This window comes from Mytilus trossulus, chromosome 1 (genome assembly GCF_036588685.1).
Source record: "Mytilus trossulus isolate FHL-02 chromosome 1, PNRI_Mtr1.1.1.hap1, whole genome shotgun sequence".
NCBI classification, from domain to species: Eukaryota; Metazoa; Mollusca; class Bivalvia; order Mytilida; family Mytilidae; genus Mytilus; species Mytilus trossulus.
This window is the reverse complement of record NC_086373.1, coordinates 94,880,825-95,154,305: the sequence shown is the minus strand read 5'-3', so window position 1 is coordinate 95,154,305 and position 273,481 is coordinate 94,880,825. Positions and strand designations below refer to the sequence as shown.

Genomic DNA, 273,481 nt, shown 5'->3' with positions numbered 1-273,481 from the left:
ACGAAAAGATATAATAAATGTATTCACTATTTACAGAAGAGTTTCTGTTCAACACATAAGCACTATAAATAACCTGAATAGAAATGTTGTCCATAGAAGCATAATCCATTCGCGTGTACATTTGTTCAACGCATTGTTTTCCAGCCACTGCATTTATATCATATTACGTGTCTGTGAAACTGACTGAAAACTAAGTACTATCACGTGTAAATAAATATGCATTTATTGTAGTTGAAAACAAACAAACACCATAACAGCAAATATCGAGAATTGAGTTGTCCGTAATTTGTATAGGGCTATCGCCCAAAACCGGCGGAACGGCTTTCGACGTTGTTTTAGAATTGGCGCAATGTATTCCCGCCATTTCAAATTGTTAACCCTTTTGTAGAAATATCTCTTTTCCAATTAGGTGACCCCATCTTTTTATTTCATAATTTTATTTAGATATAAACAAAGCATATTCTGTTGAATACTCATCGAGAAATTATTGGTCAATTTTCTAAAACATCATTCTTTTAAAGATATTTTACAATAAAAAAAGGCGGGAAAATTATAATAGCAACTTATCGCTATTACTTTCCACTCAGAAATTGGTAATATTATTAAAATAGTTTGTATCAACAACTTGGTTAACAGAACAAACAAGTTTTATGGGAAACCAACTTTTAAAACAAATATCACACAGATATTGACTAGAAGTCCCGATTTCCAAATTCCATGAAAAAGACGGCGCTTTATATCGAAAACGAGGTCGGTGACCCCATTTTTTTATTTGCTTATTTTGAAGCTTTTACCTAATCTAAAGTAAATATAAAATATAAAGAAGATATTATTGGTAGATCTGAATAGAAGGATTTGTCTTTAACGAGTAGAGAGCATTGTACTCTCTGTACACAATGAATCTTTAACGTCTCAAATCTGACCAGAAATGGCTACGTACTTATACATCCCGCACATCAAAAAGAACGCCCCACTTTGAGTTTAACTAGCTGTCGGAATAAGACATTTATATTGCTAGTCACGCTTGGCGGTAAAGAAAAGAAAAGAAAAAAACCACGAGGAGTCAGTCTTAAGAGTTCAAAAGAAGACTACTTATGCATGGAGTGATTTAATTGAATTATCAAAATTATAGTTAATGTGAGAAAAAGTCTTAATTTAATAAAAATTCCAAAACATCATATTTATTAAACATATTTGTCTCATTCTGTTGGCACCGATCATTCATCTTTCATGTATGTTGCTGGATCGAGCGAAATAAAATTTATTTTTTAGAGCCAACCATATTATTTGTCAACTAGTACAATACATTATCAATATCTTTAACGATTTCAACTTTTGGTATCTCTGTATGAGAGTTGTCTCATTGGCAATCATACCATATAAGTGGCCAACCTTTTCAACAACAAAATTCCAAATAATCTACTCAGTACAAGTACATAAAGTTATCAAATCGAGCTTTTGTCTTCCTTGGTTTAAAGTATGAAATTTATAACGAAGAATGTTCAAGATTCTGAATTGTAGCTATAATCCAAATAAGTTGTTATATGATTACACATATAAGTGTTTCATATAAACTGTGCATTTCATCTATCATGGATGAGCTCAATTCAATAATTTGTTCATAATTTTTCAAACTGTCAACATCATTGTAACTGATAGAATTGCCTCATTTGCAATCAAAACACATTTTCTTTTATTTTGCAAATTGCTATTTGACACAAGCTTTCAAACACTTGAACACGTATTTTAACTACGGGATTAGGATTAATCAACCCAATTGCAGTGTATTACTGACCAAACATGACTCTTTTGTTCACTTTTACAACAAAACAAACTTATTTCTTTCTCTATTTTATTGTATATTTAAAAATATGGTAACTTATATTGTAAAAATAAATATTTTTTTTGTACATACCTTTCGACATTGAAAGACTTCCACTACAAAAATAGATACCCCAAAATACAAATGAAATCATTTCTGAACGAGCACTAGAAATCCTTTGTCTTATTTTTTTTCTATTAGAGTGTTCGATTTTTAATATAAATGTAAGATAAGTTTCTATCTTAATGCATATCAGACCTATTGACATTGTTTACTTTCGTGAAGTCCAATATTTATACATGACTTTTGTCGTTTAATATTTACAACCTCTTATATGTTTACACATATTTTGTATTAGATACTCAGGTATTTCAAACGGACAAGGAAGTATAAATGCATTTAGTGATTTTGAAGACTGCATTGAAAATGCCAAAGAACTGTGATACTGTCTCCTATCAAAAATATTTAAAATTATGCATTTATAGAGATCTTTTACTTGCTGTTTTATCAATTTAAAGTGATATATCCATTGGAAGGTCGACTAACCATAAACAAGTGCCTGTGAGAAAATTTTCCAAAAAAGTCGATTGTTGTAGGTGCATATATAGCTATACATGTATTATTATCTTAAAATGTGTAGTGACATGCATACTTTTCAGCAGAACAGGCGGATACTCAGTATGAATAAACAAAAGAAACAAAATTATTTATCAGAGAAAGTAAAAAGCTAAATTGGTATACTTAGAATGTTTATTTCTATTGTAAGGGCTTTCAAAGTTTAATAAAGGTGTATACTTTAGGATTATACGCTTCTCGTATACTTACGTGTTTTACTTAATGTATAGCACAGAGGTTCGAGGTGTTTGTATACTTTTAAATTATAGACAAATGTTAGACACTTGTTTCTATCCATTTAAAGATCTACTATGCATATATACATGTGTCAAATGTCCATAAAACAGTCGATTGTTGTAGGTCATACACAAGTGGATATTTATGGTGCATAACAATAAATTCCGAAGAAAAAAATCAGTAGAAAGATATTAGATTGATCTTTTAAAAGCTACAGTTTGCATATCTGCCCCCGGCGACTGTTTATTTGGAATAAATGCTGAAAATGGTAAATTTCAATTGTTCGGGCATGTTTAAGTTAACACTTCTTTCTTGAAAACGTTGAATGAAAATATTTGATACATCCCCGTGCTTCATATTTCATTATCTGTATAGATTAAGGTTATAGGTTTATTGAATATCATAAAAAATCCACATTACTAAAAATAAAATATAAGGGTCAGGTGAAATATCTTTCGAATGAGTCATGACAACAGAGTTGGTGTGCTCGAATAACAATGTTTTACGTAAAGTGCCTGACGACTGGGTTAACAAGGGGATCTTAAAATTGCATTGTTTGTGCACTGTATATTTCCTAGGGTTGGTTGTTTACAACCTCGGTATTATTTGTTTGTGTCCATTCACGAAATATTTAGTTAGAATATCTTTAGACGTGTTTCATCTTACATATATTAAACCTGACAACCAATAAGACAACAGTTTGTAGTTGACTAAATGCAGAAAAGTAAATTTAGGCGTATCACCCCTTCTGTAGTCATGTGAAATACGAAATTGCAACTATTATAGTATCAAAACAACAAAGATAATGAATAATAGATATGGTCTTTTTTGTACATATACCATTTACAATTGTAAAAAATAGTTTGCGTAATGGGCGGATAATTTTGAACATGTACTGTAAATGTTAAAAAAAAAAGTGATGGGGTATGATTGTCAATGAATTACCTCTCCACAAGAGACCTAAAACATGGCCTTAACAATCAGAAAAGCCCATACGGCATAGTCAGCTATAAAAGGCCCCAAAATGACAAATGTAAAACAACTCAAACGAGAAAACTAACAGTTCTATTTATGTACAATAAAAATTCTGATTCCATGCGTTTATGAAGTTTAATTGGAATCAAGTAACTGACGGCATAGTTTATTGTCTCGTTAAGGTCTTTGAATCCATCCGAATTAAAGAATACTTCAGTCATACACGGATTTGAATTGAGAAAAAAAACTTAAAATAGATCGAAACAAAAATAACATTTATTATTGTATTACTTTAGCGTATTTGTTCCCGATGACTCAGAGGGTATTTATTGTGGTGTTAAAATAAATAATGATATATTTACAACTAATTTGATAAGAGCTTAAGAGAATATAGTTATTAAAGGTACCAGGATTATAATTTAGAACGATAGACGTGTGTTTCGTCTTCAAGAGACTTATTCATTGAAGCTCAGATCAAAATGTTTATAAAGCCTAACAAGTACAAAGTTGATAAGCATTGATGACCCAAATTTCCAAAAAGTTATGCCAAATACCGCTAAAATAAGCTACCCCTGGGATAAGAAAATCCTTAGTGTTTCGAAAAATTCAAAGTTTTGTACAGGATTTTTTTTCTAAATGACCATTTAATTGATATTCATGTCAACACCTAAGTGCTGACTTCTAGGGTGGTGATACCCTCGTGGACGAAACGTCCACCAGCAATAGCATCAAAGTAAAATATTAAATTAGCAAAAATGAAGTTTTTTCTTTGTATTACGATAGCTGAACATTGTTTACGTTTAGCTAAGTTCCATACCTTCACCAAGAGTCTGACATCCCTCATACAAACACAATATCACAATGATCAAATATACTAAACACATATCAAAACTGGTATCATTTACACTGTTGTTGTCATCCGATGTGTTATATTACACACTACTGTAACATTAGGCAAAATAATGAATTCAACCGGACATTATACAAGTACATCATCTGATATCCTGTTCAACCTTGATTAAGTGAAAAATTTAACATTATATGTCTTTTCTTTACACCCACAAACATTATATATATTTGTTTATCAATATGAAATCTTATACCATATTCATTGTTTTTCATAAATTGAGATTGAACAAAGTTGAGACAGTATAAAAAGGTTATTTGGTATGATTTACAATAAGGCAAATATCTACAACTAAACGGTCTTCCTCAATGATTTGAAAAAAAAACATTATGTAAAGTTAGCTATAAAATGTCACGACAAAGAGTGTGAAACTATTAAAACGGGAAAATCAATGGACTGGTTAATGCTAAAATATAATGAACGAGGAAGAAACATGGCAGACAGCAACCAACGACCACTAAATTATATGCCTTGGCACAGGCACATAAATAACGTGAAGACCTGTCCTAACCTGGACGATTTGCTATGTTCAGTTTTCTAAATAAAGTTTTCATTTATTGTTTCCTGCATATAAAAAGATAACTTATACGGAAGAAGTTCAATTTCAATGATAGCAAGCTCTTTTAGTATCAGTACAATTGATAGTGGTAATTTTATTATCAGCAAGTGACTGAATTTAAAACTGGGTCTAATTTAACTAAAACTTTGGTGATGTTTTAAAACACTCTTATTTATATTTTATACAACAGAAATCTCCAATCTATCTATAACGACTTCTACATTGCTCTTCTTTCATAAAAGTTTTTTTTTCTTTTATTAATTAGTACTACACAGTTTTCTTTACGTTTTCTTTTGACTCTATCTTCCCACATTTATTTACTTGCTATTTCTTAGAGAGAGTAGGGATTGTATCACACGGTCTTTGCGGAAGTTGCTGTTCACCTCTTTATCTTTGTTCAATTTTACACAATACGTATTGAAAATAGTTGTATCATTCCGTCATCTTGATTTTAAATTTGATAACAACTAAATATTCATTAAACTTCTCACGGATCATATCATTTTCAAGTTTATTCCGGAATTTCAAGAAGTACATTTTCATGTTACATGCATTTGGGAAAGACTTAGACGTAACTGAATTTTGTATTTGCGCTAGACGCGCGTTTCGTCTACAAAAACTCATCAGTGATGCCCGAATAAAGAGAAAGTTAAAAAAGCCAAATAAAGTACGAAGTTGAAGAGCATTAAGGACCCAAAATTCCTTTTAAAAATGCCAAGCACAGCTAAGGTAGTTTATTCTTGAGGTAGAAAAGCCTTAGTATTTCAAAAAATCAAAGTTTTATAAACAGTTAATTTATAATTATGACATTATCATTGAAAATTTGTCCTATGGCAATTGATTGTTTAAATTGAGTTACTTTATTCGTCGATGATTCCATGACTTCTAACATAGTTTTTTTTCCTGCATTATGATAGTAAGCCTTAAGTATTTCCTTTTTGATCGTAAATTCCCAATTTTCTTTTAAAAAAAATTAAAAAAAATGAATAGGGAAGCTCCACCAACTTTGTAGATTGTGGTATACTTCGCTTTTTATTAACCTGACTTTGCGTCTATTCTTTTATTCAATTATGTTATTTCTTTTATGATAAATGCAACAGTGATAATAATCACTGTTTTTTTCGATGAGCGTACACCATTTCCTTATATTTTGAAGTGTGTTAACAACTTCAATGGAAGGATGCGTGTAACAATTGGATGTCTAAGGTCTTTTGTCTTGTAAATTATATTGAGTGCAAAACTCCCAAAGTGGGTTGATTTCTCTAACAAGTGTGAAATAGGGTTTATGAATCAATTCGGGTTAACTATACCAGTTTCGGCCCATGGTAGATTTTTTAGGGTTTTACAGTTTCATTTTTCCAAGAAAAACACATACTATTGCAATATCAACGAAAAGGTCATAATTCTTTTTGGCAATTTTCCGAACAAACATCCATCAAAAAACAAAAGACAATTACGTGTAACCGTTACATTGGAATATCATCTTAATAATACATGGATTCTAAGAGGTTCAACAAAGTCCCCTTACATGTGTGGAAAATAATTTGTTTTTTTCTGAAAAGCTGACTTGTTTGGTCCATTATGTATAAAAATTAAAACGGTTAAGTTTAAACAATATTTTACCTAAGCCGTATTTGCACAACTTTTAGGAGTTTTGGGTCCTCAATGCTCTTCAACTTTGTACTTGTTTGGCTTTATAACTATTTTGATATGAGCGTCACTGATGAGTCTAATGTAGACGAAACGCGCGTCTGGCGTACTGAATTATAATCCTGGTACTTTTGATAACTATTTACACAACTGGGTCGATGCCACTGCTGGTGGACGTTTCGTCCCCGAGGGTCTCACCAGCCCAGTGGTTAGCACTTCGGTGTTGACATGAATATCAATTATGTGGTAATTTTTATAAATTTCCTGTTAACAAAACTTTAAAATTTTTGAAAAACTAAGGATTTTCTTGTCCTAGGAAAAGGTTACCTTAGCCGTATTTGGCACAACTTTTAGGAGTTTTTGATCCTCAATGCTCTTCAACTTTGTACTTGTTTGACTTTCTAACTATTTTGATAAGAGCGTCACTGATGAGTCTTATGTAGACGAAACGCGCGTCTGGCGTACTAAATTATAATCCTGATACTTTTGATAACTATTTACACCACTGGGTCGATGACACTGCTGGTGGAAGTTTCATTCCCGCGGATTTCACCAGCCCAGTCGACAGCACTTCAGTTTTGACATGAATATCAATTAGGTGGTCATTTTTATAAAGTTTCTGTTAACAAAACTTTGAATATTTCGAAAAACTAAGGATGTTCTTGTCCTAGGAATAGATTACCTTAGCCGTATTTGGCACAACTTTTAGGCGTTTAGGATCCCCAATGCTCTTGAACTTTGAACTTGTTTGGCTTTATAACTATTTTGATATGAGCGTCACTGATGAATCTTATGTAGACGAAACATGAGTCTGGCGTACTAAATTATAATCCTGGTTCTTTTGATAACTATTATCATGAATTAAACGAATTACAATATATATTCACAATCACAAATAGGATTCAGAAACAAGCAACAAGACCTGTTATTAACATAAACTCATCATAGATACCAGGATTAAATTTTGTATTTACGCCAGACGTCTACAAAAGACTCATTAGTGACGCTGGAATCCAAAACAAAAATAAAAAGGCCAAATAAAGTACGACATTGAAGATCATTGAGGACCAAAAGTCCTACAACATTTGCCAAATACAGCTAAGGTAATCTATTTCTGAAGTATTTTAAAAATTCAAAAGTGTTGTAAACAGTTAATCTATTAATATGACCATATCAATGATAATTCATGTCAGCACGTCTGGGCTGATGATACCCTGAGGTAATTAAAACTAAATTTTCTCTTTGTTGAATTGGATACAATATATAGAGATTAATACATGGCCTTTTCCATATCAGCCTGGGTATCATCCCGAGACCCCCATATCAGCCCGAGACGGAGTCGAGGCGCTGATATGGGTCGAGGGATGATACCCAGGCTGATATGGAAAAGGCCATGTATTAATCGCTTTATCATATACTTCCGATAATAGTTTTATGTAAGGCAAAAAAAAACCAAACAAATGCAACAGCTAAAACAGTCAAAAACTTTATAAAGAAGTTAAGTTATAAATCCAATATACTATAATTGTCAACCAACAGCATCACTACCTCCATATATATGTACATTGCATGGTAACATTTCCTATAAAGGCATTTTGACACATTGAATATTTGGAAGAGTTTCATGATCATTATTACTCCATGTTTGTTGTACTATAATATGATTAATTATTGCCAATGGCATTTGTTAGCAAGTACTAAACTATCCCCACAAAAGTTCCCGTAAATTTTGACGTCGTCATCAATATCTGACGTCACAATGGAAAAATAAACAACCGATACCGGAAACACCGGAAGTAACTTGCACGAGAAGCACTGTTATGGGTTTTTGCACGAGACGCCCCTGATATGGGTTATCAGACCGGGCTGATATGGGTTATCAGCCTGGGTGGGAAATTATGGCTTGTGTACTTCCGTTCGTTACACATATGCAAAAGCTATCATATTAATGCTAAGTATATGATAAACAAATATAAATCAAAAATGCATGCTCTATTTTGTTATTTTTACTTTTTACATAATAAAACAAGAGGCTCTCAAGAGCCTGAATCGCTCACCTTAATTTTTTTGGTTAAATCTCTCATCAATGATTATTTTGGCTTTTCAATTTATTTAAATGTTCTTTGAATCGTCCTATTTTCTTCAAAAGCAAAAAAAATAAATAATGTTCTCCTATGTTCTATTTTAGCCATAGGAGCTATGTTTCTTGACATACAAGGATATAAAATATAAAATTTATACTAGATACTCTAAAACTCATTTAGCTTAAGTTTGGCTGAAATTGATACAGCAGTTTCAAAGGAGAAGATTTTTAACACACGATGAACAAATTGTGAAAAAAGTCTTTAAAGGGCAATAACTCCTAAAGGGGTCAATTGACAATTTTGGTCAAATTGACTTATTTGTAGATCTTACTTTGCTTAACATGTTTGCTATTAACAATTTATCTGTATCTATAATAATATTCAAGATAAAAACCAAAAAAAAATTCTTTAAAATCATCAATTCAGGGGCATTATACCTGAAAAACTAGTTACCCAATTCGGCTGAAAATTTCAGGACAGGTAGACCTTGACCTAATAAATACGTTAACTTCTTGTCTCATTTGCTCTAAATGCTTGAGTTTTTGAGATATAAGCCAAAAACTGCAAAAAAAATGGTCTAATTTTAGCAATGGCGACCATGTTTGTTGATAGATCAAAACTTCGGATACAATTGATAAACAAGATACCCTAAGGAACATTCAGTTAAAGTTTGGAAGTATTTAGCCTAGTAGTTTCAGAGGAGAAGATTTTTGTAAAAGTTAATTAAGATTAACGAAAAATGGTTAAAAATTGACTATAAAGGGCAATAACTCCTAAAGGGGTCAATTGACAATTTTAGTCATATTAACTTATTTGAAGATCTTACTTTGCTGATCATTTTTGCTGTTTACAGCTTATCTTTATCTATAATAATATTCAAGATAATGACCAAAAACTGAAAAATTTCCTTAAAATTACCAACTAAGTGGCAGCAACCCAACAATAGGTTGTTTGATTCATCTGAAAATTTCAAGGCTGATAGAACTTGACCTAATGAACATTTTTACCAATGTCAGATTTGCTCCAAATGCTTTCGTTTTTGAGATATAAGCCAAAAACTGCATTTGACCCCTATGTTCTATTTTTAGCAATGGCGACCATGTTTGTTGATAGATCAAAACTTCGGATACAGTTTATAAACTAGATACCCTAAGGAACATTCAGTTAAAGTTTGGAAGTATTTGGCCTAGTAGTTTCAGAGGAGAAGATTCTTGAAATAGTTTACGACGACAGACGACGACGACGACAGACGACGACGACGACAGACGATGACGACGACGACGACAGACGACAGACGACGGACGACGGACGACGACGGACGCCAAGTAATGGCATAAGCTCACTTGGCCCTTCGGGCCAGGTGAGCTAAAAATTGGATTTTTTTTACTATATATACTAGGCAAAAAAAAAGAAACGTACATTGTTTTTTTAATTTGAAAATATCACATATATTAATTTCAAATATTTTCATGATTAAAACTAGTAACCTGAATGATTTATCTATCAAATTTGGTCATTTATAAAAATATCTGAAATGACATGACGTCATTTTCTGATTTTAAACAAATAACCTTTTTTTCAAAAATTTACCTGTATAGAGTTTGAATCGAGTTGTCCTTTTTGTCATTTATTGTGTCGAACACGATTGTTAACAAAATGTCGCATTAAAAAATTGAAAATGTAACACGTAAAACAATGCCCCGTCTACGTCAAAATAAGAGAGAACGAGTTAAAGGGATGTTGGCAGCAGGAATGACTCGAGATACTGGCACAACAAATGATCGCCTCCGTAGTGACAGGCCACGTGAAACAACGTTACGGCATGACAGTTACATCCGCATCATTCATCTCCGGAATCGATTTGTAAACGCGTCACAAACTGCACGACAAACTCACGGAAGACGTAACAACATAATATGTGCTCAAACAGTTCGAAACCGATTAAGTCAAGTTGGTCTAAGAGCTCGTCGTCCATTGAAGGAACCTATCCTTACGCAGCGTCACAGGATGGCGCGACTTAAACGGACACGGGTACAGATTCGATGGAATAGACAATCATGGAGACAGGTTCATTTTACCGATGAATCTAAATTCAACTTGCAATTTTGCGACGGCAGAGCCAGGGTCTATCGGAGACGCAATGAACGATTTTCTGATGCGTGCGTGCAGGAAACAGATCGTTTTTGGTGGTGGCGGAATTGCTATCAGGAACGCACCAAGCTCAAAATCATCGTTGGTAACCTAAATGCAACAAGGTATAGGGACGACATTTTGGCTCCAGTTGTTTTCCCGAAAAAATCGTCTTTACCACGTTTTTCAGCAGAACAACGCCCGTTGTCACGTGGCACACATTTCGATGACCTTTTTGGAGAATAACCATATTCGTGTGTTGCCTTGGTCAGCAATATCTCCAGTTTTATCACCAATTGAACACTTTTGGAACGAACTTGGACGACGTATCAGAAATAGTCTAAATCCACCGTAAACGTTAGCCCAGCTCCGATTAGCACTTTTCAGGGAATGGAACAACATCCCTCAAGATTTTATTCGACGTCTTATTGATTCCATGCGACGGAAGTGTCAGGCGGTCATAAATGCAAGAGGTGGTCATACAAGGTATTGACATGTTTACCCGAATTCTCTACTCGTCCTGTTAAAATTGTCCGAAAATATGCAATATTGTTTTCAACAAAGAAAACTTTTTATTGTTCTTTTCAAAATCATTTTAGCTAACTATTCCATTCAAGTTTTGTTTTAAATTTTTTGTTATAAAAAAATAAAGGATCTTATAAGCATGAAACGTTTCTTTTTTTGCATAGTATATCTATACAACACAATATTCAACTGGTTTACAGAAGAGTTATAAAAACAAACTTGCGGAAACAGTATTGAAACAATTATTGAAAGGAGACCCTTAATATTGAGGAAACGTATTTAAAAAAAAAACATTTTGTAAAGGTGATACGCCCTTTTATTTTTTGTAAATCTTCATAACAGAGTTCATGACTAACGGAATTAGTTTTTACTTTTCAATTTCCAGTTGTTTTTTTTATCGTTATGTTCCATGATCACCTTCTTATTTACTTGTATTTTTAGTTGGTTTCATATGCCAGTGCTTGCAGAAACGTACTCCTCGACGGGGTATCATAACAGTGCAATACTTCTAGGGGCGTTTAATGACCCCACGGTCTCTTGAGGGTCTCGCACATTCGGTAGTGCAGCCTATGCCGAAATGATCGATCACAAACAGTTTCAACACACGATGTCACCAACTTAGGTGAACACATATATCTATAAGCTTCCGACATGCCCTATCCACAGATACCGGGAAAGTCTTCTTATGTAGGATAGGTCCGGCTTGTAAAAAAAAACATGTTATCTGGGTGTGGATGTGTAGATATAATAAAAATATCAGTCCGCGAGCCAGAATATGAAGTTGAATGTCAATTGGGCGTAGCGAACGAGCCATATTCTGTCGAGCGGGCTAATATTTTTAATATCAAAACAACCCACATTCAGATAAACATTTAAATTATTTTTCATCATATTCTTTTTATCAAAATTTCCTTTTTAAATCATTTCGCTGGAAGTGTTATTACCAGAGTATCTATATATGTCAGTTCTTGTAATGTTCATTTCCAGGAAAGACAAACAAGTTCTTGCAATGAACAAACATTGTTGGTCTTTTTCCATTTTTTTTTCTTTTTGTCTGTCATTCGGTATCAACGGTTTTAAAGACTCACTGATGACGTAACGTTCAACTTAGTAGTTGGCGAATAATTTAAGATTTTCTGTCTCGATATTTAGAAAATTAATTAAATTTCACAGCAGGCGTGGGAACTTTTTAATGTGTAAATTTCAAGCAACGTAGAGTCTATTATCTCTGTTTCAACAAATTGATGATGAAAATTGCAAAATGAAGCTGAGATTTAACGAAAGCTTATCTTTTGCTTTCTTTTAAAACCATTTAGTAATTTATTTGTTGTGAATTAATAAAATCAATCATTTGTATCCTGTTTTAAAACATTATTCACTAATCAAATTACATGTTGATTGGAAAACTAATTTTTAGATTGTAATTAAAGGAAGACTGAAGTTGTAACTTCCTCAAAGTTGTTTTTACCTTAAACGGATTTGGACTTTTCTGTAATCATAAATTTACAAGTATTTTAATTTTCTGCCAAACTTTTTGTCTTAAGCTTAACTTATTCTGATCAGCTTTTGAATGTGACTTTTAAGTCCGCTCCGATGTACACAAATTTTGAATTTTCCTAATTGAAAAAAGTTATCATGCCATGGTCTATTTTTATAACTCATTGGCAGGCATTGTATTTGCCGATATTTTACTCCTTGCTAATGCTCGGAATGTACAGTGTATCATATCATCAACTTCGGGCCAGTGGTCGAATTAAAGCTTTTTTTTGTGTTTACGCCAGCCGGACCAGTGGACTGAAAAATCTACTGGTCCGGCTCTAAAACTACTGGTCCTGCAACATTGACATTAATTTGACAAACACTTATATAAAAAATAGATGTTACTTTTAGTTTCATGCTTTCTTTAATTCCTGTAGATTGTTTGTGCTGTCGTGATTGTTCATGAGCAAGTTCATAATCTAACTTGAAAATTTGATCCTGTTACAAAAATGCATTTCAGATCTAGGCCTGTCGATCACTGCAGATGTTTCACCACTCGCGATGTATTTCACAGGATTGTAGATATTTGCGTTTCTTTTTATCAATTCTATAAACTTTATTAAGATCTTCCTTTTGGCTGTCAAATATTCTAAATTTTTGGTACGTCAGTTTAATTCCTTTAAACAAATTCAACATTTTGTGTTATTTTGAAGGCGTCAGAAGGACGCTTACCTGAGATATAAATTAACTTGATCAATTGTAATACTTTGTGAACAAATCGAGATTACGATGCCATCCGTGATTTTTATCGACAAATTTCTACTGGTCGGACCACTAGCTGACAAAATCTACTGGTCCGACTCAAATTCTATTGGTCTCGGACCACCGGACCAGCGCTAATTTCGACCTGCACTGTGCATGATATGAACATTTCATAGGAAATCAAACTTTTTACATGGAATCGTGCAAAAAAAAAAATAACCATAACATTTAGAACGAAAATGGGGAATGTGTCAACAAGCCAACAACCCGACCATAGAGCATAACACAGCAGGAGGCCACAAATGGGTCTTCAATACAGCGATAAAACATTTAAGCATGAGAAATTGAATTAAATGTTTCTAACAAGCTCTTTCAATCTAATCTACTCCTGAAAAAATCATCTTCTAAATATTATTAAATGTAGTCATCACCTACTTTTAAAGAAAATTAGTTGTAAATATGAATATAAAAATGATGATACTTTATTCAATAATGATATATTTTGGTTGTAATACATTTCAATTAAAAATGTAAAACAGATAGCCGGTAAAGACAAATTAAAATATGATACAGTATACATGCTGGAAATTTGTAAATTACAGGCCACTGTACCTTCTGCAAAAGTTACTGGTCCTAGACAAATACAAATCACTAAACTTATCAAAAACACAACAGCCATTTTCCATCAGTGGATGTTAAATGATTTATACGGCTTCATCATGTCGGACGTTTACCGGACGTTTTCCATGATTTCCTGTCATACTTAAAAAAAATATTTTATAAAATCAATGTGTATCTTAACCTGTACTTCCTGTAAAATTTAAAGTACATGCATCTTTATTTTCTAAATTTAATCTTGATATAATCAGACTTATAGTAAAGATCAAACTTGGAAAATGAAGAATTAAATGAATAATCAGCAGTGTTAGTTGTTTTGGCCAATGGTTATTTTAAAGTTAAGTATTAATTATGAAACTCTTCTCGTTTATTTCCGCTTATCTGAGATCATCATCAGAAAAAAAGATATATGTTAATATACGAACTAGTATAAACTTAATATCAGAAAAGAAAAATCATTCCCCTGTTTATTTCTTAAACTTAAAAGGTCATATTGCTTAAGCAAACACACCATAGCAAACGATTGTTCAGCAATGTAAATTAATAAAATGAAAAGTTATTCCGAGCAGAGACATAATACTAGTATACAATTATTGACTTTTGATATCAATTGATACAATGATTTATCAACCACTTAGGTATGACATTAACCCTGGACCAAGCCTTGGTACAATGATTTATCAACCACTTAGGTATGACATTAACCCTGGACCAAGCCTTGGTACAATGATTTATCAACCACTTAGGTATGCCATTAACCCTGGACCAAGCCTTGGATTTTAGTATTTATTTTTTACTTTTTGAAGAGCTGTGTATTGCTATTGAATCAATACCGAAACAATGAAAAATAATAAGGTTTTTAATTTCAAAAAAGACACCCTCAGCAAAATGTAAAACATGTTAGCGTACGGCCTTGGTCATGAACATTACCAATACCGCATATTTTTCTCTATGCTTTAAAATTTCTAGTCGTGAACATGTTCTCTCACGTGTTTTCATTCTAAAAAGGTGAAAATTTCTAAATGTATGTCATTCAAATTCAATCCTTTTTATTCTCTAATTATATATATTAAGGAAATGCTTTTGTTGTTATCGTGTAATATTTGACGTTCATTTTTTCTAACTTTCTGTTTTTTGTTTCCAAATTGCAATTTGAGACAACAAAAATAACACCTGAAAGCCGTAAATGTTCTTGTTTTAAATTGGTATTTTCCCTCTTATGTTGAAATAACCCATATAAATATGTAAAACCTCATCAATAATACAAGGCTTATAATAAGTTACACATTGCGTTTGTTTCGTCTTCATGGATTATTGTTATATAAATTCTATTCGAATGCAGAATTAGGAAGAGTAACAAGCTTGGTGTCGATTTTCTTATCAAAATCTGAAATGAAAAAAAACGGATTCAGCGAAAAAAAGGTATACAAACCAAACTACAAATGTACTTATATATTTTTGATTGGTTATTTAAAGAACTTACGAAAGTATATTGACAACGAGTATTCAGATAAAAATCATTTGTTTTAAGTCCAAATTGCTTTAACTTTGTTTATTAATTAGATAAAAGGCATTTGTTTTGAGTCTGGTATGGTAGAAATATATTGACACTATGCAGATAGGTACTTAAATTATCATGTGCGTACATAGTTACAAATGTTTATCATTTTTATGTAAAAAAAAAAGGAGAAACTAACATAAGTTTGTAACCCGTATTTGTTTTTTCTCAATCGATTTTTGAATTCCGAACAGCGGTATACTACTGTTGCCTTTGTATATAAAAACATTTGAACACAATTTATAGGATACTTATATATTTCAAGTACATAAGTAGCTTGACATGGACTTCCTCAAACTACTGATAAAGGTTTAACAAATCATAATAAGGAAACTTATGTTTCTAATCAATATGTTTTACTCGTAGACATTCCTTGAACTAAATTCTCCGAAAAGTACTTTTTTCAAAGTAATAACGGAGTAACATTAGATTTCTAATTGTATTTTTGTTTTGTGTTATGACATTATTTGTTTTTGAAGAAAATAACAGATTTGAAAAAAGCAATGTTTCAGATCAGCATACTATATTGTATCTATTTATATCAAAAGTAAACATATCAAAATAGATAAATGAAATTATCCCAAGCATTAGCCTACTATATTTCCCTAAACAATCATAAATAAGCATTTAATAGAACCCTCGTGAAACCCTAAGATGAATGATGATCTTTGCAATATATCAAAATATCTTTTAAATGATCAATTTATTAGATACAATTGAGAAATGAAAATGCTAAGCAACATAATTTCGATCTTCACAGGTGAAATTTAATTTACAAATTCTACATAATAATCAACAAATACTGCTATTTTGCTAATGGGCCAGCTGCAGCCTGCCTCTAGGTGCGGGATTTTATCGCCACGTTGAAAACTCATTAGTGCCCTTGTGTTGTTGTCTCTTTGATGCATTCCTCATTTCCATTTTCAATTTTATAGACCATCTTTTTTTAATCGTTCCTAAAAATATTACTGTAAGTAGACTTTATTTATGTATGTGCCTGTCCCAAGTCAGGAGCCTGTAATTCAGTTGTTGTCGTTTGTTTATGTGTTACATATTTGTTTTTCGTTCATTTTTTTACATAAATAAGGCCGTTAGCTTTCTCGTTTGACTTGTTTTACATTGTCTTATCGGAGCCTTTTATAGCTGACTATGCGGTATTGGCTTTGCTCATTGTTGGAGGCCTACGGTGTCCTATAGTTGTTAATGTTTGTGCCATTTTTGGTCTTTTGTGGTTAGTTGTCGTATTAGCAAGCATACCACATCTTCTTTTTTATATTAATTGCTTGAAACATATCTTACTGTACTAAAAATATTTTTGTCATAGCATTCAACAGTAATCTTACGCAGTAAACAATCAATACCTGACATGACATATGACAACCACCTGTCTGAACATCACATTCTCCAGTATAGAACTCCACAGCCACCAACAACACAATGGTAGCGATCCCCATAGTTTTAACCACGAAAACCATGAATTATATTGTTAAAGGAATCAGATAAAATCGACACGAAGCACTTTATAACTGTTTAAATCTTTGATAGGCATGAATCTGGTGTCTTATATTTTATTCAAATACAAAATGTAACTGTATTTTTCTACTTTTGCTTGTCAAAAACATGTAGGACATTTGTCAAGTATATTCTCATAAGACCTAATTTTAATTTGTTATATAAAATCTCATTCGACTTATTCTTGAAAAGTATATATATTGATTTATTGCATTACCATCCGATCTCCTTAATTATATCCTAATTCTCCCATAATTATATATACTTTATTTGATGTAAATGACAATTCAACGGAAATGTTAATTCATCTGGATGCTTATTATAATTACAATGTATACACTCAGGCAAAACTTAATTTTTTGAATTTAAGAGAAAACAAATCATATTTTGTCTCAAACAATGTGAAATTTCATCAAAAAATTTGACCTCACTTAAACAAGAGTACACACTTATTGGGGCGGAACAACAGAAAAAAATGCTTTGTAATGCTTATATAATATAAATCCTTTCAACTTCCTAAAGAATTTCCAAAAAATTAATCACACTATAACCTATTACAAATGTTAAAACTAGGTCTTCAATGAATCCTAAAATTATGTTAAAACATTGTTCTTATCCCATATAGGCATATTGCAGTGAAACCTGTGGCGTCGTTAGCATTATAGATATAAAAAAAAGGGTATGTCTTCAACTTCTCATTGTATTTATCGACAATATTTATATGGGGCATAGGAAAATATTAAATGTTTATTGATATCATTGTTCCAAAACATTGTAATCAACCTCAAACAACACTTTGCTTCACTGTATTTTTTTATAATAATCATATAATATACAATCGTTTGCTTCAATTAAGAACTCGGGTAAATATTCACTCAAAAAGCGCATTGTTAACAAGGATAATATGTTATTAATAAAGGACAATGTACGATAAGACCTGCTGCCCCCTTATTTTCCCATTTTTCAAATTATGTTTTAGAAAGCTACTTATTATGTTAATAGTTATCAAAGGTACCAGGATTATAATTTAGTACGCCAGACGCGTGTTTCGTCTACATAAGACTCATCAGTGACGCTCATATCAAAATATTTATAAAGCAAAACAAGTACGAAGTTGAAGAGCATTCAGGATCCAAAATTCCAAACAGTTGACCCAAATACGGCTAAGGTAATCTATTCCTGGGATAAGAAAATCCTTAGTTTTTCGAAAATTCAAAGTTTTATATTCAGGAAATTTATAAAAATGACCACATAATTGATATTCATGTCAACACCGAAGTGCTGACTACTGAGCTGGTGATACCCTCGAGGACTAAACGTCAACCAGCAGTGGCATCGACCCAGTGGTGTAAATAGTTATCAAAGGTACCAGGATTATAATTTAGTACGACACACACGCGTTTCGTCTACATAAGACTCATCAGTGACGCTCATATCAAAATATTTATAAAGCCAAACAAGTACGAAATTGAAGAGCATTCAGGATCCAAAATTCCAAACAGTTGACCCAAATACGGCTAAGGTAATCTATTCCTGGGATAAGAAAATCCTTAGTTTTTCGAAAATTCAAAGTTTTATATTCAGGAAATTTATAAAAATGACCACATAATTGATATTCATGTCACCACAGAAATGCTGACTACTGGGCTGGTGATACCCTCGTGGACGAAACGTCCACCAGCAGTGGGATCGACCCAGTGGTGTAAATGGTTATCAAAGGTACCAGGATTATAATTTAGTACGCCAGACGCGCGTTTCGTCTACATAAGACTCATCAGTGACGCTCATATCAAAATATTTATAAAGCCAAACAAGTACGAAGTTGAAGAGCATTCAGGATCCAAAATTCCAAACAGTTGTGACAAATACGACAAAGGTTACTTATTAAACTATTCCCTGAGGTTTGAAGTTTGTTTGGATGAATTTCATTTAGCAACTGGTTCAGGTAAGAGGGTAAACTTTCTGTTATTATTCGAATATTGTAACTATTTTTCACTTTGCAGGTGTTCCGTACAACAACTTTTTAGTTTTTGAAGTGCCTGCGCTTCTTAATCGTAACCGAAATGTATGGTTTTGAAGTTCATCCAAACAAACTTTAAACATTAGGAAATATTTTAACGTGATAATAAAATTGAGAATGGAAATGGGGAATGTATCAACCCGACAATAGAAAAAAAAACAGCAGAAGGTCACCAACAGGTCTTCAATGTAACGAGAAAATCCCGCACCTGGAGGCGTCCTTCAGCTGGCCCCTAAACAAATATATTGTAGTTCAGTGATAATGAACGCCATACTAATATCCAAATTGAACACAAGAAACTAAAGTTAAAATAATACAAGACTAACAAAGAGCAGAGGCTCCTGACTTGGGACAGGCGCAAAATGCGGCGGGGTTAAACATTTTTATGAGATCTCAACCCTCCCCTCATACTTCTAGCCAATGTAGATAGTAGCTTTCCAAAACAAAATTTGAAAGATAAGAAAATAGGGGGCCAAAAACGGGCTTTGTCGTACCTTGTCCTTAAGTATTTACTTTTCTTTAAGAACTCGACTGTTTCATCATAAATGTAACATTTCATTGTGTAATGAATATTAATTTCAGAAAAACACGTGATTGCTGTTAGCCAATCACAATATCGCATTTTAATGAAACATTCATGAAATGTAATTACTCAAATAACATACAGTTTGTTCATGGTTGTTATTTTTTGGACATCCGAAAGTGACATAAGGATAAAATAACCAACTTGGTGTCGATTACATGTTACTCTGAAACAACAGTAATTGAATAGTTTAAACTATATAAAGAATCGTAATTAAAGTGTACTAGATAATTGGCTAGTTACTGACCAGGTAAGGTATAAGTATTACTTTGCATAAGAAAAGCCTGTACCAAGTCATGAATATGACAGTTGTTTTCCGTTCATTTGCTGTGTTTGAGCTTTTGATTTGTCATTTGATTACAAAGTTTCCGTTTTGAATTTTCCTCGGAGTTCGGTATTTTTGTTATTTTACTTTTTAAACTATCATCACAATGGAAAGAGCAGATAAGAGAGCATTTGTTATCAATAAAATGGTTGGTGTTTTGTAAAATTTTGTATAATTTGTTATAAATGATAAAGGAACTTAAAACATTCGTATTATGAGCTGAAATGTATTTTAAACAATACTTACTACCATTGGAATGTTGTATAATATCAGATGCATGCAAGTGTGGCGTCCACTTTCTAAACATTAGCTTTTTGATGAGAATAATTGTCATGAGAAACAGTTATATTTGCAAATTTTATTTTCTGATTGTAAACATTTCTTGAACTAAATTCCATAAAACAACAAGTGCTAATACATGTACTATTTCATAGAATTTCATTAATTAATTGAATCATCATTTAATATTTATTAGAACAAATATAAACTTTGAATGGCAAATTTAAGATATCAAAACGTATTCAATCCAAATATTTCAAAAGTAATAATATTTCTAACTAGCCTACTAAAACTATGTCAGGCAGTAACTTTAGAATCAGCATCAATAAGCATTGTATGAAACCCTCATGAAAGAAATTGTACTCTGAACGGTGACCTTTACAATATGCCAAAAATTCTTATTTATGACAAATTCTTCGTATACAATTGTGAAATGAATAGGTTATGCAACATAATATTCTAAGTGGTCACTGATAAATAGTTTAAGAAATACAGCGACACAATCAACTAATTGTGATGCAGAGAGTTATTTGATCTTATTCATTCAATAAAGTATACATGTAATGCGAGATCGCTTTACTTTAAAAAAAAATCTGCTTTACCATCAATAGTTTGTATTTTATAAATGTCTTTTATCAGAATGCAGCTTTGCATAACTTAAGTTACGAGCCCTGCAAGACAGACGCAAGAATATTTCAAAATGTAATTGTCTCAATATAAATATTAGAAAGAGTGTAACCAATGTATCATAGATTTGTGACAATAGTTTAAAAAGCCATGCACAGGCCGTTACATTTATTTCATCAATTGTCTTGCATACGGTTCTAAATTTTCATGAATTCGTTAAAACATTTCTTCGTGATAATTTAAACTGGATATCGGAGGAAATTGTAATGATCCAAGAGTTAAAAGTCCTGAAATAGAGATTTTTCAGTCTTAAACTGATTTGGTTAAACCATTTTTCTCTACTTGTGATTTGCAGTTAGGTGTACATGTAGTGTCTGAAGCGTCAGACAAACTCGTTGGTAATTGGGGTACAGCTACTGTAATTCTAGACAAATCTTTTCAGATTTTGTATCTTCAAATCATAATTCTCTATTTTTTTAGACGCTGTTGATAGTACATGGATTTTTCTCTTTGGCCTGTGTGGCTCTTTTACGACATGGACAGTGTTAACGATCTGCGATTGAGCAAAAACATCCGTGTTGATCGAAAACAAGTCTAGATCAATTTTCAAGATTTTCAACGGGCGATTTCAATTACTACTTTCGAAGTTGGTGTATTTTGATTTAGTGACAACTGGTTTAACAGCTTAGATAATTGTTTACAAGTCGAAATTAGGAAGTTATATCTTACGCATTGAACAATTCTTTCCAGTCCATGACATATGACAACCAGCTGTCTGATTATTACATTTTCCAGTGTGAACATCACATCCCTCAACAGCACAGTGGCAACTATTCTCACAATTTTGTCCATAAAACCCAGGCTGGCATGCTGTTAAATTTATTTAAAAATAGACAAAATGAAATCAAATCCAGGTGTTTTTTTTAATTCATTTTTGCTTCGCACTGAAAGTAGGGAATGTTGCGACATTAATGTTTACATTTTCATTTTGCATGCCAAGAAGGAGAAGCTGAACCTATCAATTCAACCTATGCCGCTACTTTTTGGGGATCATTCGATTTCCTCGGTTTTTATGTCAATTTTTGGTTTGACTTCTAAAACGTTCATAAGATATGATCATCGGTTTGCATGTATTATTTACATATATGTGTTGTAGCTTTATACGTTCATTTAACGACGAGATCTTATTTAAATAGTATGACCATGAACCCTGCTTTGTATAAGAACGGCTGCTGAACCAAACTCCTAATATGCTAGTTCGCAAGGAAGCAGGTCATAAACAAACATGGATCCCTACAGGGTAGATTTGTTTTATTCTTAGCAAGCAAGGCTTTGCTATTTCTTAGAAAGTTTAGCGCATCACACACTAATGTTCCTCTAGTTGGTAAGTCCCGGGTTATATTCTAGTAGATCAAACCAGCAACATAAATGTCGTGTATTGAACTAACATCATACCACCATGGCGATTATAATGAAAACGTGCATATAACAGTATCTTCAATGAGCTGACAACGGGCAAAAAATGATAAAACATTTAAATCTTCTCAACTCTTTCGTATGAACAATATAAAAAAGAAGATGTGGTATGATTGCCAATGAGACAACTATCCACAAAAGACCAAAATGACACAAAGTTCATATTGTTTATGTGATTAATTAATGTATGATTGTTCAGGGAGTATTACTGTAAGCTATGTCAATTAAAGAGGTACAACATTACATGTTCTTACCGCATATAGGAATGTTACAGTGATCCCAGGGATGTCCATTTATATTCTCAGTATCATTTATATAACACCATGGTATCTCTACTGAGTCTTCTTTTGGAGCCCGGCAATAATTATGATGTGTAGAAAATGTATTATGTAATCCATAGACCCAAAACAAACATTGGAATCCACCTTTAGTGACACTTATGTTTCCATGGTAATTTCTGTCTTTTTCATTTAATTTACAATCGTTGGCTAAAATCAAGAACGCGGATAAATTAGTCGCATTACACAGCCCAACGTAATATAACAACAGAAACGTTTAAAAACTTAATGCATCAAATGTTTAGCAAAGTTATGGCAATGATTTTCGTAAGCACGTCATAACTTTAATAAATTTCTTTGTGTTAAATTAGAATTTTGTATTGAAAAAAAAATAGATTTATTCAGCATTTTCGTTTATTCCTGCTTTTACGAATATTTGGAAATTTTCAAATACATAAATGAAACAGCAACCTCATAAACCCAAATAAACATTTAGAACATTGGAATCCACCTTTAGTGACACTTATGTTTCCATGGTAATTTCTGTCTTTTTCATTTAATTTACAATCGTTGGCTAAAATCAAGAACGCGGATAAATTAGTCGCATTACACAGCCCAACGTAATATAACAACAGAAACGTTTAAAAACTTAATGCATCACATGTTTAGCAAAGTTATGGCAATGATTTTCGTAAGCACGTCATAACTTTAATAAATTTCTTTGTGTTAAATTAGAATTTTGTATTGAAAAAAAAATAGATTTATTCAGCATTTTCGTTTATTCCTGCTTTTACGAATATTTGGAAATTTTCAAATACATAAATGAAACAGCAACCTCATAAACCCAAATAAACATTTAGAACTTGTACTCACTATATTCACATTGATCTCCATACCAACCAATTTCACACTTACATTGTCCAAGCTCATCACAGAATGTGTTGTTGCCTGTACAAAACTTTGAACATGGCACATCATATTCAGATGATGAGAGAATGTTACATCCTAAAAAAACAAGACTACGATATTAATTCTAATCTAACGATAATTAGATATGTTGAAGTTATAAATCACTTTGTTTACTATCAGAGCCGTGATCGTGTGTTCAAAAATATTTCCGAATTATAACTCACTATGTGGTATGGGCTTTGTTCATTTTTGAAGGCTGTGCAGTCACCTATACTTGTTGATGTACGTGGTCTCTTGTGGAGAAATTCTCATTGACAATCATACCACACGTCATCCTTTTTATGAATGGAATATAGTATGAAATAAGTGAGAAGCGTTTCTTCAAAGGAACTATTGTCTATAAATATTTGGTGTCAGTAATGCTTTTGCCTTCTATAAACAATACTGAAAAAACATAGATAAATAAATGCAACAGTAGTATACCACTGTTCAAACTCATAAATTCATGAACAAAAACAAAATCGGGGTAACAAACTAAAACCCATTTTCTGATATGTTTTTTATTCAGCTTAAAGTCACCGGTATTATACTGGAAATACTCCATTTTTGTGTTTTTCATAGGCACGAAAGAGTGAAAAGGGTCATAAATGTTTTATGTTGAAATAAACTTCTTTCGTTTTTTCTCACTATTTACGGTTTCAGATACAGAAATGAAAATCATTATAACCATCCTGTCCAACTAACTTGACATCTGACTTGTTCATATCGTTTAATGTCTTGTTTTCAAGTTGTATGTCTTTTGGACACCGGTATACTACTGTTGTCTATAAGGCTTTTTTTAGGCATTAATGCATTTGTCTGTTAGTATTCAGATTGTGTTTCGCTAAATGGTTTAATATTGTTATTCATTAAGTTACGATTTTTTGTAATAACCGGAAGCTATGTTCGATTCCTGTCTTGATTATTGAACGGTATATTTTATGAAATCAAAATATTCAATAAAATCAATGTCTATATTCTTATTTACTTTGATTCGATTCATTTATTGTTGTTGACTCTGAAGTCAGTTGCTTATATTACAAGCTTAATATTAATATGAACATACACACCATTGATATAATTGGTTGGTTCTGCAAATTTTGTCGACCAATTCGAGATGTACAGATAATATGAAACATCTCTATAAAATAAGTAAGGACCAAATTTGTTTTAAGAAATATGTCAACAACATTCCCTCAAAAGAAAGCTTCCATTCAGGATTGTAGCTACTCTAAGAATGGCGAACGGATTCTAAATTGAACATCCGCAGAAACTAATGTACACAATACATTAATACTAGTGTACATAGTACGACGAACGTTTTCGCAATTGTAGGAGTATCTAAAAAATCAATACTGAAATGAAAATCTTCCACAGTTACTATATGTTGTACTAGAAATATGTTTTCAGACTTTTATAAAACCTAAAAAAAAAATCAGTTGTTCTTTGCTTCAAAATTTACCGTAATGGAAAAAAAAGTTGCACACAAAGGAAATTGATAGTAAGAAAACTTTTTTGTCTTTTATTAATATTTTTATTTTGCATGTATCTGTATATTTATTGCCAAAAACAATTTATACTTACTTAGTAATTTACAAATAAATCCATGTAACAAGATAAAAAAACATTGATGAGTGCATATCTCCTGGTAAAATGATATCTGGTCGGAATTTCAGTTATAACAGTAAAGATACGACACTTACGAGACGAACATCGAATATTGTAAAAAAAAAAATAGAAATGTCTTAAACCAAATAAATGATTTGAACTTGTATTTGATAACATTATTCAAAAAATGCATATCTCATTACTTATGTGTGAGATAAAAGTTTGTTTGCCAAACCTTATCACTAAACTTAGATCGCATAATTAATATTTTTACAAGTGACGTCCTTCTCGATTTAAAAAAAAATATTATCAATACTTCAAACTCTTATACAAAGGAGAATGTATGATAAGCCCGCTATTTTGGCTCTCGAATGCAAAAATTAAATAAACATTATCAATCTTATTAACAATCCTTTACATGCTCATACGTCATTTATTATTATAGGCTTACACGCCTAGTTAGCAATAATCTCACACAAAAATAAAAGTTTGTGACGACGGCAACAAGTGGACACACAAAAACTGCATTTGAATGTCAACTTCTGTATACAGTAACCTAGACAAAAGCGGAGACACATGGACTTGCCCATCTTGTGATAAGCTGAACAACTCTTCAACAAAAATATAGCTTATACCAAATGAAAATGACAGCAAGCGCTCAACATTAAATATTTCAACCAATCAATAAATTGCAGGCAGTATATCAAACCCATCAACATAAAATCAAGATTTTACTCACATATCTTTTAACACATATATACCTATTATGGCATCATCATTCAAACCAATTTAAAAACAGTTTAAAATATTGGAGATCATTTTTGCAAGTATTAGAAAAAGGGGTATAATGCATGATGCAATTTATAGTTCAACCGAACCAGACGTGATGATAGGCACAGAAACATTGCTAGATTCCAACATCAAATCAAGCGGGATCATGCCAGGCGGCTTCTACTATGACATAGAACACAGATATCGTCCAAACGACACCAAAGGAGGGGAAATAGTAGCAGCATAACAAATATTACAGTTGGAGAACATCATAAAAAGCACAGATATATAACTAAAACTGGCACTAACTAAGAAGAAAATTTTTTTATATATGCAGTATATCGACAACGAGATAAAACAGACAGTACATACCTGAATTAAATCAAAGACGAAATAAATAATATCAGAGCAAAACATCAAAAAGATATATGCCTTATAGGTGGTGATTTAATCTCACCAGATATAAACTGGACAGAATTAATCATAAACAGTAAACTACCTGAACCATCCAGGCTTTCTTAGACGTTGTATCCGATAACGGGCTGGAACAAATTGTGGACTTCCAAAAGCTTAAAGAGAACATTTTAGATTTAATGTTTACTTCTCAACCGTCATGTAAATTGAGTTTGAAGAGTGACAATGTGATGGCGTGGTGTATGTGAAAATGTTCTTAATTTTTTTTAAATAAAGGCAACAGTAGTATACCGCTGTTCAAAACTCATACATCCATGGACAAAAAACAAAATCGGAGTAAGAAACTAAAACTGAGGAAAACGCATTAAATATAAGAGGAGTACAACGACACAACATTAAAATGTAACACACATAGAAATGGACTAACCGTTAGACAAAATCCTATGAGAATAACAAATATAACATCAAAACCAAATACATGAATTTGGGATAGATAAGTACCGTGACACGTCTTTAATATAGCACTGTGAATACACACTAAAAATAAGAGAAAACAAACGACACAACGAAAACACAAAGTTGAAATGTAACACATACAGAAACTAACAATTATATAACAATGGCCATATTCCTAACTTGGTACAGGACATTTTTAAAGGGAAAAATTGTGGGTTGAACCTGGTTTTGTGGCATGCCAAACCTCCCTCTTTTCTGGCCATGGGAAATATAACATTAAAATGACAGCACAACATTACAGGACTACAATATAATTAAATAGGAGAACATAATTGACAAAGAAACACACGAATAATAGCTAACAAAAGGCAACATGTTTAAAATTTGAAGACGCCCAGATACAAAAGTTTGAAAGCCGAAACAAGTACAAAGTTGAACAGCATCGAGGACCAAAAGTTCAAAAAAGTTGTGCCAAAAACGGCCAGGATTTTCTGTTAGATACCAGAACATCATTATAAAATGACTATACAAAAGATATATGATAAAACTTAAGTATTAACTAATTACAGGAAACAACCGACATACATTACATAACCCGAAGAAATGCAACACATCCGAATAAGTTCAAACCTCAACGCCAAGTGTCGTCATATTTGAAATTGTAAAAAAATAACAAAATAATGACGTCAAATTTGAATTTGTAAAACAGATCATCAAAAAATGAAAAATTACGTCACATTAGAATGAATATGATTGGATATAACAGATATATTATCATTTGAAGATGAATTTTAAAATGTGATTACGTTTTCTTGAAAATACTTGCACAAATGAGGGAATTTAATATGAATATGCATGCATTGTAACAGTTGTGGTTTGCAATATATAAATTGATCATATAATAGGGGACATGGAATATTTGACTGTGCATCCTTAAATTATGCAGGCTTAATCATAAACACTCTGCACTTCATGTTCATTGGTATCTGATACAGAACTATCTAGCACTGGACGTTGTCCTCGGACTGTCTGTCCATGCATACATGATATAAACTTATCCCGTCATTCCAAATCTTTTACGTTGCGCTTTAACTGCCTGACTACATGTATCGGATAAAGGATTATCAAGAAATAACCGTAACTTTTGGTATGATCGAATTGTCTGTCCACCCGTCTCTGGTGTAGGCTAGTCCAGAAATACCAATCACTTTATAGCGTCCTCGGATTTTCTGTCCGCCCGTACTTCATAAATGTTAATTAAGAAATACCAATCTTTTAACGGTGTCCTCGGATTGTCTGTTTCGCCCGTATCTGATGCAGGGTAATCCAGAAATACCAATAACTTCATGGTGTCCTCGGATTGTCTGTCCGCCCGTATCTGATGCAGGGTAATCCAGAAATACCAATAACTTCATGGTGTCCTCGGATTGTCTGTCCGCCCGTATCTGATGCAGGGTAATCCAGAAATACCAATAACTTCATGGTGTCCTCGGATTGTCTGTCCGCCCGTATCTGATGCAAGGTAATCCAGAAATACCAATAACTTCATGGTGTCCTCGGATTGTCTGTCCGCCCGTATCTGATGCAGGGTAATCCAGAAAAACCAATAACTTCATGGTGTCCTCGGATTGTCTGTCCGCCCGTATCTGATGCAGGGTAATCCAGAAATACCAATAACTTTATGGTGTCCTCGGATTGTCTGTCCACCCGTAACTGATGCAGGGTAATCCAGAAATACCAAAAACTTCATGGTGTCCTCGGATTGTCTGTCCACCCGTAACTGATGCAGGGTACTCCAGAAATACCAATAACTTCAAGGTGTTCTCGGATTGTCTGTCCATCCGTACCTAATGCAGGCTAATCTAGTAATATTAATCACTTTGCATTGTCAATTGATTGTCTGTTCACCGGTACCTGATGAATGCTAACTAAGAAATACTCAATACTTCCCGGACTGTCTGTCCACCCTAACATGGTGACCATCAATCCAGTAATATACAGCACTTTTCGTTGTCCTGGGACTGTCTGTCCATCCGTACCTGAAATACCCAAAACTACATTACCATGTTGTAATGTCATAAATTGTCGCAGTGATGAGACAATCTGGCATTTATAAATTCCGGAGTTACCGAAAAAGATATTTTTCATTGATCATAAATACACCGAAATACGGAAGTCGTCGGGAGTGCCTTGCAAAAAAAAATACAACTTGCACGCACAAGTTACTAACTGATTTCAAAAATGTAGAATATTTACCAGAACATGATTGTTGCATTCTTTTGATAAACTGTATATTTTTAAATGTATATTTTATTTTTCTATTTGAATAGTACATACTTCATGCACTGTTGCAAAGTATCGTCACTATTTTAGACGTTTAAAGATTTTATCATTAAACATTTTTTGTATGGACCGGTATCTGATCTAAATTTAAATTTGAACTTATGTTGTCTTATTCAGATAATTAAAGGATAACGACAATTGTTTTTCTCATAATGGGTAGGAGCTGGCGTTGCCATACTATGTCTTAATATAAACAAATAATGACCGATTTATACATAGTGAATGCGCATCGATGATAATTTGAAGAGGTAAAAGAACAAAATCGTCATACGTTACTGGTAAGACTTTTTATTAATCTGATAACGGACAATTTCTGTAAAAAGTACCACTTTAATGTTTCAGTTTTTATTATTGTACTGAATGTTACTTGAAGAACAATAATCTAGTATCTCTGTTTAAAAATTCGTCATTGTGTTCAACGAAATTCCTCACAACAAATGTTGATCTTGGAGTCCTGACCTAAGGATTTTTTAGGTAGAGCTGGTCTAGTTGATAGTATTTATTAACTGTGTTTTATGGACGTGTAACGCTTATTTAGATTGTAATCAAATGGACACTTTTATTATAAGTTTCGATAAATGTACATGACAGATTTATATAATATACTTAGAGATAAATATATGAAAATGTGGTGTCTGTGCCAATGAGACAACTCTTCATCCTAATAATGCCTGTATCGTTGCCCAGCTATACGGATGGCTAGCTAGTTGATTTATTTCAATTCTGTTTGATAAGTTAAGGCCCTAAACCGTTCTGTTTTTTAATGAATTCGTGTTGCTCAATCTGCAATTAAAAAAAATCTGTGTACTTGTGTTGTATTATAAATTTGTTTGTCTTTTCATCATTCTTTGTTTTTTGTCATGGGTATCAAGTTTCTCTTGAAATGTGACTTTTTGTCATCTCCTTGGTATCATTTATTCTAAGACTTCTCATGTTTCATTTTTTTTTCAATTCAAGTTCTCCGTGATTCTTTTACAGAAAATCTTATCGTGCACTAAAAAAATATTTTGTTGCTTTATTATTTTTATTTTACTGCAAATTTCTTTTGAATGCAATCACTAAAAAACATGTTCTAACTTCATTTGAAACATTGTTATTTATAAACTTGTCTGGGAGATCATCAAACATCATGAAACCTTCAACAATTGAAGAATGCAGTGAAAAAAGTAAAATAAAAACTATATTCATTGTTCCATCAGGGTATCACCAGCTCAGTAGTCAACATTTCGGTGTTGACATGAACATCAATAATGTGGTCATTTTTCTAAATTTCCTGTTTACAAAACTTTGAATTTTACGAAAAACTAAGGATTTTCTTATTCCGGGCATAGATTACCTTAGCCGTATTTGGCACAACTTTTTGGACTTTTGGATCATCAATGCTCTTCAACTTTGTACTATTTTGGCCTTATTAATATTTTGAAATGAGCGTCACTGATGAGTCTTATGCAGACGAAACGCGCGTCTGGCGTACTAAATTATAATTCTGGTACCTTTGATAACTATTTCATGCCTATTGCCTGTTTAACTGTGATGTCATATATTTTAAAATGTCATTTTCCTATTCTTTCAATACATCACTATGTTGTATAATTTTTATATAAGTTTGTTAGAATTCCAAATTAAAAAGTATAATTTGGTGAGTTATTCATGAACTGCCATAAAAATTATGACCCGACACTTGCACATATTAAATTTCTTTTTACATGACATGCTAATATCACTTAAGACTTGAGAAAGTCAAAATCTTTCACTTCAATATATAAGTAAATCAAAGGCACTTATTGGTATATCTTCCACCATTGTAGATAAAAAAAATGTAAGGTGAATTAAAGTCAATATTAAAGATAACTTCTCTCCTTGTAGATACACGATGATAGGTAAATTAAAGGCAATGGTGAAGAAAGCTTCTATCAGCGAAACAGAAGGCGGTTCAACAATGGGGCCTAACCTCAGACGAATGTCTCATTTTTCCTTTGGACGCAGGCCATCAATGGCATCACGTGGCAGTATATCTGGTACGTCATACACAAAACCACCGGGGCCAAAGGTCAGATACGAAAATACATACAGATACACACCTAAAGATGGAGAAAAATTCAAATCATCGAAAGCAAAAGAAATCTTAAAGGACGTCGTGACAACATATATAAACAAAAATGAAACATATGACCCAAATATGTGTAAAAAATCAGCACCGACCATGTGTGACATTATACAGGAGAAGCTAAAGGATTTGCAATTCCCTCGGTATAAGTATGTTGTACAAGTTTTAATGGGACAAAGTTCTGACCAGTGTTTACGGAGTACTAGTCGTTGTTTATGGAATACTAACACAGATGACTTTGCTGAATTCCATTATTCTGTGAATGACATGTTTGTAAGTGCAACAGTGTATGCCGTGTTTTTAGAATGAATAGGAAAATATTCACATTCGAATATTTGTTATAAATTTTTTAATGAATTTAACAAGCATTAGAGTTGATTTCATAAAAATATGAAAACAGTTTAAATTACATTGTTATACATTCATTCTTGCTTGTAATATTTCTGTATGTGAATAAACATCATCAACATGATATTCTTTATAATAGTTTCCATATATATTTGCGAGGATGAATTTATATTCTCTACCATTTAGTCTGTAAGGAACAAATTATGTATGTCTATTTGATAACAATATCATTTCATGTTTCTATAGATACTATTACGTTGCTGCAATGGGAAACCAACCTAATGTAATTGATGATAACTGACAACCACACGGTGACGGGGTTTCTTGTTTGACAAGACATTTCAGTGACTGGAATACTTTTAAGTTGCCATGCATTGGAATTTTTATTTCTTTAAAACTATCAAATAGAACTTTAAATTTCAGCTTAATCAATAGTTTAGCCCATGATTTTTTCATTCTGTAAAAAGGTTCACATGGTCTTTTAATTGATAAAATATAAATGCCACTGTTCTGTACTGATATGGGTAAACACGACGGGTGCCATATGTCGAACAAAACGTGCTTACCATTATGTATCACCTGATATCAAGTACTAAGTGTGGTTCATGTTGCTCAGTTTTTATTTTTGTTAACGTTTATTGTACTGCTGTCTTTATGTCGTTTCTCGCTTTTTTGCCGTGAAAAAAAGTAAAATAAAATATACCGAAATGTCATATAAAATTAGAAGATGTGATATAATTGCAAATGAGACAACTCCTCAGAACAGACCAAAAGACACAGAAATAATACTATCAAAGGTTATCGTACGACTTTCGAGTAAGAATATCTGTTTGTCCTCACTTTTACTCACATTTGTACATTTCATTTGTACCATGCAAGTTATATATCAAGCAGATAAATAGTCATACTAGGAGACTACATTGCAAAATTGTCTGTTATTTACCCAAACATCAATTATATGCTCTCATCTGATATAAACATATGGTAAGTAAGTTTTAATAACCTACATATCTAGTTGGACAAAATATAAAGTAATTTCCAGAACTTTTAGCAGTGGATCAATTTCCCTTTTGTTACTAGTGAAATTTTATTGGACTCTTCATCAAGACCAAAGTAACTAAAATTAGTGAGCATATTTTCAAGGAGAGAGAAACTGTTCTCATAGTATGCAATTTGGAGCCTACAATCGGCACTAAAACAACAACACTAATTCTGAACCCCCGAAATGTGTTTTTATTGTCCGGAAGGATAAATCAAGGTGACCATATTGTACATATCAGTAAACCAATATGTTGATTATAGTTTACATTTATATTTGTCATGTTTTGTCAAATACAGCTAAAGGTTTAGTTTGCCTTGATAAAAATTAAAGCAAAGAAAATAACACTATACACTTAGAATGTGAACACTATACACTTAGAATGTAGACGCATACCTAGGTAATAGTTCAAAGTTCGTTTCAGGTTCTACTTTTATTAAAAAATCAAGTTGTATTGGAATAGAGGTTTTGTTTTAATTGAAAATAACATTAAGTGAAATCAAACATGCATAACATGGATAGTCAATTGTTTTGTTTCGTCGTAAGAAATATAGGCCATGTTTGTTATTGTTTGGCTATGTTCTATAAACGATTCCAAGTAACATTTTAGAGATATTTCCATTCCACTTAATTCCACTTAATGATTGATAGTTGATATTTATCGGAATAAGGACGGAATTGAACTAATTATTCTCAATTGCCCAGTACGTTAACACTTTAAAAGATTGACGTGAGATATCACGGCATGTTTTCCTGTTGATAAAAATATGTGTGACGGGTGTGTTTCATTTCTCCTAGCCACATGTTTCCTTGTTTATTTTTAAAATGCCCTGTACCAAGTCAGAGAAATGGCCATTGTTATATTATAGTTCGTTTCTCTGTGTGTTACATTTTACTCTTTCTGTTGTGTCGTAGTTCTCTTATATTTGATGCGTTTCCCTCAGTTTCAGTTTGTAACCCGGATTTGTTTTTTCTCCATCGATTTATGAATTTCGAACAGCGGTATACTACTGTTGCCTTTATTTGTGACTAAAAAATATCACAAGTTCATATTTAAAGAAGATTTTGTGTTATTGCCAATGAAACAACTCTCTACAAGTGCTCCCAAACTTTTAGTTATAGTGTTGAGATGATGTTATATTCCTATCAAATATAGTCTATAAGTCAATAAGAGTTATAGCTCTTTCAATTCAAACTGAAAATTAATATATCTTTAGTAATGGTTTTTAGGGAAAAGATGAAGTCGTTTTTGTTGTTTAAAGTCGGATATATAATAATGACTTTTTTTCTTGAGTTGAATTAAGTAATCGACAGCTTAAAGATACGTCGAGAATTTCTAATACAGATACTAACCCTGTCCTCTGTGAAAATGCGCATTTTATTCCACTAAAAATGACTATATAACACTTCTTGTAATCAAACTACTACATATGTAGGTGTCAAAGAAAGCACTGGTGTTATCTGAAGTGTGTAGTTCGTAACAAAATTATTGGCAATTCAGTATACATCTACATTTACATGTTACTGAAAATAACCTTAATCAAGGATGTGTATAGTAAGATACTATACAAATCCTTTCTTGAATGACTAAAACAAATCTAAGGGAGATTGTAAATGTTTTCAAAGCAAATAAGGCATTTAAGTTCTACTGGTCAGATAAAAAATAAAATGTAAATTATTTTGTTAAATGAGAATATTTATATAGGAACATATTGTGCCCAATAATGGTCGATATATATTAATGATTAAAGGGGATACAAGGTAAATGTAGATGAGACAAACGATTCATTGACATAATAACGAGAAACTTTAAAAAAAATGATGATCATACTCCCAACTCGAGTTACCCCTTAAAGAAAAAAGAATTGGATAATATATTAATATTCTGATGCCATGTTTTCCTAACACCAGCTTTACAATCATCTTTTTTACAGTTTTGCGTCGATTTATGACACAATTTTAACTAATTGTTGGAAATAATGAGACTCAATTTTAATGTATGTTTGATTATGTTCTGTTGAGTCGTATAAATTTTGTACATATAATGTATTTAAATTACGTTTTCGTAATATATTACTGGGTTTGGTATTATTATTTTCGTTGCTGATTCTTATAGTTTAACATTTTTAGTTGCATTGATTTTGTTTGCTTCAAATTAAAGTGTTTGTCTGTGTGCGGACTCTCTCTGGTTTGCGTTACAATTTATGAATTTCCAATCAATTAAATCAATGCTGTACCCATATTTAGACTGTTTTTATGTCCAAATTATGGGCATTTTGTTTTCTGCTCTGTGCGTCCGTCCATTCGTCTGTTCGTCCACCTTGAGGTTAAAGTTTCAGGTTAATTATTTTGGTCGAGGTAGTTTTTGATGAAGTTAAAGTCCAATCAACTTGAAATTTTCACGGTCCACTGAACATAGAAATGATAGTGCGGATAGGGCATCGGTGTACTGGGGACATATCCTTGTTTATTATGCGTGTTTTGTTCACGCATTGTTGAAAATATAGTGGAATTCGATGCGACTGCTATATAAGCGCTTTAAAATCAGGTTCAACCCACAATTTTTTACATTTGAAAATGACTGTACCAAGTCAGGAATATGAAAGTTGTTATACATTCGTTTGCTAGGTTTTGTCATTTGATTTTTCCTTTTAATTAAGGACTTTACGATTGAATTTTCCTCAGAGTTCAGTATTTTTGTGAAAACAAGAATTAGTAAAAACAAACTACACATAAAACGAAAATATGAAAATATGAAAAACAGGCAGGATTAACCGAGTTCGATTTCAAACAATAAGACGTTTAAAATACGTTGATGAGTCATATCAAGTGATAATGTATCATAAAATGTCGGAGTGTATAGAATATTTATCCAACTATAAGACATTACCAATCATAAACCATCAGTAGACGTGATTTGTCCAATCATAAACTTCACCAAATGAAAGAGTAGTTTTTAAGAACAATTTGTTTGCACTGAAAACTAGATTCAAACATCACAGACCTTTTCAAAACAAACGGAGAAGTTAACTCCGTTGCTCTGGAATGGTAAATAAACTCATCATAAACGCAGTTTTTGTTTACAAGTGGCATCGTACTGTTGCATGTAAATAAACTCGTCATCGATGCCAGGCTTTAAACTGTTGAACGACAGACGTGTCTACCAGAGACTCGTCAGTGACGCTGGAATAAAAAAAGGTTAAAGAGGCAAAAAAATAACTTGATGTATGATAGATGTTAATATGATATATTGAAGTTCTGTTTGGAGCAATAACAATTTCGGTGATAAGTCGATGTCACAATAGAGAGAAAGGGGATCATGGTATTGTGGCAAAGATAAGGAAAGCATATACACTGTAAACACAAGTGTTTCAAAATAAAACGCTTTTAAAACACAAATCAAACACAGTTTCTAAACACTTTTAATGGTATAGTTCTAAACACCTGTGTTTTATTTCAAATGTTTTTAACAGCAATCACTAATGTTTTTCTTCAAAACACACATGTTTTGTAGAAAAACACCATGATGTTTTAACTTAAATACATGAGCATTTAAACGCTTTCAAGTGTTTATGAAGCAGACAAATTTTTAAACAATTTTAAGTGTTTATAAAGGTGGATATGTTTTTGTTTAAACACATGTCTGTTTTTATGTATACACTGCAGGTGTTTTTCGCAAGGCATGTTTTGAAATGTGTGTTCTTAAAATGTGTTTTAGCTAAGCACTAGACTTGCGCCTTTGATTCGTCAAATGATGAGATCAGTATCATTGGCTGTATATACAAATATGCACACAAAAGTATCAGAACTAGGATGTACTGTCAATCTGGAAATTCCTTACGACTAGAGTTTGTTCCTGACAGTCTCTTATACCCAATATATATTCAAATAGTTGTCAAGTGTCTTGACATGAGCACTTTGACATTACATGTATTAACTCATTATGTTCTTTAATACTACTGCTGGAGCAACCTGTTTTTGGGGGGTTTTTTTTGGTTGGGTTTTTTTTTTGGGGGGGGGCTTTTTTTGCTTACCATGAACATGTTATTCAAAGAGCTATATACTACTGTGAACTCGTTATTATTTGTGGTATATCAATTTGCAGGTTAATACCTATCCTGTTATAGGAATTTGTCCTATTTAGTTTCTGCATATTAAAAAAACCCACAGTCATCTAGCTAAGATATCTTATTTGTGCAACAAGAAAAAAAATATGCACAGACACATCCAGTCTGACTGTTGGAGTAAATTGCAAAACACCTTTGAAGCTATTTAACTTCACTTTTATATCAGTTGGTATGCATGCAGCGTTTTACACTATATACAACTAAAACGAACAACGACTTCTGCTAAAAGAGGGTACCTGTTCCCTGTGATTTATATTAAAGAAATGCTGATAAATTCAATTTATATTTAGCCCTTGCTTAAGATCGAACTTCTGGACAATGCAAATGTCACTACAACTATAAACCCGAGCAAAAATTTGGACAGAAAAGATATATAGCATGGTGTTAGCTTTTTGTGTATATAATTCATCAGGAAAACATTCATTATATGTCCTTCAGATACATCCTTTTAGTTTTTATACGAAGTATATTTACTGGCACATTACTTTTTTATAATATTGAATACAGTTAAGTACCAAGTAACTGTGTATGTGCTCTGTGGGCTCTTGGAAATGACTATTATACGAGTGGATTGTATGGAGCGCCGTAAAACCTGCTTTAAAGTCAAAAGTATCATACTAGTATTTTATAATATATCTATGATGATCATTAACGTTTCAAAAAGAACATCTCGTATATAGGTTTCTGTTATAGATAATGCATATTTTAAGGTTTTTCTTGTCGTAGAACACACCGAGGGGTGTCAGGATTGACCAAAATGAAAGACCGACCGTAGGGAGGTCTTTCTTTGAGCAATCCTGACAACCCAAGGTGTGTTCTACGACAAGAAAAACCTTAACATATGCATTATCTGATTTAAATACCGTCAAAAAATATTATTTTTTTATAAAGATTTGCAAAATCTAGTATCCTATTTTACAGACAACACTAAAGTGGGATATTCCTTTCTTATACGTTCAGGTTTTAGTACGCCCTACGGCTCATTTAGAATGTGAAATAAAACTCACTAATTAATCTAGATATAAACCTTTTAAAAAATATTATCCATACACAATTAAAATATTACTGTAACTGCATGAAATAAGACACAAATGTATTGTTACCATCCGATAACGGTGTATACAAGACACATTGTAAGTAATTTAGTGTACCACTTAGTTTATGGAAAAGGGGGAGGGGTATGTTTTGTTTTCTATTTGTAATGTCATTTCTATCTCGGAAAAATGGTTATTTTTTTAACAATTTTAATTGAATCGAATGAAAAATTAAGAAAGATTTTGTCTTTTGATAGCAATACATTTTATTAACAGATAATCAGGATATAATTATATACCCTCCGCACCCGACCCTTTTCTGAGTTACGTTAATGTTATTAAATAGAATTTAAGATTATCTTATTAGTTGATCATTTGATAGAGTAAAAGTTTACATAAATTTAAAACAGTTAAGAACTGAAACAAAGACGAATATAAATACATGTAGGTCACAGTATGATTTCCTATTCAGCGTTTATCGTCCTGAACATGCATGAAATATTTGCTACTGGACGTTAAGCAAGCAACCAACAATCAACCAACCTATTCAGTGTGACTCAATAACATTTTCAAAATCTAACACACGAATATGTTTAATCTGGCTATTTTATTTATGAAAGTCTATATTAAAAATCATCTCACATATATGTAAGACTCAGATCGACGTCCGGTATCTAATCGACGTCCGTTCCTCAAATCGACGTCCAAATCTGACGTCACAATAAAATAACATTCCAAATCGACGGCCAATGTTGTGTCCCTCTAATTGACGTCTAATTTTTGGTCTCTCTAATCGACGTCCAATTTTTAGCTTCTCGAATCGACGTCCGCTTTTTGGGCATATGCAAAGATTCAAGCGCCGATACATTTAGGCCGACATGCCGTATTATAAGAAATATCAACAACAAAAAAAGGAATAAAACTGCAAATGAGGACCGAAAGGGTTATAACAGAATATGTGTTCAATAAAAGATGCAAAGACAGTTCTAGGTCTATCTTTTTATAACCAAAACATACATTTATTAATATGTGTAAAAACAAATTATATTAAACAATAATTTTCTAAATTTATTATTTATACCGATGTTTACAGGTTGGTATATCAATTTTTAAGTAATTTCATAGATTATATATAGGAAAAAAAACAGCGAGATGTGAAGTGATTGCCAATGAAAAATTACTATGTATTAGAGTTCAAACGAAGTGATGTAAGCAATTATAATCAATCGTACGTCCTTCAACAACGATAACATCGGCAATTAAAGGCCTTAACATGAAAAATGCAAAACAATTGGAACTAAACATTAACAGTCTTACTTATATCAACACAATTCCGAAAAACAGATATGACAGACATAAACCAGCGACAATCACTGGCCTATACAGGCACATGAAATTTTTGGCTAGGTTAAACATGTTTTTAAGCGCATAACCCTTAACCGGAACAGTTTTGTAACAGCTCAATTTAAAAAACATAATGCTAATATATTTTTTAGTTGTTTCACTGCAGGTTTAAAACTATAAATTTTGTTGAAAAATATCTTACAGTTGGCCTTACTTCTTCATTTTGCTCATGGTTGAAAACTGAATGTTGCCGTCTATATTTCCTTTTGTTTCTTTGTCGTTGATTTCTCATTGATGTATACTCCTATGTCATTTATCAATATGAATATGAACGAAATTCGTCAACGTAAATCGACTAGATTAGTTTCTATCAAGATTAAATTAAGAAGATGTGGTATGATTTTCTTTTAGACAAATATCCATCAGAGTTAAAATAAAGTGAATGTGAGCAATTATAGGCAACCGCATGGCATTCAACAGAGATAACAAAAAAATAAAACCAGCAACATATGGTTATGCTAGTGATAAAAAGCCGCTTCATGATAAAAAGCCACATGAAAAATGTAAAAATATTTTAACAAAAAAATTAAGGCCTTATTTAGTGTTAGTTTGGTAATTCATTATTCATTGATATTGGACACCGATTACAGAAGACCATACTACATATGTCGTTGTTTTGTCAATGCATGGACGTCAATTAGAGGATCAAATTATTGGACGTCGATTTGAGAATGTGACGTCAGATTTGGACGTCGATTTGAGAATGTGATGTAAGAATTGGTCGTCGATTTGAGGAACGGAACGGACGTCGATTAGGGACAGTACGTCGATCTGAGTCTAACATATATAATAATGTTTCTTTATTGTAGCGATAAATTAACAAAACTTCACGTTATTTGTTTCAAAAATTAAAATGCGGGCAATGAAGGTTTCTTTTACATCTATCATCGATTGAACTTTAAAATATAAATTTCCAAATTGGCAACAAAAAACTATCAGAAGAAAACATTTTTGAAGTAAATTGAATATTGCATTTTTATCAAGGAAAATAATGACCTCACACAGGTCATTATTTTATGCCTTTGAGCATAATTCATTGATACATGGTATCGTCCGGGTTGATTCTAAAAAAGAATGACCTGTCGTTCTGAAAGAAAATAACTCCGTATAAGTATATAAGATTGTGTTCAACGCCAATGAATGTTTAGCGCTGAATATCACTTCGATTGTATTCACGTAATTATGTTTGAAGTCTTTTTAAAAGTGTATCAATATGACAATTTCATCTTCAAATTTTTTATTATTTTTTTTCTGACATTAAGTTATTCTCGGCACACACATTTTTGTGATTTTCAGTGAACATCAAAACAAAAGCTTGTCCTCTCTCCCTCTCCACCTCAAGCCACGCACCCACTCTCTATGATGTCTGTTTTTATCGATGCCTTTAAAAGATAATTGGTCCGTATACTTGTTTATATATAGTTAGTCATAAAAATAACAGTTTTTTAATATTTATGTCAGTTGTATTGTCTCTGATGATATAAAAACTGATAGCACCTGAATATAGATTTTTAAATTGATTCCAACAAAGAAACATACAATTCCAAAATGTTATTTATATTGAATCTGTCTTTTCAAATCATATTTCAAATAAACAATTTGTCGCCTTACAGTTTTGAATTGGTTAATTTTAGATAAAATTGATTGCTTTAATTGGATTATGCAGCAGAATAACAAAAAGTTATCAATAATTTAGTGGTTCTAGTAATTTGAATTACTATGCAAAGGGAAAATAGGACATAATGAATGTCTCACAGAATTGTATATTACAGACCACTATTCATACGTGCTAATTCAATTATATGAAAACTTTGCAAACACTTGATTTAGTAATCGTCATTAAATGAATGCGTGCCTAAAAACATGTATATAACAAAACAGCGATGGGAAACCAATCAGATCTATATAGGCGACAGCCTTCAGCTTCACGTGACATCATCAGCGTGGAGATGGCTCCTCCTTCTGTTTGCATCCTTTAAATTTGACGCCGAATCTAAAATCAAGAAAAAGAAATTGATTTGACATTCGGAGGTTTCATACTGATTAGTTTGTTTACAGATTTAATTATTCATCTAACCAAGACTATGAAATAATTATAAACAGTCAGGGTTAAAAGTTTTTACATGTTGGATATTAATTCATATTTTTTTTTCATTACTGTCTAATGGAGCGTACGAGAATAAACTTACATTAAAATTATATAAAAGATCACAGACTATATGTTCCATGTAGGTGCTTTCTCTGTTAGCTATCTAAATAAAAACTAGCATTAATGGACTTAGAATTGATGAATCGCATATATGTTGGATGGATATTGGGAAATTTCAGCAACTAACGAGTGAATGAATTTCCATTGTCTGAAACTGTAGTATATTTCTTTATGAATCAGGTAAAATTAAATATGAAAACACTGTTGGAATTTGTGTTCTTGAACATAGCAACAGGTGCGCGAACAAATGTTGACATGACATTACAATACCTAAAGGATAACATGTGTAGATGATAACTGTAAACACATTCGTCAATTCCGTTTGAATCAGTAAATAAAGGAGCGATGAGCAATTCAGATTCTCTAGTATTTTCTGTTCCGGTTACTGCTATTATTGGAAGTTTGATTGCAATATGTATAATACTTACAATTTTTGGTAATTTTATTGTTTTGTTGGCGTTTATTAAAGTGAAGAATCTGCGAACTTTCAGTGATTATTTGATCCTAAACTTAGCAATATCGGACTTGATTATAGGAGCTATATGTATTCCTTTTTACGCACCGTACGTGTTGACTGGTAGGTGGTCTTTGGGACACGGAATGTGCCTCTTTTGGCTTGTGATTGATTATATTACACCGGCGGCTTCGGCTATAAATATATTCATCATAAGTTTGGACCGTTATATACAAGTTGCATATCCGCTATGGGCAAGGAACAATCAAACAACGACTTTACTAGTTATATTTATTCTTATTCCATGGGTTATACCAACGTTGTACTTTGTTCCAGCCATTTGTCTTTGGGAGGTGACAAAAGGGCGCGTAATACCGGATGGAGAATGTTTTTTGCCTTACAACAGTAATGTGACCGTCCTTTCGATTGGTGCATGCATCGAATTTTTATTTCCATTTGTAACAGTTTCTTCCTTCAATTTGCTTGTATATTTAAGCATCCGAAGAAGAAGTAAGAAATTTTGGCCATCCATTCCAAATTCTCGACAAATTTCGACGCCCCGTCCTCCACCATCGTCCTCAGAGACAGGACCATCTAGAATTGTAATGGATGAACAGGAAATGATTGTTACTACCGGTAAGTCTGACAATAACCACCAGAAAATTGCCTTACAACGGGACAGAAAGGCGGCTAGATCTCTCTTTATTTTCGTGTTTATGTTTGCAATCTGTTGGATGCCATACGAGGTTTTAGCTACAACAAGTACCATTTGTGGAGGGGATTGTATTAACTCTGTATTGTTTGAGTTTACTTTTTGGATTCTATGGTTGAATTCGACTATTAATCCAATTTTATATCCACTTCTTCACTCAAGATATCGCATCGCATTTTATAAAATACTCTCAGTGAAGCAAAACACTGTTGGTCCGATGATACAATCTATTCATTCTTAAATGTGCCATTCTTTATGAGTGTCCTAAAACATATTGTTTAGAAGCCGTACAAGGTTTATACATAGATTCAACTTTACTATTTGTCTGATATGTAACTTTTAACACGTTAACTTATGTAAATAATGTGCACTGACAGGTTGGATTGCAACTACGGCTGAGTTTACCATCCATTGATAACATGAAGTAATAGTCTCTACAATCATCCTCCCTTTTCCAATCACTGGAATGGACGCTACATTACCAATTATAAAAAAAAGACTTTTTACATGCTTTATACATACCAAAATTATAAGTTTATGTTTTGTCTGAAAAATTCAGACAGAAATAGGTTTTAAAATTGACAGACATTTCCATAATATAGCTGCAGTAAATATAGTGTAGTTGTTATACACATAACGGCTTACATTGGAGGGAAAAACTCATATTAGTCAACTATTTCCGCGATTATTACTTTCTCCGGTGATATAATTATCTTTTATATCTGCTTTCGCCACGACTGTGCCGCTTTCATTTCTGTTGTATTTTTTTTTTAAACGATATACATATAGACTTCATACGACTTTTCAAGGCACATTAATTAGAAGAAAATCAATCTTATAATTTTTTTATGATGTTTTTATGTATTGAAAAGCATCTTGTATTATATTTTTGTACTTAGAGTATGAAGAAAATCAATGCCTTTTAAGGATAGTATTTCCTTGATTTTTTTAGATAAAATTATCATATACTGAGTTATGTATAATAGTAATAAACTATTTTTGTGGATATTTGTGTTGGTTTTTTTATTTATTATTATTTCATAATATCATCCGGGGGATTGAACACACTAACCTCATTTAGAAGTGAACTTGCTATCAACTAGTCTCTAATAAAACTAAATTTAACCCACCATTTTCTTCATAACAAAATGCCTGTACCATGACAGGTATATGACAGCTGTTTTCCATTCGTTTGATGTGTTGTGCTTTCAATTTTGCCATTTGAGAAGGGACTTATCTTTGGAGTTCGGTATTTTTGTTATTTTACTTTTTAGGTCAAATGACCTTTTATCATGCGCTGTCCCTCTAACAGATTTTAATGAACAAGTAAAACTCATTTTTAATCAGAATCCGCTTAAACACTGATTAAGAAATGCAAGTATACTATTATGACAAACAACAAACAAAAAAGGAAACATTCTGCGATTCTTTATACTATGTTCAGTACATTTAAGTCATTTTATACTTACCCGCCTAAAACAGTTTTATGACACAAATGATGATCGCAGAGACAATAGCATTATGTACAAAGGCAATGCATATTGAGAATAGATGTATGATTTCTATGTGAAATAATCAGACGATGAAAATCAGTGTTTATACGAATTTTTGTTTAATATACGTGTCAGTCTGTGAAACCAATGTAAGGTTGTTTATAAAAGTAGGTAATGAACAAAAAACGTGATATAAATAACAGTTATAACACATTGATATTTGGCTTCTTTTCTTGAATTTATTATTTACTACAAACGATGTTATAAATGGTCAATATGAGGCTGCCATTGTTTTATTGGTTAATTTGGTTTGTTGACTGAATGAGGCTGCTAACCCATATCTCCTTTTTAAAACAAATAAAGGCTACAGTAGTATACCGCTGTTCGAAATTAATTAAGAAAAAAACAAGTCTGGGTTTTGAGTGAAACACATCAAATATAGGAGGAGAACTACAACACAACAGAAACACAACATTAAAAGATAACACACAGAAAAACGAACTATAATTTAACAATGACCCTTTAATGGCAGTGCTAAATATAAATAAAATGACAACACTACATGACAGGACAAGAATACAAATAAATGATGGAAATATAGGACAGCGAAACAAATAAATAACAGTTTACAAAAGATACCAGGCTTATAATTTAATATACAAGACGCGCGTTTAACTCATAATTTCGTTCTTTTAATATATGCGGTCTCTTCGTCAGATTACAGTTTGCATGTACAAGAAAAATAAAATACGGAAAACAAACTCTAAATTCCGCTTAAAAACGACAAAAACTTCAATTAATATGGTGTCACAATTTACTCTTACAAAGAAAATCTATTTAATGTAACAAAATAGTAATCATGATAGGAAAAACATCCGCCCATCTTTGGCAGCTATATTCCATAATTACGTGCGATCAATAAAAAGAATAGGTCTGAACAATTGAATCATTAGCTAAATCTCACTGATTTTCCCTTTGAGGTTTCATCAAGTTTTCTAAGAAAGCAATAAATAAAATCGAGAAAATTGCCAGAATAGAATATTCTTTCTATATACGATTGTAATTTTGACCGGTGTATTTTCTAGAACCTGAGTCTAGAACATATCATGATTTTGCGTATTATTGAATTTCATGTTAACGACATAACCAAATCTACCTATAAAATATATTGGCATTTTGACTGGAAAACTAAAATGATAAGACATGCAAGGATGAATATTATCAAATTCTGATATTTCTTCATAAAGAAAAATAAAAAAAAACAATGGATACACAGGTGACCAGTGTATGTAAAGCTAGTGTTTCATTAATATTACGCCCCCAACCTTATTCCCCCCAAGAAAAATGGATAGAAATATGGTCATCTATGGACTTCTCCCATCCGGTAGTGAAACAAATGCTAATAGTGGACCTCAGTTTCGCATGTGCGGGATGAATGTACAAATACGAAACCATGTCCAGGTCGTATTTCGGTCGTTAAATATGATGCCCTGTTGGAGTATCATACTCTCACCGACACGTATTTTTACTATCCTTGCAACAGCGCCTTGCGGGTGATGACCTATTTGTCACTCACCATCATAATATCATCGTCGACAATGGAAGTCAAAACTGCTCGGTTTACTCTATTATAACTTACTCATCATATTCATTGTTACTTTGTTTTCGTCCTGAATATGCATGAATTATTTAATTTGTCACTTGTTATGAAACAACAATCAAAATCAATTCAATATTAAATCGTTCATAATTTCAATCATGCTTAAGACTTTATAAAATAGAGAAATATATAAGGCAATCAGACAACAAAGTCGAAACTCGTTCAAACATAAATCTACATGATGATCTGTATGCTATACTGTCTGCTTATAGTACACAGTGTATGTAAAGTGCGGATCCTGAAATATCATTTTCACTGTATATGCCATAAATTTCTGATGTAGAATGATACATAAACAGACGATTTTTTTTTTGATTTTTTAAGAAAATGAAGAAAATTAGTTAAAATGTATATGTTTAGAAATAAATAATACTAGTAAGACGATATAAGAGATGCAAACGGGGTTTTATCGCGCCTAAAGCCATCTAGCTGAGATATACCGAAATAGGTAATATTTAGGACATTCCACGAACAGATCGTGCAGGTGATTTAAAACTAGCAGGAAAGATGTTGTTGCTGAAAAATATTCACGGTGTTTAACACAGAGCCTTGGCTCACACCGAACAACAAGATATAAAAGGCACAAAAATGACTAGTGTAAAACCATTCAAACGGTAAAACCAACGGTTTAATCTATATAAAAAAACGAGAAACGCTTATGAAATACATCAACAAACGATGCATTTTTTTTCATTATTACATATTAACTGTATAATTGGTTTTCTTGTTTGGGCTTGCATTGTTGATAGTGACGCTATTCATCGTATTGTAATGTTATTTTGAACAAGTTACTGTTTTAACTCGGACCAGAAATCTGAATTCATTTTTTTTATGAATCCTTACATGTCTGCTGAATGTTAACGCCTTTTATGAAATGAAAATATGAAAGAAATGTTCAAATTGGTTAGAGATATAGGGGGAGAATTGATATCTTACTACAAACAAATGTCTTCATTGGCTAATGGTATAGGGGATAGTTGATATCTTACCACAAACAAAGGTCTTCAATGGCTGGAGGTATAGGCGGAGAGTTGATAGCTTACTACAAACAAATGTCTACATTGACTAGATGTATAGGGGAGGGTTGAAATATTACAAGACAAATGTCTACATTGGCAAGAGGTATAGGTGGCGGATGAGATCTTACAAAACAAATGTTCACATTGGCTACAGGTATTGTGGGAGGGTTGAGATTTTACAAGACATTTTTTAATTTCTGACCCCTCCCTCTTTTAGCGCCTGTCTTAAGTCAGAAACCTATAACATTTGTTAGTCTTGTATGTTTTTTCAATTTTGATTCATTTTCTGTTTCGGAGTTTTGTTAGGGTGAACTAGCAAACATTATGGCCTAGGAATCCGCTGAAACCCACCTCCGAATGCGGAATTTTCTTCTTTAATGAGTGGAAGATGGCCTTGTGCTGTTTTCTGCTCTTTGTCAAGTTGTTTTCTTTATACGTTCCAAGTTTCCATTATCTATTCTATTTTATGAAGCTAGAAATAATAAAATCATTTTTCTGATATTATTAATAATTTATTTTGCTGTATGAATGTTATAGAAATTTTAATTGACATTTTTCCTTTTTTTCAGCAATTTATTATCATGGGATATCCTCTTCATTCTGCATCATTTCTGTCCTTTATTCCCTCGTTTAAATAATATTTAATTAAAAACAATAATGAAGGCTATTCTAACGTGTCAAAGGCGTATTGTATTTAATTATACTGGGTAATAGAAACCATTCCTTCAATAAAATGAATATTCCAAATGATATTTACATAAAGTCGATGCACGTTACATGTATGAAAAGAATATTGTTCATCAAAAATATATAAAAGCATAACCATGAATATTAAGGTAAACAACAAAGCTATAGCAAACACGACAATATTATACATACGTCTCAATCAGATCTTTCTAATGAAATAAGCGAACCTGCATGTAGTAAACAAGTTGTCAGTAATGCAACATTTTCAATTTCTAAGCTTTATTGTTTCTGGTGAATATTTTAAAACTGTTACAATGCATTAGTTAAATAACAAGATTTATAAAGTTCCCAAAATTTAAAGGGGTTTATATAAAACTTATTAGTGATTATGACAACGGGGATTTTGCAAAATCACTGAAATATTTGAGAATTAATTTAATAGATTTATTGGTTTGACTCTAATATCTATAACACTGATTTAAAAAAAAATATGACATTAGTTTATTTTTGAGGGGAAAAATTACGCTTGGTGTTGGTTGTCTGGACTTGCTTTTGGCTTTACCAACAAAATTATGATCCAATTTATATAAAACATGGGAAACACGTCTGTGACATCACCATTTTTAGTGTGCGACGTATCTAACGTTCGGTGTATATAGATAATAGGGGATGTGGTATGTGTACCAATGAGACAACTCTCCATTCAAGTCACAACTTGTATAACTAAACAATTATTGGCCAAATTATGACCTCCAAGAAGGAGTCTTAGCTTACACCATACAGCAAGTTAATGGACACAAAACATGAGTAGCGTTAAACAATTCAAACATGAAAACCAATGGTTTAATTTATATTTAAAAAACAAACAAAAACGAACCACAGCAACAAACAACCACTGAACAACAGGATCGTAACTCAGTGTTTTGAAAAACATATTGCCTATCCGTGTTCACACGAGGATAAAACATGATAGAAGTATTTCAGTCATTTTATTTCACAATAATTCTATGGAAATAAGACAAACTTTATCAAAGAGGTTATCAAAACCTACTTTTTATCAGCTAGATGTAGTCTAGTTAGTCTTGACCTGCTTAGGCTAAGTTATTTCCACCAAAAAAAAATAACATGACAATTCAGACAAAAAGGTGAACACGAGAGAAAGTACCTGGAACAAAATAAAACGTGCATATATTAGATATCATTATGCCACATTAAACAAACGCAGATCAACGTGACCATCAATCATGCGGTCACTTTCTTTTGTTACAGCAATGAACTATTAGATACTGTAATAGCTGAAGCTTTAACAATTGCATGGAAGCATACAAGATCATCAGACAATGTTGAAATTTCAAACGATTTTATTATATCTTAACTTAAAGTAAGTTAAACCCGGATTTGTTTTCTCTAATAATCGATTTTTGACTTTGAACAACAGTATACTACTATAGCCTTTATAAAAGCATAAATTGATCTGATTGTAAAGTAAGAACGAAGATATACAATTTGGGATGTAAATTCTGAGAATATGTTGATTTATACGATTCGTATCTTCATGTACTTTAGCAATTAAATTATCTGCCATTTGTGTAAACAAAAACAAGTACTTAAACAAAATAGGTATGGTCCTGACGTAGACAGGATTATATTTATTGTGTTATAGTATAATTAATATTAAAAAATATAATATTATATATTCCTTAGTTATAACCGGTAATAGGGTGTTTAGACGCCTGTTAATGGGTTATTCTTTGACAGAATTGCAGCTGATTCAAACAACATTAAGTACCTTTATTGTTTTAAAATGATTGAATTACGTGTTAAAATCGCCATGGAACAAACTACTTACGATTTTGCAGGATTTCGAAAAAGGGATTGTTTTCCAGTTTTTATAAAAATGTACTTTTAAATTTTCAAATGTTTTACTCAGATATCAGAAAATTTTATATCAAATTACAATCGCAGCAAAAGTAATATAATATTATACGTCTATGACATAAACATACAATTAAGTATTATTAAAATTAAATTCGCGTGTTTTTTTAATTAGAAGCAAGAATTATGTCGTTTTAACTTCCGTGTTAAATCATTTTTCCATTGTCATTCAAATTAATGGTTCAAATATCTAACTCAGAACACGTTAACTTAGTTATTATAATAAAGTTCAACGACCAGCTAAGCATAAAGTTCGTTTCCAAATGAAATAACCACGACAATGACTAATTAAATTTCAATACATCATATTTGATCCTACATTCAAAGCATGCAAGTTGACTCTTAGGGAACTGATTACAAGTCTTTGGTGAGGATTGTCAGCAAATATTCCCATTGGGAGCTGATTTTCTGGGAACTTTGAACTTTTTGACCTTGATCTTAACGACCAATATTGACATTGAGAAACTTGCCTTTAAGCAAGGTCAGAGACAGAGAAATATTCATAAGACTATTTTGCCTGAAATATTACATTTATAATAAATGCATTGTATTGTTACCCCAGTCCTCATTACCTACTAGCACATGTAAGTTTTATAACAATGCTTCCCTCCAATCAATCTAATTATTGCAAATAAATGGTAACACGTTACCCCTTTGTACATTTAAAGCAGTTTTAAAGATTTATTTCTACCTGGTACAGATAAAATAAGAAATCATAAAAATACGTCATTGTTGGTAGATTTACCTTTGCGTCATATACACTGCTTATCATATTATAATACTTTTGTAAAAAGTGTAATTTTAATAAAAACAAAGCTATTGATAAAACCATAGATAAACATGCAAGTCACAGAGGATAAACAGACAACTCAAGCTAGTTTCAAAACCATTTTGTTCAATTCAATATTAATAGGTTTGCTGCATAGAATTAAAAAAGCGTTGTGACAAAAAAAAAACAAAAAAAAACTGAAAGTTTCGTGAAGTTCGACTAAAGATATTAACAAATTGGCCACCATATGCAAAAATATAAGCAGCAACCTGCTGTTCAATTGGTTCTGACATAATTTCTGAAATTTAGGCAGCACATATAGTGTATATCAGAAAGAAATGATTGTAAGTCGTTCATTAGAAGCCAAGTCCTATTTTGTCGATTGTCGACGGATGCCGCATACGGTGCAGGAGATACTCAACCTTCCGGAGCACCTGATTTCACTCCCGGTTTTTAATGGAGTTCGAGTTGTTTCTTATTTATTATTTGTAACTGTTGATGTAAATGTCTTTTGGTTTTATGAGTCTTTGTTTACTCCTTGGTTTTGATTGTTATCGTCTTCAAGATACGTTCTCATTGTGGTCGTCATAGTTTGTCCATAAACGTAGTCAAACAGTGTGTATTTATCAAAAGTACCAGGATTATAATTTAGTACGCCAGACGCGCGTTTCTTCTACATAAGACTCATCAGTGACACTCAAATCAAAATAGTTATCTAGCCAAACAAGTGCAAATTTGATGAGCATTGAGGACCCCGAACTCCAAAATAATTGTGCCCAATACGGCTCAGGTAAATTGTTCCTTGGATAAGAAAATCCTTTGTTTATTTTCAAAAATTCAAAGTTTTTTTAACAGGAAATTTATAGAAATTACTATATAATTGATATTCATGTCAACACCGACGAGCTGACTACTGGGCTATTGATACCCTCGTTGACAAACCGTCCACCAGTAGTGGCATATAAGTGTCTATATACATTATACTCAAGCGTGCATGTCTGACGTAATGAGTGTTTCAAAAAAGTGAGTCAGGTCCCAAGACTTTATCCAAACAGTGGTTCTTTATGGAAATACATGCAATTGGTTTACTCGAATTTTATAATATTATTTTTAGGAATTAAAACCAATCTTTAACTACACTCAATTTATATAAATCGTGAAAATTGACATTTCAAAATGATTTACATACTTTCCAAAGTGCATGATCCCTATATGAACTAAAACGTTGAAATACAAAATTCTGTTTCGTTAATATGACCGTTCTGATCAATTAAAACTAGATTTTCCATAAAGATTTGTAAAGGTAAGCGAACTGGTTCTTTGATAAAAATCAAATCAGGACTATTTTTAATGCAGTTTCTTGGTAATATTTTGATACCATGTTGCTTTTTTAATAAATGTAGGAATTACATATTGCATTAACTACCGCATTTAAATTTTTTTCTTCTTTCAATTTATTCATACACATTTCTAACACATAATATATTAAATAGTTTGGTGTTCGGCTGGCAATAGGCATATTGAAATTCCTTTTAAATGAAATAATCAAAATAAGAACTAACTTAGAAATCAAGATCTTACATCAACAAGAGTACCAGATAGACAAATAATATCTGGCATGGGGGTCATAACTAAGACGCAATGCATAATTTTTGGTTACCTGTTGGATTATAACATATAACGTAATCCTTGTAAGGGCAAAATGTGTTTCGTTTCTAATCAATGACCTCCTGCTGTTAAGCTCCGAAAATTGAAATTGAAATTTAATACTAAAGTTTACCCATGCCATTATTTGGAGAGAAAATGAAAGAAATTATTTTTAATCAAAATAATCTGTTCATCGGTAGAAGTTACCCATTGGATGCTATAGTATGATATCCTCGAATGATAAAAATAGATACAGTGAATGTGTCCCTGTTGTCCGCAACCTTTTCTGTATTTAGTGGTAAGATCAAAGCAGGCAAGTCGGCATGGAGTCTGCATAATGTGACATGTCTTTACAGGTGAAGCACTGAAATCTAACTCAGTGTGTTAGTGTAGTATACAGCACATATTTAACATGGTAATCAGGATGCCATCGTCAATCCCCTTCCCTATCATGAATGTGACCTACCGAATTAGACTATTTACCGGATTTGTAATATTATAAGCGACACGACGGGTGCCACATGTGGAACATGATCTGCTTACCCTTGCGGAGCACCTGAGATCACCCCAAGTTTTTAATAGGGTTCGTGTTGCTTATTCTTTAGTTTCTATATTGTGTCATGTGTACTATTGTTTGTCTGTTTGTCTTTTCATCTTTAGCCATGACGTTGTCAGTTAATTTTCGATTTTAGAGTTTGACTGTCCCTCTGGTATCTTTCGTCTCTCTTTTGAAAAGACATACTATATTTGCCGATTGATGAAAAGCATACACCAGTCATAAAAATAACGTTAATATAGCTTACTGCAGTAAAGTGAATAGAGAAGAAAATAATGTTTCCTTCATAGATTTTTTTTTTAAATTAACCCAGAAGCCAAATCGGTAATGATAAAAGTCACAACAAATTCATTCCCCCTAAACTCTAAAACCCTGGACATGGAAGACAATCGACAAACCCTTTCCGTGACTAATTCTATTTTTTCCGTATAGGATTTAATTAAGCGTAGTACAGTATAACTTTTTCTTAAATAAATAGACTTGTCGCTGTGATAATAGCTACATGATTAATAAGGCCTGAGTAAATTCTGTTTGTTCTTTTAATTAAATGGAGTAATTTCCCCTCGAGTACAGGAATCAAGAATTAAACTAATGACTTGTAGATTTATCTATACAGGTTTATTCAAACAATTTTTTTAAATACTTAAAAATTCTAATATGTCAACGAAGAGTTGTATTTCATAAAACTAACTATGCAAATAAATATAAAAACAGTTGTTTATTGTCTGTGGATATGATATGCTTAAAGATTTGAGTCTAAAACAAATAAAGTGCAGTTTCTTCTATCATTTTTTTAATAAATGACAGACTCTTGACTCTGAAAAATATAATTTTCTATTGGGTCACCTTCTGTGTGGTAGTTCATTCTGGTACTCAGTCTTGTAGGAGCAACTACAAGAAGATAATCAACAATATTAACATTTTGGTAAACAAACGATTATTTTGTCGTGTATAGAGAAACATAAAAGAGTTGTTTCCCCCCCCAAAAAAAACAAAACAATTGTTAAATCAATTAAGCGATTTCTGTCCGAGGCATGTTTGTGAGTTTTTCCAACTCAAAATATGTATATCTCATTTTAAAAGAACACTTATTTTACTCTGGATAATATTGGTTTAGGCAAAGTACACTAATGATTCCCTCTGAAGAGCTGCAATTGAATCTCAGTTTGTAAACAGGAGTAAATGATAAGAACTTGATATAATAGCTTTTGTGTCAGAGATATATGTAAATGAACAAAAGAGAAATTAATCACAGTTTTTATTATTAGTTTACTAGCGTTTTAAGTAATAACTAGTGATTAATACCAAAGTTATTGTAAAACTGTAATTATGTAGTATTCAATCGTTAGAACCATTGTTATTTCCATTTCTCTGCATTGATATAAAATTGCATTTACAAGTAATGTTAGACTTACGGAAATGTCAACGCAATAGGAAATATTACTCGTAAAGGATCTATTAATGATATAGGCATTGATTCCAAAAGTAATTATATCCAAATGTAAAAGATATTGCATTTCAAATTCAATGTGGAGTTATTAGGCTATTTTTTTGTCAACACAGTCATTACATGTTTTTGATATTTAATCACCTGCTGTATCAATGAGTTGAGGGAGGTATCCATACGCTTTGAATTTAAACAGTGTGATTAGCTTTTATTGGAATTTGGTATTTCATATGATACAGACGCTTAAATTTTTAAAAATATACTTTTAAATCAACAATGATTCGTTTTATTGTCCCTGATTTTTCCTTGGTCCAATAGTGGAAAAAAATTGAGACAAAAAGCAATATACATGTATATCAAAATTGTAATCACTTTTAAATGAAAGGCCTTGTATTGAATTAAATTTTGCTGGTATGACGGTGACCTCATCGTGCTTCTTGTGGGTTTGTTCTGATAATTTATGATTTTTCTTCCTCTGCTATGTTTTTTTTGTATTAAACTCACTCATTCGCATGTCACTCTGTATAACACATCTCCTGTAACATACGGAAACAATGTTATATTCGTCGCTCCATCAAAACCACAACAGATATAATTGTTGTGTATAAGAATCATTACATAACCTCTTTTCATGGCACACACGAATCGTGACATATCAACAACTATTTTTGAATTTGTTTAATTGATGAATTACATGCCTTTTTATTCACAGCACGGTGCTCTCTAATACAACTTAACATCCATATATAAAAAATGAAAAACGTAAATCTTTATGTATTACTTCATTCCATGGTTAAAGCATATTATATATCAAAAGTATTTAAAAAATGCTTCTTTTTGTAATTTTATAGGATTGTTTAATCGTTGATTATGGGCAAATTTTAGTGCTTCCAAGCTTCCTTAGAAATGAACAAAAAGATTCATCCAAATCTTAAATAGAAGGAATTACATTATATACATCGATGAGATAGTAACAAACGTCAATGGCAACCAAAAGACAGCCAGAGGTCAACATGCAGTCTTCACAAAATATCATGCCACTGTAAGGAGCACTAGCTGAGAGATATATAAAAATGTAAAGTATGATATTTTTTGTTCAGCCATTCATGAAAGTGAAATAGTAAAATAATAATTTGCTTTTAGCAGCCGAAATGGTTATATTTGGTAAAATTAAGCTAAGAAGCATTTATAATGAATTATTCACTTGCAAGTGAATAATTCGACCTCATTAAATCCGTATTCATGTGAATTTCAATTTAACCCCTTAGCACTGGTGGTAAGCGGATGGTCGTAATTAAAAGTTAAGACCATCCCGATATGGGAGACAACTTTAGGGATAAGTTTTTCTTATCCGATTTTCACGCAGTAAAAGGTTTATTTGAGCCTGTATCATATATACTATTGGACAGTTCGGTGATATTGAAACCAAATTTGATGCATTAAAACATTCCAATTTTCGTAAAATAGTCATTCAAAAATTCGAGCATGATGGTCGTAACTAAAAAAACAAAAATGTTAAGGATGGTCGTAACGTTAAATTGTGATGATCGTAACTCTTTTTTAAATAAAACCGAATAAGGAAAGTCAAGAATTTTAAACGTGTCTTTTTTTATATGCACTATATTATACGATGCATTTCTGAAGATTGTTTTCATTTTTACATACAACGTACAAAATGTATAATAAAGCAATTTCAATCCGGGTCGCAATTTTATTAAGTTTTCAAATATAAGTGTTTGGGGGGAATTTTAATTTAAAATTATATTTTTTTTATTATTTTTTTGGACCAAATAAGGCAAGTTAAGAGTTTTAAACATTTCTTTTGTTATTCTTTTGTTATATGAATATATTCTATTATATATTTGAGAAGTTGTTTTCATCAAGCAATAAAAGCTAAAAGGGGCGAAGAGAGGGGTATCTGTAAAGTGCGAAACGGAAGAAAATTGGAACGAATGGAACGAAACAATACGAAATGAAATGAAATGAACAGGCATATATACTGAAAATATAAAGTATATTATTAAATTTAACCAAGAGGCAAATAGTTGGATTACTGTAAGCGGAGGATTAACATGTAAATTTGTCAAAAGTGGAGAATTCATTTTAAAACAAGAAACACATCTCTCTCTGGTTGTGATAATTCTTAGTTAGAAATAAAAAGCACGAAATGTATCAAATCATTTTTTAGTTACAAAATAAATGATTTAAAGAAAAGGCTTTTTTTTTAAATTAAAATTGGAAATCATTTGAAATAACAGTATCCTGTTGGTTTTTTTTCTTCTGTAGATTTTGCATTTATTGAAAAGATAAATGTTTATATTTAAAACTTTTTGAGGATGTACCTACAAGGTGGATTTTAACAAAAATCGAAAATTCAAAATTGATACATTGAGTCGAAAATTTATTAGTAAGGAGTCAAAATTAGCCAAAAATATTGATAGGTTATGACGGTCGTTATCGAGACTAGACCATACTCGCAAATTTGGAGGTCCGTACCTGATTTAAAGAACATACGCTTTATCTTTAGCCTGGATTTTTAGAAGACTTATTGTTGTTTGGTGAAATCAAGCTGATAATAAGGTGCACATTTATTTCCAATGGCGAAGTCCATGAGTAGCTTGTAGCCCTTTATGCAATATCAACATATAATATACACATAATTTTCAACCTGCATACCGGGGTATGTATGTGATAGTTGCAGCATGCAGTACATTTAGTTATACCTAAGTCCTTGTAATATTATCCTTGCTACAAGCTTAAGCCAGGCTACAAAGATTCTACAAACTAGTATTTTGTTTTACTCTAAAATTCTAAGCGTGTCACATTGTAAAAAATATATAAACAATATTCCTCCTTTCGAGGTTAATATAATGTTCATTGCGACACGATGGATTCAGTTTCCATTCCGAACCAATATCAATGATATATACCGCTATATATAATCGTCTTGTAATCAATGAAAAATAAAGACAACACTTTAAAAAATCCAGGACTCCGAAATTCATTTGAGGATTTTATTTCCTCATGAATGACCGAAAGCCGAATATTTGAATGCCAATAGAATATATAAGAACTGCAATAGCTGATTAAAAGATGATTGTTCAGATTTGTACCTTTTATTATTTCATTTGCCGACATGATTGCAGATAATGAAAAAAATAGAATAAAAATAAAAACAAATATGAAGGTATACATGTTCATTTAATAATTTTACGCATTCACGTGCAGTAAAAAATATATTGAAACTCAACTCTAACATACTTTTTGGCTTAACGCGAGTTGATAAGTTTTCACTGTTGCTCCTAAATGATGAGCGTTTGGAATACATCAGAACTGTCTATGTTTAATAATGCTTAAGCTTTATTTCTGCATATCATTATCAGAGTAAAAAATAATATTGTTTGTAGCAAATCATATATGACATATGAGTATATTACTTTTACTTTTGAAAAACATTAATAAAAAATTGTTCCAATACTAGAGTTACGGACATCTTTCAAAGTTACGACCATCTTGTGTCGGTTACGACCATCACACATTTTAAGTTACGACCATCATGCTCGAATTTTTGTACGACTGTTTCACGAAAATCAGAATGATTTTATCTAACAAATTTGATTTCAATATCAACGCACTCATGATAAGTTTATATGAGACAAGCGGTTTTGCTCAAATGAACCTTTTACTGCACGAAAATCGGAAAAGAAAAACTTATCCCTAGAGTTGTCTCCCATCTCCGGATGGTCGTAACTTTTTAGTTACGACCATCCGCTTACCACCAGTGCTTAGCTAGAGATGGATAACGCATGCATTGTCCGTGTACTGATTATTTAAAGGAAAAGAATGTCAACATTGAAAGTAAACAAAGATTAATCATTTGATTGACTGATTCAATCCACAAAAAAATCATTTTTATATAGGTAAAAACGATGAGAAACATATCTTTAAATTCTATAATATCAAATTAAACAGATCTATAAAAATCATATTGCACGAGTTGATTAATCTATTTATATCTACATTTATGTTTACATCTCTTATATAGTCATTCGATGTCAACTCGATAGTTAATTAAATGGCAACTAGACTAAAATACACACGAAACGAAGTTGCATACTATCGAGCTTATGTCCTGTAAATAATTTATTTTAGACTTTTGGAAAAATGTTTTACGTTGCTATAAATAAAATATAAGAGTTTGAGTCAAATCAGTGACTACGAATTTGAGTCAAATCAGTGACTACGAATTTGACAGTTAGTGCCCCTTTAACATCTTTAGTAATTTTTGATAAAATAGAAGCGTTCCGATAAGTTTCATCACTGTTAGTATTTTATTTCTATAGTTTTATATAATAGTTAAAGGTCTTAGTTTAACTCATTAAATGTATATATCTAAGGGTCTTAGTCCAATAACAGGAAGTTAATACGGAAGCCAAATTTCACCTGATTTGACTTATTGTTCTGCGTGTGTAGAAAGCCAGAATGTCGGTCTCGTTTAAAAAATTTGAACCCTGAACTATTAAAATATGTTTGACTACTTGTATTTAAAAAGCCAAGTGAATCTGCGCCCATTATTTCAAATCGTCAACAGAAAAATGCAAAAAAGATAACATAAAAAACGTGTAATATGCTAATTCCTTTACCAGAATTAAGTAGTAAGTCAACCGGTTAAACCTATTCGCAGATTATTTCAGTCTCTCGACTGTTCGACAGATAATTTACCTTATGTTGGTGAAATGTGACAAAAATCGCGTAAAGGAGGAACCAACACCGGTTTGAATCAGATGATTTAAAAAAAAACACTTTTCAGGATTCTTTAATACCATTTTAATCAACCGGACCATGCTTTTTTTATCAATTAAAAGTGTGCATCATTGAGAAAATCAACAACCATATTAAAAGCCCAATACTAAGTACGCCTTTTCGAACATATATATAGAATTTCTGGATTAGGGATTTAGATACTGTTACGCTTTACGCTTGCAATGATAACATCAAAGATGAGGGGAAATTGCAACGTTAGCCTGCAGTGATGTTAATGTTAGGAGTTAATACAACACCAGCTTATAATCTAGCGTATTCATGATTAAAATTATGACTATCTTCCAAAGGTAAAAAAATAGTAGACCATCCACTGGTAGCTTTGGTGGCTCTCTTTTACATCTCTTTCATCCGCCAGTGTTACATTACATGCATGCTGTTGCCTTTATTAATTTCATCAGCTACGTTCTTCATCATAAATAAGTCACATCTATTATTTCGCTTTATTTTCAAAATCAGTCTTTTCCTTTTGTCTCATATTTTAGAAGAAAACTTGAAAAACACTCTGACATGTAACTGTTCCCACTCTCCTTATATTTATCGGAAGGTGTTATATCATGGTCCAAAATTTAAAGAGCCATCATTTAGAACCTATATTTTGAAGTAATGGATCACGTTCTGTGAGGAATACGCCAAAGTGTTGGGGAAAAGGATCACGTTCGTTGAGGCAAAGAAGTTGATCGAGACAGTCAGTCAGAATTGGTGAAAACTATGGTATAGCGTAGAATCAACAAGTTAAGTCCGTATTCAAAGACAAAGAAACTGTAAAATGTCTGAATTTTCTTCGCGACTGATATGTTTTTACTCCTGCGAACAGAGCTTCAAATACTAATGACTGTGTTAGTCTGTAAATTTGTAATTCTACAAGTGCATTATCAATGAATTAGGAAGAAATAACAATCGGATAATCCCAAGTACAGAAACGTAATGTTTGATAAGAAAGTGATCTTGACAAGCCCATAAGTCCTTCGTGAACTCATTAAATATTTCAATAAGGCACAAATGTAAAGACTTCTCTTGTTTGTTTTTGATATCTTAACTTCGCAACACTCCATACATTGCAAGATCATCTGTCAGTATATCATACAAATGAATTGTCCGTTAGAGTATTCAAAAAGGTTACAGAAATAAAGTGCCACTGTTTATTCACGTAGTGGCATTTAAGATATGTGGATTCTTTAAAACTAATTTGAAAATGTTTAACATTTGAATGATTTCATCCTTTACACCATTATACCACATGAAAATAACACGTCTTAATGAAATTATCCAAAACGCTTTCCGCCATACAATTGATACCATAAGCGACAAGTTCATTGTTTTGTGATATCATCCGGCTTATTTAAATAAAACAAATATCCCGAAAATAAAACATGCTACATCGAAGAACAAGTGATCAGTAGGCAGACGTTTCACATTGACTTGTATTTGTTGAAATTGTAGGTAGAATTTTCAGCAGATTGTTGACTTCATAAGGGTTCCAGCTGTGTACCTCTTCTTACCTACCTTTTCATGTTAGAGACGAGTTCATTCTAACACTAGTAAAAATCAAGAATTCAAGATCAAAAGTAAAATAACATAAATACCTAACTCGAAGGAAGACTGTAAACGGAAGGTCTCTGAGAAAATAGCAAAATTAGAAGCTCCAACACATCCAACGAATGGATAAAAACTGTCATACTTATATTCTTGACTTGGCACAAACAATTTCGTATGTAGAAAATGGTGGATTGAACATGGTTTTATAGCAAGATAAATATCTCACTGATATGATAGTTGAATACAATTCTATTATATTGACAACGATATATTAACAAACCAAACAGACATAATATGTCAAAATGTCAAAAACAGGGGTACAGAAGTTAACTTTGTGTTTTAATCTTAATCACTATAAAACAAGTACACAAAAATAAACAAAAAAACATATAAACCAAGCACGTAAGGCAAAACGAAAGACAAGAATTCAACAAATTATCATAGCACAATAACGAGAATTGCAGGATGAGTTATTTATTCCGTGTTGGTTGTCTTTAAAATACAGAACACAGAACAACAATAGAAACGCTGTTTCTTTGTTTTTCGTGTGTTTTTTGTTTTTACTGAATTTGTGTCATGAATGGATACCCGATATTGTTAGTTTTTCTATGAAACAGTAACAGTAATAATATTAAAAGACAAATAAAAGAATACTATCATACATATTTAGATGATAAACAATGTAAGTACTTAGAGTCTATACTTTAAGACCGTCGTGTATTATTTATGAAGTTGACACAAGTACTAGTATTTGAATGTCTGTTTGAATATGTTTGTCAGTTGAGTTGTATATCTAGGATGTATCTTTACTCAGTTTGTGCGGCTGGACTCCAATTAATATTACATTAACTCTTTATATCTATTTCGGTTGCTCACCCCTTCCACGTCAATATTTCAGAATTAAAACAACTGTCATTCAATAGCAATAATACTATGTTTTCAAATCAAACATTGTCTTCGGAAAATGTATGTAGCAAGTCTGTATAATGACGTGTGTTTCCATTCATTCTTTTGTCTTTGATAAAATCTCATGTTTGATTTTTCCGTTTTTTACGAACTTTTTCTTGTTTAAATTCGATGTTTTTGTTATCATTAGTTTTAGGTAAAACAAAAGTGTTCATTTTTGTTTCCTTTCTACTTTTTTTTTAAACAATACAACAACACATAACAAAATTGTTACCTGACGCATCTTTAATTCATGTGGGTGATTTCTTATAGATCATCTAGTTAGTATTGTTAACATTAACAATATATAGTAGATCCCTACTGTTTTGAAATTCATGACCTTGAAATTGAGGTGTTAGTCAAAGGTAAATTTTCCTTTCAAGATATTTTTACACTCTGGACTTCATAATATATTTCATAGGAATAGCATAAACAGTATAGGGAGGTACACTGATATTTTGTAACAAGAAAAACTTTCAAATAATTTTGATACAGAAAAACAAGGTATTTCATTGAAAGCAACATAAGTACGGAGATGTCATGTTCAAATTCTTTTAGTTTTGACATATAACTTCCGTGGCTAGTTGGTTTGAAAGATATTGCAAAACAGTTCACTGACATTTTATTTTCTATAATTTGTATATCCATTTTGTACTTTTAATGCCGATAACTAGACTTTAAAAAACTTGATTGTAACTATTTACCTCTCTTTTCAAAGTGGCTGATAAATTTTTTTACATGTTTAAACATCACAGCTTCAACAAAAAGTCGGTTAAATTCAAATCTTACATATTTTTAACGAAGAACGTTACTAAAGTTCTACAGTTTCATTGATAAGATATTTTGTTAAATGTCGGTCATGTTGACAATAAAAGATATGTATGCGCTTTATATAAAATTGTTAGCTTAACGCAATAGTATTTGGCAACCCCCATTGAAAATAAAATATTTATTTCATGTTTTATCTTTATTGTTTACGTAAGAAAACCTCTTATCGATTGATATATTGAATATATTTGATAAATTGCATCAGATCAATTCAATAGAACGATTGAGATTTAAAATTTTGGGCTGCGGTCCAAACAACTGTCACGTGGTTTTGTACATATTGTAAACATTAAATACTAAACGTCCCAACAACGTAATCAAATGTTAAATCGCTTGAGACAAATACAGATCCCCGAGCTACAAGTTTTTTTTAAAAGGTACTGCAAAATAAATCGTGTTTTATGAACAGTGCCAAAATGGATATACCCGGTGAAAGGAACACAGAATCCATGTTTTCATGTGGACTACTGACAAACTTTTCTTGTGAACACAATAAACATTCCCCATTTGCTGCAGGACCATGCGATAGCTGTAAAGTCATGAGTCTGTATGGCTCATCACCTAAAAGTGATCATTCGTTTACCCCGTCCAGCAGTTACGGATCTCCGCCAGGAAAGGGATTTACATTGGAACATTCCAAGCATAACAAAAAGGTAAAACAAGCAAGACAAGTTCGATGGACATCTAAACAGCCCGAAATGATACCGAACATTGACGAGGATGTCGAAATTAAAACAACAGAACAATTAGTGAAACCAAAATCAATATTAAAACAGCGAGAAACATGTATGGTAGTTGTCCATGGTGATTAGGACCTATCCTTCTGCAATCTAATTTTTTTAGAAAACTACCATCATTGTCATCAATGTCTGAAGCCGATGCTTCGATCAAAACTCTTCATCGTAAGGAAACCTTATCCCTAATATGGAGAAAAGTGGTGTGTACTTAATAAGTTTTTGTTAAACCATCATCAGCAATATAAAAGGACTTAAAGGGATAATTGGGAGCCATGACAAACATTGTTATATAATGTGACTATAGGTCGACGTCTAATATTATTATAACGTGCATGTGAAGTATGTATAAAACAACAGTTATAACAGTAAACAATACATGTAAACTAATGCAAATCGACAGTACTTGCGAACTTATATACTCAAACTATTTATTTATATAATATCAATATGTGCAATAATTAAGTAAAATAAAACACAAACTTGAATTTTTGTCCAGATTTATGTTTTTCTTGTCGTTGAAGTTATTAAGTTTATATTGTTTTCAAACTTTTGTTGCCGGAATATATCTTCTGTGTTTGCTAACGGTTATTATTTACTGTTCTACAGTAGTATCCCTTCATCAGGAATCTGTGTTATCTATGAAGATAACATTTTTGAAACTTTAATTTTTGAGTTAGTTTATGAGGTTTATTTAAGGAAGTTGTTGGTAGGGTGTAGCACAGAATTATTCTTAAGTAAATGATTATCCATATCATAGTAGATACATAAAGATATTGAACATAATTATGATTATAAGCAAATAGCCGTACAATGTTATATTATTCAAATGATCAAAGCACTGTATTTGGTCGAAAGCTGGTTTTTGATTTGAGCGTCACTGATGAGACAAATCGCGGGTATGGCGTATAGCATTATTATTTATTGATAGCTTTACCTCCCACTCGATGAAAGTTGTATATAGTTAAATTGTAGGTTAGCAACACAAACCAACATAATATGTTAATGTGACAATATTTGGGATCTAACAGCCAAAACTGTTTATTTAAAACACAAACCACAGACATAAAGCAGAAATGACTAAAGGATTCAAACAACCAATCAAATAAATCTTAACAAAGAAGCCAACAGAAAAAGTTTTTATAGTTGATGATTAATTTGACAAAGACGTTGGCAAAACTAGTTTTATAGTAAAATAGTACATACAATAATTTGTAAACAAATAAACTCATCATAGACACTAGGATAATATTTCTCGATGAAATATAGATTAAGTAAAATATAAAGGGTAAACAAAAGGAAAACAAACCACTAAAAGCCTCTTGCGTCCGAATCCGACACCTCTATTTCTACCTGCACCAGGACCGCACAAAGCCAAAAAACATACATAAATAATAAAAACACAGAGTCCCTTCAAGACTCTTGCGATCTAATGGATTAGGATAGCACAAAGACAATATGGAAAAAAAACCTTTTAAGTAAATAAAGAGATACACAACTTTAGCAACTAAAATCTAGAATTCGAGATCATCGTCTGTTACTTGTATTTGTAAGCAATCGACGGATGGCAGACTGAAGTGGTATTTTCTATAATCATATCAATAAATATTATACAACATATATGTTTAACGACTTTATCAATAATCAGTCGTCTAACCAATCATAGAGACTTCGATAAAAAAAAATTGAAGAAATGGGGTATAGTTGAGACAACTATCCAACAGAGCGTGGATGAAATTTATTATTGGTTATCATGTGACCTTCAACAAAATGCAAAACACAGACGGTATATTCAGCCCAGACATGACAAAATGTGAAACCAATGAAAACCACAAAAAGCCTGATTTGTTTTAATTAATCAACTCAAAATTAACATCCGTGCCAATCACAGAGACTCATTAGAGCTGGAAGTCTAACGGTATAACAATTACTGAAACTATCAGATAATCGACCGACTTTTCATTTACAGAAACTACAAGAACAACAGGAAATTGACCGACATACCAATAATAGAGACTTCAAAAACAACTGGGAATCAATTGTCAAATCAGTTTCAAAAACTAAGTTCTTTGGGTACCTCTCCTTGTAGAACAGCATAATAAAGTGGCTAGATTAACTGATTGTTTAGGACCCTCTCTTCAAATCTCATTCAGTGGAGTAACAAAGGCAACATAAAACCAAAAAAAACAATGCAAATCAGGGAATGAATAGCATATTACCCTAAAAACATCAAAGTGTCCTATATAATAAAGCAAAACAAAATGTTAGATCGGTGCATACACGCATATCGAAGCAACCTTGAAATAAACGATCAAATCCTTATCAAATGATCAAATGCTTAAGAAGCAATGGGAATAAAAGCAATAACAATAGGGAAGAAAATATCCCAAAGCTTACAATTACTAATATATGGTCAATTTTATAAATTTCCTGCTCAAAAACTTTGAATTTTTCGAAACACTAAGGATTTTCTAATCCCAGGAATAGATTTTGTCATTTGATTTTGCTATGTGGTTATGGACTTTCCGATTAGATTTTACTCCGAGTTCAGTATTTTTGTGATTTACTTTTTACCTTAGCCGTATTTGGCACAACTTTTTTTTAATTTTTGGTCCTCAATGCTCTTCAAATTTGTACTTGTTTAGCTTTATAACTATTTAAATCTGACCGTCACTGATGAGTCTCATGTAGACAAAACGCGCGTCTGACGTATTAAATTATAATCCTGGTACCTTTGATAACTATTTACAAAAGATGTTGGTACGATACTTCCCTGACAATAAACTCATTATAGATAAACATTTAATGTAAAGTTATGATTTTGTATTTGCGCCAGACGCGCGTTTCGACTACCAAATGACTCAACAGTGTCGCTCGAATCAAAACAAGTTGATGGACACATTTGATGTTTATTCCAATATATTTTGTCATTTATCAAAATATCTTATTCGGTAAACATGATCTCGAAATCCTATTTGACGTATTTCCAATCATTTTTAACTGTGTATAAAAAGGACTTTATACACTTACCAAACATCACAACAAATATTTTTCGAAGTGTTTTAGCATAGCGTTTTGTAATAAAACATTTTGTCTTATATAATATCAGTTGCACTTCGTTTTGGATCAATTATTTCGTCTGGAACTGCAGACCAAAATTTTAAACCAAAAAACACAATGTTTCTTTTATAATAAGATTACCGTTGATGTAAGGAATTCCTAAACAAAGATCAGTGATATTAACCAAATTATAATTTATCTCTAATGATCATGTTTTCGTCTCTCTTGATCATAGAAAATTAACATATTCATTTTCATGGGTTTTTTTCAAGGGCTTAAAATTAAAGGCATATATATAATGTCATTGAATATCTTTAATAATAACTTACATAAATACGCTTTTAATTTCATACATTATTGACCTCATTAAAGGATTAAAATCATAATAAACATGTTTTTCTATCATACTCAAATCTCAGCTTTAAAAATGTGGGTGGAAGCTTCAGCTGTTATTGATAAACACCGTAATAAAATTAACAAAATTAAATGAAAACAAAAGCGGTTTTTTTTTAATTATTATTCCGTGCTTAGAGCTAACTGGAACAAACCTCCTAGAAGTTAGCACGATCTAACACCGGTTTTAATAACGCTACATAAAGCACTTAGATGTCGTATAATATCAATAAATCGAGTACTATAGCAGGCACCAAAAACTTCAAGTTATCGAAGATACCTCTGCTCCTTGTTATCGGTAAAGTACAGCCCTAATATTTGACCAAGTATGCAACAGAATACTTTTGATAGTGACAAAATAATACCTTGATAATGTTCCCTAGTTAGAAGTCTTGACGGTCAGCATTGAAAATGACAACACTGCATTTGAGTATTTTTTTAATGAAGAAATATGTCTTTTATGAATAGTTTATGGTATGCCTAATGATTTATTTTCAAAAAAGTACAATTCAATTTAGACCTGTCGTAATGAAAAAGGTTACAGGCTTATCTTTTGAGTCGTTATATTTCAGTTTAGCGCTTTTCCTGGACTAATTGTTCTTGTACTTTCATTTAGTTCACCTATTGAAATTACAAAATGGGATAGAGTTGATATATCCAAAATAGTTACCCCTTCGTCATATATGTATATGCCTGTCCAAAGTCTGGACCCTTTAAGTGGGTTTTTTGTAAAATGTTTTTTGTTTACCTTAATTTCAAAAAATGAGTTTAATTGCTTTTCTATAATTAAAAAAAATAACGAACTCCGAGAAAATTTCTAAACGGTAAAGCTCATAATTATTTGTTATGGCAAAATCAAAAGCTTAAACACATCAATCGAATGGATAACAAGTGTCATTTTCCTGACAGGTATTTTCGTATGTATAAAAATGGTGGTTTAAACCTGCTTTTATAGCTAGCTACACCTCTCGCTTGTATAACAGTCGCATGATATTCAATTATAACAATGTGTTATAAAACAAACTGAAATAATTTGAGATATAAAATAGAGTTTTAATTATGTTTTATTATGAGTATTCTTAATTCTTAATCACTACAAAACAAACAAAAATATAAACAAAGAAAAAACAAAAAAGCATACAGACAAAGCACATTAGAAAAACGGCGGTGTTGTGCCTGTTTTTAACGACATAATGTTGACCAGCAGATGTCATTTTGGTTATTTAGGTCGTTTGTCTATTGTCTCATTGACGTATATTCCACTTCTCTTTTGAATAAAGAACAGTAAAAATCAAAGAAGTCTTGTTTTAAACAATATCGGTCGTTGCTATTTATTAAATTAGATAGAAATAAGAAGATGTGGTATGAGTGCCAATGAGACAACTTCTCCATTCAAGTCACAGTTTATTTGTAAAAGTATGTTTGGTTATAGGCACATACATAAATGTCACGGAAATCCACAAATTTTCGTTAAAAATAGTACCATCGAAACCATTTATTAATTTGAAAGATGACCTACTACAATAAAATTTAATACAAAGTTTTTTAAACCTGGGAATGTTGAATTTATTTATGATACGTAACCACAAACGTAAAACAAAGACTGATGCAATTATTTATTTAAAATGTTTAAACCATAAACATAATTACAATTCCAACATTCCCAGGTTTTTAAATCTTTGTATTATATTTCTTTGTAGTAGGTCATCCTACAATCCCATTTGTACGTCGTCTAACTTGCGTCAGATTAATCACGAGAAAATGATTAAAATTTAAACTAATATTTGGTAGTCGGCCAAATTATCACGTGACTTTTACTATATATTCGTAATGTAAATAACAGAATGTAAATACAATTACTTAGGGATTGAAGCCAAGCAAATATATATTATAGTTAAAGGATAATTTTTAGACAAGACATGGATATACCGCCAAGAAGAAACACAGAATCTATGTTCTCCTGTGGAATGATGGACAGTTTGACTTGTGAACATAATAAAGACAATCCATTTTCTATTGGGCCTTGTGATACTTGTAAAGTAAAGAGTGTGTACGGAACACCACCGAAAGTTGGTTCATTGCCTACTTCGTCTAGCTTCGGTACACCACCCGGATGCGGATTCGCCATGGGGAACTACAACGATGTAAAGAAAGAAATTCACAACAGACATGTTAAGTGGTCTGAAATCGAAGCAGAAGTAATGCCAGATGTTTTAGAAGATGAATTTTCGGATATGAAAAAAACATTGAAGACATCACCGAAACCCATACTTAAACACAGAGAGACATGTTTAGTTGTTGTGTATGGGGGTGATTAAGTCTCCAGTTCCATCTTTTTTAAGACAGGAATCTTCTCCGCAGTTGTTGGATAGTTCGTTCTATTCAAAATAGGAGACATCAACGATAGTTTGTTCTTTTCAAAATAGGAGACTTTGACGATAGGGCTCTTTCAAGATAGGAGACATTAACAATAGTTCATTTTATTTCAAGATAGGAGTCTTGAACGCTGATGTTGCATACAGAATAATTGATGTTTGTTAAAAACAACTTTATTGTATTGAACAGACATTTACATTGTTATTAGAGATTATAATTATTGGACAGTAGAGTCAGAAGAAACAATGAAAACAGAACTTAATACTAATGTATTTGTTATAATAAATGATAAAAATGGTAAGCTTTCCTTATTTTTTGCAATCCCATTTACATAATTAGAAAATAGTCGTTCGTCAGGAATAGGGAATGTCATGCTTTGTGTACTCGTATGATGGATTGCTCCTACAAACAGTAATGCTTTCTGTTTCTATGCTTGTCGATACACCAAGTTATTTGTGTTTGTAGTTCATTTATAAACTTCTTTTCGAACCGTATTTGTTTTTTACTTAGTATATTTCAATACTTACATTATAGTCTCCCGATGAAAGTTTAAGTCAGCTTACGTAATTAACATATTGATGATAAAAAAATCTCATGAAATTCCGTTTCAGCAGGCGTTATAATCTTGAATCATTCTTATGTAAAACTGCGTTCAAATAACGTGCAAATATTCAAAGTTAAATTTTAAAGTCAACTGAATATCAAATATCATAGATATTATTGAAAAATGGAAAATCATAAATCTTAATCCGTTTGATGTTATTATAAAAGAAAACATATGTAAATCCTGTAAAAGTTTAGATCTATTTATTCAGTAAAACATTTAAATAATTTCCAAAAGATCAAGAAAAGCGGAATACTATTCGTAACTATATATTAAAATAAGGAAATGTAGTATGAATGCCAATGAGACAACTGTCAACCAAATTTCAACTGAAGTGGACGAAAGCAAATATATAAAACCGTATGGCCTACAACAAGAAAAAAACACCATATGGTCGCCTTTAAAATGTCCCGACATGAGAAATATGAAACAAATCAATTACAAAAAACTTATGGCCGAATTTATAACAAAACAGTTTACCAAAAACAAAAATGGCAGTCATGAACCAACGAAAACCAACAGGCGCCCTACTTGAACAGCCACATAAAGAATATAGCGGGGTTTAACATGATTGTAAGAGCCTAACCCTCCCCGCACATAGGACAGTGGTATAACAGTACAGCATTAGAACAAACAATTAAAATCCATTGAAAAAGGCTTAACTCATAAGATGGATACATAGACAACAATATGCATTGACATGACATATCAACGATATAAAAATTCGGCTAAGAAACGGGGAAATGCGAGGCTGTGCCGAGCTATTTTTCCGTTTTGGGCCGAATCTTTACATCGTTGATATGTCAAGGCAATTAAAACGGATAATTCCAGGTAGGTGCTCTTTTATTTTCGATTATATAGTAGTAATCAAACATTTGTTGATTCAATCATTTCAAAATGGTGGTTCCTCCTTAGTTACGCCTGGTCAACTGTGGATTTGACGACAACGTTCAGCCAATGAAAAACAATGTTACATACAAATTGCATTAGAATGCACTATTATTGTCTTAATACTGCAATCTGAAACAATTGTTGTTTAATGCGTTAAGGTTATTTATTCGATTTAAATATTGGGGAAAATCTCCTTTAAAAAAGGCCTCATATCATGCTCGCGGATAAATATAAAACACATTGAAATGTACATATACCCGTTGAAACTCACACTCGATGGTGAACGAAATCGTTTGAGTATGTACTAAAATATAAGCCATAAGCATACAACATAATGATTTATAGGTTGCAAACAAAAAATATTAACAAATAAAATATGTTTTTCCAATAATTGCAAGAGAAACAATATTGAGTCGTTCCACGCATCGTTGTATGCATTGGAAACAAGAACAGGTTGAAGAGGTCGTATGAACAAATAAATATTATTTCGGCAACTTCTATTTAATTATTCATGAGGAAAAGTGATATCGGGTCAGTGACTGTATACGACATAGAAATATACAGTTAACGCATTTTGACTGCTCAAATAGAACGAGTGCAGTATAAAAATAGTAGTACATCTTACAAAAAAACAAAGTTGACGTGAACGGGTACTTGTACATTCCAAAAACTAAAAGACACTGAACAACAGATTTGAGAGAATTCGCAGTTACTGACAGCTACGTGTAGTTCAAAGCCAATAACAGGTAATGAAGAAAAATATATCTTAGACTTTAAAATCATGTGTCCACAGCGTTTTTGTTAGAAAGAGCTTGAACTAAACGAAAATATATATTTATAATATCTATTGGGGTTAGATCTGGTACATTGGTTATAGCCTCTGTCTTTATATGCTAGGCAAGTGGTCGTCAAAAATAGATTAATTTTGATTAGTTATCAAAGGTACCAGGATTATAATTTAGTACGCCAGACGCGCGTTTCGTCTACAAAAGACGCATCAGTGACGCTCAGTTCCAAATAGTTATAAAGCCAACTAAGTACAAAGTTGAAGAGCATCGAAAACCCAAAAGTTTCTCTCTCGATAGATGACTTAAATATATAATCTGTGAGTTCATTCGATGTATTTAAATAATATTAGATTAGAACCGAGCGTTACTGAACCACTCACACGCTCATTGCAGTAGCTAACCATATAGAGGATCGGTCAATATTTTAGTTCCGTACCACATAAATGAAGTGTTGGTTTTTTTATCATCTATACCGTAGCACACTTCTTATTTTAATGATATATTTCTGTTGTGGATTGACATGAGAATTGATAATTACACATTAGACTAGTTTTTATAGCGAAAACTTAAAATGGTATAAAATATTTGTTCCAAAGTATGTTTTCTTGACTTTGATCTACGAATGTCGGCAATATACAACCACCTCGTTATATTGGGAGCTTGATAAGAGTTTGTGTACTTTAGTTGTCGAACTTTAACAATAAAACCGACAACTAGTTTATTATCAAAAATTGGTACATTATGTACCAGAATTATTTATACGTACATTCCTTTCCTTATCCACACCACCACCTATGTTATAATTTAATACTGTTATATGCTGGTTTTATATATATGCTTGATGTTTTGTCTATGTTTATAACTACATGTAGGTTCCTCTAAGTTATTGCCTGTATACAAATATTTGAATAAATATATCCTGCAAGTAAAATATATTTATTATTTTTTATTTTTTTTATTTTTTTCCAAAATTCAAAACCTATGTGTTTTTGTTTTTTTTTGCTTTTTTTTATTTATTTATTCTTTATAATTTATTAATTTTTTTTATCTATTCAGATTTATTGATCATTCTATATTGATAATGTTTTTAGTTGGATATATTATAATTTACAATGATTTATGAATGTATATATTACAGTTAAGAAACTAACAAATACTAATCAAATTAATTATATGCTACTAACGGTTAACGAGGCCGGGATAAGGTACCGGTATTTGATGTATCCACTAACAAATGTAAAAATATCAATAAAGTATGATTACTTCAAAAAAAAAAAATAAAATAAAAAAAAAAAAAAAAACCGACAACAGTGTACATGTAACAATTTACAGTTCACGTGAATAAATGAAGTAATAATCTAAATGCTTGTTAAAATTCGTACCTTGACAAAAAAATGGAAGATACCAGGGGATTTTCAAAACTGACAAGTCGAAGAAACACCATGCCTTAATAAACAAAACGAAACACACTTAATAGAAAACTTAAAAGCGAGCAGCATCACGAACGCAATCATAAACTGAAATGACCTCAAGTTCTCAGGAGTGAGCAGATCCTATGAATTGTCAATTGACAGAGAAAACGCGATTAATGAATATCGATTAACCCGAAATCGTCATATAAACTATACCAACCAACATAATGATGTAAAAAAATCTCATATTTTCGATTAGGTACAGCTTGCAATTACTACGAGAACTCTCATATTGATGCCCTGTTTGTTTTCATTTTTTGTAAAAAATGTGTATGCTTAGTACCAATGGGAACAAATAAGCACTTTCCAGATGATTTTTTTATTTTTTCTTATGTTTTGCTGATACACCACTGTCGCACGTTAGAGAAGCATTGAGCAATCACAATAAAAAAAACTTAGATGTTGTATGATTGCAAATTTTTTAGCGCTCAAACATCCCTCTAGCTGGAACATTGGTGTAAAACCACAACATGATAACAAATTTTAGACGTCAGTTGAAAATTATATGAATCATGAGATTGAACCAAAGCACAAAATGAAGCTAACATAAATAAAACAGATAAAGCAGTAACAAAAGGCTATTAAAAAGTCATAAACGCTTTACCCAGACACCTTAGGTCATGACATGAGTACTTTAAAGATATAATAAGTCATTGACTTCTTTTTTGTATTATTATTTCATATATTGTCATTACGGTGTCATTTTTATAGCTTATGGTATGGGATTTGCTCATTGATGACGACCGAACAGTGTCCTATAGTTGTGTTGGGTCATTATTCTTTGGCTTCTTATGGATACTTAACAATCATACCAAATATGTTTCTCTTTTTGTGTACCGTCTTCTTTGTGGTTTTTCTTTCTTCAATTTATATCTACAGAGTTTTGCAGGGTGACGATGAGCTCAATATATCAGAATGGCCCAGGTGAGACAAAATTTAATGAATGTAGGGGAGAATTTGTCATTTTCTACCTTTGATATGATTGCGTGCTTTCCTATGATAACTTTATTAGTGCATCCTGTTTGATATATAATTTTCAGTGTTGTGCTTTTGACATTACTAACCTACAAATTGTCATAATCTCAATTTATAGAATAGAGCTGTCACATGATTAGTAACTAGTAAGTTCAAATAAAAACTTTAAATTAATAAAAATCCGTTTGATTAAAAGTTATGAAAGGAATAACATCAGCGTTAATAAAAGAATTTGTCGTGGAGGACAAAACGCGACGGTATATACATGCATCTTTTTGTGTACCGTCTTCTTTGTAGTTTTTTTTTTCAATTTAGCTCTACAGAGTTTTGCAGGGTGACGATGAGCTCAATATATCAGAATGGCCCAGGTGAGACAAAATTTAACGAATGAAGGGGAGAATTTGTCATTTTCTACCTTTGATATGATTGCGTGCTTTCCTATGATAACTTTATTAGTGCATCCTGTTTGATATATAATTTTCAGTTTTGTGCTTTTGACATTACTAACCTACAAATTGTCATAATCTCAATTTATAGAATAGAGCTGTCGCATGATTGGTTACTAGTAAATTTAAATAAAAACTTTAAATTAATATAAATCCGTTTGATTAAAAGTCATGAAAGGAATTACATCAGCGTTAATAAAAGAATTTGTCGTAGAGGACAAAACGCGACGGTATATACATGCATCAGTCAATATCAAAGGATTAAATAAGCAAATCAAACTTTATTTGGTCTCTAGTGGGAAGTTATACAACAACTCTTAATTGTGTTATTCACTCAAATCAGCAACTATAATAGAGAGATTTGAAATTAATAAGTTCATGTTGTGATACTCTTTTAGGAAAAGTCACGGTATTGTTTTGCAGGAAATACTTTGATTTATTCTATGCTTTTAATAAAAGTTACACACTCATGTTTGTATCAACAGTGAAATGCTTATCTCGTTTGCATGTTTTTTTTTCTCTTTTTGTTAATGTCAATGCATGTTGAAGAGCTTAGATATTTCCCTTGTATTTATTTCGCTCTATTTGAACAATTTAAAAAGGTTTTACTATCTTATAATAGTAACATTTGCAACCATAACATTTTCTTTAAGATATTCATGTATTTGTATTGTGTCATGAATGAAATTTATTCGTTCAGTGTACATTGTATGTTCTCTTGTTTTTCTAAATACGTCTTCTTCGTTGCTGTTGGACTGTTAGTCCCGAAGGTATCACCAGCCCAGTAGCCAGTACTTCGGTATATACCTTTTTTGTTGTTATTAAAATTTGCTGTAACAAAATGTTAGAAATTATTATAAATTAAGGAATGTATCTCCCTCATGCATAGCTCTGATTCCTTTCACGGATTTAGCTATTCTTTTTGGATCTTTTGGATTATAGCTCTTCATCTTTAATTGAAGCTTTGGATTTCAAATATTTTGGCCACGAGCATCACTGAAGAGACATGTATTGTCGAAATGCGCATCTAGTGCAGGAAAATTGGTACCGTTAATGTTATTGATTGAGTTAAGCAATAAAAATTGATATTTTATAGTGTGTTTTTCTATATTGTGATGTAACACGTCCTAATTCAGGAATCTGATGTTCAGTAGTTGTCGTTTGTTGATGTGGTACAAAGGTGTTTCTCTTTTCTTGTTTCTCGTCTCTTAAATAGATAAGACCGTTGGTTTGAACTGCTTTACATTAGTCAATTTTTATACCCTAATTATATAGCTTGTTGTTTGGTGTGACGTGTACAGAGTGTCGTACAGTTATTTGCATAGGTTTTGTGTGAGAAAAAACATAGTCTTTTACCTTTTTATACCCCGGAAATCATTAAAATGCATTTGTGTTGTTGTGTGTGTTTGTATGTATTCGGTTAAAAACTCCTTAGTGTTTATGTTTTGAATAACTATCCGGAATCTGAATAAAATGTCCGTATTAGAATATAAACATGTTATTTTGATCTCATTATTGAACTTTAACTTGTGAAAACATTGTTGCTCAATTCGCTAAAATATGATTAAGCTTAGGAATAAATATCGTGAGGGTCAAAATTAATGTTTAGATTACAAGAGTATAATAACATCCTCATATAAAAAAAAATATTTATAAAAGCTTTAATGTTTTAATATGTCATTATGTATTCAAGTCTCAACGATAGGGGAAAAAGGAGCACTATCGTTTAATATGTTATTATGTATTAAAGTCTCGACGATAGGGGAAAAAATAGCACTATCGTTCCTATGACCAACCGTAATAATTTTTTTACGGATGTATAGATTTAAAAAGATTAGTGTTTTTTGGTAGTTAGAAACGACAGAACATGACGAAGAAAAGACAACTTTTCATAAAAACTCTCAAAAATATTTCACTCTTAATTTTTGACAATCTAATTGAAATATAGATCTCTAATTTAGTTATACACATGTAGTATAACGGAATAAGAGATCAAAATTTTGATTAGATTGAATTTCTGATGTTCAAATGAAAATCTGTCTCAATACATATTATTATCTCATTCCTTTAATATCAGATATTCGAATGGTATGTGTTTGCATTCTTGTATACTATTATAGTAGAAAGTATTTTAATTCGTTTTCAAAGAAAATAGTTTTCTTGGCGATACAAAGAGTAGAAACTGTAATTCTACATTAGCCTTCTCAGAGTGTTTTTTTTTAAACTGTATTATGGTATCTTCATATAAAAGAAAGAGCTATAAACAAACTAGGAATCTATTGGGAATTCTAAAATAACTAGCTTAACTCGTGTATATATCTTTAGAGGGAAATGTATAACTGAATATAAATACTAAAAACATCCTACCGAATGATAATAAAATTATGTTTCTTCTTTAGATTATCTCCCGCGATTGCGTTTTTTTTGCATTCTTATTTATTTTTATCTTTGCAAAGTTAAGGGTTCCAATTGAAGTTTAGAATATAGAGGAATTAGATTAATGTTGTTTTTTCATATCTATACATTGTTTTTAGTCGCTCGCAAACATACTTAAACTTTTCGGGGTGTTTTTTTATTAATCAGACTGTTCGTTTTCTCGTTTGAAATGTTTTAAATGATTAGTCATTTCGAGGATTTTATAGCTGAATATGTTGTTTGTGTATGAGATTTGCTAATTTTTTAAAACCTCTATGCATTTTGTGCTTTTTGTACAATTATTTGTCTGTTGCTATTTTTCTTTTTCAGTCATGGCGTTGTCAGTTTATTTTCGATTTTTATCTTGTATCTTTCGTATCTTCTTTTGATGCTTTATGTACGGAATGTTTGTGTATTGTTATTTGTATAGGTATTCTGTGTGGAAATACATAGTATTTTAACGTTTATACCATGAGAATAATGTAAACGCATTTGGTTTTTTATGTTGTTGTTTGTGTTTCTATGTATTCGGTTACAACATCTTTTAATCTTTTTTTTATATTTTATAGGTTGCAATTTGTAAATACAGCTGGTTTTTTTACTCTTTTTGGGAGAAATATAATAATCATATATATGTTGTTTTATTTCCCAGCTATGATCTTTATATTTAATTTCATAGATATGTCCTTTGGGAATGTTACCAGTATATAAACACGTGGTTGCTGCGAATTTTGAATTCTTGGGGTCACTCTGAGTAAAGGGATGGATAGTACAGACTTAAGTATAAGTTTAAACTCTAAGAACTTCGGGGAAAATACATGTTAAAAATATGCCGTACAGCCTTATATTTGGTATTTGAATAAAATAGTAGTGTAAATCAAATTAAAATTCTAGAATATAACTTTAAACGGAACTTCATATTAGATTCGGTATAGTTATAAGTTGCATTTCTTTAAATATAGACAATGCAAAGAAAATCCCTCTACAACTAAAACTATACCGAATCTTGATAAAACTGTCATATTAATTATACTTGTTATTTGGATCATATTATTGAGCTATAAAAAGAAATGTTTTTTTCCATTCGCTGAATAGGATTAAAGGATAAAAATTATGAGTGTCAAAATAAATATTGGTACATCAGTATAATCGCTTCATTGTATAAGAAATGTAACTTATAACAATATGTTTGAATATAGGTAATTATGTAATTAGGCACAGCTATAGGGCGAAATGTAGCACTATCATTCATATGACCAACCAGAATTCTTTTTTATTTTTTTGCGAATGTATGGATTAAAATAGCAATTTTGAGCAGTTAAAGATGAAAGTATATGACAAAGAAAAGACGGCATTTGCAACTAAGCCATACCAATTTCTTGTTTTGCAATATCCGTTGGAAAATGACACTAACAGATTAGTGGAGAATGTAGTATGTGGGTTACAGTGGAAGGGTCGATTTTTATATATTTAGATTATATTATTGTCCCTTTTTCCACCTGACAAGAATTAATTGAAAGACTAAAGTGCATGTTTTCCAAAGATTGTTAGACTTTTTAAAATAATTTCCCAGACGCTAATTAAAACTGCTCTTAAATTTACATTCTTAATTTCTGATTTGTATAAATGTTAATTCTGTCTCAACACATGCAATTTTACATCCTTTCAAACCCCTCAAACATCAGAAATTAGAAATAGCTTTTATAGGCATCCTTGAATTTCGTCTTCAAAGAAACTTGGTTTTACAAGGATACAAAGGACAGAAACTGTAAGTCTACATTAGCCTTCTCCGTGTGTTTTATTATGTCAAAGGAATGGTATTATGTAATCATTATGCAAAAGAAAGTGCAATATACAAATGAAAAATCTACTGGAAATTATAAAATGAAACAGCTTGGCTCATGCGTATATCTTTACAGGGAAATTTACATTTGAATACAAATACAAACAACATTTTACTGAACAATAATACAATGATGTGGACGAAACGCTCGTCTGGCGTATTAAATTATAAGCCTGATACCTTACCTATTGATAGCTATTATTTGTGTGTTTCTCTGTCCTGTATGTTCCCATTTATTTGTATTGTAGTCCTGTAAATTAATGTTGTCATTTAATGTTATATCTAACATTGCCATAAAAGCGAGAGGTTTGACTAACCACAAATCCAGGTTCAACCCATCATTTTGTTCTAAAAATGTCCTGTACCATGTCATGAAAATGTTAAGTGTTACCTTATAGTTCGAATCTGTGAGTGGTGCATTGTCGGTTGTTTTTTTTGTTTTTACACTTCGGTGTTTCTATCATGTCGTAATGTTGGGTTTTTTGTATTGTTGATTTGTGTATTTCTCTATTCTTAATGTTTTTCTCTTTATTTTTAGCTCACCTGGTCCGAAGGGCCAAGTGAGCTTTTCTCACCACTTGGCGTCCGTCGTCCGTCGTCGTCGTCGTCCGTCGTCGTCTGTCGTCGTCCGTCGTCGTCCGTCATCGTCGTTAACAATTTACATTTTGAACTTCTTCTAGAGAACCACTGCATGGAATGAAACCAAACATGGCATGAATGTTACTTATGAGGTGCTGACCAAGTTTTGTTACTTTGTAGCCGATCCATCATTCAAGATGGCCGCCAGCAGGGGACTTAGTTTAACATAGGATCCTATGGGAAATGCATACAAATGACTTCTTTTAGAGAACCACTGAATGGAATAAAACCAAACATGGCATGAATGTTCCTTATGAGGTGCTGACCAAGTGTTGTTATTTTGTAGCCGATCCGTCATCCAAAATGGTCGCCAGTGGGGGACTTTTGAGTGAAATTAATTATAGCCTGATTGTTCCTTCCCTTATGAGGTTGTGTTGTCACTTTTAGTCAAATTTTATATTTCTTTATATGATTTCAAAAACCCAAGTAGAAGCAGGTGGGCGATATAGGCTCTTGAGAGCCTCTAGTTATTGTAGTCATGTCATGAAATATTGTCATTTAAGCGTTATTTTTAACATTGCCATAAATGCGGGAGGTTTGTCTATCAACAAAACCAGATTGAACCCACCGTTTTTTTCTTTACATCTCCTGTAGCAAGTTAGGAAAATGGCCATTGTTATACTATAGTTCGTGTCTGTGTGTGTTGCATTTAAGTGTGTGTTTCTGTTGTGTCGATGTTCTCCTCTTATTATCATGTGTTTTCCTCAGTTTTTGTTTGTAACCCGGATTTGTTATTTTCGGACAGCGGTATACTGTTGTTGCCTTTATTTTCTTCTTTAGAATATCTCCCATGATTGTGTTTTTGCATTCGTTTTAATTTGTCTTTGTAAAGTTTAAAGTCCGAGTTTAGGTTTGAATATACACTTTGAATCACTGATGGAAGTTTTTTTCGTTCTGTTTGGCGACAAAACTCTTTCTTTCTGGATTAAGGATAGAGTAGAGTGGCTTTTTAAGGTAGCACAATATAAAGATTTTTTTACTTCCAATCACTAACCTTTGAAATGCTGTAACTTTCTTATGAATGCATAGAAAATAATAAAAGAGGTATATATAGATAGATAAAAGATTAATCTTTTAAATGAATGCAACATTTTTATTATGCAATCATTATGTAATTAATTATTACGTAATTAGTGGCAAAATCTAGGTAAGTTCACTTGAATGTATTTAGCTCTATCATCTCTTTTACTATACAGAAAGTTTTAACGAAATCTTAATCAACACATCATGGGCTTCAAAAGGGTGTCTCAGATTGTCTCTATGGTATTCCATGCTCACATAAATCTCTAATTAGTGTAAACATCCTAACCACATAAAAGAAGATAATGTTTAATTGGCTGTAAAATTTGTTCTATACATTCTATTCGAAATCTGAGACACTCTTTTGTAGAAAATGGCCATAGGACCAACATATAATAAAATCAACCCTCTAGGGATACCTATGCAGAAGCTAATTTCATTTGAAAGTGGAAATTTGGTGAAAAATATTTTAGACACAGTTAACATTATAATTGGTTACATAATTGTTGCATAATACTAACATTGCATTAATTTGAAAGAGTAATCTGTTAGCTACATGTATCCAAAAGTACCATTTTTATAAATTTTCAAGCATTATTAAGAAAGTTACAGCATTTTAAAACTTTGGAGTTGGAGTTATAAAATCTTTGTATTGTGCTAACTTAATAATAGATATAGGAAGATGTGGTGTGAGTGCCAATGAGACAACTCTCCATCCAAATAACAATTTAAAAAGTAAACCATTATAGGTTAAAGTACGGCCTTCAACACGGAAGCTTGGAGCCTTGGCTCACACCGAACAACAAGCTATAAAGGGCCCCAAAATTACTAGTGTAAAACCATTCAAACGGGAAAACCAACGGTCTTATCTATATAAACAAAACGAGAAACGAGAAACACGTATATATTACATAAACAAACGACAACTACTGTACATCAGATTCCTGACTTCCGGACAGGTGCAAACATTTACATAACTTTTATATCCGAATTAAGTTTTGACATTCTCGAGATAGTTCTAAATACTCATTTATAGATTATCGAGGCATTGAATAAAAAATATTTTTTCATAGATACAAATTGTTTTTGGGGCGCCCGCAATTATCACTTAAATTACAACATTCTTTAGTTGTCTGTTCCAAGTCAGGAGCCTGTAATGCAGTGCTTGTCCTTTCTTGCTGTATGTCAAATTTGTTTTTAGTTAAACGTTTTTATAAACCAGACCGTTATTTTTTTTATTTTAATTTTGTTACATTTGTCAATGCGGGTATTTTATAGCTGAATACGCTGAATGGTCTTTTCTCATTTTTGAATCTCAATGAATTTTGTGTTTTGTGTTCTTTGGTTTGTCTGTTGGTGTATTTCTTTTTAGTAATGGCGATGTCAGTTTATTTTTTAGTTTGAATGTCCCTCTGGTATCTTTCGATTCTTTTTTTTAAAGATCTTATTTCCATTAATTTATTCTGCACTTTTTTGACTACTTTAAATAATCTTCCTGTATAATCATAGTAACATTTGCAACATAATCATTTTTATGGTCTACATGTATACTCGTTTAATCCCGCTGTAAATGTTTGCACCTGTCCTAAGTCAGGAATCTGATGTACAGTAGTTGTCGTTTGTTTATGTAATTTATACGTGTTTTCGTTTTTCATTTTTTTATATAGATTATATTGTTGGTTTTCCCGTTTGAACGGTTTAACACTAGTAATTTTGGGGCCCTTTATAGCTTGTTGTTCGGTGTGAGCCAATGCTCCGTGTTGAAAGCCGTACATTGACCTATAATGGTTTACTTTTTTAAATTGTTATTTGGATGGAAAGTTGTCTCATTGGCACCAAAATGACATGTATATACAAACAAATAACGAAAAACAAATATGCAACACATAAACAAACGAAAATCACTGAATTGCAGGCTCCTGGCCTGGGACAGGCACATACATACATACTGTGGCGGGGTTAAACATCTTAGTACAGTTATGTGAATACACTCTGTGTGTGAAAAAAAAACATCAATCGTCTTTTACCGTTTAACACCACGAAAATTATGTTAATACATTTGGGATATTGTGAGTGTTTGTATGTATCCGGTTAAAACTCATCAGATCTTCTGTTTTGTAGTTTTTGACTACTCGTATACTGATTCTAAATAAAGCTTCCAAATAGATATGTACATGTCATTTGGATCTTATAATTGAACTTGAAAAAAATATTTTTCAACTCGCTAATAAAGGATTAAGGAATTAACATTGCGAGTGTCAACATAAGTATTAAGATTACATCAGTACAATTGCTTTATTATATAAGAACTGTAACGTAAAAGGATATATTTTAATATGTCATTATGGATCAAAGGCACGTCTATAGGTCGAAAAGTAACACTTTGATTCCTTTGACCAACTGGATTCGGGAATCAGTTCTTGGTAGTTAGAGAATCTGATAAAGATAATACGCTCTTTGCAACTAGTCAAGGATTATACCAATTTTTATTATGCAATTTTGTTAGCCTTGTGCCCTTAACAGCTTTCAGGGACTAATGAAATATGGAGAATTAAAACTGCTATATAGTTATTAAAGGTACGAGGATTATAATTTAGTACGCGTTTCGTCTACATAAGACTCATCAGTGACGCTCATATCAAAATATTTATAAAGCCAAACAAGTACAAAGTTAAAGAGCATTGAGGATCTTAAATTCCTTATACGTCTTATGTAATCTATGCCTGGGATAAGAAATTCCATAGTTTTTCGAAAAATTTTGTTTAACAGGAAATTTATAAAAATGACCACATTATTGATTTTCATGTCAACACCAAAGTGTTGACTACTGGGCTGGTGAAACCTTCGGGGACGAAACGTCAACCAGCAGTGGCATCGACCTATAATTTTATCACTCTTAATTACTAATGTTTTTCAAATGTAAATTATGTCTCGATACACGTAATCTTATATTCTTTTCAAACTTATCTTATTAAAAATTAATTAAAGAATAAAGCATTAATTCGTTTAAAAACTTTTCCTGACGATAAAAAAGACAGAAACTGTAAGTCTACATAAGCTTCTCCGTGTGTTTTATTATATCAAAGAAATGGTATTATGTAATCATCATTTTAAAGAAACTGCAATCAACAAATGAAAAATGTACTGGTATTTCTTAAGTGAAATAGATTGACTCATGTATATATTGATAACATCTAACTGAACAAGAACTAAAATGTTGCTTCTTTAGAATATATCTAATAGTTTTGTTTTTGAATTTGAATTTATGTATTCCCTGTAAACATTATGGTTCGAGTTTAGGTTTTGAACATACATTAGTACTTTTAGTCTGCATAGGCCAAAGAACATATATCATTCTTTCTCGAATTAGGATAGAGTATGTTGGCTTTTTTTAATAATACCTCTCTAGCCTAATCAAGAAACCATAATGGACATCATCGGGAAAATCTGAAAACTCATTTTTAGAATAAATCGAATAAATCTGATTGACTGTTATTAAAGTGAGAGGGTTAGCGCTATAGAACCAGGTTTAATCTACCATTTTCTACATTTGAAAATGCCTGTACCAAGTCAGTTCTTGTCCATTCGTTTTTGATGCGTTTTGTTATTTGATTTTTCCATGTGATTATGGACTTTCCTAATTGATTTTCCTCTGAGTTCAGTATTTTTGTGATTTTACTTTTATATTTTTCATAGATAAAAATATTTCTTGGCCGCTCGAAAATATACTAAAACTTACTACAGTCTGTATGTGACTGTTACAAGTCAGGAGTCTTGTTATTTAGTGCTTGGTTCATGCTGTATATCATTTTTGTTTTACGTAAATCGTTTTTATATTAAAACAAAGACCGTCAGTTTTCTCGTTTGGAATGTTAATACATATGTTATTTCTATAAACTCTATTTTGTGAATCTTGCTATGCTGTACGGGTTTTGCTCAATGTTGAAGGCAGAGCTGTGACTTATAGTTGCTAACTTCTACTTCATTTGTCCATGGTGAAGAGTTGTCTCATTTGCAATCATCCCATATCTACCTATTTTATATAAATCATTAATTAAAATGATTAAAGTTGAAAAGACTGCATTGAGGTGGTTTTTATTGCTTCCTTGAAGTTATCACTTAAAACAAGTATTTTTCAGAAACTAATAATGATTGAACTTGATAACATCCATACTTTGGTTAGGTCAGTTGTTTTCTGATTCTATATACTAATATCTTTTAAAGAAAATCGTGACTAATACGGAATAACAGTGATGATAAATAAAGAAAAGCTTTAATTAATACCTATACAATGAAAGAAAATTGACTTCTTCGTTAATTATCATCGGATATTGTATTTTTAAATCGATAAATGAGTCTAAGATTTAAGAAGTAATGACTTTACTTTAGATGGTACCGCATGTTACATATAACTAGTCATGCGTAAGGCCCCATGAAGAATTGAAAAAAAACATAATACAATCAATTTCAAACACTGAGTTGTCCATAAGTTAAATAAAATAACAGGAGTACAATTTTAATCTTCACATGTTCGAGATTATTAGAAATAAATTGACAGGTATTAAAAAAGAGGCAGTCATACATATACAAATTATGACAAGATTAAATTCACCTCTTTATTTATCTTTTATTTTGTAAAAACGTTGACCAAAACACTGTTTGCACACGATCAACGTTTAAACAACCCTATAAAATTACACAGAAGCATATAATTCCCTACAATCATATGTCATGCTATAACGATGACATTACGACTAAATGTAAAAAAGGGTTGCAGTACAGTCGTTTTCCTCTAGTTTTCTTCTCGGCATATTTGTGTGGCCTTATTCCATGGACATTCTTTAATTTTGGTTCATGTCTACTCAAAGTGGAACCTTTCTGTTTTTAACCATATGTGGCGGACAACTTTTGGAAAAAAAACATATCGTTTCCGTTACTATAACACATAGCTACTTATAGTTACTATGCTTGTATTGGCCAACCCTGAAGAGTGTCGATAACGTTGATAAGGAAAGATAATTATTTACAATATAAAACTAAGTTACCAAATACTGTATCATGTTCTACCACAGGATAGCTACAAAATATATGTTTATGTTCAAAACATTTTTTTTTAAATCGAACGAGGTGGGAAAATTAGTTCATTGAAGAAACAATGCAAAATTTGTTTTGCGTGAAGAAAATGATATCTAATACTTTCCATTGGTCTCACTATGTATGTTTGCTCTTTATAATAGTAAATATTTTGTTAAACCTGATATAAATAGCCAAGGCTTTCAAAGAAAATTGGTAACTGCGGTTTGATATATTTTAAGGAACTGTAACTGAAATAGGTATATACATCTGTATCACTAACATTTGGCATGTGTAAGGATAATAGTAGATCTAAACATCTGCATTCTATGTTTGAATTAGGACTGTGTAACCTGTGTTCAACTGATAAAAACATATGTTCAACGGATAAACATAAACATGAGGAGAAACATACATCTAAACGTCTGTCCGAAGATCACCATGTTCAGTGGACAACAGATCCAGTTGTCCACGAAACAAGTATTCACGAACCTAATGGGTCTTTTGGAAAACCGAAATCTATCCTGAAACATCGGCATAATTATATCGTGTTCATTTGCGATGTTTGAAGATTGAATTTTAAATGCAGTGAAACAAGAAAATTAGAACTCAAATATTTGATGAAGATAATAGAATGGAAAATGAAACGAAAAACGACAAACATGAACTTGAGGAAACTAAATAATGTTAACTTCAGGATTTATATTACACATGTGTACTGTTTGTTATTAATTCACAATATGCAAGTACCAACACTATTTTGTGGTAGACTGTAGATTTTAAAAGACTTTTAGTGGTACAAATGTAATTCATGCATTATAATATAGTAAATACAATAAAATGTGCAACTGATATATTGTTTCGTTTCTTAAAACATTGATTTGATTGAGAAATTTCCATTTTGAAATGTGTTACGAGTGGAGCAGGAAATACTGACCATTCCGGAGCACTGTCCCCGAGCACACGACGAGTGTTGAGAGTAGTGTTTTGAGGACTGTTGTTTGTCATTTCGTCGTGGAATTTTGGGATTTTTCTTCGATTTTCGAATTTTTGAAGCCTCCTTGGTATCTTTTCCTATTTTTTATTTTTATCGAATGATTAGTTATCTTTAAGATGCTTTTATGATTGACAGTTAGATACACAGTGTTCGTAAGGTACGAGCATTTGAATGCTATAATAGTAAATCAGCATTATGGCAAAAGATCTTTAAGTGTCAGTTCGTCTAAAAAAAACAATGCATGATGATGCATTACCTTATTTTGATTCCGATTTTATTAGCTTCTTCGTATTTTAAATATATGTGATTCCATTCATGCTTAAGTCTTCCCATATTTTAATTTTTACAAACAAAAATACCAAAATCTTGACAACAATAAAAAAAAAAAAAAAAAGACAATGGAAATGGGGAATGTGTCAAAAAGAAAACAAAAACAGCAAAAACAACAAAAGGCCACCAATGGATTATCAACACAGCGAGAAAATATAACAAATCAACAAAATGAAAAAAGTGCATCACTATCATTTCAAAACTGTTCGTGTTTCTTTGGTTCTTATAACGTGCCTCTATACTTTAAAAGATCCCGTCAGTATGATATTGTTCTATTATATGTACTAATGATATATTTCTATTATAAATTAGAAAATAGGTTGAACCACATACGTCAAAATTATTCAATCGCGTAGTTGAATGAACTATTTATGAATTCTTGTAAATTCTAAAAACTTTTGGACTATTTTAAACCTCGGTCTATTTCTGAAATTAATTTTTACATACTTTTGATTTTTTAACCCTGTATGCTAACATTGTCCATGTGAAATTTTAATATTGTATGTATATACATTGAACGACAACTACATGTGATCTATAAAATTTTCTGACGTCTGACATTCGAATCAATTAATGTGTTTGTATTTAGATGTCTTTGTTTTCTGTTAAATTGTTCCTTTTAAAAATTTTAAACGATGAAGACTGCTGTACCCATATTTTGACTATTTTATTTATTAGGTCTGTTTAGTTCACGCATCACTGTAAATATGACGGAATTTGATGAGACTGTCATCAAAGTGAAAGGGTTTGCGCTTCAAAACCAGGTTTAATCCACCATTTTCTAAATTTTAAAATGCCTATAACAAGTCAGGAATATGACAGTTCTTGTCCATTCGTTTTTTATGTGCTTTGTCATTTGATTTTGCCATGTGATTAAGGACTTTCCGATTGGATTTTCCTCTCAGTTCAGTATTTTTGTGATTTTACTTTTTTTCATAAATATGCAGAATAGATGAGATGATATACGTTTTCTTAATTCCCCTCACATGCTGTGTTTTGTTTTGTATACAGTCCATGGTACATATGTGCAGCTCTATAAAGTGTATTACCAATTGCGTAGTAAGGTTAAATAGCATGGTATTTACGTATTGTTTTGTAAGAACTTTGTTTATTATTTTGAAAAATAATCCCGTTGTTTGTCAGTTTAAGATTTTGCTATGTTTAAATTTCAAACAATAGAAAGAAATTGACACTTGATTTAACTAAGACTATAATCGGACGTCAGGTTCCTTAAATAGCTAACCCAACAAGGTCGTATATCCAAATAGATTATCCACTGTATTACTAGTAATTATTTTTTTCTTAAATATCTTCTTATATATTTTCAAATCAGAATTAAAACTGACTGAATTGAGGACAGATATCTTTAAATAATTATGCATAAAGATAATTGATTCCTGAAGCACTATGAAATACCATCATTATTCGGTAAAAGATTGGTTGGTTTGGTTTGGGACTTTTAACAATATGAATCAAATGAAATGAAGTTAGATATGATATTTTCACATTCAAACATACATGCACGTTTCATAAAAGGTATCGGTTGTATTTGATTGTTGTTTTTTAAAGTCACGGCCAGTGGCAAATATATCATGAATATTCTAGACGAAAACAAATCTACTCTTAAACTGATACGGCCGAGTGGGAAATTTTATTATCACTGGAAAAAAATCAAGGTAGAATCTTGCAAGGGTTTTTTATGTGTAAGTTGCTTGTCAATTGCCAATCTCTCTAAACGAGAAAGGTTACAATTATTGTCGGACGTGGCTGTGTACTTATATATCCATCACATCCAAACATGATGTTTAGAATATGTTCTACTGCTTGTTGGGAAAAGTCCAAGTGACCATATCTATATGTCACAGTTGACTCTCTCGGTATATGATTGAAACAAAACAAAAACAATGGGTCGCAGAGCTCTGTGTATCAGTTTAAGTGTGACCCTTTAAAAGCAGCTAATAAATGTGTGTAAAGCTGTATTTTAGGATATTTCACCTTTTGTATATGAAGTATATTTAGGTTTAGGGCGCAAACTGTAAACAAATACTAGTAGTATTATATAATAGGACCTAGATCTCATCAAGAATTTACAGCATCACGTCAATAATTCTCTATTAAAGCTTTTTAGTTAGTGGTAATTCCAGAAAAGCATTCGGACTTGTAATGCTTAATTTTAAGCTCTATTTTCACTTTTGTAGCACTTGGCCAATACCGCTGCTGCTGGACTATAATAAGTCCCAAAGAGTATTAGCTCAGAAGTCAATTTTCCTGTACACTATATCTTTTTTTTTTCGTTGATAAATTTATAATTTATTAATAAACTTACATTCCAACTCCCTCAGGTATTACGTTGGCCTTATATGGATTTATTTAATACTTTTAGGTCACTTATGGTTATATAGCTCTTTTAACGTTTCAGCACTTCCTTAGCTTTCATGAGTGGAGATGCTATGAGTGCCTCTGATGAAGTATATCAAGAAAAGCGCTTTGGACACATTAGACTGAAAAAGTGTTACGATCATTATTTAGAACAATTTTGTTATTTGTAGGGTGAAAATATGACAACCGGAAATACCGATGATTTACAATAATTTAATGAATAATGAAAAGCAACGTCAAATATGTTTGACAATAATTAGGGTCAAATAAAAACAATCTCCGTTCGTTCCATTTCACATTTTAATTTAGTTTCTGCAATTTAGGATACACAAAAAGTATAAATTAAATTACAACTTATCTTTAATTCTCAAAGATAAAAGATGAACTTGTCATCAAAGAGAACATAATGTGTTTCGTGCAGATGATTGTGCACAGGGTCTCTACATTTATTAAACTTAAAAGAAAAATTTTATTTCCATTAATAATACTTAAAATAATGTCAGAAAGGTTAATCGGTTAAAATTAAGATATCAAGGTTTATGGAACTAGAAAATGGTTTAACATCACGAAACTTAAACTTATAATTAATTTAGCAGTTTTATTTCAAAAAGATAAAATCGATGACTATGGTTTAGAGTGCTTTTCATAATATAAGTACGTTGCATGAATCGTGTGTCTCCATTTGATCCAAGACATTTTTTTTTCGCTTAGACTAGAGAGAAAAAATACGGCCATCATACCATAGTTGATAAATGATTAAAAACGTTTTACCAATTTCATCTGACAATAATTTCAAGCAGAGCTGTTTTCAAAGGTATCAATTGTATTTGAAATTTGCAGACAAAGGCTCCATTTCTGGATAAGTAACCTGAATATAATTGCTGTCGTGACTGATTTCAGATTCTAAGTTTTGATTATACTTTTTAAGAACATTCCTTATCAAAACCAAAACATCAACATTAAATGACATAACTGTGATGCGCTTGTGTATAAATTTTTAAAATATTGAAGACAAATCTAATAAGGATATCTAAATACTTAATAGTATGCAACTGCCATCATTATTTAAAAAAAATATCGACAGAGCGAAATACTTAAATGGAGGGGAATAAACATTCTTTATGAGTTTAAGTCAGACAAAATGAATGCCAATTGTTAATTCTATACAACTTTCACACTATATGCGTTTAAAAGTTTTCTCCCGTTATATTTTCAGAATACGGCAAAATGTACAAATATCGATTTATATTGAGAGAAAATACCTGTTTCTCTCACGCAAGTACCATCTGGATCTTGTGATTCGCAAAACCTTTTAAAACTCTATTCACAGCTATACAGTATATACAGTTGTAATACCGCAAGGGAACGGTACACTTTTGCAGGTCGTTGTTGTCGTTGATTCAAATATCCAATAGAAATATATATTTAGAGCTGTTAAACGTAAGAGTGTCGATGAAATATGTGACTAAACGACGAATATAACTTTAAACCTTTTACGATAAGTTGTTAATCAGACAATTGAACAAACATTACAACCCTATATATTAAGACGACGAGAATGGCATAGGAAACTATATTTCATATTGCAGAGATGAGGCTTTTGTAGACGAAAAGCGTGTCTGGCGCAAATACGAAGTTTTAATCCTGGTATCTAAACTGAGTTATTTGCATGGTTGGCGAAGTTGTCTACGTTGTATACAATACTTTTAGCGTGTTGGTTGGTGTCACTGCAATTTGAGTTTAAATACCAGAGAGAAAAATATAAATTAACGTTGATTGGCTGAATCTAAGACGTAAAAACTGTATATACAGAGAAAGCATGTAGAGCCGCTGTCTGAAATTCCCAATGCAGAAAACATATCGTAGAGTCGTTACTATACTATATATAAAAATATTAATTTTCGCGAACCATTTAGGTCACGGAAATTCCAAAATATGGCATCAGTAAGGAGAGTTGTGCAAATAATGTGAAACCACAGAACCCCCATCCAAATTATCTTTAGCTAAAAGTATTCATCATTTTCTATTTTATATGTACCAGCAACATTCCATTTTTCTATAATTTCGATTGAAATATTCCAAAATCTGAGTTAAAATCGATCGAATGCCCCAAATAAACATTGTCTGATTGGTTGAAGTACTGTGGCGTCAATGATTAGCATAATAAGCCTCGATGTAAAGCACACGCTTTACATGAATAAGGAGAGTTTTACAAATAATGTGAATACACAGATCCTCCATCCTATTTATATTTTGCTGGAAATGTTGCAGTGTTCATCATTTCTGTTTTGATTCTGCTCACAACATTCCATTTTTTCTATAATTCCGATTTAAATATGTGGAACCCGCAATAAAAATAGATGGCCTCAATGATCTAATAGCAACGCAAAAAATTCCGTTACCCTGAGTTCTACGATTAGCCTGGGGTCCGGCCCAATCTAGCTGCGCGTCGTAAGGTCAAGATTAGCCAGGATCCCAGTCTAAATTATGTTACATAAACCAACCAAATCACACATACACAGAACTTTGCGCTCAAATGTAATTCTTGGTGAAGTATACGGGTAACTTCGTTTACGAAAATTTATACACACTTTATCATTAACATATTACCTGGCTTTTGCATATTCACGTTTTTTTATTCTGAACTGTAGTCGAATTCAATTCTATACATTTTTTTACATGAAGCAATAGGAGTAAGAATATTTATTTAGCGCCAATTTAACCAGCATCACAACAAAATTATTTACCGGTATTTTTGTGAAATTTCAGTTCTATAGGTTATCAATTAGAGAAATGTTGGTAAGTATTACTTATTTATGTTAATGTTCTACTGATGTGCTTCTCTAGACCTTTTTGACGGTCCGTTTTATCCCATTTATCTCAAGACTATCTCCGATGACAGGAATGTCAACTCGACCTATTCGTGTCGAAAGTGAAAATCCAATCTATTTGATGAAATAATTTCTTCTTCAACGGTTCATGCATTATTTTTGTATTATTTGATAACCAATCGCATTCACGTTGCATGTTTGCATGAAAATGGTTATGTACATGTATTAGTGAATTGTAAGGGCGATGCAGCATGCGAGGTCAGTGCGCGATCACGTGACATTATTATTTGTAAACAAACATGCTCCCCGTGTAACACGTGTCTGAATTATCCTTTCAAAGTGTTATGAATCTTTCAATCACTATTTTATGATATTTTTCTTTTTGTTTTTAGGTATGCATATCAGTAGTCCAAGTGAATTAGAAATAGTTCCGAGTTGTGTGTGTTTTTTTTTTAATAGTCTATAGAATTAGAAGGTTAGTCTACATAAGTTATATTTACATGTAACTAAAGTCTAAAAAGGTGACTCCACTTTCCCTCTATATTTAAAACCCGCTTACCAATTTAAACAGCATTTGCTCCCCTTGAAAGCTTATTTGCCCCTTCCCCGTCATTTCCCTTTAAATTTGCTCAAAAGTCATACTTATAGTCTATTTACATTAACGGCTGATTTGTGATTTTACCATCTTAACTGAAATTTTCATATTGAACACATTTGACCATTCAGTATGAGTTCCCATGTTTTTTGTCTTATATGAAGGAGGTTTTAGGTCATGTTTTCCTAAACACCTTATTGCTATTTGTCTGTCTGGATTGTTAAAACCACAAAATCAGATAGTGATGAATATGCAAGTTTTCAACAATCCTGGAAATTACACTTTATTTAATTATCGCTATTTAGTCCAATCTGGGAAAAACAGTCATACACTGTATGTACAACTTTCTGTTTGGGTCATGCGACTGAAAATAAAGGTTTTTTACTAGAGAGCTGAGGGAGGAAAAACTTTAGAAAGCGATCATCAAGAAACTTTAATAGAGTATGATCCACTATTTTTCGAAATTGAAAATTGAAGTAAAAAATTATTTTGTTTAAAGTATTTACAATAAGTTAAAACGGGTCTCATTAAAAAGTATTGTGCATGGTGAATTGTTTCAACCGCCCCCAGATAGCTTCAACTGGATGAAAAAGTTGTGTAATTTTAGAATTTATCCGGTATGGAATAAATAGCAATTAGGTGTATTGACATCCACGAAAAAATATAGGAAGTAAGATACATGTAACTCCCCTTTAGGTTTTGATAAATATTGGATATGACATTAAGAAGTTATAAAACTCAATTCTTTGAATATGTTTCTAGCGTAACATGCACGCTTAGTACTGCTTTTTATATGTCCGTCAAAGACGGGACGTATTATGGTACATTTTGTATACAAATGTCAGGTGTCCGTCTGTCTGTCCAGCGTAAACATGTGGCACCGTAACTTGAGAACGACTTATCCAAATTTCATGAAACTTTTTATAGTTGTTTCTTATGATGGTCACATGATCTATATACTTTTTGGTGAAAATAAGATTAAAACTTTTTGAGTTACGGCACATTGTAACTTAAACAGGGGGTGTTTTTTTTTCACATGTCACACCGTATCTCAAAAACAATTCTTGATTAAGTCCGGATCCATAATTAGTTTAAAAAACTGGAAGTGTGCCATTTGGCCACAGACCACAATTAATTTCTCTATCATTTCTTTAGAACATTTTGTATCATTAAAAAAATTGCACCATGCACTTTTGTCAAATTTTTTGTGTGTCTTATGTATAGCACTAGTCCAAGAATATATCCAAAATTCAGAAAGATTGAAGCAATCACTTTTACAAATTTAGCCAATATACATCCATACCCTTATGGACAAATCAAGAGATGTTCCGAAAACTCATGACCTTTTTGCACTTGGCCTAATCACTCATTCCATATCAAAATGAGTTTAAATACAACATCCAAAAAATTATTTTACCTCTCATCTTTCATTTCCACCCAATAAAATCTAAGAAATAAATGGGGAAGGGAAAGAAAAAAATTAAGGAAAAATACACTCGAATTAAAAGGAACAACAACGGGGGTCATTAATTGTGGTCTTGGGCCATTTGCAATGTTTTTGAAGCACCTGCTGTGCAAATTTCTTGGATTTTAACCTATTTGGAATACCTTTTGACATTAATAAAATGTTTTACTGGCTTTCTATGCAAGAGGAAGCAAGAGAGCGGAAACCCTGTGTGACGACACCCTATCAAGCTTGTGCTTGTGTTGTGTTAAAACATTTTTAGTATGCTGAAAAATACCAACATTAGAAAAATAAACAAATAATCGATATTGTAAAATATCATTGGTTGAAGAGCCAATGATTTACATACATGTATATACATAAATATATCAACCATAAAATACAACTGATTTAATTTACACCACAACTGTTGGAAAAAACCTTTATGTCTATCATGTAAATAACTTGTCTCATTCTAGTCCATTCAACTGACAGAATCAGTGTAAATTTCATGAATTCTTTAATATCATGTACATGTATAATCATGGACTATACTTTTATATAGCAATATCTGTTAGCCATTTAGAGGTCTTTTGCATTAAAAGTTCAGTTTAAGTGGGCTTATTTTGGGAAAACGAAGTCAATTTCCAGATCATAGTTTACATTTTCTTTATATTTTGCTGTGTCAAAATAACCTCAATATCAAGGACAAAATATAGACCCAAAAACTGTTTATCACATTCTACACATGAGATTTTTGCAGGAAAGACTGTGATTGGAGTGTTTAACCATTGCAACTTTTTAATTTGATCTCCTCCACTAATTGAAGTAGAATATTTAATGAAGGTGTGTCCACAATTTAGAATATGTTTATATATGTATAGAAATGATGTTGAACCTGTTTTATAAATTGAAAAGGTTACATTTTCCCCCTTATTTCAAAATCTAAGCTTGAACCTCTGCGGTCTTACAAAGTTGCCCCCTGATGGGAATCTGGTTGTAACATGTACAACAATCAAAGATCAACCCACACTAAACTGAATGTAATTGAAAGACATCTAGAGATTGATATCAGAGGCGGATTTAGGAGGGGGGGCTGCTTTTTGAGAAAAAATTTGGTTGCTTATATAGGGAATCACTGAATCATGACTTGAGCAAGCCCCCTCTTAGGTCAGTCAGTGGGCCCCCACTAAGGAAAATTTCTGGATCCGCCACTGGATATACAGTATCTAACAGAAGATGAAAAAGGGAACAATATGGTGAATTTTAGAGATTTATATTATTTCATGTACATGCATTTGAAATATATCAGATATATTGTTTGATTTTTTTTAGTTTTTAGTTCCAAGGTGACCTAGCTTCCATTTTAGAAATCGGATTTAAATGCTAGTCTATCAGAGGGATTTTTCCTTTTAATTGGTTGTAGATATGGAATCTTATTTTACCATGATGTCAGATTTGAAAATGACTGGGAATGAAGATGTTGTAAAGACTGAATGTCAGTTTTAGTCTTATATACAAGCATGTATGTACTTTATAATTTTAGTCTTGCATGTATATAATTATGTGTACAATACATATATCACTGATTCAGTGGCAATGGTAAATAGACACTGACAAGTCTTAGATCTATAATATTTTATAGTTTTGAATGTCCATTGACTAAAACTAGGTGGAGGTTTGTGTGTTCTTATTTCCAACAGAGGTACACTCAACATATATCAATATGTGCATTAAGCAAATTGATAGTTGCTAGATACGGAATGATTATACAACAAGAAAGTTTTAACCTGTGTATATATATACTTAAAATATGTTAAAAAAAATCATGTCTTTTTCAGGACTTCCGAATACAACCATGTAGTATGGAATGTCGTTGAGATATGGTTTTGGTCAATGGATGTTAATGAAGGACCTGTAGTAGAGGTCGGTCATTTACAAACGTATCAGCCGTATCGTATACGTTGACGTATCCGCATCTGCAGATATACCAAAAAAACAGTATATGATCCCGAGATTTAATTTTATGTACTTTCAATAATGCAAATGGGCGACTGATTAATTTCGAATGCAGAAATTTACAAAACAATAAGGAAATATCGAGTTTTTGTGGAATATGTAACCCTACTTTTAAAGATATTCCGGATAGTTGGAACAGTTTACATGCTGATGATAGTAGTGAATACGGTAAAATCATCGTTAACTTTGTTTGTGTATGAACTTGTACTCACGAAGAACCAAATTGTTAATTGACAAATAGAGTGATACTCAGTACTTTCTATTACCTTTTATGATAAAATCTCAAATGAACAATATTCCAAGTTCCTTACATGTATATAAGAAGTACATTTGATTTTTTTTGGTGTTTATTCATACAAGATCTTGAAATATTTTTTAACTAGATTATTAAAGGATTGTGTACAATATTCGTTAACCTGCCCTACATTGGCTCCTTTTTGAGGGCATGTAAAAGTAGTTGATAGAACCCCCTTCTTTTTTTTTTACAAAACACCACTATCACAAATATTGAAAGTGTATGTTTGATTGTTTCGAAAAGATTTCAATTAGTTTTTTTTTAAATGAAGTATGGTCTTATTAATAAGCTCGGGATCACATAATATTTTTTGATATATCTGCAGATGCGGATACATCAACGTATACGATACGGCTGATACGTTTGTAAATGACCGACCTCTAGTACAAAGTATATCACTGGATTTAGCTCTTTGTCTAAGTGTATTATTAAAGTACTTTGCTTTGAGCTCAGTTCATTGTTATGCAATTCATTCTTTGTGAAATAAAGATTTGACAGAAAACTCTCATGTACAAGGATTTGTCAAAGTAGTACCACCTCTATTTACAATGTAAGTATTAGGGAGATAAAAGCATTCTATTTTGATTTGAACCAAACATATTATAAAAAAAAAAGAACAAATTTACCCGAGAATGCTACTCCCACTACTAGCAATATGATGCTAGGTTGTTTTAATACATCTGTAGACTGTACTGCCTACTTATGACTCGGTCCTGAGTGTAAATGGTCCTTCAACTATGTGGGGAAAAAAATATAAGACCTATCTAGGCTTATCAATTTTGAAACTATATTTCATTGTACATATTTGAAATTTTTATACAACCACAGAGATTTTTGCAGTTGAAATACATGTAGGTATCCTGTGGTCGTCTTCCCAAGACGGATGGTTTCCAGATAATAATTTCAGTATAAGTAAAAAGGAAGCCATTTGTCTCAACTAAATTTAGTGAAATGTGTATACAATGCTTATTACTGGTACCTCTAAACTTGGTTTAAGTTCAATTTTTAGCAGCTTCACTTTTACAGTTCTTGATTTATGTACCTTTATAACGTTATATGCTAGCGAAGGCATCATCACCATGACTATGACATTTACACTTTAATACTTTATGATGTATTAAAATGAGTAGTTGAATAATTACTGTTGCAAACTCCATTAAAAATTTGATTTGACATCATTTTTATACAGCCGCAAAAATTGAAAACTTTTTGGTTGTACATTGGTATCACGTTGGCATCATCGTCTTCATCCAAAGACATTCGGTTTTCGCACTCTAACTTCAGTAAAAGTAAAATGGAAATATATGAAATTTAGACACAAGATTTATGACCATGAAAGGAAGGGTGGGATTGATTTGGGGTATTTTGGTCTCAACAGTTTAGGAATAAGGGGCCAAATTAGCATTGTTCTTGGTTTTTGCTCTATAACTTAAGTATTGGTAAACAGAAATCTATGATATTTTAACATAAGGTCTATGGCCACATAAGGAGGGTTGGGATAGATTTTGGTAATTTTAGTTCCAACAGTGTAGGATTAAGGGGCCAAAAACAGGCCTAAAAAAAGCATTATTCTTGGTTTTTGAACAATAACTTTAGTATAAGTTAATAGAAATCTATAAAGGTTTATGACCACAAAAGGTAGGTTTGGATTAATTTTGGAGTTTTGGTCCCAAAGAATAAGGGGCCAAAATTAAACTTTGTTTGATTTCATCAAAAAAATGAATTACAGTATTGTGCTTCTTTGATATGCCAAATCTAACCATGTCCAAATTCTTAATTTTAGGTCCTGTTTTCTAATTGGTCTACATTAAAGTCTAAAGGGTCCAAAATTAAAATAAGCTTGATTTTAATAAAAATTGAATTCTTGGGGTTCTTTGATATGGTGAGTCTTAACATGTACTTAGATTTTTGATTATGGGCCCAGTTTTCAAGTTGGTCCAAATCGAGGTCAAAAATTATTATACTAAGTATTGTGCAATAGCAAGAAATTTTCAATTGCGCAGTATTCTGCAATAGCAAGAAATCTTCAATTGCACAGTATTGTTCAATAGCAAGAAATGTTTAAGTGCACAGTATTGCACAATAGCAAGAAATCTCCAATTGCACAGTATTGTGCAATAGCAAGAAATTTTTAATTGCACAATAGCAAGAAATATTCAATTGCACAGGATTGTCCCTTTTTCAAATTGGTCTACATTAAGATCCAAAGGGTCAAAAATTGAACTTTGTTTCATTTCAACAAAAATTGAATTCTTAGGATTCAAACGCATTGATCTCAGGAATTTCTTCACTGTCGTACCCTCAAAAACTGCATTAAACAGTTTCTAATCATTATTCATTCCAAACCATTTTATTATACCAATGTCTCACACACAACATAATATAGTATACTGTTGTCTATCAGTCCATCATCCACACTTCAGACAATAACTAGAAAACACTTCCCCCTACTTTCAAGAAAATTTGTTGAAATGTTTATATCTATTGACATAAGCTCCACATCGATTTTATAAATTTTAGAATTTTCATTTCCATGTTATGAAGAGAGATTTTATCCTTAAAAAAGAGAGAATTTTCCAATTTTGAACAATACCACAAAAATGCATCCATCACCTTTAATTAAACTTTGGTGAATTGTTTACACTATTGACCTAAGGTCCCTTTTGATTGTTATAAATTTCAGATTATACATTTCTGTGTTATGAATTTTTATATATGCTAAAAAAAAGAAGGGATTTTATAGTTTTTGGACACCTATAAGTGCAGGAGTTTCTGGCTACATTGAAAACCCATTGGAGGCCTTCAGCTGTTGTCTACTCTATGGTTGGGTTGTTGTCACTTTGACACTTTCCTCATTTCCCATCTCAATTATTCACATAAACACTTCCACATCATTTTATAAAACTTGGGTGAATTGTCTTTGTCTGTTGACTTCAGCTACATTCCAAAATTTAAAACAAGATTAACAACTACAGGTCCCCAAATAGCCTTCAACAATGACAAAAGCTCATACAGCACAGTCAGCTATAAAAGACCTTAAAATGACAAATATAAAACAAATGAAATGAGAAAACAAATAGACTAATATTTGTACAAAACAAAATAGTTCAACCTTTAAGCAAGCTTAAAAGGAATCAAGACATATCATGCGCTTACAGTGCAGCTATTTATTAACAAACTCCATATGCAAACACTCAAACAACTAATTCACAGAGAGGGGTGGAAGTTGAAGCCCCCCTTTTTTTTATCAGTCAATGCATTTGAATGAAGACATGTACACATCAACTCAATTTGTTAATACACATTTCCAGTCTAGCTTTCAATACATTTGTAACGACCTTTAACCCCACTGACAATTTGCGTCTGTGTCCATACTTGTTATCAGTAAATATATACATATATGATAGGATATTTTGAAAAAACTTCTATCGCCTTATTTTACTCCCTATTTTTACCCTCAATTAACCTAGTTTCAATGTATCTTTAAAAGTTTTGACAAGGACTTTGGTTCGATAATGTTTCTATTGTTACTGCTGTACTCTATCACATGTCTTTACACACCCTATGATTACAATCTAACACATATTTAAATCATAGACAATCAGAAGATAATGTTTGGTTGTCATTGTATCTTAGCTACCATCTGACTTCAGACAAAGAATGAGTTGGACGGAGTACTCGGTAACATAGACTTAACAACAATCGCAATGAGAAATCGGTCTTAGTTTAAAGTGGTGTATTATTTCAAATATGTTTACATAGGGTGCAGAGATCAATATCACTACATAGATTAAGTACTTTAACTTGTTATTCTATTTTTGTTAAATTGGCAATTGTCCAACTCGCATAGTATTTAAAGCTTTAAATTGTCAATAACTTTCAGTAACAACTTGTGACGTTAGACTATTAGGTTGGATTTTAGAAGATAGTTTTACTTTCGCCATCAGTTTCAAGAACAAAAAAAGGACTGGAACCCCGTTTTCATATTATTTTGAACTTAATGTTTTCATCTGTTATATTTATTATTTTTTCCATGAACTATTAGTGATAAACCTATGCTATTGTGAGAACAGTTTTACTATTTGAAGCTTCCTGTATTCGCTGCCCTTAACCTTGGCTTTTGGTGCTTCATTTGCATTTACAAGGAAGCTGTGCATTTATTTGGCTGTAATAATCAAACGGAAAATAAACTTTGACAATGATATACGACTGTGAACATACCAAAGGCTCCATGTTTTCTACAGGACCCTGTGATGATTGCCGCAACAGAATCGACGGATTTAAAAATCAAAGCTGCAATAAACAAACGAAAATCCATTGTTATACACCAACTTCTGATAATGGTTATACGCCAACTTCTGACAATGGTTATGCACCAACTACTGACAGTCATATACACAAACAGAGAACATTTCAAGTTAAATGGGCGGACAACCATAAAGTTATACCAGACGTCGAGGAAGTCAATTTTGTTCCAAGGATAACTAAAAGATATTATAAACCGATTCTAAAACATAGGGCCAGCTGTGTAATATTCGTCCATAATAGTTGAATAAGTATGAAATAAACTTATGAACTAATCAACAGTGAAACCAAAACTGGTCAACAGTGAAACCCAAAGTACAGGATCGCTTCACAGTGAGATGGTGATAACTAAGTGCTAGCATCCGAACGTACAATGTACAAGAAAGAGACTTGAGACAATGACTTTTTATCAGAATTGTTAATGACAATAGGATAATTCAATTGTGCAATGAATGAAAAATATGTGCAATTTTTAACATACCTATAAATGTGCTATTTGCTTTATACAATTAAACAGGTAAAATATGTGTTTAAACATCTCTTTTTTATTGATTACACAAATAAAATCAATGCATCACACTCACGTTCGACACGAAAAGGCAACATACCCTTCTCTTCTACACAAATGGCTTAGATCTTAGAAATAGTAATAGTTATTGAAAACGTGTTTAAAGTATGGTTCTTACAGTAGTGCATTTTTCATGGAATTTCAAAAGCAGTAAGATTGGTAATGATTTGAGTTCACATAGGCTTTACTTCGGTTCATATCCAGTTATTATTCATTCAGAAGTCAGTGGGTTTTTCTCAGTGCTAGTAAAGAACTATTATTTAAAAGCTGATTTTTGTTATCATTTTTTTCATCTAACCCATAGGGCCAGTGTGAGATATTCTAGTTTCTTTTCTTCCGTCATCTGTTATTGTCCGGTGTTATCGTTATCATCGTTGTCAGATTTCTTTTACATTAATCTTCTCCTCTGAAACTTCTCGGCCATCAAATTCAAACTTTGCCACTATCATTCTTTGAGTATCTAGAAACTCTTAACTGGCGAAAATAATTAACATAACAAGATCTACAAATAAGTCAACATGGTCAAATTCGTTGGTTTCGTGATTATAGTATTTGTATCCATGTTTGTGGATTTCTTATAATAATTGATTAAAACTTCATCATGACTTAAAAAGATATTATCGGAAACCAAAGTGAGACGCTGGTATAGCTTCGGGTCCTGACTAATCTTGTCAGCAGCTAGATATCGGACCGGATTTCCGGGCTAGACGTTGGTATTGCCACACAGTCTAATTTAGATAAAAAGCAACAACCACAGTAGTGAAAACGGCGAATATTATGGTTAATCAAAACAAAGTGATACCAGGTAAGCCGACAGCGTTGATGTTTTAAAAGGTGAAATTTAAGAATTTATTATCAATCCTCTTTCGTAATCATAGATTACCCATTAAACTTTTTTACATTGTTTTCAGTTTGTTATTTTTCAATAATACTTTTTCAAAACTAAAGGTTCTAAAGAGCCTGCGTCGCACACCTTCCATTACAACGGCCAATTTCTGACATTGTTTATTTTAAGATACTCTATGATTAAAATCTCTTTTTCATTTTGTATTGCTCATCAATTTCCTATGCATTTTTCCTCAAACACAAAAATGCGCAATATTCATAATTCAAGAGAAATTACAAATAGCAATAGATGTGTACATCTGTTTACCAATTTTAAGATCTTGTCTTGCATATAATTTTTCTGTTTTTAGTTTCTCTGTCTTCTAAAGTTTATGCTCAGAACAAGAAAAATAATAAAAATCGTCTTTAAAGGGCAATAACTCTTCTTAGGAATTTACAAATAAGTGTTGAAATTATTTTTAGATTTTTTTGTTGTTAATCATGTATGATCTCTATCTATAAAACTATGTCAAGATTTTCTACATAAGGAAATGCCTGTACCAATGCAGGAATATGACAATTGTTTTCCATTTGTGTGATGTGTTTTCCGTTTTGAATTTTCCTTGGGTTCGGGATTTTTGTTAATTTAACTTTCTAAATTGTTTTAAAGATAATAAGCAAAAAATGTTAATATCAGGATTTAAAGTGCGATAACTACTGTATATCTTGTCCCGCTGATCCTTTTGCAACAACAAAAAAGAAGTAAAAATCGGTAGTTAACAGAAACTAGGAGATGTCTACCAATATGTGCATGCGTTATAAATTCTTTATCTATAAAACGGTTTTTGGAACAATAGACAATACTTACATATTGACCCTATATTCTTCTTTTAGCCTTAATGGCCATATTGGTTGACCGGTACATTCATTTGGAACACACACAGCTGTACTAGAAAGATAATCCAAGGTTGTTGTTTTTTTTAGAATTAACAGACAACGACATTGACCCATGTGGTCAGGTGAGATTATAATAGGATATATTTTTGTTACACGATTGTATCTTTAAAAAAGACGGAAATAAATTGTAAAATTGCATTTTGGCTAAACGCACAAAAATTTCGATAAAAGAATATATTATACTAATCTAGCATATACATGGTTTCTGATCCAAAAGCTCATCAGTAAAATGTATGGACTGCGTTTGCATTATGAACGATGTATAAAAACGCTAACTATACTGAATGTATATTAAATCTAGCTAGTTCATACAAGGCTAACCTCATGTTATAGACTCAACTCATTAGAATGAATGCAAGTCAAATAAAACTGAGACATATCAAGGTGTTTTCATTCTGACGAAATCTGGTTTCAATATTAAAAAGACACTTGACTATCCTTTCGTATAAAACTTAAAAGGCTATATTTTTTATGAATGCTAAGGCTTGCGTTAGAACTTCTGAAAAGTTTATGCGAAACAAACAAAGCCAGTACTCGCAACTTAACACTATTGAACCATGTTTTGTAATAAGTTTCATATATATGGTCAAAGTACGGAATAGTCCAATTTTCCTGAAAATTTAGTCTAAGGGACTACTCCTTGAAAATATTATCTCCTGAGACTAATAAACCTAAAACCTGGTCACGACTTCATTTATTCTCTAATGCAGACTTTTGCTTTCCAATTGTGAACTTTTCATTTCTAAGTAGCAACATTCCAGCAGCACCTGCATACGGGGTATATATCTCCCAATTGATACGATATTCCCGTTCTTGCATTTCCTATCATTATTTTCTTGATAGAGGGTTGCTGCTCACAAGGAAGCTATCAAACCAAGAGTTTCAAATGGTGAAGTTGAAATCATCCCTTCGTAAATTTTACGGACGCCATCACGAGTTGGTTGACCGTTATGAAATAACCGTTTCACAAATGATATCGGATATGTTCCTTACGTCGTAACTACAATCCCCTTCACTTTCATGAATTTGACCTACCGAATTAGACTATTTACCGGATTTGTTATCACATACAACATAAGCAACACTACGGGGAGCAGGATCTGCTTACCCTTCCGGAGCACCTGAGATCACCCCTAGTTTTTGGTGGGTACGTGTTGTTTATTCTTTATTTTTCTATGTTGTGTCATGTGTACTATTGTTTTTCTGTTTCTCTTTTCCATTTTTAGCCATGGCGTTGTCAGTTTGTTTTAGATTTATGAGTTTGACTGTCCCTTTGGTATCTTTCGTCCCTCTTTTGTTGATATGAACATATATCTTCTGAATGAAATATTTTAATGAAATATAATTGTATATCAATAAAACATAAATCAATAAATGACTAGCATATTTGTCAGTATGATATATGTTTGTCTCTTCAGCTATTGTTTTATAAGCTCGAGATAGACATTACTTAGTTGTTGTCAATGATTTACTCACTATTGAAGTTTAACATGCGTAAGTTAATCTATTTTCATTCGATGCAGAATTGTCCATATATTTTTAGACCACGCTTTTCTATTCAAAATGGCTACAGCAAATATCTAGTTAATACCAGTATATTTGATTTTAAAAGGTGATGACATATCTGTTCCATGGTCATTAATGAGTCCTAAACCAATCCTTATCTCAAAAGCGAAAACATAAACTCCAATGGAATCTTGTAAATTATCGTGCCAAAAATTTAGAAGATTAATAACTGCACATGACGCACGTTGCATATTACGAGGCTTGTATAGGGAACTCTTTTGAAATATCGGTTAACAAATTTGTCTCTTCCCAAGTTACAGAAAAGTTGAAAGAAATACATTTTCCATATTACTTTTTTTAAATTTCGTCAGAGCAGATTTTACACATTTGAACTAGTCCTTTATTGAAAAGACACAACCACCTAGAAATTAAATAAGAAAAATCAGAGACTATGAAGAAAAACAATATAATCTTCTAACATGACGGATTAGATTTAGTAGACTTTTAACTATAACATAACGACAGTGTATTGTACAGGGATTACTATTGTTTTCTGACTAACATCATAATATACACTAATACCTATTGTGAACTGTTTTGAAACATAGGTTCGGGGGATTAAAAATAACAAACAGATGCGTAGAATTGCAGGCCATTTATTTTTGCCGTTATATTTGCACGCTATGGAATGGATTGTTTTTGTTAAGTTTTCTTGTTCCATTATTGACCAAAAATAGTTCATTCTGATGAAAATGTTTCCATGTATTCACAATAGTCATTCTATGTTTTCTCTTGGGCCATGTGATAATTGCAAGAGACAAAGACTTCGAGATGGAAAATCACATTCTGCAGAATTCCTTTCGCGTTCTGCTCATCAGCAATTCAGTGGAAGATCTGACAGGAGTGTTCCTATCGAGAGGCGTTCTGAACCACAATTCAATTCTAATTGGAATAATCCACGTGAACAAATGAAGAGGTTGGATAGACGACACCAAGAAATATTGAACAGTAGAAACACATACAAACCGGGGACATTTGCATACTATCACGGTTCACAAAATCTAGAAACTCACCATTTCAGTGGTGGTTCATTCAAAATCGATAGACGATCAGATCAAAGGGCAACATTAGAGAGCCGATCCGGAAAAAGAAACACTTTAGGCAATCAAAAGCCAATCGAATATCCACATGATGTACAGAAAAATTTAGAGCTGATGAGATTAAACAGTTCGGAACGTCAACAAAGGTTTGAATGGGATAGAAGAGATAATTATAGGTTAGGCAGTGGATCAGAATTCGGTGAACGAATGAATAGTAGAGAAAGACATAAACTTGGTAGCAGATCTGGAGAGAGAACATGGCTAGACACAGCGAATGATCCTAGGTACCTAAGTAGTCGAGGATCTGACCGTCGGTATAATATGTGGAGTCGACCGTCCACAAGAGATAACATAAACACTCCATCTGAAAAAAGTGCTAGAACAAACCGACGTCGGGTTCATTTAGTTGCTAGTCCACAATATATCACAGAGTCGGATCAAAATCGAAAATCTGTACTTCCATCGATCCCAAATGACCAATTAAAACCAATTCTAAAACGTGGGAAAGCAAAATGTGTAATAGTGGTTCACGGTAAAGGATGAATTGTCAACAACATCTTTTTCTTCAACAATTGGAAAACTCTTCCAAGATTCGAAGCATAAAACCATCTGAAACGTGTTAACATTAAGACAATGTCATGAAGTTCATTCATTTTGCCTCGATATAAAATATAAATTATCGAGATGCAGTATCATCAGAAGAAAAAAGTGCATGACAACAGTTGTCGATGAGTAGAGTTCAGATTAGTGGTTAGTGGAAGGAATGAGGACCAAATTATTGCATGAAGTCCATGATAAGTTGACGGTAGGCATCTAGCCATAGATTACGCCAGACATACATTTAAAAGGGCATACACCCTGTCATTTCATAATCGAGATTTCAAAATATATCAATAGAAAATGACTTGTGTTACAACATTTATTATTTTTAATGTGCGTGAATGTATTCCGTAATGACATTTGATCTTGAAATGTGAAAAGTAACACGAATTTTCGATTTTATCAATGTCTTTGATTTCTCGAGTAAACTATGCGTCCCTAATTATGTCTGTTTATGTTTTGTTTATAATTCAGTTAGGCTCTTAATTAGAATTCATGTACCATTATCGTGCTTATAAATGCAAAGAGTTAAAAATAGGTATATAAGTTGTGAAAAATAACGTGACATGTTATTTTCACATGATTTCGTACCAATGTAGTCCTGGAATCGGCTGTCTATTTTGTTAAACGTTGGTAAAATTTCGCTCGGTATTGCTTGGTTAGTTGCATAGATTAATCAGGGTCTATATTTCTATCTCATATTGTAATTTCTATAAAAAGGTTTTTTTCGACACAGTTTAAGTCTATATCATTTGTCTGTATAGATATCTTACTTGAAACTCAGTTCAAAACATGTGCCAAACAAACCGAATATCATTCGTTCTTGTAATTGAACTTTCGATGATATAAAAAGGAAACTGAGAATAAAAGACAAGTAATGTCTAATTACGTTTAAAGCAAAGATTATCGTGTGTTAAATTGGGAAGCTGTACTGGTTGACAGTTATTTTGAAATATAATTATATATATTTTTTTTGATTATCTGTGCTTTTCCGAACCTGTCATAAAATTAATATTGGGCACTTTATAAGTATTAATCGAGGAAAAAACACTTTATATATAAAGGCAACAGTAGTATACCGGTGTTCAAAAATCTTAAATCAATTGAGAGAAAACAAATCCGGGTAACATACCAATACCGAGGAACACATAGGAACAACATGAACACCAAAGTTCATTGAAAACATACGCAAACACACATAGAAAAGACATATCTGTTAACAACTGCTATATTCCTGAGTTGGTTCAGAATATTTATAGAAATACAGATGGTGGTTTGAACCTGGTTTAATGGCTAGCCAAACCTCCCGATTTATGCCTAGGTTAAAACATATATAAAGTAGAACACTACGTGACAGAATTACAGCACAAACACACGGAAGAACATTCTTAACAGACAAACAAATAATATAATACGATAGTAGCAGAAGTATTTTCTTTTAATTGATTAAACAAATGTTGAGAAAATAGATAGATTTAAAGCTTTCGATATTGTAAAAATAACTCCTAGTTCTTGATTTTACGAAAATTCAAATTTAAAATGTTATCCTTATCTCCACATTTATACAGTACAGAAAAAGAACTAAAATATTGTACTCAAAGGAAAATTCGGAACGGAAAGTTTCTTAAATTAGAATGTTATCCTTATGAATCTCTACACTGTTACAATACAGAAAAAAACTACTCAAATATTAAACTGAGAGGAAAATGCAGAACAAAAATTGTCTTATCAAAAGGCAAAATCTAAATGCTTAAACACATCACATTAGATGTCTATTTAATTGACTAAAGGCTAAAATTTTGGTGATGAAAAAAGTAACTTTAAAACAAATGTCTATTTAGATATGAATTGCTGAAAAGAGGAGTAAAGGTTAATGAGTTAGCAAATTTACTGGATCAAACATAATAAACAAATGTTGGTCAGCAGTAGACTGGTGTCTGTATTAAATGAAAAGCTCAAATCCCTCGTGACTAGGAAACTTGGAAATAACATTAATACAGACTACTACTACCCTCCTCACGCCAAAAAAAACCAAGTAAGACATACAAACACCGCTAATGAGGTGACTAGACTTTTGTAGACAAAACGTGAATCGGGCATATTTGATTAGTATTTTTAGTTGTCAGTTTATTTTCGATTAATGAGTTTGACTGTCCCTCTGGTATCTTTCGTCCCTCTTTTATGTCAAGTTACATTACACGAGTTGTTTTAGACATCAGCCACCCCTCTCTAATTAGCTTTGACAGTTAACTTACAAATGAGGCATAAAAGAACCTAGAAAAAAATCAGCACAGAAAAGCCACTAAAAGAAAGGCATTACAGACAAATTGTTCTTTTATGCTTCATTTGTAAGTTAACTGTCAAAGCCAATATTTCGATCTAAAAAGATAAGAATACTCCCGAATAACACTTGTGTCTGTCGAGCCTTGTTTGACATTAGTATTATATTAGGAAATATTTATTACAAATTAGTGTACGGTTTTATATAAAACGTGTACAGTAGAACTTTTGTACATTAAAAGACGTGTCAGAAAAATCAGATGATATGAAAGCAGCCAATAAACTTAATAAGCACCCCACTAGTGCTCTTACTACCACAAAAGAACTCGTTACCAATATTGTCTCATGACATTTGTTATTAGCGGCTATATATTTCTGGAGTGTATATAAACTCATTTGATGTCTCTTGGATAATCTTCGTTCTTTTGAAGGTATTTTGTCTCTACTGAAAGTTATAACTCTATATACTACTTATTAAAACTAATTTCCCCCTGTTAAATAATTGACTGTTACATAATTCGTTACTATTTATATTTTGGTAATAAATAAAAGCATTAGTTGTATACCACTGTTCAATCGTCAATATTCGATTAAGCAAACATGAATGGGTGACAAACTAAACCTGAGGGACACATATCAACTATAAAAGGAAAACAAAGAAACAACAGAAACAATGAAATACAATAAAAGCAAACGCAAACGTATTACGAATCATACTTAAAAACTGTGGATAATGAACCAAGTTTATGGTTGTCTTTCTGATATTGTTTGACATCTTACCCCCTTGTTTTACTAATTTTGTATTTACATTGTGTTATATATCAAATGAGTTTGTTCATTGTATGGTCACATGTTTTTTTTTTTAATATATATTTAGATTGAATTAAGCCATTTTAACTGATAGTTTATAGTAAATGTATTTCTTTGTTGTGATGTTACATTATTGATTCAGGATGGGTGAAGGTTGGTGCCTATTAAAATGTTTTACTAGTGCATTTGTTTGCACCTGTGATACAGCAGTCAACGTTTTGTTATTATCTTCATCACTATTAAAACAAACAAATGTGTCAACAAACATTTACCAAGGCACGATAACACAATGGCGGGATGTATAGGTACAGAGACAAGTCATATGTAAAAAAGAAATACAAAAAGGCATAGAGACAAAGCATATTAGCAAAAATGAAAGATAACGATACAAACATTTTCATAGAACAATAACATAATGACGGGATGTATAAGGAACAGAACCACGTCATGTGTAAAACACTAAAAAGAAACACAAAAAGGTATATAGTCAAATCATATTAGCAAAAATTAATGACAGAATGCAAAAATTATCGTAAAACAATAAAACAATCACGGGATTTATAAGTACACGGTCACGTCAAATGGAAGCCACCATATATACAGACTAAACAGTAAAAGAATTATTCATTAAGACAATTAAAAGAATACAATAACACGTTATTAAGATGATAAGCAACGTCAGTACCAGATTATATACTTCAAGACTATCGTGTATTATTTGTAATGTTGATACGGAATATTTATCAACAAGATCTTGATACCTTCCGATGAGCATTTTTAGAAGAAGAAAAAAGATGAGACGTTCTTTGACAAACCCACGACCCAGGTGACGTTTTAAAAAGTTTGAGTAGTTGCTGTATGCTCTTAGATACCGAAAAAGTTGGGAAATTTATATTCCATATGCAGGTGCATGTTATGTACATTGTAATTTACAAGTACTGATTAGCGACGTCCCCTGACAAATTGAGTGCTGTACCTTCGCAAATCACAGTTGATAATAAAGTCACAATATCATGTTATTTACTTTATTTGATGTACAGTCATTTCAAAGTGTTAAGATATCGAAAACCGCTACTCTGTTAACATGAACTGACTAATACAGGTCCTTTGACAGTGAATAAAACTCGTCTTATTTTAAGTGGAAGGTATTTATTCAGTCTAGTTTTTTAAGGACCCAGATCGTTTATCTCATTTGTATTGAGTAGCAAAATTTCTATATATAAACAAGCGAACCAAATATATGACCAAATGGGACCCAAAAGAAAACACGAATCTATATAAGGTCAGTGGTACCTGAGGTAGTTGGTACTTTAGTTCAACTGAGATTTGTATTGCAAAAAATAAATTGAAAAGCATACATATACAGAAGCACTGGCTTCTCAGCTAACGATATACAAGGGGACTAACAGTTAATTGACATCAGTATCGACGAAGTATATAAAAATGAAAATAACACTTGAAAAGTGTGTTGCGTCTGAAGCTTTTTTCTTGATTTACCTTCACATCGATAGCTTATACCCAAAAATGATGTACAACTATCTAAACGTGCACAGAGCTATAAAGTCAAAAGGAGTTTTATGAATAAACGACTTCATATAACGTCTATGTTGACTAAGAGTATAAAAGTCTTAATAATGTCAATAACGAAACACCGACTCCTTGGCTAATGATCACAATCAGGGATTACAGTACAAAAGGAGCGGCATCGACCCCGTGCTTGGAAAGTGAAAAATACAACTTCAAAAATTAGTTACATCCAAAGCGCTTTCCTTCGTCGCTCAAATTAAAAAAAAACTGTAAACTACTTTAACGGTGTGATAAGCTAGATGATCAAAAGGGACATGGACAAATAACCACATCCATCTTTGATAAACTTTGCCTGAGCAAGTTCGAACCTCTTTTTATCAAAATATGATCTCTGCACTGAAAGCAAGCTTATTGTACTAACAAAATAGTAGATGTGGTACGTATTATTGCCAATGAGACAACTCTCCACAAGAGACCCAATGACACGCTGTTAAGTAAAATACAGGTGATTTTCCCCTTACCACTTATCTAATTAGCTTGTTATACAAATATAAACACTTTTTATAACTTTATTTGACTGTTATCAGACTGTATTTTAGACTTATCACAATGTGTGATTTATATGACATTGTGCGTGAAATTTCACTCAGATATCATTGAAGTTATCAGAAGGGTATATATATGTGATGGCAAATTAATAACAAATGCATCTGCTTATATCGTAATAGATATCGCAATACATTTAGATAGTATGGGGTAGTGCTCTACAATACTAGACTTTGTACTTATGAATGAAGACAAAGAAATGTTCAACAAGTCGCATACTGGGTATCCCTGTTAGAATTGATCTGCTGCTATACGGAATCGATATCATTAATACCATTGGTCGGGGGTTTGATATCATTAATACCATTGGTCGGGGGTTTGATATCATTAATACCATTGGTCGGGGGTTTGATATCATTAATACCATTGGTCGGGTTTTTTTTTTCTGCTGCACTGAAATTGGTATTATTATAACCATTGCTTTTACACGTTATCATAATTGCACTTGGTCGTTGATGCTGCTATACTGAAGTCATTATCATTATTACCATTGGTACGTTGCTGTTGTTGCACTGAAATCAGTATCGCCATTACCATTGGTAGTTGTTGCTGCTATACTGAAATTATTATCATTAGTACCATTAGGTCGTTGATGTTGGCGAACTGGATTCGGATTGAACTATTACAATTGGTATACTGCTGTTTCTGCACTAACATAAGTATAATAAAATGTAAATGAAATAACAACTTATATGTTGTTCAATATGATATCTACAAAATTCAAACAAAATCAAATGACGATGTTGATACAAATATGGTCGGAAATTAATAATAAAACAATTATATAGATATAGGAAGATGTGGTGTGAGTGCCATGAGACAACTCTCCATCCAAATATCAATTTAAAAAAAGTAAACCATTATAGGTCAATGTACGGCCTTCAACACGGAGCCTTGGCTCACACCGAACAACAAGCTATAAAGGGCCCCAAAATTACTAGTGTAAAACCAATCAAACAGGAAAAAAACAACGGTCTAATCTAAATAAAAAAAAACGAGAAACGAGAAACACGTATAAATTACATAAACAAACGACAACTACTGTACATCAGATTCCCGACTTAGGACAGGTGCAAACATTTGCAGCGGGAATAAACGTTTTAATGGATCCAAACCTTCTCCCTTTTTCGGAGACAATAGCATAACATCACAACATAGAAAAACACGATAAAATATCAATGGCAGGCCTTACTCAATCAAAATACCTAAATTAATACAAAATGAACGAATAAATGTGATCGGCGGTATCTGAATGCAAATGCACAGTTAATAAAATATTAGGGACAACATTCAAGGCAAAAAAGCAAACAAGCAAGTCCAAACAAAGCCATGGCAAAACACCACTGCGAAATAGTTAATCATTCGAAAATATTCCCTTTAGACAAAAAATAACGGTTTTAATAATACAGGTAAATCTTGAAGTTTATACAAATGGAGTAAGAAGACGTGAAAATTTTAAGATATTCCAAATAATCAAAGCGACAAGATTCATATAAATATAAAATAACAAAAAGAGCATTACCAACAGTATCAACAGGTCGAATCAACAAGAAAATACGATCTGAGAGTACTCGCAGTTACTGACAGCTAGTTAAAAGCCAAACACAATAAATAATAAAAAATCATGCATCAGGGACTAAAACACATCCCAGGTATTTAGTATTTTAACGTCATGAACAGTCAGAGAAGACATGACTTGTGCAATGCCAAACATAAATGTATCGACAGGTAGTAGGATAGTGACATGAGTGAGGAGCGACTTCTATAGGGATAAAAATTAACGTGTCTGTGTCTCTATACACCTCGCTTCAAAAGAAGATACAATTTAGTTATAGTCTTTTTATGAGGTCAATACAGGATATATCGACCCAATTTAGTATATCGACCTTGGACTTCGTCCTTAGTCAATATACTTCTTTCAAATTAATATATCCTTGTATAGACCTCATAGAAAGGTTATAATTGTATAATATAACCATCTGATCATTGCTGTTGCAACATTAACTTCGTTGTCATAATAACCATAAAACATTGCTGCTGCTGCATTGACATCAATAGAAAGATCATTGCAACTGCAACACGAACCTCGTTGTCATTTAACCATTTCAATGTTGCTGCTGCTGCACTGAAATCGGTATAATTATTACCCAAGAACGTTGCTGCTGCTGCTGCACTGAAATCGGTATAATAATAACCCAAGAACGTTGCTGCTGCTGTTGCACTGAAATCGGTATAATTATTACCCAAGAACGTTGCTGCTGCTGCTGCACTGAAATCGGTATAATTATTACCAAGAACGTTGCTGCTGATGCTGCACTGAAATCGGTATAATTATTACCCTTGAACGTTGCTGCTGCTGCTGCACTGAAATCGGTATAATTATTACCCTTGAACGTTGCTGCTGCTGCTGCACTGAAATCGGGATAATTATTACCGAAGAACGTTGCTGCTGCACTGAAATCGGTATAATTATTACCCAAGAACGTTGCTGCTACTGCTGCACTGAAATCGGTATAATTATTACCCTTGAACGTTGCTGCTGCTGCTGCACTGAAATCGGTATAATTATTACCCAAGAACGTTGCTGCTGCTGCTGCACTGAAATCGGTATAATTATTACCCAAGAACGTTGCTGCTACTGCTGCACTGAAATCGGTATAATTATTACCCTTGAACGTTGCTGCTGCTGCACTGAAATCGGTATAATTATTACCCAAGAACGTTGCTGCTGCTGCTGCACTGAAATCGGTATAATTATTGAATTATATATCATTTTATTTTATTTTATTTATATTTCATCATTAGAAACATTAGAACGCTGATGTTGTTTAACTAAAATCGGTATCATTATTACCATAAGAAAATTGCTGCTGTGTGTACTCAAATTGATATAATTATCAACACTGGGTCAATGGTACTATTACACTGACATCGGTAATTAGAACGATGCTACTGTCGCACTGGAATAGTTGTTATTAGTACCATAAGAACGTTGTTACTACTGCACTGAATTATGAATCATTATCACCATAGGGTTATTGCTTAAAGTTCATTTTGTACAATATATTTCAATGTTTTACAATCTACTGAACAAATTAGATTTGATATTTGTTAAAGGCAGGAATCAGATTTGTGCTCATAGTTTATATATAAGAACAAACAAAGAAATGGAAATTCATCCAAGTAGAAAATAATTCCTTTATTTCTAATGTGCACTTAAATGTTTAAAACACAATAAGTGTTGTTATCTTCGTAAACTTTGTATGTTTTACATTTTAAATGAACAAGTTTAAAAGAATGTATGACCCCAGAATAAAGGTTATCAAGATTCAGTTGTATTAATTGCGTCACGATGTTTAAGCATGTAGAAGATTTTCTGTACTTTGGCTAGATAAATCAGAATGGTTTTGTAAAAAATAAATAGCAAAAAATAACCGACTTACAAATGATAATGAAGACTAAAGTACACTAAAAAAGGAATATTGTACATTGTAAATTGTGGTTTCTACCAACATGCCATCATTAAAGATAAATCCAAAATTTGTCGCAATATAGAACAGGAATAAAGAATCTTTAATGTCCAAAGCATTTCTGATTGTCTTAATTTTCATAAATATTGTATCCATTCTATATGATAAGGTATATGCACGGTTATTTTTCACCAATTGTTTGATTAGTTATCAAAAGTACCAGGATTATAATTTTATACGCCAGACGCGCGTTTCGTCTACATAAGACTCATCAGTGACGCTCAGATCAAAATAGTCAAAAAGCCAAAACAAATACAAAGTTGAGGAGCATTGAGGACCCAAAATTCCAAAAAGTTGTGCCAAATACGGCTAAGGTATTCTACTCCTTGCGTCACGCCAGTTGGCAACCCGACGGGTGCGAATAGTAGAGCATGAATAACGTCTCTATCTAAAATACTTCCGGATCGAGTTTATTTTGTTTAATATTTCTAAATTTTCATTGTTGTGGTATGTTCTCTGTTGTGTTTTTATCTTCATATTTCGTTGTGTTTTTGGTCAGTTTGTGTTGTTTTTTATTGCTATTTTTTTCTATTAAGTTACGTTTTCAAAAATATCATAAATGTAATAAAAAATTAAAGTGATTTAAAAAATCTGGTTTGAATATCAATATATTAATAGATGTTTCTTCAAACGTCACAAGCGTGGAAACAGCAAGATTATTTTCCAAGGCATTATGCTTCAACGCCTTACAGCGAGATCAACACATTCCTCGTCGTCAATTGTTGGGGAGAAATCAATATGATGCATATACATTAAATAAAGTCTTTATTCATATTCTATCATTCGTTGCCCAACAAAAGATTTTATAGCAAAGAAAATTAAGGCAGCAGTACTATACCGCTGTTCAAATCGATTTAGAGAAAACAAATCCGGGTTACAAACTAAAAGCGATGATAACACATCAACTATAAGAGGAGCACAACAGAACAACAGAAACACTGAGGTACATTTATATTCAATTCAATCTTTCTATTTTACAGTGGAAAATATTACTCTTTTTATTAAATGTCTGCTATAAGAAGAAAACAGATCTAAAAAAAAATCAAAACAATTTTGATAGTCAAAATCGCTAAGTATTGTACAAAAGGTAACACTGATCTTCAATACGTTTTTATATACTGACTCCGACATTTTGTAATCTTAAATCTTAAATACAAATATATCACAATTGTATAAGTAGTAAAACTATCTTCAAACTCTGAAGCAGAGTGAATATTTACACGTTGTTCGACCTGTTTTACAATAGAAACAGATTAATCGATTAAATCAAACCTCATATTGACTCTTAATGACAAGAAAATATCCATTTTCCTTTCGAATTGACCTCCCAGTAAGAGTTAAATACCATTAATCATTCTTTAGTCCAAAGGGGCTAGGGACAGGTCAAGATAATAACAAAATATTAAAGATATGCTATAATTTATCACCTTATATATTCCACGAGTATAGTAATCTAGGGATCACAAATGTCCCCCACCCTACCACCCGGCCATTGGTTAATGGGATTTATTACCTTATCATTCATACATGGCTAAAATTCAGATTTTTTCTTTTCTTATATTATCATGGGATAATTTGCTTTAACTTATGTCACTCCACGGGAACTTTATTTAGTATGCCATTGTCAGTCTTATAAGCAGACTGCTAGCCAACGAGAAAAATAATTCAATATTGACATGCTATGATATCAAATTATTTATGCTACTGTTTTATTTGCAGTCTGCTTTTGGTGTGTTACTCAAAAATAGATCTATGCTTCTGTTATGCTAATAATGATATTTATTTCGATATTCAAAAATCAGTTGGTTGTGGTCAACTCCTAATTGGATTTGATTAATTTTACATTTTATATCTTTAATTCTATACTTTTATTGCTTGTATTTTTTAATCGCTTTTCAAAAACGTTTTCTACTATTACTTGGTCTAATCATGAGGTCACAACCTTCTATGGAATAATTTCTATCCAGCTTTAATATATAAACATGATGATGGTTTAATATCTGTTTCGAAAATTCATTAGCTTTTTTCTTGGTTTTTCATAAAACATATGTAGTAAAATGAATAAGGATATATCAATAAGGTAGGGCCCAATTCCACATATACGTAATAGCATACGTATGCTTTGTGTGGGTCAATCTAATGTCAAATATTCAAAATAAGTATACTGTATTGTGTCCTAGAACCTTTTTCTTTAGGCATTCAAGAAAAGAAAATCATGTATCATAATTATCTTTATTTTAATTTCCAGTTTTATAAAAACAATTGTCACATATCATATACGAAAATTTATCAACAACATTTGACTTCAAAAGAAAAAAAGACAGTTTCAATAATTTGCGTTCATTACACATCATATGCATAATTGTGACGAAATAGAACTAAATACAAATAGTTAACAACAACAAAGAAAGACGTAAACATGTTCGTCAACATAATTGATGAATGGCTATCAAATCTGTTTCTTCGGAGCTTTGTTGGTTAAAATCAAAGTATATTTTTGAAATGATGAAAACAATATATAATATGGAAAAAAAGAAAGGTTACTTGATTATTAATATTCTTGAAGACATTTTAGTCTTTTCTTGACTTCATTTATATATTTAAACGTCTCTACTTAAAGTCCACTGTATTCACTTTATTATTTTATTATACCAGAGTGTTGTCATGATTGTAGCATGTATTGCACAAATATGAATGTTGCACTTTAAAAACACTTTTAGCATAACCATAATCAAACGTTTCATTAAAAAAATATATTTTTTAAATTAATCCTGATGAACTATTACAACACAATTAGGTTTATGTTTCAGAATAGATCTTGGTCTTGAATGGTATTGTTCACTATCGCTATCGTCACTGTGTCGGCAGCTGCAATCCTGTTTTACTTGTTGTTTGATATCCTGTTCAATGTTATGATCAGTGTCAATACGTTCCTGCTCCAATTCATGTTCGTGTTCGTGTTTGTGATTGTGTTCACCTATATCATGAACCTTTTTATGATCTTCAATTATAGTCACTGGTATAAATTCCGTTTTCTTCGCGAATTGCACATGATGATGGTTACTGTCCTCCATGTTGTTTATATGATTCTCTGACGGCATACTTTGAACTTGTTGATGAGACGATTCTCGCAGTAATAATATCTTTTTAGTATCCGAGTTCATTCCAAACACTAGATTTTAAAACATACACCATTTCAATTTAAAATATTTAAGTCTAATGTTTAGCAGCGACGGTTCTGATGAAGAGTGAATTTCTTATGGTCACTTATTCTAACGCTTTCGGTTTTTGAAATATCTGACTTTCTTGTCTAGCACGAAATATAAATGCGACTTGTCTTTGTTTAAGATAGAGAAAAGATTGATTAGCTATATATTACTTGTTTACGTTCAATATTCATATTATTTAAATGGCCTGGTGGAACTATGCCAGAAATTAAGCCACCGAATTCTTATGTTTCTACAATAGCGTATATAATTAACTTCACAATTATCTTTTTGTCAAATATCTTGTTTAATTATGTGTGTTTGACATTGATCAAGGTCCTTAACAATTTTTAATCTAATGTAACATTTATCTTTAATTATCAATAAAGCAAAACAATTAAAAGAAGCAATAACAATTTGTTTTTTAAATCTTTAAAATTATCGTGATATTTAGATCCAAAAGATATGCTTAAAATAATTGTCAAAATAATTTACATACATGGACACTATTCCAACTATTTTCATATTGTTTGGACATAAACAAGCTTTTAAAACGCAAGTGTAAAATTCCTCCTGTTAAAATAATCTATATTCAACTACTACCGTGAAAGAAACACTGAAAGAAATTACCATACTTAATCCCTGCATGCAAACAAAATTGTACAATATTTCTGTAACTACAATTTACCTTTTCCGTTGTAATGAAGTTGTAATGAAGTTTTTTGACAAAACCTATCCTGAAATGCTACTATTAAAGATTTTTGGGTTTAATTTTATATACAAAAAGTCGATTAAAACTTATCAAAATCAACGTACCACCTTTTATAAGTGTGTTACCATGCTCGATGACAATTTATTCGGTCTGTCCGTTTAATGCTGTTGTATTTGTAACAGTTGACCACGGACATAATTATTCCATTTGTCGTATCCGCAGTCCATGTTCTATGCTCGACGCCGATGTATGCGGTCTGTCCGTTCTGTGCAGTTGCATCTAAGACAGATAACCACTGTTGTATTCCATATGTCGTATCCAAAGTCTAGTTCTCGATCCCAATTTATGTGGTGGGTCCGTTTTAAGAGTTTTAAGCAGTTATATCTTTATGCCCGCGTCACACTGTCCCGATTTTTATATAAGATGGACATCCGAATGCGAAAATCGTAAGTTCGTAGAAAGTTGGTCCCGATCTCGTTAAAATACCAAAAAGTGACCGAAGCAAGTACGATGAATAACGAAGTCTATGCGATGGTGCCGAAATTATATACGATAGCAAAAGATGGACATACGAAGTTTAACCGAAGACAAGTATTTAAGCTTCATATCTCAGCCGAAGCCTACACGATGGATCACGAAGGCTACACGATGGATTACGATGATGGTGCGATGGTCATACGATGTCTAAAAGACGTCATGTACAGCTTACGATGCATTTAAACTATATGCCGAAGGCATCACTCGTTTCAAATTGTTTGATCAATATTGAATATATATATATATCATATTGTACATTTCATTTCTGGTTTAATCATAAGACGGAAGACCGTGGGCTTGAAGGGTAAAACTTGGCTCTGAGTCTCCGCATGTAATCCCACTAAAATCAGGGAGAATTGGTTGCTCATGTTTTTACCAGCTGGTTCTAAAGACAAATATTAAAGGTATTTCCAGTTACTGAATGTTTTGGTTGATTTCTAAAAAAAGTAGTTTTTGTATCAAATATGCATATTCAATTTACCATTTTCTACATGCGTCATACACAAATATAGTGTCCATATTTGTCCCCAATATGTTACATACGAGGGGATGCCACGCTCGGCATTGCCTTGTTTGAAATGTAAAATGTGTGCACTAGTCTGAATAATCATCCATAATTATGCCCATGTTTACTGATCTATCTTAAAGGTAATGTTATGGGTTCGTTGGTCACATTTATTCAAAAAGAGCTCTTTCCAAGAGAATATCATAATAATATAGACAAAAGGAAGGATGTGTGGAAAGCAACAAATGCGGCAAAATATGACATATAGAAAACAAAATTGTTATGGAGTAAACATTCGTGTGACAACAACTCAGACGATACATAAAAAATCAGAATAATGAAGAAAAAGTTGGTTTCCCTATATACGTGTACCTGCAGTGTTGGTGTACGAGGCGCGTTTATGATTTTCATTATGTTACTTGATATGAAAAATTGACAAAAAATAATATTTTACTTGTAAAAGTAAATCCTGAGCCTGTAATAGCTGCTCTTCTTGTTCCATTTGTATTAATAGAATCAACGCTGTCGCCTTTCTTGTTCTCATAGAATCATATGATATGAGCTGCATGTTTTGTGAACGTCTTTCTTTACTGTCGTGTTAGACTGACCAGTGCATATCGCGCATATAAAGGCACTTTAAATGTATTTTAGCGCGAAAATTAACTTACATTTAGCTGGATCTATTGCCGTCGTAGTTCCATCTTGTCGCCTTCGTACTTTTATTCGATGTCAACACAACGGGATTACAAGGTCTTCACGAAGTCGTGTTGCCATCGTAAGACCTTCGGGTAGCTTCGTGATTCATTCGTGTAGACATCGTAATGACAAACCTATATATTCTAGTCTTCGGGGACAACTTCGGGAAGAGTTTGAAATTTTTTAACATGTTAAAAAATCCCCGAAGGTGTGTCCGATGTTGATGGTTCGTATTGAGTTGGTATCACCATCCTCACCATCGTTATGTCACCGGGAATGCATCTTTAAACATCGTATTGCGTTCGTGTTTCCGTCGTTTCAATCGGGCAGATTTGACATAACGATGTCAATACGAATGAATCACGAATCTACTGGACAGTCTTACGATGACAATACGACTGCGTGAAGACCTCGTAATCCCGTCGTATTGCCATCGAATAAAAGTACGAAGGCTACAAGATGGAACTACGACGGCAATAAATCCAGCTAAATGTAAGTTAATTTTCGCGCTAAAATACATTTATATGCCATGCGCGATATGCACTAGTCAGTCTAATTACGACAGTTAAGAAAGACGTTCACAAAACATGGAGCTCATATCATATGATTCTATGAGAACAAGAAAGGCGACAGCGTTTCTATTAATTCAAATTAAACAAGAAGAGCAGATATTACAGGCGCAGGATTTACTTTTACAAGTAAAATATTATTTTTTGTCAATTTTTCATATCAAGTAACATTATGAAAATCATAAACGCGCCTCGTACACCAACACTGCAGGTACACGTATATAGGGAAACCAACTTTTTCTTCATTATTCTGATTTTTTATGTATCGTCTGAGTTGTTGTCACACGAATGTTTACTCCATACCACTTTGTTTTCTATATGTCATTTTTTGCAGCATTTGTTGCTTTCCCCACATCCTTCCTTTTGTCTATATTATTATGATATTCTCCTGAAAACAGCTTTTTTAATAAAAGGGATCAGAATACATGGGCATAATTATGTGTGATTATTCAGACTAGTGCACACATTTTACAGTTCAAACAAGGCAAAGCCGAGCGTGGCATCCCCTCGTATGTAACATATTGGGAACAAATATGGACACTATATTTGTATATGACACATGCAGATAATGGTAAATTGAATATGCATATTTGATACATATACTATTTTTTTAGAAATCAACCAAAACATTCAGTAACTGGAAATACCTTTATTATTGTCTTTAGAACCAGCAGGTAAAAAAATGAGAAACTAATTTCCTGTGTTTTGTGCTATTTCAAGGAGAAATAGAGTCCATCTGCACGACCTTGACCTTTGGCATTGAACGTAAAAAATGTCAGATCATTACAAGGAGGGACAATATACATACCAAATGTGGTTAAAATCTTTTGAAGCATATTGGTTTTAGAGTGTCCACAAGGGTTATATTGCCTTGTATTACAACTGTCACGGTGACCTTGACCTTTGAACTTTAAAGTCAATAGCGCTTAAGATATTCTTAACGAGTAACACCATACCAAATTTCAGTTGAGCATTTTGGTACTAGAGTGTCCATAACAATTTTATCTACACGCAACATACATGTAGTAGGCGAAGGGCTTCGACATATAATTTAAAAGCATCGTAAGCTGTACACGACGTCTTTAGACATCGTATTGCCATCGCGCCATCATCATAATCCATCGTGTAACCTTCGTAATCCATCGTGTAGGCTTCGGCTGAGATATGAAGCTTAAGTACCGTCTTCGGTTAACCTTCGTATGTCCATCCCTTGCTATCGTATTTAAGTTCGGCACCATCGTATAGACTTCGTTATTCATCGTACTCGCTTCGGTCACTTTTTGGTATTTAAACGAGATCGGGACCAACCTTGTACGAACTTACAATTTTCGCATTCGGGTGTTCATCGTATATAAAAATCGGGACAGTGTGACGCGGGCATATACAAATGACCACGGGCAATTTCCATTTCTTGTATCAACAGTCCCGTTCTCTATACTAGATGCCTATGCATGCTGTCTGTCAATTTTAAGCAGTTGTGTCTTTCACGGATGACCACAGACATTTTCCCGTTGTCGTATCCAGTCCGGTTCTCTATGCTCGATGCCGATGTATGCGATCTGTCCGTTTTAACCAGTTGTATCTTTTACGGATTCCCATGGACATATTATCATTGCCGTATCCGCAGTTCATGTTTTTCTTTACTTGTTTGTTATTATTACCATATACCGATTTTGTGTCATGATTTAATTTACTTCGTCTTGACCGTGACTGTGGCGGAGTGAATTGTAAAGTGTATATAAAAATGTGTTGATATAAAACCAATGTATTGTTGATATAGAGTTTAGTACCAATCGTGCTTTCTTATTAATAGTGTAATTTTTGATTTTATAAAAATGGATAATTACCACGTGAATCACTGTTTACATTTACTCTGAGTAAATATGGGACAATAGCTACGAAATATGAAAAAATGAAATGAATAAGATGTTTTGTTCAATCAGTAAAAAAAATGAAATAATGAAATGATAATTCGCTTTTAGCAGCCAATTTGGTTCAATTTTGTTAAGAAACGTCGCTGATGAATTTTGCTCTTGCAAGTGAAAAATTCCACCTCATTCAATATGTATTTATGTGACCTTCAGTTTTACCCATTAGATAGAGATTAGTTACACATGTTTTAGTTGTGTTCAGCCATTAAAAGAATGCCAATTATTGTGACACCTACCTGCTGCTAAAACAATGCATGATAAGACTAACAAAATTGATTCAATGGCAAATGGAATAAGTCAATTAAAGTAGACGAAAATAGTTTACTTTCTTATTTTAAAATTTGTAATATCTTCGTGTACTAATGTGAAATTTGAAAATAAATTATTTTGCGTACGGTTTTACCCTTGCATCGTGAAATGTCAACAAACTAAAGATTTTTTCTTAAATAAATGTTAATAGAAATCTTATTCTACTTAATTATATAACATTTCCTTCGCCAAGGAGGTTTTTTCGATAAATAATAAACAAAATCAGAAAATAGATCTATGCTTTCATTTCCTGTTGTAATAACAGGTTTTCAGTGCATTAATTTTGGTTCAGAATTTCAATGACATTAATTAAATTGGTCCCAGGTGAATTCGATACATGGTAAATAGCTTCATGTTAACGAAGATAATTAATAATAGCAAATAACTGTGACTTCTCTTTGAAGTGAATACTAAGTATTATCCTAAAAAAGATCATCTTTATTTTTATTTTCCATCATGAACTATCTATACTTAAAGTTACATTAATACGATATAATTTTGCAGTCAAAATGAGGATTGAGTAGTTTAATAGCTAGTTAACGTTTGCCATTTAAACAACAACAATAAACGTATTTTAAAACTCTTATTATGTCCTGGTACTATAAAGAATTATGTTATTTCTCCAGGTCACAGTGGCACCCATAACAGCTATGTTTTGTCAATAACTTGGTTTATATCAGGTTAATTAGTGTAAATGTGTATTCATGTGTTGTTTTTTTTTTTTTGTGGTCTAAATGTACTTTAATCATTCTAATCATTTTCTGTGCTTTATTTTGTAATTCATTCATTTGATTGTATAGCTCAAATTTTAGGCACCATGATTGGTTAATAAAAATTATCTTATCTTATCTTATCTTATTATGTAAATTCTCATTTTACTTCATTTTTGTCTTTCACGTTTGGTATTTATTTTAAAAAGTTGCATAACTTTGATGTCATTTATGTACCAAGTCCGGAGCATGTTCTTATGTTATGGGAAAGTCCTTAACTATAATTGATCTGCAATGTCCTGTTTTCCCTGCTTACATGTTATATTCTTGTATTGATATCAATTTTCCGGTTTTGCTGTATCCATCCTTTTACGGGTCTCTTTTGTGTGTCATACTTACTTTGAGCAAGTCATTTGTAAGGTAGGATAATTAAAAAAAAACCAATTAAATAACATAAAAAGTAGTGCGATTACAAATAACTTTTAGCTTCAAGTGAAATTTATATATTCATGGACAAATCTCATTTCAAAGACACGATATAAAAATAAGGAGATCATGCTGTGGAAGTAATACCAATGGTAAAATCTGTCTGTTGCTAATTAAGAATCGTCTGCCTACTGCTAATCTAGAATCATCTGATGCTGCTAAACAAGAACCATCTACTGTTTTGCTTATTATTAATCGTCTGCCTGTTGCTACTAAAGAATCATCCGATGCTGCTAATCAAGAACCGGATGACTGCTGCTCATCGAGAACCATCTGTGTTTATGCTAATCAAGAATCGTCTGTTTTATGCTAATCAAGAATCGTCTGTTTTATGCTAATCAAAAATCGTCTGCCTAATGCTATTCTAGAACCGTCTAACTGCTGCTCATTGAGAACCATCTGTGTTTATGCTAATCAAGAATCGTATGACTGTTGCTATTAGAGAATCATCCGATGCTGCTAATCAAGAACCGTCTGACTGCTGCTCATCGAGAACCATCTGTGTTTATGCTAATCAAAAATCGTCTGCCTATTGCTCTTCTAGAACCGTCTAACTGCTGCTCATTGAGAACCATCTGTGTTTATGCTAATCAAGAATCGTATGATTGTTGCTATTAGAGAATCATCCGATGCTGCTAATCAAGAACCATCTGACTGCTGCTCATCGAGAACCATCTGTGTTTATGCTAATCAAGAATCGTCTGTTTTATGCTAATCAAGAATCGTCTGTTTTATGCTAATCAAAAATCGTCTGCCTAATGCTATTCTAGAACCGTCTAACTGCTGCTCATTGAGAACCATCTGTGTTTATGCTAATCAAGAATCGTATGACTGTTGCTATTAGAGAATCATCCGATGCTGCTAATCAAGAACCATCTGACTGCTGCTCATCGAGAACCATCTGTGTTTATGCTAATCAAAAATCGTCTGCCTATTGCTATTCTAGAACCGTCTAACTGCTGCTCATTGAGAACCATCTGTGTTTATGCTAATCAAGAATCGTATGATTGTTGCTATTAGAGAATCATCCGATGCTGCTAATCAAGAACCATCTGACTGCTGCTCATCGAGAACCATCTGTGTTTATGCTAATCAAGAATCGTCTGTTTTATGCTAATCAAGAATCGTCTGTTTTATGCTAATCAAAAATCGTCTGCCTAATGCTATTCTAGAACCGTCTAACTGCTGCTCATTGAGAACCATCTGTGTTTATGCTAACCAAAAATCGTCTGACTGTTGCTATATGAAATCATCTGACGATTTTTACTAAAGAATCAATTGGATGTTGCTAACCAAAAATCGTCAGACTGTTGCTATATGAAATCATCTGACGATTTTTACTAAAGAATCAATTGAATGTTGCTAACCAAACATCGTCTGACTGTTGCTACCAAAGTATCCTCTGATATCCTCTGGATATTTTCGGATATAAATCAGTGATGGTAAAGGGTCCTTTCTTCTGTTTCTCAAAAAAGTCATCTTCAGCTGCATCTTTTTAACATCAAATTCTTACTGAACAAAAATATTTAACTGTCAGTAGACCTTGTAAATGGATTTACAGGCAATGACCATAAAATTAAATATATCAGGGGCAATTACGCATGTACCAATCAGTTATATATAAAAAAAAATTAATTCGGTCGCACTCTTTTCTATAATTTAGATAAGTTGTATTACAGTAAAGATCACAACATAAATCGTTTTCAGTGATAAAATATAATTTTCTCTTATTAGCTAGAAATCATTATTGTAGGTCAACGAACAGTAAAAGTTTTGGAATAATATATTAAAAAGAGAGAATATACTTTGCGGGTCAATATACGACAGATCATTTACTCCATTATCAAAAGTCATGAAAAGTCAACGTGTACCCTTTTGATAATTTCTCAAGAGGTCAACAAATTGTTTGCCCTTTCTACGCCTTACTTGTAGAGTCAACCTATTCTGAAAATTCAATAATTATTGACAAGCACGTAGATATCTTTGTTTATTCAACAAAATGTTTTCCATCAATAATAAACATACATTTCAAAATACCTTCAACAATAAAAATTGAACGTAATATTAGAGTCATGAGAACTAAATGTCACTGACATGCTTAAGTAGAGAGTTTTTGATAAAAAAAAAAAAAAAAAAAAAAAAAAATGTGTTCCTTAGCCATATCATGTTGTGGTATTTATTCCTGGTGTTATTCTAGCTTTTCTTATTGTTTCGTGCACACTGTCTATTTTCAGATAGACTATTAGTTCATAATATAAAAGAATATCGACACAAAATATCAGTTGTAATTTATATTTTTAAGTGTAATTCAGGTTGTTATGCTTAATCGGGAAATTGACACTGTCTGCAACAGTTCTAATTGTACTCTACTGTTAGTATATTTTACTATAATTCCAAAAGCAATTTGAAACCCATACCGGAGTTATTAAAAGGGTTTCAGTTTTTCAGACATAGCGAAGATGTCATTTTGATGGGAATAGTTAATAACTTCTACGGTTCAGAAAAAAACTCATCATAGATACCAGGAATGAAATTTTGTATTTGCGTCAAACGCGCGTTTCGTCTACAAAATACTCACCAGTGACGCTCGATTCGAAAACGTTTAAAAGATCAAATAAAGGACGAAGTCAAAGATCATTGAGGACCAAAAAATCCTAAAAGTTTCTCCAAATACAGCAAATAATCTACTCCTGAGGTAGAAAAGCCTTAGTATTTCGAAAATTCAAAGTTTTGTAAGCAGTTACTTTATAAATAGTCATTAATTTCAGACATGGAAACACCACTTTAGTTTAACAAAGTATATGATCCAATTATGACTATGCATTACTCCTTTCCGACTACCAAATGAACGATAGGATTATCAACTCATTCTCACATACCAACAAAGCGCTTTAATAAAGACACAAGTCTGGGACGACGTCTGTGGAATATAAGTAGATACTTAGAATGCACAGTGGGATTTTTAGCGCCATAACACACGTCTGGTTCATTGTCAACGATGATGATCAGATTTTTATCTTAATTAAAGACTGAGTAAAGATAAAGATCTTTATGTAATAGCAACTTATAATTAACCCAGCATTCAAACATGACTTTGCTGAATTATATATCGGAATATAGGCCTGATTAGAAGATATAAAAGTGTTTCGTTCTCTGATCGTCATTGAGTTAAATATTTGTTTAATTTTGCATCTTCCTTTCAGCTAAAAGATGGAATTATTTATTATATAATCGTATTCTAAAGCTACATTCAGTGACTTTACAATTAATTAGATTGGAATTGTAGTCTGAACGTCAATACCAGGTACAAATTAGTCTGAAAACTTATAAAATAGAAGTTGCATCAAAATAAATATGAACGTTTACTATAATATTAGCTGATCTTCATATACAAATTTCGCTACGTTTATCATGACACTTTGTTATTTAATGAAAGACGGGAACAGTTCGGAAAACATGGTTGGTTACCAACAGGTTTTATTATTCAAGTTACAAATATGTTTGAAAGATGACTTGCATTTCCCAGCAGAGTCTCATCTTCAGTCAATGATTGAATTAAAGTATTTTAACGGTCTTTTTGAAATGGGACATAGAACGACACGTGTACCACGGTATATCCTGGGTAGCTTTAATTTATTGGTATGAATGAACAAGACACGTGCACTTCGACAATACATCTTCACAAAGGTTTAGAAAAATTCTTAATGCGCAACACGCAATTGAAGAAATCGGTCAAATAGAACGAAAATGCGATGACCAAATTATATCTTATACATGTATATATTTAATGATGTGTGCAGTAGTTCTACTGTAGAACAAATATCGCTAGTTTCTAAAGTCACAAACGGTCATTCATTGCCCGCAAATCATACATTTTTTACTGATTAACAATAAAGTACAATTGAGCTGAGCATACCGAGAGTAAACAGAGATGCAATGGGACCCATATATATCAAGAACTAATTATAAAATGTTCCTCTCTTATCGGATTACACTATAGTATTCCGCGGGTCTCAGATTTTGAAGGTTTAACACTTATCTTGCTGTCCACAATGGGCTTTCAATAATATCTAAAATGTATCAGAGACATTCATCTCGTGTTCCAAAACTGACGACAACCAAGACTATTTTTATAACAAGAGCATATGGCTACTTTAAAAAGACGAAACCAAAAGGCGATAATGGCTGCTAAAAACAAAATGTTCTTCATGGTCTCCTACCATGCATGCAGTTAAAATGGTATTAGAGATGGTATCTACTGATTATACTGTATATGTGTTTTGTCATTGTTGTCTGCGGATAAGAAGGCTTTAGTTCTGTAATTATGAGAATGTACTTTTTTAAATATTTGTTTTCATATATAACCATAAACATCACATAAACTTTCCAATTTTTTAAACGATACATGAAAATGTGGTCATGATTAAAAAAAAACTGCTAGATAGACATGTACACCTTATGATTATTCCATAAACAAAATATAGTGTACCTATTGTTTATGCTAACTGAAAATAGATCAAAACTCAGCAACTTAGCATTACCTAATGAACCATGAGAATGAGAGAAGGTCATCTGCCAGACAGACATGCACACATTACAATCCTTCCATACATTTAATTCAGTTGACCTACTGCTAACGTATGTGAAAAACAAAACAAAACCCCAAAAACTTCAAATTAACCAATGAACCATGAAAATAAGGTCAAAGTCAAATGAAACCTACAAGACTATCATGTATCCCTTACAATCATTTCATACACTAGTTTATATAGCTGACCTATTGCTTATGGTAAACACAAAATACGACATTGCATTTTGATTTTATTCCTACTAAGAATGTGTTCATATGCAACAATTTACAACCATTCACGACGACTGTTTCAACAACGAAAATGAATGACTAAGTTTGGATGGCTCTTTATACTTTCTTATCTCTATATATTCATTGTATTTCGTAGGATGTGTTCCCATACAATTTTTGCCATTGAGCCAAAATAATATACAATACATCTTTTAATATGTTGACCCGGTTATGCATTTTAATATTGATGTTCACTCAATGATAAAATTGAGATTCTATCATATAGTATGTACTATACGTCCTTGTCGCAAACTATAGACGTGCTTAGACAAATGACGTGGGCTCGTGTCGGTCAACAGTGTAAAATTATTAAAATGGTATTAAAGATGGTGACTTCTGATTATACGGTATGGTTGTCTGCGGATAAGAAGGCTTTAGTTCTGTAATTATGAGAATGATGTACTTTTCTAATTATTTGTTTTCATATTGGCGGATAAAAACTACAGTTAACCCGGCACTTTCAGTATCAACTGTTTTAAAGGAACAAATGGTTTAATTCCTTGCAAAGATTTTTGCGGAAGTAATACTCCGATTAGCTCCGCGAGCAAGAGTAATAAAACGTACGTGGTGGTTTGCATCCAGCTTTTTGACAAGAAAATTGATTATAAAGCTAACAAATTTAGGAGTTTTTCTTTACTCCTGTCTACTTAATAGTCTTAATAGTGTTGTTTGGAAAGGTTATTACAATTCTGTTGTTAGTCAACCGTGTCAACCAAAAACAAACAAAATATTATGTTTTAAGGGAAAAAAAGTAGTGTTTTTCGCGACCCTATTTGTTTCCCCAACCAGTAAGAGTTAAGACACATGCTGACTAGTCTTCTACAACATCACTAGATTTAAGAGGTGAACATGATATATTTTAAGACATCTGAAAACAATGAGTTTCAGAGAAAGACCGTATAACTATACAGTCCTTTCGTGGATCTTCAAACTTTTAGATTGTTGCAAAAGCATTTCCGGGCAATCATGTGTTATAGAAGAAAAAAAGATACTAACACTAGCGAAAATTTGATGGCTTTACTCCTTTATTTGTATGTTCGGTTTGTACTATCAGTTTGACAACTAGTTCATGGCCCTGTCCCCTAGGCCCCGTCCAGTAAGTTTTTATCAATAAGAAATTTTCAATGTTAAGTTTTTGCTTAAGATTGTCTGAAAAACATTTACTGTTTGTTTACCAATGTTTTCTATAAAGTTACGGGATATTTCTTTCAGGTCTTTGTTACTTATAAATTAAAGTGAAAGTAAATAATGTAATCAACACACAGGTTAAGCCAATTATACTTCCTTTCGTACACATAGAACATTCACCTTCTTTTCTTATTGTCAATAACAGTTGCAACAAAATAAACAAGAATGGTCATTAAAATTGCAAAAACCATTTATACTATTATACTGTAACTCATGAAATTATTATTAGTTGAGTTGACTCGGACTATAGCTCTATAAATTTCTCCTGCCATGACAATGGAAGCTAATAGAAGTGAACTTTGGAAAGCAGGAAGATAACCTCTTTTGAAAAAATATTCAATTGTACAAATGTTAAAGTCGATATATTGAAAGTCCATTAGCACTTTGAACAAGTTCAATGTTTCACAGGCTAATACCATTAGAGACGAAAAATCTAATAGAAATTGTTATCATAAGGCATGCTTTTAATATATTAAATCTACCGAATGCATAGTTATAATGCATTTTGAAATGAAAGGTTCGCCATTTCACATCAACAAAAGGCCTAGAACATTCTCAGAATACTTAAAAAGTGTATGTTTACAAATATTTTTTACTGGCTTTGAACATATGGAACGTGTATGCCAATATGTAAATGCTCTTATGTTCTGACGTTGGAAAGTTCCTGGCGGAAAGAACTAACTAGCCGAAAAGTTCCGGAGGAACTTATTAACTAGTTACTTTGTTCTTCCTCTGGTTTAAAAGTTCCACCGGAACAAAGTGACTAGTTGAAAAGTTTTAAAGGAACATATCAACTAGTAAGAAAATTCTTTTTTTTTTTGCAAAATTAGTCAAAACCGGAACTAACAAACTAGCACAAAAGTTCCAACGGAACTTATCAACCAGGCAGAAAGTTCCATTTGGGAAATTGATTCAAAGTAAAAGTGCAGCATATTGTACTTGAACCTTTCAAAGGGAAACCAAGATATTGATTACATAAGTCAAAAGGAACTTATCAACTAGCCACAAAGTTCCTCTTTGGCAAATAAGTCAAAACCGGAACTAACAAACTAGCACAAAAGTTCCAACGGAACTTATCAACCAGTCAGAAAGTTCCATTTGGAGAATTGATGCAAAGTGAAAGCGCAACATATTGTATTTGAACCTTTGAAAGGGGAACCAAGATACTGATTACAAAAGGAACTTATCAACTAGTCAAAGTTCCTCTTTTGGCTCTTTAGGGTTGAACAAAGTTGCGCAATTTTTGCTTGAGTCGCAATCTGATCCATCTAGACCAAAAAAGAAAAAAAAAGGAAAAAAAATGTTAGAAAGAACAGCATGTATGAATATTTCTGAAAATGATTTGACATGTTTACTAGTGTTGAATCTGATATTAAATATGATATTTCCATTGCATTTATTCAATATCTTTAAGAGTTATTAAAGCATAGTGGGCATACGTTCACTTTTCAGTCACACATTTTAGTTATCATTTGATATACATAACTATGTTCAACTAATTGTTTGTTACGGTGGAACTTTCCAACTAGTTGTTTTATACCTAGTGTAGTGAATAGATAGTATGATATGCCGGAATAAATTGACTAGCTGATTTGTTAAGGAATGATGCAACTAGTTGTTATGTTCCGCCAGAACTATTCAACTAGCTATATACATTGTTCAACTAGTCCTTTTTCAGGAATTTTTCGACTGCACTCGTAGTAAAACAACTATTTGGAAAGTTCTATCGGAACGAAATAACTAGTTAAAAAGTTCCGCCGGAAAAAAAGTAACTGACGGGACATAGTGGTTGTTACAATTGCACATCACCCAAAGCAAATTGTTCACACAGTATTAATATTTGAAATGAACTTTTCTGTTTCTCTTTTTTCAGCTTTTTATTTATTTAATAATTCTAAAATCGATTTTGTAATCTATAATTCACTCATTTTTTGTGGAAAATTCAAATAATTCCCTCCCCATATAGTCCTCATCAAGTACGAAGATCATGCTAACAATACTATATTCTACTAAACATCTTCTCCTTTTCCATATTTTGTAAATTCGGGGTATGTAAAAAAATGAATACGAAAGACATTTACCAAAACCGAAATTCTGTCGGAATTAAAGTTTAGTACTCTTTTTGTTATTTCAACATATTTTGGGGACCGATATCGTTTAAAACAACGTGTAATTTTTTTAATCTGGTATCTTTAAGCACTGAATACTTAATGATCTGTTTCATGTTGAAAAAAAACTTTAATGTTCAAATAACAATAGGTTTAAACAATTTTCTGATTTTAGCCCAGCGAGTATAAAAACAATAATAGTGGAAATTTATTTCAGACCACCAACAATCGTTTCTGGCCCTTCATTTTTCAATATGCAACAATGTGCTAAAATCAATTTCGTCTAGGTGACTCCTTGAGGAAATTCCTTGTTTTGACAATGTTGAACGTGGGAATGATTCAAAGTTATAGTAAACAGCGATATAGATAAAATTTAAATAACATGTTTACACAATTTAAATCTATAGTGATATAACGGTTGTGTGCACTGGAATAATTCCATGTTTGGTAGTATATTTATCTCAGGAACAATATAACTTTGAAACTTTGACCTCATCTGACAATCAATTATATGAAATCTGGAATAACACATGTACCAATATCATTTGGAACGTACAATGTACTTTTATCTACAAGAAGTTAAAGTGTTGAATGAAATTTGAAACATACATTTATGTACAACATGGATACTTATTCAGTAAATGACTTTATTGATTCTCTCAATTCATATAATTTCATCAAACTAAATATCATGGACATTAAAAGCTTTTTTGCATGATATTAAACAAAATAAAAAGGGCATATTTCCATTTTTTTTTTTTTTTAAATTATTTACTAATAAATCGACTATATTAAACAGTATGAAACTTGATTTATACATTCAGTTGTTCCCGCTTCATTAGGGTCTTTTTCAAATTTCCTGTTTAAAGAGTTTTCTTAATGACATCTGCAACACAAGAATGAGCAAATTCCAAGGATACAATAGGCTTTATTAGAGAGAGACAGAGAGAATCAGATAGTTATTTAGTTAAGACTTTTGTAGATACACAATTTATGACCTTCTATTTCCGTACAGTATATGTTTATGACTTCAAGTTAAAATAAGCTTTTTGCGTAGCAGTATTGTCATGGTGAAACTTAAACTAAGCTAAATGTCTATCATAAGATTATAAAATGGTCAATATAAAATATATAAATTATCTCTTAAAACATGCACATTTTAAACCAGAATGAAAATTCAACAAATCCTAAGGCATTTAGTTTGATCCGGCAGCTGGTAATAGCATCTGTCAGTGTATTAAAACTGACAAAATCAAATGTTAACTTTATCAGCCAACCGAACTAATAGAAAGAAACTCATATTCCTGACTTTGTGCCGGCATTCTCCGATAGAAATTGTGGGTCAAACACGGTTTTTATAGCTAGCTTAACCTTCCACTTGTATGACAGTGGTTTATAGTTCCGTTTTATAGTGAGCAACCCAAACAGACAAATATAACACAATACAGTCTACTTTATTTTATGAACCTCATCAGTGGTTTCATGGAAACGAGGGGAAGCTTTTATAATGTGTTTCCTAAAAGCCAAGTTTTGTGGCATTTGACGACCTGCCTTTTGTTGCTTCATTAATCATTTTCTATCTTAGAAATAATATATTAGTATGCTAGTCCAAGATTTGATAGTCTTGTATGTCTTGCATCTTTTCGTCTGATGCTTCTCTTCTCTAGACCATCTCCAGTTGATCTTTTTCTGTGTTTTAGTATGGATCCCATACGAGAGAGGCGTATTCTACTAAAGGTTCTGCAAGTGATTTATACACATTTTCCTTTAATGGAGTGAATCCAATATGCTAAATTCGATTTATGAGGAAAAAAACTCTGATATTTTGGGATATTATCATCAATTCAATAATTCATTTATTTATACAGAACGTAATTGCCTTTTCTACATTTTTTTTTATATAAATTTTGGAATTGCACCCAATCGTAACTTTTTATATTGTTGATAAAGTTACTGTATTAAATATACTCCAATGTTCAACCACCAAAATATAATGTAAGATTTACATTTATATGACAAATGCAATTAAGATCAGACAAAACTCTTTTATAAGGGGTTATTGTTGTTTTTTGATTCACATCAACATGGAAATGGTAGACTAGTTTTCTGAAATCTTGTTCCTTCCTCTTATTTTTGATCTCCATCAGTGGACAAACAAAAAGTAAATAAAAGAACATACAATAATCAATGTCCAATGAACCATAAAAATGAAGTCAAGGTCATGAACCCTGCAAAATAGACATGTGCAACTTAAAATCGTAAACCAAATATAATTGACTGATTGCTTGTAATACATTTTACCTGGAAAATAGACCAAACCACAAAAACAAGACATTTTCCAATGAACTATGAAATTTAGGTCTAGGTAAAATGAAACCTGTCAGTTAGAAATAAACACCTTACAACCATTCCATACACCAAATATCTGACCTCATGCCTAAAATTTATGAAACAGACTTGATCACTGAACCATGAAATGAAGTGGAGTACAAAGGACATATCACAGATGGAAACTTCTTAACCCAAGGTATACAAGGTATGAAGCATCCAGCTTATCTACTTTCTGAAATATCAAACTTTAAAAAAGAATAATCCATGATGCCACATTGCAATTCCTTCTTGTGTTCTAGATCTTTTTGGAGACATAACTTAAACATTTCAAGAGTAATGCTTGTTTACAATTGAAATAAAATGCTTAGCCTAGCACAGCCTGATACGACTGCACAGGTAGAAAACCCTGAATAGGTGGTGCAAGTTGGACACAATATTCAAGCTTGATATCGTTTGAATTTGGATTGTAATTAAAATTTTGACATAATATAGGTTTCCGATACAAACAAAATGTGGCGAAAGATCTTAAAAATTTTGAAATGGGTTGAAATATTTGTATTAATTATTCAAATGAAGATTTCTTGCTTTTGTGCAATAATTTTATTGAGGACTTATTTCTATTGCACAATTGGATATTTTTGCGGTTGTATAAAATTTGCTGTTTTATTTGCTTTCATTCTATAACTTGAGTTTGCCCCCATCACATGTTATGAAATTTGTACACAATATTTATTATCACAGAATACAGATCAAGTTTGAATATTGGTGAGCAGTGTCACTTTTACTGTTCCTGAAATCTAGAGTTAAGTCCCTAAAATAGAAAAATTGCTTAGTGATTTTTTTGTTTCAGTTTGCATTTACCAAATGTCATGAAATTTATACACATTACTAATTACCACAAAACTATTATCAAGTACACATTAGTGTTACTCTACTGATCTTCGATTATGTCCCTTTAAAACTTTATATGAAATGCAAAAAGGGGGGGGGATCATCTATGTCCCATGGATACATTCCCTATTTATTTTTATTGAAGATCTTATCAAATAACTGATTATGATATTATTGACCTGTTTTACCTTGATTTACCAGGATCAAATTTAGATGTTTCCTCTATTAACCCTGGTTCAATTTGGCCAATGCTGCAGACAATATTTTGAAGTTCTATTCATCTGAAACTACAGTGCTTATCTTCAACAAAAATTACTAGAATAATTCATACAAATAAGGAATGCCTGTTAAAATGTACAAGCTCTATCGGTAATCAAGAAGGATTCATTGGAACCAAAAACAGTTTCTAGATACATACATTTTGCACAGGAAACATTAAATCAAGCAAACACATACATGAACCTGTTTTTTATTATCTATAAAAGCATCCACTTAAAAGTTAAAATTCTGCTCAAGCTGTACTTTAATAAATGTTATAAATTAAAAAGAGTGAGGGATAGACAGATAGACATGAGTACACATATGCTTTTGACTCTGTCAAGTGAATACATGTATACAGTATATAAATAAACAACTTTTTCATAAAACACTTCTTTCCACTTGAATCAGATATAATTTTTCATAAATACTGTAAAATATAGACAATGGCACAAGTTATTTATGAAGATTCTCCATCAACACATATCTGCAGTATTGATATATTACCAAAAGTAACAAACAACATCATCGCTTTATATTCCCACTGTTAAAACATACTTCTTAATTGATTGGATCACCCTTAAATAAATTCATTGCATTTTATCACATGAAGACAAATAATTGATTCTGTAATTCTTTTCTTGCTATAGTCCTTTAACATTGAGCAAAAAATATCACTGACACAACTCTATCAGAACTTCTTATTGCTGACAATGCATTACAACTCTCTTTTCCATATCATATTCACATGCCTTTTCAAACAAGAATAATAATTTCAATAACACTGACACCAGCCTGTCAGGCAGTTGGGACTTTCTTTTCTTTAAGTTCCTGCTGACAATTCATTTCAACACTCCTTTAAATACTATATTCACACACTCTTTCTAATAAGACAAATAATTTGATGCTACACAGTTTGTCTCTGTTCCTCATGAGATCTATGGTGAAATGTAAATGACACAGCTGAGTCCCAGGCACCTTTTAACATAACATCAACAAGTCCTTTCTTATCAGCACAGTGGTACCATTGAGACAGATCAGAGGTACAGTCAGAATCCTCAGGTGGAGGTCGAACCTGGATATTATTTACACATCTCCGACATTTGATTCTGGAAGAGAAAATAATTTCGTAAAATATTTGTAATTTACACAATATGCTGAAATGTCTCAACTGTTTGCTAAATTATAATTGTATGTTGAGTTGTAAGTCTTGAAAAAAGGTTTTACTACATGTATCCCATTAAATTAACTTTATGAATGCTTCTTGAGGTCAAGGACTTGTGAACACGGCTGACTGACATGTACACTGCAATCCTTTCATACACCAAATATATTTGACCTACTGTGAATTCATTATTCATTGGACAACAATTTTCTTAGATATTGTGATTATTGGTGACCCAAAATGTTCAACAAAGTACAAGTTGTCTATAGGCTAATATGCAAACTTTGGCATAACCACAAAAACAAATATCCACAAAAACTGGTATTGAAAAAAATAATTGAATTCACAATCTTGCTTCTTTTATCTGAGAAACAGACCTACACATGAAAACTGAATGTTGACAAATGAACCAATAAATAAGTTCAAGGCCAGATGTAACTCTGCTAGACAAAAGGTTATGCCATCACAATCCTCAGATAAGCATCCCTTTGTCTTCACATCATCTCAGGCAACACAAAATGCACAAAACCACTTGCTAAATTATTTTAGAGCATTTTTGCATTTGCTTAATACATAATCACATACTTTAAGTAAGCAATTCAAATAAAATCTTTAAATCCTACAAGTACTTTTTATCTGTTCAAGAATCAAAAGCAAAATAAAATTGGTTTATTCAAATAAAATCCAGAGGTAAGAGAAATAACTCTGAAGCAATCACTGTCTAGTACAGTACAAGATTTGTCATTTTTTATTGTAAGATTTTTTTTATTGATGTACCATGATGCTATGAAACTCAATAAATCATTTTACGCTTAACATTTTTTTTCTCTAATATTAGTTGAGGGCTTCATACTACTCTGAACAGATTATCAGTTACCTTGAATAAATGAAGAGGTTTAAAAAGAGCATAAGTAAACTTACTTGTCATGTGTATCACTAATAGTTTCTTCATTAAGGCGGAACAAGTCCTTTAACTCATCTCGACTAAAATGTTTTTCTACATCTTCTTCTTTATCTACAACACAACTGCTTAATGCTTTTTTGTGGGCCTGCCTCTGGAAAATTTTCTCTTCAATTGTCCCAGTCTGGAAATATAAAAGTGTTTGCATTAATACAATACGTGGAAAATCATCCATCACCACTACGACTCTTTATTCACGTGGAAATCGATAATGAGCAAGCAAGGATATCATACAATAACCAATACTTTTTATGCCTACACTTTTGAGTTTAGCTGAGGAAGAGTAGGATAACCGTTTAAACAAAAAGTTACTTGCATGAGTGAGCTCATTTAACACACAAAGAACTCATATTCTTGAAGACAAAAAAATATTTGTCATTACAATTTATTCCTTCTTATTCACATAATATATTTTGTCAGTATTATTGCACAAACCTTTACACTTTTATATTTTTGCCTATTTTCTCAATAATCTGGTACTGTTTATATTCTCTTGTGCGTTGTTTTCTGTACTCTTTTTTTTTTGTATCTATGTATATTTTTCTTCCTGCGTAGAAGATCCACTTGTGGCCTTTGGCTGTTTTCTGCTCTTACTGTGGTTTTTGTTTCTTTGACACATTCAACTTTTCCATTCTCAATTGTATATGTTAAAACTATGTATTGATACTCACAGCAATCAACCTGTATATAAAACACTGTTTTTTCTGTCCATCTCTCCAACATCTGGCCATGGCCTGATCATCATTGGCAGGGTTCCAGTCTGGATCAAACATCACCAGTCTATTAGCACCAATTAAATTTAAACCACAGCCACCGGCTTTACTACTTAACATAAATATGTATTCTGGGCTCTACAAATAAAAAGATCACAGAATTACATAAAAGACAAGTCAATGAATAAATATTTATATGATCGTTACTCAAGAAAAACAAGTGAAACTGCGAGCTACTGCTCACTGATGATACCCCGCCGCAAGTGGATAATATAAATAGTGTAAAAATATGCAAGTGTTCGGTAAACAGGAAGTTGTCGAGTGATGAATCTGAAAACGCATCACACGGTATAGCTGACTTATATAAATCCTGAAACCAAATTTCAGAAATCCTTGTATTGTAGTTCCTGAGAAAAATGTGACGAAAATTTTCAACTTGGCTATCATGTGTAAAATCATACAAGTGTTTGGTAAACAGGAAGTTGTCAAGTGATCAATCTGATAACACATCACACGGTATAGCTGACTTAGATAAACCCTGAAACCAAATTTCAGAAATCCTTGTATTGTAGTTCCTGAGAAAAATGCGACGAAAAATATTCATGGGACGGACAGACTGACGGAAGGACAGACAGAGGTAAAACAGTATACCCCCCCCCCTTTTTTAAAGCGGGGGTATAATTAGAAATAGAAAATAGAACTACATACAAAAATGATAATATGAATTATTACTTAATTTTGTCACTGATTTTTTTAAAACAATTTCAAAATATAAAATTATACAAAAGTACTTACTGATGGGTTGTTAAATTTCTCCACAATTTTAGCTCTCTTCTTAATTGACATTGTACCATCTAGCCTTACAAACAAATACCTATGAAAGAAAACAGATATTAGCTATAAAAGATATGGAATTTACACTATTCCTTAATGACAAACTGATTCTTTTGTATGTTCAACAACAAATACATTTTGATATTTGAGAGATTGGAACAACTAATAAATTTCTAAGATCTATAAATCTGTTAAATGTATATCCCATATGGACATGTGAAAAAAAATATCAGATTGGCACCAAAGTAAATTCTTTGAAAATTATCATCTATTCTTTCCTGTATCCATTTTATTTGTGCCACAGTTCTTAGGAAGTTAGTTTTCATTGTTTCCCATAGAGTTTAAACTCAATGCAACAGCTACATATTAAACTTACCCTCGCTGTCTAAACAATTTCTCACACAGATCCAAGGTTTGTGTATAGTTAGACACTAACACCACTTTATCACTTGTTGTGGTCTTTATTAATGCTAACATGCAATCTAGAACCAGAAATTTACCTGAAAAGAACAAAGTCGAGAATGAAATTCTCAGAGCAAACATATAGAAAGCTATGTAAATTTATAGATATTTATAGATTTTATTAGAAAAAGGATAAAAAAAAAAAAAAAAAAAAAGCAACAAATTTGGGCCATTGCCATCATCAGCAATCAAATATTTATGCTTCTGATGTTCTAGATCAGAAGATGCTTCACAGTGCTTCAATTCTTCATTGTGTTATGTAGCCCCAACATGATTTTGTTCCAAATGTGTAGACTATCACTTGCCTGCTACACATTTTTCTCAATGTATTGTACCTGAGTGTTTCATACTTTCACTGTGTATTGCTTTAAGAAATCTGGAATGTAATTGGTGACACATAAATACAGATACTTAACATTCATTTTGAGGTTCCAAGTTAAGATGAACATTTAGTAATTTATAAATACCAGTAACTGCCAGTATGTACAATACTCAGGCCAATGCTGAAAACTGATTCAAATAAGTATCCAATTAAAAGTATTATCATTCAGTTTTCTTCTTCATCTTTGTCAAATATGAACTTCCAAAAAGGGGAATAAAACTTTGTATTGATGCTATTCTACAAATCCCGTCTTATTGACTTACCAGATAATTCAGGTTTGAGAGTCTTCAAATTATGTCCAGCAGGAAAAACATCCAACGTCCCTTCAAATCCTTCAGCTTCTTGTAAACATTTTTCATATATCAAATCAGGATCTAAAAAAAGTAAGAAAAATTGTTTCTATCAAACCAGAATATGAAGTCATCTTGTTCAATAGTATTGGTGAAATGTGTAACGAAAATATCTTTTTCTTCAAAATATTTATAAATTCTAAACATAGGCTTACAGATCAGAAAATTGCTTAGACATTACAACTTACCATTGTCAAGCTACTGACCAAATGTGAAGTCCATCTAGTACAATGTTTGTAGAAAAATGTTCTGAATATCTTTGTTGGACAGACAAATGGACAGTGGTTTCAATATAGCTCATACTTTTGAGTAGGGGATAATTCACTTTCTAAAGCCTAAAGGTAATCTTTATAGTATGTTTGACTGTAATTTTTTTTTAATGGGAAACTAAAACATCATCTTAATTAACTGTATGCAAGGAATTATAACAAAATTGATGTAAATAACTTCAATGTTTCTTTTTAAATTTCAGGTCAAGACTACTTACGATTACACAATTTCTTGAGCTGTGTAATAAATGACAAACTACTTCCTGTTACTTTGTCTCCCTCCACTTGTATATCTGAGGATTTGGATCGGACCAACATCTTATATAGTTCTGACTGGAGGGGTGTCAGGTTACAGCACACTATCTGTTCAACTGAAAACATAATATGTATTTACTCAAAATAATGAAGGACTTAATATACTAGATGTAATAACACTGAATTGCTGTCATGTTGGGTTGTTGCCTCAATGACATTAATCCTCTATTAATTTATCTGAATAAATGTTTGGACATAAAACAATCATTGCAAGGCTATTTTATTTCACATTTGTTCATGTCAAGCCCATATTGATTTTGCTCATTGTTAAAGGACATACAGTGATCTTTAGTTGTGTACAGGCTTGTCATTTATAGTTTAGTTTAAACATATTTTATTTGTTAAAGTACAAATTGGATAAGACACAAGTCAAACAGACTTATGAAGTCTTCTCCATTTAACATGTATAGCAATATTATATAATAATATATGTATGAGCATGCATGTATGGAATGGTATATCTATTTAGTAAATATATATATAAATATGGATCAAAAGATGGAAAATTGAAGGAAAAGAAAATAATTGTCTCAGGGATAGTATTCATATTGGAAAGTATACTGCATCTCCTTATTTTGATAGTTATATCATTTCTACTACAGCATTTCAAGGCTATGTAAAGGAAATTTACTCTAGTCTAGTGCAAATAAAACAGAAAACAGATATGTTACATACAGTAATGATTGACACATTCTAATAAGTAACTTACCTTTCACAGGTAAATATCTGGTTAGTAAAGCCTGTGTTCTTCTAATGATGCATTTATTCACTATTGAGGCCAGCTAAAAAATACAATACAAATGAAATTTATAGATTTTACACAATTTCTACAGTACTTTGTTAAAATTCTTGGTCCAAGGGCAATAACTAAAAACAAAATCTCTTTTTTATTTCTTTTAAACTTTTCACAAATGTCTTAGAGAAATCAAGGCTTGAGAAAAAAAGCAATGCAATTTCTTATATTTCCAAGGGACATAACTCTTTTACTAATAATTAATAAGCTGTTTTTTGATTTTGCAAAGTCATTGCTGATATGAATCTATGATACAAGTTTCATAAAAATCTAGAGATTGCAAACATGAGAGCTCTAACAATACAATTTCCACATTATTAATGTTTCCATAATATGTCTAGACAATATTTCTTCTCTGAATGCTGACCTACCAAAGGTCGTGTAATCAGTCTCCTTTATTACCTCTTGAAGCCGTTCTTGTCCTTTCTTATGTTCAGCATCAGTTGAGCTAGCATCTCTTCCTCGTAATATTGGTGTCTCAAATTTCCTTTTGAATTCCTGTGCTGTACCTATTATTTAACATAGCTTATTACTACTTGATACAATTCTTTCATAAGTTTCTTATTTCAGATAGAAGGGATATTCTTCCAACTTTTGTTTAAGAGGTATCTTAGAAAATTATTACAATATTTTATGATTTTTATTTAATTTAAGGTTGATAGTTTTCCTTATCTGTAATGTACATATCATTTAAACAATTAAAAACATGTAGAATACAAAAATGTCTGACATTAATGAGGTCAACATATATAGATTTTTACATTGATACCAGTGGATTATCGGATTTATCCAATCGAGATAGTTAAATTATCAATTTTAAAGTCCGAGCCGCCTCGGCGAGGACTTTAAAATTTATAATTTAACTATCAAGATTGGATAAATCCGATAATTCACGAGTAACTATGTAAGAATCTGTTTCTCTAATGATTAAAAAGACATTTTCTTTTTTGTTAACCGAAAATCCCCTTCGAGTGCCTTTAACATTGCACAAAGTTGTCAATTTCATTAACACCTGTTATCATATTTTGATTCATTCAGTTAGCTAAAAAGGTCATGACCCTTAAAATCATCCAATGATCTTTTGAGATCACCAGCAACCACACGTTGATTAAATTTTTTTATACAATGGGTTCAGAAAGGGATAAATTTCCATAGAATTAGAGAAACATATTTATCTAACTTCAGAAAAAAACATTTTATTATGAATTCAAAACAATGTCAAACATTTTATACAATTTATTACATTATGCTGACATGCAATATTGGAACGATTCTAATCAACAACAATATCTTAAAGGAAATGTATTGTTCCATGTGAGATCCCCACCCCTATATATTATTCTTAACATGTGCTACAATAAACCAAATTATTTTTTCATAATTTTTTTCCCTCTAATATTATATTTCCCCCAACATTTCTGAAAATGTTAATACTAGTTTACCTAAAATTCCACCATTAACAAAGTGTACTAGACTAAAGTATTCTAACAGATCATTCTGTATAGGTGTTCCTGACAGTAAAATTCTCCTCTTGGCTTTTAATCCATTTAAAGCTTGGTATGTCTGGTTTTCTGAATTCTTTAATCTGTGACCCTGAAGAAATATATTATAAAACATATCTTCTCACAATTTATTTCAAAATTTTATCATGGATATCTTTTGATGCACAAAAATGTGTTTTTGCATGATCATTCTAAGCAAATTCAGGCAATTGTCAACGACTTGTAGCTAGAAAAATAGCTAGGTTACCCATCCTTAACTTGTGAAAATTGTTGATTACTGGACTTTAAACTGTTAATTTGTTGTTCTACAGAAAAGTATCTGATATCATAAATAACCTGATAGGCTAAATCTTTCTGCATCAAGGACGAGAAATGCTAATATAATTTGAATATGAGCCCAGCTTTGTACTAGACTGACATCATAAGCCAGATTTCAATGCGCTTGTTTTCAAGTTTAAAATCAACAGGAAACATGTGATCCTGACCAGAACCCACTAGTCTGACTAAACACGGACCTGTTTTTGCTCTTACTCCTAAATACCTCACGCTAAGGGGAGAAGCAGCCAATATCAATTTTCAAATTAATGGTTTGACAGCAGGGATCAAACCCTTCCAAAGTCAATGCAAACACCCTACCATGAGACCACAATATAATCTAAATGTCTCAGATCCCTTACCTCGTCACATATAACCAGTCCTACAGAACCTTTATGCATCACATGAGCATGTAATCTAAATGTCTCATATGATATAAGCTCTTACAGATTCCTTACCTCGTCACATATAACCAGTCCTACGGAACCTTTATGCATCACATGAGCATATAATCTAAATGTCTTATATGATATAAGCTCTTACAGATCCCTTACCTCGTCACATATAACCAGTCCTACGGAACCTTTATGCATCACATGAGCATGTAATCTAAATGTCTTATATGATATAAGCTCTTACAGATCCCTTACCTCGTCACATATAACCAGTCCTACAGAACCTTTATGCATCACATGAGCATGTAATCTAAATGTCTCATATGATATAAGCTCTTACAGATCCCTTACCTCGTCACATATAACCAGTCCTACGGAACCTTTATGCATCACATGAGCATGTAATCTAAATGTCTCATATGATATAAGCTCTTACAGATTTCTTACCTCGTCACATATAACCAGTCCTACAGAACCTTTATGCATCACATGAGCATGTAATCTAAATGTCTCATATGATATAAGCTCTTACATTTTCCTTACCTCGTCACATATAACCAGTCCTACGGAACCTTTATGCATCACATGAGCATGTAATCTAATTGTCTCGTATGATATAAGCTCTTACAGATCCCTTACCTCGTCACATATAACCAGTCCTACGGAACCTTTATGCATCACATGAGCATGTAATCTAAATGTCTCGTATGATATAAGCTCTTACATTTTCCTTACCTCGTCACATATAACCAGTCCTACGGAACCTTTATGCATCACATGAGCATGTAATCTAAATGTCTCATATGATATAATTAGAATAGGATTGGGATTTCTTCTTCCTTGTTGCGACATAAACTGATCTGCAAAATAAAACTAAAATGTCATTTGTTTGTCATTTGGTTTCTGGTAAAGTGTTGTCTCATTGGGATACCACATCTTTTTTTTTCTTTTTTTTTAATATTGAATCAATGAAAAAATGAAATAATATGGCAAACATTGTAATAAGAACTCCACTTCAAATTTTGGGTATACTTAAAAGCCTCTCATGCTAAGTTTTCTGAGATCAGACACCTAACAATATTTTTTTCTATTTTCAAACTTTTGCAAATCCTTTCAAAATTGGCTATGTTTCCATAAAGTTCTCCAATTCTTCTTACTTAGATTTCTATCTATTTCCTGTTTGGTACCAGAATCAATGGCCAATGGGTTTATCTTCTGTCCTAACCATTTATATATCTCATTATACCAATTCTGAAATATAATTCATATGCCGTATTTAATACATATTTGAAACAAGAATGTGTCCACAGTACACAATGTCCCACTCGCATTATCATTTTCTTTGTTCAGTGGATTGTTAAATTGGAGTAAAAAGTCTAATTAAGTATTGAAATTAGAAAGATCATATCATAGGGAACATGTATACTTTTATATTCGGTGAAAAGCTCATTAGAGCTTATGTTTGTATTGTTTGTCAATATGCTTAATCCAAATAAAGTTTTACTTACTTACTTACTTATGTATACTAAGTTTCAAGTTGATCGAACTTCAACTTCAACAAAAACTACCTTGACTAAAACCTTTAACGTGAAGTGGGACAGGCGATCGAACGAACAGAGGAATGAATGCACAGAGCAGAAAACATAATGCCCCTCTACTATTGTAGGTGGGACAGACCAGAAAACATAATGCCCCTCTACTATCGTAGGTGGGGCATATAAATATCAATATATATCAAGCATGCTAATAGCTTTGGGGATAATTTTATTAAAAATTTTCAATGCTCCCTATTAACAATACCGTTCAAATAGAGTTTATTTATTGAATAGTTTCATATTTTTCATGTAAGGTTTTATAGCTGACTAAGTTTTTCTCATTGTTGCAGACCATATGGTTGCATATAGTTGCTGATACCCACTTCATTTGAACTTCTCATTTGCATTCATACCACACCTTATTTTCATATTCATGTATGATTTCATATTTTTTCTCAACAAGATAAGAATTTGAAACAAAAGAACCTGGATTATTTCTATTTGCAGTAAATATTTCCAACATATATTTCATTTTTACCTTGACTAAACTACTAGGTGCTACCACAACTGCCTTGTCTATATAAGCACAACAATCTGGACTTTGTTTCTGTAATGATACAATGATTAACACCTTTAAAGAAATAAAGTGTATAAAAGAATTACAATTAAAAATAACCCCTAATAATAATACATTAACATATTTAAATAAATAAAGTTTATTAAAAGAACTGCAATTAAAAATGTCCCCTAATATCACAAGAGCATTAAAAAGGAAAAACACTATCAATTTTCAAATTCACTCGACTTATTATTGAATTAAGTAGAGCACTTTCAAGGTGTTTTTTTTAAATTTTATTTGACTGTGCAATCTAACATTTAGGACAAAAAATGGTGCTCAAGTATTAAACAATCTTTGAAAGGCAATATGGACTATATCAAAAAAAATACATTAATAAGATCCCCTGAGGTGTCTGGGTGCTTACAGAATCCTGCTTAATCTAAAGGCCTTTGATAATGTCCATATAAATGTTATGCATGGTACTTACCAATAATGTCCACATTAATGTTATACATTGTAATGTCTTCCCCAGTCCCTGAAATAAAAAAAATATCTGGATTTTTCTCTTTGAAAAGTTTACCGTCATTTTGGTTTTCTTGAGAAGTACTGTAAATTCAGAAATTATAGCAAAGTTTTTATCATTGCGATTAATGCTACTGGGTGAGTTTTGAAAGAATAAGAACTTGCATTCTGATATATGATACATAAATGTATGCATATTTTCTCAAAATTACAATAATTAATCTTGCAATTTTTCTACTTACCTAAAATATCGCAAAAATAAAATACATGCATATGTATTCACCAATAAATCATTTTCTATTATTTAATTTTGAACAAGAATGGACACATTGTTTTTCAATGCGATTGTCTGATAGATCCGAAGAGCACACAAACATTACAAATCAAAACAGCCTAAATATGAAACCTTTCTTTTCAGCTGTACTTGGTAAAAGGGGGTTGAAATTTCAAAATAAAGGATTTTGATAGATCCGAAAAATTCAAATTCTCATTACTGTAAAGCTGCTGACTACATATACTTTCATTTTGTCAGTAGAACTTGAGAAAAGTGTGAAGAAAAAATTTGGAGTTTAACAAATTGAAATATTGCAAGAACACAATACCAAACAAAAAATAAGTGTTTGATTGATTGTAAAAGGACTTACAGGTTACAACTATTCATTGTCAAGCTACTGACTAAATATGAAGTCATTCAGTATGGTAGTTTCTAACAGAAGTGACAAATATTTGTTAAGTGAACAAATTAAGGTGATTTAATATCTATATTGCTTACCATTTCATCAGCCATGATACAGCCATAACTGTTCTCTATTTGATCTCCTGTCACACAATCATACATAAACTTAACACCCTACAACATAAAATCATTTATTTTTAAGTCTACACAGGGGTCGAATTGAGCTTTTTTGTGTACTGGCCAGCTGGGCCAGTGAACTGAATAATCTACTGGTCTGGCTCCAAGTCAACTGGTCCTGCAAAAATGTCATTCATTTGACAAACACTAAATTATATAAATGATAGATGTTTACTTTTATTTTCATGCTTTCTCTTGCATGTGTTCTCAAGACAAAAAGCGATTCCATATCATTTATACCCATAGATGTATTTATATTCACATTTTCTTTTGTCAATTTCGATGAACTCTATTCCTATCTTCCTTTTGAATGTCTCTTATTTTATTTGTCTTGTCAGGCAGTTTAACTCCTTCCAAGAATTTCCGTATTTTGTGTTGTTGTGAAGGAAGATTACCTGTGATATTAATTAACTTGATAAATTGTTATACTAATTAGTACCCCAATACAGTATAATTGATTTTACAGGTAAATTAATTTTGTAGACAAACCGAGATTGATGCAATAAGTGATTTTTAACAACAAATGTCTACTTGTCAGCTGGACCACCAGCTGACAAAATCTACTAATTTGACCCAAATTCTACTGGGCTCAGACCACCACACTAGCGCTAATCTCGACCCCTGTCTATACATAAATTATTTTTTCTGAGGGAATCAAAGATATCAATGCTTCTGGACTTTAACATATTTTTATATTGGGTTGTAATGTTTGACAATTTTCAAAGAGAAAAATATGCAGATAAAAATTTAGAGGAGACATTGGAATGAACTTAAAATAAATTTCTAAGCAATTAGGAAATATGATTTCAAGAATAAGCATAGCTATATCCAATTCAAAAAGTGCTGATAAGCAGGACCATTATTGTGAATGGCAAGTTTAGACTGCCACTGCAAAATCTGTTGCACTAGATAGTGTCAAAATATTGAAATATCAGTAGATTATTCCCTGCAAACATTATATATCATTATAAATCTAGACATTTGATTTAACTTACCTCCCTTTGATGAGGACGTAAAACCTTTGTTAACACTGGATCTACTACTACATGAACTGGATGCTTCTCCCTGTAACATACACAAATCACTGTATCACGATATAGGAAGATGTGGTATGACTGCCAATGAGACAACTCTCCATCCAAAATAGTATAAAACAATATAAATAACACTATCCAATGGAATTCTTGCGAAGAAACAAATCCATTAGAGAGTATAAGCCACAGAGACAGAAAAATCCCTAGTTTTTATACATGTACTCAGAATAAAATTGAAAAATTCTGTTAAAACTTCACCCCTATATATTTCAACACTACTATTGATGTACATTGTCAAATATAATCTTACTCTTAGGTTAAATTTTCAGCATAAAATTGTTTGCCAAAATTAATTATTTTGGTAATTTTGCACTTTTTTGTTGAAAATTTGCATACTTCTAATGTTATATTTCTGTGTGAACTGTGGTGGGGTGTAATTTACACTTAGACACTAGGGATATTAACCAATCAGATTCAAAGATTATGGCTCCATAAGAAATTCTTCACAAACAAAAATACTCCAAGGAAACTTCAAAACGAAAGTTCATTAACAAATGGCAAAATCAAATGCTCCAAAACGTCCCAAGCAAATGAATATATATATACTACAACGTTGTTTTCAATTTAGACTTTTTTTTATATATATACTGCAATATGATATACTACTGGGGACAATATTTCTCAACATTAATGCAATAACTATTTAAAATTCATTGTAATGCTTCAGTCAGTGACCTTTTTTCATGAACCTTCCCTTCAATTGTCATGCTGAAGAAGTGTCAAGTCTATAACTGTTTGTTTATGGCACATTGTTAAACTGCTGCTGGACCCTTCCCTACATTTGTCATTTCACACTGGGTAGCGTCACATTTGTTTGGTTTGACATAAGTATCAGTCATTTTCAATAAAAACATTGTCAATTTGTTAATAATATAAATGTAAACTGTATGTTTGTCACACTGTTATTTGTTTTTCAGTCTTGGTGAGGTAATATTGTGGGTTTTTTATTTAAACAATGGCAATTGTTGTTAATTAGAAGAATGTCAACTGGTATCGTACCCTTAAATGTCCATAAAAATTCATTAGCAGTTTTAAGTGTTAATATATACCACCAATTCAAAGTGCAAATTGTGGAAAACTCAAGTCTTTTATCCAGATGTTTCCGAAATAATGTTTATTTCAAAATTCTACATCCATAAATAAACAGGAATGAACAGTTATGTAACTTTATAGAAAACATCATTGTATATTGTAAATTTCTTTCAGACAAACTTAAGCAGAAAACTTAAAATTGAAAATTGCTTATTGATAAAAAGTTACTGGACTGTGACCTAGGGGCAGGGCCTTGAAATAGTTGTCAAACTGATACATGTAGTAACTTTATAAGAAATAATTAATAATGAGTGTTTTCTACTTAATTTGACATACAAGTCAACTTTGAGTTGTTCATGTGCACTGAGTTCTGGTGGTGTATATAAAACCAAGGCTCCTTCTTCAAATGGGTCATACAAAGGCTGTCTGTTTCCCTGTCGTCTGACACCTAAAGCTCTATTAAGGGTGGTACCTGTAAAACAAATGAAAATACAATCAGAGAAATGTTCATCTGCAGTTTCTATATATCATGACATTTTAAGCTTTTCTTCATATTTTTTTTTAGCAGTATTTTTTTCTCTTTTTATACCCCCACTTTAAAAAAGAGGGGGGGGGGGGGGTATACTGTTTTACCTCTGTCTGTTCGTCCGTCAGTCAGTCCGTCCCATGAAACTTTCGTCACATTTTTCTCAGGAACTACAATACAAGGATTTCTGAAATTAGGTTTCAGGGTTTATTTAAGTCAGCTATACTGTGTGATGGGTTTTCAGATTGATCACTTGACAACTTCCTTTTTACCGAATACTTGTATGATTTTACACATGGTAGCCAAGTTGAAAATTTTCGTCACATTTTTCTCAGGAACTACAATACAAGGATTTCTGAAATTTGGTTTCAGGGTTTATCTAAGTCAGCTATACCATGTGATGCGTTTTCAGATTGATCACTTGACAACTTCCTTTTTACCGAATACTTGTATAATTTTACACATGGTAGCCAAGTTGAAAATTTTCGTCACATTTTTCTCAGGAACTACAATACAAGGATTTCTGAAATTTGGTTTTAGGGTTTATCTAAGTCAGCTATACTGTGTGATGCGTTTTCAGATTGATCACTTGACAACTTCCTGTTTACCGAACACTTGTATGATTTTACACATGATAGCCAAGTTGAAAATTTTCGTCACATTTTTCTCAGGAACTACAATACAAGGATTTCTGAAATTTTGTTTCAGGATTTATATAAGTCAGCTATACCTTGCGATACGTTTTCAGATTCATCACTCGACAACTTCCTGTTTACCGAACACTTGCATATTTTTACACTATTAATATTATCCACTTGCGGCGGGGGTATCATCAGTGAGCAGTTTCACTTGTTACTCCAATTTCTCAAATATTGTATCCATCATATTTTAACAATCATTCTCTATGCTTTAAGGGCGTATGATACAGTTTTGATCCCGTATTTACATTTTGATAAAAAATTCCATATAGACTATTTTTTATTTGATTAAATCAAATATGAAACCAGATGCTCCGCAGGGCGTAGCTTCATACGACCGCAGAGGTTGAACGCTGAACGGTTGTGGCAAGTATGGACACAACATTCAAGCTGGATTCAGCTCTAAACTTGGATTGTGATTAAATAGTTGACACAGCATAGGTTTCTGACACAGAATGAATGTGTTCTAATGAACTTAAAATTTTTGTTTTCTCTTACAGCAATTCACTATGCTGTTGAATATTAATTCTTTCAAAAAAATGTTTGAAGAAATTTTCTTTTTATTTATGAAATTTCAAATGAGAAAATTGAACCCAATTTTTTCAATCACATCCCCCTTTCCCTTATTCCAAAACTAATCTCAATTAAAATTTCTAATGGAGTTTGCAACAATAACTACTCATTTAAATACATCATAAAATATTAAGATGTAAAAAAACTGCTTGTTATCACTCAATGGTAAAGATTATTTTAATTCATCAGTTGGTAGTAAAAAGTGAATATACATTGTATATTGTATATAACAAAGATTTAAGTTGATTCTGGACAAAGAAAGATAACTCCAATTAAAATAAAACAAAAATTGCTATTTCACAATATTGTGTAATTAGATATTTCTTGCTTACTATTCTGGACAAAGAAAGATAACTCTAATTAAAACAAAAATTGCTATTTCACAATATTGTGTAATTAGATATTTCTTGCCATTGCACAATACTGTGCAATTGAAAAGACTTGCTATTGCACAATACTTGATATAATAATTTTAGATCCTGATTTGGACCAACTTGAAAACTGGGCCCATAATCAAAAATCTAAGTACATGTTTGGATTCAGCATATCAAAGAACCCCAAGATTTCAATTTTTGTTAAAATCAAACTAAGTTTAATTTTGGACCCTTTGGACTTTAATGTAGACCAATTTGAAAACAAGACCAAAAATGAAGAATCTACATACACAGTTAGATTTGGCATATCAAAGAACCCCATTTATTCAATTTTTGATGAAATCAAACAAAGTTTAATTTTGGACACCGATTTGGACCAACTTGAAAACTGGGCCAATAATCAAGAATCTAAGTACATTTTTAGATTCAGCATATCAAAGAACCCAACCGATTCATTTTTTGTCAAAATCAAACTAAGTTTAATTTTGGACCCTTTGGACCTTAATGTAGACCAATTTGAAAACGGGACCAAAAGTTAAGAATCTACATACATAGTTAGATTCGGCATATCAAAGAACCCCAATTATTCAATTTTGATGAAATCAAACAAAGTTAAATTTTGGACCCTTTGGGCCCCTTATTCCTAAACTGTTGGGACCAAAACTCCGAAAATCAATACCAACCTTCCTTTTATGGTCATAAACCTTGTGTTTAAATTTCATAGATTTCTATTTACTTATACTAACGTTATGGTGCGAAAACCAAGAAAAATGCTTTTTTTGGGACCCTTTTTGGCCCCTAATTCCTAAACTGTTGGGACCTAAACTCCCAAAATCAATACCAACCTTCCTTTTGTCGTCATAAACATTGTGTTTAAATTTCATTGATTTCTATTTACTTAAACTAAAGTAATTGTGCGAAAACCAAGAATAATGCTTATTTGGGCCCTTTTTTGGCCCCTAATTCCTAAAATGTTGAAACCAAAACTCCCAAAATCAATCCCAACCTTTCTTTTGTGGTCATAAACCTTGTGTCAAAATTTCATAGATTTCTATTAACTTTTACTAAAGTTAGAGTGCGAAAACTAAAATTATTCGGATGACGACGACACGCAAACGTGATAGCAATATACGACGAAAAAAAATTCAAATTTTGCGGTCGTGTAATAAAAAATGTTCTTTCAATGTGCTAAATTTTGAGTAAAATGAGGTCAAAATTTTGTATATTTGCTCAAAATTCGGATTTGTGGCTGTATTTTCCATTTCGAAAGAAACAAATAGCTTTTTTGTTTTAAAAGATAAACACAAATTGTTTTTGGTTAAATAATTAGTTATTTCTTCATTTTATAAGTATCATGAAAACTTATACAGTTTTTATTCAGAAATAACTCATCTTATCAAATGTTCATGAATGTAGAAAAAAATAAAATTTTTGGCTCTATATTTATTAAAATTAAAAATAAATTGCACTATTTATGTTTCCATGAAAATTGGCACACATGCTCTTCTTACGTTATCAGACCAAATAGGTTTTTAAATAATAGGGGTCCATGAACTTGTTTTCAAGTTAATTAAGTTTCAATGATAAAAATCAGTTGAAAACTGAATCCTTTCCTGATAGTCATAGTTTGACGTCGCGAAAATACAAATTTACGTTTCATTGTCATTACCTTCCCTGTAACTGTATTGTATGCCCTTAAACATATTTTCCTGTTGTCAGTTTGACAAAATATTGTTGGTGTTTTTAAAAAAATTACTCTTTGTAAACTAGTGCTCCTTCTGACTGTGTGTTTTAATCCTTTTAATTTGATGTTAAGACTAATTCTTATTACACAGCACTGCTATATAGAAACTTCCTTTCTCTATCATTTAGCTGAAATCCCTATGACCCATCCCCAGTTGATTAGGTTGAAGGTATGAATTCAGACTGCAACTATTTTTCAATTGGTACTGTGAAAGGATAAGTCTTTCAAATAAGCAGAGTATGATTTTTGTGTGAAATGACAACCTAAATATTGAACTTCAACTCTCAGTCAGAGTATATACTTTTATAATACAACAAATGACAATCATGACTATGTGTATCACCACATTATGATCCTGCTTACCTTTATAGTTAGGAATTGGAATTTTAAATGGTTTGGACAGTATCTTCCTGATAAGAGCTTCCTGTTCAAATAATAGACATCATGATAATAATGTACTAATTATTAGAAACAAAATTATTCAAAAGGAAGCAATGGGGATATAACAAAATAAACCAACAAGATCTACAGAAATGCTTAAACCAATTTTTTTTTTTTAATTAAACACAATTAGTTGGAACAAAAAACTTCAAAGTACAATTACTGAATGATAACATTGCAAGAAATAAGATCAAATATGACATGAATTTAAAGTTACTTGATAGCAAAAATATCAATACAAAAATTAAGTTATTATTTTCTCAAATTTCATACTGTTCAGAAAATCTATTCATGTAAATTCTAAATTAAGTAATACAACGTAACATATATCTATAATACTAAAATTACGAAGTCCTATTTTTCAGCCGTCATCACGTAAAAACGATGAATCAAAGAATTCAACTTTATTTATCACTAATATAGTACAAAGGTGTAGATTGAAAATTACACCACTCCAGGCCCTTTTGTTTTCCACGTAATTAATATTGCCAATAATTAAGAAGTTCCGGGTCGAGTCCGATACCGATACCAATAGTATATTCACCTGTTACCTATTACCTAATCTGTACGTTCCGCATCTGACAGGCGCACCACCAAACGGTGTATTCAGGGTTAATATGCTATATACACGGGTCATAATCACAGGGTTGACACTACTAAATTGTCAAATAGCTACCTATTGTAGTATTTTAATCAGTAAGACTTTCTAAGATAACAAGACTAAAAATGAGGAACAGTTTTCAATTTGTTAGTGGGCATACATGACGTAAAACAGGGAATCAAAGAATTCACCTTTATTTATAACTAATATAGGACAATGTTGTTGATTAAAAAATACTCCTTTCCAGGACCTTTTGTTTTCCAAATAATTAATATTACCAATAATTGATAAGTTCCAGTTCGACGGGTTCAAACAGAAAGATTTGAAAGCAGAGAAAAACTGTGTATCTTATAATCGGCATGACTTTATCAGATGACAATACTTATACTAAAATAAGGCTTGCGCATAGTTATATATACCTTAATTCAGTCACGGACCCGCAATATCACGGGTGTGTTCTAGTTGATACTATAATTGTGACATTATTGTAAATCATTTAAATGTATATTTTTGTTCTTTATATAATTAATGATCATGCAACTGTATAAGGGCTTAAGGCAATTATACTGGTGCCCAATTATTGAAATGGAATAGTGCTAATAATTGTACAACTTTTCATATTAATAGAGATTTCACTTGGACTTTTCTGGGAATACCATAGCCAGATAAACCATTAACACAGAGTTTCCAACCCCTAACTTATCAGTTTCTTCCATCCCTAAATATCAAAGAATATATCCTCAAATTTTCTTCAAATATCTTAGCATGAATCGAGACATTGGATATTCAATTTGGTCTTTAGTGTCAGCTTTTTTTTTATTACATCTTCATTTAATATGATTCTTTGGTGATCCTTGCAAAGATCTTAATAAGGAAAAGTATTGCATTCTGGGAAAAGTGTTTTTTCTGGTGATATTTTAAATCAGTTAAGAGGATTGTATGTGTTTGGATATTAGTTTTTAATGCCCCTTTCAATAATAATAGCAATATCATGGATGTCTTTTTTCTATGTACTAAGATCATTTTCAAGACATCTTTAAAAGAAGACAATAACAATCAAAACCAAGGAGTAAACAAAGACTCACAAAACCAAAGGACATTTACATCAACAGTTATAAATAATAATAAAGAAACAACACGAACTCCACTAAAAACCGGTGAAGAAGAATCTTCAGAACATTCCTTGAAATTAATTACTGCTACAACTTACTGTTTTTTCATTGTGACTTTTTGACAGGTTTTATAAGTATGGTAAGGAAAAAACACTCATGTCTCTGCTTATTATCATTTTTTTCAATTACTAAACTTACATGTTGAGATAAAGCCTCATGACAAATATTGGTTGAAATATTGGATAGCGGTGATCTGGCTGGACTCTGATGGTCATCTAGATATTTCACCCTCTTCACCTATAAGAAATCCGAAAACAATTATTGATGTCTAAAACAAACTTTTTATCACAGACTGAACCTACATGTTGACACTGTCATTGGAAATAAAGATCATTGTCTTGTTAACTCAACATATAAGTAGCAGACTCAGCAAAAATCAATTCTCTACATGTAAGTTGCAAAGTTTTGAGGCCAACTTTTTATCAAATAAATGTTTTGTAAAATATGACAAAAAATGTATGAACATCTACTAAAATTTAACATTTATATGTTGTTTATCTTTACACAGCTGCATTGATGGCCTTTAGTTTAAACATATTTATTTATAGTGGATTGGGAAACAAGTTTTGCAACTTATATTAATCCCTTTCTACTTTACGCGTGCGAGTGCTGCCTTGTAGTTGCATTAGCCTGCTCTTTTTCCCAAATCTACAAGGGTGTCTTTAACATGCAGCCAAGAGATATGACTCTCTCTTAACACGGGTCAGCCATTTATCATTCCCTTCCGACGGACTATCATTGTTTCATATTATTTTCATAATTTGTACTGTATGACAATGTAGTATTAAAATACATTTTTATTCACCCAACAATTCAAATTATTTCAAAACAAATTAACCAATTATTATATATTTTAATTCTATTGTATGATATCGCTAATTTATTTATTGTTTGTCTTGCTTGCAAATGTATAATTATGTAATTGTTGATGTATACTTGTTATCCTCTTGTAGCACCATATGTGTGCCTAAGTTGTAATAAATTGTCTTGTCTTGTCTTGTCTTGTCTCAAGACCATACTCGCAAATATTGTCAAGGGAGAGCCGAAAATTCAGTCCCTGAAATTTTAATTGCGGAACGGGAATGGAACCAGGAACGTTTGTGTTGGTAATCAGATGGACTAACCGCTACACCACCGATCTCTTAAATCTCTTGATGGCCTTTAGCACAGCATTTATCAATTAGTTTGAACAAAATAAAGGATAAATAAAACCATGAGAGTGACATCTATCAATCAACAATATGCAATTCAATGGTACAATTTTTTTATTTGCAGGAGTTCCAATTCCAAAGAAAGGAAAAAGGTTAAAATATCTGTGACAAAAAACATATGCCAAAGCTTGAATTTTTTATGTCATGAGTGTGACATGATTTCAAATGGCATTGTTTTACAATTTAGAATTGTGAAATGCTTATTTAATGTGTCACCTTATGTTAAAAGTCTGAATTTAGACACAATAAGTTATCAGTGGCGGATCCAACTATATTATGTCCCCATTCAAATGCATTGATCGTTTAAAAAAAGTGTGTTTCAACTCCCAGACCCCCCTCTAGATGGTCACTGGTTATATTAGTATTCCTTTCGGCTACAATGTGGTCACTGGTGTCGCTAAAACAAAAAAGTGCAATAATTTACACATACCAAATAAATTATTTGTTAATGGCTTTAACATCATTAAAACATGAAAGAGGGTATAAATCTCTTCCTACTACATATTGATCTGCTATTAAAACCAGAAGCTTTTTCATCAGATAATCTATTCAGATGTTATGTGTCACACTCCTGACATAAATTAGAAAAGACATTGAAGAAATAAATAAATGAGATTGATTTACAATAATACTGGAAGTACATGTATACCTGTGGGGAAAATGTTTCATCCTGGCTTCTTTTACTACCACCATCTACCAGAAAACTTCTCTGGCTTGGAGCCTGACTCTTTCTCTGTAAAAATATATGTAAATAAATAAATGCAACAGCAAACAACCTAAAACTTACCAAAACAACAAAATAAACCTTAAAAAAATAATGCCATTTTACACAAGAGTGCACACCCTGAAATGTCTCCCCTTCTTTAATAACCATTGATTTCATGATGATACATGTAGTCCTAAATATAAAGCTTTACTACAAGTATTACAATAAAGTTAACATGATCCAAGAAAATGAGGTCAATGTCAGATAAACCAAACGAGAAATACATGTACACCTTACAATCATTTAATACACAAAATGTAGTTGACCTATTGCTTATAGCTTCTAAAAATGAGAAATAACTAAGAAAACTAAACACTGACCAATGAACCAAGAAAATGAGGTCAAGGTCAGATGAACCATGTCAGACAGAAATGTGCATCTTACAATCAATCTACATACATGCATTAAAAAGTTGACTTATTGTTAATAGTATCTAAGAAACAAACTATAATAGACCATCAAAAACATACCAAAACACAAAAAATAACATTGAGCAATGAACCATGAAATTAAGGTCAAGGTCAAATAAAACCTGTGAGACTGACATTTACATCATAAAATATTTTCATACACTAAATATAGTTGACCTATTATATAAAGTAGTATTCGAAAAAAAAGACAAAAGCACAAAACTCAACCTTGACCACTAAACCATGAAAAAATGAGGTCAAGGTCAGATGACACCTGCCAGTTGGACATATACCTTTCAATCATTCCATACACCAAATATAGTCCACCTTTTGCTTATAATATCTGATATATGGCAGCAGGATTGCTATCCCTATGTCCAGCTTTCTCCGATAAAAGTTGCAGGCTCTGTCAACATATATTTGTTCCACCTAACAGAAGTTCCACTGGAAACTTTGTTATAAACAATGTCATAATATATGTTCCTGTTGGAACAAATATTCTATACCATTTATTCTGTTAGGAACATTTACTGTAGTATTTATTCCAGTGGAAATAATATTCCAGAATATTGTTTCCATATGGAATTTATATTATGAAGGAACTGCTTTTCAGTAACAGCTCAACAAAAACTGAAGATCAATTCCTACAGACATATATGTACATGTAAATGTACATTTCCATTAAATACAGAAATGTCTGTACTTTCTCCCAATATAGATAATGAAATGTGAGAAATAATTCTGTCATGCCATGCCCATGCCCAATGACCATTTTAATATGGGTATACAACATTTTATCTGTCAATATCTTTTATACAGTCTTATAAACAGCATTGTCAGTATTCACGATGAACTATAAAAACTACAGGCCTGGAGCTCAATTTTTGAAATTTTTTAGTTAGATTCTGTTGGCCTAAAGATATGATTTTAACAGGCCCAAGAGCAATTTTACTAGCCTGGGCTGTCTGGGCTGCCACTCAGTGTGAAGACTGCATTAATTGTACAGTGTAAAATGATGACAAATCTATATAAATAAATGACATTTAATGTTAAAATCACAAAGAAAATATCATGATAAAAATCTTTTGATTATAATAGGAAAATTTCAAACTTTTGTACTTTGAAGCTGATCTATAATTCTTTGGAAAGTCAACAATTTTGATTTCATAAAGCCAAAATTAATGTTATAGAAAAATTGATTTCAATACTTTTATATATGTATGTATGCAGAGGTAATTGATTGTATCATACTCTATAAAACAGCCTTTTTGTAGCATAGTACTATTGCCAAGGCATGTTGTGTATGCTTTTGCATATATATAAATATCCATTTAGTTTTAATAATTTTGTCTAATTCAATTGTAATCCAACCTGTGATTTATTTGTCAATTACAGTTATGCAATTAATTTCTTATAGCAATACAATATAAAAGATTAACAAATGATTTAATTAAGTAATTAAATTTTCACACCTGAATAATCTAGAAGCAATAAAAAATATGCCTCTTCTTTTAATCATGCAATTAATTTTTCACACCTTGATAATCATAATTGGATTATTTATTTATTTTACTTTTATATAAAAATGTTGGTTGTTTGCTTTGAAATTTTTCTTCTTTTTGTAATGATTTAAGTTTTAAATTACAAAAAAAAATGTATTACAAACTATAATTTTATTTTCTAAACCTCTTCAAGATATTTTTTCATAATATCAAAAAATATCCAAAATGAATGCAAGAAACCAAGACAATAATTTCTAAGAAGTCAAATGTCCAATTTTTCTCTTTTTTCATTGCCTAAAAGCATAAGTCTTCTTGGATAAAACATTAGATACCACTAGAGGTTTATATTAAAAGATAAGGAACAGCTAACATTTACCTAAATATAGATATTTCAAGGCAATTTCAATGATGAAGATTAATGGTGTCATGCAAATACTCGTTTTAAAACATGGACACATGTGTCATGTGTATGTCCCTCTGGCAGCAAGAGGGTTAAATTACTATTGTCTGCCATTACTGGACATCTCAATCAGACAAAGGTTCCCGTAAAAATTTGGACGTCATGTACTGATTATGCCTAGAATGGGTCCACTATTGGAAATAAAATTTATCTTATCTTATAAAGAAAAAATATCTGATGCCTCAATGGAAAAGTGGTTGTTACATACATCAATAGTTCAGGAGGCACAGATTTCAAAATAGCGATAAGGTCCATCTATCCAGGGTTGAGTTCAATATAGTAGCAGCTGCGTAGCTGCTATCAATATCTATGTAACAACTAGTCTATATCTACAGCTGCAAATGTCAAAATCTTCATAGCTGCTTCGATATCGAACGCAACCCTGGTCTCATATGGGTTTTCCATGAATGCATATACACCTTATCGCCAATCCCATCTGACACGTCCGCTTGAACTTTTGACGCATCCAACAATCGCTTTTCCATTATGGCGTCAGATATTTTGTATTGTGACGTCAAAATTTTACGGGAACCTGTGTGATATCCAATAATGGCGGACAAATAGGGATAAGGTGTGTTGTGTTGCACAAGCTAGGTTGTGATGTATCACGATATTATGATTTATGTATTTACTCAGGATAAACAATGTCAGATATAGAGGGTATGAATGACCTATGGGAGATTTCCCTTAACTGGAGTTAGACCGAATATGCCACCCTCTTGAACACAAGATATGATTTTAAACACCCCCTTTCCTCTGATTTTCTCCTCTGGCTTACAGAAAGTTTTTTTGTTTATTTTGTATTCCACACGACTAATTTTCCATATACGGAAAATATTTAGAATTTTTAGATATGTTGACACGATAAATATACTATTACGGATACAGTTTTATGTAGGTGTAAAAAAAAACTACGATTCATGAATGACGTAACAGACCATTTCGCAAAACAGAAGTCAGTGTGTAGGCGGTAACAGCATCTTCTTTGTGTGATCTATATCAACATCGTGGTTTCAATAGTACTTCTGTAGTATCATCATCATTGATATTTAACTTGATTGGACTTAAAGAAATACTTTAAAAGTCAACAATACATATTTTTTCATTCATCTGAGCAAAGGGGATTTTCCTTTTCGAACAGAGCCGCCATAACTGGTGATTCCCAATCTGCCTGACAGGACCAATCAAATTCCCTGTAACATCTCACGTGCCAGACGGTGTTCCCATGTGCAGGAACTGACGCTGGAAGTGGGTTACTGGGACACTGAGAGTAATGGTCAAATACTGAGATCTACTCTCAATACTTGACCATCAATGGATAAAGGAAGCATACACGATCAAGCATGGAAAAAGAACTAAAATTACATAGCCCAGTTGGGTCGGAACCTGCAGTATTTACTTGGCCATTAGCTTCGTCGGTAAGGCGTGTTTAGACTAAAAATCATAATACCCTTTATCAAAAAGACATAATTTCTTTAGTTATTTTTAGTATTTATTCGTTCTTATTTTATATCTTACTTTTTAGGATAAAGACGATGAGAATAACGAAATTGTTGAAACGATCAGGTAAGTTGATTATTCAAATTATTACAAAAACAGGACAAAACACTGACATGGTCTATTTTTACACAGACGCCATGCAGATAATGTATTCAATCATGTTTCACTGACTCGAAGGAATGTAACCGATATTTTTTATGAAAACTATCAATCTTGGTTTAGTGCAAGGGCATTTTTGATGAATGCAGATGAATAAAGTTATCATAGATATAGTTAGAAATCATAATTGCTTAGTCAAAATTAATTTCTATCCCCATTTATGGACAGACTGCATTACTATTTTGGGTCAAATTTAATTATGTCAAGAGTGCACAGTAGCCAGTACAAGTAGGCAGCTCTCTATACATGAATTTTGTGCAGCAAATAATAAAATAGATAATTAAGCAAGAACATAAAGATTTTAAATTTGCAATATATACATTGTAGATTTCATTTCCTCTATGTTTAATTATTTCTTATAACTGTGGATGATGAATAACTTATGAAAAGAGGAAAATCCATATATTGATATATACATATAAGTAGATAGTAATGAAACAGGTGTTCACAATGGTCAGCTTTTACAACAAAACAGAATTTGCATATTGCCATTAACAAAGAAAATATGCTGACTCAGCAATTTTACACATTTATGATCAGTAGTAAACTTCTCATCTGTTATGAGGAGAAAAACACATGAAAGAAGGAGAAGAAATACCTGTGTACTTAAGTGAATATATATCCTTTCTTTTTTTGTTTGTTTCTAAATTTAGAGAATTCTGTTAATTTCGGATTTTTGTCTAATTTTGAAGAATGAACATCAATGGGAAATAAATTATTGTAATTTCTAAAATATATAAATTGAGAATGCATACATACATGTATATATGCATCAGATGGCAGAATGCAAGTTCTCAGTATTGCAAAACTCATCATGACACATAATTAGCAATATTAAGATAAAGAATCGAACCTCATAACAATTTCACTGTAGTTTTCATAATCAGTTACATAGAATCCCTAACTACTTGATATGTATACAATATTAATTATCCATTGTTAGGTTCTTCTGCAAATTCCTGTATCTCGAAAGTGTCCTCTGATTTTCTGAATGTCATTGATAATTCATGTACTTGCCCATCAAAAATGTCAAAGACCTTGTACGGATATTGATGAAATTATTGATAATTTCAGTTTATATATCTACACTAATGAAATAGCAAGGTTAAATTTGTTAACCAGTTTCACATTAAAACGGCAAAAATAAGAATTCAACTTTTTTTAATAACTAATATTTTGAACCATGGTGTTGATTTAAGCTTGCACTATTCCAGGCCGTTTTGTTTTCCAGACAATTGATATAACCAATGCAATAATTAAGAAGTTCCAGATTGAATCTAATAACCATTTTTACTAAGTCCTATGTAGTTTCCAGTTATATATTTCCATCTTTATTCTTCCCTTCTACTATTTTGAGTTCTGCTACTATATTGTTATAATAACCCAGGACATGTTCTAACAGAAAGATTTTGAAAGAAGATAAAATTTTGCACTTTATATTAGTCAGCATGACAATATGACTACATAAAATCCAAGCTGAAAATAAGTCCTATGTACCATGGACCTGTAATATCATTGGTGTGTTCTAATATATAAATGTAAGAGCAGTTGTGATGATTATTAGTGGATAAAATAAGATGATTATTTTAGTTGATAAAATAAGAAGTAGGGACCTGGGACTAACAGTTACCATTATGATTTTATGGGTAGACACGAGAATAACTTGCCTAGTATAACAATTTTCAAAATTAATTCCATTTCCATTTTCCACCCACTTCCCGATTCCAATGAGTCTGAAAGTCTAACGTACACTTCCCTCATGCATTGTTCACCACTGGCATTGAAGTCAAAAAGCAGTGGGATATTTTTTTTAAATTTTCTTTCCTTCCTGTAGATACCAATGTATTTATATTTTGCCATTGCACAAAAATCCATAATTTTCTCAGACTGCTGATAAATTTGTATACAAAATCTGTTAAAGATGTACTTATTGATATGTTAGTTAGGCTGTCACATGCTGAAAAATAATAGGGAAGGCAGGTAGAGATTTTTGAAAGAAATATTTTTTACATTGTGTCAATGGGAGCAACAGTGCTTAATCAAAAATTGTAAAAAAAACTCAAGGGTAGGTAGGGGTACAGTAAACACACCTACTTTTTTTTTGCCTTAGTCTACAGGAACATGATTATTTATAAGTTGTAATCAGTAAAATACTAGATATCAGTAACTGAGTACTTCAATAAGTCATTTGTGTTTGGGTCTTTTTGGGGGGTTAACTGTTAAAAAAAACGTTTTGTGCAACCTTATAAAGTTGTCATTGGACAATCAAACCACATCTTGTTATTTTATGTATTTAAATAGTTCTTCATGGTAAACAATACAGCAACACACAAGGCACATACAGTATGCGGTAGCATTAAACATGTTTCCTGGTCTAAATTTTCCCATAACCAAAGACAGTGGTGTTAGGGAGGGGAGGGGCTTGACTCTTCTATAACATGATTACCCTGCTGCTCTCTTTTTGTATCTGTCCCAAGTTAGGAGCTTCTATCTGTAATTCAGTGATCATTGTTGGCAGTCTGTAATCATGTATAACATATTAGGGTCTGTTAAAATTCATGCGTTTTGCTTCTTGTTGAAGACTGCATCTGTGCGGTGATATTGTTTACTTACTCATTCTTGTTGATTCTTTTCTCCTTGGAATCATACCATGATTCCTAATTTTTATAATTTCAAAATTTTTATGTAATTCAGTTATGACAGGATATTGCAAGTGTTGCCCTTCCAGTTGATCAATGAATACAATTAAATCAGCAAAATATGACTTGAAAAATGTAATTTTTAACTGGGTTTGACAAGGTTAAAACCCAGATAGAAAAAGTTTGTTATCTAGTATGTGGGATCAACAACTTAATTTTGCAACAAAATTTAATCACAAATATTGCAACCTGTCATTTGAGACTTTGACCTATTTACAAGACATGTCTATATACATGTTTCCATGAGTCATCAGATTTAATGTCCCCATTCATATTGGACATATGGATAAAAAAAAAAGATTTGCCATCAACATCTGTATGTTTACTTGACATAACTTGGTTTATTTGATAAATCTAAATTTAATATGGGACTTTTCTTAATAATAGTGAGCCCATAAATTCTGATTATCTTTTTAGTCTTAAAATTCTGATCACTTCTCTCTAGGGCCTTTACGCATTCTGTTAATGTAATGCTATCTGAAATTATTTTCCTTTAGATCGTGTTATGTATGTAGTGCTGTAATTTCCAGAAACACTATTGTATTTTAAAATCCCCTGTTTACCAGGATGCTATACCAAACTTGTGGAGAGAACACTATGTTTTCAAATAATTCCAAATGCCTAGAAATCTATTTTTGACAAACTTAACTGTTCCATTGAACAATGAACAATGTCATATTAGGTATTGACCTGATTTTAAGTATACAAAATAATAACACAGTCCTTAAGGAAATTCAGGTTGTACCCAGCACATATCTTTGTTTGATACCAATGTTGTGTAAATTAAAAAGCATTAGATTAAACACACATCTCATTCTTTGATGCAAACCTATTGTTTGAGATACAATTCTTGATACACATGTAGATACAGAATTAAACATACCAGGCATATAAACCTGTCAAAGACAATTTGTCACCTTAATTGGAGGACACCTTAGTAAATGGGTTGTTTATTTTTAAAATATGAACTCTTGTCAAACAAAAGAAAAGGTATGCATGGTGCAGCTGTTCAATAAAGAAATAATATGGACTAAATAATATAACCATAAATTACGATTTGATTGAGCTATTTTATAAATGATTTAAAAGTTTTGACGGACATGTCTAGACTACTTTTACATATAGTTCATGTTTATTGATCTCAATGGTTGTACCAATCATTTTACAACAGGAAGTTTCTTTTCAAAGTAGAAATATTTATATAATCTTTAAATGGAAAAATATATAGGAAGTAAGATTGATTAAAAAGAACCTTTCTGTCGTATCAGATTGTATTCAGTGAAATACTCCCTTATTAGTACATGTAATTCTAGGTTTGTTTATGTTTGTTCTGTTGATTAGATAAACTACTTTTTGGTTATGCATGTACTACAAATGTATCTATTATTGTATCATTACTCTGCAGTATAAGTTGACATTTGAATAGTGGAAGTGGTATACATGCTTGAAATATAAGTTTTATATTTAATTTATCAATAGCCCAGGCCCCCCTTTTGTGGGAAAAATTTGGTTGATTATATAGGAAATCACTGGAGCGCACCCTCTTTAGGTCAGTCAGCGCCCCCCTCCCGTTCTTATGAAAAGTTCTGGAACCGCCACAGTATATATATATATATACATGTATATGTTAACCTTATGAGATGAAAGCATATATAAGATAGCAGTCCAACATCAGCTACACAAGTGAGAACCAAAATAGATACATTTGTATCTAGATGTCATCCTATGATGGTCATGAACAATGGACAAGGATTCACACTGATGAATATTCTGTAACTGTCCAGAGCCTAATCAATTTGTGAATTAGTCAATAGATTTCGTCTATTTTACCGAAATTCAAGAGAAACATTTTGATTGTCAAAAAATTGACCACAAAGCTTGGTTTCCATGATTCTATCATGTACAGAAATCACTATCAGAGGAAGAATATACTTATTTGACCTTAAATGGACTAACAAGGACAGTACAATATCAAACAGTATTTTAGACAATAACAACAAAGTACGATCAGTTTAACATGTATTACATATTATTATATCTATTCATAACAAGGAATTATTTGAATCAGGAATAATTTTGAATTCTGGAAAATTGACAAGGAATGTATAATGCAAAATAACCCAATGTAGGAGGGATAGCCATGAGGAGAGTTAATTAGTTCATTATAAAATATCAGGGAAAGTAAAATTAACCTTAGTCATGTGTGCACAACTAGACCTCTTTAGCTTGGTTTGTTTAATCATGCATTTATCAATTTATCCAGAATTCAAATAATTCTTTAGCAATCTGCTAACATCTAGATCATATCCCTTTAGCCAAATTAATAAGCACTTGAAACCTTTAAACAACATTTTGTCACCTAATTGTTGGTATTGATTTGTACTAAGCCACTAACCTCCCATCCCCTAGTAGAGTCATTTGACCCAATTCTGTATAACCTAATTCTCCCCAGAAGTCAAATTGCTGAACTATTGGATGCTTGAGACTCCTAGAACTCCGTTGCTGTTAATAAAGCATGACAAAGATTTACTTGACACACTGTTAATGTGGCTTTAGGTAGCTAACCCAGCAGTTTATACATTGTTCTATACAGGAATCAATAGCAGTAACCTGTAGTTACAATTTTAAGGGAAGGGATATTCAACCTTTAACTCTCACCTACTTCTGTGATCAAGACTTACTTTCAGTGACCTGATTTGGTAAACAAATATATATGAACATTAATTGTCATGGTCTATATATGAATATCTAATTTATGGTGACACACAATACCCTTTTTTATTAACCAATAATTTGTAAGGTGACTGACCATATAATAACCTAGCTGTACTAGAGGATCAATAACCTGGAATCTACTGACCTAACAAATCAATAATTCCTGTAATCATTACAGAGCATCAGGATCATTAGTGAACTCAACAAAGACTATCTTTTGTAAGGCAAGCACTTGGTAATCAGCTTTTATAAAGATGGCTTGTTAGCTAATAAATAACATAGCTTTAAGAGGACATGACAATAAAGGAATTTTTGTATTCAGGCGATTTTTTCTAAAAAATAAGTTGTGGGTAGATTTAAACTTCTTTTATCTCTGAGGTACTCTGATTTAAATTGGGTCAAAGTTATAATGTCTAGTCTAAGTGTATCTGTAGTAGTTATGATATTCAAGTGACATATATAACCTTATGATCATTAATCACTCTTGCTCCTGTTTGGTGCATTCTGGTAGATTTAAAGTAAACATTTACTTGTTTTTGTTTTGTTGGTATTATCTTAAGATGAACTTAAAGGCTCTTAGTGAATTTGATGTAGATAGCAGATCTTTGGGTCTCTGTTCAGTTTATTCACAACTTCCCTAGACTCTGGACTTACAGATCTTGACATTATAGGGACACTTTATTATTGTTGAAGACAGTCTGATTGTTGACCTAAACTTGTTTTTGTGAACTGAATTTTCTGGTTCTTAATTTTGAGTGGTGCAGTTGACAGTGAGGGGAAGGATTCCAGCTGTCTCCTGCCATGTATGGTTATACATTACAGATCCATTGTGTCATATTGAGCCAGAGAGGTTTCCAGTTTTTTTCCTGTAACAAATTGTAATTCAACTATGTTGACTTGTTCCTGATTACAACATGAGGATATCTGACCTTGATTAACAGGAAACTTTATGTTGATTCTGTGAGCTAGCTTGAGAATGCTTGATCCGATCCTTTGTCTAATATTTGTATATTGTTTCAATAGATGTTAAGATTGGTCTTGACAATTATTGTTGGTTTTGTTGTTAGGAATTATAGTCCTTGATTGCACAATGACACTTTTAAATATAAGAACAATCTTTGCTGTAGTTTTAACAACCTATAAATTTGCTTGTTCTATTGTATTGTTTGGTTGCTGTTTTAACACATAATTCATATCCCATACATGCCATATTTACAATCTATAAAAAAAAACCTTGGTAAATTGAAGACTTTTTTTTGTCCTGACAATTTTCTTTAAATCAACTTTTTAAAAATCTATAATATAATTTTCCATTGAAAATTTGCCAGATGTTATTTATAATGTTGCATTTACATGAAACCCATTGTTGTTACCTAATACACAATTTATGTAATTGTTGTGCTCTATTGATCATGTAGGTTTTTGGAAAATGGCCTAGTTCTATAAATAATACTGCAAGTAGATTCCTAACAAGATAAGTTGTTAAAATGTTTTACTGAAAAATCTTACCTCAAGTTTCATAGAAATATCAAATGATACATTGGTATTCCAATTTGACTGTTGATAATTAAAATAAACTATGCAGTTCCTAGTTTCATTTCCTTTTAAGTATTGACTTATTTTGATTGCATTTATAAATGAAAATTAAAGTGCAGACAATTAAGTGCAGTTTAAGTGACTATTTTTTATTATTTAAGTGTTGCTTCCTGGTGTAAAAATGTCATTGATTGAACAATACGAAAGGTTTCAGTTCAATGGAATCCTGGAATAAACTGATACAAATAACTCTTTTAAGATTTTACCTGATATCTTTTTATTTAGACCATACAAGAACCGTAATCAAATGATGCAGCATCTGGCCTTATCTTAGTACAGACATGATGGAATTCAAGAAATTTTTTTATCCAAACATTATTGAATCAAATAAGAAAGACCGAGAACATATAGCATGCACATAAATGTAATATAACATTTATAAAATGCTAATAATACTTTTATCATTAATCCATAAAACATCACAAAACCTTTTCCTCAATAAGAAGTAATAAGGAACAGCTTCTTGTTCCATTAATGAATTATTTATATAACAGATTATTGAAAAATGATAGGTTATTGAACAGATAAGGATCCAGGATTTTGAAAAGGAGAAAAGGGTGGGGACTGGGCAACATTTGTAGTGAAGGAGGTAAAAAGTCTGATTTTACCATAAATGTAGCTTCATAAAGAGAGGCACCATGGCCATCCTTTATCCTCCTCTATTGGAGAGTAATGTACAAAACGGAAAAGTTTATAAGAATATCAGATAAATTTTAGACAAGAAGTACAAAAGCCATATCTGCCCTGATAAAGGTTTATTGATTTTATTGAAGTATAATGCCACAACTTGTCTGAATCCTTGGTTACAAATTAACACAGATTCTCTTTTATATGTATGTCCTATATCCATGATTATCTTTATGTATGTCCTATATCCATGATTATCTTTATGTATGTCCTATATCCATGATTATCTTTATGTATCATGTCCTATATCCATGTTACAGGGTTTTATGGTATAAAGTCATTTAATGGAAGTTTTATCTTCAGAAATAAAACTAGGTTATTCTGAAACAATACTGAGACAGCATTTGCACCACAAGGCTTAATTTAAACTCTTGGTAAAACGTTTGTTGTGATGAACAGAAATTTAAACTCTTTGTAATAAGTTCTTTGTGATGAACAGACATTTGGGCAACTAGTTCTTAAAACTCATACATTTAAATAATCTGAATAGGCACACAAGTAAAAAGAAAGAAAGCTTCATTATTGACATCAGATATACTTATGAATCATCAAGAACATCCTTATACCTTTTTTAATGTCCATCCCAAAGTCAAATTATTTACATTGTTACATCCCTACACCAGATAATATTTGTAATAACTTTTTGTACATTATTACACATGTTACATATGTTACACATGTTAACACTGTTGTGGCATACCACTGCAAAACATGTGATGGTTATAACAGTCCAGGAACACAGTTATTGCCCTTTGATTTTCATTGCCCATGAGATAGTCCCTAGAGTTGACAGTGTATATCTGACCGCTATTTTCAAATACAAAATGTACTAGCTCCAAAATTTATTTCTTTATATATTGTGCATAGTAAGAAGGGAGAAGAAATTACATGTAAAAAAGTTAAGTAGTGATTTGATCTAGTTGAAACCGGTCAAAAACTAGTATATATCTGAAGCTGTTTCAACTGACATTATAGACCTAGAGCTTTCAAATTGTTTTTTTCATATTTGAGTTAGAGCTGGATGAATTTTCTATAATTTTGATTCAATTTGTCCCATAAGTAGTAAACTATAAATAACTGTAAAAATCTGATTGATAATTAAATGCAGGTTCAATAATTTTAATTGGCATTTATTGTCTTTAAAGGCATACGATACAGTTACAGGGAAGGTAATGACGTTGCTAACGTAATTTGTTATTTTCGCGACGTCAAACTGTGACATATCGAAAAAGATGCATTTTCCGACTGATTTTTATCATTCAAACTGATTTAATTTGAAAATGAGTTCATGGACCCCTATTTTTCAAAACGGCATTTTGTTTCATTTTGCAGGGAGATTATGTGAACCAAATTTTATAAAACTGTAAATAGAGGATTTTTTTTAATTTTGATAAACATGCAGTAAAAAATGACGTTTTTTCCCCAATTCATGAACATTTGATAAATATGAGTTATTTCTGAATAAAACTTGCATATTTGTTTAGGATATTTATAAAATACAGAAATTACAGATTATTTAACAAAAAACAATTTGTGTTTATCTTTTATAACAAAAAAGTTATGTCTTTCTTTGGAAAAAGAAATTACGGCTCAAATCTGAATTTCGAGCAAATATACAAAATGTCTACCTCATTTTACTCAACAAAAAGTAGCACATGAAGGTATATTTTTTATTACATATTTGATTTAATCAGGTAAAAAATAGCCTATATGCAAATTTTCATGAACTTGTAAATACAGAATCAAAACTGTATCGTATGCCCTTAAGGAATGCACGAAGAAATAACTGTTCTCAGGTCCTGTGTTCATATGTATGTACTAACTCCAAGTATGTTGTAGTAGTTAGTAGTTGTAATCCACTGTCTGTGGCACTACATAGCTTCGTAAACTGACATAATTAATAAACTATTCATTAATATTACGGTATATAGTTGCAAACCCTATCCACTCTGCTGTCTTAATTACCCATACACTTTTATAATTTCAGGTGGGTACGTGCTGACTACCCAGATTTGGATTATGCCTTGGCCAATCATATACTGCAGGATTATGACACTAAAAGGTAATCTATTTCACAACATTATTCTGTTTGTATGACGACTTTTCCTTAATGACATTTACACATTCATTAAATATGCAATACTACTCCCACGATTAGATAAACAACGTAAGCTTAATGTTTACTATGAAATACATTATTTTAGTATAAAAAAAAAACACAATTTTTTTATTGATTATTTAATTTTACATCAGACAGTTGATATTTATAAGTTATTTATGAATGAAATGTTTTTATTATTTATGAGTTAAACTCTGATGCATTTAATGACATAATATGCTGCACTTTAATATTTAGTTAATGTTTTCCAGGTTTGATCTATCAAGCCATATTGATAGGCCTTTGAGACAATGAATAGATAATAAATATTCTACTATCATGACACTGACTTGAAAATCAATAGTAGTTATATAACTTAGAGAAAACCTAAAGCTGTGTTAGGAAACATCCTGAATAGTCTGATTGTCAGATCAGTACATAAAGTTTACATTGCACACAAACCTATAAAGAAAATATAGTAGAAACACAAACAAGAGTAACAAGTGAATGTACCATTTTTATCAAGAATAAAAAGAAAAAATTGAGCCAGCTGTACATTTTTTCTGATCCAGTTTTGTAATCTTTTTAGACTTAGTAACTACATGTACAGACAATTAAGCCAACCAATTTGAAAGCATTCTTAGATCTCTGTCAAATGGTGTCTAGAAACTATTATTGTCTAACTGAAAGTACCGGTAATGAGATTTTCATGTATTTATATGGTGAGGTTTTTTTATTTAAGTTATGAGAGCATGAAGAACTTGTGTGATAAGTACAACAGAACAATAGACAGCTTCAAAAATCTGGTAAGTACTGGTCAAGATAAAAGTTGACCTGTAAAGGCTGTAATACATGTGTATGTTCACAATTTTGAACCAATATAGTATTTTGACACATACTTGTAGTTGAACATACTTTAGAACCTTTAATATATAGGCTTTATGATGTGTACATTTTTGCAGGAGGTATGTAGCACAATGTTTACGTATTTTATCCACTAGCATTATGATATAATTTAACTCCTCTCCTTAAAAGTTCTTTTGGCGAAAAACATTCATGCTTATTAGGAATATTTATCATTTTAACATCTTTGCATGTGGTGTGGAGCTTTGACCAATAAAGTAACTATGTTCTGTTTGTAGAGATTGTTCAATTATAATCTGTATAGACTATTGTTTTTCACTGTTACAAAGTTGCTGGGGCCATTGTTTTTGCATAACAATCCTCCCTGGGATGCCGAAACATCCAGGTTAAAAGGCATTTTCATTTACAGTGCTGATTACATCTGTTTTATGTTGATTTAAATGCAATCCAATCCTTGTGTTTATTTATCCTTGCAAATAGAATAATAATTTTATGTTAAAAGTAAAATTTGTACTCTTTTAATTTTTTTTAGTGGAAAGGGGCCTCTAGACCTAAGAAACAAAGTGACAAAGCGTCCTCAGGGTTACTCAAACACATTCTTCAACAGTGTTATAATATAGCAGTAGAAGATCCAGAAAGATTGAACCAGTATGAACCATTTTCTCCAGAGGTAACATACCTTTTAGTGATTCCAAAATTATTTCTTAAAGTGTTGTATATACCAAGATTATATTTTTCCAGATGTTCAAATGTATGATCAGTTTCTGTGCAGGACTGCAATTCAGATTTTAATTTGTTGTCTTTTTATTTAACTTTCATAAACAAAAGTTTTTCATTATATATGATTTCAGACATTTTGAATGTAAAATTGGGAGTTGTGACAAATTAATTCATTATTGTTCATTCTGAACATGTTTAACACAGTTTTATTGGGTTAAATTCATCACAAGGTCTTTCATCAAGCAAAATCATTGAATCACTCATTATTTACCTATAGTTATATTTACTGGAAATATTCTGTTATGTTCAGGTGTATGGAGAGACATCATATGAACTTGTTGATCAGATGATAAAATCAGTCAATTTTTCTGAGGATGATTACTTTATTGATCTTGGAAGTGGTAAGTTCGTAGTATTGAAACTTTAGATTGGTTTTGATCATAGAAATGGTAAGTTCGTAGTATTGAAGCTTAAGATTGGTTTTGATCTTAAAAGTGGTAAGTGTGTAGGATGTCTTTAGCTTAGATCTGTGTTGATCTTTGATCTCAGAAATGGTAAGTGTTGAGGACTAATTCTTAAAGATTGGGTTTGGTCTTAGAAATGGTAAGTGTTGAGGACTAAAGCTTCAGATTTGTTTTGATATTAATGGTAAGTGGCTAGGACTAATTCTTAAAGATTTGTTTTGATCTTAGAAATGGTAAGTGTTGAGGACTTAGTCTTACAGCTTTGTTTTGATCTTAGAAATGGTAAGTGTTGAGGACTAATTCTTAAAGCTTTGTTTTGATCTTAGAAATGGTAAGTGTTGAGGACTAATTCTTACAGCTTTGTTTTGATCTTAGAAATGGTAAGTGTTGATGTCTCAATCTTATAGATTTGTTTTGACCTTGGAAATGGTAAGTGTTAGACTTTTACTTAAAGATTTGTTTTGATCTTAGAAATGATAAGTTTTGAGGACTAAATCCTAAGATTTGTGTTGATCTTAGAAACAGTAAGTGTAAATGACCAAATCTTATAGACATGTTTTGACATTAGAAGTAGAGTAAGTGTGTAGGACTTAAGATTTGTTTTGATCTTCAAAGTTGAAGTTTGTAGGACTAAATCTTAAGATTTGTTTTGGTCTTAGAAGTGGTAAGTATGTAGGACTTAAACTCACAGATTTGTTTTGAACTTAGAAGTGTCAAGTCCAGTGCATAGTACTAAAGCGTAAGCTTTGTTAAGATTTTAAAAGTGGTAAGTGTGTAAGATTTAATATTTGTTTTCCTCTTAGAAGTGGTAGCTATATAGGTGTGTAAGACTTAATCTTAAGATTTGAGTTGATCTTAGAAGTGGTAAGTGTTAAGAACTTAATCTTGAGATTTGATTTGATCTTAGAAATGGAAAGTTTGTAGTATTGAAGCTTAATATTTGTTTTGAACAGTAAAGACAAAAATGAAAAGCACAATAAAATTTACAAATATGTCAAAGTGCCATGTCATATGTGGTCAAACTTGTCAACTTTTTCCTCAAAGGAGTTTTGTATAAGCTGTAATTGTTTAACACTATAATCAATTAAGATTCACAAATAAGCAATGATAACTGATTGCTATAAAAGTAAAATTAATTTCAGGATGGCATTTGTTTTCCAGGGAAAGCCTGTTTCTTGTAGTATTGAAAACTATGGATGTTGTTATTAGGGCCCCGCCAATGGCGGGTTGCCCTATAGTGATCAGTCTATCCCTCCGTCCGTCTGTCCGTAACACTTTCATGTCCAATCCATATCTAAAGAACCATTATGATTCCATACTTAATACTTAACATGATTATTAACCAACACCAGAGGGTGTGTCATGTTGTATGTACAACTTCCTAGGTCAAAGGTCAAGGTCAAAAACTTTGGTTTCAGTTGACAACCCCGTGTCCTGTGGTGAAGATTGTGTCCGCTCCATATCTAGATAACCATTATGATTTCAAAGTTTATACTTGACATCCATTTTAACAACCACCAGAGGGCGTGTCATGATGTATGTACAACTTCCTAGGTCAAAGGTCGAGGTCAAAAACTTTGGTTTTCGAGTTGACAACCCAGTGTCCTGTGGTGAAGATAGTGTCCGCTCCATATCTAGATAACCGTTATGATTTGAAAGTTTATACTTGACATCCATTTTAACCACCACCAGAGGGCGTGTCATGATGTATGTACAACTTCCTAGGTCAAAGGTCAACGTAAAAAAAACTTTGGTTTCAGTTGACAACCCTGTGTCCTGTGGTGAAGATTGTGTCCGCTCTATATCTTGAGAACCGTTATGATTTCAAATATTATACTTGACATCCATTTTAACCAACACCAGAGGGTGTTTCATGATGTATGTACCACTTCCTAGGTCAAAGGTCTGTCTGTTGGTCTGTCCATCGCTAACAAATTTGATCCACACTATATTTTGAGAGGACAGCTGTTATTATTTCATACTTTATACCTGACAAACATTTTCAACTTATCATATATACTAACCAACACCAGAGAATGTGTCATGTATGCATCCTAGGTCTAAGGTCAGTCTTTCGGTCTGTCCATATGTGACAAATATCAATTGGGCAGCACCTTTAAACATATTGTTCAAACATCAATCAATATATCCAGAAGTCACCTTAGAGTAGTCAACAATGTGTTCACATCATGCCATCATATCACTATTATACTATGAAAGTAAGATGAGAATATTTATCAGTTTTAACTTAAAATCTTAGATCAAAATCACACATGAGACTATGTAATAACTTCAAATAATGCTTCATATCAGATTATCCATACAACTTATTTACCCCACGTTATTGACAGCTGGGCCCACAGAGATGGCTCCCATCTCAATGATATCTAGTTTAAACAACTTGTCTGTAGTATTTTAGGATAATATGTCTACCCTACATCCACATGATTCATTTTATTTCATTAAAACTAAACAATTTAGAACAACCCATTGAAGAATTTAAAATTAAATTTATAATAAAAAAAATCAGTAAAGTATAAAGTTCCTCAACATTTCTGCATAAATTTTAATTTCAAAAGATACCATTTATCTGCAAGTCAGAAATATTTATTTCTGAGTTCCATAACAGAGATTGATATCAGTTAGCTCTACATTTTTCTCTACTTTTCAGCTTCCAATTGAAGCCATTACTGGTGACCTCACCTTGTTTTGAGAATGGTTATCCAGAGTTATTTAAATAAATAGCCGTATGTGTAACTAAATACAACAATAAATATTGGTGTATAGTTGTCATAGGTTATTCTTAAGAAATGGTGCAGAAAAAAACATAAATTTTGTGATTTTTGGTGGGGTTCAACCGTCTTATAAAATCTTTTTAGTCCTAGTTATTTTTTCTTAATGTTGAAAGAAAAAAGTGACATATAATATGAACATCTAGAGAAAACCATTATATTTTATAATAATGACTTATAGATCTATAAAAAAAAAGGACATCAACATTTTCAGCTTTTTCAATTTTCGCTTTTAAATTCCCTTATTTATATTCTGTCAATTTAATAAATGTTATTTTAAAAACTTGTCATTTCCAAACAGAGCAATGAAAAACCTTAAAGCTTACCTGAAAAGATTAGCAGATTATACATGTATTTAGAAATTATTTTCTATTTCAGGTGTTGGTCAGGTGGTTTTACAAGTAGCAGCATCAACACCTTGTAAAATGTGTTATGGTATTGAGAAAGCAGAATTTCCAGCTAAATATGCAATGGTTAGTATGTTTATTTACATAACTTAAATTCTTTAATTAACTATAGCCCCACTACAATGGTTGAGTGAATACATTGTTATGTCTTACTGATTTTCTATCCATCTTTTAAACTTCTGGTCGCTAAGTTTTCTCTGAAACTATATACAAGAGCTTCTTAAAATTTAGTGTCGAGCTTCATGAGAGTATTCCATAAATGGTTGTCATATTATTTCAGTAACTACAAAAAAGGGCTTTCTGAAATTTGAATTACAGCAAAATGACTTTGAGTGTGTAGGTAAAGTTTATATCATTGGTAAGCTTGCTTGCTAGCTGAACCATGAAATCACTATTAGGTTAGGTATACTACCCTCCTTTAGGTCTAGTCCTACAGACAGACAGAGATATATTGATTATCCGTAGAAGTAGTCTACTCTTAAAAGATGGTATTATACCTTACCTAATAATGATTTCCTTGTTAAACTAGGAGCAAGCTAACCAAAGATATTACCTTTACCTTGAGTAATTTTGCTGTAAAGCATCATTCATTAACTTCCTGGTTTTCTGAATACATTAAACTTGTTAATTATTCACAATAATCAATATATTTTTTAACATACAAAATTTGTCTTTATAGACTATGGAAAAAGAGTGCAAAAAGTGGATGAAATGGTATGGTAAGAAACATGGTGACTTTTTAATACAGAAAGGAGATTTTCTGGAAGAAGATGTAAAAGAAAAAATTAATAATGCAACGTATGTTTACAATTATGATATTATACCTTAGTAAAGGTTGCACTTCTGTAAATATAGACAATGCAATTTCACTTGGGAACTCCCTCTATCAGATGAAACATAGATATCATATCTGGGAACAAGTAGATAAAAAAAGAGTTGTGGTATGTGAAACAGCTGTATTTACAAAGTGCAACCTATAGTAGAGTGAATTGTTCTGTTTTGATAGTGAAATTTATGATTCGAAAATAATTGTTATAACTTATACTGACCACTATACACAAAGTTAGACATACTAAAATGTAAGTCCTCAGCCCAGGAAATGCAAAAAAAAGTATATAACAACCATAATTAAATTGTTTGCTGATGAAGGATATCAAATGCTGACCTGATGTGAAATTCAGAAAAAGAGTCCTACTAGCAAATGTGTAGCAATGAGCATAGTTACAATTTAGTATAGTGACAAACACAGATGCCTTGGAAAATGTAATTCTGTTATATAAAGCATCAAATTATTGCATCAGATATATGTAGTGTTCAAAGGTTTTGGTGAAGAAAGGTTGTAATGAGTGATATTATTATGTTTTAGTGTTATTTTTGTAAACAACTTTGCCTTTGGACCACAAGTTGATCATCAGGTGAGAATGATTAAGATGTTTATATAAATTTCATCATAATACTTTCTGACAATTATATATATTTGTTCTTTCTTTCTTTAATATTTTGGAAAGATTTATTGTTTTACCTGTTTTTATGGTAAAAATATATGTATTTGTTTTCTTGTTGTACTAAGTCTACAACAGAGTTAAAGTTGTGAAATATTACAGAGGTGAAGTTTAATTTACATTTAAAGAAGAATCACAGGATTCACAATTTTAGAAATTAAGATTCAAATTTGAAATCTCTAAAGCTTAATGCCGTCAATAAAGGTAAATTTTATAAAGATTAAAATTGAGAATGGAAATGGGGAATGTGTCAAAGAGACAACAACCTGACCAAATAAAAAACAACAGCAGAAGGTCACCAACAGGTCTTCAATGTAGCGAGAAATTCCCGCACCCGGAGGCGTCCTTCAGCTGGCCCCTAAACAAATATATACTAGTTCAGTGATAATGAACGCCATACTAATTTCCAAATTGTACACAATAAACTAAAATTAAAATAATACAAGACTAACAAAGGCCAGAGGCTCCTGACTTGGGACAGGCGCAAAAATGCGGCGGGGTTAAACATGTTTGTGAGATCTCAACCCTCCCCCTATACCTCCAACCAATGTAGAAAAGTTCATTTTGTAGTAAAAAAAATTATATTAGAATATCAATTGAATGTTTTTTTTTATTACAGTTGAAGTTAAGATTTGCCAACATGAAGGAAGGAGCCAAGATAGTTTCATCTAAAGCATTCTGTCCTCTCAATTTCCGCATAACAGATAGAAATCTAAGTGGTAGGTTCTAATATTAAAGAGAAAAGTCTATTTCATTATGTTAGCAACATCAATTCCGGGCTTTTTATATATGTTTGGATGATAAAATTATGACAAATTGCAAAAATTGCTATACATAAATTGGGACAGTTATTTCTGAAAAATTAAATTTTGGAAATACGTATTCTGCCAGTGAATTACTTCTGAAAATTTGTAAATATGAAATGATATAGGGGAGATAATCATTTACAAAAATAATAAAAAGAATCTATAAGATTTGATGAAAACAGGGGGAAAAAATTGCTAATGAAATTATAATAATGAAAGTACAGCAATTATATAGCAATAACAATTTTAAAAAAATAGAGTTTGCCCAGAGATTATTTTCTTTAAACTCTTGTAAAAAAATTCTTGTAAGGTCTTTTTATTCAATTCCTCTACATGATTTCTTATGAATACAAATATATTTATGCTGTCAACATTTAAAATACTGCTTCCTAAATGTTGTATAATGAACAATTTTGTTTGCATGATAATTTTAAATGTAGAATAGTCTTCATACATGTACATGTTCTAATAAGGAAGCTCATTTCATTTGCCAAATATTTCCATTTCTTTTTCATAGACATGTGGCAGTTAAAAATGTATGTCATAAGATTACTGAAATGTATTTTAGCATTACTTATTTACTGGAGAAGAAAGCAGACTTCATCTGTGAAAGATAATCAAAATGTTTTTACAGCATTCTTCATTAAATAAACTTAAACTTTTCCCCGACAGACATTTGGATGACAGTTATTCCAATTTTAGATAAAAATTAAAATTTGTACTCTTTATTATTATATTTTGCATTAAATGTAAATTTATCTTCATATTGATTTGGAGGGATGGGTTAGACAAGTTGGTAATCAGTTGTAATTTCTGTGAATTATTTAGTTACAAAAATGACATTAATTTAACAGTTGTTTTATAAAATTGACATCAATTAAACCATAAAACTTGTCATATCATTTTGATATCATAACAATACAAACATTTTGTAGTGATGAATGTCTTCGACGAAGAGTGCTTCCTAGATATCATGTTCATTAACTTTGTTGTTACATTAACCAGCATGTTATGGCCAATCATTTTACAGATATTGGAGCTATAATGCATGTAGAAGAATTGTCTCCTTTACGAGGAGGTGTATCTTGGACCGGCAAACCAGTCATTTATTATCACCATACTATTGATAGGACACTGGTGAGTCAGGAGTTAGCTCCCTTTGGAGACCACTGTTATGTTGTTTGATGTTCAAAATCATGTCTCCTGCAAATTTTATAGTACTTCTAGATCACAAGTTTATTAGAATTCATTTAATAAGCTCTATTAGGAATAAATTTTTAAAAGTTTATTAGTTTAATTCGCATGTTTATCCTCAAAGAACTGCAACGAATTATTCCTTTATTTAGTTAAGTCAAGGTAAAATCTGCAGAAAACATAATTTTAGTTTGCATTATATTCTTAAGAAGTTTTCAGTTTCTCAAGTTTAATTGTGATTTGTAATAATATGGATCAGTTTATTGTCTTACCTAAGTGTAGCAGCAAGCTTATATATCTTTTGTTGATCACAAATGGAACATTAAACTTTAGAAACTGAAAGCTTGAGTGTTTGGTTACAGTAAGGTTGTAGCTAGATACTTTGATGGGTCTAAGCTCTTGACTTGCATTACAGACATTGGTACAATAATGCACGTAGCAGAGCTGTCCCCGTTAAGTGGTGCAGTGTCATGGACGGGGAAACCCTTTGCCTACTTTGTACATACAATTGATAGAACATTGGTGAGTACATCGTCACTGTCAATCATTTTCATTATGGTCGGGTAGAAAGTTTCATCTTCATCATGTTCAGGTAGATTAGTATCAATGTTGTAAACATCATCATCATTTATATTATTACAATAGACCACTTTCGAGTTCATCCGTCACCGGCAAAAACTCGTCAATTATGCACGCCTTTATGACGTCATTTACCAGATAGAGGGGCTCGCCTGTATCCCTGCACTAATTACGTTCATCAAGTGTCTTAGTGATCGTCTTTGTGCAGGATAAACTAGAAATAATGGTTGCTCTGTAGGTACTTACTGACAATTCCCTAATGACAGCAGTGTTGATTGTCAATTTTGAGAATTCAATTTGCCGAATAATTCGTACAATATAGAATTATAGTTTTCCAACCACTCGCTCAACATTGGAAGGAAGTGACGACGCCCCTAAACGCACAAATGACGGTGATAAAGGCGCGTATAATTGACGAGTTTTTTCCGGTGACGGATGAACTCGAAAGTGGTCTATTATTATACATACTGTAAACTAACTTATTTTCACAGATACTCATTTCGCGTTAAGCCCTTTCTAGCCAATTTCGCAGGAATTTAATCTCGTGATTCTCAAATTCACATGATGTAGATAAATAATGAAAACCTCAAGTTTTACATTTTCATAATGATTTATTATCACAATATTTTTCTACTCAAGAAGAAAATTAATTGATTGCAAAAATTAGTTGGTTTACAGTATGTATTATTGGTGGAAACAACTTATAACATATTACATATGGAGTTTGTTCTGTTTTAAAAATTCTTACATGTATTTAAAGCAAATGTTTGAAGTGTAACAAGAATGAAACAGACCTTTAAGAATGAACACAATATGTTAATACGACCATATGTTGACCAATGGTTCAATGTAACTATTGTCCCTGTTTTAAATATATCAAATCTGCCTGTCGAAAGACCTTGTTGAGTATTGTTTCATAGATAGATTATGAAATTATAAGAAAAAAGTAAAACAAAAGACAGAAATATGTGAAACAATACATCTGATGAATGTACTTAAATGAGTGTTGAAAATATGAAAGACTTCTATGAAAAGTTTGTGGGTCCATCAGCAAGTTTTGCACTTTCAAAAATTTCTGGATAGTATAACCTTTAGCTACATTACTTACATGACTTATTATACACAAAAAAGAAAAATGAGAAAGAATAAAAATTCAACCACTCATTTAGAACTTCCATATTTGTTTTTCATCATAGCCTATCTACATCTAATAGAGTTCATAAAGGCATAGGGCAAATCTCAATTAGACAGCAACCCAGTAAGATACACTTTTAGGATTTTGATATGTTGAGACCAAGTACATTTTTTATTCAAATCAATATAACATGATGAGAAAGTATCATTCAAGTTCTATGGTTTTCTAAGGTTTGCAACATAGTGATTTCTCTTGTATTTTCAATCATTTATAGACTCAAGATTAATTTGACGGCTCAATTTATCTTTTCTTATATTGATGCAGGCCCGTAGCCAGGAATTTCCAAAGGGGGGTTCGTTTGACTCACAAACTCGACTTTAACAGTCACAATTCGAACAGAACATCGACTTTAACAGTGCTTATTTGTTTTCAAGGGGGGGGGGGTTCGTCCGAACCCCCCCTGGCTACGGGTATGTGATGTACCAAATATGACATTATCAGTTATGCTATCATTATATCTTTGCAGTTGGAAAAATACTTCCTGAAATTGAAAAATCCTAAGATGAAGGTTAGTATTTACACAAAAGAACATCAACTTAGAATAAGGGTGTGTTTGATTCAGCTAATGATATGATAATTGCTCTCAGTATTAAACATTTTGGTTCCTAACATTTTTTATTTGTTGAGGAATGGATTAAATTCAAACCAGCATACCTGCCAACTGTCACTATTTGCAGGGGATTTCCCCCCATGGAGGTTCCCAAATTAAAATTTTAAAAGAGCAATTTTGTCCACAATTTAAGCAAAACAATTAATTTTCCAATGAATTCAGGCTTACACAAGTATGAAGAAGACAAAAAACAACATTGAAATTTATTTGAAGGCCCCCTTGAAGGTTTTTTTTAGACTTATGACAGTCATCTTGCACGCAAAAACCCCATGGGCATTTTGAAAAGTTGGCAGGTATTAACCAGACTTATGCTGACATTGTCCACTTATAGGACATTATTGTCAATTTAGGATTAGAATTGTTCTAAATCTTAGGAAACTCTTTCTCCTTGAAGATATCTTATCAATAAATCAAACTTGAAATCTTTAACAAGCTTTTATAAATAATGCTCCTTTTCCAAACCCTTAAACCATTTATATGTCAGCAAATATAAGCAGCACAAATATTCACACGATTTTAAGAACCTACTTTGTGTTATGTCTATTGAGAGAAGGAAAACCTATTTGTTTGTTCCTATTGACAAGAACTTTTGCACACTTTAATCAGCCTTATGTTATTTGGCATTTGTGAAACACAGGAAAGTTATTGACAATTTTACTTGATAGATATAACATAGTCTTGTACCAATATTTTATAGGATGAGGAAGAAGTTAGAAGAGACAGAAGAGGAAGGTTATTAGAAAAGAAGGTCAATGAAATGAACAAGGTGAGAATGTTTTTATACATTTAAAAGAAAAATTGTAATTAAAAATCCAATTGAATTGCAGATGGTGAATAGAAAATACATATTCAACTTAAAATCACCTTGCTTGAAAATGATAAATATTGATTAAGATGAACAGCTGATGTAAAACATTGGTAACACCTGGGTTGACAGATTTATTTATAAACAATGTGTTTTACAGGATGAAACAAAGAATGGTGTGATCAAAACCAAGAAAGGAAAAGATAATTGTTCAGCCATCCGTACAATAGACTTTGACAGTAACAGTAATGCCAGTACAATAATCAGTGATACAACAGACGAGAATATCCAGGTACAGGGACCCACAACTCGCCGACAGTGGTCAGAGTTGGTGTCCAAACCTAAATCTGATAGTGCTTCAATGGTGGCCTCCTCTAATGAGGAAGAGGATAGTGTTATAAGTGAGGCAACAACCGGGTCCCTTTCTCAGGTTTGTTGTCCTCGTTTAGAAGTGTTGGTTTACTTGTTGGTTGTTTGTTTTGTTTTCTCTATGTTGGTAGCACTACTAAAGATATCTTCCAAGAAAAATTTGTGAGAACATTTTGGTCATTTTTTATGCCTAGAAATTTTGTGTCCTATCATCTAACCATTCCAAGCCTTACCACACGTTAGGAGAGAGTTATTAGTTTTGATAAATGGTATTTATTATCATTATAATATTTCTTCTTTAAAAATTGGTATTAAATCTATTCATTGAAACCCATAGTAATTTAATATTTATACACAATCATTTTGGTAAATTTACATGCAGTAGTATAAAATGAATGCCATGCTCAATTTATCCTTAATTTAAATTATTAAGACATGTCAAGTCGAAGATTTTTAATGGGTCACCTTAAACAGAGTTCGCGAAAACTTCGTTTGACCCGTCGGACATTGGACCGACAAAGCAAAATTATTTGTCAGTCCTACAAAATTTTTGCCAGTCCTAAAAAAATCTGTCAATGTGATCCTAATATAAAATAATAACATATTTTATCCAAAAATATCTTTATTATTATTTTTAGTTTTATTTTTCACAGCCACGGACAAATTAATAATGAAGGACACGTTCTGTTCTTCTGATTGTTCTTATAGTCATCTTAACTATCAATTTCATCAACTGACTCATTTTCTCAGTATTTGTTATCTCCATCTAAGATTTCAATCGCCGATTGTTTGCCAAGAACAAATTTAGCAGGCCACGTGTAGATCGGCACAAAGTTTTCCATAGGTTTCAGCTTGTCTATAATAACAGGAATCCAGTACCGGAAATAACCTGCAGGTACATCTGAAGACCGATGTAAACACGTATTAGAATTAGTTGCGATACAACTAATTACCGATAAAAAGGGAACTACAACGGCCGTTTTTACATCGGTCATCAGGACCGGCACTAGGTTTCAAAATACTGGTCCGAGCCTCATTTTGGCGGTCAGGACCGACAGGACCGACCATTTTCGCGAACTCTGCTTAAAGTCGAGAAAGTATATCTACATTAACTTTCCTTCAATATTTGTCTCTAATTAAATTTTTGTAATTAACTATAAAATGAAGAAAACAGAGAATACAGTTTTCTGTTTCATTTGGTTTGTTGGTTTTATTGTCTGGTTTAAATGCATGGTGACAGTTTGTTTGTAATTGTTTATTTTAGAGGAGGTTCACATTCATTGCTAATTTTGTGTTAATACTATATTTTTATTTTTACACACATTGTGATAATATGTCCTATGCTTAGAATTAATAATTTAATCATTGATTAAAACATTTTTCTATACATTTCAAAATAAAAGTTTAAAATAAAAGAAAGAATTACTTGAATGTTCAATTTTTTAAATAGACGCTTTTTTTTTTTAATTTATCTAATAAAGCTTGTTTTTTCAAATAAAACAGACAAATGCATTAGCATAATATAATGTGATATTTTTATAGTCAAACATAGAACTTGATGTTGAGATGGCACAGAAAGTAAAGGAAGAACTAAAGAAAAATGGAACAACAAAAAGGTTACAGAATGGACGTCACAAAAGGAAAAGAGATGTTCCTAATGGTAAATATAAGCTTTATTGTTTGGAAAATAACATTTCATTTATATAAAAAAAAGTTTGGAATTTATTTGTTGACTTGTGATAAGGTTTGATATATATGATTTAATTTAAATCAGGACTTCCTTTGAAATCACATTGGAATTTGGTTATTAATAAATAGGGGGAAAAAACCTAGAAACGTAAAACTGTTGCTATATTTAGGGACTCAACAGTCCTCCTTTCATATACTAAAATTTAATAAAACATTTTTCTCTTACCTTTTGCATCAAGGTTAATTATTTGTTTGTAATTTCCAGGAAGAGCAAAAAGAACAAACTTTTCTACAGCAAAATCAAGAGCTGCAAATAGAAACAAGAAGAAAGAGAAAGTACTTGCATTGGATAGTTTGAATCTATTACATACACACACCCTTATGTCAACATCAAATTCAGGTAAGATACTTATTCTTCAGTGCTGAGGCACTGCTAAATTTAAAAGATACATATTGATTATATATTTTTTTGAATTATGAAATTGTAAAAAGACTGGTTGCTGCAACTCTTAGCTTGCAAAGTTTAACTTTAAAGAATTCCTCATTTTGTTGTGATGCTCAAAACTCTTGTTATACATTTGTGTCCAAGATTTCTAGTTACATGCATACCTGTTGAAGGTTATTCCATACATATGTGTAATATGCACTAAAATCTTTATATGTCAGTTATAATACTATGATGAGTTAAATAGTATTTGAGAATGTAATATTTTAACATGTCAGGAATTTGATATGTCCTGAAGATGTAGTTAAACAAATGTATTTCCTTTATGTTATATTTTTAAGGCAATAATGAAATTTAACCATGTTTTGTAGCTTCTCCCGAGAACCAGAAGAACTGGAATGATAGAAGTATGACTGGTGTATCCTCTAGTTGTTTTAAAGCCATGACACAAGATCATACTATTTCTAGATTGGAGACAGAGCAGGCCTTACATCAACTGTTAGGTAAGGCAAATTATCTGGTCAAGGATCTAAAAGTAAATTTGATTTTTGCAGGCTGTGAAATTCTACTGATTAAAAATTTATCTTAGAATACAATTGGTTTGATTAACTTGTGTCTTATCCTATTTGTGATACTTTGCAAATAAAATATATGTTTGAACTAAACTCTATTGATCAACATGAGTTGTTTGGTTGCTATCTATGAATAGTTGGTTACCCCACATTTCCTTATTATTGTTATATTGTTGTTTATTTTAGAAAAGGAATCCTTTGAGAATAGGGAGAAAATAGGGTGTTTGATCTATTCACCATGAACAATCTATCCTTGTAGGACACATAATAATTAAAGTGTTGTTATGACTTACTCCATCGTGATGTTGATGGATGAAGATTATGAAAAGAAATACTTTAAATTAACACCTCAGTTAAAATGAAACACTCATCATTATACATTTATATCAACATGTATTACTTAAAATTATTTTATTTCTCAGTATTATTTTTTTTTTTTTTATTTTAGAGTTGTTTAAGCAGCAGTATTCACAGTTCATGTCTTATATGCAGACACCTCAGTATAGAGTATCTTTGCAGCAACAAATTGAGCAAGAAAGGGTAAATATTTTTTATTAAGTTAAATTTTAGGTTTTATATGTTTTGTTGTAGCCACAACTTGTAATGGAATAAAGAATGCTTGAGTGATTCATAGATGTTTGCTTAAAGTCCAGTAGCAAGGGTTGCATGTATATTCAAGACTAATAAAAGAAGTTTTGGAAGAAATATAGTTCATATAACAGTTTAAAGAATTTAAAAATCTACCCTAAAAAAATCATTTTATATAATAGGTATTGTACAATTTCAACATTTCAACATTTGGGAAAGGTTTTATTAATAGATAACCTTCAAGTTTACATAAGCAGAATTAAAATGTACCATGTGAAGCTGTGTGTTGTCATATAAAAATAAGATGTGGTAAGACTGCCTATGAGACTACTCTTCACAAGAGACCAAATGACACAGAAACTAACAGCTGTAGGTCACCGTACAGCCTTCAATAATGAGTAGAACCCATCAGTTTTTCTAATGAAGCTTCCTTTAACTAAACATAAACTTGCCCATTTCAAAAATGCAAAGTTTATAAAATTAAATGCATGTTTACATTTGTTCAATTGGAATGAAGCTTTTTTTTTTTTTTTTACAGAATGAATTTTTTTTTTTTTTTTTTTACAGAATTGCATACTATGGTATTAAATGTTAGGAATAAATTTAAAAAAAGCAACTGTCAAAATAGACAAAACTTTTATTTTCTTTCAATGGGTATAAGTATAAGCTATTTTCATAACACTATGTTTTAGGAAAAACAACAGAAATTGAAAGCCAAAGTACAGCAGTTAGATAAACATATATCTAGTATACAAAAAGAAAGTGTAGGACATCTACAAGCAAGATTAAAAGAGGTTTGTTATTACACATGGCCTGCAATAAACAGCAGGATTTTTTATATAAATTAAGATGTGCTATGATTGCTTATGAGACAACTCTCCCTCAGACATAAGTCACTGTCATGTATTATATTTCATTGTCCTGAAAGCTCATGTTTCTTTAATGATACCCCTGCTTTAATAAAAGTGGGGGTATACAGGGATCTCCATGGATGAAAATTGAACCATGGAGGAACTTTCACCATTACAAACCCTGTCTACGCTGTACAGTGTAGCGCGATCGGAAGTATTTTATCCCGCCATACAAGGAATGGTGAACATGCTAATTCATTTCTTATTTAAATTATATTTATTTGAATTTTCATTATAGAATTAGAAGTATCAATATTTTCATTTATTGCCGTTTTTAACCATTCAAATGCCAAGTCTTCATGGTCCCCCCTTAGTCAAGAATGACCTGTCATGAAGGTCCCCATGTAGATTTCTTGTATTTTTGGTAATTGTTATGGCGGTTAAAAATCATATGATGTGCCATCATGTGGAGCTTATTTTTCACGGACACTGTCAAATTCAGAACCCATTACCGGTATGGCTGATTTGCAGCAACAACAAAACGATTCGTACGGGTTATGTAAAAGGTTAAAGAGATTTGTAAAGCAAACGTTGACAAATGAAGAGGTTTTTAATGACTTTATCTGGCAAATTGATGCTGTGCAACATACATCTTTCGAGTCTGAATAGAAACCGGAAACGCGGATGTATCAATTTGATTGTAATATACGAAATGAATTCGGAATTAAGATACGATATTTCTTTACAGGAAATATTTAAGTTTTTACTTTTAAACTTTTAAAGTAATTTTAAATTATCGTTACAGCAGTACTCGAGTTATTTGCGATGAAATAATATTTACTGTTTTGCGTCTTATTTTGTACTTCTTAAAAAGGGGCATGCTGATTGCGTAAGTCAAAATAAAGCACGTGTTCGACTTATTAAACTATTTTCTTTGTAACTGGATTATTAATTTATTTATTTAATCTAAATTATCATAATCATTTGCTGAAACTTAGTTGATTAATTCGACAATTGGTCGTCTATCCTCAGATAGTATTCTCCTGTCTGGTTTGTTGATCTACCTGTACAAGCTCAGGTACAAGTGATTAGCGATCTTAATCCGGATATCCCTCAGGCGTTAGAACTGTATTGGATTAAAACATAAAAAGCCTAAGGGTTATGCAATTACATGCATTTGATTATAATTGATAAAAAAATGGCGTCAGGCTACAAAAAACGATGAAGTTTTGAACGATGGCGGAAGAGAGTTTAACGATGGCGGAAGAGAGTTTAACGATGGCGCAAGGCAATTTAACGATGGTGCGAGTCATTTGACGATGGCGCAAGACATTTGAACGATGGCGGGGCGCCATCGTTAAACAGGCCATGGAGATCCCTGGGTATACTGTTTTACATTCATCTGTCCTATAAATACTTTTCTTTTTGCATCTTTCTCTGGAACTAAATCATAAGGATTTCTGAAATTTGGTTTTGAGGGTTATATAACTTGTCTATACAATGTGATGCATTTGCAAATTCATCACTCGGCAGCTTCCTTGGTGGGCAAGGGTATCATCAGTAAGCAGTAGCTTACAGTTTCAGTTGTTGTGTTATTCAAAGGTCTTGCAGTATGGGTTTATACAAGTCAAATTAAACAGATTTCATTGTTGGATATTTATTTCATTATAAACTATAAAAAAAATAAAGATCCATTTAAATATACAATATTTATCTTTTCAGCTTGGTATACAAGCATCAACTCCAGCTGAATTCTTGTTGCAGGCTAAACGTATCGTACTGGAACACAAGGAGTTGGAGGGACAAGTGAGTACCGTAGAACAACAAATTAAACATGTGGAGAAAATAAGTCTGGTACGTCTGTATTTACATTTAGATGTCATCATCATCAGTCATGCATGAATTCATCAAGGAAGAGGTCATAACTCATTTGTCATGCATGAGTAAATACAGAGTATCATCAGGGGAAAAAAACTGTAAAAATAAAAGAAACTTCCTTTATGTTTATACTTTAAAATACTTCATTTGCCTCATGACTCCTGTGTTGATTTGGTTTGTAAACAGATGATCCTCTGATAGTTTTTCATCAGATTAATATTTATTGTCAAATGTCTGTCGGTATCTGATCTGATTAAAATATAGGACTTGTATCCAGGCTCTGCTGAAGAAAAACTGGCAAGAGTCTATTCTGCTTGTTATTATGGTAATTATTACATCGGCCAAGAAAATTTCTGCCTCCATATGTTTTTTTTAAGATTTATATTATTACGCCAAAACAATTCGATCAAGAAAGGTCATTAAAACAAAGTAGAATAGTAATTGTGAGATTTTGTATGGCGAGCATGGGGCAAAGATCTGTATCTTTATTAGATTGATCAGTATCATTCATCTTAAACCTTATTTGTTTACTTCAAATCTCATTAACTTGTTCTTTTTTTTTCTTTGTTTAATGCAGAAAATAAAACATTGTATAGATTCACATTATTAACATAGAACTGTGCCATATGCTAAACAGACAATTCATTCTTTATTCCATTAGATATTGCTTTGTAACATTCCTAAACATGTATATATTAAGATGAGCATGGTAAATAATCTAAACATTTGAAAAACATAATTTTTGTCTGTTGAATAATTTTTTCTGCCTTCCTTTTGTTCAAGTTTTGATTTAAATTGTGTTCTGTTGTAAGCCTAAAGGACAGTATTTTACTTTAAAATATGAGTATGCAAGTGAGGGGTGGGGATTATAATAAACTTTAGGGGGGACACCATTTCACCTAGTGTATATTATATCAGACACTAATGTATAAGAAAATTAGCTAGTTTACTTCTATACATGGAAAAATATTAATTAAATTTCATGTATTTTTTGTAAATCTTTAGGAAGACTTCTGACAAGAATTTGATATGAAAAAGTAAAAATAAAAAGTATTTGACATTTGATAGATAAAAACTTGGGGAATAAAAAACATGACTTCGCTAAACATGTGCGAAAATTATACCAATAGCCAAAAAAATCCTTCTTTTTGCCAGTTAAAAGGATTTTGAATTGAATACAAAAAGATCTTGCAGATCTGCTAATAATTTGATATATATTTGCATAAAAATTGGATATTTTGAAACAAATGTTCAATTTATTATAATTATGTTTCAGTTGGATGGTGGTACAAATGTGCTGGCAGATAAAACAACTAAACTGAATGGAATCAAGGTATGTTATAGCACAAGACAAGATTCAATATTTTGGTGAAGATTTATTTCAGAAAATCAAGCTTTATATTTTATTATTCATCCATAAAAAGCTTTAAAAATATTGTGAAGTGAAACTTAATTTAAAGAAATAAAAGTTGTGTCTTCGTGTCGTATCAATGGCAACATACATCATATAAAAATAAAATAACGATAATTTAGCACCACTTAAATATATTTTGTTTCTTGTAGAATGGCTACCACACAACAGAACCATTACCTGATATCATAATGAAGGAAGTAAATGCATCATATACACAGAAAAGGAAACTTGTCAACAAAGTCAAACAACTAGAGGCTGAAGTTACAGAATTAGAAAAGAAAAACAATAATATTCAGAAAGAAAATAGGATCAAAGTAGAACAAGAAAATAGAATAAAAATAGAAGAAGAAAATAAGATAAAAGTGGAGCAAATTAAAATTGAAAAGAAAAAAATACAAAAGGCAGCTACTTCAGATAAATCAGGGATTGACATTAAAACAGTGATTCATCCAACCATAACTCAGCCAGCTGCTCAGTATGTCCATACCAAGACTCAGGCATCATCTAATACTCATAATAGTATCTCAGGAAAAGCCAATCATTCCATATATATAGAACCTAAGAAGGAAAGGCTACCTACTACAGGTTCTACTCAGGTCAACATGCCAACATTTAGATCTCTACTTCAAGCAACTGGTGAACAAATGAAAAATCAAGAGGAATCCAAAAGGAAGATTCAAATACTGATGAATCCTAATCCAAAAATAGGATCAAAAGTTAAACCAATAAAACCCAATCCTGTCCAGTTGAATGGGGCACATAAAATTGTTTATTTAGTCAAAGATAACACAGTTCCTGCCATTGGAACAAACAGAACATTACTGAATACAATCAAAGATGCAAATGCACGTCCTTCTCTGCCTATCAGTATTCCATTAGATCATCTACCGAAAGATGAGTTACGGGAAAAAATAAAAAACAGTTCAGTGAAACCTGATATCAATGATAGGCCAAAACAAGTAATTGATATGGACTCTATGTATTCTCCAATTAGTCGACCAAGTAGTCAGGGTAGTACCACAGATACAGCAGAAGAACCACAGCCACATTACCAACCTGAGCAAAAGATATTCCAACAAAATAAACAGCCGTATCATATCATATACCCAATGGCTTCCAAGCCATCAAATTTCACTGTTAATAACTTTGTAGAAAGTGTCGTCAAAAATGAAATGGGTCGTTCTCCCAAACAGCAAATAATATTTAATGGAGCTAAGAAAGAAAGTCAAACTGTCAATAGTTCACAAAGTGATAAAATTCTAGCCGAAGCATTGTTACAAATGTCAAAAGCACAGAGCAAAGCTCCAACAGGACAACAGTTTCCTTCCTATGTTACTAAGGTTTATGTTGCTCAACAGAACACCAACAATAGTGCTGATAATCAGAAATTAAAACGCAAACGATCTGACTTGGCACAAAGTCCAGAGAAAAGGAAAATGCCTTATAAACCAACTGTTAATTCCAGTCCATTAAGTTCCATTCCATCACTGATGAGTATAGCTACTAGACCGATCGGTATCACAGCCCTTAATACACCAGAGAAAATATCATCAGAAAAACCTATTGTTCATACTACTAATAATAAAAGTAAGTATAACAAACAGACATTAAATGTAACACTTTGTACACTCAGAAAAAAATAACTGCAACAAATATGTTTTAAATGGCTTTGGAGTAGAGAGGATTGAAAGAAATGGTTTTCATGAAATTTAACTGAATTCTGTGTTGAATGAATAATATGAGTTAAGATGTTTTCAGACATTGTGACAAAAGAAACATTTGAGAATAAGTTGGAATTGAGTTAAATGTTCATTCAGGATCATGTGAAGACAATTCAGGCCCAGGTTCCCCCCAAAATTACTGAATTCTAGCAATGGTTTTAAATCAATATTCAGATTTTGTGTATAACTTATCTGAAAATATTCCAGTATAAACATTATTATTTCAGATAATCTAAAGAGGACACCAACTAATGGTTATACAACCAATGAATTGTGGAAATCTCCAGATAAATTTGATAGATTTGATGCATTAGTTGCTCTGGCCTCCTCAGAACTTGGTGGTAATCAAACCCCTCCTATCAAAAAAATATCTCATAAAAAAAATGGACCTAAAACTCCACCTGGCTCCCCACCATGCAAACGTAAATCTAGGAGGAGTAGGTCATCTAGTAGTGATACAAGTTCAAGTAGGTCACGATCTTCAAGTTGTTCTGGATGTAGTTCTCGTAGTCGAAGCAGGAGTTACAGTAGCCGAAGCAGGAGTAGATCTTCGAGTTCTAGTTCCAGTCGTAGTTCTGTCAGTATAAAACGTAGTAATAAAAGTGCATCTGTAAAGACTAGTAATCCAGGGAATCAAGTACCATATTATTCCAATAATACGCCTCCTATTGCAATGTCTAGTATGAACTATATGCCTAATAATAATATAATACTCAGCCAACAATTGAAAACCGGTGTAAATCATCATCTCACTAACAGTGCATCATCGTTACTTCATCAACAGGCTATAAGTCAACAGCTTAATAATCATGCCACGTCATTACTCAACCAGCAGTCAAATAGTAATGGAGCAATAATTAACCAACAGTTGAGTGGACCTTTACTGGCAACTCCATCTAATCCTGGTGGACCATTACTGGCCACACCACCTAATTCTGTTGGATCATATGTTCAAAACGGCTCAAATTATTGTTTGGTTAATAGTAATACACATTTGAATGGTGGTGGAATGGTCCTCATGGGTGGAACTTCTGGAAATGCACCAATACAGAACACTGTCCCTATTTTGCCAGGGACATCACTACCTAATAATGTTGTACTTCTGTCATTCTCACAACAAAATGGAGGACAAATTGTCAGGACTCCTACACCAACAAACACGGTTCCTGTAGGAAAGAAGAAAATAGTGGAAAAACTTCAGCAACCTCCGCCTCCTCCTCATGCTCTACTAGGTATTGGTGGTTATAAATCAAAACAACCTAATACATCTCCTCAAAGATTTAACGTACCCGACATGTCACGTCCACCACCTAACATGAACTTGTCACCTAATACTGCTGGACACAACAAATCTCCTGGACATAGTCCACTTAATGATCAGCGACCAATGTTTATAAACCATCAGGTGATGACGCATCCACGTCAGGAAAGTTTGGGTCTCCGTCACAGTAGTCCTCATCACAGACCTTTTAATCCAACAGAAATTGGTTTTACTGGTCAACAACATGTGCAATCAGCTAATAAATACCGTCAGAATCTTCCACCGAACCCATTAGGAGATGGTGCAAGATTCACACAAAATCCTAGATTCAACATGACTAATGTTAGACCAAGATTTAACTCCTCAGCACAGCAAGGTAAAGGTTAGGTTTATATGAAATGTCCGGGATAAAAGTCTTAAAAACTCTTTCTTTACTTGTATATGATAATTCAGTACCTATTTATTTGGTATCAAGTTTATATGATATTTTGGTATATTGTTAAATGCTTAAATACTATTATTGCAAAGATGTTTTTCACAGTATTTACAATAGATAAGAAATCTGTATATTATTAAAAGCTCATAGGATGGTGCTCATGTTATATCTTTATAAGAAAATTTTGCAGGTTTGTTTGACCTGTAATTATCTTTTCAGGTTGGCACTGATACAGTTTCTTCAGTAACTGATCATTGGTGTCAAGGTCACTGAAAAACAGTTTCCATAGTAACCAATTTCTGATGTCAAGTTAACAGATTATTGATCACCACGTCTTTCTGTCATCTTTGATGTGCCAAATAAATGAAGATCTTCATATGTCATATTCCTACCATTAATTCAAAAATAGTGTGTAAAATGAATGGTGAAGAAGAAGAACTTGATTATAGAGCAATTTATGAAAGATGAATAAATGAAGACATTTATATTTCATTTGTCAAATAAATATGATCATCAATTAAGCCTTAATACCTAAAAAAAAAAATAGCAGGTTAATGTTAACGGCCAGTAAAATTCATTTATTTTGATAGAAAAATGGCAAAAAAAATTTCCTTTCATATTTTTGTAATACTTTGACATAATATATGAATATGTTGTATTGATGTTTACATTTGCTAAAATATATTTTAAGTAGCACTTGTTTACATTAGATCATTTAAGTTTAAATTACAAAATCAGCGATAAAATAAAATTTGCTCAGTTTATGCTGTAGGCATGATGATCTTTTTTGTATAAGAATTAATAATCATTCCCTACTACATTTTTATCGTTCAATAAAATATTTAAGGGGATTGATATTTCTTTAAAGATATGAATTTTATCAGCGGTAGATTTTTTTTATTAGTTTTTAACACATATAGCAAAAGATATAGGACAAAAGTAATTCCTTTTTTCAATATTTCCTTTACTTTTACTTCTTGAAATATCTATAAATCATTCTAATCCTATCTCTACTGATTTTTCATGGTTTTGTTTTGTTTTTTCATCACTCAGGACTCATTTGTTGTATTGCATGAATTTTTGTTATCAAGCACATGTTGTTATGCTTTTATATAAGATGATAGATTCTTGTATATTAAAATTTCATTTATTCAATATTGATAAGATAAGGTCATTAATTTTGTAAAAGTGAAAAATTCATGAAAATTTGATAGGCAATGGATTCAAGATTTTTAAACGGAATGTATTTCGCTTTATTATATTCAGAAATGTTTTAAAAGGATAAACTTTTGTCTATACACTGAACTTTCAGCTCATTATGAATTAAGCTTATTATATCATGTTATAAATAGGAATACATTTAGTTTTAATTAGGGACAAAATTATTTTTAAGTGTTTACAATAATATAATTTTTTCAATTTTACATATCACATGTGTTTTAGTATGAATTGTTTATATACAGCCCATTGCATTGGACTGTTATATTTTGGTGCTGAATTAAATTATATAGCATTGTTTAAGGGAATTGTTTATAGTCAGATGAATTGTTAGTGCTATTGTAAAAATAGATTAAATTGTTTTTATGTTGCAACATGAATTAATTTAAAGCAACCCTCTTATACAATGTTGTTAACAGAATAATGCAACGTGCTGTAGTGGTTTTCTATTAACATGTATAGGAATCAGATGTTTGATTGAAAATTGATGTGGAATTTGTTGTATGATTGTTTCTGCTATCCCATGTCTTAACACTATACATGTTAATGGTAAAGTCCCATATGATTTGTTGATTTTTTTGCTGTAAAAGTAAATTATTTGAATGCTTCAAATGTACATATGTGTAAGAGTATAGACAGACATGTAGTTGTGTTTGATGGATTAGATAAGGCATTCTGTTGTGGAGTCAACATTGTATGGAAAGAGTGGATGAAAGATTGTTCAACCACAATTTGAGTAGAAATTAATATCTGTCACAAAAATAAAAATCATTCCAGAATTACCGCATATTATTTTACTTATAGAAATGGCATGTTCTCATTTATGCAGAATGGAAATATTGTATCAGCTGGCCAGTCTAAAAATATTATATATTCTTTTTAGCATGTTTTTTTTTTTTTAAACTAATTTGAATATATAACTTGTTTTTAATATTATATTTTTATTATTTTTATTTTAAAACTTGATCAATTTTGATAAGCAAAATAAAAATAATCTCAAAAAATTTATATCTTGTAAAAAATACATTATGTTAATGTAACATCTTTTTGCTTTTTCATTCTATCACAATTTCTCATCTGACAGGAAAAAGTAATACCCATATGTCAGTTGTTTCCAAAATATACATCTTGATAAGATTAAAGCATATTACAGTAACATGATTTGATAACATACAAAATACAGATACATGTTTGTGGTACATATTCCTTAAAATAAATCTGAAAGAAACAGAAGAATCTTTTTTCGTTTGAAATTACAAGTACCTCATTTATATCACAACTTAACATTTATTTTGGAAGCATATTGCGTTCTTATTTTCTCATCTGTCGTAAAAGTTTTCCAGTTTGCAATAGGATTGAATGTAGGAACAAGATTGCTCAGAGTTTTCAGGGTTGATTTTAAATAGACTGGAAGAAGCAGGGTTTCGTCTCTTTTTTGGAAATTTTAATTATTGAAGAAAAGAAGTAGATTGTTACATACACCCATAACTTTTAAAAGCAACATAGGAGAACATTTCAACTTTTATAGATTCACACTTTTCAATAATTTATCATTTTTAGAATTTTTATGCTAATTTTTTAACACAGAAAATATTATTCATCTTCTTGTCATAATTATTGGGTAAAAGTTGGTAAAGGCAGCAGCTAACTAATTATCGGTGAATAAATAAAATATACTGGTGATACTTATTGATAATTAGTTTATACGCTTCAGGTTTTATATATATATATATGATGTATTTAGATAATTTGATTCAGGGCAGCTGAATAATTAGAATTCTATTGGTGTATGCATAGTTTGATGAGCTTGTCACTGTTACATTATTTAAACTGTTAAACTTCTATCCTGTTCTCTCTGTATTAACTTGTGGGTCTATACTCAACTACATAATTTAATTTTTCATGTTAAAGCTCCTAAATAATTTTATACAGGTAATATGGAAAATTTATTCTGTTTTCTGTATAAAAAAAAACTACAACATAAATTATAACAGACAAAGGGTATCCATCAAAACTGAAAATAAAATTAATTGTTAATTTAATGCTGTAGTGATATAGATCCACATAGAAATATAGAGGAACAGATGATATGGTTTGGATGTGTCATTTTACCTTAGCTTGTTTATTTACCCACTCTTAGTTTGTTATTATAGTCAGTAACTAAAGGGAATTATAGTTGATCATTGTAAATATTTCACTTGTTTAAGTTAATTTTTCCAATATAAGTTGCATCAGTTAATTCAGATCTCATTTCATCAATAAAATTTATAAACTGTCTGATATCTTGTTTTATGGCAGTAAACATTAGAATACATGTTTTAGCATCCCTATGTGCAAAATAGAATTGATATTAGAATAACAAGGGTGCACAAGCTGAAATGTCTCGCCTTCTTTACTAACCATTGATAGTATGTTGATAGTCGTAAATATCAAGCTTAACTATCACTTAAACTTAACATGATCCAAGAAAATGAGGTCAAGGTCAGATAAACCAAATGAGAAATATTTGTACACCTTACAATCGTTGAATACACTAAACTTAGTTGATCTGTTGCATTTAAATTCTAAGAAACAGACTTAACCAATGAAAATAAACATTAACCAATGAACCATAAAAATTATGTCAAGGTCAGATGAACCATACCAGGCAGACATGTACACCTTACAATCAATCTATGCATTAAATATAGTTAGCTTATTGTTTATAGTATCCAAATAAAAAACTTAACAATGAAACTTAATATTGACTTATGAACCTCCAAAAATGAAGTCAAGGTCAGATGATACCTGCCAGACAAACATATACAGCTAACAATCCCTCCACCCTAAAAAATATAGACCTATTGTTTATAGTTTAAGAAAAACAGACCAAAACACAAAAACACAAACACTGTGAAATGAGGTCAAGGTCAAATAAAACCTGCGAGACTGACATTTACATCCTAAAATATTTCCATCCACCATATCTAGTTGACCTATCACATATAGTATTAGAAAAAAATACCTAAAAACTTAACTCTTACCCCTGAACCATGAAAATCAGGTCAAGGTCATATGACAACTGCCAGTTGGACATTCACACCTTGCAATCATTCCATAAATCAAACATAGTAGACCTGTTGCATACAGTATAATAATAAAACAGACCAAAAAACAAAAACTATAACCACTGAACCTTGAAAATAAGTTCAAGGTCAGATGACACCTGCAAGTTGGACATGCACAGCTTACAAACCTACCACACACCAAATATACTAGACCTATGGCTGATAGTATCTGAGATATGGACATTGCCACCAAAACTGAACCTTGTTCATTGATCAACTAAATGGGTTCATCATTAATCCAACACAAAAATGAGCAAACCATGTGGAATGTCCAAGAACCAACATATGATCATTATACAACCCCAAAATTTTTTGGAGGTTCATATAATGCTATGATGTCGTCATCATCCGAAGACATTTGGTTTCTGGACAATTATTTCAGTTTAAGTAAATGGATCTCTATTAAATTTTTAGCTCACCTGGCTTAAAAGGCCATGTGAGCTTTTCTCATCACTTGGCGTCCGTCTTCGTCATCGTTAACAATTTTTCAAACATCTTCTCCTCTGAAACTACTGAATGGATTTGAATGAAACTTAGCATGATTGTTCCATAGATTATCCTGCACAAAGTGTGTGCTTCGATTTTTGATTTGTCAAAAAACATGGCCGCCGTTACTTAAAATAGAACATAGGGGTCAAATGCAGTTTTTGGCTTATATCTCAAAAACGAAAGCATTTAGAGCAAATCTGACAAGGGGTAAAAATGTTTATTAGGTCAAGATCTATCAGCCCTGAAATTTTCAGATGAATCAAACAAACCATTGTTGGGTTGCTGCCACTTAATTGGTAATTTTAAGGAAATTTTACTGTTTTTGGTCATTATCTTGAATATTATTATAGATAAAGATAAACTGTAAACAGCAAAAATGATCAGCAAAGTAAGATCTACAAATAAGTTAATATGACCAAAATTGTCAATTGACCCCTTAAGGGGTTATTGTCCTTTAATGACAATTTTCACAATTTGTTCATCATATTTGCTAACTTTAAAAAATCTTCTCCTCTAAAACTACTCAACCAAATTCAACCAAACTTCAACTGAATGATCAGTAGGGTGTATAAAATAAAGTTTGTGCTTTATTTTTTATTTCGTCAAAAAACATGGCCGTCTAAAAATAAAGCACAGGGTAAAATGCAGTTTTTGGCTTATATCTCAAAAACTCCTGCATTTAGAGCAAATAAGACAAGATGTTAAAGTATTTATTAGGTCAAGGTCTACCTGTCCTGAAATTTTCAGAATTGGGTAACTGGTTTTTCAGGTATAATGCCCCTGAATTGATGATTTTAAAGAAATTTTGCAGTTTTTGGTTATTATCTTGAATATTATTATAGATACAGATAAACTGTTAATAGCAAAAATGTTAAGCAAAGTAAGATCTACAAATAAGTCAATTTGACCAAAATTGTCAATTGACCCCATAAGGAGTTATTGCCCTTTAAAGATTTTTTTTCACAATTTGTTCATCATGTTGACTTACTTTAAAAAATCTTCTCCTTTGAAACTGCTGTATCAATTTCTGCCAAACTTAGGCTAAATGAGTTTCAGAGTATTTAGTAAAAATTTTATATTTCATTTCCTTGTATGTCAGAAACATAGCTCCTATGGCTAAAATAGAACATAGGAGAAAATGATTTTTTTTTTTGCTTTTAAAAAAAATAGGACGATTCAAAGAACATTTGAATAAATTGAAAATCCAAAATAATCATTGATGAGAGATTTAACCAAAAAAAAATTAAGGTGAGCGATTCAGGCTCTTGAGAGCCTCTTGTTTAAGAAGCTTCAATATCACAAAAGGAAGGATAGAATTTATTTTTGGTATGATGGTCCCAACCATAATTTTAGAAATTAAGGGTCCAAAACGAGCATTTTTCTAGTTTCAGGATAATAACTTGTGTATAAGTATTTTGATTGTTCTGAAATTGTACCACAATGTTTAATACCACATGTAGAAGGTTGGAAATCATTTTGGGGGTTATGGTTTGAACAGTTTAGGAACTAAGGGCCAAAAATATTTTTGTAGTTTCCGGACAACAACTTGTGTGTAAGTGTATGGATATCTCTGAAATTGTACCAGAAGGTTGCATATCACAAACGGAAGGCTGAGATTGAGTTTGGGGTGATTGTCCCAAACATGCACGAGTTTGGGGCCAAAAACAAGCATTTTCTAGTTTCCAGACAATAACTTATGTTTAAGTGTATGGATCTTTCTGAAATTGTACTACAAGGCTCCATGCTACAAAGAAAAGACTGGGATTGAGTGTGGGGGCAATTGCACTAAGGGGAATTCAAAAAGTTGGAGGGGAGAGGATAATTTTTTTACATACATTTTTTTTTAAAGAGATATTTTTTTCATTTTTTTTTTCGTATTTTTGAAGTTTCAAAAAGAAATCTTCTATTGACCAGTTGTGTGCAAAATATTTGTAAGATCCTTGACCACATTTATTTTGGGTCAGAAACCTATATTATGTCAAAAAAAATTGATCACAATCCAAGTTCAGACAGTAATGTGATAAAATTTCCCCAACTGATCAGGGTTTGACATCTGCAGTCGTATCAGGCTGTGTTCAGCGTAGCATTTTATCTAAAAAATATCATAAACTAGACCAAATGAACACGACTCTTCTTTGTTTACATGAATTATCATTGATATGATTATTACACTTTTAAATTGTCGAAATACTTGGGTTTTTTATCTCAGGAATAAACAATATAGCAGTCTTTGGCAAAACCTACCAGAATTTTAGGTCCTGAGACGATGGGATTTAATTATATAGGGAAGATTGTCCTTAAAAAAATGTTTAATTTCTTTTCTAGTAATCGAAAACATATTACGTGCATTGAATATCGATTTTGAGTTGCCAATTAGATATTTTTTCTCATAACCCCTTTTAAAAGACACATGTCAAAAGTGAGTATAGTCAGATCTAGTTCACTTGGATAAAATTAAAATAATCTTCAATATTAAAATTTAAAATAGGGTATAGTTAAATCTTAACTTTATTAAGTATTCATATAGATGAGTACTAAATTTATATATATGTATATACATATATTTTAATGGGTTATGCATACTTGAGATGTCCCTATTTTTTCCTGTTTTTTTTTATATCAGACAGCATCCTATATCTTGCTCTATGAATGTTAAAAACATATCTGCGACACTGAAATTCCAATGCAGATAACATTTTGATGTTTATATTTTTGTTGCTAAGTCCAACTTTTTCCGTAAGGAGATAAGAGCAGTCCAGTATAGTTTTGATTTTATCAGTTTCAGTAAGGTATTCCATTTCTCTATCTGTCAGATTATGATATTCCTTCTGAAGATCTTCTAAAGACGCTTTTCTGGTTGTTTCTAATAATGTACATTTCAATAAAAAGTGTGGTAAATCTTCAGTTTCTTGTCCACACAGAAGGCAGGTGGCTTCAACATTATTCTGATTAAATCTAGATCTGTTTTCTTGAAGAATGTATGTTCCAGAAACAAGTTTTAACTTAATAGGCAGACGGTTTATGTCTCTTGGAGATTATGTTTTGATATAGATGAGCGGGTGTTGTTTTCCAGGGTGGTATTCATCAACATTTAAATAGCTTATATTTCTGTATAGCTTGGAGATATCTGTATAGTACTCTTTCCAATATTTATTTATATAATTATACATTAAATTTTTCCATTGAATTTTTGTATACGGAGTGTCTAAAAGAAGGTAAATTTCTGGAAGAGCATATTTCCAAATATTTGTTTTTACTTCAATGAACCAACTGTGACTATCTTGGTCTTTGACTGCTTATTGTCTTCTAGCAATTTGTTTTTCAGTTGATTCCTCTGATAGTAATCATATACTGTAAAAGTAGCTCAGTATTTTTATATGTATTTGTCCTTCAATAGGAATCATTCCAGATATAATGTATCGACAATCGACAAGTGTGTATGTCAACTTCTTAATAAGTCTGAGTCTACAAACCTGTAGTAAGCAATGGCAAATCACCACACGGACTTCAACAATAAGAGAAACACATGGCCGGCGTATTTTCGGCTATATATAAATGGCAGTGCATACTACAACTTGTCAAGCGGTACCACGATTTCCCGAGAACTACGAGAACAACATAATATCCCGAAAACAAGATTATATTATATCCCGAGAACAAGATTTTTAATTGTGTTATAGGTGTTTTTATTGTGTTTTTACTACTTTTTACAATAATAAAGAATACTAATAAGAGATAATACTCGTTTTTATTCAATAAAAATGCAATTTCAGGTCAAAATTATGATTCGTCAAAGTTTTTACTAAAATAACATGTTTTCAAAATCTTAGTAATTATATTGTTTTCTTATGATATAATTAAATGCTGTAATTACTGTACAATTTTCTCCAAATATCTCCTTTTAAACTAAAGCTTGGTGTTGTTTTAATACAAAATACAAAAATTTCATATTGTTTTCAACAAGGAATTTGCATATAAGTAACAAGACATAAAAATCTATTTTCTGAAGATTGCGTGTACTTTTATTAATTATGAACGCCATAAACCTTAATTATTGTATGCTGTTACACTTATTTAAGCAAAAAAACACATATAACACCATACAAAATCTTGTTTTCGGGATATTATGTTGTACATAAATTTTCCTAAAAGGACATCGTCACGAGATTTATGGCTGCGTTTCCCCCAGTGCGTGACACATAATACATGGGGGGGGGGGGGGGGGGGGGGGGGCTTATACAGTCAGTTGTTAGTCGTGACCTAAGACAGCTGGATGAATGGTCAAGAAAGTGGCTTATGTCTTTCAATCCTGAAAAAAAACAGAAATTATGATGTTCTCAAATAATGAGATACAAAACCCTAATTTTACTATGAACAACAAAAATACCAATTATTGTGCGATCTCATAAGCATCGGTGTCTTCCCGATTGTCCCACTTTTTGAAATTACAGGTAAAAAGGTAATGAAATTTTGTGGGACAATCGGGAATATGTTTGTGGGACAATTGGGAAGTTTAAATGTGGGACAATTGGGAACTGTTTTTATAATCTGATTAATTTGTTTTTATAGCGTGTTGCAGTTTATCAAAGATTACTTATCAATGTAACTTATAAAATATGAACAAAATAAGAACAAATAATAATATTTACATATTTTATTTTGCTCATAGTAGGTACAATTGAAGAATCATATAATATAATATGAAGTCTTTAAAAAAAAAATTTTTTTTAGTCAAAGATGCATATTTTTTTTAATTATTTTTTATTGGCTTTGAACTCGCAGACAGTACTGCGAGTACTCTCAGATCTGTACTTAGTGTCTTTGTTGTGGTGATGTCCCAAGCCAGGAGCCTGTAAGTCAGTGGTTGTCGTTTGTTGCCGTGTAACATATTTGTTTTTCGCTGGTACAGGATTGGGGAAATGTTCGTAAATGTCGCCAACGTCGCCAACATTCTGAACAGTATCCTGTTCGCCAACGTCGCCAACGTCGCCAACATTTTGAACAGTACCCCTGTTCGCCAACTTCGCCAACGTCGCCAACATTCTAACCAGTACCCCTGTTCGCCAATGTCGCCAACGTCGCCAACATTCTAACCAATACCCCTGTTCGCCAACGTCGCCAACGTCGCCAACATTCTAACCAGTACCCCTGTTCGCCAACGTCCCCAACGTCGCCAACATTCTAACCAGTACCCCTGTTCGCCAACGTCGCCAACGTCGCCAACATTCTAACCAGTACCCCTGTTCGCCAACGTCGCCAACGTCGCCAACATTCTAACCAGTACCCCTGTTCGTCAACGTCGCCAACGTCGCCAACATTCTAACCAGTACCCCTGTTCGCCAACGTCGCCAACGTCGCCAACATTCTAACCAGTACCCCTGTTCGCCAACGTCGCCAACATTCTTACCAGTATCCCTGTTCGCCAACGTCGCCAACATTCTTACCAGTATCCCTGTTCGCCAATGTTGCCAACGTCGCCAACATTCTAACCAGTACCCCTGTTCGCCAACGTCGCCAACATTCTTACCAGTATCCCTGTTCGCCAATGTCGCCAACGTCGCCAACATTCTGAACAGTAACCTTGTTCGCCAACGTCGCCAACATTCTGAACAGTACCCCTGTTTGCCAACATTCTGAACAGTACCCTTGTTCGCCAACGTTGCCAATATTCTGACCAGTACCCCTGTTCGCTAACGTCGCCAACATTCTAAACAGTACCCCTGTTTTAGTACCACTGTTTGCATACTATCTAAACATAATGAAGGTTTGCCAACTAAAAATATATTTAATGTTATTTAAATATAACATCTTAATCTTAATAAATATTGGCGAACTCGGCTAAATTGGCAAACTTCAGTAAGTTGGCAAATATTACATATACACATTGCATGGCAAGCAGTAATGTTTTCCTGAATGTTTGCAACCAAGCGAACAGTATTAGTTTGTAAATGTTTGCGAATAGTAATGACTACATAAATACTGGCAATGTTAGCGACGCTGGCGATATTTGAATGAATTTGTAAATGTTGGCGAACAGTATTAAGTTTTGTAAATGTTGGCGACATTGGCGAACAGTTATGAGTTCATAAATTTTGGCGATGTTGGCAAACAGTAATGTTTCATAAATGTTGGCGATGTTGGCGAACAGTACAGTTTGTAAATGTTGGCAACGTAGGCGACATTGCTAAACAGTGATGTTTCATAAATGTTGGCGACGTTGGCGACGTTGGCGAACAGTAATGAGTTTGTAAATGTTGGCGACGTTGGCGACGTTGGCGACGTTGGCGACGTTGGCGAACAGTAATGTTTCATAAATGTTGGCGAACAGTATTCAGTTCATAAATGTTGGCGACGTTGGCGACGTTGGCGAACAGTATTGAGTTCATAAATGTTGGCGACGTTGGCGACGTTGGCGAATTGTAGTGATTTCGTAAATGTTGGCGACGTTGGCGACATTTACGAACATTTACACAATCCTGTACCAGAATGCATTATTTGTACATGAATTATGCCATTAGTTTTCTCGTTTTACATTAGTCATTTTGGGTCCTTTTGTAGCTATGTGGTATGGGATTTGCTCATTGTTGAAGGCCGTATGGTGACCTATAGTTGTTAATTTCTGCGTCATTTGGTCTCTTTGGGAGAGTTGTCTCATTGACAATCGTACCACATCTTCTTATTTCTTATGAAAGTCTGGCTCTTCTTTATAATTGGTGAAGAGTCCTGTTGACTGCAAAAACAATGGGAAAATTGGAAAAACAACCTTTGATAGTGATTCTTGGATTCAGGTTCAGAAAAAAAGTTTAATTCAAGACCTTAAAAGATCTATTTCATAAATCAGAAATATTATATTTTTTTAATCAAAAGTGTATCAATCTAATGATTTAAAACACCTTTTTTTATACTTTTATAAAATTAATATTAAATGTGCAATAATTAATTCTTGTTTATTTAGCAAAACAAACAACAGTTACATTGTTTATCTAAGAACATTTTACTGGTGTCTTCCTCCTATTCCCACTTTTAGAGTTAGATTTATTTTAAAATTTTTGAATTTGTAACCTTAAAAAAATGTCTACTGTACTAATAAATCGTGATATAAATAATATTATAACCAAGTATAATCTTAAGATGTGGAATAAAAGTATACTTTAAAAATATAATTACTTGGACCAATAATCAAAGGTATAAAATAATTGGTGAAAACCGTTAACTTTACTTCAAAGCATTAAACATTGATATAAATTGTGGTCCTCATCCAGTCAAGTCATTATTCAGTTACAATGGCTAATGCACAACTACAGGTAAAGTTTGTTACAAACAGACTCGGGAACCAAAACATTGTACACAGTGGGATTAAGTTCCAGGGAAAGAACAAAAGGGGCATAAGAACTTACTGGAAGTGTTCAACTTCAAACTGTCTTGCCACCATCAATAATTTGAACACAATACCAACCAAAATCTCAGCAATTCCAATCATCTACGATGAAGAACTAGTAACCTTTGGAACCACTACTTAACAACAAATCATTTAGAGGGATGGCACAGCAAGCTGAAGAAACATGTCACTCGTCCACATCCAAACATCTTTCAACTTATAAAACTTCTGAAACATGAGGACGCCTTCAATGCCCTGACCAGTATGCAGCTGAGAGTGGCCACCAAAAAGAAGTATGTAGAAATCAACAACAGATTAGACGAACTTAAAGTTAGACACCGCAACCAGGAAGTCACAACAGTAGAGTTTGGTAATGCAGCCTCCCACCTTCTTCATGTGGAATAGATAGATAAACTTTAATAGACTTGTATACAGTGATTGTCTAATGTGTGTGCTACAATGTGTGATTTGATTTAGTGCTGTTGTATAATTTGTGTTATATTATGCTTGCTTGAATCTATAGTTGAATTTGTGTTAAAAAAGTAATAAAATCATTTAATTATATTTGTTTTGATTTCTTTCATACTTCTTTTATTTAAAAAGAAACAGAATTTATACAGAAAAATAACTTATTACCTGTTCTATTAAATAAAACACTGGCCAATTAACAGTTGATTAAAAAATGTTTGTACAGTTTAATCCTTTGTTTGCACAAGTTTTCCTCCTATTCCCACATGAAATTTTACCTTTTCTTACCAGATTTATAAAAAGTGGGAATAGAGGGAATGAACCATTTTACTACATAAAATAATGTGGGACAATCAGAACTTTTCATGTGGGACAATCAGAACTCTAAAATTTTAAAAAGTGGGACAATCGGGAATAAACCTAAGCATCCAGGGGTTACATTTAGAAGTGACGCAAAATGGAACAACAATGTTAAAAATATATTAAATAGTGTTAAAAAAACATCTGAATATACTGCGAAAACTCAAATAGTAACTTAGCCGACAACATTTGGAAAAATTATATCTAGTAATTATTAGACCATTTTTTTGAATATGCAACTGAAGTATGGGACAATTGCGGAAAAGTTTATTCAATTAAATTAGAACAGCTACAACTTGAAGCTGCACGAATTGTAACAGGTTTGCCTGTTTATACACACTCTGAGACTGTCTTAAAAGAGGTTGGTTGGGAAACTTTAGAGGAACGAAGAAAAAGAAGAAAACTACAATTATTTTATAAAATTCAGAATAATAATGCCCCTGAATGTTTATGTAACCTTGTGCCCCCTAAAATTCAAAGTACAACACAATATCCCCTGCGAAATGGACAAGATATCATTTTACCATTTTACAGGCTGACACTGACTTCCCAATCCTTTATCCCATCAACAATTAAACTTTGGAATAATTTGAACATATCAGTTCGAAATGTAGACTCGTTATCAAAATTCAAAGAAGAATAAAAAAAAACCCACGAAATTCGAAATTCGAATCAATCTAACTTAAAACATTATTTATATGGTCCGAGAAAATTGAACATAATATTAACACAATTTAGATGTTCGGCATCGTTCTTGAATTGTGACTTGTTTAGAGCTAACATTATATCTGATCCAACATGTAAATATGGTTTGGATATTGAGGACATGCACCATTTTTTCTTTGATTGTTCCTTCTATCTAAATGAAAGGGCTATTCTGTTTAATGGTCTCAGCTGGCTTCCCGAAGGCTGCGATTTGGACTTAACACTACTGGTTTTTGGAAAAGAAACTCTTTCCTATGATCAAAATGTGCAAATTGTTAAACAAGTATTCAATTTTATAAAGATATCAAAACGATTCCTCGTAGTATAGTATCAACATAGGTAAAATGCACATCATCATCATTATCATCATCAACCTAATCTCTGTCGTTCTTTCCTCATTCCCTCTCCTTTTTTCAGTATAGATGTGTAACAGTAGTCTCAGATTATGTATAAATAGAATATAAAGAATGGAAATGGGGAATGGGGAATTTGTCAAAGATACAACAACCCGATCAAAGAGTTAAAAAAAGCAAAGCCGTAAGTCACCAATGGGTCTTCAAGACAGTAAAAAATCTCAGTTGCACATAATTTTCAAGAAAATGATTATAACAATGTTTCTTGAATAATTCAACGCTATGACAATTTGTTATTTTGAGTGGCAAATTATTCCATACCTTGGTTGCAGATTAATGAGAGTTTTTTTTTATAAAAAAAATTGTATTTGGTCTTGGAACAAATAGATCATTATATTAGAGACAGATCGCAAGTTGTGGTGTTACATATCATTAATGTTTAGCATTCTTTTTATATTAAGTAATCCGAGGTATTAGTCCATTTACAATTTTATACATTAGAATATTGATTGTTGGTATCTTATTCTTTTGGTTAAAGATGAAAACATAAAAGGAAAAGGAAAAGAAATATCGCACTCCAATATAATTCTTGCTACTATTTTTGAAGTTTTATAATTTTGTAACAAATTTCCCCAAACTGAACTACGATGGTCTATATATGGTAGAATATATGCATTATAAAAAAAGTTGCCTTGTGTGTATTGGCAAATATATAAAAGTGATATTTTAGATGAGATAACAGAAAAATAAAAGTTAAAAATCTCATTGCATCATTTATTTGATAAAATATTATACCATTTTGGCAAAGTCAATCACACTGAAAGCTTAAAAATAATCAAAAATATTTAAATTAAACTTGCTTTTGAAATAATAGTCAGTTATTTGAATGTCGTTGGATATCGGTCGTTTAACTTGGCCTCCGATTGCCTAATGCCAGCAAAATAAAAAAAAATGTATATTTTCCAGTATTTTTTTTAGAAATAAGCTATTTTGCCGGCTGGAATTAAGATATTTTGATCAGAGCATCTAGGTTATGAGACAAGTGCCTGTAGAAGTAAGAATCAGCCAGCAATGTCGGTATAACGGAATTAGCCGGTCCGACTAATTATCGACTCTACATACATATTGATTCTTTCATCTATGCACTATGCTGTAAATTGAAGGTATATTATCTTAAACTTTTCATTGGTAATAAAAAAAAGTTTATTTTCTTGTTTCTCGTGTATGTAAAAAAAAAAGTTAATTTAAAGTATATTTCGATATTTCTTTATTAATAATAGTTTAAATATCTATATTTTATTTGCTAAATGTGTTTTCTTGTCATTATTAAAAGTATACTTCTTGTTGCTAAATTATTCTTCTTGTCGCTTCCTGACGCTTTTTGTTTCTGATTAGTGAGAGACCCCGGAATAGTACATTTTAAAATAGGTGGGAGTTACTCCCCCTCGCAGGCTTATCGCGTTTCTAGATTTATCGAAGAGCAAATGTAAATAAACATCCGAACGAATCAAAATAATCTTGTGACAATGGCTGAAGCAGTTCAACCAAAATCATCGACTAAGGCAAAAAAAGTACATGCATGTCTACCAATTTGGTGTCATTTCGACTCTTTTAGTTCTTATTTTATGTTGTCTCTCATTTTTCAGTTTTTTTTGTATAATCAATTGTTATTAATGTGAGTATTGTCTATTGACGAAACAGCTGAATTTATAAGAATCATAATTTAGAAATATATAAATTATGCAGTCCACACTATACATTATTTCTTGATTTCACCACTACTATTAACAATTTGGCAGTGGTTAGTTCATAAGGATATGTCTCTTAAACACCTCATCGCTATGTGTCCCCCATGACTGGACATCACAAAAGTTCCCGTATTTTTTTTTACATCATAATAGAAAATATGTTATGCCACAAATAAAAAAATGAGGTCAAGCAAAAGCAATTCACGAGTCATGCGGCACAGATTTCCAAATAGCGATAAGGTATAGGTATCTGGGTTAATTCGGCTCTTACTCAATACACCTTATCGCTATTTGTCTGCCATCACACAGTTTCCCATAAAATTTTGAAGTCATTAAACCAAATTTCTGACGCTACAATGGAAAAGTGATTGTGCATGACATCAAAAGTTCAAGCAGAAGGGTCAGCCTGGATCAGTGATAAGGTGTATCTGACCCAAGAGTCATTGAGGTCACTCCGGCCCTTTTAATAATTAATATAAAAATTCAGAGGGTTTTTGTGACACATGTGCTAGGCCTCTCCACAGTCATTTTGGTCATATTGAAAAAGTGAGATTTTCCAAATTGAAATAAAAATGGGAAAACATCAATAAAATAGGGCAGTTGCTTGGAAACAAGCATAGGATTTCCTGTACTATCATTCTATTTCCACCTCTTGCAAAAAAATCTGCCCCCTTTTCAATATGACTGAACTAACATTGAAGTGGCCTATTCATGGTATACTTGCACAACTAATCTTTTTGGGTAATTTTGTCAATCATTTTATTTAATGGGAATATACAAATATAGTCGAAAGATACTTACTTAATCCTCTTCATGTTCTAGAACTTATAAGACATGAACAAGGGACCTTCAACTCTTTCCATCTTTTGCGATTTTTAAAGCAATTGCTTTCATGCCGTCGCGTATGGCCATCTTTGTGACCCAGATCAGAGACTCTGCCCAGATCAAGCCATAGTATTTTGTTAAACAGGCTCCTGGTCTGTCATTCTTAAACACCTGTGTATGTTTTATAATGCAATACATAGCTTGAAACTTTTGAAAAACGTTAGTGGATTTAAGAAGTTTCAGCATACGTTCTTGTAGATGTATTTTTGTATTTAGGGGGACAACCGTTTGACTATCAAAAAACATAGACGTCCGAGTGAAAAAAATGCATTTTTATACTTGCGATTCCGTTTTCCGTTCGTACGATGTTTCAACAAAATATGGAATCATTTCAGTTGTTGATTTAGTTTTGAAAATTTGACTGAATTATCTTTTATAATATACGGTTTTATATGTTTAATTGGTGTTCTTTTAAGAAAGAGGTCAGGTGCTCTTGTTCATTCATAAAATTGTCGTTCATTCATAAATTTATCGTAAAATCAAAATCACTACACAGGTTATCAGGTTATACGTAGTGTCAAATGATTACCTGTAATCTAAAAATAGACAAAGTTAACTGACCTATTTTGTTGATTTGTTTGCGCAAATAATTTAGAGGAACGAAACCCTTGTTAAAAACACACAACAATAAGTTTGTTTTCCTTTTTTGCCATAACTCCGTGAGATTTATCGACCACCTTACTAATGAAATGGACCCGTCCAAACGTGATAGATGCCAAGTCCAGATGAAGAGATATTTACAATTTGGAATTTTCTAGTTTCATAGATTAAAAAAAGTACATCCTTTTTGGATATCATATTCAAAACTGGGTATGCATGACAAATGATGAAACCATTATCCTAGTCTTTCCAATGAACGAGTCTACTACGTTTGTTGACCCTCTACGGTCCACCGTGTTTGCAATTTTATTTCACATGAATTCGAAATATTGAAGATCATTTTCACAATGTTTCCTGAAAATTGGATAAAAGCAACTTAGAGCTGTTTGCTCTTGTTTGTATAATGACGATTTAATGTCATGTTTGTCTGTGATGGCCCCTCTTTTCGGGATTGCACGATAATTATAGTTATCTTGTACCCCATGAGGATGACACATATCAACTGAGCAATAATGTTTGGGACTTAGTTTTTAAGGGGTACCACGATTTCACGAGAACTACGAGAACAACATAATATCCCGAAAACAAGATTAAATATCCCGAGAAAAAGATTTTTTATGGTGTTTGTGTGTTTTTTTGCTTAAATAAGTGTAACAGCATACAATAATTAAGGTTTATGGCGTTCATAATTAATAAAAATACACGCAATCTTCAGAAAATAGATTTTTATGTCTTGTTACTTATACATTATGCAAATTCTTTCTTGAAAACAACATGGCGGACGTTATATATATTTGTATATATAATTGCATTTTTATTGAATAAAAACGAGTATTATCTCTTATTAGTATTCTTTATTATTGTAAAAAGTAGTAAACACACAATAAAAACACCTATAACACAATTAAAAATCTTGTTCTCGGGATATATAATCTTGTTTTCGGGATATTATGTTGTTCTCGTAGTTCTCGGGAAATCGTGGTAACGGTTTTTAAGAAATGATGACAAAGTAACATTATGAAAATATTTTTAGTCAGCTGAAATATATATTTATTTTTTACATGTTTATGCCTTGTAAAATATTTTGTTTCTTTCCCGTTTTTCAACATTTGCGTCTGGAAAGTTGAAATGTTTTAACTGAAGTGTTAAATTTAAATTAATTATGAAAATTAAATCAATAAAGGAAATTATTGTCCAGTTACAAACACTACTAGGGGATAATCCATAATAATTTCTCTTGGAGTTATATGTTTCAGCACATGTATATTTGACCCCAACTTTAGCCTGGTAAACGTCTCCTTGTGAAATATAAAACATATTAAAAATGACTTTCTGCTAAAGTCTTTAATTGATATAAAGTTAAAACCTTCTTAATTCTCACTAGAAAACACTCCTGTCATGTTTAATTCTTAAATATATGTGGATGAAAAAAAAGTCCCCAAAACATAAACATGGCAGCAATTGCTTTTACAGCCTTTCAGGCTTTGATTTCTATTTGATTCCAGGTGTAACCATGTCTTTTTATCTCTTCTCCATGTGCCTTTCGGTCTTCCAGGCTTTCTTTTCCCTTGTGGTGTCCATGTCAATACCTTTTTCACATACCGGTTGTTATCCATTCGCAGTATATGTCCAATATATTTCCATCGCCTTCTCATGATCTCATTCACTATATTCTTCATACCTGTTCTTTCTGATAGTTAACTGTTTGAAATTACACTTGGCCATTGGATGTTAATTATTCATCTCAAACAGCGTCCTTTGAATACTCTAATTCAACTTTCTACTTTTTTGGTTGTTCTCCATGTTTCTGAACTGTACAACAGAACTGATCTATCTTTGCTCACATACAATCTGATCTTTGTGTTTCTGGATATTTTGTTGTTTTTCCATATGTTATTCAGGTTTTTGAAAGTCGGAAGATACCAAAGGAATATTAAAACACCTCTTAATTTTTAAAGCCTTAAACTAACTGACTATGTCATGTAAAAAAAAAAAAGGCAAACAATACTCAAAACTCGATATAGACAACTGAAGACTGAGCAACCTGAACGCCACCTGCTGCACATGTGCCCTGATAAAACATATAATTATTAACATAAATATATATAAATACAACGTTTCAATATGTAATGACCCTAGATGTAGTCGTTGTGAATATATGGCAACCGGCCCGCAAATAACATTAAAAAACGGCCAAACCATTGTTCCAAATGCAGACATTAATTGCAAAATGGTAAACCTAATTTACTGTATTGTATGTATCACTTGCAAAGAATGGTACATCGGACAGACTGGTAATTCAATTTGTCAAGCTATATTTAGCAATTTCAGAATATTGAGCAGTTTGGGTAAGATTTTCTAAAGCATCCACCAAAATGTTGTTATTAGTTTAAAAAGTCCTAAACAATGGAAACTCATCCGATGACGTGATATCATTTTCAAGTTGGATGTAAGAACACTAAAACTACTGTTAGTGCATTAGATTTTGAAATTGTGTACATGTATGTATAAAAAAAGAAGATCTGATATGATTGCCAATGAGACAACTGGCCGCAAGAAAGCAAATGAAACAGAAATTATCAACTTTAGGTCACTGTATTGCCCTAAAAATGAGTAAAGCCCATACTGGCAAGTCAGCCTTAAAAGGTCCTGAAACGAACAAATGTACCGGTAACACAATTCAAACAAGAAATAAAAACTAACAGCCTAACATATGTACATATTTGACTTTAAAAAAACAAATATGTTTCACAACAAATGACATATCTAATGCACATTTGTAAAATTTGTGGAATTTATATATTAAGATGATGATAAAATAGAATCTATGAATTTCTATTTGCATAAATATTTTTTTGAAACTGATAACTTCTTTGAACATCTTTTACAATTTTTCTCCATTTCATTTGTAGAAAAAGAAAGAAAAGATACATGTTGTTAGTGAAGATGATAAACCAGGTCTAAAATTAGACATCAGTGACAAAACAAAAGTCTCATTCAAGGATGAAACTGAAAACACAGAAAATGTGTTTAAAGAAGCAGAGAAAAAAGTACAGAAATCAGAACCACAGAAAGATGAAGAAAAGTTATCTCATGACCAAGAAGAAAAAGACAAAAATGTTAATGTACCAGAAACTGAAAGTTTACCAGTTCTAACAACTGATGTTTTGATTGATGATATGGAAAAACTTAAAGTTGACGAAGACAAATCTTCTGCTGAAAATGTGCAAAATAATTACATGGAAGGGACAAAAGAAGAAAAGATTGAAACAATACATGAGAATCAAAATATAAACTCAGAAAAAACAGATGAGACTAATGTGAACAATGATACATGTAAAACAGAAAATGTGCAATCTGAAATTAATAGAAAAGAGTCTACTGAAAGCTTTAAATCAGCACATTCATGCTTAAATAATAGCCTAGAACTAAAAGTAGTAAACGAACATGAAGAAGTTGTACACACAAAACAATTAGACATAAAAAATGACTTCTCTGAGAAGGAAAACTCTGTAAATTTATATCCTAATCTTAAGCCTGATTTAGAAAAGCTTAAAAGATCTGCCATAGAACAAAAGGAACAGCATAGAAAAGAAAGTTCACAAATCCGTCAGCATATCATTCAACCATTAACATTAGAGCAACTTAAGAGTCTGTATTACAATCCTCGATTGATACAGATAGATGCTATTGTTGACATGTTTATACAGGTACAACATAGTGCATGTAGATACACAGATACATACTTATTTGTTAGTTGAACACATTTGTAAACAAGTGTGTAAGTTCATGTATGTGCTACATGTAGTTTTGATTTCAGAAGAAAGTTGTAGACAAATGCAAATGTTTATTTCAACTTAATGGTTTCTATTATTACTCACGAAATGTATGTGATCAACAGTAGAACAACAGCTATTGACTTTTCCAGGACTCCTGAGTTCACTTCTGAATTTCAAAGTATAATATAGTTTTAACTGTACTATGTGATCTGTCATTGGAATGTTCTTCTTTTTTTGGGGGGAAATTATTCTCCTTTTTAAAACTGTGTAAGTTTACGGATTATATAAACATGTAGCATTTAATAAGAGGAGGTTTAGCAATATCAATAAGTCAGCAACTCAGAGCCAAGCCAATGCCAAGAATAAATATTAAGAGGTAGATCTTGTAAGATGAGCAAAAAAGCAAACCATGCATATTACAATACATGAATGTGATTTTATTGAGTTATGTGAAGGCTTGTTATAATTAGACCATGCTTGATCAGAAGAGTTATCTCTTATTAATATTTCTTACATTTTTACAGGAAGATGAAAAGAAAGATAACCATGAATTTTATGAGATTTTACTGAGTTACTTGAGAGCTCGGAAGAACCTAATTCAGTCAGAAGGAGAGATAAAAGTGTTACATGAACAATACACTGCAATAAAGGAACAGTCATGGGTTACTTCTAAACATTTTGTCACTGCTAAGGTATGTACGTTTTGACTTTAAGAACATTAAGACCTACAAACTTGTTAGTTGAGATGACTCTTTAAGAGGTACACAATAAAAAACAAAGTCAAAGGTTAAAAACAAAGTTTTTGAGGAGTAAATCACAAGTCTTTTGAAAATATTTATCCCTCTCAAAGATAGATATACATTCAAACACCTGCAAAGAATATATAGATAATTTGTTCAAGGTCTATATTGCTACATGAAAAAGAATTTAATATATGCTTATAGTTTTTAAAATATCTAGAAAGGAAAGCAGAATGTACATGTGTACATGAGACAATACTGTAAACCAACTTATTTTCGCGGATACTTTATTTCGCGTTTTACACTTTCTTGACCACTTAGCGGCTATTTAATTTCGCGATTTTCTGATTAACTTGATGAAGTTTAATAAGAAAAGATCCAAGGTTTACATATTCGTGACTATTTATATTCGCGTTATTTTTCTTCTCGCGAAAATAAATCGCTCGCGAATATAAGTTGGTTTACAGTAATTGATGAGATTTTAGGTAATGCCAAATATGTCAAATGAACTGCTTCATAAAATCCCTTTTTGCCTATAATACTTCTTTTTTTATAAATATGATACTGTTCTTGTATATTTTCTAGGGACCTTGTGGGGATGGTGTTACATGTAAAGCCAACCATCAGTATGAAATGATAGACTTCGATGATGATGCTTTTAAAAGATTAAAGAAAAGTCTAGAGACTATCAGAGAAAATTTACAGACCAAACTATCACTTCATTCTTATTCCTCACAACTGGCCAGGTAATTTGATTAAAATCATATTGAATTTTATGTACATATAGTAGCTGGATGTTAATGGAAAACTTTCAGGTACCATGCATGGGTTTGCATGCATGCATCTACTCAGAATTTTTTTTCGAGGCCTATTAACGGTGATACTGGTTTGCAAGATAAAGGTCACATAATCCATACTTCATGAGCCCATTTAGAGGGTGACATATATATGGACACCTTTCTTTTTGTAGGTGGTTTTGCATTGTTGTAAGGCATACCATTTAAAACTTTATAATATGGATATTGAATATACAAAAATGAATTAATATGACAGATTAATAGAATAATTATGATGTTAGAAGTTGATTTAATGTGGATAAATTTACCATGTATTGATAATGGCATATTCCTCAATTTTTATATTATTAGAAAGTTTGTTACAACAACATAAGACAGATGTTGTACTGAATAGAAAAAAAATGACCAACACCAATGGGAAATGATGTGGCTAATAGAATAAAATGTGAACAACACCACATGACAAATATTGTAGCCCATAAAAAACCCAGATGGTGTTAAATGAAAATAAACTTATTTTGACCTATAGTTGGTAACTTCTGTGTCATTTGGTCTCTTGTAGAGAGTTGTCCCATTGGTAACCATACAACATCTTCTTTTTTATAATTAATATATTTTCCATTGAATTTCCTATTTTGATTTACATTGTAGACTGCAAGTAGAGTCCTACATCCACAACTTATTTATCACCAGTCCTTTACTGAGAGATATACCCAGTAATGCACCACCACAAGGTATATAGTTCAGCTATCATTTAACTTAATGTCTATTTAAATGATACATAATAATTGTTTGTTTTTACGCTCTGTTACAATAGAATTGAGAAAAAGAAGTTAGATTTCACTATCAATTTTCCACCCATCAACTTGTCATCCCTAATAACCTAAGTACCCTTCATATATGTATTTCACGCTTTTATAGAATTATAATCTTGATTTTTGAATTGTTTATTAATGTCTGTTTGCAGATTGATTGTATGTTATATTAAATGCCGACTTATAGTGAATCCACTACCCTATACTCTGTTTAGTTTCATTTTCTACATATAGTTATAAACATTTATGTTTCCTTTTATAGCCTTAGGATTACACAGCCCTAATAATCAGCACCAGATAAATAGATTGAGAGACTGTATTACTGTGCTGTATATGTTCCATCGTAGACCAGTTAGTGATAATGAATTTGTTATCAACACAAGAGGATGGACACAGAGACTGGTATAGCCTTTATTATTATTTTAACAGTTATGTTAAACTTGTGATGTATTTTGACAATCATAATTAATTGAATTAAAAGCACTAAGATATATTTTATCTCATAGAAATTACAAATGTCTTCAAGAAGGGTTGATATTTTAATAATCTAAATTTTATATAAAATTCTAGTTTGAGCTAGGAAATCTGATCGAAAAATTCTAAATCTGTCAATTTAGTTACTGACATTATCCAATTTAAACATTTATTTATTTTGAAATGAAGCAGTTTTGATAGGACATGTTTCTAAACAGGATTACAGTTGTCTCTTGACATCTTCAACTTTGTGTGGTTCTCTACAGGAACTCTTTCTTCCACAAACAAAATCTGGCCATGTTATAGTAAATAGTGCTGAACGTGACGTTAAAACACCAATAATAGATGAATATGTATACTTGTTTGTAGGTTTCTGCTTTGGTAAAAGTAGCATCCTTTGATGACCATATGTTTATCCTCAATCATATATTACGTTGTCCAGCTGGTGTTGGAACCTGGGCAGCCAACTTCATACAGATGCCAGCTATTCCACAGTCTGTGACAAGCTTTGGGAACCCTGCATTAGACCATTATATAGCTTGTTTAGCTCTTGTACTTACACCAATAAGGTAGGGAAAAAGAGATCCCACAGTCTGTGACTAGCTTTGGGAACCCTGCGTTAGACCATTATATAGCTTGTTTAGCTCTTGTACTTACACCAATAAGGTAGGGAAAAAGAGATCCCACAGTCTGTGACTAGCTTTGGGAACCCTACGTTAGACCATTATATAGCTTGTTTAGCTCTTGTACTTAAACCAATAAGGTAGGGAAAAAGAAATGTTTGTAAAAGTAATATTTAGCTTTGAACTTTGAAATATATAAGATTGCCAGTTTTGAATAACAAAAGAAGAGTTTATGACTCATGCATGTCAAGAATTAAGAAACTTTAAATTCAGATGATAAGGAGTTCACTACAGTTTTAGTTGTCATCATTGGATTTGGTTTTGCTATTTCGTAACTTTTCTGAATTCCCTCCTGACAGATTTTTGTTTTATTCACAAGTTATTGCTCATTGTAGATGGTATATTCTTATTTGTCCAAATTGTTTAAACAATTGTAGAGAAAAGTAATGAGACATTCAACTCAAAAATATGAAATCCATGTATGCTACAGTTATAAAAATCAAAAACAATATTGGTTGTTTATTTAATCATATCAGTTGTACAAGAGCATTTTTCAAAGTTGCATAATTTTACTTTCTCATAATATGTTTAGACGTAAATATAATGTTTGTGTTTTTTAGAGCAAGAGAGGACTTTGTTTGTCTGATGAGAGAGGCTGTTAACACAAGTCCTGATCCCCAACAAGTTACAAATCCCTGGGTACTCATAAACTGTGATGGAGAGGAGGTATATAACTTAACACTTTTCTTAAACAAGTCCAACTACAGGTTCATATGCATTAGAAAGAGAAATTGAGTATTTTGAATCAATTGAAAACAAAAATATATGAATGTTACAAAGATAAACAATTGTTTCTGTACCATAACTGAAGTTAGAATTTGCTCTAAGTCTAGACAACTTGGAAATTAACTGAAAAGACACTATCAATCTTCCATCAAGACAAATTTTGTAAAAAGGCAAAACGCACTTAGAAATGACTCAAGAAAGCTCCTAGCATACGAAGTAAAAATTGTATTAACATTGTAGTCAAATTTGTTTTTATCAAATATACAGGTAATTAATCTTTTGTGAAGTCCAAAATTTATAATGTGTGTTAATTTTTTATCCCCTCCCTGATTTTCCTTACATTTAGACATCAATACATTTGATTTAAAAACTGTAAGTTCAGAAACTATTGCATACATTTTTATTATTGTAGTTTAGAATAATGAGAAAAGGTTTTAGATTTATTATAGACTCTTCATACAGATTAATGTTTTGGACTGTCAGATATGTGAGTTCTCACCATTGCGATACCTACCTAGTTGCATAATTTGTATGATAAATACATTGCAATACATTCTGAAAGTACATTATATTGCACTTTGAATGGATTTCCTTATTCAGTATTAAATTATTGTTATGCATTAAAACTTACCTTTTAGGATGAAGATCCCAAGAATGCATGGAAATATTTACTGGAGAATGATTTTGTTGCCATTTTAAAACAGTTTCCAGTGTCAGAGATGTTTAAACATGTTTTACTGATTACCGGTACAGGTATGATATTGTGTTCCATTAGATTTAATACAAGAATTTGCCTTAATAGCTGAGTCTATTGTGAACAGTTTATCAAACTGTTTTATATTGAATCCTGTTTCCAGTAACTTTTAAAGGTAAGGATGGGGAGGAGGTATTATTCAGGAGAATGTTATATAGATAAAGTTTTAAACATAAGGGGGGTAATCTAAAACATAAAAAATGAATAAAGTTACAAGATTAAGTGGCTGTTTTGATAAACAAAAAATGAGTGCTTAAAATTTCATATATTCTTGTCCCGATTATAGTGCAGAGATTAAAAAAATCGTCATTCAACATTTTACATTTTAATTTATTAGAGAATATTAGATTTTTAAAAAATTTATATCAAACATCCTAAAATGATTGTACATGTAATGAAAAGAGGTGTTGGATTGATATTAGTGACACAGAAAAATAAAAACATATGTAAATCTGGTAATCCGAATCACTATAAATTAAGTTGGACAAATCATGAACAACATTATTTGGAAGGAATAAAGATCTGACATTAAAACAAAATTTTAATCAGAATAAAACAAAAGAAAGAAAATGACAACCATCAAAATCAGTCCTGTGAAAGGAAAATTGCTTTAACTTGTATCAGGATAACTAACACTAGTATTTTTAATACACCATCTTCCCCCTTTAATCTGTATCTCAGAATATTTGAACACAATGATGTAAAGATAAGACTTTGTAATACCCTGATAAAGAATGCTGCATTAAGGTGGCTCAGGCCTATTCGAAGTTTCTATCAGAAGTGCAGTATTTTTTGTTATTTTATTCTCTACAGAAATTGAATCAAATTGGTTGAAAAAAAATAGGGGGTCATGGACCTTTTAAGCTCAAAATTTTACTTTTAAACAGGTATGTCAAAGGGATCATTTTTCAATGAAATGATAGGGAAAATACAGGTGTTGACATATGGACCATAATTTGCTATTGGGCTCCGTTTCCAATAACTATAGAAAAGTGATAAAATGTGAATTACTGTAAGAAAAGTTGCAACTATATCTAAAGATGCCATTATTTTTATCAACATACAAGTGTATGCTACTCTTCCCTAGAAAAAAAATTAAAATATAGGAATTTCAAAGATTCTACAACCGTATTTTTGTGTCGTTTCTTGCGTTACTTATTGCTTCCGAAGAGCATAATGCTGACTGATTTATAGATAATCGTCACCGGCAAATTCGTAACTTTTGCCTTCAAATAACAAAGAACATCGACCAATAAGAATAGTGAGAAGAAAATGCCGACAACTATAAGTATTTATGTAGCAGATGTAAGAACAGTGGCGTGATATTTGTGTCCGTTTCGTAACGCAATTTTTAGATGATGTAATCTGCTTTGTTGTAATAGAATTCTTAAAAACAATATGCAAATATGAACTCTCGCGAGATGTTCAAACAGGTAAATCCGAGATGATTTACATTCTTGTTTTGATCTTCGTAATAATTAAGTAAGAAAATTACGTTGTCGTTATGCGTTACATTTCACACGAAACAGAAGTCCAGTTATTTATTAAATTGTTTTTGTCCTTAAGTTCTAACCATTTCCGGTCATACGTGAAACATGTGACTAACATGTGATAACGCCATTACGGCCGGATGTACGAAATACTAGGTCTAAACATTGTTTTTGTTTCCAACGGGATGTTAGCAAACATAATCTGTAGACTTGTTTCGTCTTGTTTAAAAGAGGAAAATACAATTGTCAAAGAGATTGCGCCGGTGGTCTGTTATTTTTCCTATGTGCATAATGTTACATACGATCCTGTGTGAAAATAAATGCCCAATGACTTGACAAAATCGATTTCATATTTGACAGACGTTAGAACACACTTTGTTTCCCGATAATGACGTGAAGAGTCCTTGGAAAAATCAATCGAAATTACGTCTCTTATCATTGTACCAATGCTCGTTGGATTGATTTAACTTCAGCAGTAAATATTACTGGATATTTTAGGTGAATAAATATAATTTAATAACAAATACATGTTAATATACCGTTACACTTAGAATGTACAAAGTTGGAATCCTGTCACAGTTTTTAATTAATATTTTTTATTCATGTTCTGCAAACACTTATCAGAAACGCAATAAACTTGTCAAAGGAGAAGTAAACTTTTACCATGCATGACTTGAAAGGAAGTACTTTATTGATTTTAGCCAACTAAAGTAGGTTAAAATGTGGAAACCATGTAGATGGTGTACAGGTCACAAGTACCACATTGTGCCTATTTTAAAGATTTTAATTCCAAGTTAAAAGTTTTTTTCTTTACTGGATTAAAAGAATGTTACATTGCCAATGATTTGGAATAAATTGTATATAACTGGAATATCAAAACCAAATATAAATACATTTTTTTTGCTTAAACATCAAGATACAACTATTACGGTATCCTGTATCAATGGAGAAAATATGGAAAATTCTGAATAAATTGTACTAATTGTTTTCAAAACAAGCACATATTTAGGAGTTTTATAATACTGTTACATTTAAGATGGATTTTAAGAAAAAGTATACTGTTCAGATTATTTTAAGATGATTTTGCAATAAAATAAAACTAAAAAAATGCTTTCGGTTTCTTATGGTTTCCTGTCAGGTTTAAAAAAAACTTTAATATAACATTGAAAATAGATTTTAAATATTAACATGAAGCAAGTAACACTAGTGATGGTGTTTATTTATGCCTTTTGAATTATATTGTGCAAAATAAAGAAAATAAAGATTGGTTTCCTGTTTGGTTTCATGTCACGTAAACGGTGAATCAAAATGTATTAATTTTTTCTCGAAAAACTCAATTGTTCCATTGATACTATTCTAACACCAACACAACCCACAAAATAAAAGTTAAAATTTTAGAACTTATAAAAAAGGATACAAAAAGAAACCAAAGGCCGAATACCAAATTATGGTCCATATTTTTATCAGAATATCAAAAATACGTTCTATGACACTTGGTCAAAAACTGTAATAAAAAAATCTGACATATAGCTTCAAAGAATGAGCAAATAAAAAACATAGGTCACTGATAAGGAAAAATAAATATTTTGCCTTCAAACCCAAATTTTGGCGGGAAAATGGGTGAAATGTCATATTGAGCCTTTAACAAAACGGATAATAACGAAAAAGTTCTATTTGTAACATAACTACAATGATTTAACATTTCTTATCCATCAAAATATTTAAAAAACTTATATGGAATTTATGATAAATACTTTTGTAATTCATGCATGAAATTATGCGCAGTCAAATAGTCCTGAGCCACCTTAACTTGAACCTAACCGAAAGATCTTTATCTGATAAAAATAAAAGCATGTTTGTTACACTATAAAATAGGCCTCTAAACTTTTAAAAGTCTATAGCAGCGTCATGAATTGTTTATAAAGTTCATCTTTTTAACTTTTGTAGACAATTTCCATTATGATATACATAGAACTACAGAGTCAACATTTATAAAACAGCTGGCATTTAGTACTTGTCTAATTAGGATATTAGGTGAAGGTTTACAGACATACAACATGGCAAGGTATAGACAGCTCAACAAAAGAATAGGAGGGACCATCAGGTAAAGACAAAGAATCAGCTAACATAATGTAAAGTTTGTAAACCAGGAATCATTGAATTGCAGGGCATTCATCCTCTAACATCTACCTAACATAATGTAAAGCAGGAATCTTTGAATTGCTTGGCATTCATCCTCTAACATCTACCTAACATAAATCAAAGCAGGTATCATTGAATTGTAGGGCATTCATCCTCTAACATCTACCTAATATAAATCAAAGCAGGAATCCTTGAATTGCAGGGCATTCATCCTCTAACATCTACCTAATATATATCAAAGCAGGAATCCTTGAATTGCAGGGCATTCATCCTCTAACATCTACCTAATATAAATCAAAGCAGGAATCCTTGAATTGCAGGGCATTCATCCTCTAACATCTACCTAACATATATCAAAGCAGGAATCATTGAATTGCAGGGCATTCATCCTCTTACATCTACCTAACATAATGTAAAGCAGGAATCTTTGAATTGCTTGGCATTCATTTGCCTTTTAAGCACTCTCACTTCTACATATTTACAATATTTATGTTGTAGATTTATATGGATTATTCATTTAAGTTCAAAAGGGGATGTGCAAAGTAAACTTATTAAGGCATTATTAATTATTAAAGATATGTTATTATGAACCCAAAGCAAAATAGATGTCATCATAAAGAGGCATCTGTCCATACAATATGTCCTCTTAAATATTCTTTATTCTATTAAAGTGACTTATTCACAGAAAAAAATTAACAACTGGAATACCTTGGTCGTAAGTAAACGGATGTTTATATATAATGGATGTCCCTTTCTTTGACTGATGAGTAACATTTTGCTTTAGAATTACAATTTTCAAATAATGTTGTTTATTTTTCTTCAGAGAAGTAGTTGGATATGTATCCAACCATCTAGAGAGTTTCCTGTCACACAATAGTCTACCAGATGATATGGTTCACAGACTACAACTAGAGTATGACCAGTTCTTTCTCAGGGCTACAAACTGTATACTTACCTCTCAGAAGTATGTATAACTGTATTGCATGAATGCCATCATAAAAATAAAAAGTGCTGATAAAAAATTGAAGAAATTGTAACAAAAATCAATTAATTCAAGATTTTTAACAAGAATTCTTTGGGGGAAAAGTCACACTGCATTGATGTCATTCCTAAAATGGGAGGTAACTGTTCACATAGCTATTATAATGGGAGATAACCTATATAACAATTAAAAAAGAGAAAAATGTTTGCACTGTCATTTTAAATGGGAGATAACTGCTGTTTACATATCTGCAGTTAAAACTTTTGATAAATTTTACATTGCTATAAAAATGGGAGAGAACTGTGAACATATCTATCCAAATGGGAGATAACTATTAACATATGTATTGCAATGTTGAGATTCTCATTTAAAACATACACATGTATGCTTAAATTTTTGGAGAAGGTGTGTCAGGTTTTAATATGATATCAGATTAATATACATGGAGAAATTTTCCTGTGTGTCCCATTATCACCATTTTTACAGAGAATTGAACCTAACACAAAAATTTCGCTGTTTTATTCAAAAGAATTGCAATGAGTTTATAAATGGAATATTTCTATCATATTTAGTTCTATGTTAACAGGATTTGGTTTAGTAGTATTCCACAAATCTGGTATAACTTGTTATTTATAGGTTAGGATCATGGCAGTTTATGACCAATACCTCTTATGCTACAGTTTCCAGGGAAACCATGTGGAAGTTACTATGGTTATTACACCAGGGCACTAATCAAAATATAGATATTGATAGTCTGCCAACAGAAAACAAATGTAGAGAATACATAAATGGTAAATCTATTGTAGTTGAGATTTTGCTTTTGAAAAGAACTACCTGAGATTTCACATATATTGTCTAGTTTTTAGTGTAAAGTTTAGAACTAATATGTTAAGTTAAGCATTTTTATGTTGCAGCATAGTAATCAGAACATCTCACCCCATTGCATATAACAAATTGTAAATCCTTAGTCCTATTCTAATGAAATTCAAAATGGTTCATTCTTGTATTTTCTGAGTAAGAAGAGTTTTTGAACTATGATATAAAAATATTAATCCTGCCGCCTTGGAAGGGCTTGCATAACAATTGAAGTTATTGGTATCTTTAGTCAAGGAAACTGAAAGAGTTATGCACAAACTATACCAGTTTTATCTCATGTTAATGTTTCAAATTAATCCTGACACTTACCTTTCATTAATCGATATGATTTCTGTTATTCACATCTTCTAGTCTCAAAATTTCTTTTGACACTCTCACAGTCTCACCAAGATAAAATTATTGGTTGGAATTGCTATACATAATTATCATAGTTATACAGATCTGAGAAATAAGGTCAGATATATTTTTTGGGATATGATTGCTTTCAAGCAATCTGTAGACTAATACCATTGACTCAGGGCCATGCCCTCATGTCAACCATTTTATTCTAAACATTAAGGAACATCTCAGATTCTTAAGATTGTCTTGCTTTAAAAGGTAAAAACAAACAAAGGATTGAACTTGAAAACTTTCCTTTATTGTTCTTCTCATAATCTTTATGTTTCTAAATTACCCTTAACTTATATGCATGATTTTAACACCGAAAATCAGAATTCAGCAGTATTTATATTTAGTCTTTTTATGGCCCCCCAACGAAGTTGTCGGTGCCATATAGTTTTACCCTTGTCCGAAATTCTGTCTTTCTGAAATTCCAAAATTCCATCATTCCGTCATTCTGCAACAAACCATTATATACAGAGTTTTTTTCTAAACGCCTTCAGATATTGGGCTGATTTTTGGTTTGGGAGTTCACCATGATGAGTTACAGGTCAAGTTTAAGTTTTGTTCCGCTCAGCTAATTTTTGCTGAAATTAGGGGCTTTGGACTTTGATAAATTGTTGAAAATCACAGTTATACAGAGTTTTTTCTAAAGGCCTTCAGATATTCGGCTGATTTTTGGTTTGTGAGTTAACCATGATGAGTTATAGATCAAGTGGAAGTTTTGTTCCTCTCCATTCATTTTTGCCAAAATTAAGGGTTACAACTTTGAAAATTGTTGAAAATCACAGTTATACAGACTCTCTTTCTAAATGCTTTCAGATATTGGGCTGATTTTTGGTATGTGAGGTAACCATGATGAGTTACAGATCAAGTTTAAGTTTTGTTCCTCTCCATTAATTTTTGTCGAAATTACGGGTTTACAACTTTGAAAATTGTGAAAAATCACAGTTATACAGACTTTTTTTCTATAGGCCATTTTGAGCTGAGTTTTGTTTATAGTTAATTTATAATTATGAACATATCAATGTGAGACTACCATCATGTTTGTGTCCATATGTGTTATTGAAATTGCAGATTTTTTAACTTTTTGGGACGAGGCCATTCATGTTGCTTTGACACATTTAGTTATAAATTTAGAAACACTTCAGAGGGAATTCCCCAATTTTGATAAACTGCAAGAGTTCTCTGAATTCCGATAAATCTATTTCTGTCATATAAGAACTGAAGTGGAGTTTTTCTCATATATCACTGTTATGAAAATAATATTTGATATTGTACTTCCATAAAGAAATGGTGAACCATCTATTCTTGACTTCAATTGATTAATTTGAAACTCATAAGATCTTTCTATGTTTGTCTGCTATTGAGGGTTATTGTTGTTGCATAATTTTTGTAGAGCCTGCAACTTTTGTTGCAGAAAGCTCGACATAGGGATAGTGATCTGGCGGCCATGGCGGCGGCGGCAGCGTTAGATAACTTCTTAAAAAGATTTATATTTTAGAAGTTGAAAGACCTGGATGCTTCATATTTTGTATATAGATGCCTCATGTTACGAAGTTTCCGTCAGTCACATGTCAAATGTCCTTGACCTCATTTTCATGGTTCAGTGACCACTTGAAAAAAAAGTTCAAAATTTTTGTAATGTTGATTTCTCTCTTATTATAAGTAAAAGGATAACTATATTTGGTATGTGCGTACCTTGCAAGGTCCTCATGCCCATCAGACAGTTTTCACTTGACCTTGACCTCATTTCATGAATCAGTGAACAAGGTTAAGTTTTGGTGGTCAAGTCCATATCTCAGATGCTATAAGCAATAGGGCTAGTATATTTGGTGTATGGAAGGACTGTAAGGTGTACATGTCCGACTGGCAGGTGTCATCTGACCTTGACCTCATTTTCATGGTTCAGTGCTTATAGTTAAGTTTATGTGTTTTGGTCTGTTTTTATACGCCCGTCTTTTAGACAGGATGTATTATGATATACCATTGTCCGTCCCTCCGTCTGTCCGTCTGTTGTCCACACTTCGGACAAAAACTCAAAAACACTTTCACTAATTTCCATGAAACTTAAGTGAATTGTTTATATCTATTGACCTATGTTGACCCTTTCGTTTTTTTTTAATTTCAGATTTTAAGTTTTGGATTTATGGGGCTTTATTCATAAAAAAAGGGGGATTTTCAACACTTTGGACAATAACTCAAAAAGGCTTTCACCAATGTCCATGAAACTTAGGTGAATTGTTTATATCTTTTGATGTAAGCTCCCTTTCAATTTTTATAAATTTCAGATTTTGAGTTTTGGATTTATGGGGCTTTATTCATAAAAAAGGGGGATTTTTAACACTTCGGACAATAACTCAAAAAGGCTTTCACCAATGTCCATGAAACTTTGGTGAATTGTGTATATCTATTGATGTAAGCTCCCTTTCAATTTTTATAAATTTCAGATTTTACATTTCCGTGTTATGAATTTTTTATGCTGAAAAAAGGGGGGATTTTCCAATTTTGGGACAATAACTAACACTTTCACAAAATTTTATGCAACTTTGATAAATTGTTTATATCTATTGACATAAGCTCCCTTTCCATTTTTTTGTGCATTTTTATTTATTATTGGGGGGGGGGGGGGTATTTGACAGGGCTAACACTATTTCTAGTTGATCATATAAATTCATTTAAAGCATAAAACACAAATTAAAAGAGCAACGGGCATATCATGCGCTAAAGCGCAGCCCTTTATTCTCTACTATACTTGTTGTCATGGTTCATTGGTCTTTGTTTAGCTATCTTGGTTAAAGTTAAGTTTATGTGACAATTGTAATAAAGTTTTATACTTATGACTATCAATATAATATCAATGATTAGTAAAGAAGGGGAGACATTTCAGTGTGTCCACTCTTGTATATCATATGCAACATTTAAGTTACGACAAATATAGTCCATAATGTAAAGGTGTAACTAGAACATCTCTTCAGCTGAAATGGAGTCTTTCATATTATCGCTTCGAGTTGTCTCCCTTCAGTAAGTAACTTTCGTCAATTCTGAATCAAAATACCATACGACACATCAAGTAAAAATTAACTCATTCTGTCGATAGGCATCATATTATATTAAAAGCGATCACAATTTAAACAGAAGAATATGTACGGAAAGGAGTCATGCCCACTATCCCAAAAGAAATTAGTTATTTAAAGAGTTAGAAATGTGGCTCCTCCTAGAATTCACGTAGGAAAATAGGAGATAAGATACGAAGTGAAATACCTTCTCTCTCTCTCAGTGACTGCTGTGGAAAGTAGAATTGATAGTACACAAATAAAACACAATAATAACATTGTTCATACACTTGTATCGAGGATTGACTATTTTTAATGCTGAGTAACTATTCAGATAATGTAAATTACATTTTACTGTTTACATGTGCAGTTGAATTATTTTTGAAAAGAATACTAATACATGTATCAATGAAAACAATGGCAATCGTATCCCTCAGAGCAATCATGCTCTTTGATTTGATAAATGTATTTTAAAGAATAGATATGAATGTTTTTCTAACTAATTTTCTTTTCAGACTGTTTTAGTACCATGCAGTTAGCAGATATTGTTCACACATCCATGATCTCTGCAGAGACTATTTATCTACTCACTGCACTTGCTCATATGGCATCTTGTCGACCACCTAGAGAATTTGATTTTATTCAAGCTGTGTCATTCAGACTGTTTGAGGTAAGCTTAGGAATGAAATACCTTAATTTAATAAAGATGAATTGTTTGTAATGCAAATAATCATTTGAATCTGCAAGGAGGAGATGTGATATAACCCATTTACCATGACAATGGGTGTGCTCAATGTCTGTTTCACTCTCATGAGCTCTTTATAAAATTGCATTTTGTGGTTTTGTGATGTCAAATGTGTTGAACTGGCCTTAATAACTTTATAAACCAGGTATATCACTGACATAATTGATGAACTGACAGTTTGACCCAAACTTATCACATCATCTACTGGTTTGTTGATAAAACAAAGAAAACACTTGTTTTTATCATGAACAAATGTAACCAGATAATCAGTAACTTTTTGGTACAGAATTTAGGGGAAAAACCAACAAGATTAAATAGATAGAAGAAGACTTGGTATGAGTGTCAATGAGACAAATCTCCATCAAAGTTACAATTTGTATAAATAAACCATTATAAATCAAAGTATGGCCTTCAACACTGAGATTTGGCTCACACCAAACAGCAGACTATAAATCAACACTGAGCCTTGGCTCAAACCAAACAGCAGGCTCTAAAAGGACAAAAAATGACTAGTGTTAAACAATTCAAACTGGAAAACCAATGGTCTAATCTATATAAAAAATGAGCAACACTTATAAACCACATCAACAAATGAGAACCAATGGATATCAGATTCCTGACTTAGGACAGGTGCAAACAAATGAAAACTATGAACGTTTATCTGACACCAACCTTCACCCTTACCTGAGACAGCTTAAAGCTTAATAGTAAATTTTAGGCTCTTTTATTTTCATACATTCTGACCTTTTCTTGTATGACATTTTGTTCCATTCTTTTTAGATATGTTATGTCTGTGCAGAGACAAGAGAAATGTGTCACAAGTTAGGAAGAGACCTTCTAGTTTCCATAGCAACAACACATCCATTTATTATCTCACTTATCATACAACAGACCAATCTAAATTTAGTAAACATTGGTGGAGTAAGTTAAAGAAAATATTGTAGTAGAAAATCTATGGATTACCAAGTTATCCATCAAAGCATTACTCATTTTTTGTGTTTAAAGCTTGTTTAATCTTAATTTTAAAGTGAATACTTGTATTCATTTTCTTACTTAATACTGTAGTCGTGGGTGTTCATCATAGCTAATTATCACAGATCTATATTCATTATTAAGTAAAATCTAGTAAAAAGTAAAAATGTGTAACATTCAAGAATAATGTACCGATATTGTTATCTCGCAAAATCAATCCAGTTAATTTAAATATGAGCTAGGGAGTCTCTGCAACTTATGGTGATGTGTGAGCTTTTCTCTTTTTAAAGACCTCATTTTGGCTTTGAGATGAATAGCTGCAACAACAAAAAAAGAGTGAAAAAAAACCAAAATGACTGTCTAGTTCTGTTGTTTTTTTAGTGTGTGTGTTAAAACTTATTCCTGATGTTTTCTTTTTTTTTTTAGATGTCACTATATTTGTTTCAAACACTACCATTCCACTTATGGCTACCAATGGAAAATGATATCACTGTTATAGAGGAATGGCTGATGACCTCTGAACTTACTTCAAAAACCAATCAACTTGCTCAGTCTGTACTCAGTAATATAAACTGGGGTGTGGACCAACAGGTACTGCATTATTTCAGTTATTTTCCTTTATAATTCACCAACATTTCTTTATTGGTTTCATTGTGTTTAATTTGTTATATGTTTCTATATAAAAAAAGAAAAGAAGATGTGGTATGATTGCCAATGAGACAACTGTCCACAAATGACCAAAATGACACAGACATTAACAACTATAGGTCATCCTAGCCTTCAAAAATAAGCACAGCCCATACCACATAGTCAGCTATAAAAAGCCCTGATAAGACAATGTAAAACAATTCAAACAAGAAAACTAACAGCCTTATTTATATATAAAAAAAATGAACGAAAAACAAATATGCAACACATAAACAAACGACAACCACTAAACTACAGGCTCCTGACTTGGGACAGACACATACATAAATAATGTGGCGGGTTAAACATGTTAGTGGGATCCCAACCCTCCCCATACCTGGTACAGAGGTATAACAGTACAACATAAGAACGAACTATAAAAATCAGTTGAAAAAGGCTTAAGTCATCAGATGGACAAAAATACAATTGAATGTGACACAAAAAGACACAATGAAAAGATCTGAGAGTACTCACAGTTATCTGACAGCTGGTTCAAAGCCACTAACAACTAATAGAAAAATCATGCATCTAAGACTAAACTATCAATCCGTACACATCCAACATTCATTGAGGGGGGATAGGACCTATATCGGGACTCCGGGATCTGGAGTTTTTAAGCTCGGGATTTCCGGATTGACCCTTTCGGGATCCAGGATTATTTTTTTCGAATTTAGGGACCTCAGGATTTCATGTTTTTTAAGCCCGGGATTTCGGGATCAGGACCCCTCCTACCCTCCATCTCCAATGGATTTAGTGTAAAGACGTCATATACAGCCTGAGAAAAACATGACCTTTTGCAATGCCAATTTATATATATGTTTGTATATGATTGAAATTTAAAGTGAAAAAGACCAATAGATACCTATGATTTCAAATTTTTAAAAACGGTTTTTAATTTAACCTTCAAATATTTAGAAAGGGGAGATAATTTACTAACATTAAGTAAAAAAAATTAAGATATCAATGAAACGGAGTGAGATAGCTTTTTGGTAAATTTAAACTCAAATGCATGGTTAGGCTTTTACAGACAATGTTTTAAGAATATATTTTCAGTGATTTTGATTGATTCTCACATTGACCAGGACTCATTATATGTATCCTTATTTTCTACTTTTGCTTTAGAAAAACAGACTGTTTATTCCATATGATGTACATAAGAAGACTGCCATTTTGTTAACTCAGGCTTATGGGAAATTTATTGGAAGCAGACACCACTGGATGTTCTTCACAGAAGGAATGAAACAAGTAATGTAGAATGCATTGTGGAGGAAACACTAAAGCAAAACATTTTCCTGTTCATTGTTTAATGTACTACTGTTGATTCATTTATTTTCAGGAGTAACTTTTGTGAATGGAGCAAAATTGTATTTTTCAGATATTTGATTTTGCTGTTTTGACAGTTTGCATATTGCTAATTTTTTTTTTTCGCTTTATTTAACATTTGAATTCATAGTTCACTTATACCCTTAAAATCCACTAAAATTGGTTTTCCGCAAATAATAATTAATTTACGGTTATTATGGGTTTCAAACCAATAAACCTAAATTGACACAAAGCTGTAAAAATCTTGGCGCAAAAACTCAATTCATACACTAAGGACAATATAGATATTGAAAGGCAGTTGGCATCTACAGACAGTTTATGACAATGATGATTGTTGAATGGTAAAAATCACAGAAGATTTGGAAGATAAAAACAGTGATTTTATATTTCAGGTTGCATCAGTTGTAAAGCAACAACAGACCAATGAACAACTGTTTAACAACTGGGCATGGGACATTGCTTTGAAACTCCACCTCCACCATACTACACTCCCACCTAATGATGTTCAATTAGTCAATGCAGAAGGAGGTCCACCAGATCTGGCCAATGACAATTCATTTCTCCCTGTCACCAGAGGCCTGAAGGAAAGGAATGCCATGGCTTGCTATGTTGCTATACTTGTTTCTAATATTGGCCATAAGTAAGTTTTATTATTAAAAAGCAACTTAGCTGCATATATGTACTTTCACAAATTTTAAGGTTATAGATTGTTTGATGTTTAGAATAACTTTAAGAAATATACCATGTATATAAATGTTCAGAATTCTTTTAATTCAAGTTTTAAATTATGCTTCGGCAATAAAATTTGAATCTCTATAAATCCTTTAATTTTTATATAACAAACTTTCTCGCAAATGCATAGCAGGGTCAGCACATATAGGCATATGTAAGATGCAGTTTTTGGCTTACATCTCAAAAACCAAAGCAGCTAGAGCAAATCTTACATGAGGTTAAAGTATTTAAAATAAGGTAATGTTCTATCAGCCCAAAATTTTCAAATGAATCTAATAACCCATTGTTGGGTTGCTGCCACAAAATTAGTAAATTTAAGGAAATTTTGCAGTGTTTGGTTATTATCTTGAAGAGAATTAATGATTAAGATAAACTGTAAACAGCAAATACGTTCAGCAGAGTATGATTTACAAATAAGTTTATATGACCCAAATTGTCAATCAACCCCTTAGAGAGTTTTTTGTGACAAAAATGTTGGTTATTGATTTTGCAGGTCGGTAACTAGACTCTTGTAATAGTGAGGCAAAAATATATTCGCCGAGCGGAGCGAAAATTTTTTGAAGAGGGGTTTAGGGGCCGCTGGGAAGCTCTGAGAAAAATATCGCAAAATCGTGCATTCTGAGTGTTTACCGGACTCTTTCTGACATTGAAACGCAATTAATTTTTAGCTTTTTTTGACAATATTCTGGTCTCAAAGCAAAATCAAAGACTCATTGTAATTTAATTTTCATAATCATTAATACCGGATCGGTCTGCCTGTTCTTGTCTTGTGTTGTGCTTAGACATTGGTGATTTGTTTCTGACTAGATTTAAATAAAGTGACAGTGCAGTATCATACTTTGAGTACTAGTACTGCTCAAGTCGACACTATGGACCATCTTGATCCTGTTTTACGGTATTTATGATTCTTTTATTGTTGAAGACCCTCCAGCAACTTTGACCATTGCTCATTAGTATTTTTCTATTGACTTTGTGTGCGATTATGTTTCATGCACATTTACTCCATATTTCTTTATTTTCTGTTAAAGGGTGTTTCATGACTTAATGCAAGTTTGACCCTTCAATGGAAAAGGTCATATGGCAATACATTATTGTTTTTTCTACAAAGTATTTGATACCGGGAAATTGGTGACCTTAATTTGATTTAATCCATGTTAGATATCTAGTTTTATCTACAAAAAAAGCCAGTTTTGTAATATTCTTTGATATTTACTTCAATTCTCCATGCAGAAAAGACAATTTTTTTTCTTTGTCTTGTAGCATCGTAAAATATTTTCTCCCACAATATTTGGACATCGGTGGGCATGCAAAATTGCAAAACCACATGTTTACAAATGAAAATCAACACTCAGACTATAGTCACAAAGTTCATGTAGGACAATAAATGAACTAAAGACAAACCGGGACACAGACGTACAAACAATAGACCATCAACACTGAAAACTTAAAGTAAAATAGAAACATGGGTCACGAAAAACATGCAGGGGCGACACCAGAGAGTGAAGAGAACTTGCTTCTTGTTAGAAACTTCCGTGAAAACAATTTGATATTTTAAGAAAATGTTTTGTTTCATTTTTTTTTTTGAAATTTCTGACATGAGTTATTTGCCTCATTTGCCTCAATGTAGTTACGGCCCTGTTTTGGGATGTACAGCGGTGGGGCAGGCGGCTGGGAGGCAACCAAATGTTGTCGGTGCATTTACTCATGAAAGCTTTTAAAATTTTAATATGTTGTTACTGACAACAAAATGAAGGTCAAGTTCAATAATGACGATTTGATTTTTACCGTTCAGGAGTTATGGTTCTTGAAAGATTGAAAAATGGCTTTTCCAGTCGTGTCCGTTCATTTACTTGTGAACTGTTCCATCAAAGCTTTTCAAATTTTAATATTTTGTTACTGATGACAAAATGGAGGTCAAGTTCAATAATGACAATTTTGAGTTTTACTTTTCAGGAGTTATGGTTCTTGAAAGATTGAAAAATGGCTTTTCCAGTCGTGTCCGTTTATTTACTTGTGAACTGTTCTACCGAAGCTTTTCAAATTTTAATATTTTGTTACTGATGACAAAATGGAGGTCAAGTTCAATAATGACAATTTTGAGTTTTATTTTCAGGAGTTATGGTTCTTGAAAGATTGAAAAATGGCTTTTCCAGTCGTGTCCGTTCATTTACTTGTGAACTGTTTCACCGAAGCTTTTCAAATTTTAATATTTTGTTACTGATGACAAAATGGAGGTCAAGTTCAATAATGTTGATTTTGACTTTTACCGTTCAGGAGTTATGGTTCTTAAAAGATTGAAAAATGGTGTTTCCATTCATTTTGGTGCATTTACTCATGTACCATTCAACCTAAGCTTTTCAAATTTTGATATGTTGGTACTGATGGCAAAATGGAGGTCAAATTTGATATCAACGATTCTCACTTGCACCGTTCATCAGTTATGGTTTTTGTCGAGCCTGCAACTTTTGTCGCAGAAAGCTTGACATAAGGATAGTGATCCCGCAGCCTTGGCGCTAGCTAACTTCTTAAAAGCTTTATATTTTAGAAGGTGGAAGATCTGGATGTTTGATACTTTGTATATAGATGCCTCATGTTACAAAGTTTCCCTCAGTTACAGGTCCAATGTCCTTGACCTCATTTTAATGGTTTATTGACTACTTGAAAAAAAAGTTAAGATTTTTTGTAATGTTAAATTCTCTCTTATTATAAGTAATAGGACAACTATATTGGGTATGTGCGTACCTTGCAAGGTCCTCATCCCCGTCAGAAGGTTTACACTTGAGTTAGACCTCATTTCATGGATCAGTGAACAAGGTTAAGTGTTGGTGGTCAAGTCCATATCTCAGATACTATAAGCAATAGGGAAAGTATATTTGATGTATGGAAGGACTATTGGGTAAGGTGTACATGTCCAACTGACAGGTGTCATCTGACCTTGACCTCATTTTCATGGTTCAGTGGTTATAGTTAGGTTTTTGTGCTTTTGTTTGTTTTCTTATACTATATGCAATAGGTCTTTTATATTGATGTATGGAATGATTGTAAGGTGAACCTAGCTGGCAGGTGTCATCTGACCATTACCTCATTTTCATGGTTCAGTGGTCAAAGTTAATTTTTTGAGTTTTGGTCTTTTTTTCTCTCTGAACGTATATTCAGATTGAAATAATCTTCAAAGTGATCATCTGTGAAAAGATTTAGCCCATTACTAGTTGATCAGTTTGGTAAATTGAGTATAATTGATTATTTCATATTCTGTTTTTAGATATGGAGATTTTATACCAGCAGGATTGGAATACTTATCAACATTATCAGAGAACTTCCACTACAAACCAACTATCAATGTATTAAACTGTATTGTACATATGTTCTTTGAGTATCCACATATTCTGACAGATAATGAAAAGTAAGAAATTTAAAGACATTAAGAACTAGCTCACACCCTTTGGTTTTGCACATTGATCACACAATATTAACTGTTTAATCCTTTCTTTGACCTTATATTTTCAAGATTAAAATAATTCAAGCATTAACTATATATCTTTTCAAATAAGATAATTGAGCAAATTTTATGTTTTAAGTATGTTGAAAAGTAAAGGATTCTACTTTTTAAAACTTAAATTCTGAAACGTGATATAACTTACAATATATCTTAAACTTTTCTAAGATGCACAGTTTCATTTCAACTGTTTTACTTATAGAATATAGTATGAATGCATTTATATTTATTACCGCACTTTTTTGCCCCTAGGTTTCAGAAGATAATTCAGTCATTGATGGTAGCTGATGAGTCGGCATCAAAGCTTTCTAAGATTATCTGGTCACAGGAATTCCCTGGACCATTTACCAAGTGGTTTACTACAATGATTGAGGTTTGTGATGATTTAATGAAATTTTGTGACAAGATTCAAAATGTATGATTATGTAGGTTTATTGTCTATCCTGCAAGATATATATATGCCACAATAGTGAGACTTATTAATCCTAGATTCTGTCGTACTAAACTTGGGACAGGAGCTTAACTTAAAGATCGAAAGGAAAATTTTAGATTTTATCAATAAATGGACTCAATTTTACAGTCAACATTACCACTTTTACACTGACAGAAGTAATTGAAGGTGAGACATAGGGCTCATCAGAACCCATTATGAAATTGTAATTGTAAGAGCCTTTTGCTTTCCATATTGAAAAATGGACAAAAGAGTAAGATGAATTTTGTAATATAAGGAAATGTGTATTTGTACAAATAAAATCAAATTTGAGTTTCTTTTTTTGTCTGTCCGTTGCAATTTCCATAGTAATATAAACATAGCTGAATTTACTAATAACTTTATATTTGATTTGGTTTAGGGTGTGCTAGGTTTTTTTTTAGCTATGCTGAGATATTAATTTCCATTGAAGACTTCTTGTTACATTGATAGAATTTCACAACATGTATATTTTGAATGCTATTCAGTTGGTACCTCATTTAACTTTGTACAACCTATTTTACAGGGTCAGTTATCAACGTTTGTAAACCAAGGGAATGTAGAAGGTGTGATGAGAGGAATCAGTTTCTGGATAAAGATGTTAACAAAGCCACCAAAGTGGTACCATGACAAGTGAGTATCAGTTTCTGGATAAAGATGTTAACAAAGCCACCAAAGTGGTACCATGACAAGTGAGAATCAGTTTCTGGATAAAGATGTTAACAAAGCCACCAAAGTGGTACCATGACAAGTGAGTATCAGTCTCTGGATAAAGATGTTAACAAAGCCACCAAAGTGGTACCATGACAAGTGAGTATCAGTTTCTGGATAAAGATGTTAACAAAGCCACCAAAGTGGTACCATGACAAGTGAGTATCAGTTTCTGGATGAAGATGTTAACAAAGCCACCAAAGTGGTACCATGACAAGTGAGTATAAGTCTCTGGATAAAGATGTTAACAAAGCCACCAAAGTGGTACCATGACAAGTGAGTATCAGTCTCTGGATAAAGATGTTAACAAAGCCACCAAAGTGGTACCATGACAAGTGAGTATCAGTTTCTGGATGAAGATGTTAACAAAGCCACCAAAGTGGTACCATGACAAGTGAGTATCAGTTTCTGGATGAAGATGGTAACAAAGCCACCAAAGTGGTACCATGACAAGTGAGTATCAGTTTCTGGATAAAGATGTTAACAAAGCCACCAAAGTGGTACCATGACAAGTGAGTATCAGTTTCTGGATGAAGATGGTAACAAAGCCACCAAAGTGGTACCATGACAAGTGAGTATCAGTTTCTGGATGAAGATGGTAACAAAGCCACCAAAGTGGTACCATGACAAGTGAGTATCAGTTTCTGGATAAAGATGTTAACAAAGCCACCAAAGTGGTACCATGACAAGTGAGTATCAGTCTCTGGATAAAGATGTTAACAAAGTCACCAAAGTGGTACCATGACGAGTGAGTATCAGTTTCTGGATAAAGATGTTAACAAAGCCACCAAAGTGGTACCATGACAAGTGAGTATCAGTTTCTGGATGAAGATGTTAACAAAGCCACCAAAGTGGTACCATGACAAGTGAGTATAAGTCTCTGGATAAAGATGTTAACAAAGCCACCAAAGTGGTACCATGACAAGTGAGTATCAGTCTCTGGATAAAGATGTTAACAAAGCCACCAAAGTGGTACCATGACAAGTGAGTATCAGTTTCTGGATGAAGATGTTAACAAAGCCACCAAAGTGGTACCATGACAAGTGAGTATCAGTTTCTGGATAAAGATGTTAACAAAGCCACCAAAGTGGTACCATGACAAGTGAGTATCAGTTTCTGGATGAAGATGGTAACAAAGCCACCAAAGTGGTACCATGACAAGTGAGTATCAGTTTCTGGATAAAGATGTTAACAAAGCCACCAAAGTGGTACCATGACAAGTGAGTATCAGTTTCTGGATGAAGATGGTAACAAAGCCACCAAAGTGGTACCATGACAAGTGAGTATCAGTTTCTGGATGAAGATGGTAACAAAGCCACCAAAGTGGTACCATTACAAGTGAGTATCAGTTTCTGGATAAAGATGTTAACAAAGCCACCAAAGTGGTACCATGACAAGTGAGTATCAGTTTCTGGATGAAGATGGTAACAAAGCCACCAAAGTGGTACCATGACAAGTGAGTATCAGTTTCTGGATGAAGATGTTAACAAAGCCACCAAAGTGGTACCATGACAAGTGAGTATCAGTTTCTGGATAAAGATGTTAACAAAGCCACCAAAGTGGTACCTTGACAAGTGAGTATCAGTTTCTGGATAAAGATGTTAACATAGCCACCAAAGTGGTACCATGACAAGTGAGTATCAGTCTCTGGATAAAGATGTTAACAAAGCCACCAAAGTGGTACCATGACAAGTGAGTATCAGTTTCTGGATAAAGATGTTAACAAAGCCACCAAAGTGGTACCTTGACAAGTGAGTATCAGTTTCTGGATAAAGATGTTAACATAGCCACCAAAGTGGTACCATGACAAGTGAGATAACATTTTTACCACTATAACACCTAACTAATTAAAACATGATGTCATGATAGAGAAGATCTCCAGAAAAACTCGTCATTTATGCACACTTTATGACATCATTTACCAGATAGAGGGGATCACCTTGTATCCCTGCATTATAAACGTTCATCAAGCGTCTTAGTGATTGTCATTGTGCAGGATAAACTAGAAATAAAATTTGTTCTGTAGTTACTTAATCACAATTCCCTAATGACAGAAATGTTGAAAGACAATTATGAGAATTCAATTTGCAGAATAATTTCTGCAATAAAAGCTTTACAGTTTGTAAACCACTCGCTCAACATTGGTAGGGAAGTGTTGACGCCCCTAAAGGCACAAATGATGTTCACAAAAACCAAAATGTTTGAAGGTAATGCATCAAACTCGAAAGTTGTCTATTACATTGGGTGTTTTATAACTACTTACCTATCTCATCATTTTGACATAATTCCTAATCAAAGTGGTTTCATTTCTTTAAACACAAACAACCCGGGATTGTCTGAACTTAATATAAGACTTTCTCTTGAAAGCAGACTCATTATAAACATCTTCAGCTTATTATTGAAAGTAAATAAAAATAAAAGATATTTCTAAACATTACTACATGTGCCCATATATCGAGTATGGTATTTATAAAGTTTCAATACATGTTTTAGAAAGAATTGTCAGATTTATTTGAATTCCAAATAAAAAAGTCAATTTCTCATTGGAAACACACTTCATATCCATTGCACGATTCTTATTTCAAATAATTTATAAATTAATTTTCTTATTGAAATGCAAGGTATAAATGAAGTAACAGTTTGCTTCAGTACAACTGTACAAATTATTTTTTTAGAAATTCTTGCTATGTATTGGACCAAACAGTAAAATCAGCATTTAGACATAAAAGTGGATTGGATACTGTGAAAGCTGCCCTGCAAGAAGCTTTTCAGGTAAAAATGTATGCAAGTGTACAGCTTTCTGTTAAGTAAAAAAGAATTGTATTGCAATTACAAATTGATTCTTTAAAAATAGCTTATGTTGATCAAATTAACTCAGTATAGAAGTCATTATTTGAAAATTATGACTGCTATTGCTTTTCAGAATAAAATATTTCAAGTTTTTTTCACAGAGAAATTATTTTTGCTCTTCCTGAAAAAACTTGAATAAGCAATAATTTAGATATATACAATATTCCTTACTTTATTTGATTATCTTTACAAATTGATAACAATTGAAAAGTATTTGGTTGCTATAAAAAAATTATATGACATGAATTTGTATTTGCAGAGACACCAGAAGGAAACCCATCAACAAGGTGCAGTTTCCCAGTTCGTGAACTGGGTTTCATCAGGAGCTAATTTTAGTCAGATCCCTTCCTTAACGGAAGTAATGTGTAACCCAGAACTGTTTGGATGGTTGTCTTTAGTGTTACTAGACATGGAGTTCACATATGAAAAAGATACACAACTGTGGCATACATTTAGAGAAGAAATTTACACTGACTCTAAAGCTTCCCCATCTCATGCTTTAAAGGTATAAAATATATAAATAGGTCTTCAGCATTAAGAAAAGGTTGATAATAACACCATTCATAAAACAGTCATTTTTCAATAAACAAACAAATAGAAGAAAATGAACAGAGATAAGAACTAAACATTTTCAAGATTACATCATTTATTACAATCACTTTAACCAGGTACATTGTAGCAAGATTTTGCCATAATTTTGTAAAAGAGAGGAGAAAGATATCAAAGTGATTTTCAAGTCATTATTTGAAAAAAACAAATTGACAATGCCTTGGCAAAATATGAAAAAGACCAACAGATAAACAAAAGTAGAAAAAACACAAAATTGAAAACTAAAGACTGAGCAACATCATAACCACATCAAAAACCTGTTGTGATCTCAGGAGCTCTGGGTAAGCTGATCCTGTACCACACGTTGCACCCATCATGTCGCTCATGTAAGTACAAAACGAGTTATAAGTAAAGCAGGATATTAACTTCATATTGACATACCTAGTTTGTTCTAATTTTAGAAATGTGTGAGTAGATTGAAGTTAGAACAAGCTCCAGGATTAAACAGTATGACAATATATAGGTTTTCTAGATTCATGTTAGATCTGCCAATAGACCATCCAGTGATGCCTCTTATTTGTCAGCGATTCTTTCTTTTATTCCTTGGACGACAAGTTTCACAGGCTAGGTATGGCTATTTTATTGATAAAATTTGTAGAAAGTGTTTTTATTGAATAAGACACTTTGAATGTCTTCATAGTGTTAATATTTGTATCATCAATTTCAAACCTATGTGAAGAAACTTTAGAAAAAATTCTCTAGCTATTTGATTCTAATACTTTACTAGGATGTTAATATTGACTGTGTGTTTTGATTAAATTTGATAGAAGATTGTTAAGCTTTATTTGAATAAATGCAGGGCGAACACTACTGGAGAATTATAGTGATGAGTGTCTTGTCTTGTCTGTGTTAGACATAGATTAGTGTCTTGTCTGTGTTAGACATAGATAAGTGTCTTGTCTGTGTTAGACATAGATTAGTGTCTTGTTTTGTCTGTGTTAGACATAGATGAGTGTCTTGTCTGTGTTAGACATATATGAGTGTCTTGTCTGTGTTAGACATAGATAAGTGTCTTGTCTTGTCTGTGTTAGACATAGATGAGTGTCTTGTCTGTGTTAGACATAGATACGGTAAGTGTCTTGTTTTGTCTGTGTTAGACATAGATGAGTGTCTTGTCTGTGTTAGACATAGATTAGTGTCTTGTCTTGTCTGTGTTGGACATAGATGAGTGTCTTGTCTTGTCTGTGTTAGACATAGATGAGTGTCTTGTCTTGTCTGTGTTAGACAAATATGAGTGTCTTGTCTGTGTTAGACATAGATGAGTGTCTTGTCTGTGTTAGACATAGATAAGTGTCTTGTTTGTCTGTGTTATACATAGATGAGTGTCTTGTCTGTGTTAGACATAGATTAGTGTCTTGTCTTGTCTGTGTTAGACATAGATGAGTGTCTTGTCTTGTCTGTGTTAGACATAGATGAGTGTCTTGTCTTGTCTGTGTTAGACAAATATGAGTGTCTTGTCTGTGTTAGACATAGATAAGTGTCTTGTCTTGTCTGTGTTAGACATAGATAAGTGTTGAAATTTTAGAGAGACTGCCTGTTTGCGGATGACACTATAATGGTTGATCCAACTTCCTTTTGCTGGTTTTTTTTCAAAAGCATATTATGTGTCATATTTTTATTTTTTGTCACTTGTTAGGTATATGTATCATGTAAATATCTATAAGTTCTCTTCAATAGTTGCTTATGATTACTTTTCTTCACTACAAGATTCCAATGAAAATTGTAATTTATTTTTTTCTCAGTAATCAGCACAGGGCTAGTGTTGGAGAAAAAATGTTTGAAGTATCAGGACATTCTGGAACATTGAAGAAAATAAAGAAAAGATTTAATGAAGCAATCAATTTACATATGGACTATCCCACTGCAATATCAGGTATGAAGCAATCAGTTTACATATGGACTATCCCACTGCAATATCAGGTATTAAGCAATCAATTTACATATGAACTATTCCACTGCAATATCAGGTATGAAGCAAGCAATTTACATATGGACTATCCCACTGCAATATCAGGTATGAAGCAATCAATTTACATATGGACTATCCCACTGCAATATCAGGTATGAAGCAATCAATTTACATATGGACTATCCCACTGCAATATCAGGTATTAAGCAATCAATGTACGTATGAACTATCCCACTGCAATATCAGGTATGAAGCAATCAATTTACATATGGACTATCCCACTGCAATATCAGGTATGAAGCAATCAATTTACATATGAACTATCCCACTGCAATATCAGGTATGAAGCAATCAATTTACATATGGACTATCCCACTGCAATATCAGGTATGAAGCAATCAATTTACATATGGACTATCCCACTGCAATATCGATATGAAGCAATCAATTTACATATGGACTATCCCACTGGAATATCAGGTATGAAGCAATCAATTTACATATGAACTATCCCACTGCAATATCAGGTATGAAGCAATCAATTTACATATGGACTATCCCACTGCAATATCAGGTATGAAGCAATCAATTTACATATGAACTATCCCACTGCAATATCAGGTATGAAGCAATCAATTTACATATGAACTATCCCACTGCAATATCAGGTATGAAGCAATCAATTTACATATGGACTATCCCACTGCAATATCAGGTATGAAGCAATCAATTTACATATGGACTATCCCACTGCAATATCAGGTATTAAGCAATCAATGTACGTATGAACTATCCCACTGCAATATCAGGTATGAAGCAATCAATGTACGTATGAACTATCCCACTGCAATATCAGGTATGAAGCAATCAATTTACATATGAACTACCCCACTGCAATATCAGGTATGAAGCAATCAATTTACATATGGACTATCCCACTGCAATATCAGGTATGAAGCAATCAATTTACATATGGACTATCCCACTGCAATATCGATATGAAGCAATCAATTTACATATGGACTATCCCACTGGAATATCAGGTATGAAGCAATCAATTTACATATGAACTATCCCACTGCAATATCAGGTATGAAGCAATCAATTTACATATGGACTATCCCACTGCAATATCAGGTATGAAGCAATCAATTTACATATGAACTATCCCACTGCAATATCAGGTATGAAGCAATCAATTTACATATGGACTATCCCACTGCAATATCAGGTATGAAGCAATCAATTTACATATGGACTTCCCACTGCAATATCAGGTATGAAGCAATCAATTTACATATGGACTATCCCACTGCAATATCAGGTATTAAGCAATCAATGTACGTATGAACTATCCCACTGCAATATCAGGCGTGAAGCAATCAATTTACATATGGACTATTCCACTGGAATATCAGGTAAACTATTGGTGTTTTAAAAAAAAATCTTGGCAATTAACAAATTAGATAGAAAACATAATAAAATTTTTAACAATCATAAAATGACAAAAAGATAAATATTTATGTTTGTATAAAATACACAGTTGCTAACCCTTAAGTGTATAGTTGGACAGGTAGTTGATTATAATTGTTGATAATATTTAACTTGTATGATCCTGTGTCATATTTTTATTTTTTTTATTTTTAGAAAGTAATGCTGATGATCAGAGTAACAATATTGAAAATTTTAAATATGTACCAAAGAAGGAATTTCATTTAAATTTAGCAAGGTAAGTAACGTAAGTTCCTGATTATTATGGAAGACTGTAAGTTGACGTCTTTTGGTTATTTGTGTTGTTTAGTTGCTGTCTCGTTGATGTATTACCCACTTCTCCTTTTGTATTTTTTCTTTTAATTTTTTTCCTGTTACTTTAAAAGCAACTGTTTGATTTTCCAAGTATGCACAGATGATTATGATTCAAATTGTCAAATAATTTAGAAGAACTTGATAGAGAACACATAAACATGTATGTATTTTTAAAAAGCTGAATGATTTCTTTCAATAGACTCTACCAGACCTATCAACTGTGGGTAGATGAACCTTTCCTCCATGATGCTAAGTTGTACATCCCTGCTCTACCTGTACAATATGATACTGGAAAGTTACTTCAAATGTTTCAAAATCAAACTGTAAGTGATTGAATTGAAATATTTCATGAAATTAAATATACAATATAAAGGGATCATTTGACATTGTTGATAAAGTGGCTCTTATTATTTATTTGTTTTATTTACACATTTGTCTGAGTAACATGTATTTATCTTTTTACTACATGTAGAGTTGGGCGCTCATATTCGCCGTGGACACAATTTCGCAGTTTCATGATTTTGAGGTGTAAAAATTTCAAAGGATGGTTGAAATGGAAGAAATATGCCCTTAAATTGTATTTTTATAACAAATGTGATTATTTTTGAAAATGAGACTAAATTTCGGCACTTACAGCAAAGGACCGAAAAAACGGTAAACAATTTTCAGCCAATTTCCTGAATGACAAAAATGATTTCAAAGAAGCATTCCTTAGTAATTCTTTGACTGATTGCCCTAAATTTCAGTTTTTTACACCTTTCAAATGTCTGCTATTCATCTATAATGAAATTTATTTGATAAATATTGTTTAAAGCTGCAGTTATTTGGTTTTAAATAGATATGTAAAAACGGCGAATATGTGTCCCCCGTTGATAAAAAAATAGGAAATTTCAAACACCCTTTAATCTAACTTTTCAGATGATTTTAGTCAAAACAAACACGTTATTAAGCTAAGAATATTTATCATTTGAAGTTATCTACATATAGAAATATCAGTATGCTTGAAAAACATAAAGACCTGAACTTAATCTGAAGTAAACATGGAAAGATATGGCGAAAATGAGCACCCCACTCTATCAATATTTAATAGCTACAAGGAAATTGTTTTATTTTATAAAATGTGAATAAAGAATTAAAGATAAGCATACAAATACAGTGTTTCTATACCAATACTTATATATTATCGGTGATCATCTCAATGAGGTTGATTCTCTAGCTTGAGCCGGGACGTCGAAAGCGAGAAAGGCAGTCGAGTTGAGATGAACAATGATAATCTTTTTATCGCTATTTTACCTATGACGACGTTGTCAATTTCATGTTAATTTCGTTAGCAACGCCACATGCATGTTTAGTTTCTAGCAATAATTTTCAATCTCAAGCGAGTAGAATGATATGAAAATTATTACAAAAAAAGATCAAATAAAAAATGCAAAAAATAGGGATAATATCAATTATTGGTCTGTGGAGAGGAGGTAAAACCTTCTTTTTTTATCTCTGAACTTAGAACATAGAAATAGAACTGACATTTATTTTACAGACTTTATTAGATTTATTATACTTAATCTGTCTTTCATTTACAAATATAAATATGAACTCATTTTTGAGTGAGTTGGTCAAGTTTCCACATTAATCAACTTCTTCAAAATAACAATTATTGATAACTAAATGATTAATATTATTGATAACTAAATGATTAACATTATTGATAACTAATTGATTAACATTATTAATAACTAAATGATTAAAGTTATTGATAACTAAATGATTAACATTATTGATAACTAAATGATTAACATTATTGATGACTAAATGATTAACAATTATTGATAACTAAATGATTAACAATTATTGATAACTAAATGATTAACATTATTGATAACTAAATGATTAACATTATTGATAACTAACTGATTAACATTATTGATAACTAACTGATTAACATTATTGATAACTAAATGATTAACATTATTGATGACTAAATGATTAACAATTATTGATAACTAAATGATTAACAATTATTGATAACTAAATGATTAACATTATTGATAACTAAATGATTAACATTATTGATAACTAACTGATTAACATTATTGATAACTAACTGATTAACATTATTGATAACTAAATGATTAACATTATTGATAACTAAATTATTAACATTATTGATAACTAAATGATTAACATTATTGATAACTAACTGATTAACAAGACTGATGGAAAATGAAGATGTTTTACACTAATTGTTGTTATGTCCTATATTACAGAATTTATGGTTTGAGTATGTAGATATTGATAGAATTATATATGAGTTATCACAGACGGCAAGTGAATGGTATCACTCAGCAGAACCTGGCTCACCTAGAAAATCCTACTTACATCATACAGATCATATCAAACATGGTAAAGTTATTTTTACATTAAAGGTGTCATTTTAGAAACAGAAATTATGAAGAAGAATGAAAGTCAGTTTCATTATTGTTGCTTTTTAGTAAGAATATTAGTAATGTTAAATGCTTAGATATTTTGTCCTCAGTCTTGACATAGCTCAGCCTTCGTACTGTAATAAAAAAAATATACAAACTTGGGGTATTCATATATATTTTTATATTATATAAAAAAAGTTATGAAATTGAAACTACAAAGACAAACAAAACTTAAATATTTTATTTTTACTATGTTATTGTAGGAGCAGATGGTATTCTGTCTGCATTGAAAAAAGCAGAATTACCAGCAGAATTACCTCCCCTTCAGCCAGTCAAACCACCAGTTCCAGATATAAGCACCACTGTATTAGAGGACAAATCTACTATTCTACATGTACTCAAATCGGATCTGAATGTCATTAAGGAATATGCCAAGTAATTATAACAGCTTACAAAAATAGTTCCCATAACCTGTTGGGTCTTATGTCACCATTTAAATGCATGAGAAACTATATAAGTAGATATCATACAATGATTTCCCCTTGAAATTTTATATCAAAATAAAAACAAACTTTTCCTCTTTTAGTGCAAAATGATATAGCAGTGCCTCGCATAATTGGTTTGGTCAGGTATAGATGATGTTTGTTTTAATTTTGAAAACTTTTATTTTATGACCGTATGTAAATACAGACAGCAGATAACTTTACGTATTGTTTGTTTCAGATCATTTCACAGTCGATGTAACCACCAAGTTGCCATAGATGATGACTTTTGTACTTTGTTACCCAAATTACACTACAATAACCAAAAACAGGTATGTTATTATCAAATAAGTGGGAAGGGGTCATATAATGGCAACTTTGTTCCTCCACAGAACACAGTTATCAGAAATAAATGGTAAGCAGATGGGTAGGCAGAAGACAAGGTTATTAGGAATATCCCTCTTTGATTTATTGTAAATACTAGACACCATGGCAGCTACTGTTCCAGAGATATATCTCCTGAACATCAGAATTTTGAATAATCTTGTGGTGATAAATTATACATTCTATTTGCAAATTGTTTAATAGTTTTCAGAAAATAAGAGTATGAAAGACAGATGCATAGATAAAAATAATTGTTCTCAATGATATATAAAATATATACCAGTGATCCAAAGGTCTATTTAATAGTGGTTTGGGATACTGGTGTACATTTTTTAAGAAGAGAGTTCAGCTAATTGTATTGTTTGAGCAGTAATAAGATAAGCTTTGAAATGTTAACCATGATTCTAATCTGTCAGTTGATGAATTTTAGCAAAACAATAAAACCTCCAGTTCATATTTCATTTCAGGTGAAAGTGACGACAGAATGTAAAAGTCATATAAACCCACTACACAAGTGTTCAAATCCAGCTGTCATTAATGTAAACGTAAGTCTATGAGTCAAATTAAGTGTGACTCTGTCAATGTTACTAATGTATTCTAAATGTTCAGTATTATTTTCCCGGATGAATTATAAAACATAATAAATAGGTGATATCTATGCACTGAAATAATACAGATATTTAAATTGTTAGTACTTATTTTGTTTTGATGTTTGAGAAAAGCATCTTTGCATTAACAATTCTTCAGTTTATTTAATAAAACCAAAGACATTAACATAAATTATGAATTTACAGTAATTAGATTGATTGATTGATTGATTGTTGGTTGCTTAACGTCTACAGTAATTAGAGAAATGAGTGGAAATAGATCTTATGAGATATTTTAAAATATATTAACATTAATTCTCAATAGATCAGAGAAAAAGCCAGAGATGAGAATGTACAGCGACAAATAGATGAGAACCGTGCAGAATACAAACAGTTGTTGATAGAAGGACAAAACCCACCACCTGTTAATATTTGTGTGGCTGTAGTACACATGGAAAATGCATTAACGTAAGACTTTTCTATTTACATACTGATAAATTTTGTTGAATTCTTTCAAATACATATTTTCATATTCCACCAATTTAAAACTATTTGACAATTATTCACATTCATGTAGACTAGAGTCAAGTTAGTTTCACTCAATACTTTTAAGAAATGTTATAATTTGGTGTATCTTTTTATCTCAATCTGGTATTGTTTCAACAAAATTCACAATTTTTAAATTTAGCTTATTGCCTCAAAAATATGATTTCAGTATTTAACTATGAAAAAAACATTGACATAATTTTGGTTTCAGTATGCTAGTAAAGCTGTTTAGATCTTCAAAAGATGACATACAAGTCTCTAGATTGAACGATACTGTCTGCACCCTGTTTTTCCAGTTAGCTGAGTCTATCAACGACGATATACAATTCTATCCACCAGCAAGACAGTTTTACTCATCTTGTATAGACTTACTAGGAATGGTAGGTAGAAACAATATCTTATTTAAGTGTAGACTTTCGTATTAGTTTGACTCTGTATGCAATGTTTAACTGTGGCCACTTAGCTTGGAAAGATATTTTTGATGAAAAGCAGACATTTATTATGTGACTTAACTTTAGTACATTTATCAGAAAAAATACATTTTGTACCAGCAAAATTTTTAACTGCAGGTTGTGCTGTTGTTTTCTATATTAAATAAAAGGAGATGTTTAGTTCTCTTTTGATGACTTATAAGAATGGTTTTCATTTTTCAGGAGTTTATGCAAAAAGACCCTTCACAGACAGAGAACATTCTTCAATTTTCATTGGACTCTCCACGCCTTGCTGGTCTTATATCACCACATTTTATACCTCTAAATAGTCCTAGGATCTATGTGACAATGTATGAAAAACTGGTACAGATTCTAAAGAGAGATAATCCTGATCTTGTCTTTGTTCTTCTAACTAAGGTAAAGTTGTTATTTTACTGATGAATTTTACAAACTTGAATAAAGATCAAAAAGGAAAGCAACTGCCTTTTTAATTTTTTGTGATTCAAGTGTTACTAATGAGTTTTTTTTAGATGAAACATGAGTCTTGGGTTCAAAATTTTATGCCTGGTAAGTTCCGGTAACTATAGCAAGTTTATTGTTTAACGATCAATAAACTGACAAAAAACAAGTATTATATATGTAACTGCTTTTAGTAAACTTTCTTGAAGTTAATAAAGAACCCTGTGGAAAGCATTTCTGTACAAAGTGCACGTAAAATGATTATGTCAACTCTGAATTGCTGTATTATCTATTATAAATATCTATTTTTAGTTCGACATACCATTATGGTTGTCCACCATCAATCCTGCTCAAATAGAGATGAAGCGACTGATAGACGTTTTGGGTATAGCCCTATACAGCTGTGGTATAGACCCAGACAAACCTCACAGCTTGGTCTTTGCAGTAAGTTTTCTTCATAAAAAAGCATATTTGGTTATAAACAATTAAGGAATGATTGTATTATTTTTTTCTGTCTATGAAGAAATAACATAAAATATGTGGTGCACACTGAACCAATGGGTTATTCAAAAGTTTTCTCAAAACTCATTTTTTTTTAGGTTATTTCAAATAGACAGAATAATTATTACAGTCAGTCCATATTATTTAATTCTTAATTTCACTTTAAATGAGTAAATAAAAAAAAACGTTGGTGTCTTGGTAACATGACAAAATTATGTCTTCAAGCTGAAAAACAAAAAGCAAATAAAACAAAATGAAAAAAGAAAGGATGTGATGTATAAATTTGTTATATAAAAACATTACATGCACATGACATAAAAACAAAATCACTGGTATAATATTTGATAATTCTTCATCACAGTGGACATTGCACAAAAGTTCTGACCACTACGCAACTGAAATGAAAAATTTATTTTTAAAAAATGTTTGAAGCTCAAGGTGACTCCTATCACAAGTATGGGCAAAATGTTTGCTACATGTTAATAACTCCACAACTGCATTGAAATCATGTTTGAAGTTCAGTGATCTTATCTTATATTACTAGAGTTACAAAATAGTGTTACAGAAGAAAATATGCCTTAATTCTGCTCAATGAGAATAGATATGTAAAAAAAAAAACAATCACTTAATTATTGTGATTTTATTTCAGCTATACTGTAGTCACTTGAAGTCTTTGTTGAACTTCCATTTCCCATGTAATCTGAATGATCTCCTGGGTCTCATACTTAAAGGTCAGTAATAAATAATTGCAATTAAAGCTTATCCAGAAGCATATATCAGTTAACAATATATCCTGCCAACAATATCACTCTGCATTTACTTCCTTGTTTTATTATGCCCTGTTGAATAATCTAAGTAAATCATGCGTTGTGTTTTCTATACGTTTAATCGTTTAATCGTTGTGATAGCTAATGCATATAATATAACGTCACACAGTATAGCGTTATGGTAACAACGTTACCATAACGTATTATTATATGACTATAAATTTTCTGTTTTCGCATTGGCTAAAAGCATAGGAAATCCTCTTTGATAAAACATTATATTCACCGCGGCAAAAATCACGAGAGGTTAATATAAGATTTGGAACAGCGTCCGTGTACCTAAATATAGAAACGGGAAATTCTTGTTAGCTATTTAAGGGATGTATATATAAAATGGTTTTCAATTGGACGACCGAATAAATATCAACCAATCAGCGCTCTCGACATAAAATCGTTTCGATCTCACAGACGACAGTTACATGTTTCCGGCAACAAAGTATTGGTGAATATCACATCTCTGGGGTTGATAAATCATTGTATCAACCTCATCAAAAGTCAATAATTGTATAATGTTAGTACTTCGCGTATTTTCCGACATTCTGGGGGCCGACAAAAGTGAAAATTTTATATGAAAATATTAAAAAATGTAAATTCACAATATAGATAAATAAATATTTAAAATTAATGTCCATCTCAAATAAAATAATTTACTTCCTTAACCTTAAATAAACACAATTAAAGTTATTTCTTGGTCCATTCGTGGATGTTTCTCCTGGCACACACGGCGGCTTCACGAAACGGTAATCGTCTTTGTATGTTACTAGTTCCCGGTTGTTGAGTTTCACGTGTTTCCTTTGGGTGGATATTGTCACATATCTCTAAGGGATATAATTTGACGATCGGTCGTGAAAAGCGTCCGGATTTTGTTCTCACTTCGGCTGCTCTTGTAAGTCCATCATTTCCAGTTATTAAAGAATCAACGACTCCAATTGTCCATTTGTTTCTTGGATACTTGTCTTCATGGATTTGAACAACATCTCCCACTTTAATTGTCTGGTCGTTATCTCCTGTTCGGGTGTGGTATTCACGTAGCGACGTAAGATATTCTGATTTCCATCGTGACCAAAATTGGTCAATTACGAAAGTTTGTAGTTCAGCACGTTTAGAAATGTCGCTTCTGTCTGTGAAACTTGTATTTTCGTCGATGTCTTGTCGTGGATACGGTGTAGTTGTAATCCTTCTCCCATAAAGCAGGTGCGATGGTGTCAAAGGTTCCTGATCCTCGATGTCGGTGGATACATACGTTAAAGGCCGATCGTTCAACACGGCTTCAATTTCGGTGACTATTGTTTGTAAATCCTCCAATGTAATGTACGATCTTCCAAGAACTTTTCGTAAGCACATTTTTGTTAGTCCTATCAAGCGCTCCCACCAACCACCATACCAGGGAGCTCGTTTTATTATGAATTTCCAAGTCGTTCCACAGACGGATAACGCATCATTTAAGGTTTCAGATTTGGTTAGTCTCTCTAAAGTCTCGGATGCGGCCATGTATGTTGACGCATTGTCAGATATCATCACTCTCGGCAAAGACTTGCGGCTCGTAAATCTTCTGAACGCTTGTAAAAAAGATCTTTCTCTAAGATCTGTGACGACCTCTAAATGCACTGCGCGCGTTGACGCACATGTAAATAAGCATATGAATACTTTGCTCCCTTGTCCGTTATTGTCTTTAACATATAACGCTCCAGTAAAATCAACACCTGTGACGGTAAACGGTGGTGCTTCCATTAATCTTGTCTTTGGTAGAGGTGGAGGATCTGGCGCACTGTACGGTTTTCCGGTTACTTTACGACAAGTGACGCATTTACGAAGAACTTTTTTCACTTGTTGACGTATTTTAGGTATCCAATAATTTTGGCGAATCTCGGTGACTGTGGCTAATACTCCTGAATGTTTTAAATTCTTATGAACTTCCGATATAAGCAATTCAGTGAAATGATAATTATTTGGTAATAAACACGGAAATCTTGAATTTTCACTAATTGGAGCATTATGAATTCTCCCGCGGCAACGAATAATTTCTTTCTCGTCTATATATAGTCGTAATTGTCGAACTAAAGTATTGGGTGTGTTCGATTGCGACTTCAAAGTCCTGATTTCTTTATCAAATGAAATCCTCTGAGCACTTATTATCCATTTTTCTGTTGCAGCTTGTAGTTCCTCGCATGTGATGAATTTGCTCTGTATTCTCTGTGAGCGTGATTTGCGGCAATTCACTATGAATCGGTAAATCCACGAACTAACACGTAGTATCTTTGTTAATGTACTGTATCTCATAATATCCAGTATGCAATGAATGCCATGTGTATTATTCCCTTCAATTGTATTTGTAACGTTCTCCTCTTGATCTATATTCGTTAAAAGAATGCATGTGTTAGGTGTCCACTGCGGCCAAGATTTTGAACAATTGATCCATTCCGGTCCATTAAACCACAGTTTAGCATCTGCTAGTTGTGAAGCGCTGATCCCTCTTGTCAATAGGTCTGCAGGGTTGTCATTCGTTGGACAATATTTCCACTCTGAATCCTGTGTTAAAGATTTAATTTCTGTAATTCTGTTGTGAAGGAATTTTTTCAAATGTTTAGTCGTTGTTAACCAGTGTAAAACTATTTGACTGTCCGACCAATACGTGACTTTGTTTATTGATAAAGCTGATTTTACGTGTGTTGCAATTCTAGCTCCTATCACAGCGGCCATTAGTTCTAATTGTGGTAATGTCAACGTCTTTATAGGTGCAACACGGCTCTTAGCAAATACTAATGTTGACTGCTGTCCATTTGTAACATAAACAGCTGATCCGTAGGCTTTCTGGCTGGCATCAACGAAAACATGTAACTGTTTTGGTTCATCTGTACTCTTAGTTAAAATCTGTCTCGGTAACTCTGTGTTTGTTGAAAATTCTAAGTCTCTAGCTAATTCCATCCACTGTTGTTGTACGTTTAACGGTAGTGGTTCATCCCACTCAAGTTTGTCTTTCCAGAGGTCTTGCATTAAGATTTTGGCCCTAACGGACACTGGCGAAAGTAATCCCATAGGATCGTAGATTCGAGATGATTGACTCAGTATTTCACGTTTTGTTATGTTTGGTTCCTTAATATCTGTTACATTAACTTTATGAAAAGAAATTGTATCTTTTTCAGTGTTCCATATCATTCCTAGTATTTTTACCGTTATGTTCTTTTCGGCTAAATTTTCGTTTTTTGCAATTTCAGTTAAATCACTGCAGTTTGAGCTCCAAGATCGCAAATTGAATCCTCCCTTTGACATGACATTTCTCGCATCCTTGAAATATGCAATGGCTTCGTCATAAGTCTCAACGCTTGACAGAATATTGTCTACATATAAGTCCCTTTTCATCGTTTGTGTTATACTATTTTCATTTTCGTCCAAGTGCTTAAGTAGAGTGGCATTTAAAATAAATGGTGAGCATGTTGCGCCAAACAATATCGATTTAAACCTGTAAGTTGTAAGATTGCTACGTGGGTCGTCGGGGTCAGCTAGCCAAAAGAAACGTGTAGCGTCACGATCCTTCTTGTCAAGTCCTATCTGTAAAAATGCCTTTTCAATATCTGTACTGATACCATATTTTCCGATTCTGAATCGCATTAATATTTTCGTCAAGTCATTTAGATTTGGTGGTGTTGACATTAAGCAATCATTTAAGCTGGCTAAATCTTGCTGTGGTTTACAACTACAGTCGTACACTATACGAATAGGGGTAGTCTCGGAATCTTTTTTAACAGGATGGTGAGGAATGTAGTGAATCATATGATTGTTGTTATCATCTTCCGTATCTGGAACCCTCTCTATAAATCCTCTCTTTTCTTGTTCATTGATTATTTCACTGTATTTTTGTAGCAAGTGCGGTTCCCGGTTTAGACGTCTAATTATATTATCGGTCCTACCTTTAGCAATGGCCATATTTGAAGGCAAATCTGGGTGGTCAACTTTCCAAGGCAACTTTGCTGTGTATTTTCCATTCTCGTAATCAATAGCTGTGTTCTGGTATGTCTGTAAATAGTTGGTGTTCTCCTTGTTTTCACATGTATTGATTCCTATTGACTCAAGTGTCCAAAACTTTTCAATCTCTGTCTCCTCCAATTGATGGGATGAAATGACGTTTAAAAGAACTGTAGATCTTGAATGCTGGCTGATATTTCCAATAGTTGGTCCTGATAACAGATATCCTATCTTTGACTGTACAGCGGTGGGTCCTTTTCCTCTTATGATTTTGTCCTCAATAATTTCCCAGTAATAATCCGCGCCTATTAGTAGGTCGATCTCAAAACGCTCTCCACTGTGTACAGAATGTGCAAGTTTAAGTCCTCTCAAATGTGGCAAGCTCTTTGTAGTATGTGAAATACTGTTATGAATCGGGACGGCAATTTCCGGCACAATGAGTGTGTTTATACGCACATTTTCTCCCGTGTCGGTCTGTAATTGTATTGTTGCAGTTTCCAAGTTACGAACTTTCTGAGATAAATCTCCGAACGCAGACAGTTGAATGCTGACTTTCCCCGTTGTTTTAATTTCAAGTTTATCGGCTAATTTCTGAGTGATGAAGGAACGTTGCGCTCCTTCGTCAAATAAGATGTTACATTCTGTTTTTACGTCGTTATATATAACTGGTGCAGTTGCTGTTTTTAGGAGAATGTCGGGACTTACTTGTGATGCATGCAATACACTAGTTGTGTCTGATGTTTCAACCACGTTGATAGCTGTCTGCTGTATTTTCGGCTCCTGCTTCTTATCTGTAATGACCTCTTTCCCTTTACATATGCTTGTATGATGCATTCCATTACAATTTTTACACCGTTTTGTAGACTTACATGCGGCCACCCGGTGTGACCCTAAACAGTTAAAACATAGTTGTTTCTGTTTTACTATTTGATTTCTAGCGTTTGCGTCTGTTACTTCAGAGCACTCCGTTGGATAGTGCTGACCTGAACAAAAAATACATGTATGCGTATTTACCTTCTTCCGTGTGTCAGTTAATTTACCTTTATTGTGTGATCTTGGTTGTGTACCTGTGAAAAATGCTGTGGTGTGCAATCTGTCCGGTTCCATGACTCCCTGTCCTGCCTCAAGTATTTCAATCTCTTTAGTTATTGATTTTCGTAGATTTTGCAACATCAAATTATCTCTCCCGTGTTCTCTTGCAATAGATTTTCTTACGTCAATCGGTAACTTGTCCAAAACTACAGGTACCAAAAGCGAACCATACATCTCTGATGTTTGACCAAGTGACTCTAATCCTCGTACGTATGATTCTAATCTGTCTCCGTAAGACCTTAAACTAAAAGCATCATTTGTCGGTGCGGGTAAATTCATGAGTGCTTTCATGTAAGCATGTATCAGTTTGCTAGGTTGTCCGAACCGATCTCTGAGAAGGTTGACTGCGGTTTCGTAGTTACCATTTGTCAAAGCGAATCCCTCTACTGTTTGCGCGGCGCTTCCCTCTAGCTGGGCTTTCAGATAATTAAACTTTTGGATTGAAGTTAATGTGTCGTTGAAGTGTATGGATGACTCGAAACAATCCCAAAATGTCTGCCATTTGAGAATATCTCCATTAAAATAGGGTAAGTCTAACTTTGGAAGCCTATGGTAATTAGATTTTGAAGATCTCGGTTCTGACGGGACTTGAAACATGACATTCTCTGACGGACGGGTATGAACTGCAGGGGCGTGCATTGAATACTGTTGGTTGATAGAATCTATTGCACATGTGTTCATATCAACTCTAGCTTCGGGTGTGAAATTATATGCGTCTGGGTTAAGTCTGCTCGTTGAAGGACCAACAATATCATGCGAAATTATAGTACTTGTTTCAAAGGACTTAATAAATTTCCGAATTTGTCTAATTTTACAATCAAGTTCGTACATATACTCATCTGAGTCGGTGATTTCCTGCTCCAGATTTTCCTCCGATGTCTGTTCCAAAAGTCTGTTATTCAGGTCAATCAATGTTTTCTGTTTCTGCGTGACGGCATCATCAAGGGCTTTCACTTCGTCAACTTCTGTGTCTGTTTTTGACTTTAAATCGTCGAATTTCACAAGTAGCTTCGTGACGGCTCCTTTGTGTCCAGCACGAACTGACTTCAGCTTTGAATCCATATATATCCTGGTCACGGCACCATTAAATGTTGAATAATCTAAGTAAATCATGCGTTGTGTTTTCTATACGTTTAATCGTTGTGATAGCTAATGCATATAATATAACGTCACACAGTATAGCGTTATGGTAACAACGTTACCATAACGTAATGTTAGTACTTCGCGTATTTTCCGACATGCCCCATTTATGGGCATTATGTTTTCTGGTCTGTGCATCTGTTCGTTCTTCATCTGTTCGTCTGTTAGTCTGTCCGTCTGTCCCACTTCAGGTTAAAGCTTTTGGTCAAAGAAGTTTTTGATGAAGTTGAAGTCCAATCAACTTGAAACTTAGTACACATGTTTCCTATGATATGAATTTTCCTATTTTCAATCCCAAATTAGAGATTTTACCCCATTTTCATGGTCCACTGCACATAGAAAATGATAGTGGGAGTGAAGCATCTGCGTACTATGGACATATTCTTGTTTAGTGAAGGTTAAGCTTATGTTGAAATTAGTTTTTGTACTATGAACATAAATATTATAATTTTGTACTATAAACATAAATATTATCCTTTTGCACTATGAACATAAATATTATCAGTATAGATGGTTTTTAATGTTTTATATCTATTTAGAAAATAAGAGTATAATGAATCATACTTTTTTAAAGACTTATCTGTTAACACTTAAATCACAGACTTATGTAGAACATAAGACATTTGGTAGTGTATTTAAAAATATCCAAAATTGCCTTACCTCCCTTCACTACTTCCTCAATTTTTTCTACATTTATATTTAGAACTAATGTAAATCATAAACTTTCATCATTTTTTTAAAGATTTTATAGATTACATACTTCATTATCTATGTGGTAGTTAGTTATGATTATAAAAGAATTCTACATTAGTTAACAAAATGAACAAAGATATGCTTATATCGATCTAAGTTAAAAAAAAAAAAAAAAAAAAAAAAACCGACACTGTAATAACTAATTAAATGTAAATGAAATATAGTGAATGTCAATTTGATGTTAGTGACTAGTTATCTTTACAAGAATCTCTCACAGTACTTTACTATTACCAGGTTCTGTTGACCAGGCATTACATGAGAACTGTTGGCAGATCCTGAACAAATGTATATTTGAAGTAAATGAAGAGGGAAGTAATGAAACACAGAAAATGACAGTATTGTCAATTGATCAGGTTAGTTAATTTCATTGGTCCATTGATAAGGCTATTCAAATTCATTGGTCCATTGATAAGGCTATTCAAATTCATTGGTCCATTGATAAGGCTATTCAAATTCATTGGTCCATTGATAAGGCTATTGAAATTCATTGGTCCATTGATAAGGCTATTCAAATTCATTGGTCCATTGATAAGGCTATTCAAATTCATTGGTCCATTGATAAGCTATTCAAATTCATTGGTCCATTGATAAGACTATTCAAATTCATTGGTCCATTGATGAGGCTATTCAAATTCATTGGTCCATTGATAAGGCTATTCAAATTCATTGGTCCATTGATAAGGCTATTCAAATTCATTCATCCAATGATCAAGAAAGGTAAATCCATTGATCCATCGATCAGGTAAGTTGAATTTAATGATACACATATATTTGACTTTGTGGTTTTGTCAAAGTCTTCTCATTAATTTTAAACAACAAATTCTACAGGTAATGATCAGATATCACAGCAAGTTGCAGATTTCTAGGTCATACTTTTCTTTTTTTGAAAATTCATTAAAAAAAAACCAATTAAAATATAAATGCAGAAACGTAATAATAATTTAGAATGTTAAAAGTAATCGAATGCAAACACAGAACATATAAGAGCACATCAGGGTATAAATTTTACTATAATTTTAAACAAACAATATCATTGATGAGTTACTATAAGAACACTTACTAGTTCACAAATTTACTTCAAGTACATAGGTAAAACATCATTAAACCTTGTATCACATGTTGAAATGTGATACTACATTAATTACACAATCTGTTAAAAACAAGATTTGACTTTACATAGCAATGACTTGCCCAACTCTGGAAAGTATAATAAAAAACACATTGAGACATTTTAGATTGATACTAATTGTATTTGATATTTTACTAATCCATTTGATGTCTGTAATACACCATATTAAAAGCAAGATTATTATTTTAGATTAGAACTGTGTTGCACCAACTAGGAGATTTTTTCCTACAGAGTCGCTTATTAGTAGCAGATAATAGTGCATTTGGTCTGTATCCCTGTTTAGCTCGGTATATTGATGAGATCAGGGACCTGATACGTGATCTCCTACTCTGTTTAATGCATAAGATACTCCCTAACATGTCGGACATGAATCCAATCAGTGGTATGTCTGATTTATTGTATTTATCATAATGTAAAATTCTGTATAAAAAATCAACTTTTCACAATAACATGAGAAAGGGTGTCATATTTAGGAGTTATTTCCATTCTAATGCCACATATAAAAAAAATAACATTTGATAAATATTTTTGCTTAAAAATGCCATAAATGAATTAGTGTGTGAAACTGTTGCATGGTCTTAAGCATCTAAACAATGTGAAGTCATATGTATACTCTGGATGCCAAACATGAATACTAAACATATTTTTAATTTTCGTATGCTTCAGAGAAGTTCAGTATGGTTTCAGTATAGACAAAAAGAAGATTTTGAGGCTCAAAATGTGACTATCTTGTATATTTTTTGAGAAATACATAATTACCCCCAAAAAATGTCAATGTCCAATGAAAAATAACATTACAAACTAATTGCATTAGAATGTAAGTTTGTAGGAGTCCAAACTTATTAAGTTTAACATGTTAACTATTTGATATAACATTTTTGACAAGTTTAAGATATTGAATAAAAGTAAGTAATAAAAGTAAGAAGATGTGGTATGATTGATGGTTTTGTTTTAATTTAGATATTTATAATATTCTAAAATCAAAAAATATACTGTAATATTTAGGGTGTAAATATTTTTTTGATTATGTTTAATTTATGAATAATGTTTTATTCTAGCTCTAGATACAGTATGGCAGACTATTGTACATACTTATGCTCCATGGATACAGACAATACAAAATGAAAAGACACAGCTGTTACCATGGATACAATCAGATGCTGAGTCAGGAACAAAAATGGTAGAATCTGCTGTGACAGTCTTTGAACAAGTTTTTACCTGTTTTGCAGGTACAAAATGGATTTCAATTAATCAAAAAGCTAGAAATAAAATTAATTTGTGTTTTCTTCAGATATATTTGCACAGTGTCAACCAACCAGATGTCTTTTCTATCATTTTTGTGATTGTTCACTATCTTTTCATGGGTTTACTTACTGACTGCTGTGTATACAAATGGTATTTAAGGCATGTTCATGTATTTAGGGGTTAATCAAATCAAATCAAATTAATATTAATACCCTTCCAAAAATATACTTTCTATACATTTGTAGTATGCAACTCCTTAAAATATTTAATTCAGAAACCTATGAGCCAACTATTTTTCAATGTAATATGAAATTCAATATCTATGGTTATAAGCACTATACTGTGGATTCATTTATTTTCGTGGGTACCAATTTTCGTGGATTAAGAAAATCTTGGATGTTCTTGGATATTTAATTTCGTGGTTTTGCCAAGTCTGTATATATAAACCTATATAAAAGTTTGTATTCGTTGAACATCTAATTTCGTGGTTCTGCTGTACCCACGAAATCCACGAAAATTGGTATCCAACGAATGATAATGAATCCACATTATTATTTTGTTTGTTTGTTTGTAGATTTGATTCCTCCATATCAACCAAACACCTTAGGAAAGGTCTGGATGTATTATGCTGGAGTTTTATGTCATAAACTTTCACCACCACATATCATTAATGTATATACATCTGTCCTCAGTCAGTTACCATGGAAACACTTAAAACCCGACAGTTATGTCTTACAGTCAATGATTCAGTTTAAAGAGTTAAAATGCAATGAAGGATTTGACTTATTGGCACATATAGTATGTGAGTTAGATTGGGCCGAGATATTACAAGTATACCAACAAGTCTTCCAAGATGAAAGTTTAGCTTTGTCTTCCACACTCATACTGCTTATACAGTGTTTTGGTGAACAGAAACATATTGAGGTAATTATCCTAGACAACTATCACCTATATCTTTACTTTATCAAGTCTGGATTATTACATATCATTAGGAAATAAAATCCTATTTGTTGTTCCGAGCAATACTGTAAATTCAAAGATTATTGCATATATTTATTATAGCTATTTTTCAAGGACAAAAATGTCAGATTATTTTTTGCAATTTCAGGAGAATTTGCTTACAGGTATTTGTATGAGATATGAGAATGCAAGTTCTTTATATTGTGATACTCACCCAGTCGCATTTTACACATTTATAAAAACCCTTGCAATAATTTCTGAATTTACAGTAACTTTTTCAATTTTTAGAGAAATTTCAGAAGACACATCTTGAGTTAAAGTTTTAGTCGAGATATAACTTTCTAAATGTCATGACATGGCAATTTTTTTTTCATAGTGTGTGACATCATTGATAGTGTCAAAGGTTCATTCACAAAGTTTCTAAAAAAGACCTGCATTTTCTAAAAGCTTAATTAATGTAACTGTGATGTATGTCATATTAACGTAGATTAGTCTTTATATTAAGCTACTGAATTAATTTATACAGTACAATCATAATATGTATTTTCTTTATTTAAGATTCCTGCTTTGGAGCCAAAGATTGTATCAGCTATTAATTATAACTGGATAAAGTTAACATCTGATAATTATCGTCATGCCTTCAACTGGTACCTACAAATGTGTGATCCTAAATACCTCATAGCAGAAAGATCATCCACTGTCACCTTGGGACTAAGGTAAGAAAAAGGTTCTTCTTTAAAATAATTCATTGTAGAAAGGTCTTTTAGCTCCACCTTAGGACTAAGGTAAGATAAAAAGTTCAACCTTAATAATTCATTGTAGAAAGGTTCTCTTCTGTCATCTTGAGACTAAAGCAAGAAGAAAAGATAACACCAAATACTGCATAGTAGAATGGTCTCTGGGGTGATTGGGCCACTTCCTACATACAAGGTGATATGATGTGCCACTGGAATAGGTAACTTTTTCAACCTTGAAAACATGTGAATAGGTTGGGAAAACTATCAGAAGTATATGATTAGGTCAATAAAGTTCCTTTAACTTCTTTGTCTGTCATATTTTTTGGTGATCCTGGCTGTTTTTATCTTACTTTTCTCTTCTGGCACTTTGGTATTCCGCTCTGAAACTCAAACAATATGGGAAAAGGTTAAATGTTTACCTTTGCAATATATGAAAAGGTATACATTTTTAAAATTTAAATTATATGAAAAAGTGTGGGATAACAGAACCCCAATGGCACCCCTATCAATTAAGTTTTGAAGTATATATCTTCACATTGAGACTATGGTAAGAAATAGAAAAAAAAAGTATCTCTAGCAGACCCTGAATACTTTTTGATAATGTCACTGACTATAAAATTACACTGAGTTCAATTTAACCATGAAATATGTGAATGTATTGTGCTTGCTTATCTTTAGCATTATGATGTGATGGAGGACAGGGCACACATGTGATCTCAAGGCCACCTCATATAATCTGACAAGTAGCTCCATGATATAAAGGTTTAGTACATGTACTCTATTTCATTTGTATATTTTCAGGCTTTTGAAAGCTGCCTCTGATTTTAATGTCCAGTCATCTGTTAATTGGACATCAGATATGGCTATCAAAAGACAATGTTATGTCCATAGTTATGTCCAGTTAATCTGCCAGTGTACATATGATAATGAAATTAGTATGGAATCCATCACAACTGTAATCTTGAATTTGATGACTGATATTGAAACAGTTGTGGCTAGTGGTAAGTTCTTGTAATCATGAATTCAGGGGCGGATCCAGCCATTTTAAAAAGGGGGGGTTCCAATAACATGTCCTAATTCAAATGCATTGATCGTCCAAAAAAAAAGGGGTGTTCCAACCCCCAGAACACACACCCCCCATGGATCCGCGCCTGGAATTTATTGTCTAGGAAAAGAGAGACAGTTGTGTTCATATCATAAAGAATAGATTGGGGTATTGCCAATAAGACAGCAATCAAATGATGCAAAGCTTTATCATTCAACAGATAGTCTTCAACAATAGATCCTTGTACTTGTCCACACTGTTTAATAAATCCTGTAGTTATTAAGCAACTTTTAGGTTCGTTAGTGTATAATTTAAATTGGTCTTTTGTTTTCGATGACATACAGTACTTCTTTACAGAATTATAGATTTCTGTCATTTAGCTGATGTGGAGTTGTCTTGTTATTCTTACATATCTCTTAAAACTTCATTTGTCTTAGTTGTATTAATCTATGAGAAAGATGTTGTGAAGAAAATTTGAATCAAAATAGAATCAAAATTTTAATAACTGTGTTTACAATTTATTTTAACAGTAGTTGACTCAAGAATACAACAAGAGGAAAGCTTAGATCTCATGAAGGAAGTGTTGTCATTACTTAACAACTGTAACCCTAGTAACCAATCTGTTGTCGTGACAACTATAATACAGTGGTTAGAGTCATCACCCAGTAGTATATTACTGTTACCGTGTGTGAGGAGTGCCTCGCGATGTCTGGCATCACATAGACATATGGTTCAGATAATTGAGGAATGTATCCAAGCTTATTTTGTAGGAGGTAAATGTTTTTGTATACTTGTAGCTATAACCATAACTTTGAAGTGTGTTTACATTTGAAATATTCGGTAGTTCACAATGCAATAAGTCCATCTTAGGGATTTAAGGATATAAAAAAAAACCATGGATTCCACAGCATATGAAAATTAATTAATGGTTACTGTTAACCAGTATATTAAAAAAGAAAAAAACAGATTAATAAAATGTAGTCTTACATTTGGGGGAAACGATAATAATGACAACAACGCCCATTTTTGAAAAAAATAAATAAACAAAAGATTTCCACTCATTGGAATTTAACTTAAAATGTGGAAATTTTATTGATCCTAGATAATTACAAGTTTAATTGCATTTACAACATTTTTAAAGGTCATGACAAACAAACAGGAGGTGGATGGGACCATGTTTTGGCAGCAATCCAAGTACCTGACCTTGACATTGATGATTACCTGACTGTAGCTTTGGAAGAAGGATCATACCTGTTGTTGTATGGTTACATTGTACAGAACCTACCACTGTGTCAATCTTTAGAACAGATGAATGTTTTACTGGGAAGACTTCTAGATTGGACAGGCAAAGCTAAACCTAGGTATGAACCCTTGGGGTGAAGCCCTAACTAATAGTCAGTCAATAGAACAGAACGTAATTGCCTTGTTTGAAAAACTAGCTAGCTGCATAAAAAAATTGCCACATGACATGATTTTTTCAACCTCCACAATGAAACAGTACCTATCCTGGGATTTTCCCATGAGGAAGCTGGGCAAAGCTATCAATGAAAAATAGCTTGTTCTTTATGTTTTATCAGCTTAGTTTAAGACTTTGAAGCAAAAGCTAAATAGTGAATATTAAAGAAAGATGACATTTCAGTTTTTTATTTCTAAAACTATCATTTTTAAATCTGTACTCAAAAATGAATACATTTTACTGGAAGTGTAAATTTTAAATAGCAAATAACACTTTAATGTAGTTCTATGGCTGTAACTATTGCGATCTTTGTTTTTACATAGCTCTGACAATGAATGTAAGCTGTTCTATGGCTGTAACTATTGCGATCTTTGTTTTTACATAGCTCTGACAATGAATGTAAGCTGTTCTATGGCTGTAACTATTGCGATTTTTGTTTTTACGTAGCTCTGACAATGAATGTAAGCTGTTCTATGGCTGTAACTATTGCGATTTTTGTTTTTACGTAGCTCTGACAATGAATGTAAGCTGTTATTATGGTGGTCCATATTGGTGGATATAGTACTGAAAGAAGTGAATTTTGGTGCTTCACACAAAGTGTTGATAAAGATGTTAAACACCCTTATATCTCACTTACATCAGTATGGAGAAGATAGGTTGTCGACTGGATTACTAGGAGCAATAGGACTTGGTAAAAAGTCCCCTATGTCACAACAGTAAGTATAAATGTCTGTACTTGGACCATGGAATTCAACAAGATAATGATACACTTGGATCCAAGAATGCAACCCTGAAATACAATACCATTTGAACTAGGAAAAAAACATGTAGAGTAGAATTACTAGCCACATATTTTCACTCCGATTGGTCCATTGGATTATGCATAAAGTCTATTAAGTTGCACAACATTGAAAAAAACATACAGACCAATTAATAGTAATATTTTTGCTGGTCATATAAAATTGTTTATTGGAAGCTTTAATGGTTCGACATTTAAAACTTAATTCTGACACTTCCCTTTGTAGGCATGGCCATGGCTGAAAAGTTGCCTGTTCACATATATCGATTCTATTATAGATTAGTTTCAAGGGATGTTTAAATGACAGCTTCAGTATGTTTAGTTTACATAAAAAACTTTTTGATTGAAACTATTTTGTTTTACTACGGTGATTTACTTGACAGAGAATAATCAACCAGTTAAGCCATTTACTATTTCAGTTTTTAAATCAAATGGAGTTGTATTTCAAATTTATTTACTTATGCCTTTTATTTTGAAGGTTCAGGATAGTGTGTCGAGCCTTAGCAGCCATGTTGTCTGCACAGATATTTGGTGAATCACTTCTACGATGTCCCGGTGAACCTGCTGTATCAACTTCCTCCTCAAAACAACAGCTAACATTCCTTCATTCATTAAAAAGCAACAGACAGTATCATCAGTTTAAATCAGATATTCAAATGTCATGTGACTTTGTTACAAGCCCAGACAAATACTTAGCTGATACAGTGGATCTCCTCGGCAGACTTAGCACTATATTCTATAGTGATAAAAAGTTCTTATCAGTTTTGCATAATTTCCATTCATAATATATATGTACCTGTACTGTTGATTTATATGTATAATTGTTATTTGGTTGTTGTTCATTTTATTTTATTACAGTATATGTGATTTTTTTTTTAAACCCTTACACCTTTGAAAGACATTTGTTTTATGGTATACTGTTGTCTGTCTGCCTGTTTGTCCAGGCATGTATTGCAATTACTAAAGAATGCTGTTACAAATTCGTTAACAAAAAAAACACAATGTTAGATTGAATGAATACTAGCTACCTATAGATTTAGCATTTTCAGATTATTTGACAAAGTAATATAAAGGGATAAACCTTTATGGGCTAGTTGTACCATTTTAAGGTATTTTTTAACAACTGAAAGTGCAATAAAGGAATTAAATGAGAGAAGGGTATGGCACATAGATATACAATTATTGTTTTTGTCTGTATGAATATATATGTAATTCTTTTCTCAGGATTTGGCTATGTTTGGTATTCATTTCTCAGAAGTCATTGATAATATAATCCTTTTTTAATACAAAATCAATCAACAACATTTCAGTTTCAGACTGAGTTGACTTTGATTTATTTTGTGTTACAGATTTATTTCTTGGGGCCCATCAATTTTTCAAAATTTAATTTCCATCAGAAATTTAATACGTTCTGGTATACACTTAAAAACATTAAGAAAATCACTGCCTTTCAAATATTCTAACTAAATAAGTGTCTGATCATTATTGATAGAGCACTATATTACCTGTTACATACAAACATAAAAGTATAGTCATGGGACAAAAGTGAGTTCTCACTCAAAAAAAGTCTTATCATTTCAACTTAAATCGATATTTTTCCAAAAAATATTACCAAGTAACTGTATTAGTGATTTTTATAAAATAGATACCAAAAGATGTAAAAATGTCTGAAGTTTTATTGTTTATTTAGTCATAATTTTCTTGAATTTTGTTTTCATCATCTGATGAGTTAAACACAAATGCAAATTTTTACAATTTTAATTTGGTTAGAATAATAGTCAAGAAATATTTTTCTTTGTGTTCATCTCGTCAGAAAATTAAAATGAGCATCAATAATATTGTAATCAAATAAACAATTAAACTTCAGACATTTCTTCATCTTTTGGTATCTATATTATGAAAATCGCTCATACGGTTACTTCGTATTAATTTTTCGAAAAATATCGATTTGAGTTGAAATGATAGGACTTTTTTTGACTGGGAACTCACTTTTGTTTAATGACTGAACAATTTTACATATATAAGACTTTGATGTGAAGGGACTGTCTGACCTCTTGTTGTTGTTTCATAGCTGGTACCAGCAACTTAGGTCAATAACAGTCTGTGAGAGCAAAGCTCATTGGTTGTACAGTGTGATATTATAGTTTTATATGTTGTTCTTAACATTGTACTAAGCTACCATATGATATATCATTATTAACCTGGTGCTTTTGCTGTAAATTTAAAAAATCAATTTTTCATTTGTTATTAATCACAAAGTATAATAATATGTTCATAATAAATTTTATAGATTTATATTCTTTTCCTTTGTGAAAAACATACTCTTTTTATAGTAAATATAGACTACATGGTATCTGTTACCTCAAACTCCATTTTATGACATCATTTAGGGAATTTGTCAACAGTTATCTATGAGGGTAAAATATGTCATGTGAGAGATTCATGCTTATAAGAGCCTGTAGTTGATGCTTAAATTCTAATAGTAAAACAAATCATTAAGGATTTGAAAAAGAAGATGAATGCATCTTGAACTGTCATATTGATATTTTACACTAAAAAGTTGGATGTTCTTTGAAAAAATATGCAATTGATTTAAAGATACTGTGTAGAAGACCTTAAATTTACCTGTATTCAGATTTTTACTTCCCCTCTCAGACTCTCTCCTACTTTGTCCTGGACATTATATTATATCCCCACTAAATGAAATAAAAATACAATGTATATACAAATTCTATTGGATAAAGTTAGATGTTTATTGCATTTATATATTGTTATGCTTATTATATTTTAGAATTTGCTGTTGGTTGTTGTAAACATATTATGTGATAATATTTATTTGTTTATTAATAAAAGAATTGTTTATATCTTTTTCCCTTATTCTTCGTCAATTTATCCCTTTCTGCTATAAAAAAAATTTAATCAATGTGTGGTTCGTTTGATCTCAGTTCTTCATTGGTTAAAATCCGATTATGACGTCGGATTTTTCTGCTTTGCTCTGAATTTCCTATTGTGACGGCATGAAAAAAGGCGACCATGCCTGATGACGTCACATAGAAAGTACACATCTTTTTGCAGATCATTCGAAAAGAAGGAATACGTTTGTCTGCATATTGTTTGAAAATCATTAGAGAAACAGATTCTACCACTGCATCTCGTGTAATACAATATTTATCCACTCTCGACAGTTAAATTTTAAATATTTAAAACGCTTGGGCAAGCCTCACGTTTTAAATTTGAAAATTTAACTGTCTCGAGTGGATAAATATCGTATTACACTCGATGCAGTGGTAGAATCTATATTTCTCTTATTCTTCGTCAATTTATCCCTTTCTGCACCCATTGTATAAAAAAATTTGATCAACGTGTGGTTCGTTTGATCTCAGTACTTCATTGGTTAAAATCCGATTGTGACGTTGAATTTTCTTGCTTTCCTCTGAATTTCTTATTGTGACGGCATGAAAAAAGGCGACCATGTCTGATGACGTCACATAGAAAGAACACATATTTTTGCAATTCAGTCGCAAAGAAGGAATAAGTTTGTCGGCGTATTGTTTGAAAATCATTAGAGAAACAGATTCTACCACCAAATCTCGTGTAATAAGATATTTATCCACTTTCGACAAGCCTCACGTTTTAAATTTGAAAATTTAACTGTCTAGAGTGGATAAATATCTATCACACTCGATACAGTGGTAGAATCTATATATTTACTCATATGGACAAGTTCTGTTATTTTAAGGTTTAACGTGTGGTCAAGTTTAAGAGTTAAACAATTTACATTACTGATTGTTGTAAATTTGGTTAGGTCTGGGAGGTAAACAAGACACATTTTCCAATTACCGGGGTACTTGTTTAATGCCTCATCACAAGATGGGACACATAAACTTATTTATACTTCATGTTAAAATGCCATATTTTGATTGGCTAATAAGAGGCTGTTAATTTATTCTATCACAAGACTTCCCCATGGTTGACAATGTTTTCTTGGGGTACCAATCTGCTCTATCACCCTCTCAGCTACGTGTTATTTATATAGTGTTTATTTCCTAAATATAGTAACAGCTATATTTTGTACAATGTCAATTTCTTCATGGAACACTTTCTTCACATTCATGGATGAAAATATGTTTGACATCTGTGTTACGATTTAAAAAGCTATCAATGAATTAAAAAAAGTTGCAGTATAAAAACCATATTAGATGGGGGGAAATAGGGGGTCTGTTAACATGTTAACATTAACAATACCTTGATTTTGGCCAAAACAGTTAACAAAAATGCAAAAAAGCTGATAACAGTTAAAAAAGTGGGTTGAAAACAGTTAACAGCTTTGATTTATCCCAGGTTACAGTTAACAACACCTTGAAAAGGGCCAAAACAGGTTAACATAAAAAGGTATTGCCCCCCCCCCCTTTTAAAACAATGTCAGAAATATATAATTTTGAATTCGGTACAAAACTGGGGAAGGGCTCTGTTTAACCTTGCCCTTCTTCAGTTTCTATATTTTTCTGACATTGACATTATATTGTATATTTAAAAAGGAATCATACTGCTGTTATCAGTAGTGGAACTGCTGACTCTTCCAGAGCACCTAAGAATAACTTCAGGTTATTGGTGTGAGTCCTTAACCTACATAAGGAAAATTTTGTTATCTTTGCTTAAACTTTTTAGGATCATGATGGTATAAAAATTTAAGATATTTATTTGTATTAAATCCTAACAATTACATTGTTACCAATGCTAGACAACATTTCTCTACTCTAATTTTCAGAATAAATATCATATAGAGAGAAACTTTGTAGAAAGATAAAAATAATATCAGTAGGATGAGATCTACTATTAAAAAAAAGAATTAAAAAAAAAAGAGATCTACTAAAAGTCAACATGGTCAGAACTGTAAAGAGCTAAATTCATTAGCTGCACATGAACTACAAATCAGTAACAGGACTTAAATTGTCAGGCATGTGGCGGATCCAGAAATTTTCATAAGTGGGGGCCCACTAACTGCCTAAGAGGGGGGCTGCTTCCATCACGCTTCAGTGATTACCTATATAACCAACCAAAATTTTTCTAAAAAAGCACCCCCTAAGTCCACCTCAGCTGGCTACTCCATTTAGAAGTTATTGCCTTTGTTTGAAGATATTTTTAAAAAAATGCTTTTTTCTGAAATGTTTTTGCAAAAAACTCATGCATTGTTTCAAATTCATTGAAAAATTACAGGTGAAATATCCAAACTCCTTGGAGCTTCTAGTTTCCACTCTTATTAAGACTTTTACGTTTCCTTATCACTATTTAAGATCATAGAGAGGTTGATTTTTTGGAAAGAATTAATGTTGCATCATAGTCGATCTTGTATACTTCTGGCAAAGGTGCACAACTAAACTGCATGGAAGTGTCAAATGAAAAATGATATTGTTTGTCACAAATTGTCCACTACCGGTAGTTATCCACAGGATATATAAATGTTCAAAACTTCAAGGAAATCAAAAAAGAATATCAATTTTTCTACATGGATACTGAGGTAGACATAAATAACAATTCTGTGATTAATAACAGAGAATGTAAAGAGATAAACGCTGACGAACATTGACAGGTAGCATCAAGTGTTCTTCCTGGAAAAAGATGACAAGTTATGCTTCAAATACCTAGTACTTTGTTACAGATTTCTTCAATCTGGTTCCCACAATTTGGCTTAATTGTGATGTGTACGCCTAGACATTTTATTAGTTGGAGAAATACTAGTTTGGGTGTCTTCCCGATTGTAATCAAAGTGTACATTATCTGCAGGGTGTTAGCTGGTGATGGATCATTTTTGTTATCCTAGCTAACACAAGGCTTGTGGAAATTTATACTTTATATAATAGCACAAGAGTTATTTCGAATCTTTCAAATAGATTGAAAAGAAATTTTCCGAATAAGACGGAATAAAATCGATGTTTCAGTTAAAATGTGGAATGAAGAAGTATTTTCTACCAAAATTCTTGTCATTCTACCCAGACAGCAGGTGCACAGTACATCGTTTGGTCATATTTGTATGAAGTTTACATTCATTGTTCTGTTAACAAATCGGGTTAAGTTTGACACCTAACTTGTGTCAGATGCACTGGTCAAGAAGAAATGTTACATGTGAGATTTGCTAGTTTATTGAAGAAGAAAAATCTTAATAGAAAATGAAAGATACTCTTAATTAAATGTAAAT

The 273,481-nt window shown here is 32.0% G+C and overlaps 5 protein-coding genes across 11 annotated transcripts; 4 read left to right on the top strand and 1 right to left on the bottom strand.

The window, feature by feature from the left end:
* Positions 1 to 29,695: 29,695 nt before the first annotated feature.
* Positions 29,696 to 32,140, top strand: LOC134711276 (dynein light chain Tctex-type 5-like). The gene is made up of 2 exons (XM_063571802.1): positions 29,696 to 29,839; positions 31,428 to 32,140. Exon 2 carries the CDS (start codon positions 31,435 to 31,437, stop codon positions 31,975 to 31,977), a length of 543 nt encoding a protein of 180 aa, XP_063427872.1. The 5' UTR covers positions 29,696 to 29,839; positions 31,428 to 31,434; the 3' UTR covers positions 31,978 to 32,140.
* Positions 32,141 to 41,799: 9,659 nt separating this feature from the next.
* Positions 41,800 to 43,902, top strand: LOC134711268 (histamine H3 receptor-like). Its single transcript, XM_063571792.1, has one exon. It carries the CDS (start codon positions 42,175 to 42,177, stop codon positions 43,234 to 43,236), a length of 1,062 nt encoding a protein of 353 aa, XP_063427862.1. The 5' UTR covers positions 41,800 to 42,174; the 3' UTR covers positions 43,237 to 43,902.
* A 92,225-nt stretch (positions 43,903 to 136,127) lies between these two features.
* LOC134691602 (DNA repair and recombination protein RAD54-like) lies at positions 136,128 to 169,105 on the bottom strand. 3 transcript variants are annotated; one of them, XM_063552176.1, is made up of 22 exons: positions 168,984 to 169,105; positions 157,913 to 157,996; positions 156,191 to 156,289; positions 154,202 to 154,262; positions 150,260 to 150,395; positions 148,793 to 148,862; positions 147,717 to 147,794; positions 146,910 to 146,957; positions 146,402 to 146,470; positions 145,486 to 145,579; positions 145,093 to 145,188; positions 144,584 to 144,612; positions 143,559 to 143,709; positions 142,519 to 142,625; positions 142,033 to 142,105; positions 141,227 to 141,379; positions 140,653 to 140,763; positions 139,922 to 140,045; positions 139,507 to 139,585; positions 138,670 to 138,849; positions 137,959 to 138,122; positions 136,128 to 136,981 (listed from the first exon to the last, which is right to left on the bottom strand). In XM_063552176.1, the coding sequence occupies exons 1-22, from the start codon at positions 168,993 to 168,995 to the stop codon at positions 136,780 to 136,782; spliced, it is 2,220 nt and encodes a 739-aa protein (XP_063408246.1). In that variant the 5' UTR covers positions 168,996 to 169,105; the 3' UTR covers positions 136,128 to 136,779. The 3 variants fall into 3 exon arrangements, with proteins under 3 accessions (XP_063408246.1, XP_063408242.1, XP_063408253.1); XM_063552172.1 differs by lacking the exon at positions 144,584 to 144,612 and having other exon boundaries at positions 136,129 to 136,981; positions 145,064 to 145,188; positions 168,984 to 169,104; XM_063552183.1 differs by lacking the exons at positions 144,584 to 144,612; positions 168,984 to 169,105 and adding an exon at positions 161,340 to 161,575 and having other exon boundaries at positions 136,132 to 136,981; positions 145,064 to 145,188.
* LOC134691571 (histone-lysine N-methyltransferase, H3 lysine-79 specific-like) lies at positions 161,597 to 198,512 on the top strand. 4 transcript variants are annotated; one of them, XM_063552146.1, is made up of 24 exons: positions 161,597 to 161,819; positions 161,927 to 161,967; positions 171,745 to 171,819; positions 172,598 to 172,661; positions 173,252 to 173,389; positions 173,750 to 173,840; positions 177,074 to 177,168; positions 177,782 to 177,900; positions 178,469 to 178,517; positions 179,224 to 179,323; positions 180,441 to 180,547; positions 182,845 to 182,886; positions 183,686 to 183,754; positions 183,954 to 184,223; positions 185,705 to 185,822; positions 186,117 to 186,251; positions 186,668 to 186,799; positions 187,317 to 187,408; positions 188,149 to 188,250; positions 190,030 to 190,161; positions 191,462 to 191,518; positions 191,749 to 193,186; positions 193,548 to 194,957; positions 195,237 to 198,512. In XM_063552146.1, the coding sequence occupies exons 1-24, from the start codon at positions 161,745 to 161,747 to the stop codon at positions 195,245 to 195,247; spliced, it is 4,962 nt and encodes a 1,653-aa protein (XP_063408216.1). In that variant the 5' UTR covers positions 161,597 to 161,744; the 3' UTR covers positions 195,248 to 198,512. The 4 variants fall into 4 exon arrangements, with proteins under 4 accessions (XP_063408216.1, XP_063408209.1, XP_063408231.1 ...); XM_063552139.1 differs by lacking the exon at positions 180,441 to 180,547 and adding an exon at positions 181,020 to 181,126 and having other exon boundaries at positions 193,548 to 198,512; XM_063552161.1 differs by having other exon boundaries at positions 183,954 to 184,085; positions 193,548 to 198,512.
* Positions 198,513 to 210,603: 12,091 nt separating this feature from the next.
* On the top strand, positions 210,604 to 268,919 carry LOC134691555 (ectopic P granules protein 5 homolog). 2 transcript variants are annotated; one of them, XM_063552123.1, is made up of 45 exons: positions 210,604 to 210,666; positions 215,241 to 216,038; positions 216,632 to 216,799; positions 217,433 to 217,593; positions 218,296 to 218,378; positions 218,722 to 218,861; positions 219,303 to 219,502; positions 220,177 to 220,282; positions 220,981 to 221,095; positions 224,534 to 224,690; positions 225,552 to 225,692; positions 226,347 to 226,501; positions 230,536 to 230,690; positions 231,546 to 231,686; positions 232,164 to 232,328; positions 233,547 to 233,669; positions 234,140 to 234,387; positions 237,742 to 237,882; positions 238,228 to 238,348; positions 238,971 to 239,077; positions 241,831 to 241,927; positions 242,265 to 242,510; positions 243,016 to 243,182; positions 244,357 to 244,487; positions 246,171 to 246,252; positions 246,529 to 246,652; positions 248,594 to 248,729; positions 249,016 to 249,187; positions 249,476 to 249,566; positions 250,086 to 250,163; positions 250,531 to 250,673; positions 250,963 to 251,131; positions 251,405 to 251,599; positions 251,954 to 252,085; positions 252,792 to 252,873; positions 260,149 to 260,267; positions 261,233 to 261,425; positions 262,102 to 262,272; positions 262,863 to 263,212; positions 263,807 to 263,964; positions 264,787 to 264,986; positions 265,561 to 265,803; positions 266,172 to 266,391; positions 266,996 to 267,202; positions 267,764 to 268,919. In XM_063552123.1, the coding sequence occupies exons 1-45, from the start codon at positions 210,622 to 210,624 to the stop codon at positions 268,068 to 268,070; spliced, it is 7,683 nt and encodes a 2,560-aa protein (XP_063408193.1). In that variant the 5' UTR covers positions 210,604 to 210,621; the 3' UTR covers positions 268,071 to 268,919. The 2 variants fall into 2 exon arrangements, with proteins under 2 accessions (XP_063408193.1, XP_063408200.1); XM_063552130.1 differs by lacking the exons at positions 210,604 to 210,666; positions 215,241 to 216,038; positions 216,632 to 216,799; ... (2 more) ...; positions 218,722 to 218,861; positions 219,303 to 219,502 and adding an exon at positions 219,523 to 219,599.
* Positions 268,920 to 273,481: the final 4,562 nt, after the last annotated feature.

What these genes read in the sequence shown, in the direction of transcription:
- LOC134711276 (XM_063571802.1), top strand. Translation starts at nt 31,435, where the DNA reads ATGATAGGTAAATTAAAGGCAATGGTGAAGAAAGCTTCTATCAGCGAA.
- LOC134711268 (XM_063571792.1), top strand. Translation starts at nt 42,175, where the DNA reads ATGAGCAATTCAGATTCTCTAGTATTTTCTGTTCCGGTTACTGCTATT.
- LOC134691571 (XM_063552139.1), top strand. Translation starts at nt 161,745, where the DNA reads ATGGAAAAAGAACTAAAATTACATAGCCCAGTTGGGTCGGAACCTGCA. An exon ending in TTCCAGCTAAATATGCAATG is followed by an intron (nt 177,169 to 177,781) that starts GTTAGTATGTTT and finishes TTGTCTTTATAG; the next exon opens with ACTATGGAAAAAGAGTGCAA. An exon ending in TACAAGCAAGATTAAAAGAG is followed by an intron (nt 188,251 to 190,029) that starts GTTTGTTATTAC and finishes TTATCTTTTCAG; the next exon opens with CTTGGTATACAAGCATCAAC.
- LOC134691602 (XM_063552176.1), bottom strand. An exon ending in CACCTAGTAGTTTAGTCAAG is followed by an intron (nt 145,580 to 146,401) that starts GTAAAAATGAAA and finishes ATTATATTTCAG; the next exon opens with AATTGGTATAATGAGATATA. An exon ending in TGCTCATGTGATGCATAAAG is followed by an intron (nt 144,613 to 145,092) that starts GTTCCGTAGGAC and finishes TGATGCATAAAG; the next exon opens with GTTCTGTAGGACTGGTTATA.
- LOC134691555 (XM_063552123.1), top strand. Translation starts at nt 210,622, where the DNA reads ATGGCTGAAGCAGTTCAACCAAAATCATCGACTAAGGCAAAAAAA. An exon ending in CTATCCCACTGCAATATCAG is followed by an intron (nt 244,488 to 246,170) that starts GTATGAAGCAAT and finishes TTTTATTTTTAG; the next exon opens with AAAGTAATGCTGATGATCAG. An exon ending in CACATGGAAAATGCATTAAC is followed by an intron (nt 250,674 to 250,962) that starts GTAAGACTTTTC and finishes TTTTGGTTTCAG; the next exon opens with TATGCTAGTAAAGCTGTTTA.